Genomic DNA, 225,000 nt, shown 5'->3' on the forward strand with positions numbered 1-225,000 from the left:
AGTAGCAGTAGAAAACTTTAATATCCAAAACACAAGGGGGAAATTAAATTCAATGAAGCAAGATAAATAGATAAGGACATTATATATTCAATAGTGTAGATTGCGTTTCTTGTGCTACAGCCTTCTTAACTGCAGAGTTGAACTCAGAGGGTGGACACAGAGTAAGTACTGTACATGTAATTGCAACAGTATTGAATGAGGCTTTATATTTTATTTGAAGAAGGTTTAAGTTCTTGCTAAGTGTTTCTATCCTCTCTGGTGTACTAAAGTTGAGGAACTGCAGAGCCAAGGCAGAGGTAGTTTCACGCTTTTGTGCCTTTTTTTCCCTACCCTTTTGAATGTGTTGCTTTGATGTTGATTTAAAAAAATGTCTGTTAGTGATTCATGAGCCGCTTAGGGAATTGGGTTCCTTCAAATTCTATTCTGGACCAAAATAAAAACAACGACAATAATCAAAACAATTATGATCAAAAATACACTTGAGACAAGGTAATGACAATTGCTGTGTAGCTATGGGTTGTTTTAACATTTTCTCAAGGGCAAACATTTTCTGCAAATATGTTACCCCCATTTAGCGCACAAATAATAACTTGTTTCCTGTCATAACAGTTTCTGTAACTGTCAAGGACTTCCGCCGAGGTCGGCCCTTCTCCTTGTTCGGGTGGAGTTCGGCGGTCAGTTTTGTTTTGTTTTGTTTATGTCGTTAGTGGTTGTGTTCGTGTTAGAGTTTTGTTGTATGTTCCATTTTTGGAATTTTGCTTTATTCTTTGAGTAAACTCAGTTGGATTACTCCATACCTGTGTCCTGCGCCTGACTCCGCTTTCACTCTGCACCCAATCGCTGACAACTTGTACTTGGATAGTTACCTGTAAATAGACTTAAAGTGAACGGCCAAACACATTTACAGAGTTTGCTAGATATCTGCTTTCCATTTAAAAAGCAATAAAGTGTGTGTGTTTGGAGTAGTGTCGCGGAGCGGCAGTCGGCGGGTACGAAGCACATTCACCTCAGCCCAGCTATAGGTACTAGAGACGTTCTTCCAGGAGAGCCAATACCCTGACATACATTCCAGAGAACTACTGGCCTCCCAAACACAGCTGTCAGAGGCACGAGTACAGGTAGGTACACTACTGTTTGTGTGTGTGTGTGTGTGTGTGTGTGTGTGCGTGGTTGGTTTCCTGATGGTCCTCTAACATATCTGCTGTATGTTGTCATCCTGACCCAGATATGGTTCCAGAACCGCCGGGCCAAGTGGAGGAAGACTGGAGCTCTGGGAGAGAGCAGGGGATTGGACGAACTCTCAGACACCGACCAACAGTCTGAGAGGGTGGTGCCGCTTCCTCCGCTGATTGGATCCCTCTAAACCAGGCCACACCCACTACGGCACAGGGTCTTCCTCTCCAGGCCACCCTACCATCCCATTGGTGTTTACCAGCACTTCCTGCCCAAGCTCCACCCAGCCCTGGTACCCTACTCTGAGCCCTACCTGCTTCCCCTCCCAGCCCAGTCCTAGTTGACACCAATGACACACACCATACCGGGACACACACTCAGCTGACAGACGCACACACCGGACGTCTTGTATGTCAAGTATGTCTGTCCCTGAACATATGTGTTTTCTGTATCTAAAACAATTCTACTCATACAGAAGTCTGCTATTTTCATTAATTTCATACAAAGTACCGTAAATAAAGGTCTTCAGTCTGAGCATGAATAGCTGAATCAGGTGTGTTATTGTAGGACTGGAATGAAACACCCAGTAGCTCTCCAGGACCAGAGTGGGAGAGTTGGAGACACATGTCCCAGACTGATCCTGGGTTCTCTGGGATTCTGAGAAACACTCTGACTCAGTTATCATCATCAGTCTTACGTCACTTCCAGAGGGCAGGCCAGGTGGTGTGTGTAGAGTCGACCATATAGTTCCTTGAATCTGAGAAGTCCTCTCAAAGGTTAAAGTAGTTAATGTGGATATGATTAATAGGACAATGTTCTCGAGTCTTTAAACAATGAATATCTATGGGTGACGATTGCCAAGGAAACCATTATATATTATCATTATGTATTTATAGTAGAAACTCAATAAATGACATGTAGCCCACACATACAGTGCCAGGGTTTGAGAGAGAAAGAGATAGAGAGAGAGAAATGCAGATAGAAAGAGGGTTATTTCAGACGATACATGGCCTATAAAAGTATAGTATGTTGAGATTTCAGATTATTATTCAATTGTTTTATTGCACTTTAAATATATGGTACATTAATGGTACTACCTTATCTTAATTCACCTGGGGTGAATCTGAGGGTAGGGCAGGTGTACAGTCATCTGAGACAGACACACAACCAGGTGTAGAGTCATCACAAATGTGTAAGATGGTTAAATGTTTCAGTGTTGCAGATAGAAATATAGTAGATCGATAGCTCTCAATAGATCTCTTAAATTAAATCTCTGAGAATTATGTTTTTAACTGCAAAGTTCTGGAAATGTCATCCCTGTCACGCCCTGACCGTAGATTGCTTTGTATGTTTCTATTTCTAGTTTGGTCAGGATGTGATGTGGGTGTTACGGTGCGTGAATGAGGACCCAAAAGCGAATCAACTTAAACAGAGCTTCTTTAATTACCAAACATAGGTAGGCTCAGATGGACCGGCAGATTCCGACAGGACAGGACAAGGTTACAGCAAACATGACGACAGTCTGGTTCAGGCATGAATGACACAAACAAACAAGAATCCGACAAGGACAGGAGCAGAAACAGAGAGAGATATAGGGACCTAATCAGAGGGAAAAAGGGAACAGGTGGGGAACGGGGTGAATGGGTAGTTAGAGGAGACAAGGGACAGCTGGGGGAAAGCGGGGGAGAAAAGGTAACCTAACACGACCAGCAGAGGGAGACAGGGTGAAGGGAAAGGACAGAGACAAGACAACATGACAGTACATGACAGTACCCCCCCACTCACCGAGCGCCTCCTGGCGCACTCGAGGAGGAAACCTGGCGGCAACGGAGGAAATCATCAATCAGCGCACGGTCCAGCACGTCCCGAGAGGGAACCCAACTCCTCTCCTCAGGACCGTACCCCTCCCAGTCAACTAGGTACTGATGACCACGGCCCCGAGGACGCATGTCCAAGATTTTACGGACCCTGTAGATAGGTGCGCCCTCGACAAGGATGGGGGGGGGGGGGGGGGGAAGACGAGCGGGGGCGCGAAGAACGGGCTTAACACAGGAGACATGGAAGACCGGGTGGACGCGACGAAGATATCGCGGAAGAAGAAGTCGCACTGCGACAGGATTAATGACCTGAGAGATACGGAATGGACCAATGAACCGCGGGGTCAACTTGCGAGAAGCCGTCTTAAGGGGAAGGTTCTGAGTGGAGAGCCAAACTCTCTGACCGCGACAATATCTAGGGCTCTTAGTTCTACGCTTATTAGCAGCTCTCACAGTCTGCGCCCTATAACGGCAAAGTGCAGACCTGACCCTCTTCCAGGTGCGCTCGCAACGTTGGACAAAAGCCTGAGCGGAGGGGACGCTGGACTCGGCGAACTGAGATGAGAACAACGGAGGCTGGTACCCGAGGCTACTCTGAAAAGGAGATAGCCCGGTCGCAGACGAAGGAAGCGAGTTGTGGGCGTATTCTGCCCAGGGGAGCTGTTCTGACCAAGACGCAGGGTTGCGAAAAGAAAGACTGCGTAAGATGCGACCAATAGTCTGATTGGCCCGTTCTGCTTGACCGTTAGACTGGGGGTGAAAGCCGGAAGAGAGACTGACGGAAGCCCCAATCAAACGGCAAAACTCCCTCCAAAATTGAGACGTGAATTGCGGACCTCTGTCCGAAACGACGTCTGACGGAAGGCCATGAATTCTGAAAACATTCTCGATGATGATTTGTGCCGTCTCTTTAGCAGAAGGAAGCTTAGCAAGCGGAATGAAATGAGCCGCCTTAGAGAACCTATCGACAACCGTAAGAATAACAGTCTTCCCCGCTGACGAAGGCAGTCCGGTGACAAAATCTAAGGCGATGTGAGACCACGGTCGAGAGGGAATAGGAAGCGGCCTGAGACGGCCGGCAGGAGGAGAGTTACCGGACTTAGTCTGCGCGCAGACCGAACAAGCAGCCACGAAACGACGCGTGTCATGCTCCCGGGTGGGCCACCAGAAACGCTGGCGAATGGAAGCAAGCGTACCCCGAAAGCCAGGGTGGCCGGCTAACTTGGCAGAGTGAGCCCACTGAAGAACGGCCAGACGAGTAGGAACGGGAACGAACAGAAGGTTCCTAGGACAAGCGCGCGGCGACGGAGTTTGAGTGAGTGCTTGCTTTACCTGCCTCTCAATTCCCCAGACAGTCAACCCGACAACACGCCCCTCAGGGAGAATCCCCTCGGGGTCAGTGGAGGCTACTGAAGAACTGAAGAGACGAGACAAAGCATCAGGCTTGGTGTTCTTAGAGCCCGGACGATAAGAAATCACGAACTCGAAACGAGCGAAAAACAGCGCCCAACGCGCCTGACGCGCATTAAGTCGTTTGGCAGAACGGATGTACTCAAGGTTCCTATGGTCAGTCCAAACGACAAAAGGAACGGTCGCCCCCTCCAACCACTGTCGCCATTCGCCTAGGGCTAACCGGATGGCGAGCAGTTCGCGGTTACCCACATCATAGTTACGTTCCGACGGCGACAGGCGATGAGAAAAATACGCGCATGGGTGGACCTTGTCGTCAGAGAGGGAGCGCTGAGAAAGGATGGCTCCCACTCCCACCTCTGACGCGTCAACCTCGACAACGAACTGTCTAGAGACGTCAGGTGTAACAAGGATAGGAGCGGATGTAAAACGATTCTTGAGGAGATCAAAAGCTCCCTGGGCGGAAACGGACCACTTAAAGCACGTCTTGACAGAAGTAAGGGCTGTGAGAGGAGCTGCCACCTGACCGAAATTACGGATGAAACGACGATAGAAGTTCGCGAAGCCGAGAAAGCGCTGCAGCTCGACGCGTGACTTAGGGACGGGCCAATCAATGACAGCTTGGACCTTAGCGGGATCCATCTTAATGCCTTCAGCGGAAATAACAGAACCGAGAAATGTGACGGAGGAGGCATGAAAAGTGCACTTCTCAGCCTTCACAAAAAGACAATTCTCTAAAAGGCGCTGGAGGACACGTCGAACGTGCTGAACATGAATCTGGAGTGACGGTGAAAAAATCAGGATATCGTCAAGGTAAACGAAAACAAAGATGTTCAGCATGTCTCTCAGGACATCATTGACTAATGCCTGAAAGACAGCTGGAGCGTTAGCGAGGCCGAAAGGAAGAACCCGGTATTCAAAGTGCCCTAACGGAGTGTTAAACGCCGTCTTCCACTCGTCCCCCTCCCTGATGCGCACGAGATGGTAAGCGTTACGAAGGTCCAACTTAGTGAAAAACCTGGCTCCCTGCAGGATCTCGAAGGCTGAAGACATAAGAGGAAGCGGATAACGATTCTTCACTGTTATGTCATTCAGCCCTCGATAATCTATGCAGGGGCGCAGAGACCCGTCCTTCTTCTTGACAAAAAAAAACCCCGCTCCGGCGGGAGAGGAGGAGGGGACTATGGTACCGGCGTCAAGAGCTACAGACAAATAATCTTCGAGAGCCTTACGTTCGGGAGCCGACAGAGAGTATAGTCTACCCCGGGGGGGGGTGGTTCCCGGAAGGAGATCAATACTACAATCATACGACCGGTGTGGAGGAAGAGAGGTGGCCCTGGACCGACTGAACACCGTGCGCAGATCGTGATATTCCTCCGGCACCCCTGTCAAATCACCAGGCTCCTCCTGTGAAGAAGAGACAGAGGAAACAGGAGGGATAGCAGACATTAAACATTTCACATGACAAGAGACGTTCCAGGAGAGGATAGAATTACTAGACCAATTAATGGAAGGATTATGACAAACTAGCCAGGGATGGCCCAAAACAACAGGTGTAAAAGGTGAACGAAAAATTAAAAAAGAAATGGTTTCACTATGATTACCAGAAACAGTGAGGGTTAAAGGTAGCGTCTCACGCTGAATCCTGGGGAGAGGACTACCATCCAGGGCGAACAAGGCCGTGGGCTCCTTTAACTGTCTGAGAGGAATGTCATGTTCCCGAGCCCAGGTCTCGTCCATAAAACAGCCCTCCGCCCCAGAGTCTATTAAGGCACTGCAGGAAGCTGACGACCCGGTCCAGCGTAGATGGACCGACAAGGTAGTGCAGGATCTTGAAGGAGAGACAGGAGTAGTAGCGCTCACCAGTAGCCCTCCGCTTACTGACGAGCTCTGGCCTTTTACTGGACATGAAGTGACAAAATGACCAGCGGAACCGCAATAGAGACAGAGGCGGTTGGTGATTCTCCGTTCCCTCTCCTCAGTCGAGATGCGGATACCTCCCAGCTGCATGGACTCAGCACCCGAGCCGGCAGAGGAAGATGGTAGTGATGCGGAGAGGGAGGCGACGGAGAGCGCGAGCTCCTTTCCACGAGCTCGGTGACGAAGATCAACCCGTCGCTCAATGCGAATAGCGAGTTCAATCAAGGAATCCACGCTGGAAGGAACCTCCCGGGAGAGAATCTCATCCTTTACCTCTGCGCGGAAACCCTCCAGAAGACGAGCGAGCAAGGCCGGCTCGTTCCAGCCACTGGAGACAGCAAGAGTGCGAAACTCAATAGAGTAGTCTGTTATGGATCGATTGCCTTGACATAGGGAAGACAGGGCCCTGGAAGCCTCCTCCCCAAAAACAGATCGATCAAAAACCCGTATCATCTCCTCCTTAAAGTCTTGATACTGGTTAGTACACTCAGCCCTTGCCTCCCAGATTGCCGTGCCCCACTCACGAGCCCGTCCAATAAGGAGAGATATGACGTAGGCGACACGAGCAGTGCTCCTGGAGTAAGTGTTGGGCTGGAGAGAAAACACAATATCACACTGGGTGAGGAACGAGCGGCATTCAGTGGGCTCCCCAGAGTAACACGGCGGGTTATTGATTCTGGGCTCCGGAGATTCGAAAGCCCTGGAAGTGGCCGGTGGATCGAGGCGGAGATGGTGAACCTGTTCTGTGAGGTTGGAGACTTGGGTGGCCAGGGTCTCAACGGCATGTCGAGCAGCAGACAATTCCTGCTTGTGTCTGCCTAGCATCGCTCCCTGGATCTCGACGGCTGAGTGGAGAGGATCCGAAGTCGCTGGGTCCATTCTTGGTCGGATTCTTCTGTTACGGTGCGTGAATGAGGACCCAAAAGCGAATCAACTTAAACAGAGCTTCTTTAATTACCAAACATAGGTAGGCTCAGATGGACCGGCAGATTCCGACAGGACAGGACAAGGTTACAGCAAACATGACGACAGTCTGGTTCAGGCATGAATGACACAAACAAACAAGAATCCGACAAGGACAGGAGCAGAAACAGAGAGAGATATAGGGACCTAATCAGAGGGAAAAAGGGAACAGGTGGGGAACGGGGTGAATGGGTAGTTAGAGGAGACAAGGGACAGCTGGGGGAAAGCGGGGGAGAAAAGGTAACCTAACACGACCAGCAGAGGGAGACAGGGTGAAGGGAAAGGACAGAGACAAGACAACATGACAGTACATGACAGTGGGTGGGTATTCTATGTTGTAGGTCTAGGTTTTCATTTTCTATGTGTTTGGCCTGGTATGGTTCTCAATCAGAGGCAGCTGTCTATCGTTGTCTCTGATTGAGAGCCATACTTAGGTAGCCTGTTTTCCCATTTTGAGTTTTCCCATTTTGTTCGTGTATTCATTCTGGATTAAAAGTATTATGGACACGTACCACGCTGAACTTTGGTCCTCCTCTCCTTCCACCAACGACAATCGTTACAGAATCACCCACCAAGAAAGGACCAAGCAGCGGGGTAACGAGAGGCAGCGAGATCTGGACAACTTGGGAGGAGGTAGAAAGATGGACGGTCGACCCAGGGAGAGTGCAGGAGCCCGCCTGGGATTCTCTGGAACAGTGCGAGGAGGGTTACAGGAGAATGGAGTTGGCGACACGAACACGGCAGCGCAACAGGCACGAGAGGCAGGCCCCAAATTTGTTTGGGGGGGAGGCACACGGGGAGATTGGCAGCGTCAGGTAGGAGACCTCAGCCAACTCCCCGTGCTTACCTTGGCGAGAGAGCGACCGGGCAGGCACAGTGTTATGCGGTGAAGCGCACGGTGTCCTCAGTGCGAATGCATGGCCCGGTGCGCTACATCGCCGCCCCCCGCAAGTGCCATGCGAGACTGGGCATCCAGCCAGGGCGTGTTGTGCCAGCCCAGCATGTTTGGTCTCCGGTACGCCGTTTCGGCACCAGGGTATCCTGCGCCGGCGCTGCGTGCTGTGTCTCCAGGGCGCTGGGAGGGTGCAGTGCGTTCTATGCCTGCGCTCCGCCCGTGCCGGGCGAATGTCGGTATTGAGCCTAAGGGAGAGGTGCGAGTGGTGTGCACCAGATCTCCAGTGCTCACCCACAGCCCGGTTCAACCTGTGCCTGCACTCTTGAGGGTCCGGGCTAAAGTGGTCATCCAGCCTGGAGGAGTGGTGCCAAGGCTGCGCACCAGAGCTCCAGTGCTCCCCCACAGCCTGGTCCATCCGGTGCCTCCTCCACGCACCAGGCCTCCTGTAGGTCTCCCCAGCCTGGTGGTCCTGTGGCAGCCCCACGCACCAGGCTGTCTCTCCGTCTCCTCCCTCCAGGTTCTCCCGTCTGTCAGGAGCTGCCAGGTTCTCCCGTCTGTCAGGAGCTGCCAGGTTCTCCCGTCTGTCAGGAGCTGCCAGGTTCTCCCGTCTGTCAGGAGCTGCCAGAGCCGCCCGTCTGTCAGGAGCTGCCAGAGCCGCCCGTCTGCCAGGAGCTGCCAGAGCCGCCCTTGTGCCAGGAGCTGCCAGAGCCGCCCGTCTGCCAGGAGCTTCCAGAGCCGCCCGTCTGCCAGGAGCTGCCAGAGCCGCCCGTCTGCCAGGAGCTGCCAGAGCCGCCCACCTGTCCGGCGCTGCCGGAGTCTCCCGTCTATTCGGAGCCCGCTGCAAGGGTCCCCAGTCCGAGGTCGACAGCAAGGGTCGCCGCTCCAAAGGCGCCACTTAAGTGGGCCAAGACTATGGTGGAGTCCACGTCCCGCGCCAGAGCCGCCACCGCGGACAGATGCCCACCCAGACCCTCCCCTATGGGTTTATGTTTTGCGGCCGGAGTCCGCACCTTTGGGGGGGGGGGGGGGGGGGTACTGTCACGTCCTGACCGTAGATTGCTTTGTGTGTTTCTATTTTTAGTTTGGTCAGGATGTGATGTGGGTGGGTATTCTATGTTGTAGGTCTAGATTTTCATTTTCTATGTGTTTGGCCTGGTATGGTTCTCAATCAGAGGCAGCTGTCTACCGTTGTCTCTGAGAGCCATACTTAGGTAGCCTGTTTTCCCATTTTGAGTTGTGGGTGATTATTCTGGTTAGTGTTTGTTGCACCTGTCAGAACTGTTCGGTTATCGTTTAGTTGTTTTTGTTTGTGTATTCATTCTGGATTAAAAGTATTATGGACACGTACAACGCTGCACTTTGGTCCTCCTCTCCTTCCACCAACGACAATCGTTACAATCCCATCTGAACACATGATCAACTAAATGTTTCTCAACTCCAGTCCAAGGGAAACAACTGGTCAATGGCTTGATGATTAGTTGAGTGATTGAATCGGGTGTGTCAGAGTCAATGAATGGGCTGGAGTAAACATGGACTGGAGTTGAGGAACCCCGATCAGAATATTTCAGTGAGGTGGCTTGTTCCATCCTTGTAGCTGTGATCTATTTACGATGGCGCTCTTGCCTTGACTCAACAACACTTCTCTCTGCTGAACTTTTCACCCCATCTTATCTGTGTTTTCATGCGATTAGATTTTGGGTGAACCCTGTATTACAACAGTCTTATCAGATGAGCTAAGATGTGTCCCCGTCCACAGGCTGACATTAGAACACACACACACACCAGTTTGGCCAAAGGCTGGCAGATTTTTGGGGGTGTTATTCAATTTTCCAAGAATTTGTTTGCTGTGTTTCCAAAATGCCTGAAGTGCTGAGCTTTAACCAACGTCCAAAGATCAAAGTCGGGCATTTCAAATAGAGGAACTTTTCATTTCACAGTTCTGTATAACTGGTTTATTATGGCGTTACCAGTGCGTATATATGTATATTGATTTATGTTTTAAATAAGATGTGATTGTTGCTATATCACTTCATTTCAAAAGTATATCAGGAAACAATAAAAGTATCTAATGGACTGAAGTAGGTGACCGAAAGCTGATCAACATTAGAACGATGGATAATTCTAACTCATATTTGAAAATAAATTGGACTTTGTTTCAGATATTTTGAGCTTGGCATGTATGTCCTCTTGTGGTTCAATAAGGGTATCACAGCTCTGACATCTTATTTCTGTGTTCCTGGTTTGAACAGGTGATGGCACTGTAGGACTAAGAATAGGCTACTGTAGAGATGTTATCTCTACTTTTGCGCCCTCTCCTGGCTCGAACATGAAATTGTTTCCTGTCATCTTTCTCACTATGATTTGTATTAGCGGCCTATCTGGAGCATAATAATAAACATCATAGGGTCATTGCAGTTCACACGTCAGGATCTAGGCTAAAATACACCAGAGGTCCCAATAGGGACCATATACAGTGCCTTCGGAAAGAATTCAGACCCCTTGACTTTTTAATTAAATTGTTTTTTCCCCCTCATCAATCTACACACAATACTCCATAATGACAAAGCAAAAAGAGGTCAATACATTTTTTAAATAATAAAAAAAATATATATATTACATTTACATAAGATTTCAGACCCTTTATTCTGTACTTTGTTGAAGGCCCTTTGGCAGCGATTACTACAGCCTGGAGTCTTCTTGGGTATGACTCTACAAGCTTGGCACACCTGTATTTGGGGAGATCCTCAAATTAGTCTCTGCAGATCCTCTAAAGTTATATCAGGTTGGATGGGGAGCGTTGCTGCACAGCTATTTTCAGGTCTTTCCAGAGATGTTCGATCGGGTTCAAGTCCAGGCTCTGGCTGGGCCACTCAAGGACATTCAAAGACTTGTCCCGAAGCCACTCCTGCATTGTCTTGGCTGTGTGCTTAGGGTCGTTGTCCTGTTGGAAGGTGAATCTTCGACACAATCTGAGGTCCTGAGCGCTCTGCAGCAGGCTTTCATCAAGGATCTCTCTGTACTTTGCTCTGTTCATCTTTCCCTTGATCCTGACTAGTCTCCCAGTCCCTGTCGCTAAAAAACATCCCCACACCATGATGCTTTCACTACCATGCTTCACCGTAGGAATGGTGCCAGGTTTCCTCCAGACATGATGCTTGGCATTCACGCCAAAGAGTTTAATATTGTTTTCATCAGACCAGAGAATCATGTTTCTCATGGTCTGTGAGTCGTTAGGTGACATTTGGCAAACTCCAAGCACGCAGTCATGTGCCTTTTACTGAGGAGTGGCTTCCGTCTGGCCACTCTACCATAAAGGCCTGATTGGTGGAGTGCTGCAGCGATGGTTGTCCTTCTGGAAGGTTCTCCCATCTCCACAGAGGAACTCTAGAGCTCTTGTCAGGGACCATCGTGTTCTTGGTCATATCACTGACCAAGGCCCTTCTCCCCCGATTTCTCAGTTTGGCTGGGTGGTCAGCTCTAAGAAGAGTCTTGGTGGTTCCAAACTACTTCCATTTAAGAATGATGGAGGCCACTGTGTTCTTGGGAACCTTCAATGCTGCAGAAATATTTTGGTACACTTGCCCAGAGCTGTGCCTCGACAGAATCCTGTCTTGGAGCTCTGCAGACAATTCCTTTGACCTCATGCCTTGGTTTTTGCTTTGAGATGCACTGTTAACAGTGTGTGCCTTTCCAAATCATGTCCAATCAATTCAATTTACCACAGGTGGACTCCAATCAAGTTGTAGAAACATCTCAAAGATAATCAATGGAAACAGGATGCACCTGTGCTCAATTTCGAGTCGCATAGCAAAGGGTCTGAATACTTATGTATATATATATGTATATATGTATATATATATGTGTATCACCGCCTGGTACGGCAACTGCTCCGCCCTCAACCGTAAGGCTCTCCAGAGGGTAGTGAGGTCTGCACAACGCATCACCGGGGGCAAACTACCTGCCCTCCAGGACACCTACACCACCCGATGTCACAGGAAGGCCATAAAGATCATCAAGGACATCAACCACCCGAGCCACTGCCTGTTCACCCCGCTATCATCCAGAAGGCGAGGTCAGTACAGGTGCATCAAAGCTGGGACCGAGAGACTGAAAAACAGCTTCTATCTCAAGGCTATCAGACTGTTAAACAGCCACCACTAACATTGAATGGCTGCTGCCAACACACTGACACTGACTCAACTCCAGCCACTTTAATAATGGGAATTGATGGGAAATGATGTAAATATATCACTAGCCACTTTAAACAATGCTACCTTATATAATGTTACTTACCCTACATTATTCATCTCATATGCATACGTATATACTGTACTCTATATCATCGACTGTATCCTTATGTAATACATGTATCACTAGCCACTTTAACTATGCCACTTTGTTTACATACTCATCTCATATGTATATACTGTACTCGATACAATCTACTGTATCTGCCTATGCTGCTCTGTACCATCACTCATTCATATATCCTTATGTACATATTCTTTATCCCCTCACACTGTGTACAAGACAGTAGTTTTGGAATTGTTAGTTAGATTACTTGTTGGTTATTACTGCATTGTCGGAACTAGAAGCACAAGCATTTCGCTACACTCGCATTAACATCTGCTAACCATGTGTATGTGACAAATAAAATTTGATTTGATTTGAGATATATATATATATATATATATATATATATATATATATATATATATATATATACAGTGGGACAAAAAAGTATTTAGTCAGCCACCAATTGTGCAAGTTCTCCCACTTAAAAAGATGAGAGAGGCCTGTAATTTTCATCATAGGTACACTTCAACTATGACAGGCAAAATGAGAAAAAAAATCCAGAAAATCATATTGTAGGATTTTTAATGAATTTATTTGCAAATTATGGTGGAAATAAAAGAGAAACTTTTGTTAGTTTCTCTTTTTTTAAAAAAAATGTTTTACCCCTTTTTTCTCCCCAATTTCGTGGTATCCAATTGTTGTAGTAGCTACTATCTTGTCTCATTGCTACAACTCCCGTACGGGCTCGGGAGAGACGAAGGCTGAATGTCATGCGTCCTCCGATACACAAACCAACCAGCCGTACTGCTTCTTAACACAGCGCGCATCCAACCCGGAAGCCATCCGCACCAATGTGTCGGAGGCTTTACCGTGCACCGCGCACGGCCCGCCACAGGAGTCGCTGGTGCGCGATGAGACAACCAATCCCTCCCTAACCCGGACGACGCTAGGCCAATTGTGCGTCGCCCCACGTACCTCCCGGTCGCGGCCGGTTACGACAGAGCCTGGGCGCGAACCCAGGGACTCTGATGGCACTGGTATTTTGGCCCATTCCTCCATGCAGATCTCCTTCAGAGCAGTGATGTTTTGGGGCTGTTGCTGGGCAACACGGACTTTCAACTCCCTCCAAATGTTTTCTATGGGGTTGAGATTTGGAGACTGGCTAGACCACTCCAGGACCTTGAAATGCTTCTTACGAAGCCACTCCTTCGTTGCCCAGGCGGTGTGTTTGGGATCATTGTCATGCTGAAAGACCCAGCCACGTTTCATCTTCAATGCCCTTGCTGATGGAAGGAAGTTTTCACTCAAAATCTCACGAAACATGGCCCCATTCATTCTTTCCTTTACATGGATCAGTCGTCCTGGTCCCTTTGCAGAAAAACAGCCCCAAAGCATGATGTTTCCACCCCCATGCTTCACAGTAGGTATGGTGTTCTTTGGATGCAACTCAGCATTCTTTGTCCTCCAAACACAACGAGTTGAGGTTTACATACACCTTAGCCAAATACATTTAAACTCAGTATTTCACGATTACTGACATTTAATTCATCCAAGTAAAAATTCCCTGTCTTAGGTCAGTTAGGATCACCACTTTATTTTAAGAATGTGAAATGTCAGAATAATAGTAGAGAGAATTATTTATTTCAGCTTTTATTTCTTTCATCACATTCCCAGTGGGTCAGAAGTTTACATACACTCAATTAGCATTTGGTAGCATTGCCTTTAAATTGATTAACTTGGGTCAAACGTTTCGGGTAGCCTTCCACACGCTTCCCACAATAAACTGAGTCAGGTTTGTAGGCCTCCTTGCTTGCACATGCTTTTTTCAGTTCTGCCCACAAATGTCCTATGGGATTGAGGTCAGGGCTTTGTGATGGCAACTCCAATACCTTGACTTTGTTGTCCTTAAGCCATTTTGCCACAACATTGGAAGTATGCTTGGGGTCATTGTCCATTTTGAAGACCCATTTGTGACCCAGCTTTAACTTCCTGACTGATGTCTTGAGATGTTTCTTCAATACATCTACATAATTTCCATCCTCATGATGCCATCTATTTTGTGAAGTGCACCAGTCCCTCCCCCACAACATGATGCTGCCACCCCCGTGCTTCACGGTGGGATGGTGTTCTTCGGCTTGCAAGCCTCCCCCCTTTTCCTCCAAACGTAACGATGGTCATTATGGCCAAACAGTTCTATTTGTGTTTCATCAGACAGGAGGACATTTCTCCAAAAAAGTATGATCTTTGTCCCCATGTGCAGTTGCAAACCGTAGTCTGGCTTTTATATGGCGGTTTTGGAGCAGTGGCTTCTTCCTTGCTGACCAGCCTTTCAGGTTATGTTGATATAGGACTCGTTTTACTGTGGATATAGATATTTTTGTACCTGTTTCCTCCAGCTCCTTCACAAGATAATTTGCTGTTGTTCTGGGATTGAAGGAGGAAAGGAGGGAAGCATAGGAAGGAGACAGAACGCGTCTCCATCCTATGCAGGATTACGGCTGCGTGGTCCCATGGTGTTTATACTTGCGTACTATTGTTTGTACAGATGAACGTGGTACCTTCAGGAGTTTGGAAATTGCTCCCAAGGATGAGCCAGACTTGTGGAGGTCTACAATTTTCTTTCTGAGGTCTTGGCTGATTTCTTTTCATTTTCCCATGATGTCAAGCAAAGAGGCACTGAGTTTGAAGGAAGGCCTCCACAGGTACACCTCCAATTGACTCAAATTATCTCAATTAGCCTATCAGAAGCTTCTAAAGCCATTACATAATTTTCTGGAATTTCCCAAGCTGTTTAAAGGCACAGTCAACTTAGTGTATGTAAACTTCTGACCCACTGGAATTGTGATACAGTGAATTATAAGTGAAATAATCTGTCTGTAAACAATTGTTGGAAACATTACTTTGTGTCATGCACAGAGTAAATGTCCTAACCGACTTGGCAAAAATATAGTTTGTTTACAAGAAATGTGTGAAATGGTTGAAAAACGAGTTTTAATGACTCGAACCTAAGTGTATGTAAACTTTCGACTTCAACTGTATATATAGGGTTCAGATATATCAGGGATCCTTGCGTGAAAATGATTGGAACCCCTGGTGTAGGGGGGTGGTATAAAACAAATGATTAGGCCTATAGCTTTCTTGCCACATTAGTTTATTAATAATCCGTGATCAGCAACGGTGAAGAAAGGTTGTAAAAGCAACAGATGTCATCGTCAACATAAACATGGTCCCCCTTGTCTGTGGGCCAACCCAGCGTGACGGGCAGTATTCATACCGTACCGCAGAGGGAGAGATGTGCGGGTGAACGGTCGACGTCACAGCCACAGGCAGCAAAAGGATGGGCGAGAGTTGTGTGTACCTTGCCGCTGCTTCATGGCAATAGAGAGAGATGGCGTCCGCATCCCGATGAATAAGCAAAAAAAGAAGAGGAAAGGGGATGATGCTGGACCCTACTACGCCTAGAGGGGAAACCGTTCAATTCAACACATCAGCTATGGAGGGATTCATCTCTCTTTCACAATAATTTCGCTCCGGGGATGTTAACGCCCTTTTCATGCGTTTTTAAACTCCTCGGTTGATTCCTTCCAACGAAGGAGGTGAGGAGATTGTTGTCCGGTAGGCTACATCTGTTTTCTTCCTCCGCTTCTCTGCCCATCTGACGCAGGGGCGAGGAGGAGAGGAGCGAAGTGGAAGAGAGGAGAGGAGAGGGAGGGCGATGGCTGCTGGAGGAGGATGCGTGGACACGGTGGAGCAGTGCCGGGCAGAGGTGGAGCGTTTGACCCGTGAGCTAGCGGAGGCGAACCGGGAGAAGATCCGGGCTGCGGAGTGCGGTCTGGTGGTTCTGGAGGAGAACCAGACCCTGAAGCAGCAATATTCGGATCTAGAGGCCGAGCAAGAGGCGCTCCGACAGGAGCTGGAGCAGCTACAAGAGGTATCAACCACTTTAAACACGCTATTAAATAACACCCTAAGTTAACCATAAACATTTGCCCATGTGATATAAGTTCAGTGCTTCCTGGAAATGTATTCGTAAACATGCATTAATTAGTTAGCCTCAATCCAACTTCATTCGGCCCCAAGCGGGTAGACTACATCCCTTCTAAGGGATGAGTGATGTCAGCGAGATTTGGGCAGGGCCCCCCGCCTCATCCACAGAAGTTGGCACCAGTCAGACACCCCACAGCGGATCTGAGTCTGTCAGAGATACACAGGCCTCCAGCAGAGAACTGGGAGGGGACGGAGAGGGCTTTGTTGTCCGAGCAGGGAGTAGCGTAGTAACTTGATGCTATGCGCAAGTCTGACACGCAGGTATGGACTTTCCAAGGTGTGCTACTGATGCGCATTTTGGTGCAATGGAATATCATATGTTTGTTGTGGTAGGCTACTTTGCGTGCCTGGATGGGGGTTGTTAATTATGTGTCAAACAGCTTTTGCATGCCTCTTTAAACAGATTTTTAAAGAGATACTGAATTCTGCAATACACTTGAACACCTATGGGGGGAAGTGTTAACCATCTATTCAAAACGTAGATATGTGAAACATTGTGTAAGCTATACAGTCCTTAGGGAATGGTGTATTATAGTGGTACTATCTGGCTGGCAGACTCACTATGTGGCACACCCACATTTGGGTTAGTTATGTCCTGCTCTAAGAGTCACACCTCTAAAATCAGAGTCGGACAGTGCTCTCTCCTATCCTCTCTTCCTTTCCTCTTCCTCTCTCTCTCTCACTCTTCTCTCTGTTCTCCTATTCTCTCCTCTCTCTCTCTCTCGCGCTCCTCTCCATATCCTTTGTTCTCTGTTCAGAATTGGTGTCTGTGTCTCTTCTTCCCCACATCTTTTTCTCTGATTGTTCCCAGTGAGCACGTGCTTCACAATAAAATCAGTCAGTATTTTCAAATTCACTAGAGTTTGATATAAAAACAAAACAAGATTACAAAGCATCATGAAGCCTGACAGAACTTGATTTAACCATAATTCTATATTACTGGTCTAATCAAAGCAAGCCTTTTCACCTTTACACTACACATGATAATAATACTTGTTTCTCCATCAGACCTCGGTTCAAATAAATGTGTATTTGAGTATCTGGCGTAAAAGTTGTTTAAAAATCGGAGTATTTGAGTATTTTCAAATGTAAGCGTTTTCAAATCCACAGCCAAAACAAGTACTTTTTTTCATTATTCAAATGGTTATTTGTATAAACCAAATAGTCAACCAAATACTTATTTCAAATATTATTTTCAAATACCTGGGTGAATGCATGGGAGTGTATTTGAGTCAGTGTATTAGAATTTTTCAAATACTTTCCGAGTGTATTTCCAAATACATAAAAATTACTCATCTTTTCAAATAAAAATATATATATAATTTGAATACTTACTTTCCAATGTATGTACAAGCAATTGAGCTATTTTAAATAGTTTTTCAACCCAAGTCTGTTCTTCACTACCATGTGTAACAATTTTCTTCTTCCCCTGACGAGGAGTATGAAATATCAGACCAATGCGCAGCGTCGTAAGTGTCCATAATATATTTAATAAACTGAACACGGAATACAAGAGAAATAAATGAAAGCCGAAACAGTTCTGTATAGAAAACAACTACCCACAACCCATAGTGGGAAAACAGGCTGCCTAAGTATGGTTCTCAATCAGAGACAACGAATGACAGCTGCCTCTGATTGGGAACCATACCAGGCCAAAACCAGAAATACAAAACCTAGAATACAAAACATAGAATGCCCACCCCAATTCACGCCCTGACCAAACTAAAACAGAGACATAAAAAAGGAACTAAGGTCAGGACGTGACACCATGATTGGTAATTTATTCCTGTTCATTTCAATAATCAATTCTTGCTAATTAGATACTCTGTGCCAAGGTGTAATACATTTTTTACAAATACTCTGTCGATCTGCAACAAACAGTGTTTTCTTTGCCGTTTTCTTTCTGCCGTTGTCTTATGGCAGTATTCATTCACTGGTTTGTTAGCTATAGTACAGACGGGTGTGTCTGTAGGCAGCTGACAATGCATTCACAGTAACTGAAGGTCAGTGTGTGTGTGTGCGTGTGAGTGTGTGTGTGTGAGTGTGTGTGAACTTGGCATACATTCTGAAGCGCTATTAGATTGTTTTGGACATGGTGTAGGCAGCCAATAATGAAGGCGTGCCTGTGACTTGTCCTGTCCACTCTGCATATGTCATATGCAGTTTAAACCATGTGTATTAAGATGTCAATCAGCTCAGCATTTGCTGCAGTACCCCATCTTCCACTCTCTCTATCTCCACCCCCCCCCCCCCCCCCCCCACACCTCGTTCTGTTTTCTGTGATACTGTGAAGGACATCACACTGCTTGCTGAAAAGCTATCCTATTCACCGGCTCGATTGGGGACACTTCAGGCTGAGGAGTAAAGTTCACACATCCCCATTTGCTACACCAGCCCCAGGTCTCTCTCTCTATTGCTCTCTGTCCCCCTTCTCCTCCTCTCCACCCCCTCTCCTCTCCTCCTCTCTCCCTTGGCCATGGCCACTCATCCTTAGAGAAAGTCTTCATCTGGTCTAGGCTTCCATCAGTCAGCTCAATACCTAATTTAATCTCAATTAATTCCCATCGATCACTATGTTTCTCAGGCATACCGCTGCTATTACTACTGGGGAAAGGGCTATACTGGTCGCAGAATGATCTATCTAGATTGGACTATTTGTTGACAGTTATCTCATGTTGCTGTAATAATAGGTTTTCTTTACCACTTTGAGAAAAGGTCGATTTCCTACTTTTACTAGTCTTGTGGATAGTAGTCTTCCACACAGTGGTCTGGTCCAGTTGGTGTTGCAGGGAAAAGGTCATTGTAGCTAGAATTGCCTCATCATCTTCCCTGAGACCTGAAGTAACTGAATAAACTGTCACGTATTAACCTGAAGCTGAGCTTTGATTGGTTTACTGGGGCTGACAGTTGGCTTTGGGGTGCAGAGTTATACTTGAGACATATGGCAGTATGCAGGCTTGGTACCTGGTCAATTGGTAAAGTATCAGGCATCTACTTCTTTAGGTTTTTCTTGATGTGTTGTGAGCTGGACTACTCTGTTCCTCATTGCTCATTTAGACCAGGTTCAGTTCAGAAGGAAAGCTACTTTAAGCACAGACATACATGCTGGAAACAGTCCACCATGACCACCGTGTTCCCTCTGTGAGCTTTACTGGAAACAGTCCACCATGACCACTGTGACCACCGTGTTCCCTCTGCGAGCTTTACTGCAAACAGTCAGCCGTGATCACCGTGTTCCCTCTGTGAGCTTTACTGGAAACAGTCCACCATTGACCACCATGTTCCCTCTGTGAGCTTTACTGGAAACAGTCCACCATGACCACTGTGACCACCATGTTCCCTCTGTGAGCTTTACTGGAAACAGTCAGCCGTGACCACCGTGTTCCCTCTGTGAGCTTTACTGGAAACAGTCCACCATGACCACCGTGTTCCCTCTGTGAGCTTTACTGGAAACAGTCCACCATGACCACTGTGACCACCATGTTCCCTCTGTGAGCTTTACTGGAAACAGTCAGCCGTGACCACCGTGTTCCCTCTGTGAGCTTTACCGGAAACAGTCCACCGTGACCACCGTGTTCCCTCTCTGAGCTTTACTAGAAACAGTCCACCATGACCACCGTGTTCCCTCTGTGAGCTTTACCGGAAACAGTCCACCGTGATCACTGTGTTCCTTCTCTGAGCTTTACCGGAAACAGTCCACCGTGACCACCGTGTTCCCTCTCTGAGCTTTACTAGAAACAGTCCACCATGACCACCGTGTTCCCTCTGTGAGCTTTACTGGAAACAGTCCACCATGACCACCATGACCACCGTGTTCCCTCTGTGAGCTTTACTGGAAACAGTCCACCATGACCACTGTGACCACCGTGTTCCCTCTGTGAGCTTTACCGGAAACAGTCCACCATGACCACCGTGTTCCTTCTCTGAGCTTTACCGGAAACAGTCCACCATGACCACCGTGTTCCTTCTCTGAGCTTTACCGGAAACAGTCCACCATGACCACCGTGTTCCTTCTCTGAGCTTTACCGGAAACAGTCCACCATTGACCATCATGTTCCCTCTGTGAGCTTTACTGGAAACAGTCCACCATGACCACTGTGACCACCGTGTTCCCTCTGCGAGCTTTACTGCAAACAGTCAGCCGTGATCACCGTGTTCCCTCTGTGAGCTTTACTGGAAACAGTCCACCATTGACCACCATGTTCCCTCTGTGAGCTTTACTGGAAACAGTCCACCATGACCACTGTGACCACCATGTTCCCTCTGTGAGCTTTACTGGAAACAGTCAGCCGTGACCACCGTGTTCCCTCTGTGAGCTTTACTGGAAACAGTCCACCATGACCACCGTGTTCCCTCTGTGAGCTTTACTGGAAACAGTCCACCATGACCACTGTGACCACCATGTTCCCTCTGTGAGCTTTACTGGAAACAGTCAGCCGTGACCACCGTGTTCCCTCTGTGAGCTTTACCGGAAACAGTCCACCGTGACCACCGTGTTCCCTCTCTGAGCTTTACTAGAAACAGTCCACCATGACCACCGTGTTCCCTCTGTGAGCTTTACCGGAAACAGTCCACCGTGATCACTGTGTTCCTTCTCTGAGCTTTACCGGAAACAGTCCACCGTGACCACCGTGTTCCCTCTCTGAGCTTTACTAGAAACAGTCCACCATGACCACCGTGTTCCCTCTGTGAGCTTTACTGGAAACAGTCCACCATGACCACTGTGACCACCGTGTTCCCTCTGTGAGCTTTACCGGAAACAGTCCACCATGACCACCGTGTTCCTTCTCTGAGCTTTACCGGAAACAGTCCACCATGACCACCGTGTTCCTTCTCTGAGCTTTACCGGAAACAGTCCACCATGACCACCGTGTTCCTTCTCTGAGCTTTACCGGAAACAGTCCACCATGACCACTGTGACCACCGTGTTCCCTCTGTGAGCTTTACTGGAAACAGTCAGCCGTGATCACCGTGTTCCCTCTGTGAGCTTTACTGGAAACAGTCCACCATTGACCACCGTGTTCCCTCTGTGAGCTTTACTGGAAACAGTCCACCATGACCACTGTGACCACCATGTTCCCTCTGTGAGCTTTACTGGAAACAGTCAGCCGTGACCACCGTGTTCCCTCTGTGAGCTTTACTAGAAACAGTCCACCGTGACCACCGTGTTCCCTCTGTGAGCTTTACTGAAAACAGTCCACCGTCACCACCGTGTTCCCTCTGTGAGCTTTACTAGAAACAGTCCACCGTGACCACCGTGTTTCCTCTGTGAGCTTTACCGGAAACAGTCCACCATGACCACCGTGTTCCCTCTGTGAGCTTTACCGAAAACAGTCCACTATGACCACCGTGTTCCTTCTGTGAGCTTTACTGGAAACAGTCCACCATGACCACTGTGTTCCTTCTCTGAGCTTTACTGGAAACAGTCCACCATGACCACCGTGTTCCTTCTGTGAGCTTTACTGGAAACAGTCCACCATGACCACCGTGTTCCCTCTGTGAGCTTTACCGGAAACAGTCCACCGTGATCACTGTGTTCCTTCTCTGAGCTTTACCGGAAACAGTCCACCATGACCACCGTGTTCCCTCTGTGAGCTTTACCGGAAACAGTCCACCGTGATCACTGTGTTCCTTCTCTGAGCTTTACCGGAAACAGTCCACCATGACCACCGTGTTCCTTCTCTGAGCTTTACCGGAAACAGTCCACCATGACCACCGTGTTCCCTCTGTGAGCTTTACCGGAAACAGTCCACCATGACCACCGTGTTCCCTCTGTGAGCTTTACTGGAAACAGTCCACCATGACCACCGTGTTCCCTCTGTGAGCTTTACTGGAAACAGTCCACCATGACCACCGTGTTCCCTCTGTGAGCTTTACTGGAAACAGTCCACCATGACCACCGTGTTTCTTCTCTGAGCTTTACTGGATGAAAGGGAAAAAGAGAGACTTTGTCATAAATTATTCATCATAGCATGCTCTGCTTTCATCATGGTAGTGTTGTGCTAGACAGTCAGTTTCATTTCATGGGAATGTACAAGCCTGATTGTTAATTATCAACTCAGGAACCTAACAAAATCTCCTCAGGGTACAGGTAGCAGGAGTCAGTGATAAGTAAGCACTATCAAGTGTTTATGCTAGATATTTCCCTGAGCCAAATTTAAACCTGAATTTAAATCAACATTTTCTAATTCAGACATTAACCTACAGTGACAGTCTGCCTTCTGCGCTACGTCTTAAGTAATTCTGTTAATTCTAAAACATGATGTAATTGACTCCTGGTATAATATAATCATTAGGTAATTGAGTTCTTCAGAAGGCCTGGTATAATCTAATCGCCATTGGTTAACAACGGGATAGGACCCAGAAGGACCAGCCTTGGCAATAAATATCTACTGACAGCTTGATGTTAATCAGCCTGCTCCACAGTAGCCCATCAGATTGGTTTTTGAAGGGAGGTATATTTAGGCTCCGCTCATTTTATTGATTTGCTTTAGGAACGTAACGTACACTCACTCCATCTAGGAATTGGTGCATTAATTTTTTAAATTGGAAGTGGTTTTGAAAGAGTAGGTTATGTATGTAGTACAGTGAGCTCCAGAAGTATTGGGACAGTGACAATTCTTTTGTTTTGGCTCTGTACTCCAGCACTTTGAAATGATACAATTACTACGAGGTTAAAATGCATGCTGTCAACTTTAATTTGAGGGTGTTTTGTGTTTCAGATTGTTTTGTGTTCAGTAGAAATAAATGGTAAATGATGTATTGTGTAATTTTGGAGATGCTATTATTGTAAATAAGAATATAGTAGTTTTCTAAACACTTCTACATTAATGTGGATGCTACCATGGTTACAGATTGTCCTGAATGAATCGTGAATAATGATGAGTGAGAAAGTTACAGATGCACAAATATCATACCCCCAAGACATGCTAACCTTCCATCATCACAACAACAGGGGAGGTTAGCATTTTTGTGGGGGTATGATATTTGTGCATCTGTAACTTTCTCACTCATTATTATTATTATTCACGATTCATTCAGGATTATCCGTAACCATGGTAGCATCCACATTAATGGAGAAGTGTTTAGAAACATATTCTACAATAAAAGTGGCTCCAAAATGACACAATAAATTATTTACTATTTATTTCTATTGGGCACAAATAATTTTGCACGCCCAATTTTTCAGTTTTTGATTTGTTAAAAAAGTTTGAAATATCCAATAAATGTCGTTCCACTTCATGATTGTGTCCCACTTGTTGTTGATTCTTCACAAAAAAATACAGTTTTATATCTTTATGTTTGAAGCCTGAAATGTGGCAAAAGGTCGCAAAGTTCAAGGGGGCCGAATACTTTCGCAAGGCACTGTAATCAGCTTTGACTACTTTAATGCACATTTAAGTGACATTGTCCCAATACCTGACAGTCTGCACTTGTATCATTTCTAATCCAAAGTGCTGGAGTACAGAGGCAAAATAACTTCAAATGGGTCACTGTCCCAATACTTTTGGAGCTAATTGTATATGTCCTGTGTTGTATGTAGGCCTGGGAGGAAGTGGAAGTGATTAGGGAATATCAGTAACTGTTAAGAGTGCTTGAAGTGAGAGTTTTCCATTTCCTGTGTAAAGTGCACCAGTGTCTGGGAGGAGCTGGGTGGAGTAAACAGGCTATCTACACCTCTCTGCTATACATTCCTCTATCTAAGCCTGTGAAGCCTCCCTCCCTCTATAGCTAGCTATACATTGCACACACATTACATCATGCCACATACACACACCTGTATCTAAGTCTGCCCCATATTCCTCTCTGTTATACATATTACACACACACACCTTTGTGGCCCTAGCCCACCTACAGTACTGCTGTGTTGTCGACTATATTCTCACCAACAACATTTTCCTAAATCCATCCGTCTCGCCATGCTTATGGTCCAATAGTCTTTATATTGTTCAACACTAGGCTATCAGTGAGAGTGTAATGAGGTTGTTGGACTACATTGTCTCTCTGCTTGTCTCTATTCTTGCATTGAGAGATGAATGATTCATGTGTGACCCTTGTGAAGGGGGTTTTAAAATGGGGAAGGGTTTTATGGTGACGCGTTGGAAGCAAGGACTGTTAAAGGGGAAGTAGGGGGAAGGGTTTTATGGTGACGCGTTGGAAGCAAGGACTGTTAAAGGGGAAGTAGGGGGAAGGGTTTTGCGGTTGATTGTAAAAATGACAATAAATTCAGCGTACATTAGCACTGCAGTCAGGCAAAATCAGAAACGCCCGACCCTCAACTCCCATTATGTCATACACAAACAACCAACGGGATGCGTCCTTCTCTAGCTTGACAGAGTATACTGTATATAATCAAGTTGTCGCTAGACGCTGATCCTAGGTCAGTTCTAAGGCCCTGTGGTTCATTTGAGAATGTGTAAGCTGATCCTAGAACAGCGTCCGAGAGCCACTGCTACCTGGACCTTACCTTGACAGGAAGCAAATGGATCCATGTCTGCATGTGTATGCTAAAGCATTAGTGTGAGTTACGGTATAGCTACTGACCGTCTATCATTGGCTCTCAGAGCGAGGAGAATGACTTAGGTCTATTAGGAAAGAACATTAGCCAAATGCATTATGTCTTGACCACTGTAGGGTATAGTGTAGTTGGCTGGGAATCTATCCCTCATCTGATCATACTGCAGAATGATCTAAAATACTGAAATGCTAAGAGAACTTCTTCTGCACACTTACTGTAGTGTGTCAGTGAATCTTTTCAGTTTATTGTGAGCAATTCACTGTGGGCAAAAAAAATAAATGAGGCCTACTTTGACTGAATGGCTAAAGTCTCACAGACCTTTCAAACCACAGAGTGGATGAAGTCCCTTATCGGTAGGCTAACTTTTCTTCAACAGCTACTATAGCTGGCCTGATTCCAAGTGCCACCCTATTCCCTACATAATGCACTACTTTTGACCGGAGCCCTTTAGGGTGCCATCTGCCTCTCATTAAATGATGGATTCTTCCTCTTGGTCACATGTTCACAGGCACTTAAGAGACGGCTGGGAAAACCTCTGGATGCCTGATGTCTGTATTACCCACATAGAGCACAGGGATAGGTTGAATAATTCAACAAGGCGGTGGCTCTCCCATAATTAACCCTTAGACTCCTGAGAGGGTGGCTGAGAACAGCATCTCGTAAGTGTTCCTAGTGTGGTTGTTGATGTAGTGGTTGGAGGGAAGGGGGAGACGATGTGACCTGACTGAAAGATTCCTTCCATCCCTCCAGACACTTCTCAGAATACCATCCATGCATGAAAGGACACCATCATATTACACGCGACACACACACGGGCAATGTGCACCGAGGTGGAGACTAGGGAGGAAGCAAAACAGAGACACAGAGAGATCGCTCTCTCACTATCAGTTAAACGTGTTGTGCTCAAGCTGGGTTAGAACAAAATCTACCCACCCTGCCTATCTCCTGTTCTGTTCCTGGTCCTGTCCACCCAACCCAAGGTTATCTTTCAGAGAGGGTGTACTTCAAAAGGCCTGTGTTGTACTGCAGTGGGGCTCCTTCTTCAAAGAGCAATGGGTCTCCCACGTCTGCAGCCCTCCTGGGCCCTGTATTGATTAGTATCTGTTTAAGGCTGCTGAGCCATGTGCTGCTAACCCTTAGCTAGCGAAATCTCTAACTCAGCTAATCGGGACACAGTGAGAGGGGCATACAAACAGGGCATGCGGTAAGGATAAGGTGTATTGTGCTGATTGATTCTGAGGCTCATGCACAGTGTTTGATGAGAGTTAACCTGCAAAAACACCTCATATGTCATTTCTTCATGGGCTGTGTTGCGTGATTACCTGTGGACGTATGGCGGTTTGATGGGGAGGAGATGGATACAGTACATACTGTAACTGTGTGTATGCGAGGCGTGGGCACGCAGTTCAAGTCGAAAGTTTACATACACCTTAGCCAAATGCATTTAAACTCAGTTTTTCACATTTCCTGACATTTAATTCCCTGTCTTAGGTCAGTTAGGATCACCACTTTATTAAAATAATGTGAAATGTCAGAATAATAGTAGAGAGAATTATTTATTTCAGTTTTTATATATTTCATCACATTCCCAGTGGGTCAGAAGTTTACATACACTCAAATAGTATTTGGTAGCATTGCCTTTAAATTGTTTAACTTGGGTCATATGTTTCGGGTAGCTTTCCACAAGCGTCCCACAATAAGTTGGGTGAATTTTGGCCCATTCCTCCTGACAGAGCTGGTGTAACTGAGTCAGGTTTGTAGGCCTCCTTGCTTGCACACGCATTTTCCATTCTGCTTACGGATTTTCTATAGGATTGAGGTCGGTGCTTTGTGATGGCCACTCCAATACCTTGACTTTGTTGTTTTTGAGGCATTTCGCCACAACTTTGGAAGTATGCTAGTGGTCATCGTACATTTGGAAGACCCATTTGCGACCAAGCTTTACTTCCTGACTGATGTCTTGAGATGTTGCTTCAATATATCCACATAATTTTCCATCCTCATGATGCCATCTTTTTCGTGAAGTGCACCAGTCCCTCCTGCAACAAAGCACCCCCGCAACATGATGCTGCCACCCCCGTGCTTCACGGTTGGGATGGTGTTCTTCGGCTTGCAAGCCTCCCTCTTTTTCCTCCAAACATAACGATGGTCATCATGGCTGATTTCTTTTGATTTTCCCATGATGTCAAGCAAAGAGGCAGTGAGTTTGAAGGTAGGCCTTGAAATACATCCACAGGTGCACCTCCAATATACTCAAATTACGTTAATTAGCCTATCAGAAGCTTCTAAAGCCATGACATTATTTTCTGGATTTTCCAAGCTGTTTAAAGTCACAGTAAATTTAGTGTATGTAAACGTCTGACCCACTGGAATTATAAGTGAAATAATCTGTCTGTAAATAATTATTGGAAAAATGACTTGTGTCATGCACAAAGTAGATGTCCTAACCGACTTGGCAAAACTATAGTTTGTTAACAATACATTTGTGGAGTGGTTGAAAAAACAGTTTTAATGACTCCAACCCAATCCAAACTTCCGACTTTGTATATACATGTAACTGCCAAAATAAAGGAAACACCAACATCGTGTCTTAATAGGGTGTTGGACCACCACAAACTAGAACAGCTTCATTTCACCTTGGCATAGATTCTACAAGTGTCTGGAACTCTATTGGAGGGATGTGACACCATTCTTCCTCAAGAAATTCCATCGTTTGGTGTTTTGTTGATGGTGGTGGAAAACGCTGTCTCAGGCGCTGCTCCAGAATCTCCCATAAGTGTTCAGTTGGGTTGAGATCTGGTGACTGAGACACACACACACACACACACACACAGCATTTAAGCCCCCTATGGTCCTCTAAGACCCCTCTTTCAAAGTCACTGAGATCTCTTCTTCTAGCCATGGTAGTCAAAATAATGGGCAACTGGGCATGACCCTAAGCATGATGGGATGTTAATTGCTTAATTAACTCAGGCACCACGTGTGTGGAAGCATCTGCTTTCAATATACTCTGCATCCCTCATTTACTCAAGCGTTTCATTTATTTTGGCAGTTACATATACAGTGCAATGTCTACAGAATGAATTGTCTTTGAATCCCCACTTCACTCCACTCCCCTCCCTCCAGCCCACCTCCTGTCGCCCAGAGGGGGAGTTCAGCTATAGTTTTAATAGTCCCCTCCAGAGGTCCTCCACTGTCACTGTCTCATCGACCGACCAGGCAGAAAAAAAGTCAATTAACTAACAGTGATATGTCCTTCATATCGATCGAACTGGGCCCCATGCTGTGAGTTTAGTGTGAGGTCACTAAGATATGACAGCCGTTGTCACCAACCCTTGTCCTGGGAGAGCTCTAGGAAGTGCGGGTATTTGTTCCAGCCCAGCACCCTGATTCAAGCATTCCATAATTATCAAGACCTTAGTTACAGTCGTTGAATCAGGTGGATTTTAGAGATGGGCTGGAATGAAATCCTGCATTGTACATACTAGGGGGTAGAAGAGAGGCTGTGTATCTAACAGGAGTGTGTGTGTCCAGGGCTGTAGACCAGTGTTTCTCTCCACAGGTGGAGTTACACTCTGCTGGTCTGTATTAGTCTGGCACAGATCAGATGGCTCCTGACAGACCCAAGATGTGAAATGGAGAGTTTAACAGGGTGTCACTCTGTGCCAGAGCATGGCCCTGTGTGAGCTCCAAGAGCTCCTAATGATGACATCACCCTTGTTAATGAGTTGGCCAGCTGAGTCCATCGGAGGGAGAGGGGACAGTGAAAGGGCACTGTCTATCCATTATAAAGAGAAAGAAAGAGAACCGAAGAGGGGGAGAGAGGAGAGACAGGGCAGTATGGTGAGTCCGTCTATTGTCTTGGGAAAGGGCTTTCTGTGAGAATGGTTGCTGAATACTGCCGTGTGTATGTGTGAGTGTCCACTTAGGTAACGTAAATAAAATATAGGTCACGTTCATTCGACCCCTTTGGCTGAGGTGCGTTGTTTGGTCTGTTGATACCACAGCAGAAAGCTCTGTGACTCCTTGGCACGGGCAGTCCACAACACTGGCTAGCTCTACAGGGAGGGACAGTGTGAGAAACTCAAGGGGTACGGCCCATTAGTATTCGGTTAGAGTAGTTGTCTAAAGACACAAAGGAGAGAGAAAAAAAGGAGAGATAAAGAGAAATGGAAGAGAGCGGGAGAGAGGGAATTATATATAGCGAGAGAGGGGGAAAAGACACCATGATAGAAAGACACCGTGAAGCAGGCAAAGTGCCAGAAACAATTTCAAAATGCTAATATTTCTCCCATTCTTCTCTGTCAGGCTGGCCGTGAGAGGTAGAAAGAGAGAGGTTTGGAGAATGTAAAACTGCCATCCTCTCTGTCAGGCCATGGTGTCCTATGAGACTATAAAGCCTGAGAGGGCCTCTGTCAGACCATGGTGTCCTATGAGACTATAAAGCCTGAGAGGGCCTCTGTCAGAGGAGCAGGCAGTCTGTCTCTTTCTCTGCCGCCCGTCTGGTGGCTCCCTCCGCAGGGCGTGGTCTCTCAGTCAGTCTGCGTGGTCCAGTCCCGTGTGGCGCGAACTCGGGACCTCTGCCTCCCAAACGCACGTGACCATCCTCCCTCAAGCGTCTTAGCTGATCACGTCACCTCAAAAGCCAGCTAATGAGGTGACGCAAGCGGGACACTTAAGGCTGAGGAGTAAGTTTCACACCCCATGTGCTGCATAGGCACTCGCTCTGGATCAGAGTGTCTGTTAAAATGGCAAATGTATTACCCTTTCTGTATTTTGCAGCGTTACAACACCTGCGTTTGCATGAGGAGGGCCAAGGGCTGGTGGACACTGAGTCCAGAGTGACAGCTTTCTGTCTACAAGCTGTCCAGAGACTTCTGTACCTGGATAGACACTGCTTGGGCTGTGCTGAGGAGGCCAGGGGACCTTGGGTACCACAGGAACAGGTCGATATAGGTCAGCCATTACTCCTTAATACTGCGCTGTGCTTTGGGTGTTCACAGAGATGTTTCACAGCCAGGAGCATGGATAATGGAGGAGCAACATTTTCACCACCCACATACCCAGATCAGAGTGCTGACCTCTGCCAGCTTGTGAGAGCGTGGTTCACTAAGTTGGGTCGCCTGCAAGAAGAGGCTGGATAGAAATCCGCCAGCAACACGGTTGTGGACTCCTCCATAAAGTCCACCAGCGACACGGTGGAGGACTCCTCCATAAAGTCCACCAGCGACACGGTGGAGGACTCCTCCATAAAGTCCACCAGCGACACGGTGGAGGACTCCTCCATAAAGTCCACCAGCGACACGGTGGAGGACTCCTCCATAAAGTCCACCAGCGACACGGTGGAGGACTCCTCCATAAAGTCCACCAGCGACACGGTGGAGGACTCCTCCATAAAGTCCACCAGCGACACGGTGGAGGACTCCTCCATACAGTCCACCGGGCTGCTGCAGCAGGTGTTGGAGGGCATCCATTCTGCACTGCCACGCTTGTTTAGAGAGATTCTGGGGATTAAGCAGAGACTGGACCGTCGGGGGGAACACCAGGAGGGTGAGGGGAATGATCCTATAGTTCAAGACTCCGGAGCTGGGTGGCCTTTTGCACAGCCAGCAAAAAGGCTCTGTCTGCGGTGGCTGTGACGGTGGCTCAGAAAGAGCCTGGGCTGAGGGCAACAGGGTGGCCGGGGAATTTGGGACCCGGCTATTCTCTGATAAGCCTCCGATAGAGAAGCGAACAGATGATCTACGGGGCTATCGCTCAGAACAGATACGTGTCACACCTTGATCCATCAGGGGGGGTTGTTCTGTGGGGAGGAGGAGACAGTGCAGCATCTGGTTTTTTTCTTGTTCCAGGCTGGTCGGGTTTTTTTCTCTCCTTGGTGGGTGATGTACAGGGCTAAGGTTGGGGTTGACTCTGGACCTAAATGTTGGAAGGCCTAGGTATAGCGTGGCCAACAGGTGGAGGGACTACCTAGTAAACTACCTGTTGGGGCAGATAAAAATGACAACGTGGAAGACCAGGAAACATGAGATGCAGGGGGAAGGTGTACAGACCCCAGAGCTGTGCTGCTGGGGCAGGTGCAGGCTCGGCTTACACTGGAACATTTACAGTATATGGGGGCTGGTGAACCATCTGGAGGACTTTGTAGGGGTGTGGGGCATCAGGGGGGTTCTATGTACAGTAGATGAGGAGGTTAAAATGAAGTAAAGTTTTTGCTTTTAATGATGTAACTATTGGGCCAGTAAAGGTCTTAAAAAATGATCATTCCTCTCTAAGTGTCAGGAGGATGTGTCTCTGAAAGTAGGACACAAAACAGCATAACACATGTCTTAGTGATACCTGAAGAGTACTGTAGGACTATATGAGCGAGTGGCACAGATTTCTATGTAACACCTGGACTATGAGTGAGTGTAAGTGGTTAGAGACCTCTGAATGACAGGAACATCTGTCTGTGATGAGAACCAGAGTGAAGAAGTGGACTTGTAGCAATGTTATAATGCACACACACACACACACACACACACCTCAGACGCCACAGTCTGTTATTGTCTGTGGTATTGTTTACTTTCTGCCAGGAAACGTCTCTGGTTGATCATCAATATATCGAGAGGCTAATATCACTTCCATGGTACACGATGTAATCTAATGTCATCCCCTGTGCTTTCTCTCCTCTCTCTTCTCTCTCTCTCTTTCTTGCTCTCTCTCTCTCACACACTCACTCTCTCTCTCTCTCTCTGAGACGAGGACTAACATAAAATAGAGAGGCAGTGGAGAGAAAGAGAGCGAGAGAGAGAGAGTGAGAAGACAGAGAAGAAAGCACAGGGGATGACATCAGATTACGTCTCAGACAGTCTGCCTCTCTGTGGAAGATTTAAGAACCAGCATCTGCGGTTTGATCATTCCATCGCTACTGTTACCACCATCTTTTGGATGAAGACCATAGACTGTGTTTGACTGCTTGACCAGGCATCCCTGAGTGTGTCTGTCTGTTGGAAAGAGCCCTAAACCCCCCATGTGTTCTTAATACCTCTCTAGACTAGAGCCCTAAACCTTCCATGTGTTCTTAATACCCCTCTAGACTAGAGCCCTAAACCCTCCATGTGTTCTTAATACCCCTCTAGACTAGAGCCCTAAACCTTCCATGTGCTATTAATACCTCTCTAGACTAGAGCCTTAAACCCTCCATGTGCTCTTAATACCTCTCTAGACTAGAGCCTTAAACCCTCCATGTGCTCTTAATACCTCTCTAGACTAGAGTCCTAAACCTTCCATGTGTTCTTAATACCCCTCTAGACTAGAGCCCTAAACCCTCCATGTGCTCTTAATACCTCTCTAGACTAGAGCCCTAAAAACCCTCCATGTGCTCTTAATACCTCTCTAGACTAGAGCCCTAAACCCTCCATGTGCTATTAATACCTCTCTAGACTAGAGCCTTAAACCCTCCATGTGCTCTTAATACCTCTCTAGACTAGAGCCCTAAACCCTCCATGTGCTCTTAATACCTCTCTAGACTAGAGCCCTAAAGCCTTTCTGTGCTTCTCCCTCACTAGAGCATCCTAGCAGTATGTCTGGTGACTCAGCCTCTTCCTGTAAATGATGTCATTTATTTATCTTTAGAAGGAGCAGAGAAAGTGTCCTCTCCTCTGAGGGATAATATACTGAGACACATCTTCTCATTTCATCTCCTCTCACCACTTCCTGATATCAAAAAGCAGGAATTGCTGTCAATGACTCAGTGTATAGCAAACTGAAACATGCAAACCAGGTGACCAGTTTGTAAGCGTTTGTACCGTTAGTGTCACTGTCCTTGGTGCTGAAACATTAAGTCCTACTGAAGCGTTAGCCCACGGATGCAGTTCAATATGATCTCTATCCAATGGAATGTCTGTTCGAAACATATAGGCTACCACACAAGTGAGTCAATGTTTCATGTTGGTTAGAAGTGCACTACACAGGGAATACATAGGGTCTCATTTGAGACATAACCACACTAGGATAATGTCTGTCCTAGCCAGACAGAGACATAACCACACTAGGATAATGTCTGTCCGAGCCAGACAGAGACATAACCACACCAGGATAATGTCTGTCCTAGCCAGACAGACACAGCCGCACTAGGATAATGTCTGTCCTAGCCAGACAGAGCCATAACCACACTAGGATAATGTATTCCTTGCCAGACAGAGACATAACCACACTATGATAATGTCTGTCCTAGCCAGGCAGAGACATAACCACAATAGGATCATGTCTGTCCTAGCCAGGCAGAGACATAACCACACTAGGATAATGTCTGTCCTAGCCAGAACAGAGACATAACCACACTAGGATAATGTCTGTCCTAGCCAGGCAGAGACATAACCACACTAGGATAATGTCTGTCCTAGCCAGGCAGAGACATAACCACACTAGGATAATGTCTGTCCTAGCCAGGCAGAGACATAACCACACTAGGATAATGTCTGTCCTAGCCAGAGCAGAGACATAACCACACTAGGATAATGTCTGTCCTAGCCAGAACAGAGACATAACCACACTAGGATAATCTAGGATAATGTCTGTCCTAGCCAGGCAGAGACATAACCACACTAGGATAATGTCTGTCCTAGCCAGAACAGAGACATAACCACACTAGGATAACGTCTGTCCTAGCCAGGCAGAGACATAACCACACTAGGATAATGTCTGTCCTAGCCAGGCAGAGACATAACCACACTAGGATAATGTCTGTCCTAGCCAGGCAGAGACATAACCACACTCTGATAATGTCTGTCCTAGCCAGGCAGAGACATAACCACACTAGGATAATGTCTGTCCTAGCCAGAACAGAGACATAACCACACTAGGATAATGTCTGTCCTAGCCAGGCAGAGACATAACCACACTAGGATAATGTCTGTCCTAGCCAGGCAGAGACATAACCACACTCGGATAATGTCTGTCCTAGCCAGGCAGAGACATAACCACACTAGGATAATGTCTGTCCTAGCCAGGCAGAGACATAACCACACTAGGATAATGTCTGTCCTAGCCAGGCAGAGAGTGCATCGAGAGAGGCTACATATTGGGATTTGCAGCAAATAAAAAGGCTTGGTGGCACTGTGGCCTGTTCTGCTCTGTAACGCCTCATCTGTCTCTAGTCAAGCGGGGAGAATGTTCTACTCTACTGTCAGAGGAAATTGGATGACCAGCATTAGGGAATGCATCCCAAATGGCACCCTATTTCCTACATGGAGCCCATATGGCTCTGGTCAAAAGTAGTGCACTATATAGGGAATAGGGTGCCATACTCAGCTTCTCTTCTCCACTTAAAGTGAGTGGCTGCGATAAGAGTTGATGCCATTGTAATGAAATTGTAGGGGGACATTGTTTCATTTAGGATGACATTTACTCAACCCATAGAGGTGTAAAAAAACAATGATTTAATGTGGCTTTTACCTTGATGTATGCAGTCATCGTGTAAGTTATTCCTCATACATTTATAGAGGTATGACCCACCTCTTTGACCATAGATTGGTAGACCAGTTGCTTGCCATGGGTAATATACAGTTGAAGTCGGAAGTTTACATACACCTTAGCCAAATATATTTAAACTCAGTTTTTCACAATTCCTGACATTTAATCCAAGTAAAAATTCCCTGTTTTAGGTCAGTTAGGATGACCACTTTATTTTAAGAATGTGAAATGTCAGAATAGTAGTAGAGAGAATTATTTATTTCAGTTTTTATTTATTTCATCACATTCCTAGTGGGTCAGAAGTTTACATACACTCGATTCCAACAATAAGTTGGGTGAATTTTGGCCCATTCCTCCTGACAGAGCTGGTGTAACTGAGTCGGGTTTGTAGGCCTCCTTGCTCGCACATGCTTTTTCAGTTTTGCCCACAAATGTTCTATAATATTCTCCTCATGATGCCATCTATTTTATGAAGTGCACCAGTCCCTCCTGCAGCAAAGCACCCCTACAACATGATACTGCCACCCCTGTGCTTCACGGTTGGGATGGTGTTCTTCGGCTTGCAAGCCTCCCCCTTTTTCCTCCAAACATAATATAGAGATAGATATACAGTGGGGCAAAAAAGTATTTAGTCAGCCACCAATTGTGCAAGTTTTCCCACTTAAAAAGATGAGAGATGCCTGTAATTTTCATCATAGGTACACTTCAACTATGACAGACAAAATGAGGGAAAAAAATCCAGAAAATCACATTGTAGGATTTTTAATGAATTTATTTGCAAATTATGGTGGAAAATATGTATTTGGTCAATAACAAAAGTTTATATCAATACTTTGTTATATACCCTTTGTTGGCAATGACAGAGGTCAAACGTTTTCTGTAAGTCTTCACAAGGTTTTCACACACTGTTGCTGGTATTTTGGCCCATTCCTCCATGCAGATCTCCTCTAGAGCAGTGATGTTTTGGGGCTGTTGCTGGGCAACACGGACTTTCAACTCCCTCCAAAGATTTTCTATGGGGTTGAGATCTGGAGACTGGCTAGGCCACTCCAGGACCTTGAAATGCTTCTTACGAAGCCACTCTTTCGTTGCCCGGGCGGTGCGTTTGGGATCATTGTCATGCTGAAAGACCCAGCCACCTTTCATCTTCAATGCCCTTGCTGATGGAAGGAGGTTTTCACTCAAAATCTCACAATACATGGCCCCATTCATGCTTTCCTTTACATGGATCAGTCGTCGTGGTCCCTTTGCAGAAAAACAGCCCCAAAGCATGATGTTTCCACCCCCATGCTTCACAGTAGGTATGGTGTTCTTTGGATGCAACTCAGCATTCTTTGAGTTGAGTTTTTACCAAAAAGTAATATTTTGGTTTCATCTGACCATATGACATTCTCCCAATCTTCTTCTGGATCATCAAAATGCTCTCTAGCAAACTTCAGACGGGCCTGGACATGTACTGGCTTAAGCAGGGGGACACGTCTGGCACTGCAGGATTTGAGTCCCTGGCGGCGTAGTGTGTTACTGATGGTAGGCTTTGTTACTTTGGTCCCAGCACTCTGCAGGTCATTCACTAGGTCCCCCCTGTATGTAAACTTCCGACTTCAACTCTAGGTGCTGTATTTCTCTTTACGGTGTACTGTACATGCGTTTGGAAATCCAGCTGAAATTGTATGTGCTTTCTTGACTAAAGGACACCTTTCATTAAAAGCTAGCATATAGTGACATCTGACATAGTGTATGATTATGTGTGTGTGTGTGTGTGTGTGTGTTGGCAGATGAAGGGCAGTGTATCATCATCAAACCACACATGACTTTTAAACCTTCAAACTTCAGTTGCAAACAGCTTCAAAACAGAACCTATAACGGTCATAAACTACACAACATCCAAACGTTCCTCAGTATCTCCAATAGTTCTGATGTTTAAGTATGCTGAATCTGTCAGTTGACACAAATACATCTCTGTGCAAAATCATTACTCTCTCTGTTACAGTGTGGACATGTGAGTCTGAATCGCACCGCTGAAGCTGAACTAATAGGAGAGTGGTGAATAGCCTGTGGTAGTCCACTGTGGAGTCCCTGCATGGCTGTTTCAGTAGACTGTACTTATTCGGTGGCCCTGTAGGGAACATTACGTTTGTCTTTCCTCTTGTCCGACTTTACGTTAAGTGCACTTAATCGTATGTATTTACATGATCATTACATTTAGGTTACGTTTAGGTTCAGCACCACATCATTTAAAGTGCTTCCACACCGAAAAGTGAGCAGCGTGCTGTGTTCGGTGTTCTGTTTCTAGGAGAACAGGATTCTTTGCCTCTCTCCATTTCTCCATGTTGTGTGTGTGTGTGTGTGTTAGGGCTGCACAATGAATCCCCCCCAAAAAATGCAGTTAGATGTTTTTGCCCATATCATCCAGCCCTACTGTGTGTGTGCCTCAACTGGTTTCAGTCCGGGGGTTTTTCAGGGGTTTTGTTATGTTGTCTGCAATGTACACCAGACTAAGTGGTGGAAGAGTTTCAGATGGTGGTTGCTCTTTACCTATCAATATATGTTATCGGAGTCAGAAAATAGCATTTAGATAACCAGGACGTCCTATGATGTGATCCTATGCTACTGAAACGTCATAACTTCTCTCTCGCTCCTCCTCTGCCCCCTCTCCAGGCATTTGGCCAGACCTTCTCCACCCAGCGCAAGGTGGCTGCGGACGGGGAGACCAACGAAGAGACCCTCCTACAGGAGTCAGCCACTAAGGAGGCGTATTACATGAGTCGCCTGCTGGGGATCCAGTCAGAGCTCAAACAGAGCCGGGCCGTCACAGTCAACACACAGGCCGACAACGAACACCTCAGTACTCTGCTGCAGGAGCTCAGAGAGGTGAGGCACCAGGGGTTAGAGGTCAGGGGGGAGGGGTTTAGTGGAGACTGTTACAATGATGCTTGTACGAATTCGAACCCAGTCGCAGAGAAACACAGCAAGCAGAGGTAAGGGTAAATCCAGATCTTTACTTAAAGTCTTGACAGAAACAAGGCAACAGCACAATAGTGCACTAAACAAAACACAAGACCTAAGCAAGGATCCAGGCCAACAGAGGAACCAAAGTAGCCAGGCAACCAGGTGAACAGAGGGGGAAATCAAACACAGGTGAAACCAATAAGAAACAATCAGGGTAACCTGGAAACTAGAAACAAGGTAAGGGTGCCCTCCAGTGGTAACCTAAGGAAATACACTCAAAATAAAACAAACTGTGACAGACTCAGAACTGTGGGTACTTACTATATACATGTATGCACAGTTATTATTTGATCTTAAACACGTTTTAGTGTGTGTGGCTATCAATGCCAATCGGTCAATCAATATAATGTATTTAAGGTGTCCTAGGCTATAAAGTCCTTTTCATGTCAACATTTGTCACAAAATGCTTTACAGTAAATCCTTGTTGTGTTTCATCGTAAACCAGTCCCGTGTTGTTTTGTGAAAATAACCACGTCTTTTTGTATTTGACAGTAGCCAGGGTTGTGTGTGATAACTAAACCACTGGTGTTTGTGTCTGTCCTGTAGAGTAATGAGATGTTGGAGCTGCAGCGGAGCCGGATGAGAGAGGAGATCAGGGAATATAAGTTCAGAGAGGCGCGACTCCTACAGGACTACACTGAGCTGGAGGAGGAGAACATCACCCTGCAGAAACTAGTGTCCACTCTCAAACAGAATCAGGCGAGGGAACACACACACAGTGCATACACACGTATGCGGTTACACACACACACACACACACACACACACACACACACACACACACACACACACACACTGTATCCCCATCCCTACCACAACATGATGCCTCTCCCTCTCTGCTTACCTCTTCCTCCCCTCCCCCTTTCCACTCCCTCCTTCCCACCCCCTTCCTCCCTCCTTCCCTCCCCCTTCCTCCCTCCTTCCCACCACCTTCCTCCCCTCCCCCTTCCTCCCTTCTTCCCTCCCTCAGGTGGAATACGAGGGGTTAAAGCATGAGATCAAGGTTCTGGAGGAGGAGACCGAGCTGCTGAATAGTCAGTTAGAAGACGCCTTACGTCTCAAAGACATCTCCGAGGCCCAGCTAGAGGAAGCCCTGGACTCTCTGAAGAGCGAGCGGGAGCAGAAGAAGCACCTCCGCAAGGAGCTGGTCCACCACCTCAGCCTGTGTGACGTCCAATACACGGGCAGCGCCCACCTCACTTTTACCTCAGCGCCACCTAGTGGCACGGCTACGCCTGTCTCCGCCCTGTCGCCCAGCTCAGAGGAGCCGGGCAGGTGTAACGGGCATCTACATGGAGGGTCAGGAACTGGGACGGGGACAGGGTCACTGCCCAGGGCCAATGGAGAGTGTCGGGGAGCAGGGAGGAAAGGAGAGGGGATGGTGTCGGATCTGTTCAGTGAGATGAACCTGACAGAGATACAGAAGCTCAAGCAGCAGCTGCTACAGGTGGGTGGAGAAGTACGGTTCACTTGGTTAGAATGAGTAGAGTGGAGTTTCGGGAGCCTCTGGAGTTTGGTGCTCAGATTTCTCAAGTGTTATAAGCATTAAACAATGACAGGAGGATATCCAAACACTTTGGCAAACATAAACATACTAATTCAAACTCATTAATGTACACATAAACAATATTACAAAGTGAACACATGTGCACACTGAAACTGTACAAATGAACACGTCTATATCCCCTCAACAGCCCCATATTGTAGATGTGGGAATAAGTGTTGAATTATTCAGTGAGAGAGACTGCTGACATAACCTCACTGCATACAGCTCTCTATTCCTGCTCTCCCTCTCTCTCTCTCTCTCTATCGCTCTCTAACTCTTCTCAGTCTCTCCGTCTCTCTCGGCCTGTCCCTCCCTTTCTCTGCCTCTTTTAAGACTATAATACAGTTTATCTCAGCAGTCAAATAAAGCTCCAGTTAGAAGCACCAGTGAGAAGTTGTGGGAACAGCTGTTACTGAACCTCTGGCTGTTACATGGACTCTAATCTAAATGTCCGCCATTTTGTTTTATAGTGGGTGTCTTCTCTTCTGTAGTTTCCTCCAGCCCAGTGGGCCAGTGAGATGAAGATGCAGTAGGATGTGTGTGGGGTTGATATGTGTCCAACCATTCACTGCAGTTCCGCAAGGTGAAACTGCATCTCCCCACACATTCCCTCAGCCTCTATCCGATTGGCTGGACTGGAGGAAAGGCTTATTTATATCCTCACTGACACACTAGACTATCGATTCAGCCCCAGTAGTGTGCAAGGTTTACTGTTCCCTCTGAAAGTGTGCAGGGTTTAGGCCCTGCTGAAATAAAACTGCATAGACCAGCATACATTTCAAGCTGGTCCATGCTGGTATTTGCTGGTCTATGCTGATTATTGCTGGTCGGATGCTGGTCAAGCTGGTCAGACAAGAATGGTCTAGCTGGTCACGCTAGTCTGTCCAGCATGGTCTAAGATGGGTATGCCGGTTTACTAGGATAGTCTAGCTGGTTTTGCTGGTGACCAGCCTTCGCTGTGTTTTGGACACATACCAGCTTATGCTGGTGATGTTGGTATGCAAGTGACCAAGCTGGTCCATGCAGGTCTACGATGGTCTAGCTGGTCAAGCTGGCCTGACCATGCCCATCATTATTACACTTCCCAGCATGCTCTATTGCAGTAGATTTTTTTATTGTTTGTTTCAATATCTATTTTGTTTGTTGGGTTTTTGCATGCACATTGATTGATTGATTAATCTTATGCTACACAAAGATAAATAACATACATTTTTCTAAACTAATACCATCTGTTAGTTGGACTTATTGCACCCATTACTGAAATGGCTGTTCCAGTTCTGAATACATGTTGTGGGTGAAGAAAAGTTACAATTATTGGGTGTCCCCACACTGGCTGGATTCCAATAGGAATTAAGCATCACTTTGAAAGCCAGCATGTTGTGACTTGATGCTGGTTTTGCTGGTGACCAGCTTATGCAGGTCACCGTGTGACACGGTTGGTCACCAGCAAAAACAATACAAAGGCACCAAGAAATCAGAGTGAAGGCTGGTCCCCAGCAAAACCAACACCTATGCTTGTCTGTGCTGTTTTTTTCAGCAGGGGGCCTGAGGGATCTGGTGGACGGTGCTGAGTGTGCAGGGAAATTATGCAGCTTATTTAAGGTTATGGGGCTGGGGATGATAAAGAAAGCTACTAGTTTAACAATAGGCTGAAAATCGCTGTGTGTGTGTTTGTGTGTGTGTGCGTGCGTGTCCATAGGTGGAGCGAGAGAAAACAGCGCTGTTGATCAGCCTGCAAGAGTGTCAGACGCAGCTGCAGCATACACAGGGTGCCCTGAACGAGCAGCACGAAAGGGCCCAACGCCTCAGCGAGAGAGTCACCGCCCTCAGGCGCCTGCACCAGGAGGCCCAACTCGCCCAGGAGACACACCTCAACCGAGAGGCCCTGATGGAGCTAGGAGAAGAGGAAGAGGAGGAGAAAGAGAAGGGATTAATACACAGCAGGGGCCAGGCGTTCTGCCACCAGACCCCGGGTCTGGAGATCCTCCAGTGTAAATACAGGGTGGCTGTAACCGAGGTGGTCGAGCTAAAGGCTGAGCTGAAGTCTCTCAGAGAGAGGTACAACCAGTCTGTGGAGGGCGGGGTGGAGGAGAGGACGCGCGGAGAGGCCCAGCACAGATCTCTGGAGCAGCAGGTGGGGAGGCTGGAGAGGAGCTGCCGGGAAGGTAGGGACAAGGTAGGGGGCCTGGAGACGGAGCTGAGAACAGCCAAGAACATGGCCAGCGAGAGCCAGGGGGCGCTCAATGCAGCACAGGACGAACTGGTCACCTTCAGCGAGGAGCTGGCTCAACTTTACCACCACGTCTGCCTCTGTAACAACGAGACGCCCAACCGGGTGATGCTAGACTACTACAGACACGGCAGAGGACTAAGGGGTATCAGTGCCTCGCTCAAGGGTGACGATACCCGCGTTCTACTCACGCCCCGCCTCGCCCGGCGGCTCGCAGCCGTTGCCGCAGCAACCTCGTCGTCCACGGCGGAGTCTCGTAGCCCCTCGGAATCTCCATCCAAAGAGCGGTTGTCAGGAGAGGGAGGCCGGGACCGGGGGAGGGACAGGGACAGTCCTGTACCCCGCACCCCTCCTACGGGATCCCCCAGCATCAGTGCCTCTTCCTCATCTTCATCATCATCATCGCCTGCGGTAGAGCCAGCTGGAGACCTGCGTAGGGAACCCATGAACATCTATAACCTCAACGCCATCATCAGAGAGCAGGTGAATCATTTGAATAAACATGTCAAACTAAGCATTTGCCATACTTAAACACCAATATAATTTCACACGCACATATCATTACATCTTTGTTTTCATGAGCAGTTGAAACCGGAATCAGTTTATCACAGTTTGTGTGCCAGGTGTCACCTTTAGCCTTTCAAATGGTCATCATGAAGCGAACAGACACAGATTTGAGTGTATATGACAACATCAGCTAATGTTCGCTAACAACCTCCCTTGATGAACATGCTGCAGGTGAGGCACCTCCAGAGGGCAGTGGACCGGTCACTCCAGCTGTCCAGACAGAGGGCTGCAGCCAGGGAACTGGCCCCGCTGTTTGACAAGGACAAAGAGGCCTGTATGGAGGAGATACTGAAGCTCAAGTCCCTGCTCAGCACCAAGAGAGAACAGATAGCTACCCTCAGACTGGTCCTCAAAGCGAACAAACAGGTCAGACATGGACAGGGCGTCCACATTATGGATACCTATGGATGGTCATACGCTGTCTAATACTGCCTTGCAAGAATCTACTTTGAGGCTCGTCACGAGAAATCTCCGAAGGCTGTAGATGGTTCTCACACCAAGCTAGCAGGCTACAGTAGCTATGAGGATATATAGAGTATATAGAGGCTGCCGTCACAGTCACACTAATGTCCTCACTTAGAAAACAATTGAACATTCAAACTCCCTTGGGGGTAAAAATGTATTCAGACTTCAATGGGACTTTCTGTTTAAATAAAGGTGAAAGAAATGCCCCTGTTCCCTTGTTCTTGCAGACTGCAGAGAATGCCCTGGCCAACCTGAAGAGTAAGTATGAGAATGAGAAGCACATGGTGACAGACACCATGATGAAGCTGAGGAACGAACTGAAGGCCCTGAAGGAGGATGCTGCCACCTTCTCATCGCTCAGAGCCATGTTCGCTACCAGGTGACTATTTCCCTCCTCGCTCTATCCCTTCATCTGTCTTTCTTCTATTGACTTCTTGTTGTTCACTACCAGGTGACTATTTCCCTCCTCGCTCTATCCCTTCATCTGTCTTTCTTCTATTGACTTCTTGTTGTTCGCTACCAGGTGACTATTTCCCTCCTCGCTCTATCCCTTCATCTGTCTTTCTTCTATTGACTTCTTGTTGTTCACTACCAGGTGACTATTTCCCTCCTCGCTCTATCCCTTCATCTATCTTTCTTCTATTGACTTCTTGTTGTTCACTACCAGGTGACTATTTCCCTCCTCGCTCTATCCCTTCATCTGTCTTTCTTCTATTGACTTCTTGTTGTTCGCTACCAGGTGACTATTTCCCTCCTCGCTCTATCCCTTCATCTGTCTTTCTTCTATTGACTTCTTGTTGTTCACTACCAGGTGACTATTTCCCTCCTCGCTCTATCCCTTCATCTATCTTTCTTCTATTGACTTCTTGTTGTTCGCTACCAGGTGACTATTTCCCTCCTCGCTCTATCTCCTCATCTATCTTTCTTCTATTGACTTCTTGTTGTTCACTACCAGGTGACTATTTCCCTCCTCGCTCTATCCCTTCATCTGTCTTTCTTCTATTGACTTCTTGTTGTTCGCTACCAGGTGACTATTTCCCTCCTCGCTCTATCCCTTCATCTGTCTTTCTTCTATTGACTTCTTGTTGTTCACTACCAGGTGACTATTTCCCTCCTCGCTCTATCCCTTCATCTATCTTTCTTCTATTGACTTCTTGTTGTTCGCTACCAGGTGACTATTTCCCTCCTCGCTCTATCCCTTCATCTCTCTTTCTTCTATTGACTTCTTGTTGTTCACTACCAGGTGACTATTTCCCTCCTCGCTCTATCCCTTCATCTGTCTTTCTTCTATTGACTTCTTGTTGTTCACTACCAGGTGACTATTTCCCTCCTCGCTTTATCCCTTCATCTATCTTTCTTCTATTGACTTCTTGTTGTTCGCTACCAGGTGACTATTTCCCTCCTCGCTCTATCCCTTCATCTATCTTTCTTCTATTGACTTCTTGTTGTTCACTACCAGGAGAGACCAAGGACCAGGGATAGCTTGTTAAAAGGATAGACTAGTTCTACATCCTACCCTTACTATATCTCCTCCGCTCTCTCCATTCTTCTCTCTCTTCTCTACTTCTTCTTATCATGTTATTTTTTCGGAACCCATCTCCACCTACGCTGTGTAACCAAAACTTTTGTTTTTTGCAAGCACCCAACCCCTCTCCTTGAAACTTCTCAGGTGTGATGAGTATGTGACTCAGCTGGATGAGATGCAGAGGCAGCTGGCTGCGGCGGAGGACGAGAAGAAGACGCTCAACTCCCTCCTGCGGATGGCCATCCAGCAGAAACTTGCCCTGACCCAGCGTCTGGAGGACCTAGCCTTCGACCAGGAGCAGTCGCACTGCACCCGCAGCGGCAAGGTGGCCCGCATGAAGAGAAGCACCCCCAAAGTAAGTCCTGGTCCTCCCTCCAGCCCCACCACCGGCATTGGCGCCCCCTTAAGCCTGACCTCTGCTACTACAGATGCCACAGCCCTAGCTCTGAGCTCCCCTACGACACATCATAGACACCCCCTCAGCCCCTCCTCCACGGCCCCCTCAGGCCCCACAATACCAGACAGTCCCCCCTCCCTGGAGGCACCCTCCTCCTCCTGGACCCCCCCATCCACCCCCCACAGGCTGGCTCACTCCCAGTGGGCACTGGGTGTCCGGACGTTAGAGGTCGACTCCCACAGTTTCAGTCTCGACTCCCATAGTTTTAGTTTAGAACGTAGCAGTACTGGGCTCTCCAGGCATTACTCCTCAGACACACGGTCGTCTCCTGGCAGGGGTGCTCAGCCTGGCTCGGCCCCCTCCTCCCCCTACCGTTCTCCCATACTGGGGTCTCGCCGGTTAACATGGAGCTCCCCTCGAACTCACCCCCTTACCAACCTGACGCGTACCTCAGCCCTTTATACCCCCTCTTCTTACACCCCTACTAGTTCCTATACCCCTTCTAGTTCCTACACCCCTTCCTCCCCTTATACCCCCTCCAGTTCCTATACCCCTTCATCTGCTCATTACTCTCCTTCATCATATATCCCATCCTCTTCATACACCCCCCACACTTCATATAGCCACACCAGCAGCTACAGTCCACTCTACCCTAGGTACTACGGTTCCCATCGGCCCCCTCACTGACACTAAACTACAGTTCCCATAAACCTCCTCACTGACAACACTACAAATCCAACGAGTCTCCTCTCTAAACAAAACTACAGATTCCATTGGCCCCTTCCCGGACACTAAACTACAATTCCCATCAACCTCCTCACGGACACTACTACAAATCCCATCCGCCTCTTTAATGACGCTAAACTACATTTCCCATCAGCCCCTGGGGGAGTGGGTGGGGCTCACAGAGAGGAGGACAGACTGGTTTTCTGTTTCTTGTGCCTAAGCCTCTGGTGTCGATGCAGCATCTGGATGAGGCTCTGTATCGGAGTGAATGTTCAGACTGACTTTCCTCAGGGATTTAACACAACATGGAGCACAAGTGGCCCTGCCTTCCTCTTATTCACAGACTGTTGATCGGTCTAAACTACAGGAGAGACAGAACACTTTTCAGACTATACATCAGTAGTTTTGGTCTTGCCCTTTAAATCAAATCACCATCCACACAAGCAAGTGAATATGAGTGCAGGACCCTACCGCTGTTTGGAAAGACAGATGAGAAGGACATTTAAAGGAATTTGTTCAAATGTTGGACTGAGGTCTCCACAGATCAACCACTTGACAGTGTTATTCTCTCTGTTTTTAATGAAAATCACACAGATACTGTAACCAAATGTCATTCAAAGCAAGTACTGGATAAGACAGGTCAATGATTATGGATTGTTTGCTATTTTTAATTGTTCAGTTATTACTCACAGCTCTGTAACACTGTCCTCACAATGTTATTGCAATCATCCTCACATCTGCTCTGTAAACCTGGCACATATTTAGAGTCTAGCACCACCCAATGGCAGTTTGTAATATCACTACATATATTCAGGACTTAGACTGAAGACTTCCGTCATGGTTCAATATCATATTAAACCTGTAACATAAATGACCTGGAATCAGCACACCATGATGGTTTGAATGATAGCATTATGAGACAGAGCGAGATGGGTGATTCTGGGTTTCATATCAGTAGGCGAGACAGACAGTGAGCTGTGGCTACGTAGCACCCCTAGTGCCTCGGAGGGTAACTCCAGAGGAACACATAGATGGATGAATGTAATTAATAGATAGAAAACTCAGGAAGCTGACACACACACTTTTCAACTGGGGTTCGACACGGACGTATTGTTAACCAGAATTATCATTACACTGTTATAGAAATATAGACAAACATTTGAATGACATTTAGGCTATGGGTTAGTTAGTGTAGAGCTACTGTATGATGCATAGATGGGATTCCACAGTTTCTGCACACATGATAGTGTGTCACCTGTGTATGTGTGTGCCTTAACTACAGCACCTGATCAGTGCAACGACAATGACTGATCAGACATCATTTCTATCAGCTCACCGCTTTTCTTGAATAACTCTTCTTTTCATGCCAACAACAAGTTTTCACATGTTTTTTTTGGCCCTATCCAATAGGTTAGAATGGACAATAACAAAGCCTTGCCAAATGATCAGCGTAAGTGTCTGTAAACAGTGCTCTTGATGAGGGATACACTGCTACTGGGTGTTGGCCAGTGAGTAGGCTTTGCCAACTTTGGCCCAATCCATGCACAGTTTGGTTTTGACGGGAAGAACTAAGGGGACGTGGCTGATGCGCAAACCGATATTTCATTTTTGAATTGGTTAAAACTAGGTTAAGGTTATGAGTTTGGTTAAGGTTAAGGTAAGGGTCAGTTATAGATTTTGGCTAATTGGGCTGTCAATGGGATGCTGGTCAGAAAAGTCTCCTTCGTCTCTCCCTGTTTTGACTCCCCTCTCTAGTATTGGCCCAGTCCAGTCACCCCCTCCCCCACCAGTCCCAAGTTTGGAGCCCAGAGTACCACAACAACTCTGTGTCTATACTCTAACAATCCCAGTCTCCATTGGTTCAAGTGATCTACATGTTGTTATAACAGGCAATATGGAGCAAAAAAAACGCATTTGACAGGACTCCTCTTAGCTACTTTGTTGACAACGTTTGGTGAACATTTAAATTTTTTCCATAACAGAAATACTGACTGTTCTTGCACTCATTTGTTGGGCTGATTGAGCTGGTTGAATGTTTTTTTTCTTCCAATAGTCATCTAATGGTGACTGTACAGAAACACAATGAACACTGTAGATTTGGCGTGGGAACCACCTCAGTGACCTTCACGTTTCTATACATGGAGTTAGTATTACTCTGTTTCATTCATTACCCTTCATCACGTTAGCACCATCTACCTGCCTTGGCACAACACTGTACACCTGTTACTTTGAGCAGAACACCTTTGTAGTTGTAGTATAGTGTGTGTTACAATATGGAACATTTCCATCGTAGGGTAAATTAGCTGGATATAGATCTTTTCTGCAACAAGGGAATGAAAAGTGAAGGATTGTCAAAGATCAAATAGATGCTAGGGGTCGCTGTCTTAGCTTCTCAAGAAAGGAAACCAGTGTGACCTCCTCTCTGTGAAACCCTCCTCCTTCCGCCCGACTCTCACTCTCCAATACACACACACACACACACACCAAACTCATTCCAATTTTCGGTCCCGCTACATTAAAGTTCCATCCGTACATGCAAGAGGCTCTTAATCCTGTCAAATGCGTTGTTCCCCTTTCAGATGTATTTGTTTCCCACCAGATCTATTGGCCTGTGATTTCTCCCTCTATGTGAATACAGTGAATGCCATTTTCCTCCTCTGCTCTGTTTCAGGAGTCTTTCATAATGTGAAACATTGCCAATCCCTGTGCTAACGCCATATCCATTTTCAGGCAGACTGTTAATAGTTACCACTCATTGTCAGCCAGTTAGCTTTTGAGCACTTTCTATGCATGTGTATATAACACAGAGTATTGGAAAGCTGTATCCTGTGTACAGTGCTATGTTCATACTCTTCGTATATACTGTAAATATCATGTATAAATCACCTGTATTTTGTGTGTCGTCGTATTTTCTGTTTTGAGTGGCCTTGAACATCTCTCTCATGTGTTCTCCTCTCATGGGTTAGGGAGGAATGCTTTACACAGCCTGCTCAGTTATTGCACAAGCACACGGGTTCATCATAGCATACTGTAAGCGTACATTCCATTGAACAGTACAATATATCAAATACATGAGTTTTTAGGCATTTGAGAATATTTAAGAATAGGAACATTATTGCAGAACTGTTGAATGTGCTTCTTGAAAATGCTGATATTGGGGTGATTTTCTTTGGTAAGTAGTCTGTATTTTTCCCTTCCTGGATATGATCATCTGTGATGTCCCCTGCTCCCCATTCCTATCACCTCTCTCCAGTACTGTCTCTCCATCTAATCTGTCAGTCTCTCATAGATCGTCAGAAGTCTGCTGCCACAGTGCCGCCAGTCTCCTCACAGCTAAGGTGGGAGAAGGCCTCCCAAGCCAGCAGGTAAACAAATTAGACCAGTACAGGCTAAAACTAGCCTGAATCCCAGTCTGTTTGTGCTATCATGCTAACTCCTCACTCGTTATCATGCCACAAAGAAACAATGAGTTGGCAAGAGCACAAACAGATCTAGGACCAGGCTAAAACTTTACATGGGACTGAAACGTTGCATGTGTTTACAGTTTAAGTACATTTTCCCATGTCATTTTGCTTGTACAGTATAGCCAGGGTACAGCATCAGGAATTCAACCCTGTGTGTTTTGTGTGTGTGAGTTTTTTATGCCTTGACCTAACATGACCTATCATTGTAAATCACCACTGATACCTCCTTTTGTCTGTGAGTAATCAAGGTGATGTCTGAGATCTTTGTCAGGTACCGTGTATCTCCTGTTATCTCCTCTCCTCTTCCTCTTGTCTTCTGGTTGTCTCTGGTCATGCTCCTCCCAGATGTAGCATTGTGTCAGTTATCCAGGAGCACCGAGCTCACTGCCCGCTGAGCAGCTACCGCAGCGGCCCCCCACGAGTGCCTCTCCTTTGGCTCGCCCAGCCGCCTTGTCCCCCTGGTCCTCTATAACCCTGGAACTACTACACCCTGACCTCCAACCCCATCACAGCACTCTGCAGGGCAGAGCCAGAGCAGTGCCTCTCGCTGTGGAAGAGAAGGACGACACTCACAAAGACTTATAAGAGACTGTCTGACTGAGGGTTTGTGGGAGAAAAGAGCGACATGCCGCCATCTTTGCTACCAAGCTAGCTATTAGTCATTGTTCATCATGTCTTTGTCTATGGTGTTTTGGGGGTTGTTGAAACATACTTTTATGTTACGACCAGTGATGATTATTTTGTTTGGGTTCAAGAGGTGGACAACTGTTGGGTTTTGCTGAATGTATAGCTAGCTGTACAATCATTAACGGTACCATACAGTTTGTCGCGAACGTCAAGGTGGCAGTGGACAAAGCCATAACTGTGTATTTGAAATGCATGTAAAAACGGTATATGAATATGTTTCTATTGCACTTTTAATGTGTTTTACAGGATAAGAGATTTACAAACATTGTAAAGGTGTTTGTAACATCATTGTCCTTCTTTGCTTCTACAGTATCTATGTTGAAGCATCATCTTCGTCCCAAATGACACCACATTCCCCAAAGTAGTGCACTACATAGGGCATAGGGTGCCATTCGGGACCTACATTTCGTCCTTCCTCTTTCTCTGAAGGCCTCAATCAACCTCCTGAATGTCAAGCACAAACTGACCAATGCATTCCAATACTAGTTGTGATCGACTGTTAACCCCCACTGGGTTAAATAATGATGTTGAAAGTAGATCTCTATCCAAGATTGCCTTTTGTTTTCTACATCCTGTGTATGGAAGTAACCATGCTGGATCGGCATGTAGACAGCTTTCACTATAGAATAGTAGTACTAGTAGCACTGTAGTTGTAGTAATAGTAGAGGTAGTTGGCAGTTTATGCTGTACTGTAATCAGCCATGATGCTATGTATCCTAACCTAGAAATACCAATTTGGAGCTTTTCTCAAACCACCACCCAGCAACTTTTAACCATCAATATAAAACGTCCACTCAAGCGTGGCAAAATGGGATGAATTCACACACCTCAGCCTGGCTTTAGACAGAAGATTCTGTTTCTAAAAGATCTCTGACCAGAACTGTGGTTGCTAACTGCAGTTGGGTTTCAAAAACGTTGGGTTTTGACATGCTTTTGTGTTATTCTGGTGAATGCTGTCTGCTCCATTCCTACTAGGCTTCTCAGACATCACGTGAAGCAGATGAAGGAGAAGGAAGGGGTTTTGTGTAACCAGCCGGAGACTGTATTAACCCACAGAGCTAAAACCTTACGCATTTGTTTGGGAGAGCAAACTTGCTTTGGAGCCCAATGGCTTTAAACGTATCAGATGGTTCAAATACCATTGAAGGTATACATAGGCCAACTGGACATACAGTAAGCTATGAAGAAAATGATGAATGTTACTAGCTACTTTTTCTGGACCTGGAGTGTATAAGTACTCAGGGCACAAAGATGAAGCTCTGAATGTGTGTCCCATAATAAAGATGAACGAACTGGCTTGCACAATTTCAACACTACTCGACAACTCAATAAAAACCATTAGACATTCAGACAGCAATATATAAATGTATGGTATCTTTCAAATCATTTTTATTGCATATTTAACCATGTAAAGCCTACATTTCAAAACACAATAAATTCCCCCTAATCTTATAGGGGACTGCTAAACACTTTCGTATATTTATTTTGAAACATTACCATCAACACCTTTTGGAAAATGGCATTCGAGTTTCGGCCACCAAAGGCTCACAGGGGGCAGAGGGTTTATTGGTGCCATTGTTAAGATCTATCGGATTCGACATCACTGATGGAGATTCATAGCATGTGGAAATTTGTATTGGACTTTTGGAATTTGGTACGCCTATTTACGTTTTTGTTGGAGGACCAGCTCGGTAATTAACGTTACCTGAGTAAATCCCACCGGCGCCTCGAATCCGATCTCTATTCGCGATCAGGTGAACAATACGTTGTATAAAGGTTATTATAAATCATATTACCATGTTTGACGGCGACCCGATGAAGAGGGGGAGTGTGAAGACCACTCATCGTGAGACGGAGGAGTTTAGGCGGACGGCGGTGAGGAGAAAGTCGAAGGGAATACCGCAGGAGACAGAAGGTCAGCCGTCTCCAACTGCAGTTGTTTTTTGGAAACGTTGAGTGAGTGCGTCAGCGCAAATAGAACTCACTGGACACATTTCAAATGTATCCTACTATAGCCTAGGTTGTCTGTGTGGTTTTTGCATCGCTTGTTATGATGGATTTAACTCATTTTGAGCAGATTAGTGGAGATGGATCTTCAGTGGCTCCTGATCCGAAGTCATATGTTGAGGAAACGGCGAAGAAGATGCCCACAGCCAAGTCATCTTTAGATAGAAAGTCTGACTGGAGAGAGGCAAACACTGGTGTGGTGTGTTGACATGAACGAGGTGTGCATGTCATTGGGGAGCACAATCTAATGCTGTCGGAACTGACTGGTCTGGTCAACCCTGTACAGTTGTGGCAGAACACCAGCCATTCAGTGACAGCCCTAGTGCCTCCTAGTTAGTCCCTAGCTGATGGCTTTCTGTCATGGCCACAATGGAGACACTATTAGCGCCTATTCTCTAATTGTAAACTAACTCAGGCAATGTATTATTAGTGGTTGAGTTACCCTACACTTTTTGTTTTTAGGGTGGCTAGCGCAAGTGCATTGAAACTAGCCCATGTTATTTTTTTACTGAAGTGGGTGAACTCAGCCATGTCTAAGGCAGAAGAGGAACATGTTGGTAATTTCACTAGTTATGTTAATCTACCACTGGCATGCCCTGGCCGGTGTGTATCCTGACACAACACTAGTTATGTTAATCTACCACTGGCATGCCCTGGTGGGTGTGTATCCTGACACAACACTAGTTATGTTAATCTACCACTGGCATGCCCTGGCCGGTGTGTATCCTGACACAACACTAGTTATGTTAATCTACCACTGGCATGCCCTGGCCGGTGTGTATCCTGACACAACACTAGTTATGTTAATCTACCACTGGCATGCCCTGGCCGGTGTGTATCCTGACACAATACTAGTTATGTTAATCTACCACTGGCAAGCCCTGGTGGGTGTGTATCCTGACACAACACTAGTTATGTTAATCTACCACTGGCATGCCCTGGCGGGTGTGTATCCTGACACAACACTAGTTATGCTAATCTACCACTGGCATGCCCTGGCGGGTGTGTATCCTGACACAACACTAGTTATGCTAATCTACCACTGGCATGCCCTGGCCGGTGTGTATCCTGACACAACACTAGTTATGTTAATCTACCACTGGCATGCCCTGGCCGGTGTGTATCCTGACACAATACTAGTTATGTTAATCTACCACTGGCAAGCCCTGGTGGGTGTGTATCCTGACACAACACTAGTTATGTTAATCTACCACTGGCATGCCCTGGCGGGTGTGTATCCTGACACAACACTAGTTATGCTAATCTACCACTGGCATGCCCTGGCGGGTGTGTATCCTGACACAACACTAGTTATGCTAATCTACCACTGGCATGCCCTGGCCGGTGTGTATCCTGACACAACACTAGTTATGTTAATCTACCACTGGCATGCCCTGGCGGGTGTGTACCTGACACAACACTAGTTATGTTAATCTACCACTGGCAAGCCCTGGTGGGTGTGTATCCTGACACAACACTAGTTATGTTAATCTACCACTGGCATGCCCTGGCGGGTGTGTATCCTGACACAACACTAGTTATGCTAATCTACCACTGGCATGCCCTGGCGGGTGTGTATCCTGACACAACACTAGTTATGCTAATCTACCACTGGCATGCCCTGGCGGGTGTGTATCCTGACACAACACTAGTTATGCTAATCTACCACTGGCATGCCCTGGCGGGTGTGTATCCTGACACAACACTAGTTATGCTAATCTACCACTGGCATGCCCTGGCGGGTGTGTATCCTGACACAACACTAGTTATGTTAATCTACCACTGGCATGCCCTGGTGGGTGTGTATCCTGACACAACACTGGTTATGCTAATCTACCAAAGGCATGCCCTGGCGGGTGTGTATCCTGACACAACACTAGTTATGTTAATCTACCACTGGCATGCCCTGGCGGGTGTGTATCCTGACACAACACTAGTTATGTTAATCTACCACTGGCATGCCCTGGCGGGTGTGTATCCTGACACAACACTAGTTATGCTAATCTACCACTGGCATGCCCTGGCGGGTGTGTATCCTGACACAACACTAGTTATGCTAATCTACCACTGGCATGCCCTGGCGGGTGTGTATCCTGACACAACACTAGTTATGCTAATCTACCACTGGCATGCCCTGGCGGGTGTGTATCCTGACACAACACTAGTTATGCTAATCTACCACTGGCATGCCCTGGCGGGTGTGTATCCTGACACAACACTAGTTATGCTAATCTACCACTGGCATGCCCTGGCGGGTGTGTATCCTGACACAACACTGGTTATGCTAATCTACCAAAGGCATGCCCTGGCGGGTGTGTATCCTGACACAACACTAGTTATGTTAATCTACCACTGGCATGCCCTGGCGGGTGTGTATCCTGACACAACACTAGTTATGTTAATCTACCACTGGCATGCCCTGGTGGGTGTGTATCCTGACACAACACTAGTTATGTTAATCTACCACTGGCATGCCCTGGCGGGTGTGTATCCTGACACAACACTAGTTATGCTAATCTACCACTGGCATGCCCTGGTGGGTGTGTATCCTGACACAACACTGGTTATGTTTGTAAACAACGTTCTCTGGGTGTTGTGTGTTTGTCTGTGCAAATTGGCAGCAGCAGGGCTCAGCTCTTCGGGTTTACTGAAGTTGAGCTAAACTGAAATCTCCTTCTTTCCCCTGCACAAAATGACTGGAGGTTGCCTGTGGCTCTGTAGATTTAGTCTACATAGTGCTGAAGCCATAAAGAGTGTCTGCCAAGGCATTGGAGTACAGCTGACTGGTATAATATGTTACAGTGATTTACTGTCCCTTACACGCTAATGTACTGGTTTATTGTTTGTGAAGATGTAGTGGAGATGGCAGTATTTCTCACCATGTTTCCTCACTGGACAATAGCCCCATGTTAATGTTATTGCCCCCAGTAATAATCTGGAGACCGTAGGTCCTAGGTCAGAAGTTAAAAAACATCAGCCTAGGTAAGATGTTAACCAAATACTCTCGAGTTATTGATGGAACTGTTTTGTCACCTGATTTCACTCAGGAAGCTCTGCCCCTTACACATCCTCTGACAAGACAGTCACACACTGAACATTCTGACAGACTGACCACTCAGTCAAAAAGGGACACTCGCTGATAAGCAGTGAGTGGGTTTGGGTGTGTATGAGTCTTAGAGACTGATGCAGGACTCAATTCAAGAACAGCAGTGGTGTGTGTGTGAGCGAAGCGCTCCTCTGTCCTATGGAATGGTGTATGTGAGAAGCGAGGAGACATTTGTCAGAGACAGACAACACGTGTGGATTGAAGTTGTGGGCTTTTTCTTGACCAGAAACATGCATGTTGGTCCTGGTCAGTCCCTGGATGGGAGACCAGATGCTGCTGGAAGTGGTGTTGGAGGGCCAGTAGGAGGCACTCTTTCCTCTGGTCTAAAAAATATCCCAATGCCCCAGGGCAGTGATTGGGGACACTGCCCAGTGTAGGGTGCTGTCTTTCGGATGGGATGTTATATGGGTGTCTTGACTCTCTGAGGTCATTAAAGAATCCATGGAACTTATTGTAAGAGTAGGGGTGTTAACCCCGGTGTCCTGGCTAAATTCCCAAGCTGTCCCTCATACCATCACAGTCACCTAATCATCCCCAGTTTACAATTGGCTCATTCTTCCCCCTCCTCTCCCCTGTAACTATTCCCCAGGTCGTTGCTGTAAATGAGAACGTGTTCTCAGTCAACTTACCTGGTAAAATAAAATAAATAAAAACACTTCGTTCAGTTGGTTGACTATTTCACAGTACCATTTAAACTAGCTAACTAACATTATATTTAACTCGCCACTGTATGACAAACACACAGGGTTGTGAACACAAACTCTGCCAATACTGAAGAGTCAGCGTTATTAGGCTAAACTCGTGTTGGCAGTTGGCTCTTTCCATCTCATTTTTACCTAGCCCGGGTAGCAGTCTGTCTGATTTATCATGCCACTCCTTATCATGGTAAACAGCATGACTGAGTACATGGACTGGAATGTTAGCCTGAAATCCAGAACCTGTTTTGCTAACTTTTGCCCACTTCAAAACAACAAACGGTCGCTTTTGTCGTCCTCTCCTCCTCAGTAGACACCGACTGCAGTCTGTTGGTTAAAACATGTAGCCGATTATCTTTCCAGTGACGTAAGAAAGACTAGAAATGTTTAACACTTTGAGAGAAGTGAGAATGAAAAGCAGTCTGGTGACTGGGAGAAACACCATCTATCTCATCGACGTTTGGGGAATTTAGCTGTTTCACTTTGATTCCTGGCATTGTTAATAATATCACAAAGCTTGGCATCGTTTTGTCCAGGAATGCAGTTGTTAGTATTTCATTTCTCCTGACATCATTGGGAAAACGCCTGAAAGCATTGGAAACTCTTAGAATAAGCGAGCTAACGACTTCAGTTAAAGAACAATGTCCTCTTTATCATAATAAAAAATGAGGCCACTTCATTCACAAAGGAATTCAGAGGCACCACATTTGGAGTAAAGAAGGGTCTAGCAGTGCGCTACACCCATTATGAATTCTGTAACAAGGTGACAGACCATTCTCCTGCCCAAACACTTTCTTTTATTATATATATTTTTTTTTTACTGTTTATTCCGTTTTACAGACAATTCACTCATTAGTCAACCCAATTTAAACAATATAATTAATATAATAGACCAAAACTATAGTTTTAACCATTTGAGGCTATAGTGTTTTGTTTACAAGTACACGCTTACATTTTGCATTCCGTCGAGGTAAGACGGTTGAACCAAGCTCATGAGTCATCTGCAAGTTACATTATTCAAGAAATCAATGGGCACATTTCACCAATCTCAAAGTCCAGAAATGGATGTAGCAAACACAGATTGCCCCTCCAACCAATGTCACAGGGGTGTCGATTACAGATTGATTTTGTAAGTATACCATCAGAGGATGGACTGTTCAAACTAGATTAACTTCCTCGTACCCTTACTGTATGTCACTTGTAGGTGTCCAGTGTCTCGCTCTCCCTCAGAACTGAGCAGCAGTACATGTGGCTCTGTGTACAGTACTGTAGCTGTGGGAGCATCATTACCGTTTATATTTTTGTTCTGGAACCAGGCTAGGATAGATCCCTTACTCAACTTCCCCCTCCTCCCTCCTTGTTTGCAGTGTCTCCTCAACCTGCCCATCTCCAGAGCCCTGGGAAGAGCCCTGTCCAGGGGCCAAGAGGAGCTCTACTCAAAGGGAAGGAATCAGGACCCTAAGGGAGGGGGCTAGCAGTCCACAGCCCAGGAAAGTGTCCTGGGACCAGGCCTAGCCATAGACCGGTGAAGGGGGTACCACCAGGGACCCAGGGCCCAAGAAAGGGACTAGGAATCCACAGCCCAGGAAAGAGCTCCATACAGGGTGGACTAGGATCTCAGTCCCCAGGGAAGGGAGCGGGATCCAGGCTGAACCAGCTGAGAAGCCCTGGAGCCAGGATAAAGAGATATAGACTGATGGCAGGATCACCCTGCAGCCTGCCTGACCTCATTCACCTTGAGGAAAACCAGTCTGTGCTCAGATCAGCTAACAGCAGCCCAACACATACCACCACTTCTATAAGCCTGGGCCAGCCTAGAGACCCAGGCAGTGGGCCTACCGACAGCTCACACACAGGACTGAATGCTCACAGTCCAGACAGGGCAGAAGTAGTGGCCTGTAGGGAGGGCAGAGCGAGGGAAATCTCTCCCATAAATATGTACGGTTTGGACCTGATGTGGGACGCTGTACTGGTCAACGGCCATGTAGGAGACGGATGGAAGATGGATACAGGGCTCAACGTGGAACTTTCCCCCTCTCACAGAGCTGCGACTGGGACGGAGGAGGCCATGCTTCAGGAGTGATCTACAGAAGAGAAGAAGATGAAGAGAGGGAGTGAGGAGGTGAGGTTGCAGGACTCCACTGAACAGAAGCTGTATAAGATTGCCAACAAGCTTCTACTCACAGAGAGGGCCTATGTTGCCCGCCTTCACCTGCTAGACCAGGTCAGTGTGTCACTGTCAACTTCACTGTTCCTGTTCATCCTCTGTAGTTATCACCACATGACTTGATCAGTATGTGGTGATTAGCGGTGTTTTAACATGTGTGTGCAGGTGTTCTGTGCCCGGTTGACTGAGGAGGCGGTAGGCTTGTTCCCTTTAGATGTGGTGAGGACCATCTTCTCCAACATCTCCTCCATCCACACCTTCCACAGCCAGTTCCTACTGCCAGACCTGGAGACACACATGGGCCAATGGTGAGACAACCCAAATAGATGATGCAATGGAAGTCCTTATCTATAATGGGACTGAAGGACATGATTGGATTGGAACCTTTTTATTCAATTAAAAATATGGTTATATTTTATGTAATTCATCCGGCCTCACAAAGACCACAGTAGTTTTAACATTCCTACATTAAATCGCTAGCATATCTAAACTGATTAAATAATCATTTTTTTGAACTTTGATCTCCGACCCTTGACCCCACAGGTCTGTGAGCCCTCGTCTGGGTGATGTCATGCAGCAGCATGCTCCCTTCCTCAGGATGTATGCTGAGTACGTGATGAGCTTCGACCACGCCATGGAGCTGCTTAGAGTCTGGACGGAGAGGTCCGCACCATTCAGGAACGTCATACAGGATATACAGGTAGGCCAGTATTTAACCAGGTAGGCCAGTTGAGAACAAGTTCTCATTTACAACTGCGACCTGGCCAAGATAAAGCAAAGCAGTGCGACACAAACAACACAGAGTTACACATGGGATAAACAAACATACAGTCGATAACACAATATAAAAATCTATATACAGTGTGTGCAAATGTAAGATTAGGGAGGTATGGCAATACATAGGCCATAGTGGCAAATTAATTACAAGTTAGTTGGGTGTACTATTTACAGGTGGGCTGTGTACAGGTGCAATGATCGGTAGGCTGCTCTGACAGCTGATGCTTAAAGTTAGAGAGGGAGATATGTCTCCAGCTTCAGTGATTTTTGCAATTCGTTCCAGTCATTGGCAGCAGAGAACTGGAAGGAAAGGCGGCCAAAGGAGGTGTTGGCTTTGGGGATGATCAGTGAAATATACCTGCTGGAGCGCGTGCTACGGGTGGGTGTTGCTATGGTGACCAGTGAGCTGAGATAAGGGGGAGCTTTACCTAGCAAAGACTTACAGATGGCCTGGAGCCAGTGGGTTTGACGACAAATAGGTAGCGAGGACCAGCCAACGAGAGCATACAGGTCGCAGTGGTGGGTAGTATATGGGGCTTTGGTGACAAAACAGATGGCGCTGTGATAGACTGCATCCAATTTGCTGAGTAGAGTGTTGGAGGCTATTTTGTAAATGACATCGCCGATGTCCACATATTCTAAGTCAGAACCGTCCACAGTAGTGATGAATATCTTATTCATTCTCTTAATCTGGATTTCACCATTCCCCTAATGAAAATCAATAGGTGCTAAATTTCCAGTGGTTGAAACATTTAGTCAATCTTGCCCTGTTGTTGATTTTCTGTTATCTTCCAGAGTCGGGAGGTGTGTGGTAGTCTGACCATGCAGCACCACATGTTGGAGCCGGTCCAGAGGCTACCTCGTTATGAGATGCTGCTGAGAGACTACCTCAAGAGACTGCCTGATGATGACATGCAGAGAGTGAGTTGACACCTGCCTTACTGTACCATAGACATAGTCCAACACACAGTAGATCCACAAAGGCTGGCCTCACTCTTACTGTAGCAAATACATAGTCCAACATACAGTAGATCCACAAAGGCCGGCCTCACTCTTACTGTAGCGTAGACATGGTCCAACATACAGTAGATCCACAAAGGCCGGCCTCACTCTTACTGTAGCATAGACATGGTCCAACATACAGTAGATCCACAAAGGCCGGCCTCACTCTTACTGTAGCATAGACATAGTCCTACATACAGTAGATCCACAAAGGCCGGCCTCACTCTTACTGTAGCATAGACATGGTCCAACATACAGTAGATCCACAAAGGCCGGCCTCACTCTTACTGTAGAATAGACATGGTCCAACATACAGTAGATCCATAAAGGCCGGCCTCACTCTTACTGTAGCGTAGACATGGTCCAACATACAGTAGATCCACAAAGGCCGGCCTCACTCTTACTGTAGAATAGACATGGTCCAACATACAGTAGATCCATAAAGGCCGGCCTCACTCTTACTGTAGCAAATACATAGTCCTACATACAGTAGATCCACAAAGGCCGGCCTCACTCTTACTGTAGCATAGACATAGTCCTACATACAGTAGATCCACAAAGACCGGCCTCACTCTTACTGTAGCAGAGTTCAGGTAGTCCTCATTTACTAGCCAAGACTCACGCAGTGTCATCACTTTTGCTCAGACTTGTAGTAACTTTCACAGAAACCATAATAGATTAGGTTTTGTGGTTTAGGGGTTTTGTGGTTTTGCTTTTCTAAAACAATACGGTGTTGATCTCTTTGCCTGCCTTCAGAGTCTCTGCAGGTCATCTCCATGGCAGCAACACACTCCAACAGCGCCATCCGCCAATCAGTACGTGCAGAACTAATATGCTAATCCTCTACTTACTGCAGATAGCAATTGTCAGTACAGTATATCTAGATACCATTTCTCTTTAGGCATAGAGGTTACTACTGTTAACCACTACCATCTGTACTTTGTAATTTTGCTATCGGTTGGGACAGAAGTTTGGGATCTGCTTTGTTGTCTAACATCCTCTGTTCTGCCGCGTTGTCCTCTAGGAGAACCTGAAGAAGCTGCTGGAGATCTACGAGATGTTGGGGGAGGAGGACGTGATGAACCCCTCCAATGACTTCATCAGGGAGGGATGCATCCTGATGCTGGCTGCCAGGAACTCTGCCATGGAGAGACACCTCTTCCTGGTTAGACCAGCTCACAATATTTTAACCTTTCATTTTACCAGGAAGTCCCATTGAGGTCAGACCACCTCTTTCCCAATGGAGACCTTATGGAGTTTAGGAATACGCAACATTACATAATGTTGCTATGTATAGTGTAGAACAGACATGATTTTCTTCTATGTATAATGTGAACTGAAATCATCTCTATTTTGCCAGAATCTTGCACTTCACTGACTAGGAACCACTGAACATCCATCCATTTAACCCACACGTGTCAAACTCATTCCACAGAGGGCGGGGTTTCGCTCCACCCTTGTGCTTGATGAATTAAGGTCACTAATTAGTAAGCAACTCCCTCATCTGGTTGTCTAGGTCTTAATTAAAAGGCAAAAAAACAAAAACCCGCAGACACTCGGCCCTCCGTGAAATGAGTTTGACACTCCTGCATTAACGGCTCATTCAGGAGACTCTTGTGGCTCATACTTAAAACCCTCATGTCTTTCTTGCCCCCCTGCTGTCCATCCAGTTCAACAACATGCTGCTGTGCTGCACTCCTCGGTTCAGCCTGGGGGGGCAGCGGCACACGGATTGACTTGGAGGGCATGACGGTGCAGCGCACCACCAACGAACACCACCCCCACACCTTCCAGGTGTCTGGCAAGGAGATGACCCTGGAGAGGACCCTGGACCTACAGGCTAGGTGAGGGGGGGGGGGGGGGGGTGTCACAATAATATAACTCACCTGAAGGTCTTGGATGGATGTGTATATGTTTTGTATAAATGTTAACATGTGGCTTTGTCTTTCCAGCTCTGAACAAGACAAAGAGGACTGGTTAAAGGTAACAGTGCTTTGTCATATTTTGAAACATGTTTAAATGACCAATGGCACATGATGAGTATATAGAGAGAGTACACATGGTCTGACGTGCCTTGTACTTTCAGGCTTTCCAGGACACTATTGATGTTTTCCGACAGAAGAATGAGACTTTTAAGTCAACTTCTAAAGAAGTAGAGGTATCTGTAAGGATCCTTTATTTTTGTGCAAAACAGAGACTGATAGAATGTTTTCTTCCATTCTTTTGTGTGTGTTCCTCCATCTGTACGGTATGCTCCAGAATTAATATAGAGGGATAAATCACAGGCAAATGGGTGTGGAGGGGAACTGATCTTTTAGCAAAAGGGAAGGAGAAACAACTAATTTGAGATCCTCTTGCATGTACGGGTGGTAAAACAACATGGCGAGACTGAACTGATTTTGAGTGTTGGTCTTTGTTCCTGTGTGCGTGAACAGATGGAGGAGCTGGGTCGGCGTGCCCCTCGATGGATCAGGGACAATGAGGTGACCATGTGTATGAAGTGTAGCGAACCCTTCAACGCCCTCACCCGATGGAGACACCACTGCAGAGCCTGTGGCTGTGTGAGTTAACACACACGTACACACAACACACACTTCACATTCACTTTACCTAAGGCTGGGGTGAGGTTATGATTAGTTGAAATGGCATTCACGTTCAGTGTTGTACTTCCGTTCTTTCTAACATAACCAGACCGATATGACCATGACTTCCTGTGTGTCCACCTGTCTGTCAGGTGGTGTGTTGGAGGTGTTCAGACAACAAAGTAACTCTGGAGTACGATGGCAACAAGGTGAACAAGGTGTGTCTAGACTGCCACTCCGCCCTGATCCTCCGGGCCAACAGAGGGGAGAGGGCATGGAGGGGGGGCATTCTAGAGGTTCCACACCTCACCTCCACATGTCCATCCCTGCCCTTTCCCCAGGATGTGAAGGCCTTGTCTAGGGTCCCCTTCTAAGGGACAGGTGATGAAGGTGATGAAAATGGGATGGTGGTTAAGGACAACGCCATGGTTGGCAATGGCAAGGAGACGGTCATATATGGCAACGAAAGTGTCACTGATAATGGTTACGGGAGTGTCGCAAATAGAAACGGGATGGCTGTCAATGACAGCGAGGCCTCTCGCTCAAACAGCCTCCGTGTTCAAACACAAGCTATCCCCCAGTCTCTGCACTTGTGTTCAGTGTTAAGGCCTTAATGAGATGCAGTGAGCTCCAAAAGTATTGGGATAGTGACATATTTGAAATGATACAATGACTGAGGTTAAAGTGCAGACTATCTGCTTTAATTTAAGGGTATTTTCATCCATATCGGGTGACCTGTTTGTAAATTACAGCACGTGTTGTACATAGTCCCCCCATGTTAGGGGACCCATGTATTGGGACATATTCACTTATATAGATATTAAAGTAGTGCAAAATATTTGCTCCCATATTCCTAGCATGCAATGGTTACATCAAGCTTGTGACTCTACAACCTTGTTGGATGCATTTGCTGTTTGTTTTTCGTTATGTTTCAGATTATTTTGTTCCAAATAGAAATGTATGGTAAATTAATATATTATGTCATTTTGGAGTCACTTGTATTGTAAATAAGAATATAGTATGTTTCTAAACACTTCTACATTCATGTGGATGCTACCATGATTCTGGAACTTTCTACTACTTTAATTTCACATAAGATAATTTTTTTCCCAATACTTTTGGTCCCCTAAAATGGGGAGGACTATGTACAAAACGTACTGCAATTTCTAAATGTTGGATGAAAATACCCTCAAATTAAAGCTGGCAGTCTGCACTTTAACCCCATAGTCATTGTATCATTTGAAATCCAAAGTACTCGAGTACAGAGCCAAAATAAACAAAAATGTCACTGTCCTAATACTTTTGGGGCTCTCTGGATACCGTAATGGGCTGGCAATGAGATGTATTTTGTGTAAAAACTCGATGATTGAAAGGGATTGCTTTTGATAAAAATACTTTTATCTGTCTTCACAATGAGACATTTTTTGAAAATTCTAACATTTTAGTTTATGGAAAAGAGAGATTTTTCTGGAAGATGCACCTTGCTGCCTTGTTGACAAAATGACAGAGCGGCTCAGATTACTGTTCCATTTGAGAAGGGCGCTCCTCTCTCCCCGCTTTCGCCCAATGATGTAAGGGGCCATAGACCGGTGCCCCGCTGGCTTATAATAATAGGCTGCAACCTTTCTCTGCTGTGGCCACTGAGTCGTTGGGTCCGCCCTGCAACAACATTGGATAACGCTGGGCAGGCCTCTTGCTAGCTCTTGCTCAGATACGAAAGGCTGAAGCTCATTGGCTAGAACTCGAATTGCCAGGAGGCTGGCCCACGTGGAGGGAAATGTAGGGAAGTGCAGCACAGCTTCTAGAAAAGTCGCTTTCAATCTAGGGATTTCGTAGCTAATTGATGTAAAAAAAATAATAATAATTCTCATAGATTATGCATGTATGAACACATTCAGCCCAAAGTGGGAGGTTTAAAAAGTACTTTCACCAAAGTACAGGAGCATGTCTTTAAGTAAATATATTCCTATGGAAAACTTTTAAGTCTACACATTTTATGGAGATGGAGACCTTCCACTAAATACACTACATGACCAATAGTATGTGGTAGTACGTTTTTTACTTCATCAGTATCCTCAACATTATTTTTCTCCTGTTACATCACAAACATGTTACATTTCTCCTGCAGTGCCTAACTACGTTTTGTATGTGTGTAGATAAGTGGACAGAATGCAGTATTCGCTAACGCGAGAACGTGTTGCTTTTCAGTCACGCTGTAACGCTGAACTTCTGTGACACGGATTGAATAGAGCCCCAAAAGATTTTGAGAATTTCTGACCATAATTGCAGCCATAAGTGCCATACTGAAAGCCAGTGAGGAGGAAGTGGAGCTAAAGAGAGAGAATGCAGTTTCAAGTAATTTGGCCAACAACTGTTTCTCATGTGTTGATTAAAATTAAAAACATATATTTTTTGTCAGCAGTTTATTTTATGCCTATTTCTCATGTGTTTCCTTTCATATTATTTTAGCCCTGGAGGCCATTGTGACATCCAGTGAGTGGCAACACAGGTAATCAAACTTTGTAAAAAAAACTAAAAAACATTATACTTAAGGTAGGTTTAACAAATGTTACATTTACTAATGAGTCCTTTCCTGTAATCACAGCTTTGGAAGCCAGGCGGAGTGTCAGTGAGAGGGAGGGAGGAGCTGAAGAGAGTGAACGCAGGGATAACCGATACAGAAAAGGAGTATTGTTTTCCAGTCAGAAGTGCTGCACTTGTTTGTAACCCGAGAAGGTGTTTATACCTGCTGTTAACATGCGCCCTCATCTTGTCTTTTTACACTTTTAAGATCTGATCACATCACACTGCGTCATTTAGAATGTGGGCACAATCAGAATGTGGACAACGTCAGGACAAAGACTGCATGTTAGAACCAGGTATTAACAGGGCTGATCCTTCCCTCCTCTGATGCAGGTATCTTCACAGCACCAGTGAGAGGAGTCTACTACATCAGATTCACTGCCATGGATTACCTCACATCGCATTCATGTGTGTATATCTTTACCACAATGACGAGAGTTCTGTTAAATAACTAATATGGTATCCATGGAGATCTTCAGTACAGGTCTAATGCATTGACTCTAGAGCTGGAGGAGGGGGATGTGATCTACATGCGTCTCCCCTCAGGCAGGAGGCTCTTTGATAATTCTAATAACTACACCTTCAGTGGCTTCCTGCTCTTCCCTATGTGAAGGGAGCACCGTCAATTATGTAATGATTTCTGATGTGAACAGTTCGGATGAATCAATAAAGAGCATAATTTTTTAAAAAGCCAGACAATTATTTTGTTTACATTTTTATTTAAATGTTTTTTGTAATTTAGCAGACACTCTTGTTCAGAGCGATTTACAGGAGCAATTAGGGTTAAGTTCCTTGCTCAAGGGCATTGACAGATTTTTCACTTATTCGGTATTGGGCTTCAAACCAGCGACCATTCGGTTACTGGTCCAACGCTCATAACCGCTAGGCTACCTGCCACCCTCAGTCATTCACAGTTTACCAACATTGATGTAAAGTGTCTCCATCACAGGAGGTTGGTGGAACCTTAATTGAGGAGGACGGGCTTGTGGTAATGGCTGGAGCGGAATTAATGGAATGGTATCAAACACATAGTTTCCATGTGTTTGATACCATTCCCTTAACTTCAATACATCCATTATTATGAGCCGTCCTCCCCCCACCAGCCTCCACTTGTCCATTACTGTAGATATGTTTTTCTTTGTATTTCTGACAGTCACAATGTATGTTTGACACCGAGAGTTGCGGAAACACACACAAAAGCAGATTTTTTTTTGTTTTGAACCCACAACCTCTAAGCGTTGAGGTAGAGATAGAACCACTACACCACCATCACATTGTTTACACTTCTTTGTATGTTTGACAATTAAAGTCGCGGAAATGTACACAAAAGCTAAGTAGACGAGGTTTGAAGCTAGAACCTCTTGGTCTCAAGGCAGTAATTGAACCATTGCACCACCACCTTCATTACATTTTATACCATACTCTTTGTATGTTTGACATCGAGTTGCTGAAACGTACACGATAGTATAGGAAATTAGGTTCAAACTTACAACCTCTTGGTCTCAAGGATGGGATTTAACCATTGAGCCACCAGCTCATTCACATTTTTCACTCTTTGTGTATTTGACATAGAGAACTGCGGAAACACACAAAAGCATACGTTTAGATTTGAGCCCAAAACCTCTTGGTCAAACAGAGGTGATTTAAAGGTACATTTTTAAAGTCATATAAAGTTGTTACATTTCTATGTTGGACATCATAAGAAAGTGTGCTGGTGAGTCCAGACCCCTCTTTCACCAGAAACCAAATGATTATGGATGGTGTTGATGGCCATTTCTATACAATGCTGACCACAGAGGTTCTGGGCTTAGCAGTGACTTAATGGGATCATTTTATAATAAAACACATTCTACAGATCCCTTTCTATTTACAGACAAAAAGCTTGGTGATTTCTTCTCTCAAAAAACATACACGTCCTATTAAGAGGAGTGACAAATCCTCCCTCGGTTTGAGGACATGACCACAGACTTTAGATTTGACTCCCCATTTGAAAACATAAGGAAACCTAAGCATGACTTCCTTGGTAAGTTCCTGCTCATAGGCACAGAATCTCCAGAGTTCCAGGATGTTTGTGGTTGGCTCCACTCCTCCAGAAAAAGAGGGTTGGGGATAGACGTGAATGACATTCCTCGGTACTGTACATTTTATTGACAGGCAGGAAGGCGATGGTTAACAGTCCAGACTGAGCATCCATGAATGTTATAGGACAGTACCAAGAACCAAACTCCATTAGTCTTTTCTTGTTCAGTGACTCTCTCCATTTTTTTTGGCCTGAGGGTCTCCCATATTCATAAAGCATCGGAGTAGGAATGCTGATCTAGGATCAGGTCCCCCCTGTCTTATTCAATGAGCTCTAAAAGGCTAAACGGATCTGAGATCAGCACTACTGAGACGCTTTATGAATACAGGCTCTGGTCTCAGCCTTGCCAAAGTATTCTGACCTCTCATAGTCCAGACTCCAGACTGTCTGTATTGAGTCTGTGTGTCTGAGTGTGTAGGACCCTGTATGTCAGTCAGTGTGCCACCCTGGCCTCAGCTGCAGCAAGGGTGATCGGTGACCAGGAGGCTGTCATAGCCGTATGTCTCCAGCAGGTGGAGCAGGAAGAGCCTGTCTCCGTGAGGGTCTAGCCCCATGGCCCTCACACTCTCCTGGGTTAGGATGGGCTCAGGGCTCCCTGCCACCTCACTGAGCGTCTGGAAGATGCGGTTATTCTGCTCCAGGAAAAACCTACAACGGTAAGGAAAAGTAACTTTAAAAATAAGAAATACTTAAAAAATATTTTTTACAATGTTTTCATGGACATTTGTATTTAGTTTATATGTAGAAATAAACTGCTTAAATGTAAAAAAAAATCAAAATAATAATAATTCAAATTTGAAGGGTTCTTTATAACGCCAGTTGTAGACTGGGTCCTGGTGTAATACACTCACAGAATGAAGTGGTCCTCTTCACTGGACACACAGTCTCCATTCTCCTCCTGAGAATATAACAGCATCTGCCTGGAAACACAATGCTGTCATTATTATCATCACTTATATCCTCTGTATCGACTACAAGAAGATAACATTAACAACACTCTCCCCCTCAGCTTGTTTTGCAGACTGTACTGTACCTCTGTTCAGTGAGTCTGCGGTACTTCTCTCGGTCTGCAGTGTTGAGCCGCAGTAAAGGCTTCAGACTCTCTCTGGTCGTCCTCACATTCTGGTTATCCACATAGACATCATACAGGTCCCGCTTCTCCTCAAAGATCTTCTCTGTGGTGCCTACACACACAAGCCCCTCAGGTTTAGTGTAATGAGGGTAAAAAGTCTCAAGTGTATTCCGCTCAGTCTCTCATAGATGTGAAAGAAATAGACTGGTTGTAGAAGTGATAACAAAACCCTACAATGCATCCACCATATTGCTTTCACCCATCTTCAGTTTTCAGATCAGTGTAGATGAATTAAAAGGGAAGTTTAAGACTATGAAAATGCCCTATTCCCTGACTCCAGACACTCACACGCTACGTAGGACAGTTCCGTATCCAGGGTATCGATGTCTGCCACGTTGACATAGAAGAAGGGGCGGAACTCTGGCACGGCCACGCCCACCCCCGGGATGGACACGTTGGCCAGGCAACAGCAGCAGTACACTAGGGAGGACAGGAAATAGAGAAAGTTAATGAATATGTATATAAAAGTGTATGTTTAAAAGTACATAGGTGAGTAGGCATTGTGTTCTTTTGAGCATGAAGAAAACAAACGCAACTGAGAAGTTACTGTGTATGTCTGTGTCTGTGCTTGCATCCGTGTCTGTGTCTGTGCTTGCATCCGTGTCCGTGTGTGTGTCTGTGTCTGTGCTTGCATCCGTGTCAGTGTGTCTGTGCGCGTGCATGCGTTAGTGCTCCCCCTCACCTCTGTAACAGACCACCCCTACAGGTGGAGGAGAGAAGATGAGGATACGTCTCCTCAGCAGAGCTAACTTCCACAGGACCATGATCTGCTCCCCAAAGAACTGGATGAACTGAGACATGCAGCCAGCTGGGTGGGTGATCTGGAGGGAGGAGGAGAGCTACTGTTATCATCATCACCACCATCAATACTAGCAGCACAATGACACACACGCAGGACCCTACCACCTGAAAAACCATTTCATATTCCCGTAATAGTAAACCACAACCTCTCACCTTCATCTCAGGGTGCATGCAGTGGTTGATTGCTGCTCCCCAGGCACTGCCAGGACATGCAGTAACCACACTCTCCCCATCGGGGGGCAGCACTGATCTCTTATCCTCAAAGAACGCCTCCAGGGGAGAGTACTGGCCAGGAGTTTTCAACTGGAGCCTGGATCAGACACACACACACACACACACACAAATTGAAAGTCATAGAGGCAATGTAAGCAGAATGCATGCAGGTCAATATATTCGAGCAAGGGCCTGAGATGGACAGGAAAAGACAGGCAGAACGAAAGAACGAGACTGGGATAGAGATTCACATCAGGGGGTTCAAATATCACCTCTGAAGGGTTAATCCCAAAATATGGTCCATTTTAACCAAAGATTAACCGAACCAGTGGTAACGTAAGATTTGGGCTAATTTATAGCTATCTAATGTAAAGCCATTGTGTATCTGTCAGGGAATGGGTCTGTTTAGGAGTCTGGAGGTAGATTACCGTAATGGGGTCTCTCCTTGTCACGCTATAATAACAGAGTAGGTAGAAGTTGCTCCTAAACACTGATACAGGAACAGTTGTTCCCATCCCCCCTAATGATAAATTAGGATTGGGAGTAGGGTTCTCAGCATTCAGCATTCTCTCTTCAACTCTACTAAGGGTTGACATCTAAATTGCAATCTGTGTGTATAACATTGACGACTGAAAATGTGAGTTATGCATGCAGAGTAGACCTCATGTCAGGATCCATCCTGGCTTATCAATGCAACAGTAGTGTCCTTGAAACAACAGATGAGCATGCTACTCACACTAAAAAGGGATGGGCTTGGCTTCCTGTTAAGGCAAGGGCTGATTTCATGGTTTACTGCTAACCTACAAAGCATTACATGGGCTTGCTCCTACCTTTCCGATTTGGTCCTGCCGTACATACCTACACATACGCTGCGGTCACAAGACGCAGACCTCCTAACTGTCCCTAGAATTTCTAAACAAACAGCTGGAGGCAGGGCTTTCTCCTATAGAGCTCCATTTTTATGGAAAGGTCTGCCTACCCATGTGAGAGACGCAGACTCAGTCTCAACTTTTAAGTCTTTATTGAAGACTCATCTCTTCAGTAGGTCCTACGATTAAGTGTAGTCTGGCCCAGGAGTGTGAAGGTGAACGGAAAGGTACTGGAGCAACGAACCGCCCTTGCTGTCTCTGCCTGGCCAGTTCCCCTCTCTCCACTGGGATTCTCTGCCTCTAACCCTATTACAGGGGCTGAGTCACTGGCTTACTGGTGCTCTTCCATGCCGTCCCTTGGAGGGGTGCGTCACTTGACTGGGTTGAGTCACTGATGTGATCTTCCTGTCTGGGTTGGCGCCCCCCCTTGGGTTGTGCCGTGACGGAGATCTTTGTGGCTTGTCTCAGGATGGTAAGTTGGTGGTTGAAGATATCCCTCTAGTGGTGTGGGGGCTGCGCTTTGGCAAAGTGGGTGGGGTTATATCCTGCCTGTTTAGCCCTATCATCGGATATGGCCACAGTGTCTCCCGACCCCTCCTTTCTCAGCCTCCAGTATTTATGCTGCAGTAGTCTCTCTCTCTCTCTCTCTCCCTCTCTCCCTCCCTCCCTTGCTGCTCCAGTTTCAACTGTTCTGCCTGCGGCTATGGAGCCCTGACCTGTTCGCAGGACGTGCTACCTGTCCCAGACCTGCTGTTTTCAACTCTCTAGAGACAACAGGAGTGGTAGAGAAACTCTTAATGATCGGCTATGAAAAGCCAACTGACATTTACTCCTGAGGTGCTGACTTGTTGCACCCTCGACATCCACTGTGATGTTTATCATTTGACCCTGCTGGTCATCTATGAACATTTGAACATCTTGGCCATGTTCTGTTATAATCTCCACCCGGCACACGTGCTTCTACATCTGCATTGCTTGCTGTTTGGGGTTTTAGGATGGGTTTCTGTACAGCACTTTGAGATATCAGGTGATGTAAGAAGGGCTTTATAAATCAATTTGATTGATTGATGGGCTAAAAACAACCCAATTTCGGTTATTTAGTAACCCAGAGCTGGTTAAATAATGGACAGAACATATGTTGGGTTATTTTGACCCAGCCAATTGGGTTACATGTATAGCCCAACAAATTGGGATTACCCAAACATGGGTTAATTTAACCATCAATTGGTTATTTTTACTCTCATGCTGGTTGACCTAGCAGGTGGGTATTTTTTTATGTAATCTTTAGGTTATTTTCAGGAGGCGTGGTTTATTAGTGTGAGTAAATGTAATTCCTGTTCATCATGTTAAGTTTACATACTGCAAATTAAAATGTTGCTTTTTATTTGTATTTTTATTACATATTCTTCTATAATATTAAAGATGCACTACGCAGAAATCACTCTACCATTTCCTGGTTGATACAATTCTAATAGTTAGCCTAATTTCAGTTTATGTGACAAAACGAGCAAGTATAGTGTAGAGAATCATTGTACCATGTAAACCAGGGTTTCCTAAAATCAATCCTCGGTCAGGTCGCCCCAAAAGTTACATATTGCAGATTTAAGATGATTTATTACATATTATAATAAGGTATACCGCCTTATTGGATCCCAACAATGGGGTTTACATAGGCTTTAAGGGAACTCATATACTTCTGTAAGCAGCTACAAAAATGCAAATGTTTAACCATACCATGTGATAACTATGCAATAGAACAGATCAACAGGAATCACATTTACTCTCATGGGAGCCTAAAAAGAGGAAGCGCGAGGAAGAGAGAAAAAGAGAAAGTGCTGTTTTTTACTCTAAAGTATGTTTGTGTACAAAATAGGCTGAGTCTGAAATTGGCACCCTATTCCCTATTAGTACACTATCTTTGACCAGAGGTTGCCAGCACAACTTTTGTCTCTGGTCAAAAGTAGTGCACTAAGGGGTCCTCCCGGGTGGCGCAGTGGTTAAGGGCGCTGTACTGCAGCGCCAGCTGTGCCATCAGAGTCCTGGGTTCGCGCCCAGGCTCTGTCGTAACCGGCCGCGACCGGGAGGTCCGTGGGGCGACGCACAATTGGCCTAGCGTCCCCCGGGTTAGGGAGGGCTTGGTCGGTAGGGGTGTCCTTGTCTCATCGCGCACCAGCGACTCCTGTGGCGGGCTGGGCGCAGTGTACGCTAGCCAAGGTGGCCAGGTGCACGGTGTTTCCTCCGGCGCATTGGTGCGGCTGGCTTCCGGGTTGGATGTGCGCTGTGTTAAAGAAGCAGCGGCTTGGTTGGTTGTGTATCGGAGGACGCATGACTTTCAACCTTCGTCTCTCCCGAGCCCGTACGGGAGTTGTGAGACAAGATAGTAGCTACTACAACAATTGGATACTACGAAATTGGGGAAAAAAAGGGGTAAAATTCAAAAAAAAAAAAGAAGTAGTGCACTATATAGGGAATAGGGTGCCACTTTCAGACTCAGCCTATTTTGTACACAAACATACTTTAGAGTCTTGTTGAGCAGGATATCTGACACCCCTTGACTCTCACACACCATGTTTAATGCATGAGATAATTATAAATACCAGCACAGACGACTGTGACTTGAGGAGAAAGAAAGAGAGACTGACATGAGAGAGGATATGAGAGAGTGAAAGAGAGCATGGGGGATATAGAGCACAAGAAACAGAGAAAGAGAGATCCAGAGGAAGATTGGGAGAGGGGGAGAGAGGGTGAAGAGAGAGTATAAGAAAGAGAGATCCAGTGATAGAAATAGAGACAGTGACGGGGAAAGAGCGTGTGTGAAAAACAGCGACCAAAAAAAGAGAAAGAGAGAGACAAAGACAGAGAGCAAAAAACAGAGAGGATGGATATTATCGACAGATAACATAACTTAAACGGGTTCTACCTGACTTGGTGTTCCAGGAAGCTCATGTATCGGTACAGCAGGGTGTAAGAGGTTGACAGGATACCAACAGACTTCATTCTTGCCCCCCTCTCCACCACACTCTCCACCACCATGTTGGCAAAGCACGCCAGGCCAAAGTACCCGCCCTTACGGAAGTATCTGTGGGGGGCCAGAGAAAGAACCATGAGTCAAGCCAAGGGAACATACTGCCCTGACATTTGGCTGTTGTTTCTGCTGACCATCAGATATAAAGTTTTGCTGTCCTGCCAAGGAGGCACAGGGGGTGCATCTAAATGTTTCATCTAAAAGCTCCTCCTCGCCTTCACTTGTGTGCTTTCATTCATCAGCTTTGCTATGAAAGAACACGGCAGAGGAGAACAGGACACCGGTAGCATTCCCTATTGTCATGGCTGTTCCTGTGATTTCAAATGAGTTTAAATGAAGGAGACGAGGACAGGCAGCCTATTAGACTACTGAGGTGCATCCAGGATAGAATACAACGAAAGGATGCCACTTTATACTATTGAGATGCACCCGGGATAGGTTCAAAATAAAGGAATCCAGTTAATATGATTGTGATGCAGCCGTGTGTACTTGCATGAAGTCGCTGGAGACTCTGTGGGAGCCGCTGGCCATAGCCTTGAACTCTACTCCCTCCAGGTTCATGTCCCCTGGCAGACACCACTCTAACATGTTACCTAAACAGTAAACACACACATAAAGGGGAGTGAAATTAGGCAATACTGTAGCTATGGTTAACACAACAACTGTCCTAAAATGGGGTGGAAATCTGTGCAAATCTGCATGTAGATCAACCAATCAACCATAGGCCTCAAACTATTTGGAATAAGCCGTCATTATCAAATGAAGTCAATGCCCTCGTTGATTAAAGTCATTCAATCTGCAGTGAAATCCACAGGCTGATTCCCTCTCTCTCCTACTCACTCATTAAGAATGTATAGTCCCAGACAGTCTCAAGAATACGTACATAACAACTCATTGGTTGTAAAGCCGGTGGTCAGACATTATCAATAGATGTGTATATCTAGTCTACTATGGCTTATCTCTCTCCGATATTCCGAGGTGAATGACAGGGGATGCCTTTAGGGTGTGGTCATAGAGAATTCACACATCCCCTGTGACTTTGGGGTTCCTGAGTAAGAATATAGAGGTCTTTGTGTTCAAGAGCATCCTCAAGGCGTAGGCGAATACCACATTATGACCATTGCATCCCATGGTTGGGGTCATCAATTCTCTGGCCTAGTTCAAATGAATCCATCCCAAGCTCTTTGATGCAATTTCTGCAAACAATAACCAGTAGGCCTATAATGAACAATAAAAATAATTATTACATGCATGGATGCTATAGGCCTATAGATGTTACAAATTGATATACTAGTGTGACCATGCAGGTGTGACCATTCTCTAGGCAGCAGCACAGCACGAAAAAAGATCCGAGGTCTCGACTCGACTCACCTGATCTTGTATCAAATGTCACCACAAACACGGCCACGATCGGATCCTTTTCCTCCCATTTCACCATGATATCGTGCGGCACCTCTCCTTGTCCTGGGGCCGGGGTATGGTCATCCTTGTCAAGACACTGGGCATCCCATTCCGCAGGGGTGGGGACCGTGCTCCTGGATAAGAGGGATGTGTCTATGCTAGAGACTGCTGATGTGAAAGACCCAGGACCCCCCGGACTGGTGCTCCACCCTATCCCCGGCGCAGTGCATCCCAACGCCCGATTGTTGGCGGGGCTCGGTCCCTTGACGTCCTTCTCCTGTTCTGGTGTGGGAACACGTTTCTCTGCGGGAGGAACCTCCTCCCAGTCCAGCAGCGGTGCCCGGTCGGACTTCTCCACCATTGCGGCTCAGCTGTCAGCGACCCCCGGCTTGACTCTGTGACGAAGGGATGCAGGAGAACAGAATCGTGTACAGACACGGAGCGGAGGCCATTCGTAATGCATTAGCTACGCGTTGGTTGAAATAAATCCATACTCACAATTGCAAATGTTAAATTGATTGATTCCGTTGAAACACAAGCTGTCTACTTTGTGTATGATAGCCTGCTCCTTTTGCATAGGGCCATGTAAAGATGCACATCCACTCAGGTATAAAAAGAGTGTACATCAATTATTATTTCGTTCTTTTGGCGTGCGTTCAAGAATCCACAGTATTATACGTGCTATTTGGAGGTCTTTCTACAAGACAAAACGTTTTGAAACGTTGTCATCTTGAATACAGCTCATTGTAGGTCTCTAGTTCCTGATCAACACACATTCAATATAGTATTTTTTTTATCAGAACTTGCAACTAAATACTAAGGGGACAATTTGCTATAAAACAAATAATATTTATAGTTTCATGCAATTGTGTTTGAACTATTTAACATTTCAAAATACATGTCCGTTGTTGAATGTACTGACAATGAAACCGGATTTTCCATTTATGACGTGTTTCTGCGACACGTCACTGAATTCCATCAACTAGGGAAGCGGTGCGGTGTCGAGATCTACAACACAGTTGATCAAGGGTTTAGTGTCTTCAGAATGGGTACGTTTTTAAAATATATATTTTTAATCTCGTTTGAAAACTATACTGGGAATGCGCGAGCTATTCTGCCAGCTCCCGCTACGAACCATGCAATTGGGTCAATTGCTAAGTAACATAAATAGGTAGCAAACAAACAAACGCAATAATTATTGTCGTCTCACTGACAGCTACTGTTATTAAGTTGATCAAACTATCAAATCCCCTTGAGTCTGAGTCCATTTTAATCACTAACTGGTCGTGATTCGTAAATACTGACAGTCGCAAGCTAGCTGTACTGCTAACTCCCTGTGCCAACACGCTGAGTACTTGTAGCCCAGCTAACTTAGCGTTAAATCTCAACCTGAATAGTTGACAAAGGTTCATCACTGGTTATCTATCGCTAGTTATGTATTCAGCTAGCTTTTTAAAGTTAAAATGCAGGAATGTGACACGTATGTATATCATAGTAACCATGTGTAGCCTCCCTGTATGCTGACTTCACGTCTACCAATAGGTCTGGACCTTTATGGCACAGACAGAACAGGATATAGCCAGCAAGACACTAGCTAGCCAATATAAACTCAGCAAAAAAAGAAACGTCCTCTCACTGTCAACTGCGTTTATTTTCAGCAAACTTAGCGTGTAAATATTTGTATGAACATAACATTCAACAACAGACATAAACCGAACAAGTTCCACAGACATGTAACTAACCGAAATTGAATAATGTGTCCCTGAACAAAGGGAGGAGGGGGGTCAACATCAAAAGTAAGTCAGTATCTGGTGTGGCCACCAGCTGCATTAAGTACTGCAGTGCATCACCTCCTCATGGATTGCACCAGATTTGCCAATTCATGCTGTGAGATGTTACCCCACTCTTCCACCAAGGCACCTGACATTTCTGGGGGAAATGGCCTTAGTCCTCACCCTCCGGTCCAACAGGTCACAGATGTGCTCAATGGGACTGAGATCCGGGCTCTTCACTGACATTCCTGTCTTGCAGGAAATCAAACACAGAACAAGCAGTATGGCTGGGGGCATTATCATACTGGAGGATCATGTCAGGATGAGCCTGCAGGAAGGGTACCACATGAGGGGGGAGGATGTCTTCCCTGTAACGCACAGCGCTGAGATTTCCTTCAATGACAACAAGCTCAGTCCGATGATGCTGTGACACACCGCCCCAGACCGTGACGCACCCTCCACATTCAAATCGATCCCGCTCCAGAGTACAGGCCTTGGTGTAACGCTCATTCCTTCAACGATAAACACAAATCCGACCGTCACCCCTGGTGAGACAAAACTGAGACTCGTCAGTGAAGAGCACTTTTTGCCTGGTCCAGCGACGGTGGGTTTGTGCCCATAGGCGACATTGTTGCCGGTGATATCTGGTATGACCTGCCTTACAACAGGCCTACAAGCCCTCAGTCCAGCCTCTCTCGGCCTATTGCGGACAGTCTGAGCACTGATGGAGAGATTGTGTGTTCCTGGTGCAATTCGGACAGTTGTTGTTGCCATCCTGTACCTGTCCCGCAGGTGTGATGTTCGGATGTATCGATCCTGTGCAGGTGTTGTTACACGTGGTCTGCCACTGCGAGGACGATCAGCTGTCTGTCCTGTCTCCCTGTAGCACTGTCTTGGGAGTCTCACAGTACGGACATTGCCATTTATTGCCCTGGCCACATCTGCAGTCCTCATGCCGAAAGCACGTTCACGCAGATGAGCAGGGACCCTGTGCATCTTTCTTTTTGTGTTTTTTCAGGTTCAGTAGAAAGGCCTCTTTAGTGTCCTAAGTTTTCATAACTGTGACCTTAATTGCCTACCGTCTGTAAGCTGTTAGTGTCCACAGGTGCATGTTCATTAATTGTTTCATGGTTCATTGAACATGCATGGGAAACAGTGTTTAAACCCTTTACAATGAAGATCTGTTAAGATAATTCGTAAAAATCCAATTATCTTTGAAAGAAAGGATCCTGAAAAAGGGACGTTTATTTTTTTGTTGAGTTTAGTTATTAGCTGGTGTGCTTACCCTTGCTGGTTCAGGCCCTGGTTCAACTGTTCCCCCTCAATCGCTACAGTAGTGTTACTAACGTTAGCACTAACTTAGCTCTGGAAAACCATATTGTTTTGAGTGAATTTCCGGCAGACTAGACGCTGTGCCTGCGTATTGCTGCCTGTTGGAGTGCGGATTGCATATTTTGGTCCCAAAAAAAAGGAGAAGGGGGAAATTCTACATTGCGCCAACATCTAACCTTGCACCTATACACTACAATGAGTAGGTGTGTCCTAACTTTTTACTGGTACTATGTGTCCTGCCACCTGCATCCCTTCTGGAAACTGGGAAACCAGTTGGGAAACTCTGGAAAACCCTTCTCTCCATAGGGTCTCTAGTGGTTCGCTTCACCCACGTCTAGCCGTGTGATCTACAATTCTGACAGCGTTAAAAACATCAATTATCGCTTCCTAAACGGTTTTCTAAAACATATGGCCCTTTCTTATCAGCGAGAAATAACCTTTCAAATAAGGATACACTTACTGAGTTGACATACTACACTTCCACCCCAGTTACAATCAGGTGTTCGAAGCGCTAGATAGGTAATTACACAGGTGGTCTCAGTCTGTCTTCCGTAAACAAGCTCTGTAATGTGGCGATATAGGTTTAGTGTTCCCACACGGCCATAAAGGTGTATAGTAATTTAACCTTTTTTTTGTGTTTTGAAAATGAATCCTCGCCGATATGAAAGATGCGTGACTTTCCAAAACCGTACCACATGCGATGCTTGTCTGTCAACACTTATAGCAGGCGTCGGGGCTCTTAACAAAAGTCAGCCTGGAAGAAGATACCTTCATCAATTGGCGCTAAAGGTAGTTAACGTCTATGAATGGGCTATACTAGCACGGATTGTCTGTGTAACTCATCTCATGTCCATATGCTCTAGGTGGGTGGTTTTCCAGTCTCTTCTCTGGCCTGTTTGGTACCAAAGAGATGAGGATCCTGATCCTGGGGTTGGACGGAGCTGGTAAAACGACCATCCTGTACCGCCTGCAGGTCGGAGAGGTGGTCACCACCATTCCAAGTAATTCACTTTTTTTTCTTCTTTTTTTTCTTCCTACTTCGAAAGACTGTTCACACAAGATCTGTTGCCTAGTTCCAGGAGCATACATGGACAATCCATTAGTGTGCTCCAAAAGGAGTTGAATGAGTCTTCCCACATGCCATAAATAGAGGGGTGGTTAAAGTGCATTCCTTTCTTTGCCATTTGTGCTCAAGGTTTTTAAATCTCTGCCATTGTGTCGTACAGCGATCGGCTTCAACGTGGAGACGGTGACGTACAAGAACCTGAAGTTCCAGGTGTGGGATCTTGGTGGACAGACGAGTATCAGGTCATTTATATGAGTATCACAACAAGCGTTTCCTGTTTATGTATACACACATAGACATTGTTCAATGTGAAAGGTAGACAGACGCTTCCTCAAGACAGCGCAACTTTCCATACATTATTGTGCCATACCTCTTTACAATTTAGAGGGTTTGGCCTCCTTGCTTCTGCCCTTCGTTCTCCCTCTAACCTTTGTCTCTCTCCTTCAAACACTTGTATCTCTCTCCCAGGCCATACTGGCGTTGTTACTACTCCAACACGGATGCTGTCATCTACGTGGTGGACAGCAGTGACAGAGACAGGATGGGCATCTCTAAGTCTGAGCTTGTCACCATGCTGGAGGTAGGTCGTGTGGATAGGCCTGCATTCATTGCATTGATAAGAGTGCCGGTGTCAATTTGTGTATGAGGCAGGTATACTGACCGTTGGTTGAGGTGCTCTGGAGTGCAACTTTGGGCAAATAGTAATGCTCAATGTATTTTCTCCATATGACTCTCTCTCTCACGTTGTGTGTGTTTGTCTCTTCAGGAAGAGGAGTTGAAGAAAGCCATCCTGGTGGTGTTTGCAAACAAGCAGGACATGGAACAGTCCATGACCCCGGCTGAGGTGGCCAACTCCCTGGGCCTCCCCGCCCTCAAAGACAGGAAGTGGCAGATCTTCAAGACCTCCGCCACCAAGGGCACGGGCCTGGACGAGGCCATGGAGTGGTGAGGGTTTGCTTGACATTATAGCCATGTAGCAGACGCTCTTTTCAACAGCGATTTACTACACCCGGATTTAACATCAGCGATTTGAGTTCTCCTGGTCTAGAACACGCTGTCATCTCCAGTTGGTTAACCAGAGTCCCACTCACTGTGGGTGAAATAATAACCACATAGCATATTAAGAGGTAGAGCAGAGGTTATTTTATCACATGTAGAAGAGATGTGTCCTGTCCTCGTGGGGGTATAAGCTGTTTAGAAGCCTCTTTAGAAGCCTCTTGGACCTAGACTTGATGCTCTGGTACCGCTTGCCGTGCGATAGCAGAAAACAGTCTATGACTAGGGTGGCTGGAGTCTTTGACAATTTTTAGGGCCTTCCTCTGACACCGCCTGGTATATAGGTCCTGCATGGCAGGAAGCTTGGCCCCAGTGATGTACTGGGCCGTACGCACTACTCTCTGTAGTGCCTTGCGGTCGGAGGCCGAGCAGTTGCTGTACCAGGCGATGGTGCAGCTGTAAAAACCTTTTGAGGATCTGAGGACCCATGCCAAATCTTTTCAGTCTCCTGAGGGGGAATAGGTTTTGTCGTGCCCTCTTCACGACTGTCTTGGTGTGCTTGGACCATGTTAGTTTGTTGGTGATGCGGGCACCAAGTAACTTGAAGCTCTCAACCTGCTCCACTAAAGCCCCGTCGATGAGAATGGGGGCATGCTCAGTCCTCCTTTTCCTGTAGTTCACGATCATCTCCTTTGTCTTGATCAGGTTGAGGGAGAGGTTGTTGTCCTTGCATCACATGGTCAGGTCCTCCTCCTCCCTATAGGCTGTCTTGTCGGTGATCAGGTCTACCACTGTTGTGTCATCAGCAAACTTAATGGTGTTGGAGTTGTGCCTGGCCATGCAGTCATGAGTGAACAGGGAGTACAGGAGGGGACTGAGCACGCACCCGAGGGGCCCCAGTGTTGAGGATCAGCATGGCGACTGTGTTCTTACCACCGGGGGGAGGCCCGTCAGGAAGTCCAGGATCCAGTTGCAGAGGGAGGTGTTTAGTCCCAGGGTCCTTAGCCTAGTGATGAGGAATCATGTCATCTGCATGTTGATGTACTATTACTCAACAATGTTTGCTCTCTCTCCATAGGCTGGTGGAAGCCCTGAAGAGCAGGCAGTAAAGACAGCCCACACCTCTTGTTCTCTGTAAATACTCCTGTATAAAATACTTCCTGATTGGACCGCTCAGGAGGACCAGTGACTGCACTCCTTCCAGGGGCACGTTCAGTACTCAAATGTTGTAAATAGAAATGTCATGAATAGAGCTGACGTGAATCCTTACTCTACATGTCACAGGTTCTACACAATACATTTCTATATGAAGGTTCCAAAATGTTGTGCCCTGCTGAACACAGCCCCGCCCTATCCCTGAAGCCTTCACCATGCCTAGCCCCTCCATGCCTTCCAGCCTGGGATAGAGAGACTGCAATATAGTATATTACCTTGTCCCAAAACACTTATCGCCCATAGCCCTGTGGTGTTTGCAGATCTGAAGAGGACCAAGTAATGTGGTGATGGCTCCACATTAGACCTCCAATTGGATGTACGGCACACATAGATTATATAGTATCTTCTGCCATTTTTGGTGAACCCTTCCAGTTCCTTCTGATCTGTAAACACCGAGGGGTTGGCTCAGGGGCAAAGAACTGACTGGCCCCTTCAAGGAAGAGGACCTGAGCAACGTTACTGCAGCTGGTGCTGTTTTTTATTGTATTACTCATACTGAATTCAAAAAATATATAATAATTTCTTAAACTTCTGTTGGGTGTGTAAATAAAGTTTGAGGTTGTTAGTTTAGGCCTTTTCATTGGAATGCTCAAACTTTAATGTCAGTTGTTGGACACTAACTGCTTAATTTGTATGCTACAACTTTTATTGCATATTTGAGCTTGTACAGTGAAAACGACCCTCAGTAACACGAATTTCAGACTGAATATATACAACTTTGTGGTCAAATTATTTATCTCCCACCCAAGAAGCATTATTGTAATGTTCAACAGGACCACTGATACTTTTCCAATAAGATTGTTCAAAGAAAGCAGCACAATATAGTATTTAATTGAAAAAGTTGTGTGTGTGTGTAAACCTCTTAGACAATCTTGGACTTCTCAAATCCTTGACTGAGAATTCATACAGAGGTGACTGTCAGCTCCTGCATTAAGCAGGATATGATTGCCTGGTCTTCTCATCCGTCCTTGCTAGAAAATGGATAATATAATTTCACCATAGCCAAGTCCTTGAGTGAGTTCCTCTGTCTCTTGGCTCTGTAGCCAGGCCTCAGAAACTCAATCTTCTTTCTTGGCCTCGATCTGTTTTTTTGTGTTTCTTCCTGGCTGCGATGTCAGGGTTAACCACCGCCTGAGAGCAGAATAAAAGGTTAGTGTGATAACATGTGTCATAACATCACTAACTCAATGATTTACCAGTTTGGCCACATAGAGCAGGGTTCTCAGACAACAGATCTGAAAATATGTAAATTAATTTTGGCCAAGGAATCTGTGGAATAATTTGAGGGTGTAATACAATGTAATATTTATGTTCATGGGCCTGGGGGGCTACCAGGGATATTAGTATCCACCAATGTTATATTTTTAATAAGTAATATTTTTTGTTAAACAAGAATAGGCAACTTTTATGGGGTGGGGGCCACAACAAAAATCTGAACTCATGATGGGCTGCAGTTGCTTGTGGGTCTGCATACATAATAGGCAAATGTTGATGACATGAGAGGAAAACTGCTGATGCACAACCAAATTTCAGAATTGCACCATGTGTATTCTACCTCGCAACAGTAAATTGAGACGCCGACTGAGTTCCGTATCCCTGCTGTGATTTACGTTTTAAAAGTATGTTTTCTCTCATCCTCGTGTAGAATTGCAGGATATTAGCTTTAAAGCTGTAACAAAAAGTCTGCCACACGACAAAATTTGTTGAATTGCAGGTAATGAGCTTGAAAACTGCAAAACTCTCCCTCTGTGCCAAGAGACGGGCCTGTAAAGTTTTCCTTTCCAGGGCCTGAGACTTCGTTCAAACATGCACTGTCGAATTCAGTGCATGTATGCTATTTTTTTCTCCCTCGAGATGTGTTCTGATTATGAATTTGCTGTCACAAAAAGGGGTCCCCGGACCCAAAAAGACCCCTGCCATAGAGTACATACCTGCATAGCCTTGTGTTTCGTGCGGTGGGCCACCCTCTGTGAGGCATCCTTCTGAACGGCTGAGAAGGCCAGAGAGAAGGTCTGCAGCCCCACCTGCTTCTTCAACAGGTTTTTCAGGATGGGGTCTGGGGAGTACAACACAGAGATACATTCAATTAGTGCTCTATTTAATCTCTCTCCAGCGGGCAACCAGCTGGTCTGGCCGGTGGGCAGCAAACAGTTGAGAGGCGGTCAGCCACACCCAACAGTGAGGGTAGTGCAGGTGTGTCTCAACATGACCTGGTGGAGGGGAAAACACATTGCTCCGTTACACCAAGGGGAAGCCAGCCGTTTAGAGGGTAAAATATTACATTCAATGATCCATGATGTAGATCTATAGTTCTAGACTGTATCATCAACCCATAGAACAAGTGTAGGCACATGGGTTTAATCACACTGCTATACAGAGCAGGCAATAAGCTTAACGTACCACAGTACTTTAGGACTATTTATCTCACCCCAGACAACGGAGATGCCGAAGGTGATTTTCAGACCAGGCCCATCTGATAATTACGTCATGGTTGATCTACAACCAGCGCTCCGACCATAGGAAAGACAGCACAAACAGATGTGGTGCCAGGCTAGAGGTAGTGTCTTACCCAGGATGTTAGTGAGTGGGTCTTGAGGCTTGCTGAGCTCCAGTAGGCTACAGTCCTTGGTGAGTTTGGTGACCAGGGTCAGGTAACTGAACAGCAGTCTGTCTGCTGCCTTCTCCTCCTCAATCTGACAGACACACAGATATAGAGCAGCCGTTAGCACAGGTGATATAAAACATCCTGCTGAGATAATGCTTTTGAAAGTATAACTTTCCACATAGTTTATATCTTAAAAGTTTGATTTGTAAAATACTTCATGTTCGACTCACGTCTTCAAAGTTGTCGGGGTTGATCTCTTTCTCGATGAGGGGCAGCAGGGCATCTAAGCGGAGGCCAAACCGAACCCCCTCTACCTCCACAAACAGCCCACACACCTGGGCCCCCAGACGACGCAGAGACACCTGAGGGTAGGGGTCAGAGGTCACAGCAGGAGGACATGGGGTGCATCTCAATAGTCTCGAGTGGATTTCTCTCCTTTCCTTTATTTGCACTTCATCAGACATTTACATTGCTTTATTAGATGCATAGAGAAAGACAATTAAGACTAGTGTGTGTGTGTGTCTGCATGTGTGTCTGTCCGTGCGTCCATATTTTGTCTCCAGACAGCCAAGTGTTGACCAGGGTGAAAAGAGTGTTCTGGTGTTTCTGGTCCAGTTGACTCAGCAGTGATTTGATAGCCACGGCGGCCATCTTCTTACAGCGAGCCGAGTCATCGTTAACCATGGCCAGAGGGACGAATAACAACCCACTGTGCTGCAGCAGCAGGTTCCAGGACAGAGACGAATCAGTTACACACAGGAGTAGAATTAGGTTGTCCCCAAACAAACTGATCTAAGGTCAGTTTTGAGTTTATTCCCTCTAAATGGTTAGTATGTGGGATCTGTTTCTATAGCCAACTTCAACCAGGAGCAGTGGGTATAGAAAGCGACCAGAGTTACTGCGAGTCGAACTCAAGTAGTTATGGGATGTGTGTGTGTCAGGAGGATTGTTGTGGATACCCGAGGGAAGGTCTGGAAGATATAGGCCATCAGCTCCAGAGAAGCCTCTCTTCCTGTGTCAAACTCATAACTAACACAAAGAGAGATTTTAGTATCAAAAGTCACAAACAATCGACTTACATCTAAAACAACGAATCCCTTTAAACACAAATATATCCTACCTGAGCTGGGCCACGATAAAATCCAGATGTGATCTCAGTTTCTTCCCCAGAGGATAATCCAGGATATACTTCTGGTGAAAATAACAGAAACACTCAAATAACTTTTTACAAGACACCTTCAAAAATAAAATACAAACGGTAAAATACAGGTTTAAAAATGTATATAAAAACCGTACATGTCTGCACTGGACTCTGATCATGCCGTTCTGCCCGGCAACAGATAGCTTGGCCACTGTCTTCATCAGCTCCTACCAGAGATGGTACTACCAGCTTCCTGGACAGGATGGCCTGTAGGTGGCGATAGAGAGGATATAGTACATATTACAGGAGGAGAACAGACTAAGAATTTCATTATACACTTTGAAAGCAAATACATCTGGTTAAATGAAGGTATAAAATGCTGGGGTCTGATGTATTAGGTGTAGCAATAAAATATGGTCTCAGGTGAAGAGGGAGGGTGTTAGCTACCTGTAGCAGGCCGAAGGCTGTCGCCTGACGTGATTGGTCATAAATGTCCTCCTCAGCGTATCCCAGCAGCACTTGCAGCTGCGTCTCAGTTATCTTGTGTGTCTTCAAGAAGGGATCCAGCATCTCAAGAGCAGAGGCCTCAGAGGAGTTGACCTTGGACTTCTTCAGACTCATATGGAGCAGCTGGACAGAGACAGAGTGACAACAGTCAGCCAACATTCAACTGACCACAGATGAATCAACAGTAAACCACTATTCAGCCATTGGTTACTATCTATTCACGGGACTGTTGGCTTGCCGCAAAACACCATTTCATCTTATAGTCAACCTGTGAGAAAGTTCCTGAAAGTTTTAGGGAGGGTAGCTAGGTTGGTTTACCCGGAGTCCAGTGTCCACTAGGATGTGCATGTTGGTGCGGCTGCTGACGGGGCTTTAAGTCCCCCTCTCTTTGGGGTGGGGGGCAAGAGGATACAGCTGGGAGGGGGCAGACGAAGGTCCGGGGGGGCCTGGGACTTTTTTTTGTCCCTACACACAAACAATAAAGACACGCCATCAAAGACACACCATCAAATGCCTGAGACTCAGTAAGTGAGTGAGACACAGTGCAAGGAAAAGGGAGCATGCATACAGTGTGTGTGCGTGTACATGCCCGTTCCTCTTGGTGATGAGGGGCAGACTCTCCGAGACCAGGAGAGCAGTATGAGTTGTATTTCATTGGCAGTATGAGTTTCCATAGCAACGCCCTCAGCGGTGTCCGTTTCCATAGTAACAACCTTGACCGTTTCCATGGTGGTTGTTTTCGTGCCGCTGTTGACGGTTTCAGTTTCCATGGCTTCCTCAGTGTCACTCTCCTCTGATTCGACAGCTGCCGCCTCCTCTTCCTCATCACCGTCGTCATCAACAACGGTGCTCACAACTAAACAGAAAGAGGCGACGTCAATCAATATATCACACACACTTGGTATGGAAATCATATTCTACTTCACTGGGACCTCTTGGTCACCGGTGTCCACTCACCCTCTTTGGCCCTGGTCTTAGCAGCCTCCATTTCTCTCTCCAGAGTGTCATGGTCAAAGTGGAACGCCTCTAGAACAGTCACCAACAGACTGTGGATGGACACAGGTGTGAGACAACAGTACTAGTGGAAAACAAACATATATATCACCCTCTGATACACACAGACACCTACCTGACAGCCAGTTTCTGTTCAGTCTGCAGTATGTGAACAAAGTGTTGAAGGTAGTAGAGGTATTTAGACCAGGTTCGTCTCCTACACACCGCTCCTATCACCTCTACTGAGGCTGACGTCATACCTTCATTCTCCAGGACAGAGAGAATCACAGGTTACACACACACATACACACACACACACACACACACACACACACACACACACACACACACACACACACACACCAGAATGAAAGATAACATTATTCAGTGTGTTGTGTAACTAACCTTGAACATCTTCTCGTCGAAGAGGGTAGTCATGGCCTAGGGCATGTTCTGGAGGGAACGTGATGACATCACAACCGTCAGCTGCTTGGCGAACTTCCTCAGAGCGCGACCTCTACGGTGGATCTGAGAAGAAAAACATTAAGCACTGGGCTGAACACCACGCTTCCTGACTCATTTGAAGAGCGCCGGCTGTAAGGCTACCATCCAAGTTGCCCCGTGCCAGGCTAAACTGTGTGTGTGTGTGTGTGTGTGTGTGTGTGTGTGTATGTATATATATATATATATATATATATATATATATATATATATTAACCTCAGTCTTGCTCCTTAGTCCTTTCCTGACTGCGTCCAGTATGGTGTACGGTACTGTCTCCCCGACCCACTGCAGCCAGACGTGTAAGAACAGCAGGCAGACACAAGGTGGCGTTGTCTGCCAGGAACATGTATCCAATCTACAACACAGGAAGGAAGAAAGTTGAATTCACTTAATGGATGAAATTACATTACTGTTAAAATTCCTTTGAAGAGGAAATTATTTCCACAACTCGTCAAATAAATGAAGAGCAGAAACCACATTTGTGGCGCAATATGTGCGGGTTGAATCTGTCACCTACCACTGAGTCATGGCAAATTCCTCCTAGTTCCCCACTGGAAACTGGATTGTTGCCAGAAACATTCTCCCATTAATTTACTGATCTCATTGTGAAAAGGCCTTAGTGTAGCTGAAGTCTCAACACAAAGACTGTTTGATAAGCTTACCTGGCATTCTTGCTCCAGATGTGGATGAGTTTGAGGAGGGGGGTGGGGGAGTAGGGGCTCTCTGTTGGCAGACGGCAGACCTGGGGCCAGACAATAGCCTGGAAGACGGCATCGAGCTCATCTGGGGTGAAGCTGTACGAGTCGAAGCCATCAAAGAAGTCCTGGATCCTCAGGACCCCCAGGCGCCTCAGGTTCTTCAGAGGAGCAATACAGCTGCAGCATAAAGCCACAATGGCTACACTGCAGCTCCTGCCCAAGACCACTGCTGACTTGGAATTTTACTAAACTTTTTTCTCAAGACACACCAGGAGCTTATTATCAAGGTTCTCTGAGTAGGAGCGATGATCTAGGATCAGGTCGCCCCCTGTCCATATAATCATATTCATTGTGATCTAAAAGGCAAAACTGATTGTAAATCGGCACTCCTACTCATCCAGCAGCCTCCACATACCTCCCCTGGTCCAACACATGTACAGCAGGTTCCTCAAGACTAACCCTATGTGAGACAGTGAGACCCTCCGGCTGTGTGTATATACCTGTTCTCTCTGGTTGAGAATGGTGGCGATGAAGGCGGTGACACACAGTAGGATCTGCAGCACCCTGGGCAGGTGTGTGTGGATGAGGTGGCCCAGTTTACTGATGACTGTGTTGACTATGTTCAGCAGGCTGTACTGCCGGTGTTAGAGAGGAAGGGTAGAGGGAGGGTGTTAGAGAGGGAGGGTGGAGGGAGGGTGTTAGAGAGGGAGGGTGTTAGAGAGGGAGGGTGTTAGAGAGGAAGGGTGGAGGGAAGGTGTTAGAGAGGGAGGGTGTTAGAGAGGAAGGATGGAGGGAGGGTGTTAGAGAGGAAGGGTAGAGGGAGGGTGTTAGACAGGGAGGGTGGAGGGAGGGTGTTAGAGAGGGAGGGTGTTAGAGAGGAAGGATGGAGGGAGGGTGTTAGAGAGGAAGGGTAGAGGGAGGGTGTTAGAGAGTGAGGGTGTTAGAGAGGAAGGGTGTTAGAGAGGAAGGATGGAGGGAGGGTGTTAGAGAGGAAGGGTAGAGGGAGGGTGTTAGAGAGTGAGGGTGTTAGAGAGGAAGGGTGGAGGGAGGGTGTTAGAGAGGGAGGGTGTTAGAGAGGAAGGGTGTTAGAGAGGGAGGGTGTTAGAGAGGGAGGGTGTTAGAGAGGGAGGGTGTTAGAGAGGGAGGCAAGAAAAAATACAGAGAGAGTGGGTCCAAGGTTCACATGTCGTACTTTTAAAACAAACACAAGTCCACTCCACACACACACACACACACACACACACACACACACACACACACACACACACACACACACACACACACACACACACACTATAATGGCAGAATAGACCGATGAGACAGAGGGCAACAGAGCCATACAGTGAAGAATAAGACGAGAAACACTCCCCTCCCATACAGGTTTTATATCACATGACGGAGGGCGCCCTACCTTGTCCGTGGTGGCAGACGGGCTCCAGCAGGAGGTCAATGAACATGCTCAGCTCCTCAGACTGGCATCCTGCCAGAAACCTCAGCACGATGGAGGAACGCTGCACAGCGCCAGACTGGCCCTGGAACTTACTGCCAGTCTTACTGCGCATCGGCCCAAACAGAACCCTACAGAGGTTAGGTTAGAGGATAGGGGGGATGGGTTGGTTATATTGGAGTAGTAAAGGTGACACATATATAGGCTACACGTTTAAGTTCACTTGAAGATGCAACACACATACACACACGAGTAATCACAAACACACACCTCATAAGCAGTGGGACAAGCTGTGCCCTGTGTGAGGCGTCCACCACGGCCTGCTCCTCTGAGATGTTGAAGTGAACGATCTCATCCTTGAAGTGTTTGTCATCCAGCAGCCTCTCCAGATTCTCCCTGAACACAACAGTCAGCACAGCAGTCAGAGACGTTCAATAACGCAGGACTGTAGGTCCAGGACTGTAGGTCCAGGACTGTAGGTCCAGAAGCACAGGACATGTCAGATATAGTAATAAAAATGTATGTTTCTGTATCACATCAAACACTGAAAGACAGTGTATCAAATGGCCACCAGATATTGAATCCTGATATATTAGCAACTCTATGAGCCTATCGGCCTGGACAGCTTCAAAGAGGCAGCAGAGCAACATTGTTCACAGGGTCTCCACAGGGTCTACACAGGGTCTCCACAGGGTCTCCGCAGGGTCTACACAGGGTCTACACAGGGTCTACACAGGGTCTCCAGAGTGATTCTGTGAACTAGGTCAGTGGTACATTACGGGAAATGAAATAACAGAACATCACAACTCCTGTTAGATGAGAAATTTAAAGTAAATGGATAGTTTAATAAGTGAATATAGGAACTCCTGTCAGATCTGTGGTTCCTTGGGGGAGGTTAACATTCCAGCTCAGTGATGACTCCGATCTCTATCAGTACTGGTAACAATGACTCCCATTGAGAGACCGGGAGTCCATAACGAATAGTATCCCTTACTCTTACTCCAATCATCTGAACAAAAATGTTAAATGGTGATAGTGGAAAGTACGTTCTATGCCTGGCACACTGTAAAAGGACTGAAGGTATGTTAAAACAAGAGTTAAGATGAGATGTTGAGTGACAGTGTCGTTCAGAAATAACCCGGAGAGCAGACTTACTTGTAGGGGAGGACGTTGGGGTCTTTGTAGCTCAGAACACACTCCAATGCTGCCCTCTGAATCTGCTGGTCCTGGTGGCACAGCAACTGAAAAGACACACAGTCACACACTGATAGCAGTACACTGACGGAGACTACCTGCTGTTTAGGTAGATAGGCTGATAACGGGTCAGATAAGTAAGTTTAATTGAGCATGCAGTTGATATGCAAGCTAAATGGGCATATAGCGAGAACAGGTGAGAGTGAATTGACGCGAGTAGCCGATGTGAGTGCGACCTTTAACGACAAAAACATAATATTTAACACGTTAAATAGGGGATCTGCAGTCTCAGAGCTTCATTATAACTCTCAGTTCTGTCAATGCAATAGATGACATCGATATTGACAAGCCGTTCAGCAAACGTGAGAAATGTTGATGATTAGTTACATGAGAAACGAGACCAAGATGAGACTCTGGACAAGGCGGATACGGTATAGTAAAGGCCGTTTATTCAAGCGTAATGATATCTGGCAAAACGTGCTGCACGGCCCCCATTCGTCCAGCTCTTAGGGAACTATCGGAAGAAGAGAGCCTAAAACATATTGTGCAGTTCATTTATACATTGAAATGACGTAGGTAGATTCTGGTAGTCCTGGCTTCTGGTAGGTTGCTTGTAGGTGATAGACAGTCCTCTCCAGCCTGGTGTCAGTATCCCATTGGTTCTCGACAGAGTTCTTTGTCTTTGGAGCCCCTCCCGAAGGGTTTTGAGTGTGCGTGTATTTATGGGTTTCAGTGTGTACGTTATCTTAGTCAGCCACCAGTGCGGGGGGATTCCAGTGCAGTTAGTATATACAGAAAACAGAGAGAGGGGGAGGGTATAACACAGAGTGCAAGCCAAAATTGCATGGTTAGGCCACAGGCAGACAACAGTCAGTGAATGCGTTATTACATGTGTTAATATGTTATTACAGAAACTGTAAAACAAACGATCAAGAGTTAGCTACTTTCTGTGGTCTACTAACGTTACAGTGAGCGATACGGTATGAAATGACTCGCTAGCTAGGCTACATATGATATTTAACATATCCAAGCAGCTATGCTTGTTGGTTCATTCAACGTAGCAACAGGAAAACGTGTTTAACTTGAAACTGTTCAGACATTACGAAAACAAGGCATACGAGATAGCTATGCATATTAACAAATATTTGTTAAATGCAATAGATAAGCAGTCGTCGCTACCTATGCTAACAGCTGTGCTGCAGTTTCCCAACAACATGAATGTGTTCTCAGATTTATGAGACGACGACTTGATCTTCATTTTTGACGTGTCTCTTATTCTGATATATCTAAAAAAAAATATATATATATATATATATATATATATATATATATATATATATATATATATATATATATATATATATATATATATATATATATATATATATATATGTGTGTGTGTGTGTAATCCAGGATTCATATGTGTACAACAATGTAAGGGCCTCCCGGGTGGCGCAGTGGTTAAGGGCGCTGTACTGCAGCGCCAGCTGTGCCATCAGAGTCCCTGGGTTCGCGCCCAGGCTCCTCGTAACTTCAAGGATGACTTTCTGGATACTTTGGTTTCTCAATAACAGCTCAGTCAGTGTCCATACCAGTGTCTGCTCCTGAGGGGAGGACGGCTCATAATAATGGGTGCAACAGAGCAAATCAAATTCCACCTAACAGTATTTGCTACCATTTCAACTATGCTGCTCCAGCCATTACCACAAGCCTGTCCTCCCCAATTAAGGTGCCACCAACCTCCTCTGGTCCATACATGTACTAACTAGTTAAAGATAGCTATATTTTCTCTGGGGTCCAACATTTTTTCAGAAGTGTGTGCGATACATGGGTATGCCTCTCTGTGTGTCCGTGTGTACCAGGGTAGGGCTGATGACAGGGGTACTTATCGGTTCAGCCAACAGAACAATCCCAGCTCTTGATTTCGTGGAGAGTTGGAGAGGTGTGCTCACTGCTACCTGCTAGTAATGTCTTTGAGAAACACACAGGCACACTGAAGACTTCAGAGCTCACTGCTATCCTGTTTCAGCTCATATCCTGTCTGTGACAAGGACATATGGACAAGGACATCATTCTATCTGAACACACAGCAGCCTACTGCGAGCTATTCTCTGCCGTTTATTGCATTCCAATAACAGAAACCACAAGGGAAGTTGTGGAATAGGACAATCTTCCAGTGAGTACAGTCGCCTATACCTCACAATCAGAAGGCTGCAATGGCAGCCTCTCCAGTGATTGGATCCTTTGTGGCTGCGGACTATGCAGTCTTTGCTCTGATGCTGCTGGTGTCTGCAGCCATCGGGGTGTACTATGCCATCGTCGGAAGGGGCCATAGCAGCTCCAGAGAGTTTCTGATGGGGGGCCAGAGTATGACAGCCGTACCTGTGGCTCTGTCCCTGACTGCCAGCTTCATGTCGGCTATCACAGTGCTGGCCACCCCAGCCGAGGTGTACCGATACGGGGCAAGCTACGGCCTCTTCAGCCTCTCCTATGTGCTGGTGGTGGTGGTCAGCTCAGAGGTCTTCCTCCCTGTCTTCTACAGGCTGGGCATCACAAGTACCTATGAGGTTAGAATCAATCCACCCTGTTGAGTTGATTTGTGTTCTATTCAATTCAACAGAAATTGTATAACATGTTTGGTAGAGATTAGCCAGATGAATTGCAATGCACATTCTAAGCAATTCTAAATCCCTGAAATTAATATATTGGGGGTCACAAAGTATTGTTCAAAGTGACCAATTGACAAATGCAATCTATTCAGGAAATAAAATACTGACCTAATTTTGTAATCTTTCTATAAAACAAACAGACTGCTGTTACAGGTAAAATCATAGTAGTCACGGCTCCATTGCTTAATATCTCTGCACCTGTCCATTCCTTAGTCTTGTTGAGATGCTGATTGTGATTCAAACAGCTAAAATATGGGTCCGTGTTACTGACTGTACTCTTTGCTTTGTCTTTTGGGCATCACACATGAACTAATGTCCTTGTCCTGTCCATGGGAAATGTAACAGAAAAGTGTCCTATTTCTTTTTTTCTCCTCATGGTCATCATTCTGCAGTATCTGGAGATACGGTTCAACAGAGCCACACGTCTGTTAGGGACAGTGATGTTCATTGTTCAGACTGTGAGTTCCTTATCACAACACTCTCCCACTCCATATTATGAATTACATGAATATATGAGAACAACCCTTGTGCTACAGGTGGTTATAAGAGACACGTGTTATGTCTCTCTGTCTCACAGATACTCTACACAGGAATAGTCATTTATGCTCCAGCTCTGGCATTAAACCAAGGTGCAGTAGTCTCTAAAAGTCATGAAAGAATTTCATTTCGTGCCCCATCGACATTGAGTGCACTTGAAACCACTCCTCTGCTAAATGATGTCCCTCTCTCTCTCTTTTTCCTCCTCTCTCCAGTGACTGGGATGGATCTCTGGGGTGCTGTCATTTCAACAGGAGTGGTTTGCACGTTTTACTGCACTATGGTACTGGACAGGCAGTGATGTCAATAAATAATGCTGTAAACATAATTTTATATGACATTTATTTTATCTACATTTACTCCCTGATATAAGGGAGATACAGATGGAGGTTAGATTGAGACTTGATTTGTGTAGCACTGTGGTGACCTTTGTGGTGACCTTTAAACCATGTATGTAACACGGCTGTGGTGTGTATTGTGACAGGGCGGTCTGAAGGCAGTGGTGTGGACAGACGTGTTGCAGGTGGGCATCATGGTGGCAGGCTTCCTGTCTGTCATCATCAGAGCCGTGGTCCTGCAGGGAGGAGTCTCCAACATCCTCAACCACGCAGAGCTCGGAGGACGACTCAACTTCTGGGAGTGAGTAGATTGTCATGTAGATTATAGATGTAAAAGAGTAGGAGAAGAGTCTGCACCTGGACTTTGTGCAGTATGTTGGCGCAAAATATAAGACATTGCAAATGCCTTAATCTCTCTCTCTTTCTCTCTCGCTCTCTGTCCCTGTCTCTCCTTTATAGCTTTGATGCTAGTCCACTGAGGAGGCACACCTTCTGGACAATCACATTTGGAGGCACATTTGTCTGGACCAGTATCTATGGGATCAACCAAGCCCAGGTTCAGAGATACATCTCTTGCAAATCCCTGACTCACGCCAAAATGTGAGTCATCATCTTCCTGGAAGCATAGAGTAGAGCATGAAGATCTAATTCCTGTTTTGCCCCAGTGTTTAAAGTGGAACTGACAGCATTTTAGAAACATGAAATCTTATTAAAATGTGTTGATATTTGACACACACAAAAAATCTGGCAAGCGAGCACTAACATATGGTTATTTTAATGTTCATAAATTCTTAGAATGTTTGGGAATGACGTATAGTAAGGCATTTATGAAAATTCTATAGTGTGGCCTCCTGACTGGCACAGTGGTCTGAGGCATCACTACAGACCCGGGTTCGATCCCAGGCTGTGTCACAGCCGGCCATGACCGGGTGACCCATGAAGCGGTGCCCAATTGGCCCAGCGTCATCTGGGTTAGGGGAGGGTTTGGCCAGCCGGGATTTCCTTGTCCCATCGCGCTCTGCCAACTCCTTGTGGCGGTCTGGGCGCCTACAAGCTGACTTCGTTTGCCAGCTGGACGATGTTTCCTCTGACACATTGCAGCTGTCTTCTGGGTAAGCAAGCAGTGTTTAAAGAAGCCGTGTTTTGGAGGACGCATGGTTCTCGGCCTTCGCCTCTCCCGAGTCAGTACGGGAGTTGCAGCGATGGGACAAGACTGTAACTACCAATTAGGGGTAAAAAGCACAAAAAAATGTGTGAAAGTGGGCGAGCATTTGGACAATTAATAGACACTGCGGTAAATAAAATTGAATATAAACGTCTGTCTCGTCCAAGTCTACACAGACCGGTGCGCTATAGCAAATCAGAGCTATGCTAGGGCTGTAAACAAACAAGCCATTTGAGTAAAAGTCTGAAAGTATTTGGTTATAAATATACTTAAGTATCAAAAGTAAACCAGATGGTACTATTGTCTTGTTTTTTAATTTAGGGATAGCTAGGGACAAACTCCAACAGATGTAATTTACAACAACAAAACACATTTGTGTTTAGTGAGTCCACCAGACCAGAGGCAGTAGGGATGACCAGGGATGTGAATTGGACCATTTTCCTGTCCTGCTAAGCATTCCAAATGTAACGAGTACTTTTGCGTGTCATGGAAAATGTTTGGTGTAAAAAGTACATTATTTTCTTTAGGAATGTACTGAAGTAAAAGTAAAAGTAGTCAAACAATATAAATAGCAAAGTACAGATACCCCAAAACACTACTTAACTAGTAATTTAAAGTATTTCCACTTAAGTACTTTACACCACTGGTGTTACAGGCAGTTGCAACAGCGCAACTTTTTTTGTTAGCTAGAACGCATTCGCCAAACCCACAAAATACACCTGAATGGATTTCTGCAAATATGTAAACCCCACAGGAGTCCTCTTATATTTGGGACCCTACAGTCTTATTGATCAAACAACAATGAAAGGTAGTTATGCAGTTATGTACATCAACAACAACAATATCAACAACTAATACTAGCCAGAGCAAGATTAGCTAAAATGTAACAAAGGAACATTAGATAAACCCTCTCAAACCTTTTCAGATAGTTGACCGCCAAAATTGCACTGATAAACGATGGGAAAGTTGTAGCCTATTCATCTTTCTGATAACACAAACTCTCTCTCCCCATTCTCTTTCTCTCCTTTCCCTCTCTATCCCCTCTTTCTGTCACTCTTCTCTCTCTCTCTCTCTCTCTCTCTCTCTCTCTCCCTGTATTCTCTTACCAGGTCTCTCTACATTAACCTATTAGGATTGTGGATCATCATGCTGTGTTCTGTGTTTGCGGGGCTGTGTCTGTACTCCGTCTATAACCACTGTGACCCCTGGACAGCAGGCATGGTGTCAGCGCCAGATCAGGTTGAGGACACGAACCAGGAAATAACACTTTAATAAAGACCGCAGGTTGACGTTTATTGGGATGAGTCTTGTCCTGGAGGCAGAACTGAGCAATTACTGCTAGATTGGGCCAGGTTAGGGTTAGGTATTAGGGTTAGAAGTGTGGTTAATGTTAGGGTTAAGATTTTATGACAGATTTTGTGGTTGTGCCAGGTAGTGACCCCTCTGCAGAGCTGCCTCCAGAACAAGATTATCATAAAGTCATAAAGTTATCATAAAGTCCATCTTTAATTACATGAGCTTCACCATAGCCCTGTGACTCTCAGATCAATTCAGTGTCTATAAATGAATTCTCTGAGAGTGCTTACAAAACAGTTCCTAGTATCATTTATAGCCAAGACACACATAGCCAGACAGCCTTGGCTGTACATTATCGTTCAGTTTAGTCTCCTAAACCGAAGTTCTTATCTCGTTCTTGGTACCACTTAGAACCAAAACATTACCTCATCCAATGGCATATATCAATTGTCAATTCTAGACACTCCCATCAAAAATACAACCCCTACTGGACAAGCTCCCGGAGAGAAGAGTGAGCCTCTAGGTCAAGATAAGGGTAACCTCAGAGGGAACATACAATGGTTCCAGACACTGCCATCCTCCTCTCCCCAATGGGAAAAGTAGGGAGTAACTGGCACACAGACATTGTGGAGCGAAGAGATAATTGGTTCCCCCTCAATCATCCCTTCACATGGTTTAAAAGATACGTTTACATATGAAGACAAGCCTGACCTCTCTCCTCTCTGGGGCCCAAGTAACTTTTTCCCACATAAGCATACTTATGAAAATTGAAAAAACATCTAATTTATCAATGTTACCTAAAGGATTCTGATTCAGCTACCACAACTGTCAATATTACTATTCTGCCAGACTGCCACTTTCCGGATATATTTTTTTAAATCAGTTTCAACTGATAACATTAACAGCCACTAGGTGTAACCACCTTAAACATTTTTTCCCCCGCATTGGCCATACATCCAGATTGTTCCCAGGAAAATATCTCAAATAACCCAAACCCAGGGGTACCACTCAGATAGTCACTGACCATTGACCATGCCCTTTTTCTCTGTACAGCTGATGCCATATATGGTGATGGACATCCTGAGAGACTACCCTGGACTGCCAGGATTGTTTGTGGCTGCAGCCTACAGTGGGACCCTAAGGTGACTATTCCCATCTAATACTTATACTGTGTGTCAAACATGATCTTACTTTTGATTATAGCTACTGTTTATAATGTTAATATGTAACCTTATGTTATATGTCTACTAGATTAAGTGTCCTTTTGTTACTATTTGTGCTGCATTCAATATCTCAAGGTCACTCGCAGCCTATGGTGGGGCACAAAGATGACTATTTCCATAGCACTCACGCACACTGTATGTTATATTTCTGGGTAAATAATAGCACTATATTTGCTCTCTCTTGTCCACAGTACGGTATCGTCCAGTGTCAATGCTCTGGCTGCCGTGACTATTGAAGACCTGATCAAGCCGTACATACACATGTCAGAGAAACACCTGTCCTGGACCTCTAAAGGCCTTAGTGAGTGTATAATATCAATACATGCATTTCGCTACACTCGCATTAACATCTGCTAACCATGTGTATGTGACAAATAAAATTTGATTTGATTTGATTTACGTGTCTTTGCTGTTAAGCAGAGCGACACAGGGGAACCCAAGAGCAGACTCAGATGAGGAAACAGGGATGAATGAACCAAAATATTCATTGTTACACAGGGAGATATGGAGTGCAGATCCGGGGAAGCTCGGATGAGTTGCAGAAAAACAAAATGTGGAGACGGAGGTTGGACTTAGCTGAGTAGAACAGGGTAAACAGGTCCCGAGGGGAATCCAAGGTAGTGGTGGAGAGTAAAATCCAGAGCAAGGTAGTTGGGTGGTGAAATGTGGAACGGGAGACAGGAGCCAGAGGTAAACTGCAATGAGAGTTTTCAACTCTCTAGAGACAGCAGGAGCGGTAGAGATACTCTTAATGATCGTCTATGAAAAGCCAACTGACATTTACTCCTGAGGTGCTGACTTGCTGCACCCTCGACAACTACTGTGATTATTATTATTTGACCATGCTGGTCATTTATGAACATTTGAACTTCTTGGCCATGTTCTGTTATAATCTCCACCCGGCACAGCCAGAAGAGGACTGGCCACCCCTCATAGCCTGGTTCCTCTCTAGGTTTCTTCCTAGGTTTTGGCCTTTCTAGGGAGTTTTTCCTAGCCACCGTGCTTCTACAACTGCATTGCTTGCTGTTTGGGGTTTTAGGCTGAGTTTCTGTACAGCACTTTGAGATATCAGCTGATGTAAGAAGGGCTATATAAATACATTTGATTGAGAGGATAAACAATGTCAGGCAGGGAAACAGGCACAACAGAGTAACAGGATCTTGTCTAATCATAAATGGCTAGAATCATGAACTGACTGAGCAGAGATTACAATCTGGCAGAGCAGAAGTGGCAGGACTGAATATTTGTAGAGGTCTTGATTATGGAACGAGTTGCAGCTGGTAGGGATCTGCTCTGACTCCAGCACACCTGTCTCCAACCATGAAGAGGGAGAGAGTGTACAGGGGGAGTAACTGCAGGTCAAGAAGACACTGGATGAACACCAGAGGGCATAGCAGGAGCAGATGTGACATTTGCATTTACCACAGAACTCAGAGAGCTATATTCATGTTTGATGATATATTTATGTTCTTATTGATATATTCTTGCTGATATTAGAAATTAATAAACCATGATTTATCATGATTTTAACTGCTATCCCTATGCACCATTCTAGGCTTTCTGTATGGGGCTCTCTGTATTGGAATGGCTGGCATAGCCTCACTAATGGGAAGTCTGCTGCAGGTATGCGATACAACAAAAGGAGTATGTCCTTCTACATAAATATGTTGTGTTGAGGTATGCAAATCTAAAAATATGTCTCTGTCTCCCCATGTAGGCAGCTATCAGTATCTTTGGGATCATCGGGGGGCCTTTACTGGGTCTCTTCTCACTGGGGATCCTCTGTCCATACGCCAATGCCACAGTCAGTACAGTCTCTTTAACAAAAGCAGGATTATAAGAATGCAACCAATCTAACTGTTAGCTAATCTCACTGAACGTTTATGTTGAAGTGCTGATGTGTTATTTTTGTGTGTTCTGTGCTGCAGGGGGGCTTGGCTGGTCTGCTCTCTGGGCTGGTTATGTCTCTGTGGGTGGGGATAGGGGCCCTGTTTTACCCTCCTCTACCAGAGCAGAGTAGGCCTCTGGGTCTGACCACACATGGCTGTAACTTCACAACCGCAGCCGATGCGTTCAACTGGACCACATCCCCAACAGAACCAAGCCTATACACTACAGTACTACAGCAAAATACAGCAGAGAGGTACGTTGTGGGCTTCAGTTTCTTTGGTTAAGGACAGGACCGACTTTTTCGGTAGGGAACAAGTATATTGATATGGGCACAGTTAAAATAATTAGAAATGTACTGTAGAACAGGAATCATTTTGTCATGTTAGAATAGCGAACTGCATCAGCTGTAAACAATATATGCAATGTTATAACTGTTGGATGCCACTATGTTTGTCTCCCCTACAGACCCTTCCTGGCTGATAACTGGTACTCCCTGTCTTATCTCTACTTCAGTCCTATTGGGTCACTTACAACACTGGCTGTTGGACTGTTGGTCAGTCTACTTTCAGGTACTCTTCCCCAAATGGTAGTGTTGCTTCTTACCATATTACATGTTGTGTCTAATTAACATGTTTTTCACACTAAAATGTGTCTCTTTCCAGGGGGTATGAAGTTGAAGTTGGAACCAAGGGTGTCTTTGATGAAAGAAGATACAATGTTATTTTGCTTTTACAAGCTCTTTAAAGAAAGGGTAAGTGATATGAGTGTTTCAATAAATAACCTCCAAGACGTTCTCTCTCTTTCAACCACTTTCCTGTATTAATTTAGCTCTCATCCATACCTAGGCCATGAGACGAGCAGGAAAGCTGGACCTCACAAAAAACAGAGAGAACAAATGTGGAAAAAATAACCCCGGCTTCTGCAATGTCCACGAGTTGGATTTCACAAAGAGCAGTCTTCCTACATAACATACTGATAAAACCATGACTTAACAGTTGCTCTTTCTTCTCATACTTCTCCCTCCGCAGTGCCGCTGTTTTTCACGTGACTCATGAATGTCTTGACAGATTGTATCAATATCTCATCTAAATCCTCATATTTCTATACACAGTGCCTACAGAAAGTATTTTATTCCACACTTTTTGTTACAGCCTGAATTCCCCCCCAAAATCCTCAACCATCTACACACAATACCTCACAATGACAAAGTAAAAACTTGTTTTTTGAAAAGTTAGCAACATTTTTGAAAATTAAATACAGAAATATCTAATTTACATAAGTATTCACACACCTGAGTCAATACATTTTAGAATCACCTAGGGATTACAGCTGTGTGTCTTTCAGGGTAAATCTCTAAGAGCATTGCACGTCCGGATTGTACAATATTTGCCAATTATTATTTTTGCGGTTCTTCAAGCTCTGTCAAATTGGTTGTTGATCATTGCTAGACCACCAAGTCTTGCCATAGATTTTCAAGCAGATTTAAGTCAAACTGTAACTCGGCCACTTAGGAACATTCACTGTCTTCTTGGTAAGCAACTCCAGTGTAGATTTGGCCTTGTTTTTAGGTTATTGTCCTGCTGAAAGGTGAATTAATCTCCCAGTGTCTGGTGGAAAGCAGACTGAACCAGGTTTTCCTCTAGGATTTTCCCTGTGTCATTTATTTGTTATACTGAAAAACTCCCCAGTCTTTATTGATTACAAGCATATCCATAACATGATGCAGCCACCATTATGCTTGAAAATATGGAGAGTTGTACTCAGTAACGTGTTCTACTGGATTTTCCCCAAACATAACTCTTTGTATTCAGGACAAAAAGTGAATTGCTGTGCCACATTTTTTTGCAGTATTACTTTAGTACCTTGTTACAAACAGGATGCATTTAAAAAAAAAACATTTTATTCTGTACAGGCTTCCTGCTTTTCACTATTTCAATTAGGTTAGTATTGTGGAGTAACTACAATGTTGCTGATCCATCCTCGGTTTTCTCTTATCATAGCTTTTAAACTCAGGTTTAAACCGTTTAAAGTCACCACTGGCCTCATGGTGAAATCCCTGAGCGGTTTCCTTCCTCTCCGGCAACTGAGTTAGGAAGGACACCTTTATCTTTGTACTGACTGGGTGTACTGATACACCCTCCAAAGTGTAATTAAAAACTTCATCATGCTCAAAGGGATATTCAATGTCAGATTTTTTTTTTTCATACCAATAGGTCCCCTTCTTTGTGAGGCATTGGTAAACCGTCTTTGTGGTTGAATCTGTGTTTGAAATTCACTGCTGGACTGAGGGACCTTACATATAATTGTATGTGTGGGGTACAGAGAGGAGGTAGTCCCAAAAAATCATTTTAAACACTATTACTGCACACAGAATCCATGCAATGTATGTGATTTTTACTCAACTTATATAGGCGTGTCATAACAAAGGGGTTGAATACTTATTGACTCAAGACATGACAGCTTTATTTTTAATGAATCTGTTAATTTCAAAGATAATTCCATTGACATTATAGGGTAATTCCATTGACATTATAGGGTAATTTCTGTAGCCCACTGACAAAAAAATCTAAATTTAATACATTTTAAATTCAGGCTGTAACACAACAAAATGTGGAAAAAGGCAATGGGTGTGAATACTTTCTGAAGGTACTGTATGTAGTAGCCTACATCACATCAACTTGAAAAGACACAAAGTTAGGATTGTTAAAAATGAAATATCTTTGACTTGACTTGTTTCTCATTTATTTCAAAAATAGGACTATCAGTGTTGTACATTTAAAATAAACATTCATTTGTAATAGCCGTGTCTCATTTATATAATTAAAATACATTGTACACGCTATCAATACATTCTATCATGTATTATTTACAATTATGTACACGAGAGAACTGTAGTCATTTGAACTGTATGAAGTCATTTGGTGGATGTCATTCCACAGCTCGAGGTGGGTGGCAAGTGTGGCTCATAACACTTGTCTGTAATATATACCTAACATTTGTGTTTAATTAAGGACGTTTGTGTTGCTAATAACACTCTTGTTCAGGGATGGCTAAACTAAAACTTGCACACTGAAGATTCAGCCACAAAATAGCTAGGTTATCAGTCTACCGGTCTGCCTATATTCAGCACGGCGGACAATTCTTCTTCGTAGTATCGCTTCTTCATGGCTCTGTACTTCCTCAGATAGTACAGGGCCTCCAGTTCCTTGATCACAAACTCCCCACGGTCGACTAGCTTTTTGATCTCCTTAGGGTCTGTGACATCTTTGTTCTTCATAAAGGCACCCTTCAGACGTTCCCTGAAGTAGTCTGCGCCTTTGGGGTATTCCCGTCCCAAAAACAGGAGCTGTCAATGGAAGAAGACAGGTTACCAACGATAATTCCAGGCTTTGGGGATTGTTTTGGAAAGACAGCTAAATATTGCATGAGTGGAAGCAAATTTGGTGTGTGTGTAACAACGGTTGGGTGCATTGACAGCAGTTAGCGATTAACTTACATTCTTGTACAGCTGTCTAACCTCACTCCTCAGAGGGTTGGCCATGTCACTGCCTGAGACCGTAGCAGCCTTCACTACTGGGATGGAAGAAAAGGACAAAACATACAACAGGTGATTTAGCATACAGCAACTGATTATGTAAAACAACAACAGCTCAGAAATGGGCATATGTCTGATTGCCGTCACACATCACATATCCTGTGAGCCTCACAATCTTAGCTGTGTCATGCATACATTTGAGCTTTACCTTGGTTCACTTAGCAGGTAGGTTAGTTAACAGTGCAAATGGGCCACATTGCGACTAGGTCGCAAAGCGAATGATTAGTTAGCTGGCTAGATAATTGGCAGGTGCAATTCAACCAATAATTGCCTTTTGACATTGTGCTGGGAGACATACAAGTAACGTAATTTCTCCCAGCACAACAACGTCAACAGACAAGTCTTGTTCGAATCGTAGCTAATTAGCTAAACTCTCTCGGTTATAAAAACATCCATTGTGATTCATTCACACGATATAATCAATATTCCATTACATTATAATGTCCCTTGTCAATAAATCCTTGCAATTAAGTAGTGTCGATAGCTGGTTACTTCGCCCTTCGTCCACACGAGTTCAAATAGGAGTTAATAAACAACGCCGTAAATCTTTTTACATGTCGCAAACCATGGTAACTTGGACGCGAAGAGTTGGCGGATATCTCAACAAGAGAAGATTTTTTAAATTATTTCACCTTTATTTAACCAGGTAGGCAAGTTGAGAACAAGTTCTCATTTACACATACAAGATAGTAACCAACAAATGTTATTTCATTACCCATATAGCAAGCTAACCAGAGAGTTATACAATTAATATTGTGGTTAGGTTGATATGTTTACAAGCCAAGTAGCTCGTTTTATAAGTCGCCAGCTAGCCAGAGTAAGTTAGATTACCAGTTAGCTAGCTAGATAGGACTCAAGGTGAGCAAGTGACTGCAAATCAGCTTCCTTTTACTGCAAGCGTGCTGCACCGTCGGTGTTGTTTCTACTTTGCTTCTCTTAGCCTTATCTTTCTACATTTAAATATTATACAGGAGCGTCAAGTCTAGAACCAAAAGGCTCATTAATAGCATCTACCCCCAAGCCATAAGACTGCTAAACAATTAATAAAATCGCCACCGAACAATTTACATTGAACCCCCTCCCTTTTTGTGCACAGCTGCTACTCGCTGTTTATTATCTATGTAGTCACTTTACCCCCACCTACATGTACAAATTACCTCAACTAACCTGTACCAGTGATGCCAATGACACAAAAACGATTTTCTCTGTCACACTGTGCCTGGCTGCAAAAGTGCATTGTGAGTGACGTCAGCAGCAAATTACAAATCATTGTTGTCTGACTGCAGTAGCAGTAGTACCGGTTTGACGAGCCAAACCCAATGAATATAGTTGGTCATGAATGTTTGATCTTGAACAAACTTGCAACGTCAATCAACATGTCTCAATCAAAATTGTACAGAAAAGAGTGGGAGTCTGTACCTGAACAAATGTCAAATCATATGTTTTGCAGAGATGGCCAGTCAATTTGAGTATTTTTGTACATTTATTTTTTATTAAAAACAAATCAATACATTAGGGGACACAAACATACATAGATTACAAACAATGGACAATCGAGCTAGGGGGTACAATATCACATTACAATTACACAAGGACCTTAAGGGACATGCATATACTTACAATTCTAACAGCTTTTTTGTTAGTAAAGCATTTAACAGCCTTAAAATAAAGTTCCATTTATTTTTGTAGGGTAAGAAAATGTGGTTTTCTGTTTGTAAATTTACATTTGTGTATATGAAATTTGGCCAAAAGAATAATGAAATTAATTACATAAAAATGTTTCAGCTTATTTCTATCGTATGTTAAGAATCCTAACAGTACATCTCTCCACAATAGTGTAGAATCTTCATAAATGTGTTCAATTATAAACCTACTGATGTCTTGCCACAGTTTTCTTACATGTATACAATGCCAAAAAAGATGCAACACTGTTTCTGTGTGGTCATTACAAAAGGAGCAATTTGAGTTGATGTTTTCCTTAAACTTCTTCATATAGTGGTTGGCAGGATAATATGTATGAATAATTTTTAATGAAACTTCCTTAATTTTGTTAACAGTAGGTATGTGTGTGGCAACATCCAAACTTTTTCCAACAGATATTATCAATAAATCCATTCCAATAAGGCATTACATAAGGTACAACATCCTGCTGAAACAAGGTTCGTATCCCTCTGTTGTTGAATGGACCAAAAGAGAAACAAATCTTTCCTACTGATGAGTCAACAGGGTCAATAGAAGGTAGGCTCTGAGGGTCAGGTCTTGACACGTTCCTGAATAACATAGCAACACCTGAGGGAATGGCATCTAAAACAATTGCAAAATCTTTAGGTGTTACAGGGACCTTGTAAAGTGACAATAATTCCTTATAACTGAGTAAAAGACCCTCTGCATTTACCAGTTGGCTCACCAATAGGATATTATTTCAGAACCAATATTCTAAAAACAAATCATTATTTTTATACAATATATCCCTATTATTCCATATATAATATCTGTGTGGAGAAATATTGTGTTTATAAATTAAGGACCATGATAAGAAAACCTGCTGATGAAAAGCAGAAAGTTTCACTGGAACTTTGTCAATATTATAATTGCAAAACAACATGAAGTTAAGGCCACCAAAAGTAGAGAAGACATGAGGAATACAATTCCAGATAGAAGTGGGTCTTCTTAGGAATTGTTTTATCCAATTGCTCTTAAAAGTATTATTTAAAGTAGTAAAGTCCAGAAAATTCAGTCCACCATTCTCATAAATGTTCATTACAACAGTTTTCCTAATGTAATGGGTATGGTTTCTCCAAAGAAAGTTGAAAAGCATCTGGTCTATCTCCTTGCTTATTTTACTTTCAAGATATAAAGATAGAGCGCCATATGTTAGTCTAGAGATATCTTCAGCCTTGGTTATAAGGATTGATTTAGCTTCTTCTGGGTTTTTTTAATAAGAGGGTTAAAATTTAGTAAGCCTCTAGACTTCTGATCCTTTGTATTGGTTATGCCTAAATATGTAAGTTCTTATTTTACTGGAGTACCATAATATGAAGGTGTCACACAATCTTTGACAGCTATGAGTTCACATTTATTAATGTTAAGATATAGACCAGACGCTTTGGAAAAGGATTGTATCACATTGATCGATATGGGAATTTGGTAAGCATCTTTCAGAAAAAGTGTAGTATCATCAGCCAGCTGGCTTATAATTTCTTTACCAGCTATGGAAATACCTTGTACAGGACTATTACTTAAAGAATTTGTAAGAAGTTGGGTGATTAATAAAAACAGGTATGGAGAGATAGGACAAACTTGCCTAATTCCTCTCTTTAACTCAAATCTAGGTGAGATGCCATATTTCAATTTGATAGAGCTGTTACCATTTGCATAGAGTCTTAATAGCCTTACAGAAAAAATCCCCAAAGCCAAGTCTCTCAAGGGAGTGGAAGAGAAACTGATGCTCTACTGTGTCAAATGCTTTATAAAAATCTAAAAATAATATGAAGCTATCCTCAGTTATTAGGTCTGAGTAGTCAAGTATGTCTAATAATGGTCTGATATTGTTAGAAATGTGTCTGTTCCTCATGAAGCCAGACTGTGTTTCATCAATGATTGCATCCAGGACTTCTTTCATTATTTTTGAAAGTAGTAAGGCTAATATCTTATAGTCATTATTAAGAAGACAAATTGGACGCCAGTTATCGATGAGCAGCACTTATTTTTTAGGCTTATGTATCAGTGTTATTAACCCCTGACTCATTGTAGGAGGGAGAACATTGTTTTTAATACTCTCTAAAAAAGACTTCAAATAGGAAGGGAGCTACTTGTTCAGAAAATAATTAGTAAAATTCTGATGTAATTCCATCAACACCTGGTGATTTATTGTTCTTTAGATGTTTGATTGACTCTATAATCTCTTCAACTTTGATGGGTTCATCACACTGTTTAGATTCTATATCACTGATAGAGTGAACATTATTCAGTGAGTTAAAAAAACATATCTGTGGATTCCTGACAGTACTTAGAGCTATACAATTTTCTGTAAAAATTGCTACAGTATTTAGCGATTAATTTTTGGTAACATTATGTATTCTACATAATGACGCAGTTTTACGTTATCACGCAATGACATCACAACGTCATTTAGAAACAAATTAACCTGCCTCCAGCAACTTACCCTGATAATTAGTTGGCAACACTGGCCTGTACCCCCGTATATAGCCTGGTTACTGTTATTCTTATTGTGTTCTTTTTTATTATTACATTTTATTTTAGTCTACTTGGTAAATATTTTCTTAACTCTTCTTGAACTGCACTGTTGGTTAAGGGCTTTTAAGTAAGCATTTCACGTCAAAGTCTACACTTATGTATTCATGTGACAAATAAAGTTTGATTTGCTATCTCCTAACTTTCTATTCTCTATGTTCTTTCCTTGTAAGCCACCCAAGGATGCAAAGTTAACTTTGTTACTGTTATGAATAGCATAGCTCTCTCTACATTAGATTCATGAGATATTAGACCTAGTAGATATAGGTCTAGCTAGCTAAATAGATTATAATATGTTTAAAAAAAAGTCTACTCTTTAGTTATGTTATTTATCTGTACTCACTTTTGCAATGCCCACAAATTGCAAGCATACAGTAGCTTGCACATTTGTTTATGATCACATTTATGTTCATCAAGTTGAATTGTTGATTTGGTTCAAGTCTGCCAAAAAGAAAGGAGGCAAGCTCATTAAGGCTGAAAAGGAGCAACTTCAGAAAGAATAGGTGAGAAGACAAAAGGAAGAGGGTACTCTAGGACTTCTCATTTCATCCAATCAGAGCACACCAAGCATAACATGTCAACCCTGTTACCCATAGATAGCCTAGAAATATTTTTTAAACATTTAATTGTTTTGTGAAGCTTGCATTTCGAAAGGGGATTTATGGCAAATTTAAGACGAAAACCACAAACCTGTTACATCAACCCTGTTACTTTAATGGCACTTACTAGTCATTAGTTTTATTTAAGCCCTTGACATGGAAAAAATATGTTTTTAGAAAGTTGGACATGTGCACTTTATGACAGAATGTTAAAATGAGGTGAAAACAATATTTTTGGGGGACCAAGTTACACTACCCAAAATGTTCTCTATTTTTTTTAATTTTACCTTTATTTAACTAGGCAAGTCAGTTAAGAACAAATTCTTATTTTCAATGACGGCCTAGGAACAGTGGGTTAACTGTCTGTTCAGGGGCAGAACGACAGATTTGTACCTTGTCAGCTCGGGGGTTTGAACTTGCAACCTTCCGGTTACTAGTCCACCCGCATACTGAAGATTCAGCTGTCTGTCGGTCTGCCTATATTCAGCAGGCCTAACAATTCTTCTTCGTAGAAACGCTTTTTCATGGTTCTATATTCCCTCAGATAGTACAGGGTCCCCAGTTCTTTAATCACATCCTCTCCACAATCAACAAGCTTTCTGATCTCCTTGGGGTCTGTGACATATTTGTTCTTCACAAAGGCACTGTTCAGACGCTCCCTGAAGTAGTCTGCTCCTTGGGGGTATTCCCGTCCCAGATACAGTAGCTGTCAGTGGAAGGAGGCATGTTACTAGTGATAATCCCAGTGCTTTGGAGATTGTTTGGGACAGACAGTAAAAGATTGCATGAGTGGAAGCAAATCTCATATTGAAAGTAATTGTGGGTAACAACAACAAAGCGTCGGTGCATTGACAGCAGTCAGTGTTGAACTCACATTCTTGTACAGCTGTCTAACCTCTCTCCTCAGAGGGTTGGCCATGTCACTGCCTGAGACCGTAGCAGCCTTCACCACTGGGATGGAAGAAAAAGACTAGATTTAACAGGTGAATTACTATTCAGCAGCTGATGTAAAACAGCTCAGAAAGAAATATGCTTATGCCCAATTGTTGTCACATCACGTATCCTGTGAGCCTTATAATATTTAGCTATCCGTGTGTCATGCATAGTGCATTTTAGCTCATTTTACCTTTGTTCACTTAGCAGGTAGGTTAGGTAACAGTACAAAGTCTACGGCTAAGTGGTAAAGCGAATGATTAGCCAGCTAATAGTAACGTAATTGGCTAAACACCCTCGGTTATAAAAACAGTAATTTGCTTTATTATTAGTCGATTTATTCACACGATATAATTTAGTTTTCGTTACATTTTCGCTAGGCTCCCTTATCGATAAAATCCTCGCAGTGCTGTGCTGAACGCTATCTGTCTTGCTGAAAACTGGCTACATGGAAGGACTACGTCAAACAGCGCGTCGATTCCAGAGTCACGGCTAGAAGGGATCCAGCTTTTGTCAAATTAACATCAGATTTGACTTTTCATAGAAGGTTAGGATAAGGTCAGACAACTGGTTCATGGTTAGCTAAAATAACATTTTAAAAATTAACTTTTTACGTTAATTTGACACAAGTTGGATCCCGTCTAGCCATATCCGAATACAGCTGTTTGAGGGACGAGCGTCGCATAGGAGTGACACGTTCTGAGACGTTGCAGGCAGCCGACCGTGCAAGCGACTGCAGACTGATGCCGGTTCACATGCAATTCGGAACTAGGAAACTCGGACATTTCCTACTTGTTGATTCGTTGAATGCGGCACGCGTATTACTACAACCAGTTAGCAAATCGGACATGTTAGAGTTTTATAGTTTCAACTAGAACATGAACGCGGCATGACTGATCTACAAAGAACCTTGCGTCATAAATAACTACTTACTGGGAGCGTTTGAGTGGTAAGGCTAAATTAACCGACTGTAGGGGAAAGTCGCAGAGTGAAGTCGGGGGAGGTGCATCTGCGACAGCCAAAGGTCAGAAACGAATCTGGTTTTCCAACCGCAACGCTCAGATTAATCTGGCAGTGTTGCCATTGTTTATACGTTTTTCTTTATAATATCGAAATGAACATGTTTTCAAACCCCATATCATACACTAACAAACTGAAATAATGTGTGTACTGTACATTGTACAATCAATTAGTGTGAGGGCCTCAAACATCACATGAATTTGTCCACTGTATACATTAATCATGGCAAAATGGGTTCCTGTTTCAATTATTTTCTTTGGTTACATTTGCATGAGTAAAAAAACAACTAATCATTGGTTAACAATGTACAGTAGCTGTCCACAATGCAGGCAATGGCTGCAGGATGAAATTGGTGAAGAGCAACTGTAGAAATTTGCAGTGGACTTCAGTCAAAACGTCATGATCACATGACAAGTCGGACAATTTTTATTGCAACACACTTTGGTCACCGACTTGACAAAGTGATTGGCTCGAACGTGCCCATTATTATTTGTAGTCAGTCAGTTCAAGAGCATAAAACGGTGTTGTATCATGGTTAAATTTTGACTGACTGATCTACAAATAATATTGAATAGTTATTTACTACATACAGTCAGTCACGACTCGCCTTTAAAGCTGGCTGCAATGTCAAATGCCCTTCCCACTCTAGCTCAGAGTGATCAACATCAGCTGATGAGGACGCTCAGCTGATGAAGTCCAAGATGGACAAAGGGGGTGCTGTTGGGGCTGTGTTTCTGGACCTAAGGAAGGCTTTTGATACTGTTAACCATGAGATTCTCATCACAAAATTGTCCAAGTTCAACTTTTCCCCTGATGCCTTGAGATGGATGAAATCATACCTTGAAGGCAGAACTCAGTGTGTCAGAGTGAGCAATGAGCTGTCGCCCACTCGTAGCTATGATGTGGGCGTGCCCCAAGGGTCAATACTGGGGCCCCTCCTGTTCAGCCTGTACATTAATGATCTGCCTTCTGTCTGTACTGGGTCTGAAGTTCAAATGTATGCAGATGATACAGTGATATATGTGCATGCAAAGAGCAAACAACAAGCTGCACAAGAACTCACTACTGTAATGGTCCAGGTTACAAAGTGGCTCAGTGACTCGTGTTTGCATCTCAATGTGAAAAAAACTGTTTGCATGTTCTTCACAAAGAGGGCAACAGATGCTACTGAGCCAGATGTCTATGTGTCAGGGGAGAAGCTCCAGGTGGTATCCGATTTTAAGTACCTTGGCATCATACTTGATTCCAACCTCTCTTTTAAAAAGCATGTGAAAAAGGTAATTCAAATAACCAAATTCAACCTAGCTAATTTCAGATTTATACGAAATTGTTTGACTACAGAGGTAGCAAAACTGTACTTCAAATCTATGATACTCCCCCACTTAACATACTGCTTGACTAGTTGGGCCCAAGCTTGCTGTACAACATTAAAACCTATTCAGTCTGTCTACAAACAGGCTCTCAAAGTGCTTGATAGGAAGCCCAATAGCCATCATCATTGTCACATCCTTAGAAAGCATGAGCTCTTGAGTTGGGAAAATCTTGTGCAATACACCGACGCATGTCTTGTATTCAAGATCCTTAATGGCCTGGCTCCCCCTCCACTCAATATTTTTGTTAAACAGAAAACCCAGACATATGGCAGCAGATCCACAAGGTCTGCCATGAGAGGTGACTGTATAGTTCCCCTAAGGAAAAGCACCTTTAGTAAATCTGCATTCTCTGTGAGAGCTTCCCATGTCTGGAATACACTGCCATCAGACACACATAACTGCACCACATATCACACTTTCACAAAATTCTTGAAGACATGGCTAAAGGTCAATCAGATTTGTGAACATGGTCCCTAGCTGTGTGTTGCTGCTTTCCATGTTGTCTGTTGTCTGTAGCTTGTGAGGTGTGGAAACACTTTGTTGCTTTTATGAATTTTGTCTTGCTGCTTTTTGTTTTATGTTGCTCTGTCTGTATGCTGCGTCTTGCTTGTCCTATGTTGCTCTGTCTGTATGCTATGTCTTGCTTGTCCTATGTTGCTATGTCTTGCTTGTTCTATGCTGCTATTGTCTATATTGTAATTGTTTTTAATAACCTGCCCAGGGACTGCGGTTGAAAATTAGCCGGCTGGCTAAAACCGGCACTTTTACTGAAACGTTGATTAATGTGCACTGTCCCTGTAAAAATAAAAAATAAACTCAAACGCAAAGTTTTCAGTGTGTTTTCTATAAGTGTTTGCGCGTTCATCTGCCATAAGAAGTGATCTTGTGTTTCTATGTGTGTGCTAATGTGTCGTGGTGAACTAGACTGGAGAATAAAACTCTGGATATGGAAAGATCTGCCTGGTTCTTGCCAGATCGCTTGTAGTGGGTCAGACCAAAGTAGAGTCAGTTTAAATTACTAGCGGGTAAGGGCATCTTCAGCCAACCGCTCAGACGGGTCCAACTACACCTGTTATTTTTCAAAGATTTCTCACAAAAACAAGGGTCTCTCTGTGATGTCAACGAAGCACTGAGCATATACCAAGCTTTTTATTTGCAAAGCCTTTTACATTTAATTCCGCTTGTGTCATCCTAAATTAGTTTTTTGCGACCCGCGGAAACAACTTTGAAGACGACGACCACAAAATGTAAAATCCTCAAAAGGTGTTACGAGAAACCTGCAAGGCAATGTCAACAAAGCTCGGTGCTTATTATCAGATGTATTTGGAGACGAAATCCGAGTTTTGGGATATAGTATCAATAAAATGTTAGAGAAGGAGCCCACTGAACGATTCAGAACATGAATAATCATATTTGTCTTTGTAAAACGGGCAGAGTGGGTGGAGACCCTATGACCTATGTCATTGACCGTGTTCGAGAGCATCAAAACGACTGCAGGTGACTGCCGACTGACTCATCGTCAAATCACATTTCATCATAAATAACTGCTATTATTATTTGTAGGTCAGTCACAGTTTACCCATAATACGGTTTTGATCCTCTTGAACACGGCCAATGTCTTAAGTCAGAAAGCACGAGGAGCATCACTCTTCCTGACGGAGACAATATGCACCCGATGTATCAAAAACAACTGGGAACTCGGAAAAATCCTATTTCCGACTTCAGTGCATTCACGACAACTGAGAACTCAGAAAAAAACGAGCTCCAACCTGGAAAAATCGTTTTGAACGGCAATCCCACTCGGAATTCCATGCCGGCAACCCAGGCCTCTTTCTAGAGCGCAGACTTTGCGACCTGAAGATCACTGACGTCGAATTTCCCAGATGTAATGAAAGCACAAAAATATACAGTACATTATGGGTTTGAACCTCTCGACACGTGCTTACATGGACCTGTGTGTCAAGATTTTGATTGTATGACAAAAACATTTTTGAAAAAGGGCATTTTACGTTATACAATCAAAATGTAACTCTATGAGATCATAAACAGTCCCCAGCTCAGGCCTTTACCTTACGACCCCGGCACTCCAGTCAAGCCCCATGGGGGAAAAGATGAGGCCAAGAGGGTATGTTACTTCTTGAGATGCAAAACAATATTTTAGTGCTTTTGACAGCAAAGATAGATGAAAGGGCAAATGGCTTGGAGGTCATGGTTAGGGAGAATACGATGAAAATTGAGGCCACTAAAAAATCTGTTGACTATCTTCGGAGAAGTGAAAACCCTCAAAAGTGACATGAAGAAAGTGGAAGTTATCTGCCATGGAAAATGAAAAGAAGGTGGCTGAACTCGAGCAAAAGGTGAATGAGGCAGAGAGATACCAGCGTAGGTGGAACCTGAGGCTCCATGGAATTCCAGAGCAGGTGGGTGAGGACATCAAATGCAGAGTTGTTGACATCTGTGGAGCTGTCGTTCCCAAATCAAGAGCCAAACTTCAGGAAAATGTAGACAGCGTCCATCGTTTGGGAAGACTTAAGGATCAAGACAAGAGACGGAGGACAACCGTCATCCGGTTCACCAACAGATCTACACGGAATCTTCTTTGGAGGCGAGCAAAGAATTGTAAAAGCAAAAAATTGAGGTTCACGGAGGATTTGACCTCAGCAGACAAAGTGACAAGAGAGAAACTGGCCGATTGTGGCTGCAGCCAGAAAGGCAGGGAAAACTGCTTTTACATTTTTTTTATCGGTGCAAGAGTGATCATCGATGGGAAAGAAATGCGGCCAAATCAGAACATTTGAGTGAGAGCCAGAATCTAACTCGGACAGAACTGTCAGGCCAAAAAAACTGATTACCAAGTGAAAAGCAGCCTTTATTATAAAAATGTACACAAACACTTGAATGAGAAAAGGCTGACCTGAGAACTGGTAAGCTAAACACTAACTATAGGTGAATAATTGCTTATTGTAAAGTCTACGCAATGTCTCCCCCTTGTGGGAGTAAGAATACTTTGGTAACTTTATGACCATTTTTGTTGTTTTTTGTTGTTGGAGAGGTTAATAATGGGATGGAAATCCTTATGAGTTACATATCCTTAGGAAAAGCTTATTAGCATAACAAGGTTGTTGGTTGAAGTTTGTCTTTATCTCTTTGTTCAATTAATGTCAGGGGTATTCATAATTTACTCAAGCGTAAGGCTATTTTCCTGTATTGCAAACGGTTTAATGCAGACTTTTACTTTTTACAAGAGACTCATGCTTGTTCTTCCGATCTATCTTTTTGGAAAAAAATCAATGGGGTAATGATATCTGGTTATCATATGGCAACAACCACTCTGCAGGTGTAGCAGTTTTCAGAGGTGCATTTAAAGGGAAGGTCATCAGTAGTAGACTCACAACTCTGGACATTGGTTAATTTTAACAGTACATTTCAACAGTGAAATCTTTTTATTAGGGAATATTTATGCATCCAACAACAAACAAAACAACAAGATATTATTTCAAGAATTTGAAGAAATTAATAGAGTTATAGGTGTATTTCAGGATATCAAAATGATCTTATCTTAGGTGGAGATTTTAATTCTGTATCTAATGTGATGATTGACAGATATCCCCCTCCTAACGGATCCAGCATAGTTAATCCTGAGTTTAATAACCTATGTCTTGGTCTTGGATTAGTAGGTATTTGGACATCTAAATATCCTGATTAAAAGGAATTCACTTGGAGTAACAAGGACATGTCCAGACAGTCAGGAATTGACTTCTGGTTGATTTCTAATTCATTAGATAATTCTGTAGTCAAGGTATCAATTGAACCATCAATTCTTACTGATCATAAAGTTATATTCTTATCTTTAAATATGAATGGATCTGAAGTTAAACCGAATCACAGTCATTGGAAACTCAATAGTAGACTGTTGGAAGATGATAATTTCAAGATGGATGCCAAAGATATTAAACAAGACAATTGGAGGAAAGCCCAACTATTTAAGTCTTATGGGGAATGAATGAAGTATGAAATAAGACAAATAGCCATGAAGAGAGGTAAAGAAATTGCTGAACTTAAAAGATTGAGGGAAGATAAACTTGTTTAGGAAATACTTTCTCTAATCTCTGTGGAGGACCTTGATGAAGAAGGAAAGGCTGTTATTCTCTTTACAACTAGAAATGGACCGTGTGTATGAAGAGAAACCAAAAGGGGCATTTGTAAGATCAAGAAGGAGATGGTTGGAGGAAGGTGAAAAAAATACAAAATACTTTTACAATTTAGAAAGAATTCTGAATTTACATCTATTCATAAGCTCAATATAGATGGCAAAGACAATGAAAACCCCCAAGATATTTCAAAATATGTTTCAGAATTCTATGGTAACCTTTATACCAGTAATGCCTGTCTTACTAGTAACATATGACTTTCTAGACTCTATCAAAGACTGTGCAAAGTTCATAGATGAAGACTTCCAAAAGTCTTGTGGTGAAATTATTTATATTAATGAAATAAAAAAAAATTATCAGCAAGTTAAGAGAACAAATCTCCAGGGAATGATGGCATTATCAGTGAATTCTTTAAATATTTTCAGGAGGATATTATTGAATTTATATGGAATGTTTTTAAGGAGGCAATTGATTTAGGGGTCCTGCCTGTTTCTATGACACAGGGCCTCATTTCTGTAATACCCAAACCAAACAAAGATTTTATGTTGTTAGAAAATTGGAGACCAATCACATCAATGAACAATGATGGAAAGATACTTGCATCCATCTTTGCAGAAAGACTTAAAGGTCTTGACCAAATCATCGACGATATCCAGTCTGGTTTTATGAAGGGCAGACATATGTAATAATATTCGACTAGTATTGGACTTGATAGACTACAATGAGCACATTATGGAAGATAGCTTTATATTATTTGTAGACTTTTACAAGGCATTTGATACAGAACATTATTTTCTTTTTGAGACTTTGATTTTTTGGTTTTGGTCAATATTTTCAAAGTGTAATTAAGACACTTTACAATAATAGTAACAGCTCTGTAAAATATCCCATGGAACTTCACAAAGATTCGACATTAGACGTGGAATTAAACAAGGATGCCCAATTTCTCCTTTCTTATTTTTATTGGTCACACAAGTTATGGCACTTCATATAAATAAGGATAGTTTTAGGGGTATTCAGATACAAGACAGTGTAAAATGTTCACAATTGGCTGACGACACCACCATATATTTTTGAAAGATCATAATGAAGTCAAGAAAGCTATTGAGTGTATTAATGCCTTCACACATGTATCAGGTTTCTCTAAATATTAGGAAATGTGAATTATTTGTGTTGAAAAGATGTGACTTAAACTCAGGATGTAATATCCCTGTAAAAGGTGTGATCACATATCTTGGTATTACAGTTAGCAAAGATCAGAAAGAAAGGGCCAACTTAAATGTCTCTCCTATTGTAGAGAAAATTGGAAAGAGATTTAACTCCTGGTTATTAAGAGATCTGTCTTCATCTGGACGTGTACTTTTATCAATCTGAAGGTCCAGATGAGTTTATACCTCCCTTGTCTTGGATATTCCTCTGTCAGTAACTAAAATGGTTGATACTAAATTATTTAACTTCATATGGAGGAATAAACCTCATTATTTAAGAAAAGTGGTAATATGTAGCACCCAAGGTGAGGGAGGGTTGAACGCTCTGGATTTTAAAACCTCTAATATAATATTTAAGAAATAAGGATTGCATCTGGAATATCATCCCTAATTTAATAGTCCAACAAATTGGTGGTCTAGAATTCTTACTCAAATGCAACTTTGATATGGGTAAAATCCCTATTAAGCTTGCAAACTTTCATAAACAAGTACTTCTAACTTGGAACCTCATGTACAAACACAATTATTCCCCTCATAGGTATACAATCTGGAATAATAGACATAAAATACAAAAACAAGTCTTTGTTTTTCCAGAACTGGTTTGACAACATTATTTGGGTTAAACAATTATTGAATAATGATGGACAACTATATGATTATCCAGAATTTATTAGAACACACAATGTTACATTCACTCCTGAGGAGTATCAAATTGTTGTTAGAGCTGTCCCTAAAGGTGCTATTCTTCTTTTAGGAGAATATAACAGTACTCCAAGTGCAACTGTTGAGGATTCTGTAGCCTCAATACAACTAGAAGGAATTGACATTTTAAACTATAACATGTATATTAGGAAACTATGTCAATGTGTTACTATTCCCTCTGCAAAAATGTACTGGAATGCAGCCCTAGGACAAGTGAACTGGAACAAAGTTCCGTTATTGTCTGGTAAATATTGTATATCTAATAAGGTGAAAGAAGTATCATACAAACTCATTCATAGAATCTACCATGTAAAGACCTTTATTATACACAGTTTTAAAATGGCTATTGATAACAAAATGTGTATTTTGTGATTGTGACCCAGAGACTCTAGACCATTTATTTTGGGACTGCTCTTATGTCAAACGATTTTGGTGTGAGTTAAGTTATTTTAAAATAAAATCTTCTAAAGTTAATTTGAAAGACTCTGATATTATGTTTTATTTTGAACCAAATGATTTGGACCCTGATTTAACTTTCATTGTTAATTTGTTTATCTTTTCATGGAAGATTCTTTGTCCATACAATTAAGTGGGCAGTGAACAAACCCCTTTTCACATTATTTAAGATAAATTGAAATATTTTTTTGAAATGATCAGTAAATGTAAAAACAAAAAAGCAACACGCACCATAAAAGTATCTAACAAATTGAAAATTAATCTTGATATGTAAAACCCCCGTCTGTTAGGTTTATGTACTCTTGTTTGTATATTTCTGTTTTTTTGGTATTGTGTTCATAATAAAAATGTAAACATAAAAAAAAAAAGAGTTCATAAACAACGCCATAAATCGTTGTACATGTCGCAAAGCAAAATATTGACCTACTGTGCGTGCGTTATCGTTTCCATGGTAACTTGGACGCGAAAAGAGTTGAAAGCTGACATATCCCACCAAGAGAAAATGGTGAGCAGTTTTCCAAACAAATGTTAGCTACTTTATCTAACTAGTGAGTTAGAAAATGAATATCTGGTTAGGTTGTTAAGATATTAAGTAGCTAGATACAGCTAGTTGCATAAGTTACTTGCTCTGGCAACAAACTGGCTACATAGCTAACGTTAGTTAGCTAAACCAGAGTTAGCTAAGTAATCTAGCTAACGTTAGCTAGCTACTGCAAGTCTGTGTTTGTCTCTTCTTGCTTCGTTCAGCCTTATCTTGCTACAGCTAAATGCTCTATCCCCTAACTTTCGATTCTGTATGTTCTCTCCCTGTTAGCCACCCAAGGATGCAAAGGTATCTGTTAACTACTGTTATGAATAGCATAATATTGATTCATGAGAGATAGGCTAGGCCTAGTAGATATAGCTAGCTAAATTGAATATAATATCACGTTCTCAGTTTCTCCCCAGCATCTCAGAGTTTAAGTTCTTTAGATAGCCATGCTCTTTACCTTCATACTCACTTTTGTAATGCCCACAACTTGCAAGAATTCCGTAGTTTGCAGATGTGTCTATGATCACAACTGATTACATTTGTTCATCAAGTTGAATTGTTGATTTGGCTCAAGTCTGCCCAAAAGAAAGGAGGGAAGCTCAGTAAGGCTGAAAAGGAGCAACTTCAGAAAGAGGAGGATGTGAGAAGACAGAAGGAAGAGGGTACTGGTCATTTCTCATCATTCAATCCATGACGAAACCTCTGTCATATGCTAATTGTTGTATGTCTGTGTGCGCATTTGTACCATTTGATCTGTGTTATTGAACTGCCATTTGTATCATAGATGCTTCAATAGTATGCACAGTGATACATCAGTAAAACATCAGATACACTTATGGGGCTACTTCAATAGTATGCACAGTGATACATCAGTAATACATCAGATACACTTATGGGGCTACTTCAATAGTATGCACAGTGATACATCAGTAAAACATCAGATACACTTATGGGGCTACTTCAATAGTATGCACAGTGATACATCAGTAATACATCAGATACACTTATGGGGCTACTTCAATAGCGTGCACTGTATGTTTGACCCATGACTCCTTTCCCCCTCTGCTGTGTAGAGGAGGCTCGACTCCTGGCTGAGAAAGAGGAGCAAGAGAGGCTGGAGAGAGAGAGAAAGGAGCAGGAGGAGCATCAGAAACTGGAACTAAAGGTATTACCATCACTGACCATTAACATTCATGGTTATCGGTGTGTTTGTGTACAGAGAGGGCTCTTGAAGTTAAACCTGTCCGTAATGTTCTAATGAAAAAGAGTGATCATTGCTTGCTTTCTGTGACAGGACAAAGATCGCAGAGAGGATGAGCTGAACGAACTGCGTCATCTAGTGGAAGAGAACCAGACTGCAGTCACCAAGTGGGAGACTGACTCCAGAGCGAAAGCCAAGGTGTGTGATTGTTCTAAAGCTCTAACTCTGACTTTTGTGTAGTTACTAAGATATTAGCTATGCTAGTCCGAGCCTTCATGTTATGGTTTTACCAGACACCGTGTCCAAGAGACTACCGTAATGGCCTTGGTAGATGTAGATAAATAAATCAGATGAGCCCCATTTGACATAGTTAAACACTGCTAATTTTCTCCCTAGTGGGACAGGTACATGCGTTGTGACGGGAGTCCAGACCCGTCAGTCCAGCAGGAGATCAACACCTTCATCAACCTGTGGTGCGAGGACCCAGAAGTCCAGATCAAACCGATTCTAAAGGAGTGTGCCCTGGCGCTACGGGTGGGTTTACTATTAAACACCAGGGTAACATTATGGAGACATGAAACAGGAGAAGGGGATTCTACCGGTTCTGAATGTGTCCGATAAGAACGCTCAATTCAGTTTTGCATTTGAAAACACTTGTTCCTGTTTGAGCCCACTTAACGGGACTCTGTCAAGAGCAATTCTATTTGAGACAGGTATTGATCTGTATAAGGATTCTACCAAATGAATGATGAACATAAACACGGCTGCACTTCATCTACGCCTGCAGCTGCTAGAGGAGCTGGAGGGTATGCTGAGGGACCAGCCTGAACCAGCTGATGCCCTGAGGTACCAGGAGACCCTGCTCTCCATCCAGACTCTCATCCAATCCAAACTTGACCACAGCACTGAGGAGATACTCAAGGTAGGGGTACGGATGATGTTTAAGACATGCAGAAAACATGTCTGCCAGTTTTAGGAAACAACTGTATTTAAGTTTTATAATGTAACATGAGCATGTTTTGCTGAGGTCTGTGTTTCTCCCTGGCCACAGTGGGCCAATGCTCACTCAGACATTGAGACGGGGAACATGCAGACAGTGGTCCAGGATGACATCATCACACTGTGTCTGTGGGCCAACCTTAACAAGAACCCAAGGCACGTCACAGACGTATGTCTGATTTCGTTCTATTCACTTCACACAAATAGAGACTTTCTATCTAGTCTCCTTGCTAACAGTATTTTTCTTCTCAAACCCATTCTTATGGATGTGTTGGGTAAAGAAAAAAACAGAACAATTTAGTGTTTCTCTCTCTGTGGCTCTCCAGGTTTAAAGGGTTCCAGTTCGAGGAGGTGGGACTGGGCTTTGAGCTTCCCAAACAGCTGGCAGTCAGTGACGTCGCTGTGAGAATCCTCCACACCCACTATGACCACTTGTCTCACCTGGCTAACCTGAAAAGCCAGAACCCCAGCAGGATGTCCCTGGGCCTGGGGACCAGGGAGGAACTCCTTCTGGAGGGAGCGACCCCCGTGGGGGAGTGTGGGGAGATGGAGGGAGATGGTGACAGGAGAGGGAGCACACAGCAGGGAGGTGCAGAAGAAGAGGTGCAGTCTGTCAGAGGGTCTGAAGGCAGGAAGGTAAGCTGGAAACAAAAAGGATGAATTAATAAAATAAAAAAAAGTGACATAGGCTAACGTCTGTGTGCGTATCCATGTGTGCATGTGTATGCGTGTCAGAGTGCGGTGAGTGTGATATCTATGAAGGAGGAGGGGAGGAGTGGTCAGAAGCAACTGGAGGATGCGCAACAGAAGCTGGAGGAGAATGGGATTCAGATAGATACAATGTTAGAGGGAGATGACTCAGGTGAGAGACTACAACTGGCTCAGAGGACAAAGTGGTCAAATAACAGTCCCTTTATATATTTCACTGTTCTGTTTGGATTATTTTTAGTGTCATGTTTAGGGTTGCAACATTCCTGGAATCAGGAAAGGAATAAGTAGCAAATCTAGAAGTCCTTCAAACAAGATTTCTGGGAAAAAATTGAATTTGGGGAAAGTTTCCAGAATTTTGCAACCCTAGCCATGTCACTATAAACACGGCTTGTGAATTAACCTGCCCCTTTCATTCCATATTGTGATTCCCATGTTCACCTGTACGTGTGTCTTGTCCAGGTGAGGGAGACTCCACCCCTACCCCGATGGACCCAGTGATTGACAGCTATGAGGGTCAGGTGGTTGACCTGCAGCAGTACACACCCCTGGGAGGAGTCTTCTACTGCGATGTCTTCCGTCTGCCGCCACAGTCCCAACAACTCAATGGATGGGAGATGAGAGAGGTGAACCAAAACCACCAAGTACAGCACCTATGCTGAACAAAAATATAAACGCAACACGTAAAGTTGTCACACAACACAATGCCATAGATGTCTCAAGTTTTGAGGGAGCGTGCAATTGGCATTGCCTGCAGGAATGTCCACCAAAGCTGTTGGCAGATAATTTAATATTAATTTCTCTACCATAAGCCGCCTCCAATGTTGTTTTAGAGTATTTGGCAGTACGTCCAACCGGCCTCACAACTGTAGACCACGTGTAACCACCTCAGCCCAGGACCTTTACACCTGGCTTCTTCACCTGCAGGATCGTCTGACACCAGCCACCCGGACAGATGATGAAACTGAAGAGTATTTTTGTCTGTAATAAACCCCTTTTGTGGGGAAAAACTAATTCTGACTGGTTGGGCCTGGCTCCCCAATGGGTGGGCCTATGCCCTGCCCATTCATGTGAAATCCATAGATTTCGGGCCTAATTTATTTCAATTGACTGATTTCCTTTGAACTGTAGATCATGGAACTCGGTGTAATTGTTGCATGTTGGGTTTATATTTATGTTCAGTATAGTTCAGAAAGTGCCCTTTCTGACAGCAGTTTCCCTTCCTACTCCATGGACTTTCACTGGACACCCCGTCTGTGGGTTACTGAATGTGTAAACTCCTTGATAAAGTATATGATGCATTAATCAAGGGGACTAGATAACCTTGAGGAAAGTAACAGAACCAGCTTTATTTCTCTGAGTTTACATCAGTGTCTCTCGCCCCAACCCCCAGCTGTTGGACACAGGGCTGCAGCCGTTCCCCTACCCCACAGAGCAGACTCAGATCCAGGGCTCTGCCTCCATGAAGCTGGAGGACAGTGGGGTCTTGACCAGTCCCCCTGTAGGGGTCACAGTCACCCTGCCTGACTCTGTCCTATTCCTGGAGGACCCCCAGGTGGCCCGCTGGGACCCTGAAGGTGAGAGACACCTGGAGAACTGGACGGGCTCCACATGGGACTGATAGTGATACAAGTATTTAACAAATGCCAGAATCTGAATGTAGTTCCTACCTTGTGGGGGGGGGGCACTCTACCCAGAAAGTACAGAACTTTCAGATAGAAATGTGTGGAGTTGACCTGATTCCCTTTTCTACATTGAGAGCCATGATGTCTAGTCAACACATCTAACAATTCTGTCAATCAATAGGTCAGCACTGGAAGACCGACTGCATCAGTGAGACGTCGTACGACCAGGCAGAGCGGAAGATCTCGTTCAAGATGGACTCCTTCTACGCCTTCACGCTTCTACAGGACTCGTATGCCAACATGCCGTTCCAGAGCTGGGAGCTCAGACCACTGGGCCAGGACTCTGCCCTGCTCACCATCACCGCAGCCCTCACTGAAGTCAGCATCACCATCAAGGCAAGAACTCGCTATCTGTCATGCTCTATCTCCTCCAGACACTGTTGGGTGCATCTCAACAGTTTAAAATGGCTTCCTCTATTCGTGAACATTCCTCAGTGATTCATACCTGAGGAAACAGTATTGTGGAAATCTAGACAATGTTTTCAGTGGTAATGAAGGAAACGAGGCTATTATTGTATTGAGGAATTACCCAAATCCATGAGATAATGCATCCTGATTCATCTCTCTGACAGGGCAGCAAGTGTATGCTCCAGTCAGACCAGGAGAGAGGACTGAACCACATCCTGGGCCAGTGGATGAGTCCCTCTGGACTGCAGAAAGCCATGGTCAGCGCCGGGGTCAACATCTTCGTCAACCAATACTCCGACAAATATGTCAGCGTAAACGCAAAGGTGAGTGCCATCAGCATACTGTGGATTAGATGCATGTTGCACAAAGCAATGTGGGCACACAATTCATGTTGCTTGTAACACCTTTGAACCTGTATAGCAACAAAAACCTAAACTCAGCAAAAAAAGAAAACGTTTATTTTCAGCAAACTTAACATGTGTAAATATTTGTATGAACATAAGATTCAACAACTGAGACAAACTGAACAAGTTCCACAGACATGTGACTAACAAATTGAATGTGTCTCTGAACGGTCAAAATAAAAAGTCAGTATCTGGTGGCCACCAGCTGCATTTAGTACTGCAGTGCATCTCCTCCTCATGGACTGCACAATATTTGCTAGTTATTGCTGTGAGATGTTACCGCACTCTTCCACCAAGGCACTTGCAAGTTCCCGGACATTTCTGGGGGGGGGAATGGCCCTAGCCCTCACCCTCTGATCCAACAGGTCCCAGACGTGCTCAATGGGATTGAGATCCGGGCTCTTCGCTGGCCATGGTAGAAGACTGACATTCCTGTCTTGTAGGAAATCATGCACAGAATGAGCAGTATGGCTGGTGGCATTGTCATGCTGGAGGGTCATGTCAGGATGAGCCTGCAGGAAGGGTACCACATGAGGGAGGAGGATGTCTTACCTGTAACGCACAGCATTGAGATTGCCTGCAATGACAACAAGCTTAGTCCGATGATGCTGTGACACACCGCCCCAGACCATGACCACCCCGATCCAGAGTCCAGGCCTTGGTGTAACGCTCATTCCTTCGACGATAAACGCGAATCCAACCATCACCCCCGGTGAGACAAAACCGCGACTCGTACTTTTTTGCCAGTCCTGTCTGGTCCAGCAACGGTGGGTTTGTGCCCAAAGGCGACGTTGTTGCCAGTGATGTCTGGTGAGGACCTGCTTTACAACAGGCCTACAAGCCCTCAGTCCAGCCTCTCTCAGCCTATTGCGGCCAGTCTGAGCACTGGAGGGATTGTGCGTTCCTGGTGTAACTCGGGCAGTTGTTGCCATCCTGTACCTGTCCTGTGCAGCTGTTACACGTGGTCTGCCACTGCGAGGACGATCAGCTGTCCGTGCTGTCTCTCTGTAGCTCTGTCTTAGGCATCTCACAGTACGGACATTGCAATTTATTGCCCTGGCCACATCTGCAGTCCTCATGTCTCCTTGCAGCATGCCTAAGGCATGTTCACACAGATGAGCAGGAACCCTAGGCATTTTTCTTTTGGTGTTTTTCAGAATCAGTAGAAAGGCCTCTTTAGTGTCCTACGTTTTCATAACTGTGACCTTAATTGCCTACCGTCTGTAAGCTGTTAGTGTCTTAACGACCGTTCCACAGGTGCATGTTCATTAATTGTTTATGGTTCATTGAATAAGCATGGGAAACAGTGTTTAAACCCTTTACAATGAAGATCTGTGAAGTTATTTGGATTTTTATGAATCATCTATGAAAGACAGGGTCCTGAAAATGGGACGTTTCGTTTTCACGAAAAATAAAAAATACAGTAGGTTGGGGTGTAGAAACGTCTGATGCGGTATCTTTCTCCTACCTTGTAGGACACTCAAAAAAAAAATATATGGATCTGAAAATCTGGTTAGGCTAAAATGGTGTTGAAAAGCTTGTCATAACATTAACCTTTTCTCCAGGACCCTCTGATAGAACATGCTGTGTATGAACAGATGGCCCTGCTCTCCTCTGCCTTTGCCTTCTCCTGGAGCCAGTGGAACACGCAGTGTGGCCATGAGCGTCTGGTGCTGCAGGTACACTCACACTTAGAGATGCATACGGTTTAAACACACTCACATCCTCACACACACACACACAGTCCTTGGATAGAGGACCTCCCCAGAAAGTAACAGAAGTAGCTTCAGAATCAGGAACAAGGAAAGAGCTGCAGTGCATATAGGGGAAACACTGAGCTGGTTGACTGGACAGACTAGATTTGGTTGAGATTCACCTCTAGTACGGACATTTCCTTGCACCTGCATAGTACTTTTTCCGTGCAGATGGACAGGATATTCACCCTACTATTGAAACCTTCTCTCCAAAGTGAGAGAGCACCTAGCAGCCATCCCAGTGTCATTGTGGTGTGTGTACAGTAGGATTAACCTCTCTCCCAGGTGTGTGAGCACCTAGACCCGGTCCCGGTCCGAGAGGACTCGTGGTGTGTGTACCTACTGGGGGCCCGGAGGAGCCAAAGGCTGAGGATCAAGGAACACAGTGAGGCGTTCTCTCCAGAGCTGGACCCCGGCAGCGAGTTCCACTCCACCTTCCTGCACATGCTCCGAGACGGCATGTCCCCCGCCGGACAGGAACGACGCTCTCACCACCTGTTCGTCGACGCCGTGCACAGACTGCTGTGTGCCACACGGCCTCTCACATACTCCTGACTACAGTAGATACTAGACCCCCAAGCTCTGTCAGAGTAGCCAACAACCACAGATCTAGGATCAGATTTAACTATTCCCGATCATAGCTTTAACCATTAGGGGGAATATGTATATCTGATCTTGTATCAGGTAGGTTAGCGGAAACTTCAACCTACTGTGCAGAACACCGTGGGTATGACAGACTGCTAACTGTGAACTTTAACCCTTACAACAGATGGACCCTCATGTAAAACCACAAAGCTTATTTCTGTAGAATAAAGTTCCTTTATTGTGTAAAGTTTGACTCCCCCTCTTTGGAACATACAAAAGTGGATGAATTTCATAAGTGAGCACTTAAAGAAGTAGAGTAAAAACCATTTGTATGAGTTTGTAACAAAACGCTGGTTATAACAAAGACGCAATATAATAGATACACACATATCCCCTAACACTAATGCTGTCAAACGATAAATTAAACATAAAAAAATGGCATTTTAATTGTTAAAATGGTGGCCTCTTCAGGCAACCGCAAATACCATAATAGATTCAGAAGTTTACTATGAAATGTGTTTTAAAAAGTAAAAGCGGCTAAATCCACTGTCCATGAGCAAGCATGTTGATGTCCATAGGATGATGGACCAACAAATACTCAAAAAAGGTGTGACGTGATTGGATAGCATGCGCTGAAGTCCATTACATGATTGGACAGCCCAATGCATTGTGCCCACATATACAACAGCCAACAACATTACAATCCCCCTTCCGTAACGGCGCTGTAGAATGTCTCCGGGCACCAATAGTAAATCTGTATTCAGTGTTCAGTAGCCCCAGTACAAACACCGACTGCTTCTGTCTTCACACACTAACTAGTCTATCACACGTGATGGTTCAAGTTGCAGAAGACCTTCCAGGGGTTGACCGTACCCAGGTGCCTACCCGTCCATCCCAGTCTGTTGGGGCCACAGCCCCTCTAAACCGGTGGCTGTCCATTGTGCCTCAGCCCTGTGTAGGGCCACAGGAGCTGCTGGATGGTCACCCAGGAGTCCCCGGTCCCCACGGGCGCTCCATCCACGGCCGGCTGCAGCACCAGGCTGGCTAGGAGGGCCAGAAGGCCTGCTAGGACCACTACTAGGGCCAGCCAGAGCCACAGTCCTCGGGACCCGCTGGCTGCAGACGCAGGCCGGGAGGAGTAGCCCAAACACGGGGCTGCTGCGGTCTGCTCTGCCAGGATGGGACTGGAGAGAGAGTGGGAGAGGGAAAGAGACGATTTAGAATGGACGCCAAAGTAAGACTTAGCCTGGGTTAGCCGAAGCCAAGCTAATGTCTGTCCGTCTTCCCAAAGCAGTGATGTAGCGATGCAGAAACAGACTGGCGCCTAGGCTAAATTAGGATGGTGTTAGCGGCGTGGACTGACCACCACTCCGAAGCGTTCTCTGTAGCACACACCTGGTACACAGAAAATAGAAAAACAGCCCTAGAGCATGTTGAGCGGCGGGGCAATGCATGTCTCACATACACTCCCCAGGATGGGAAGAGATTAGAGCCGAAGGAGAGTTTGGTTGAAGCAGAAACCAGAACCACACGTCCAGAGACTGCTCGGGCTCAGAGACCAAGGGCCAGATTCACAAAGCGTTCGCTCTTGACCAGGTATATTGTTCACACCCGTCTTTCTGCTCAGTCAATCTGGACCAGAGTCTGCTCCCCGGACCTAAAGCAGCACAGCCTGGAAGCCAGATGGGCTTATGATTTAACCAACCGCTTTACATTTGTCAAGCAGTTGGCAGAAAGCAGACAGGAATCCAGGCTACAGCATCTAGAACCCTTTTCACACTACTGAGCCAAGCCGAGCTGTACTGCTCTGGTCTCATTACACTTCCACGGTAGTTGGTGAAAAAAACTATCTGAGCCAGGACAGTACAGTATGGTTCAGGTGGGCACGATGGTGTGAAAAGTGTATAAGGCTCAGGAGCGGCAGAGAAGCTACTAAGCCTAACCAGCTACGCAGCAGTAGAAAGCAGTGCTGCCTGGCTGTAGATGGACGTGAAACACTAGCGGTTGGTTCACTACTAACGTCTTGTTGGGCATAATCAGGGAGGTGATTTTGTTGCCCAGCTCAGTGAGACTGGACTTCCTCTGAACGGGCACATCCCTCCTCTCCTCATCTGAAGGAGAGTCTGCGTCGTAGGCAGGCCTGTGGGACGGGGTGGGCATGCACGGTTCACACACACAAAAAATACATACAGACACTAATGCATGTCTCACACACACACACACTTGTTTAACAACACACACTTAGGACCCACATTTTGTTACATGCATGCACACAGATACTCTGCAGTCAATGTTCCACATGCGCCTGTTATGTTTGCAGGTTGTTCTCCTGCTGACTTGTTACATACATATACAGTACATGGTTGGGGAAATTAAATGCAGAATGTTTGTTTTCAGGTTGGGCTAATATGAGACACGCAAGTGCTTCTGCAACACAGCCGATATCAGCCCTTACCCCTTCATCAGCATCACGAGGGAGGGCTCGTCAGTCTCAATCCAAGCCCCGGAGCTAACAAAGCGCTTTAGAGGAGGACGCGCCGTGCTCTTCCCCGTCACATTCCTGTAACCGCGCAACATACATTCACAATCCACACGTCACATTCCTGTAACCGCGCCACATACATTCACAATCCACACGTCACATTCCTGTAACCACGCCACATACATTCACAATCCACACGTCACATTCCTGTAACCGCGCCACATACATTCACAATCCACACGTCACATTCCTGTAACCACGCCACATACACAATCCACACGTCACATTTCACACAACACCTAACGCAGACTACACAGCCTGCAAGTCATGTTTTAACAAAGGCCCCCAATTTACAAACACCTAGATGCAAATTTCTTCCTCAGAAATCAGAATGGGGTTTGTTTTGCAAAACAGGGTCAAGACTGCGTTTTAAATATTCTTCAACAACTCCTCATTTCCCCCACACAGTGCTGCAGTCTACCTACCAGGGAGATCTGCGGGTGAGTCTCTCCGCCTCCGTGGTGTCCTGTGGTTTATTAGGCATGTCAAAATGCATGGGTCCCCCTCCCCCACCGGACCGGGGGATAGCTGCTATGCTGACCCGTCGGGCTGATGCCTGAGGAAAGGAGGAATAGGGAAAACAATACAATACAGTGTACAGATGCAGACAGTGATCACTACAGTGACTAAAACAGCAGCACATCATATACACTGAGCCTAAACTGACCTACCTTATAGGACGTTGCTCCAGATGGTTTCTTGCCTCTGAAATCATCTAAAGGAAAAATATTCAGTATTAGGAAGAAACATATGATAAATGTGTGTGTGTGTGTGTGTGCGTGTGTGTGTTCCTCACCCGAGTGTGTTCCTCCTGAGTGGGATCCGAAGGACCTCTCGTTCTGCAGCATGTTCTCCCTCAGCTCAGTGAGCTCAGCGTGTTCCTTAGTGTACATCCTCCTCAGGTTCTCTACATGCTGGACCATTATCTCTACTGCCGTGCCTGTACGAGACTCCTGGAGGGGGAGAGAGAAGTCACAGACGCCGACCTACACCGTCTACCTATATGACTCTCTTCAAAAAAGGTGAGGGGAGAGAGGGGGGGACAAATCACGCAATTCAATTGTACTGTACCTGGTGTATGGCGCCCAGCATCTCTGAGCGACTGGACACTCTGGTCATGGACTGGATGAGGATGTCCAGGTTCTTCTGAAGTCTCTGGATGATCTCCATAGACTGGTTATCATCCTCACACAGAGGGGCCAGGGCCTGGGAAGGGCAGACACGAGGAAGGTAAAAGGAAATTGTATGCCCCTCACCTGTAGCAGGTCCTGACAGCTACATTTGGACACCTCACTCCTGTGTCTCCCTCTTCAACCGGTCCCTTTACATGTGGTTGAAGTCTCCCTTCCCTCTCACCTGTAATAGTCCCTGGCAACTGGACACCTCCCTCCGGACATTCTCCTCTGCCAGGTCTCGTGACCTCTCCTCCAGCCTCAGCCTCTTCTCCAGGGTGAACATGTCACACTTAAAGCCCAGGGACAGGCGCTGGAACTCAGTCTGGCAGAAACACAAGCCTTAACTCTATGGTACATACAGAGAGATAATCAAGAGAAAGAAAATGTTGTAAGCTTACCACTACCTCAATCTCCTTGTCGTTAGGGGACAGGCTGCAATGAGGAAAACAGAGTAATACAGTATGTGTCACTAGAAAACAGAGTGTCACAGTACCTGAGAGCATTTATATTATTATCTTGTAATGCATCTTTAGAATATGAGGTGTTGTATGTTGAGCAGCCTACCTGCTTCTGTCCCCTACGGTTGAGTCCTCAGAAACAGAGGCTTCAACTGGTACGACACAGAGAGAAAGAAACATTTGTCTTGCTATTGAGACCGATATCGTTTTTTTCCTAGTCAACCACACAACGTGACAATTTAATTTTGACTTCCGTCAGTAATTAGACTTATGCAAGTATTAAAATATTAGGAACGTTCTCAGCTGAGGTATCTGGGGTCAACTCACTGTCCTTCTCTGTGGTAACACTGGTTTCACTCAGGTCCTCTTGTACCTTCCCTTCCTCGATGACATCCATACTGCGAGACAGCTCCTGGATGATTGTGGTGAACGTTACACACTCCGTAGACACACACTCTCCCTCACTGTACACACACACACACACACACTTCTCGGTCTCGCTACTACCCGCCGCCACAGACACACACATACACACACACACTCGATTCTAACAGACTGTAATCCAGTGTCACATTGTACAGATCTAGCTAGGTATACTGTAGGACTATCATCCATTCTGCCAGAGCGCTGTGAAGTGCTTCCTTGTGTAGATAAGCACAGAGTCGACTTGAGTGAACATTCTTTCACTTCCACACAAGGCAGGAAAGACAACATTTTCACAAGGTCATGATACTACTTATGCAAAGTTCTCACTATCACAGAGCTCTCATCTCAAATGATTAGTGCACTCCTTTTGATCAGGACTCCTTGTAGCGCACTAGGGATTAGGGTGCCATTTGAGACAGCGAGCCATATAATCATTAAATAGACAGCTCACCAGCTCCTTCTTGAACTTGCTCCTGAGAACCAGGGAGTCAATTTTGGCTCCTGAGGGGTCAGGTGTCGTAGCATCCCTTGGACCCTGTGATGGGTCAGTGGGCGCAACATTCAGTCCATCCATAGTCGGAGAGCCTCTGTCCCCTGCCAGACTGACTGTCCCTGTAGAGCCAGTGAAAGAAGTGTTATACACATGCAAAGGCACGCACTCTCCCTCACACACACTGATGGCAGGAGGCCATAGCTCCTGTATTTCCTCCTACCTGACAAGTCCACTTCCACTGTAGGCACTTGCACCACTGACTCCTGTGTGTCCTCCTCCTCCTCTAGTACTGGTAACAGGCTGGTGCTAGAACACACACACACACATTACAGAGCGCTGCAGCAATTCCACCATGCCAAAACAATTGCACAACTTGCCATTATCACTACGGTGTGTCTCCATCACAACCAAAAGCAAGAGTAACGTTCTAAACATTTCAAACAAAGTCAACATTAACCTCCTAACAGAAAATTCATCTCAGAGAAAAGTACACCACTTCCATCATGTAACTAGGACACAATCATGTATACACACTCACCTGTCCTCTGCTAGCACTCTCTCAGCCAGCTGGTCCTTGGTTAGCTTCTGAGAGAGAGAGAGAAAAAGAAAAAAAAAGGTGAGAGATGAATACAAGTGGCCTTGTAACATACTTTCAGCACCACTCGTCAGAGGAAGTTAATGATTTAAAAAGTGTGACGCGTGCGCAAAATTGCATACCGTACCTGTCCCATGGCATCAGAATGTTATCTCTGCTCTGTACAGTGAATAGAAAGGATGGGGATTTCTCATTTCTTACTTAATGTGCTGGTTGGTGGAGAGCAGCTGTGTGTGTGTGTGTGTGTGTGTGTGTGTGTGTGTGTGTGTGTGCGCGGACAACGCACTCCCACTGGCAGGGCAGTAAGTAGTGTGGGCGGTGGAATACTGAACACACTACAGCTAGGTAAGAGCGGAAGGCACTAGACTATATAAAGCTGGCTACTCGAGCGCAGAGCTATGCTTTGAGTGGTTGTTGGGTAATGGAACTGTGCATAACAATCAAGAGGAAAATGACACCATAAAAACCAAACTCAAATCTCACCGCAAAACAGATACAAGTTGGATCCAGATCCCGTTTATGTATTATCTATGAAGCTTTTAAACTCTACACAACCCATGTTTAGAAACAAAACGGTTATTCAGAAGTGGGGACACAGGACAATCCAAGACTGTTGCATATATTCATGCAACAACCAGCCCAGGACATTGCATAATTTATAAGCAAACAGGGTGATGTCAGGCAGATTTGGCCAATAATGCCAGTGTCTTCGTTTCCTGCTACTGAATAACTGCCAGACTGGCAAAGCTGATGTTGCTGTGGGTCATTAAGTGTTCATAAAGGGATTATAAAAGGTTTAAGTGTGTTCAACCAAGTTTCAACATCGGGAATAATTCATATTTATCCCGAGAGTCCCAGGAAATACCGGTAAAAATCGGAACTGCCTATATAAACTGTTTAAAACCAACATTTAGTCACTCACTAATATCAGGGTTCTCCCAAAATAAGATGGTCTGTGCATTGCCGGCTTGGCTGCGCCACTAGCCTATGTAAAGATTTCACAGTAAGTGAAACTGATATTTAGTAATGAGAGTAACTTTGATCGCCAATGACATCGTTGTGAATTGAATAGCCCTTCATGAATTCGGAGCGTTATTATGTTCCTCAATTAGTTCAGCGCATTTCAGCAGTAGGCTATCGCGACACAGCACGCACCCGAGTAGGCTACGGCTAAAAGCGTTTTCGAAGCATACAAACTTTGTAACGGCAGTCAAACAAAAGTCACATTCCCAAAGTTGCTGAGCTTGCTAGATAACCAACTCAATTACATAATATCGTCTATTTGGCTAAATCGAGTTGATGATTATGCAGATAGCAGATCAGCTCGTGAATAACAGAGATGAGGAAATTGTTTACATTTCAAGGCATCTTAAAATGGGGATCAACTCTAAAAACAAATATCCATATCTACTCTCATAAAATGTGTTGATCCCACATTCTCTTCGGAAGCTCTCATATAGGCAGCAATAGGAGAGGCGCAGTGGACGCGGGAAAAGTTCTAGCGGTATTTTGACATGCTTTTGATAACGCAACCTCTAAACTGGTTCAGGTCTCTGTGTGCAGTCCGGCCGTGTCAATTATGTGTGTGATTTTAATTTATGGCGACTGTGTGAAGTATATATGCTCGGATTCCATGCAACAACATGCATGGATAATGTGCTATTTAATTGTTTTGCCAATCTGCTGCTGCACATGTTGTATATCTTGTGGAATTGCATTAGTGCGACATTGGGGGAAAATGTTGTAATTTCCCGGTCCTGGGATCCCGGTTATGGTTGTTAATCCTTATAGTTGACTTGAGTTTTATAAACTCACATGAATCAAACTGGATTACTAGCCTACAAACAGAAACATAATAACCTATTTCTCCCCAAGACACCCTCAGAGAGTTGGGTCACAGTCAGCCATCATCAATGGCGACCCTTGAGCAATTAGGGTTTACTTCCTTGCTCAAGCGCACAGACAGATTTTACACCTGGCTCAGGGATTCGAACTAGCAACCTTTCGGTTACTGGCCCAACGCTCTAACTGCTAGGCTACCTGCTCTTTCACTCCTCTCCAGTCTACCAAACTGACACACAGATCCAGCTCTAAATGTTAATCCTCACCCCAGACAGATGAAACCTGCACTCTTAACTCTATTCGAAGAAATATGTTTGCTCCGTCTGGGAGTGCCACCCCACTGTGCCTACACAGAGCAGGAGACTGGAATAACAGAAATAGCATGTCTGTCTCTGTCGATGGACTCACAGCTAACCCCTGGGACAACACTTAAATAACCACACACAAACCGGCTCAGAAAATAGAGAGAAAAGTTTAGTCGACTACACAACGGTATACACGTAAACATAAAGACTTATTACACAGACATAACATCCTATGTACACAATCTGGATGAAGAAACCAAGTCAGTCATACTTGCCTCCCTTAGCAAAGTGTGCAGTGAAGCAACTGGAGCAGAATACTCACAGGAGGGAGGGACCATGTGTCCCCCTCCACCTTAAACCCCTCCTCTCTTGGCACAGGCCTCAGCCGACCAGGCCCTGTCCATACCCCTCCATCCCATCCACAACACAGCGCCACTCAGCCCAACCAGGAAGAGAATGAACAGAGTGAGAGTAAAACAGGGAAAGAGAGCGATAGAAAAGGGGAAGTCAAGAGGCGAGAGATGGTGTCACATTGGCTGCGACTGTCAATGAAGGAAGTTAGTTTTCCCATCATTGTGCCATCAGTAAAATACTTCCTGTGTATTGTACTGACCTGTGTGTCACTCATATTGGTCGAGGTGGTGATGTCCTCTCCTTTTCCTCTTTCGCTGCCGTCTGTCTGCTGGGAGCTGACCCCGAGAGAAAGGTGAAAGGTATGTGTCGCATAGAGCCCAACCAGAGAAATGACAAATGATTTGGGGTGTGCTTATCTCTCTCAGATAGTAGGAAGCAGCTGGGGTCACTGACTGACTGTGCAAACCTATGAGAGCAAATTCACTGCCCCAGCCCCGATTACAGGTGCATCGTGGGTATGCAAATTATCGCTAAAGGGGCCCAATTACACAGCCAACATTTCCCTCATTCAACTTGAAAAACTAATTTGACTGGCAAATGTGTCCAGAGAGGAAGAGAGGCATGCTACAGTGCACTCACACCGAAACTACGACTGTATTGTAAAAGCCACAGAGCTCTGATCTCACCTGCCAGTCAGTAAAATGGTCTCATTCATCACAGGGTAAGTGCAACTGGGAGATACCATCTCAGCCTGCCTGGGGGGTGGACTGTTCCCAGCAGTGATGGTCCTGTCGTGTTCTGGTGAGCCAGGCTGAGGTGTGTCTTGAAGAAGGGGCACTATGGTGTCAGGGCTCATTGCATCTGGACAAAAGGGTGAGGAGTCATAAGTGAAACGGCATTGGAGAGGGCCATCCAACTCAATGAAATATCCAACTCAAAGAAATATACTGAATGCATTAAGAGAGATACTAATTTGCTGTAGTTGCAGGCTAGAGAGAGTCAGGGATTACATGGTGCAGAGAGAAAAATACTGATCAGAGGGAAGGAAGAGTTTGTCTTACCCGATAGAGAAGAGTGGGAGGGAGGGAGTAGATGCTCCTCGGTGTCAACAGCATGCTGGTGGGCGTCCTCAGGCCCAAAGCATTCTGGTAGTTTGGCACCCTGAGGCACAACACATACATATCATTTAAAAGAGAAAGAAAAAGTATGAATATGATCAACAGACGAGCATCAATACATAACAGCCACCTGTCCATTCAGTTCATGTGAAAGGATGTAGCGATATCAGTCTGGCAAGCAACAGTGCCTTTGCTTACCCAACAACAAAAGCGTATAAAACAACCTCTTACGTCACCTCTGTATCAGTGTGAGTCACTGTCCATTCCCTATCGATCCGATTAAGTAAGAAAGCGCGACTTCAGAAGATGAGCCATTCCGTTTAGTCTATCTTGAACTAATGAATAAAAGCAAGGTTGCATGAGTTTGTCAAGTGGTAGGAAAGTAAAAAGTATGAGAGAGGAAGATGGAAAGAGTGCGTGTTCCAGCCTAGATTGGTCCATGTCCTGTTGTCTATTCACCGAGGTGTGGTTAACACTTCTGCTCCTGTTCCAATGCTCTTAAAATGCTTCCTTACTCTGTTCCTTCCTTGGAGTGGTCACTGATCAGACATGATAACAGGACTGGTAAAAGCTACACAAAACCTAAGTGATCAGGATAGATTAGTTGATTCATTCAAGGAAGAGGCGAGGGAAGGATGCATGTTCAGTATTTGTATTTGAATGGGGCCTATGACCATTCCCCCTTTTCCTGCCCACCAGCACCAAAGGAAGAAGTGGCCCCTTAAAACTACCACCACCACATACGGTCACATGCACTCCGACGACTACGGAGATCTACATGCTAGAAGGGACATCCCCATTCAAAGCAATGTTCCAAGGTGGGGGTTCTACTCAAATGAACACCAATTATTTTATATGACAAACAACCACCAGTCAAGTCTGGAGTGGACAACCAGAAAACGAATCCAGAGAAAAGCTTTAAAGCACACTGACACAATAAGGTTACATACAGAGTAAAAGGTTTTAAAGACTGCCATCTACCTGTGGGGATAGACTGTTCACCCTCTGGTCACTGTCTGTTGCCGCTGTGGTTTCTGAGAGAGAAAAAAAGGGAGGGAGGGAGGGGGAGAGAGACCGGAAGGAAGAAAAGCTAATTAGTTCAAGTTGAAAATCATCTCTGTGATATTCAGCTGGGGTCACTGGCAAGGTCAAACTAAGCCCCACCCACTACCATCTTAGACCATATTATTAGCCCGTTAAACTCCCTGTCTGTGTTAGAGTGGGTTTAGAGGCAGTAATAACCACATTCTTTGGGTTCTGGCAGCCAGTGATGCAGGGAGACCACTTCCACTAGGTTTGGATGACTAACACCTGGCCATAGAAGGCTGGGGCATAGAAGACTTGCCAACAAACCACACAAACAGACAGAAGGCTGGGCCGTCTAGGGGCTTTTAACCAGGACACACATTAAAAAGGTCCCTTTCTGGAGACCCTGGCCATCTATGGCTGTCCTTGCCACAAACCCCAGAGGGCTGTGTGGGTGTGGTTCTTCAAGGGTGGCCGAGTACTCTGTGAGTCCAGGGATTACAGGGGTGAACCGCACAGGCTTTTGGACGGACTCACTAACCCCTGGTTTACACAGTGTTTCACCCAGCTCAGTAGCCCAGAACCACAGAGAAACCTTACAGGAACTCCTGTAAACTCACTAAAAATACAGCCCAATATGGAGTTATAATAGGATATGATCATTACTAATCTGTGGAATCCTACTCACCTCTCAGATCCTCTCCCTCCGTCTGGTCGGGTTCACTTTGCTCCGAGAGAGGAGAGAGAAGGGAGATCCCCCTCATTCCCCCCTCTGGTCCCTCTCCCCCCACCACGTTCCACCTCTCCCGAACCTCCCCAAGCTGGTCCCCCCTCTCCGTCAGTCTGTCCTCCTCTGTCGGTCCCGTCTCCTGACTCTTGAAGTCCCTGTACGTCTCCACCCCCTCGTTCTTAAGGAAGTCTTGGAGGACAAACTCCTCGTCCCAGTCCAGGTCTTCCCCAGCCTGACAAAATAAATTAACTGAATTAAAACCTGTTCGGGGAATCAATCAAATCTATTTCTAAAGCCTTCTCCACATTAGCAGAAAGAGGTTTTTCCAGTAACTCTGCCTAGACACCAAAGAGCACGTAGAAGCACAGGGAAAACTGTCTAAAAAGGCTAATGAATAAAAAACAAACAGTAGGATAAAGTTACACTTGTTTATTCAATGTGTCAATGTTTTAATTGAATCTGTCCCTACTTAAATAAATGATAGATATATACATAGAATGGAGCCTGTTCAAAGTGCTAATGTGAGATTTCAGAGTTTAACAGCAAATCAAAACATGGAGTACGATGAAGTTAAATCAGCATTCCTGGGAAAATGTAAGATCAATTGTGCGTTTCTCTTCCCTAATAGTTAAGGTTGGGGAGATGGTAAACTGATCCTAGATCTGTGCCTACGGCCGATAGACAAATTAATATGACAGAACAGGACAGAGAATATTTCTCCTGATCAGAAAGTGTTCTAAGTGTCCACTCAGCCTCCCACTCCATCCTTTAGCGTCTCTATTAAACAGCCTCTTCATCTGGATGGAAAACGTACTCCAAAGTTACACAGCTATTCACCATCTGAATCAGAGTTCTATTCTCTGCTATGTTCCATGGCTCTCAATGCCTGTGTCCCAACAGTAGGCCAATATCCACTATACCCGACATCTTTCTCCCATACCATCTTTCTACAAGATATTCTACATGCCATCTGTGGCACACGGGGGACACCTCTTCCCCCATCTCTCAATTAGTCCTACCTGTGGATCATCAGGGTCAGGGGTTTCACAGCTAGTCTCTGCTGTCCCGTCTACCTCTTCCCTCCCTCTCTCTCCCCCTCCTACCTGTGTGTCCTCGTCGGGGGTCTGGCAGCTGGCCTCCCTGCTGTCCCCCGGGGTATTTAGCCGGTCCAACTCTTCACGCAGTTGCCGCTTCTGATTCTCCTGCTCCTGAACCCTGCACGGACGGATCCACGTAAATTACACACATACAGTGCCTTGCGAAAGTATTCGGCCCCCTTGAACTTTGTGACCTTTTGCCACATTTCAGGCTTCAAAACATAAAGATATCTAACTGTATTTTTTTGTGAAGAATCAACAACAAGTGGGACACAATCATGAAGTGGAACGACATTTATTAGATATTTCAAACTTTTTTAACAAATCAAAAACTGAAAAATTGGGTGTGCAAAATTATTCAGCCCCCTTAAGTTAATACTTTGTATCTTTAAGAAATGGCTTTCTTCTTGCCACTCTTCCATAAAGGCCAGATTTGTGCAATATACGACTGATTGTTGTCCTATGGACAGAGTCTCCCACCTCAGCTGTAGATCTCTGCAGATCAACCAGAGTGATCATGGGCCTCTTGGCTGCATCTCTGATCAGCCTTCTCCTTGTATGACCTGAAAGTTTAGAGGGACGGCCAGGTCTTGGTAGATTTGCAGTGGTCTGATACTCCTTCCATTTCAATATTATCGCTTGCACAGTGCTCCTTGGGATGTTTAAAGCTTGGGAAATATTTTTGTATCCAAATCCGGCTTTAAACTTCTTCACAACAGTATCTCGGACCTGCCTGGTGTGTTCCTTGTTCTTCATGATGCTCTCTGCGCTTTTAACGGACCTCTGAGACTATCACAGTGCAGGTGCATTTATACGGAGACTTGATTACACACAGGTGGATTGTATTTATCATCATTAGTCATTTAGGTCAACATTGGATCATTCAGAGATCCTCACTGAACTTCTGGAGAGAGTTTGCTGCACTGAAAGTAAAGGGGCTGAATAATTTTGCACGCCCAATTTTTCAGTTTTTGATTTGTTAAAAAAGTTTGAAATATCTAATAAATGTCGTTCCACTTCATGATTGTGTCCCACTTGTTGTTGATTCTTCACAAAACAATACAGTTTTATATCTTTATGTTTGAAGCCTGAAATGTGGCAAAAGGTCGCAAAGTTCAAGGGGGCCGAATACTTTCGCAAGGCACTGTATTTACACAGACCGACACGTAAAGCAACACACTCCCAAAAACATCAACAAAAAGGGTCACTAGCCACAAATACTTCTGAAACCACGTCAATCATGCATCCAGTGAGTACAATGCAAATGAACAGATTCATCACTCTCACCCAGCCCATTGACAGCGTAGTGAAGGGTCCATAACATAACATACTGTACCCAATCCGCAGGCCCATGCAGTGTCCCATGCTGCTGTTGCCCAGCCTGTACTAGGATGGCAGGAGCTCTGGAGAGCCCCTAACTCCCAGTATCGGACAGCTCCTAACACCCAGTCCCAGACTAGTCCAGAGTAGTTTAGAGGGCCTGTGCACAGCTGGCTAGCCCAGACAACGTTCCCACAGCCTGGCCCGATAACGGCCCCCCCCTCCCCCTTTTATCCTCCAGAGCAGGGCGGCAGTGTGGAACGGGCCCACGTGGCAGTGAGGCAGCTACAGACAGAGCCATACTGGACCAGGACCCAACCACTACTTAGACAGGTTAGAGGTCACCCAGTCAGACCCAGAGCACAGAGACTTCAGGAGAGCAGAGGGAAGCAACCAAATATGACCAGATTCCTCCCTAGATCCCTCCTGCACAGAGTCTGTATCTTCTTAGACAATGAAAGCCCCTCCCACCACACTGTAACCCTTTCTTATTCAAGACCCGCAAAATCTACTTGACCAGTGAGAGAAAAGCAGCACTCTAGTTCCTCTTGACCCTCACTTCCAACAGGCACACACACACAAACACACTCAACCCCCACTCACCTGACTGACAGGTGTAGTATCTCAGTGCGGGACCTCCTTATGCTGCTGGCCATCTTGATCAGTTTGTTCTCCAGGGAGTCGGTGTACTGGTCCAACTGCTCCAGGCTGAGGCCCCACTCCGTCCTCCTCTGATCCAGCTCAGACTGCACCGCCTGTGGGGGAGAAAGGGCAGGGAGTCAGCCTCTTCCTGGAGCTACAGGGTCTCAGGCAGTCAGACAGCCTATCCAGCGGTACTAGACATACAGTAAAGTATGTCCATCTCTTAGCCACAGCGACACTACTGCACTCACTCTTTACTCAAGAATAATGTTTACTGTTGACGTGTCTGACGAATGCAGATTGGAGAGAGAAAGAAGGTGGGAGAGAGAAAAGGGAGGGAGAGAGGGGGGAATGAAAGAGAGAGGGTGGCAGAGGGAGGTGACAAGGACCGAACGAGAGAGAGCGAGTGTGTGTGTGTTGCAAGAGAGAGACTGAATTTACACTACAGCACACTAACTAAGCCACGCTGCATTAATAGGCATTGATGGGATAGAGAGTTATATAACATTGTAGATTAGGGATCTCTGGAGAGGAGAGAGAGAACAGCCATATTATGTAATCCTCTAAAAGCTACGAGCAGAGAGAGTCCTATTCAGCCCAAACTCCTCCCTACTCTCCACATTGAACTCAGTAGGGTGCATCTCAATAGCCTAATTGCTCCTTTCCGCGTCTCATTTCCTGTATCTGCATTCTGCACTGATCTGAAAGAACAGGATAAGTGAAAAGCAATATGATGGAAAACCAAAAGGTATTTGCTCTTTTCTCTCGAATCTCTGAACCTAGAGAAACACCAACCTCTTCTTTGATACAGATATGTGACCCCCAGGATACCTACACACACACACACCTAGAGTTCTCTGGTACAGAGTGACTCAGGAACATCCTCCTCTACCACTGAGCTGGATAGTGGGTTGATACATCCACTCGAATAGCTCTAGTGTGTGAGTGAGGGAGAGAGAACAATAGAAAAATAGAGAGAGAATGAGGGAGAGTGAGCAAGAGATAGAACGAGAGGAGCATGAGTGTGTGTGTCAGAGAGAAGAGAGCAAGAGCGAGGACAGAGAGAGCAAGAGAATGAGAGGGGAAGAAAGGACAGAGAAAGAGTAAGAGGACAGAAAGAAGGAATGAGAACGAGAGAGGGAGAGCGAGAGTGTGTGCATCTGCGTGAGATCGAGATAGTGTGTGTGTATGCCCCTCACCTGCAGTCTGGGGTCTTTACTAGCCCCTGGTCCTCCATAGTGGTGCATGAGTCCTCTGAGTGTTGACAAGATGGAATGGCCCTCGTCCTTAAAATCTCTCTTCTGAAAACAACCAGAAAAACAATTAATGTGTTTCAGGTTATCCGTGTAACTACTTTAAGTACTAATCAATTCAATTTTCTATGGAAGAAAATGAGTCATGCATCTACACCACAATCAGACCATAGATGCACAAAAAGTAGTTTTCTCCATGCTTTTGAAATGTGTGCTGGTTAGATACCAGTCCCTGCATAGTGTATTGAGTGCATAATTAGGACAGTAAGGGCTGAAAATATCTAATGAATTATCAGGACTGCTGTATCTATAGTGTACAATTGGGACAATGTCTGCTGTATAGAGTACCAATTTGTTGATGAGGCTCTTGAACTCCGGGGACATCTGGTCAGGTGTGGGGCCCTGCAGGAGCACTAACACCTCCCTGTCCAGAGACTCATCTAGCGCAGATGCAAAGCTCAGTGGCGACACACGCGCCGCACCCTGGAAATAAAACACGACTTGGTCATTAACCCTGAAGCGGATAGGCTGATGGTTTCAGTAAACGATAGCATAATAGGGTCCCTGGAGCTGAAGTTTTGGGTGAATACAGTGGATTGGTTCTCAAAGGTGTGAGCGTACTCAGAGAGAGTGGGTGTTCAATTCACAGGCTGCAAACATGGAACGGGGGGATATATTTATCTGACCTCCGGAGGTGTTTGAGCAAGGGCCAGTTCTGTCTGCAGGGATCCTGAAGTGCTGTGGTTCAACCTGTACGCCACCGACAGGGAGAGACCTGCACTGCAAGAGGGAGAGCGAGAGAGGAGAGAGAGAACCAATCAGAGCAAACTACAAAGACAAAAGGACATAGTTAAACAGAGAATACACATAATTCCCCAATCCTGCTACAAGACCAGTCAAGGCTCCACCTCTAGTACAGTGTACTTACACTGCCATGTCTGGCGGCATCATGTGTATCTGGCTCTCCAGCTTGGTCTTGTCTGCTCTCAACAGCTGTCAGAGACAACAAGACATCAAACACGGTTAGATAACACCACGACTGCTGCAGCTAATACATATTCACTGCAGCTGACAGACAAAGACATGCATCATATAGGGCTCTGCTGAGAGAGAGAAATCATTTTGCAGAGCTCTCTGGTCGGCAGTTCAGAGCAGTGGGGGTACAGCATTGCTGCTTGTGCACATCCATTCCTTTATGATCTAGTGCATGGGAGTAGGGGCTAAGGGGAGATTTGGGATAGGGTAATGATTATCGAGACAGCCTCCTCACCTCTGTGACTGATGAGTACTCCATCACTGTAGCCATCAGCTCCTCAATCTGTCTGCACTTCTGTAGAGGGGAGACAACATGACAGCAATATTCTTGATTATTGTATTTCCCCCCAGGACAATGTCTCTGAAACATTCCAAATGTACGATCATATGAATGAACAGATCAACAGTCTATGCCCTGAAGCCTGGGTTATCACTGATCTAAGGACCCCAATCTATAATGTGACTTTCGCTTTGTACAGCCGTGTTATCATAGAGAATGTATAGTAGGGGACAGCCCGACTACAACAATGACCCATCTTTATTCATTACTGAACAGATACGGAACAAAAAGTACTATAAATAAATGGTTTGTTTTTTTATTCAGATGATACTGACCTGGAGTATGAGGGATTCCTTTTCACTCACGACAGCATCAAAGGAATGGTTATGGACCTGTGGATGAGAGAACAGACACTACACCATGAAACCACTGGCACTCATCCACAACACACAGGCAGACCAATCAGGAGCAGGCGTGGGGATCACTGTGATCCTAAAGGCCAGTTACGTAGGTCCATAGCACTGCACTCCAGGACTTTTTCAGAAGACCATGAAAGGCAAAACAAACATTCACACAACCTTTTCTTCTGGGCACAGTTGACCAGAAACAGATCAAGCCTAGTCTTGGACTAAGAAGGATTCTAAAAATGGAGAATCTTAATTGAAAGTTGTTTTTTAGTTGAGAACTAGGCTTAATCTGTTTCCAGGAAACCGCTTTCTAGTTGCCAACCTTGAATCGCTTATTCCCTCAACAGTACAATAGTTTGTTCAATATAGTTGTGTGGACCCACCTGCAGCTCAGCGTTTAGGTCACACAGTTCAATCATCCTCTTCTGGAGGTCATCCATCTCCATGGTGACCTTGATGTTCTAGTCCACAGGTAGGTAGGGGGGGGGGGGGGGGATGAGTAAATCTACCCTAAAAAGATGCCTTATTTTACCCTACCATGTCAGTTAAAAGTGGACAAGGTACATTTGAGTAGATAGCCATGGAATGGCATTTCCTAAATCAGTGTTTCCCAACCCTGGTCCTCCAGTAACCCCAACAGTACACATTTTTATTGTAACCCTGGACAAACACACCTGATTCAACTTGTCAACTAATCATCAAGTCCTCAATGTGTTGAATGAGGTGTGTTTGTCAAGGGCTACAACAAAACTGTACTGTCGTGGGTACTGGAGGACCAGGGTTGGGAAAAACTGTCTAGGATCCTGGAAAAACAGCAGACAGGAAGTTCCCAGGGGAAGCAGATAGTCCTGCTGCTGTTGTGTCGCCCTAGTAGGCACTTAACTGATCAATGACACTGATTGGTCGGTGAGCACAATCCTGATGACTCGCCACCAAATCAAATCTCTCATTAAAAGGAATGACCATCACATAGAATCCCTCGGGGTGCCTTTACGATGCCTCCAATTAAATACATGATAAAGTAATGAAATGACCCAAGAGCAATGTAGATGTTGATGAAAGGGGTTCTGTGTGGAGAGAAAGGTATCCAGTACAGTACCTCATCCTGAAGACAGCTTATCTTGGCAATCAGACTCTGGTTCTCTCTCTCCTGTTGGGGAGATGTTGAGTTAGTATAGGACTGTGGACGTTGTATAGTTAGTTGGATACAGGAAACAGCCAAAGGAAACACCAAAACGAGACAGAACAACTTCTATGCCAAGGTGCATTGATTCTACAAGTGTCTAAAACTCTGTTGGAGGGATGCGACACACTTCTTCCACGAGAAGTTCAATCATTTGGGGTTTTGTTGATGGTGGAATATGCTGTCTCAGGCACCGCTCCAGAAACTCCTATAAGTGTTCAATTGGGTTGAGGTCTGGTAACTGAGATTGCCGTGGCATATGGTTTACATCATTTTCATGCTCAACAAACCATTCAGTGACCACTTGTGCCTCGTGGACATGGGCATTATCATCCTATGGCAGCATAGCCATGGTAGCCAAAAGAATGGCCTGTCCAGCATCTTTATAGATGACCCTAAATGAACTCTGGAACCTCAACTGTATGGAAGCACCGGTTTTCAATACACACTGAACAAAAATATAAAAGGAAACATGTAAAGTGTTGGCCTTATGTTTATGAGCCTAAATAAGACCCCATAAAATATTCCATACACACAAAAAAAACATTTCTGTCAAATTCGTTTACATCCCTGTTAGTGAGCATTTCTCCACTGCCAAGATAATCCAGCCACCTGACAGGTGTGGCATATCAAGAAGCTGATTAAACAGCATGATATTACATAGGTGCACCATGTGCTGGGGACAATAAAAGGCCACTAAAATGTGCAGTTTTGTCACAACACAATGCCACAGATGTGTCAAGTTGAGGGCGCATGCAATTGGCATGCTGACTACAGGAATGTCCACCAGAGCTGTTGCCAGAGTATTTTATGATTAATTCCTCTACCAAAAGCCGCCTCTGTCGTTTTAGAGAATTTGGCAGTATGTCCAACCGGCCTCACAACCGCAGACCACATGTAACTTCGCCAGCTCAGGACCTCCACATCCAGTCTTCTTCACCAGCGGGAACGTCTGAGACCAAACACACAGAGAGCTAATGAAACTGTGGGTTTACACAACCGAAGTATGTCTGGCCCCATGTCGTAAGGATCTGTACACAATTCCTGGAAGCTGAAAATGTCCCAGTTCTTCCATGGTCTGCATACCCACCAGACATGTCACCCATTGAGCATGTGTGGGATGCTCTGGATCGACGTACACGACAGCGTGTTCCAGTGGAGTGGGACAACATTCCAAGGGACACAATCAAAAGCCTGCTCAACTCTATGCAAAGGACATGTCTCACTGCATGAAGCAAATGGTGGAGACACCAGATACGGACTGGTTTTCTGATCCACGCCCTCACCTTTCCTTTAAGGTATCTGTGACCAACACATTCAAATCTGTGAATTCCATAGATTAGGGCCTAATGAATTTATTTTAATAAAAAATAAAAAATGTAAACTGATTTCATTTTATGAACTGTAACTCAGTAAAATCTTTGAAATTGTTGCACGTTGAGTTTATACTTTTGTTCAGTGTAGATAGTTGAATAGCATGACAGTGAAGTAGTGTGTGTGAGTGTATATACCATATGTTTGGTCTGAGCCGAGGCCCTGGCTCTGCCCTCCTCTGTACAGCTCAGACTCATCTTCATCTCCTCCACCTCATCCTTCAACATCTTCTCCTTCTGGGCCAGCTGCTGGCCTCTACAGGGGGGAGAGAGGGACATTATACTTGGGTGTGTGTATGTGGGGCCTAATAGGAGGTTCAATTGAGAGAAGGCGGAATAGGAAGGCAGCCATTTCAATAGTATGCGTGACTGTGTGTGTGTGTACAGTCCATACAGTCTGGCCTGTGACTTGAGCTCCTCGTTCTCCTCTGCTAGTTTCTGGTTATGGTCCTCCATGGTCTCCACATTCTGCTTCAGCTTCCTCACCTCCTCCTGAAGCTTCTGGTTACTGAACTGCAGGTCGGTCACACAGAACACCAGGTCTGACGTCTCACTGGGGAGAAAAACACAGTCACATACAGGTTAAGACACGGTTAGTCAAATGTCAAATTGGACAATTGCATGCACACACGAACACTACTTACAAATCTGTTCGTGACACCTCCCCTCCAAATGCCTCCAGACTACCCGAGGTCATGTTCAGCAGGACAGACCTCTTAGCTGATGGAGTGAGAGAAGTGGTCTATGCTTATAGAAAGAATGAGTGAGAAAATACATTGACTTGCTAAAATGAGAAGTTGTGTGTGAGTGAGTGAGTGGTGGAGCGAGAGAGAGAGCTACTTGGAGGCATGGTACAAGAGAACCTTCACCCCTCACAAGTCATCCATTTCTCTGATTAGTCCTCTAATGTCTCCTATATGTCTGTGACAGGCTCGGAGTCTGACAGACTATACAGTGGCTTGTGAAAGTATTCACCCCCCTTGGCATTTTTCCTATTACAACCTGGAATTAAAATAGATTTTTCTGGGGGGGGGGGGGGGGGTGTACACAACATGCCTACCACTTTGAAGATGCAAAATATGTTTTATTGTGAAACAAGAGAATACAAAAAAAAAAAAAGTTAACTTGAGCGTGCATAACTATTCACCCCCCAAAAGTCAAAACTTTGTAGAGACACCTTTTGCAGCAATTACAGCTGCAAGTCTCTTGGGGTATATATCTAGAAGCTTGGCAGTGGCACATCTAGCCACTGTGATTTTTGCCCATTCTTCAAGGCAAAACTGCTCCAGCTCCTTCAAGTTGGATGGATTCCGCTGGTGAACAGCAATCTTTAAGTCATACCACAGATTCTCAATTGGATTGAGGTCTGGACTTTGACTAGGCCATTCAAAGACATTTAAATGTTTTCCCCTTAAACCACTCAAGTGTTTCTTTAGCAGTATACTTAGGGTCATTGTCCTGCTGGAAGGTGAACCTCCATCCCAGTCTCAAACCTCTGGAAGACAAAACAGGTTTCCCTCAAGAATTTCCCTGCATTTAGCACCATCCATCCTTCATTCAATTCTGACCAGTTTCCCAGTCCCTGCCGATGAAGAACATCCTCCACAACATGATGCTGCCACCACCATGCTTCCCTGTGGGGATGGTGTTCTCAGGGTGATGAGGTGTTTTTCCTTGATGGCCAATAAGCTTTTTTTTCATTTCACTTCGCCAATTTGGACTATTTTGTGTATGTCCATTACATTAATTCCAAATAAAAATCTATTTAAATTACAGGTTGTAATGCAACAAAATAGAAAAAATGCCAAGGGAGATGAATACTTTTGCAGGCACTGTATGTCTGTATCAACTCACCTGACAGGCTGTCTCGGAGTCTGACAGACTCTTGAGTTAGGTCCTCTGGTGTGTCGTCCCTGTGGTTGTGGTGAAGACAAGGAGACAGACACCCAGAAACATGACATTACACAGTCACACAATATCACAGGCTTACTTACACACACAGAGGTTAATGTATCTGTTACAACACAAAAGTTACAGAAGCTTATCTAATAGACAACAAGCTCTTTGATGAGAATATTTGACTGCAAATTTGGTATCCATGTGACAGAACACATGAACTAGAACACAGCATCCTCTACAGGAAAAAGTGGGACAAGACAACATGCACTGCTATGTAGTGCACTACGTTTGACCACAGCCCTGGTCAAAAGTAGTGCACTATAAAAGGGAAGAGTGGCATATTTGGGAGGAGGCACAGAAAACATATCCAGTACCCATTCTTTCTGCAGTCATCGATCCACTCCTTCATGATGGCGTGGTAGGTGTCCAGGTCTATGGAGACATCTTTGTGCTCTGGGTCCAGCATATTACACAGGTCCTCCAGCCCGCTGTCCTCAGAACCCCGGCTGGTGGTGTGACGCAGGTAGTCCACGATACGAGACACGTACACCTTACCTGAAGGAAAAGGAGGAGGCCAGGTTACCGTCTTTATCATAGTAATTTACTGGGTTACTGTAGTCAGTCTGGTGACTAGCATGGGAAGGGACCTCCCCAGGAGTCATAGCAATCGCCTTCCTCCGCCTGAGGTTCTTTCAGTAACAGCTTTTAGTAAACAAAATAGGACTGTGAAGAGACAACCACCCACAGGGAATCTAGAGCACTTGTATCACATCATTGACTGCTTCAGAAACAAAGAAAAGCAGTGTATGAGACTGTGCCTCCTTATGTTCGATACGGTGAGTCGGGATAGAAGAGTGTGTACTCCACAATGTGCTAGATTTGATATTTTGAGTGTACTTCTGTGCTCAGTATATATTTGATACTTTGAGAGTTTAATGCTGTATGTGAGCGAGTGCGTACCTCTGCGCTGGGTGTCACAAACATGGAAAATGGTGTCTAGTAAATCCTCTTCACAGATCAGACTGACCTCAGTCATCGTCTCCTTCCGATTCTCAGAGGACATGGCTCCTACACACACACACACACACTCTGTAACCACACTGGCCAATGGCCACTTCATCAGCTGACATCAGTGGCCAATAAACATGATTGATCTTCTGTCAGTTGCATAACATTCCTTGAGGCAACATAATAAAATGTACATACTGGTGTGTGACATAAGAGATGGCAAATGGAAAGGAGTGTGTGACAGGCCTGAGGAATGCTCTTAACCTCATGATCAATAATGATCATTGATGTCATTGTTCACTAAGAACTGAGCAGTGCTTTCGAAATCCCACAGTGAGGGTGTGTATTCCCCTTACCGTCTCCCATGGACAGTCTCTTGACAACCAGGGCCGGGTAAGGCAGCTCACACTGCAGCAGGTTGGCCGTGGAGTCCGACGAGCAGAAGTTGAGGTTGTAGGACAGCAGGCTCTGTGCAGGTGTGCGAGTTAGAGATGGGGCCCTGTGCCTCTCGCTGCCGTCAGACCCTGTCCCCGCCTCAGGCTGAGTAAACTGGTGACCATGAGAGAAGCTGAAAAAAGTGTCTCCAGTCTGGACAGCTGGGGTGGAGCAGTTCCTCTGCCATCCTCTCCCTTGCCCTCCTAACCCCACCCCCCTCCACTCCCCAGGATTACTCGTTATGGTAAACGTAGCATTGACCGGGGTTGGGGGGTTCATGGTGGGGTTGGCTGGGCTGGAGTTGGGACAGTGGGAGCTCCTGGGAAGCTGGGGTGAACCCTTGGGGGTTAACAGCCCCTCCCTCTCGCGCTTCTTCAGGATGACTTCCAGGTTGCGGCGCAGGCTGGACTGGGGGCTGTCGTAGCTGCTGGACGTGAACTTTGGAATCTGGAAGGGCGAGGAGGGGTTAACCTCACGGTCGTGCCGCTGGATGGTCTGCAGCTTACGACAGATGCTGTCAACAGGGTTGTGGCGTTGACGATGGGTCACTCCAAGGTCCATGCTGGAGCAGGGGGTGACAACACAAGAGCTAGAGAGGGGAGAAGCTGTCATTGGAGACCGGCCGTCATTGTAAACATGAATTTGATATTAATTGACCTGCCTGGTAAAGTAAAGGTCAAATAAATCATTAAAAAGGAGACGGGTTTAGTGAAAGGCGAGGAATTACACTGATAGTCCAGATACTTCCCAAGTTCATCACATTTCAGACATCTCAAATAGACTACAGTTGTTGATTGAGGTTGTTGTAGTGTATCCTTCTTGTGTTTCTTGTGTGTAGACCATAGGATTAGTTTTTAAATGGGAGCAACAGAGCACAGCACGCCAGCAGTCTACCTGGATAAAAATAACGAGCTTACCTGAGCCACTAACTGAAAGGACACTTGTTATTAAATCAAATCTTCTGTAAACTAACAAATGTTTCTAAAAACATTAAACTAACAAGAGTGAGTTACCCTAATATATATTTTGTTGCCAAGACAAAAATGTTGTAGCCTTGTGTTATGCAAAATACGATAACAAGGACTGCAATGAATAATTGACGCCAATTTTCTTTCTTTTTCAATAAATATGAACGACAGACTGTCGTAGTTTATACTTGGATTTTGATGTAGGCTACTTACCTCTCTTTACCGTGTTGCCTATCTTTTGTAAACGTAAATAGTCCTCTTTGACGTCTCAATTCGCTTGATACAGCCTTCAAAGTCAAACCACACTCGGGAAATCAATCAGAGCGCTTGAGTGACATGTGTTTGCAATTTGAAACCGACGAGGTAGGTAGATCACTCATCTAAAACCAAGCCAACACTGACCCTTTGTGGCCAATAATATTGTTGCATCCCCGTTTGATCACAGACCTTCAGACTCACAAGTCGAAAGTCAGTTATTTTTCAGTGTAAAAATCCACAATTGGAGATGTGTGATTGGAGAAAGTGGTAAAAACCAACAAATACGCTGTACCACCCGGCCAGGTGTTGTCTATGAAGTTGATTACAGTGTGCCTACCCTGCACTGGTGTAAAGTACTTAAAGTACTACTTAAGTCGTTTTTTGGGGTATCTACTTTACGATTGATATTTTTTGACAATTTTGACTTTGACTTCACTTACATTCCTAAATTATGTACTCTCTACTCCATACATTTTCCCTGACTCATACTCATTGCATTTTGAATGCTTAGCAGGACAGACAATTATCCAATTCGCACACTTATCAAGAGAACATCCCTGGTCTTCCCTACTGCCTCTGATCTGGTGGACTCACTAAACACAAATGCTTTGTTTGTAAATTATGTCTGAGTCTTGGAGTGTGCCCCTGGCTATCACTAAATAAATAAAAAAGTACTTTTTTAGCAACAACATTTACTTTTGATACTTAAGTATATTTAAAACAAGTAGTATTTTATTGGGTGACTCACTTTTACTCATCTTTACTTTGACTCAAGTATGAGATTTGGGTACTTTTTCCACTACTGCTGCCCTGTGTTCTTTTGTATCTTTAGCTAATAAAGAGACTGCACCATGTCTTTCGATTAGAATAGAATAGAGCTGAGCTAACTTTGAAGAATAGAATATCGTGCCAACTAATGCCAAATCAATGTACCTATTTTGCAGTAGACGTGCTGTGATCCCAATGTAAACAGCACACCTCAATGTAAGCTAATGGATAACTTTGTTACTGTTTATATCAATACAAACATGGTTCTAATGTCTGTGAGACAGTACAATTGATCATTGCCAGGGTTCTGCATGGAGAAATGAGTGAAGAACAGGTTAGGTCACCTCATTTCCTCAGAGAGAGCTTATAGGCTAGTGACAATCTACACCAAAGGTCCATGTTGGAATGTCTTTTGTACAATACAAGTTCAAATCTCTCTCTCTCATTCTCTCTGACAAAGTGTGTCTCTTCAGACCCATGCTTAACATGAACCGTATGTCCAAGTCTGCAGAGAGAGCCTGCCTGCCGGCAAGAACACACATAGGGCACATAGTATGGTATCATACCAACTAAAGTACAATAATAATAGTTAGATACACTGTATTTCATATCTCATGTACACTGAAGAATGAAACACTTTGTAATGAATGTTCTGTCATCATGCTCTCTCTCTCTCATTCTCTCTCTCTCTCTCTCTCTCTCTCTCTCTCTCTCTCACTCTCTCGCTCTCACTCTTCCTGTCTGTGTCTTTTGAGACGTCTGTGCATCATTTAGCATCAACAATGGTATGGTTTATTGTAGTAGGCTTTGATAAACTTAGGGTAATACATGCATGGAAGACAATGTACATTTAATATCTAAATGAGAGAAGAACAGTAAGTGAAAAGCCATAAACAGCAGGGACAATTCAGGGAGGAAAACCTGTTTGGTTGTATACCACAACGCATATTATATACTGAACACAAATATAAACGCAACACGCAACAATTTCAAAGATTTTAATGAGTTCCAGTTCATATAAGAAAAATCAGTCGATTTAAATAAATAAATGAGGCCCTAATCTATGGGTTTTACATGACTGGGAACAAAGATATGCATCTGTTGGGCACAGGTACATTTAAGGAAAAATGGATCAGAAAAACAGTCAGTATCTGGTGTGACCACGATTAGCCTCATATGGCGCTACACATCTCCTTCGCATTGAGTTGATCAGGCTGTTGATTGTGGCCTGTGGACTGTTGTCCCACTCCTCTTCAATGGCTGTGCGAAGTTGCTGTATATTGAAAGGGACCTGGAACACGCTGTCGTACAGAGCATCCCAAACATGCTCAATGGGTGACATGTCTGGTCAGCATGCAGACCATGGAAGAACTGGAACATTTTCAGCTCACAGGAATTGTGTACAGATTCTTGAGACATGGGGCTGTTAATTAACATGCTGAAACATGAGGTGATGCGGTGGATGAATATCACGACAATGGGCCTCAGGATCTCATTACGGTATCTCTGTGCATTCAAATTGGAAGCAGCTTATGGTAGAGAAACAAACATGACATTTTCTGGCAACAGCTCTGGTGGGCATTCCTGCAGTCAGCATGCCAATTGCACACGCCCTCAAAACTTGTGTGACCGAACTGCACCTTTTAGTGTGGCCTTTTATTGTCCCCAGCACAAGGTGCATCTGTGTAATGATCATGCTCTTTAATCAACTTCTTGATATGCCACACCTGTCAGGTGGATGGATTATTTTGGCATAGGAGAAATGCTCACTAACAGGAATGTAAACAAATTTGTACACACAATTTGGGAGAAATATGTTTTTTGTGTGTCTGGAAAATGTCTGTGATTATTTATATCAGAGGACCAACACTTTACATGTTGCGTTTATATTTATGTTCAATGATACAACCTACCTCTGTACACATATAGTCAGGTCCAAAATGATTGACAACCTTGATAAAGATGAGCTAAAAAGATTGTATAAAATAAAAAATACAAATACTGAGCTACATTGCACGCATATTTTTTGGGGAAAATTATAATATTTTATTCTAATACAATTGCTGAGAGAAAGAGATTTTGTTTAACAAGTAATCTTTTTTTTCTAAAATAGATAGGGGTACAAATGATTGCCACCCCTGCTTCCAATATACTGTACCTCACCTTACAAGGATAATGGCACCGAGCCTTTTTCAAAAATATTTGAAGAGATCGGAGAACATATTTGGAGGGATCTTAGACTATTCCTCCATACAGAATGTTTCCCAGTGTCATGTCGTTGGCCTGGATGTAGGTTTATGACAGTCATAAATACCTCTTTCCCCCCCTTTTCCTCTCTCTACCCTACTGATGTTACATTTGCAAAACCCTTTGGTTAACATAGAGATTCTGGGAACATCAGAAGGTTGAATTCTTCGAAGAACATTCTTCAAAGGACAAAGGACTCGATTTGTCAACACGGCCTTCCATCTTCCAACCTACCGAAGCGCAGCTCAGAGGAAATATTTATTGCATTTTCCTTTTCCAAATTGGCGGTAATTTAGAATGCATAAGAAACTGTATTTACGATAGCACAGCTTCGTCCTTTTGTTCCTCAGTCTTCCCGCTCTTTCACTCAAACCCAGACCCTTTTCTTTTGTGCAACAAGCTGTCATATCTGTTCCGCCCGCTAGGGACTTTTTCCTTTATGACGTAATTTGTAATCAAGTTATGATTAATTATGTGTATGTGTAATTCTGTGTGATTAGTTAGGTATTTAGTAAATAAATAATTAAACCCAATTTTGTATTGCTGATTCAACTTGTTAGCCAGGGTTCGTGAAGATAACCAAGAATTTACAACTTTCAGATGAGACTAAATTAAGGTGACAATTTAATATTGACTGCTATTGATGTAAAATATTACTAGGTCTTTAAGAGTTTATTCGGAAGATAACAGCTCTATAAGTATTATTTCGTGGGGCCCCGACTCTCTAGTTAATTACATTTACATGATTAGCTCAATCAGGTGATATTAATTACGGAGAAATTATTTTATAGAATAGCATGTCATATCACTTAATCCGGCATAGCCAAAGACACAACACCAGTATCCTTTGTCTGCGCTTATGGACCGCTCCATTCAATTTAAACCACAGGTTTTCAATGGGGTCTAAGTCCAGAGACTGAGATGGCAATTGCAAAATGTTGATTTTGTGGTCAATTAACCATTTCTTTGTGGATTTTGATGGGCTGCGGCCAAGTTTAAGCCTCCTGGGAGATGCAAACAGGTTTTTGGCTAAAATGTCCTGGCACTGGGTAAATGTCATGATGCCAATGCCCTCAGCTCTGTCGTTGTTTGTTGTGTCATCAGCAAACTTGATATTTGAGATGGAGTCGTGCATGGCCACGCAGTCGTCGGTGACCCATGGAGTACAAAAGAGGGCTAAGCACACACCCCTGGGGGGGCCCGTGTTGAGGATCAGTGTAGCGGAGAAGTTGTTGCCTCCCCTCACCACCTGGGGTCGGCCCGACAGGAAGTCCAAGACCCAGTTGCACAGGAACACATATAAATATATGGATGCACTATGCCGTGCGGCATAGTCAAGATGCAATAGATGGTATAAAATGCAGTATGAGATGAGTAATGTAGGATTTGTAAACATTATTAAAGTGACATTATTTAAAGTGACTAGTGATACCTTTATTAAATCTACAGTGGCTTGCGAAAGTATTCGGCCCCCTTGAACTTTGCGACCATTTGCCACATTTCAGGCTTCAAACATAAAGATATAAAACTGTATTTTTTTGTGAAGAATCAACAACAAGTGGGACACAATCATGAAGTGGAACGACATTTATTGGATATTTCAAACTTTTTTAACAAATCAAAAACTGAAAAATTGGGCCTGCAAAATTATTCAGCCCCTTTACTTTCAGTGCAGCAAACTCTCTCCAGAAGTTCAGTGAGGATCTCTGAATGATCCAATGTTGACCTAAATGACTAATGATGATAAATACAATCCACCTGTGTGTAATCAAGTCTCCGTATAAATGCACCTGCACTGTGATAGTCTCAGAGGTCCGTCAAAAGCGCAGAGAGCATCATGAAGAACAAGGAACACACCAGGCAGGTCCGATATACTGTTGTGAAGAAGTTTAAAGCCGGATTTGGATACAAAAAGATTTCCCAAGATGTAAACATCCCAAGGAGCACTGTGCAAGCGATAATATTGAAATGGAAGGAGTATCAGACCACTGCAAATCTACCAAGACCTGGCCGTCCCTCTAAACTTTCAGCTCATTCAAGGAGAAGACTGATCAGAGATGCAGCCAAGAGACCCATGATCACTCTGGATGAACTGCAGAGATCTACTGCTGAGGTGGGAGACTCTGTCCATAGGACAACAATCAGTCGTATATTGAACAAATCTGGCCTTTATGGAAGAGTGGCAAGAAGAAAGCCATTTCTTAAAAATATCCATAAAAAGTGTAGTTTAAAGTTTGCCACAAGCCACCTGGGAGACACACCAAACATGTGGAAGAAGGTGCTCTGGTCAGATGAATGAAAAATTGAACTTTTTGGCAACAATGCAAAACGTTATGTTTGGCGTAAATGCAACACAGCTCATCACCCTGAACACACCATGCCCACTGTCAAACATGGTGGTGGCAGCATCATGGTTTGGGCCTGCTTTTCTTCAGCAGGGACAGGGAAGATGGTTAAAATTGATGGGAAGATGGATGGAGCCAAATACAGGACCATTCTGGAAGAAAACCTGATGTAGTCTGCAAAAGACCTGAGACTGGGACGGAGATTTGTCTTCCAACAAGACAATGATCCAAAACATAAAGCAAAATCTACAATGGAATGGTTCAAAAATAAACATATCCAGGTGTTAGAATGGCCAAGTCAAAGTCCAGACCTGAATCCAATCGAGAATCTGTGGAAAGAACTGAAAACTGCTGTTCACAAATGCTCTCCATCCAACCTCACTGAGCTCGAGCTGTTTTGCAAGGAGGAATGGGAAAAAATGTCAGTCTCTCGATGTGCAAAACTGATAGAGACATACCCCAAGCGACTTACAGCTGTAATCGCAGCAAAAGGTGGCGCTACAAAGTATTAACTTAAGGGGGCTGAATAATTTAGCATGCCCAATTTTTCAGTTTTTGATTTGTTAAAAAAGTTTGAAATATCCAATAAATGTCGTTCCACTTCATGATTGTGTCCCACTTGTTGTTGATTCTTCACAAAAAAATACAGTTTTCTATCTTTATGTTTGAAGCCTGAAATGTGGCAAAAGGTCGCAAAGTTCAAGGAGGCCGAATACTTTCGCAAGGCACTGTATTTATTTAAGTGGCCAGTGATTTGAGTCTGTATGCTGGCAGCATAACAGTTTAAACAATCTGATGGCCTTGAGATAGAATCTGTTTTTCAGTCTCGGTTCCAGCTTTGATGCACGTGTACTGACCTCGCCTTCTGGATGATAGCATGGTGAACAGGCAGTGGCTCGGGTGGTTGTTGTCCTTGATGATCTTTTTGTCTTTCTGGTGACTTCGGGTGCTGTAGGTGTCCTGGAGGGCAGGTAGTTTGTCCCCGGTGATGCGTTGTGCAGGCTGCACTACCCTCTGGAGAGCCTTGCAGTTGAGGGCGGTGCAATTGCCGTACCAGGTGGTGATACAGCCCGACAGGATGCTCTCCATCGTGCATTTGTAAAAGTTTGTGAGGGTTTTAGGTGCCAAATTTCTTCAGCCTCCTGAGGTTGAAGAGGCGCTGTTGCGCCTTCTTCACCACGCTGTCTGTGTGGGTGAACCATTTCAGTTTGTCCGTGATGTGTATGCCGAGGAACTTAAAACTTTCCACCTTCTCCACTACTGTCCCATCGATGTGGATAGAGGGGTGCTCCCCTTGCTGTTTCCTGAAGTCCACGATCATTTCCTTTGTTTTGACGTTGAGTGAGAGGTTATTTTCCTGACACCACACACTGAGGGCCCTCACCTCCTCCCTGTAGGCTCATCTCATCATTGTTGGTAATCAAGCCTACCATTGTAGTGTCGTCTGCAAACTTCATGATTGAGTTGAAGACGTGCATGGTCACGCAGTCATGAGTGAACAGGGAGTACAGGAGAGGGCTGAGAACGTACCCTTGTGGGGCCCCAGTATTGAGGATCAGCGGGGTGGAGATGTTGTTACCTACCTTCACCACCTGGGGGCGGCACATCAGAAAGTTCAAGACCCAGTTGCACAGGGCGGGGTCGAGACCCAGGGTCTCAAGCTTAATGATGAGTTTGGAGGGTACTATTGTGTTGAACATCATTCTTACATAGGCTTTCCTCTTGTCCAGATGGGATAGGGCAGTGTGATGGCGATTGCATCATCATCTGTGGACCTATTGGGGCGGTAAGCTAATTGGAGTGGGTCTAGGGTATCAGGTAGGGTGGAGGTGATATGATCCTTGACTAGTCTCTCAAAGCACTTCATGATGACAGAAGTGAAGGCATACGGGGAGATAGTCATTTAGTTCAGTTACCATAGCTTGCTTGGGCACAGCAACAACGGTGAACATCTTGAAGCATGTGGGGACTGGAATAGGGAGAGATTGAATATGTCCATAATATACAAATAAAACAGCTTGTCTATGACTAACCGGAGACCAGTTGGAAGTAAGCTACTGTAACAAAAAAGGACATATGCTTATATCCACATGAGCTTCTATAGATAACCTTATGGAAAATCTATGACAACCCTGCTTGAGAAAGCCGTCTGGTCAAGAGTTATAATGTGACTGTCCCGTGTGTGAGGGTTTATGCATGACCGCCTGTCCACAATAACATTTGTCCCACAAAATGTTATAAACCAAAAAGTGGCCAGCAAATCAAACATTATACATTTTCAACGAAAACCAATGTTGTGGTTGGCCCAGGAACCTAGATCTAACATTATACAATGGGCTTGACAGCGAACAAATGTTTAATCTGTAAGCGGTTTAGGAGAGTGTGTTGGTGACAGAGAGAGAGCGCGCGTCTTCGGTTCTGTATGATTCATCATGGCGAGTTCTACAGCCGTCCCCCCATCAGCAGCGAACGCTCCATCTCTCAAGGTAAACGTCCTCTTCCCAGTAACCGAAAAACGGCCATGCTGGATGACCTCGCCACTGCTAACCTATACGTTATCGTTGCCTATTTCTGAAAATAACGGGATAAGAATTCTTGACGCAGGTAACGTTCAGTAAACACTAAACCGCGTACGACCGACAAAGATAGGATTGCAATTCAATACACTTGTATTTAAAAAACGATTTAACATATCTATATTGCTTTGCCCTATGTGTTTTGAGATGGCAGCTGTAGCATGTGACGACACATTTTATATAACTGCATCACGCCGACGGAATGTTCTGTTATTCGTCTGTTGCTCTTATAACCAGCCTGTCTATTACAGTAGCCTACAGTGGTAGCCTGTTTTTATAGGCTGCCTACCAATGGCTCATAATAACTATGAGGGGTAATCAGTGACGTTATTTCACAGTATTTACTGCATGATCACTTGTTAAAATAGCTTACATTATAGAATATAAATCAACCACAATTCTTATTATTATTATGCCTGTTATTATTATATGATTAGCCCTTTGCTTGTGGAGTAATGGTAGCCTAATGTAAATGTAAGCCTTCAGTTCACCTGGCGACAGACTATCGTCTTTCTGCAGGTAAAATGATCTCCTGTGCTGAGCAGAGCAGGGAATGCAACCCTCACACAGGCCCTCACAGACAATACCTAGTCCTATCCTCATTCAATTTACGTCAGAAAACCTCACTGTTCTTTCCGACAACCCCATCTCTCCCTGCTCCCCATCCCATGCTGTTACCAATTATAATTTTTTAAATAACTTACCCTGTTATTCTCTCATTGTCTGAATACATTACCCGAGTGTGAATGTTTTAATAAGCTGAGGCTTATAAGTAGTTGATTACAACCTATGTAAAGTTGTCATCTATATAAAGTTGTTTACAATGTCCTCCCAGGGCTCCGGTAAAGATGTATCCACCAGAAACGGCATGGAAGACAGTGTCCACAGCTTCAAGGTAACATTGTAATCATTTACCCTGTGGTATAATGTATATGGCAACGAGCATTATTCTGTGTAACACATTGTGATCGCTGCCTCATTCACTACAAGTGTGTGCAAAGGCATGTTGTACAGCAATGCTATTTTAATGTGGAACAGTTCAGATATTGCACATACTGCTACATTCATAATTTATATTGCATGTAAACTGCAATCACAAGATATTTGAAGTTTGTCAGTGTTTGGCAAACTGGAGACGCCTACCCCTCCAACTGCCCATTTCAGTGTGGTGAATCAGATGAATCACTTGCCTTCAGTGAGGAGCCCAGCTGCACCATCTTGATGTTTCCTGGATATGATTCTGATATTCATAAAACCTCCCCTGGTTGTCAATCAAAAGGTCCAGATCACACCAACAGCATGGACACCTCCCACATGGTTCTCCTAATGCCTCTCAGTCCGTTAGATCCAAAAAAACACACATCCCCCTACAAAAACAACAATACTTCCTCCTCAGCAAAATGGAGTCAAAGAAATCCACCTGAGATCCTGACATGTTCATTTTATAGATCCATGGTGGTTAACCCCTTCTGGGGCCCCTCGTTTGGCTTGTGCTCCCCAGACCCCTGTGCTAACCACATCCTCAATGTTGTTGCCCTTTGTGGCCCTCAGAGAGGTAGAGAGAGAGAGGAGGATGAGGGCCCTGGTCGATCCAGGAGGTCCTGTGTCGTCTCTGCGGAGAATCCACTTTCCCAAATCACCCTAAGCACCACCTGTCAGTCAGGCTGTGAGCTGTGACCTGTGGTTTGCTTTAGGTCTGATTTACTCTGCTGTCTAATGTTGCACAGGGAGGAGACAGCCAGGCAGGCGGCAGGCGCAGATGGTGATTTGGTGATTAGGAGAAATAGAGGGGAAGAGAAAAGGTTGGAGAGAAAAGGGGTGAGAGCGAGAAAGAGAAAGAGAGAGAGAATTGTCATTGACTGTGCAGGACCATTTAAAGAGTTGGACACTGCTATAGACCATTTTAAGACTTGCGCATTCAGGGCTGGGTTAAGCCTATAATTAATTAATCAATGTCTGAGAAAATGGCCTCATATACTGTAGATGCTACAGACTCATAATTGCATCAGGTCTGTAGTCTTGAACTACTGTACGAGCACCTCTGTAGTACTGTACCTGAGCCTAGGTTGTGTACGCTATAGACCCCTGTGTTGTTACTGTACACACTAGTAGGAATCTGACTCCTGTTTTGTGACCCACCTGAGCTGGATGTTGGAGGATTTATAGTTGGGTAATCCCTGACCAAAGGAGCATGTGATGTTACGCTGAACATGGATTACTTGAAACTCATTCACCTTACACAGCTAAGTCATGCTCACGTGTGCTATTACATTAGTTAACAGAGTTATCAGCATCTCTGTAAATGGGCCTATCTCAGATTCTTCACAGCAGGTCAGAAGTGATTTGTCATGCAACGCACTTCTTAAAAGACGTGTGTGAATTCTGAACTAATGAGAAGATATAGTCATCAGAAACTATACTGTATTTTATCAAATTTGATCACACTGAAGTTTTAAAATATCAATCTGTCAGATTCATGGCTGGATAAGTAAATGGAGATATTAGACTGAAACATTGGTAACCATTGCTGTAGTCAGTGATGTGTGACTGTGAGAAAGAGAGAGAGTATTCTGATAGTGCTCTCTCAGACTGTTGGCCAGCACTACCCCTCTGTAATCTGAAATTACGCAATGCTGCTACAGGTCTGCGTTTACACGTGCAGACAATTCTGATCTTTTTTCCTCTAATTGGTCTTTTGACCAATCCCATCAGATCTTTTCACGTGATACCTTTTTCACAGCTGATTGGTCAAAAGACCAATTAGTGAGAAAAAAGATCAGCATTGGGCTGACTGTGTAAATGTAGCCCAGGAAGGGTAGATCTGAGACAGACCTAATCCAGACAGGCACTGAGAGCAGCCAACCACAGCAGAGCATTTGCCTTTAGCTACTGATCTAGACTAAGTTTGATATTTACCCCCACCCTTATGGTTAATGTTAGGATTGGGGGAGAGTTATCTGATCTGAGAACTGTGGTAAAGGCAACTCCTACCCTGAGAGTGGTTGTGTAAGGTGTCCTCTGTGGTTGTGTTCGTTTATTGAGTAGCTCATGTTCCTAGAAGTTAAAAGCCTGGAGTGTCCTCTACTGGCCAGCGGGAGAGTTGCAGAACTCTGAAGAGCGTGATGAGATACAGTGCATTTGGAAAGTATTCAGACCCCTTGACTTTTTCCATATTTTGTTACTTTATAGCCCTATTCTAAAATTGATTCAATTGTTTTTTCCCCTCATCAATTTCACACACAATACCCCATAATGACAAAGCAAAAATAGGTTTTTAGACTTTTTTGCAAAAGTATAAAAAAATACAACACTGAAATATCACATTTACATACAGTAAGTAATCAGACCCTTTACTCAGTACTTTGTTGAAGCACATTTGGCAGCGATTACAGCCTTGAGTCTTCTTGGGTATGACGCTACAAGCTTGGCAGACCTGACTCTCTCCGGATATACTGTCCCCATCCATACAGCCATCTGGGTTCTCAGTACATTGCGCAGACAGGAATAAAGAACTCTCTGGGAAAAAGAAAAGCGTTGGTGTATGTTTCATGATTTACTACTCATGGTGTGATTGTGATAAGTTACAGGAACTCAAGTCCTTTTGTTCACCTGACCTGGAATACCTCACCAATACATGTCGACCATATTACTTCCCGAGAGAATTCTCTTCGGTTATGGTCACAGCGGTGTATATTCCCCCTCAAGCTGATACCACGGTGGCCCTCAAGGAACTACATTGGATTTAAGGCAAACTGGAAACCACATATCCTGAGGCCACATTTATTGTAGCTGGGGATTTTAACAAAGAACATTTGAGGAAAACACCACCAAAGTTCTATCAACACATTGCCTGTAGTACTCACGCTACAAAACTCTCGACCATTGGCTACAAGGTCCTCCCCTGCCCTCCCTTCGGCAAATCAAATCATGACTCCATTCTGCTCCTCTCTTCCTATAGACAGAAACTCAAGCAGGAAGTACCCGTGCTAAGGTCTATTCAAAGCTGGTCTGACCAATCAGAATCCATGCTTCAAAATTGCTTTGATCACGTGAACTGGGATATGTTCCGGGTTGCCTCTGAGAATAACATTGACATATACACAGACACGGTGACTGAGTTCAACAGGAAGTGTATAGGAGATGTTGTTCCCACTGTGACTATTAAAATCTACCCTAACCAAAAACTATGGATAGATGGCAGCATTCGCGCAAAACTGAAAGCTAAACACCTTCTTGTCTACTTTGAGGACAACACAGTGCCACCGACGTAGCCCGCTCCCAAGGACTGTGAGCTCTCGTTCTCCATGGCCGACGTGACTAAGACAATTCTGCCGGACCAGACGGTATCCCTAGCCGTGTCCTCAGAGCATGCGCGTGTTTACGGACATATTCAATCTCTCGCTATCTCAGTCTGCTGTCCCCACTTGCTTCAAGATGTCCACCATTGTTCCTGTACCCAAGAAAGCAAAGGTAACTGAACTAAATGACTATCGCCCCATAGCACTCAGTTCTGTCATCATGAAGTGCTTTGAGAGGCTTAGTTAAGGATCATATCACCTCCACCTTACCTGACACCCTAGACCCACTATAAATTTGCATACCGCCCCAACAGATCCACAGATGATGCAATCGCCGTTGCACTGTACACTGCCCTATCCCATCTGGACAAGAGGAATACCTATGTAAGAATGCTATTAATTGATTATAGCTCAGCATTCAACACCACAGTACCCTCTACAAGCTCATCATTAAGCTTGGGGCCCTGGGTCTCAACCCCAAATTTTGCAATTGGGTCCTGAACTTCCTGATGGGCTGCCCCCAGGTGGTGAAGGTAGGAAACAACACCTCCACTACACTGATCCTCAACACTGGGGCCTCACAAGGATGTGTTCTCCCTGTTCACCCATGACTGCGTGGCCACGCACGCCTCCAACTTAATCATCAAGTTTGCAGAAGACACAACAGTAGTATGCCTGATTGTCAACGATGACGAGACTTCCTACAGGGAGGAGGTGAGGGCCCTGGCTGAGTGGTGCCAGGAAAATAACCTCTCCCTCAACGTCAACAAAATAAAGGAGCTGATCGTGGACTTCAGGAGACAGCAGAGGGAGCACGCCCCTATTCTTATCGACGGAGCCGCAGTGGAGAAGGTGAAAAGTTCCTCGGCGTACACGTCACTAACAATCTGAAATGGTCCACCCACACAGACAGTGTGGCGAAGAAGGCCCCTAAGCCCCTCACAAACTTTTACAGATGTACAATCGAGAGCGTCCTGTCGGGCTGCATCACCGCCTGGTACGGCAACTGCACCGCCCGCAACCTTCACCTGTCCTCCAGGACACCTACAACACTTACAGCACCCGATGACATACAATGACATACAGTATATTACACCCAAAGCAGTGTGTATTATGAGTTTACATCTAAACAATGCCCTCTATATTCCCCCCAGGCGGCTGACCTGGTCATTGAGCTGTCCCAGACCCACAAGGCCAAACCTGACCTGACCAATCTAGTGTTTGGAACTGTGTTCTCTGACCACATGTTGACCATAGAGTGGACCAGCAATGGAGGCTGGCAGAAACCTCACATCAAGCCCTTTGGTAACCTGTCTCTCCACCCGGCCTGCTCAGCCATGCACTACGCTGTGCAGGTAGGAAACACCACCTTGTTAGGCCCTGTTAGAAAGTGAATGTGTCTCACGCTGTCCATTCTTGCTGCCCACCTGACAGTGATGAAGACAACAGTGGAAATATGTTGGTGGATTGTTTAGTTATTTATGTATTTATTTTATACTAAAATAACTTAGGCAATCTATATGTATTTTAAATATGTCTAATAACATTCATTCATTCAAGGATATGACAAAGCAGCAGGAGGCAAAGTTAAAAGTGCAAAATCAGATTCAGATTTATTAAATTATAATGTTAAAAAATGAAGGATGGCAGAAATATTTACAAAATATTTGCGAAACGACTGTCAAAACAAAGGAGGATGACTAGAGGTCAGTGGTTCTCTCCTGTCTGCCAGTCTTAACCCCTGTCTCTTTCCTCTCCTCTGTTCTGCGGTCAGTTGTTTGAGGGTATGAAGGCATACCGAGATGCTGATAACAAAGTGCGTCTCTTCAGACCCATGCTCAACATGAACCGTATGGCCAAGTCTGCAGAGAGGGCCTGCCTGCCGGTAAGAACACATACAGGCTATGGTACTATACAGCACAAGCCTACAGCCTGGAAAATAATACTATTTATTCTGAACAAAAAGCTTATTTCTATCAAAATTACATCCATGTTAGTGAGCATTTCTCCCTTGCCAGGGTATTCCATCCATCTGACAGGTGTAGCATATCAATAAGCTGATTAAAAAACATGATAATTACGAAGGTGATCCTTGTGCTGGGGACAATAAAATGCCACTCTGAAATGTATGTATCAAGTTTTATGGGAGCGTGCAATTGGCATGCTGACTGCACTAATGCCCACCAGAGCTGTTGCCAGAGCATTTAATGTAAAACAAATTCTACCATAAGCCGCCTCCAACATTGTTTTAGAGAATTTGGCGTCCAACCGCCCTCACAACCGCAGACCACATGTATGGCGTTGTGTGGGCGAGTGGTTTGCTGACGTCAACATTGTGAACAGAGTGCCCCATGGTGGCGGTGGGGTTATGGTATGGGTAGACATAAGCTACTGACAACAAACACAATTGCATTTTATCGATGGCCATTTGAATGCACAGAGATACCGTGATGAGATCCTGAGGCCCATTGTCATGCCATTCATCTACCGCAATCACCTCATGTTTCAACATGATAATGCACGGCCCCATGTCGCAAGGATCTGTTCCTGGAAGTTGAAAATATCCCAGTTCTTACATGGCCTGCATACTGACCAGACATGTCACCCATTGAGCATGTTTGGGATGCTCTGGATTGACACGTACGACAATGTGTTTCAGTTTCCGCCAATATTCAGAAACTTCAAACAGCCATTGAAGAGGAAGGGCACAACATTCCACAGGCCACAATCAACAGCCTGATCAACTCAATGTTAAGAAGATGTGTCTCGCTACATGAGGCAAATGGTGGTCACACCAGATACTGACTGGTTTTCTAATCCACGCCCCTACTTTTTTTTAAAGGTATCTGTGATCAACAAATCCATATCTGTATTACCAGTCATGTGAAACCCATAGATTAGGGCCCAATTAGTTTTTATCAATTTACTAATTTCCTTATATGAACTGTGACTCAGTAAGATCTTTGACATTTTTGCATGTTGCGTTTATGTTTGTGTTCAGTATAGATAGTGTCTCATATCTACAGTGTGGCATATCATGTACAGGACAAGACTGGAACAATGTTCCCCAGGACATCAACATGTTTGTCTCTGATCCGGATCCTGCTAGTACTGACTTTGCAGATAACCTTTTAATTGAGAAAAACTTACTACGACTGTGGAATGTGGTTGTCTCACTTAACTGTCTTAAGATGAATGCGCCAACTGTAAGTCACTCTGGATAAGAGCCTGCTAAATTACTTTCTATACTGTCTGCTGCAGTCACTGAATGTTCTGTTTGTTCATATTTTTGTCCCATTTCTCCTTTCCCGGCTCAACCTTTAATTTGTCCTCTCTCCCGTCCCCCCCTCCCTCCTCCAGGCCTTTGACAGGGCAGAGTTGGTAGAGTGTATCAGGAGGCTGGTACAGGTGGATCTGGAGTGGGTACCCAAGTCAGACTCTGCCAGTCTCTACATGCGACCCACTTTCCTGGGTACTGAGGTGAGGAGATGACCAACCAACCACTCTCTGTCTCCTTCTGTGAGGGACTGTCTCATTCCCTCTCGTATGCTGTGACAGGGCTACCTTCCCCTATACTTGTTGGTGAAGTAGTAATCATTCATTTGTGAATAGCTCGAGTATGTCAACTATTGACATGTGTGTATGTGTGTGTGTGTGGCCTGTGTCCCTTCCTAGCCGTCTCTAGGAGTGAAGAAGCCATCCCGTGCTCTGCTTTATGTGATCCTGAGTCCTGTTGGTTCCTATTTCAGTACAGGAGCTAAGCCTGTCTCTCTCTGGGCCGACTCCAAATACATCAGAGCCTGGAGAGGAGGGACTGGAGACTGTAAGATGGGAGGGTAAGAGGAGGGACTGGAGACTGTAAGATGGGAGGGTAAGAGGAAGGACTGGAGACTGTAAGATGGGAGGGTTAGAGGAGGGACTGGAGACTGTAAGATGGGAGGGTTAGAGGAGGGTCTGAAGACTGTAAGATTGGGGGTTTAGAGGAGGTACTGTAGACTGTAAGATGGGAGGGTTAGAGGAGGGTCTGAAGACTGTAAGATTGGGGGTTTAGAGGAGGGACTGGAGACTGTAAGATGGGAGGGTTAGAGGAGGGACTGGAGACTGTAAGATGGGGGATTTAGAGGGGGGATGGGAGACTGTAAGATGGGTGGGTTAGAGGATGGACGGGAGACTGTAAGATGGGGGGTTTAGAGGAGGGATGGGAGACTGTAAGATGGGAGGTTAAAGAGACAGAGTCTATGTTCCAATATCCTACATATCACAAGTTAGGATTGGATTTGGTTACTGTACCCTTTGAGTAACGGCAGGTCATGGATGGGAGAGTGTAAGATGGGGGGTTTAGAGGAGGGTCTGGAGACTGTAAGATGGTGCGTTAGAGGAGGGACTGGAGACTGTAAGATGGGAGGGTTAGAGGAGGGACTGGAGAATGTAAGATGGGAGGGTTAGAGGAGGGCCTGGAGACTGTAAGATGGTGCGTTAGAGGAGGGATGGGAGACTGTAAGATGGGAGGGTTAGAGGAGGGACTGGAGACTGTAAGATGGTGCGTTAGAGGAGGGATGGGAGACTGTAAGATGGGAGGGTTAGAGGAGGGACTGGAGACTGTCAGATGGGAGGGTTAAAGGTGGGCCTGGAGACTGTAAGTTGGTGCGTTAGAGGAGGGATGAGAGACTGTAAGATTGGAGGGTTAGAGGAGGGACTGGAGACTGTAAGATGTGAGGGTTAGAGGAGGGACGGGAGACTGTAAGATGGGGGGTTTATAGGAGGGATGGGAGACTGTATGATGGGGGGTTTAGAGGAGGGATGGGAGACTGTAAGATGGGAGGTTAAAGAGACAGAGTCTATGTTCCAATATCCTACATATCACAAGTTAGGATTGGATTTGGTTACTGTACCCTTTGAGTAAAGGCAGGTCAGACATGACAGTATTCTTTTGAGATGCAGTAAAATGCTTGCTTTGCAACGTGTTCTACTAATTTATCCTCACCCTGATATCCCCACCCTGCCAACACTACTAATACAGCTTTACTCCAGATTCAACTCTAAAGAGCTTTGGATTTCATTGTGACACCAGTTATGTACAGTACACAATAGAGGCCCATGCTAGGTTACTCTAACAAACGGAACAGTGTCAAATCATTCGGATTGCGACACATGGAATTTAAATGTAAACTGACAACTCTCGTTTGTGGATTAAAATGAACATGAACATGGGGAGTTGTTTACAGGAACTACGGAGCATCTATCTACGCCCAGTATGAAGCCGTGGATTATGGGTGCCAGCAGGTCCTCTGGCTGTATGGAGACGACCATCAAATCACAGAGGTCGGAACCATGAACATGTTCCTCTTCTGGAATAATGAGAATGGAGGTAATCATGATCACTTTCAGTGTCATGGCCAATGAGATTAGGGATAATAACTTTGCTTTACAGGGCAATTGCAGTTGAACAAGACCAAAGGATATACAGGTTGCGTTCCCATGCTCAGACATTCCATGCATCGACCAATAGTTGCATGCCACATAATTGCTAGAACATATGACGTGGTTAGCTAACACTTAAAATTCCTATCCAGGCATTGTAAGATCTGGCATGCGTCAGCAACGTCTGAGCAGGGGAACACGACCATCCTCCTCTGGATCGGTTGATATGGACATAATATTACTGAACAGGAAACGGATCTTTGTGTCTGATTGTACAACAGCGACATCTAGTGGGCAGAGTGTATATCACAGCAGCTGCAGTCTCACATAGCCAGTGCTGTTCTTCACCTCTTCTCTTATCACTGTAAACTGGGTTCAGATTGGATATTCCATTGACACTAAATGACCTGTTTAATTCATTTGTGCATCCAACGTTTTTCTCTCCAGAGGAGGAGCTGGCAACGCCCCCTCTGGATGGAATAATCCTACCTGGGATCACGCGGCAGAGCATCCTGGAACTCACCAGGAAATGGGTATGAGAGAGAGAATTATATACAGTACATTCAGAATGTATTCAGACCCCTGTTGTTATGTTATAGCCTTGTTCTAAAATGAGTTAAATAGTTTCCCCCCCTCATTAATCTACACACAGTATCCCATAATGACAAAGCAAAAAAATGAGAGCTATCTTCTGTATACCACCCCTACCATGTCACAACACAACTGATTGGCTCAAACGCATTAAGAAGGAAAGAAATTCCACAAATTAACTTATAAGAAGACGCACCTGTTAATTGAAATGTAGAAAATAGTAAACATAAAGAAAAACCCTGGAATGAGTAGGTGTGTCCAAACTTTTGACTGGTACTGTAAATAGACAGGGTAAGAGGGGGTCAAGGACAATGTGTTCTCTAAGGGTAAGACACAAGATAGTTCAACAACAACACAGGGCACAAGCTAGGGGGCAAGAGAGAGATAGAGGGTTGAACTTTCCATGGCACTCTGGGTTTAAGGGAAAGATGGACTTGACACCCGCATGGACATACTAGCAGGGTTGCTTCCATCTGCTACAGGGGCACAGGCACTATACCAGGGGTTATCACTGGCCATTAAACCAGTAGCCTGGTTGCCAGATCAGATACATGTATACCTGTATTTTCCTCCTCCACTTCCCTCTCTCCTCATCCACCTCCCTCTCTCCTCATCGACTCTCCTCTTCTAGGGGGAGTTTAAGGTGTGTGAGCGGTACCTGACCATGGCAGACCTGCGCTGTGCTCTGAAAGAGGGCCGTGTTAAGGAGATGTTTGGCTCTGGTACTGCATGTGTGGTCAGTCCCGTGGGACGCATACTCTACCAGGGAGAGGTACACAACTACTACTCACTACCCTTACAACATATGGATGACTGAATGGATGGATGACTGAATGGATGGATGACTGAATGGATGACTGAATGGATGGATGACTGAATGGATGACTGAATGGATGGATGACTGATTGGATGGATGACTGATTGGATGGAAGACTGAATGGATGGATAACTGAATGGATGGATGACTGAATGGATGACTGAATGGATGACTAAATGGATGACTGAATGGATGGATGACTGAATGGATGGATGACTGATTGGATGGATGGATGAATGAATGGATGGATGACTGAATGGATGGATGACTAAATGGAGGAATGAATGATTCCAATCAAGCAATTTCACATGTTTAACACTTTGTCATAAACCGCTGAACAGCTACTCCAGAACATAGTCTTTTTTTAAATTGTGTGTGTGTGTGTGTCTCTCTCTAGAACCTACATATCCCCTGCCAGGAGGATTTCCCCCAGCTGGCCTCTAGACTGATGAAGGAGCTCACAGATATACAGGTTAGATACACCCCACTGGTCACAGACATCAATTCAATGTCTATTCCACACTGGTTCAACGTAATTGAATTCAACCAGTGTGTGGTCAGTGAGACACGTGTAACAGAGGTAGATTGTACTTTAACCTCCTCTCGCGCTATCAAATTGGAACCTTTTCGGAGGCGCAGCTGGCTAAGAAGTTGTCCGGTTGGCGGTCATGTTTGTTTGCGAAGCAGTGGATCACTCATTTGAGCCCAGAACGTGGACAGGGACAGGGAAGAAAGCTATACTGTTAGGCAAGCACAGTGTACTTCGTCACGCACGCAACCAAACACGTACGTATGTATGCAGGCACACACAGCAGATGTGGCCTCTCTCAAAGTAATGGTAACAGCTGGATGGACGTCAGGGCCTGCCAACTGTCTGACCTAGACTGATGTCATCCTCAGCACACAGTCTATTCCATAGAGATACATACTAGATTCATCTCGATTCTGTCTCCTCTGTGTTAGTGTATCAGGGCGGTTTTGTATTAGTAAAGTGTAGTGGGTATTCTGCCCTGTAGCTTGCCACATATCTGTATGTTCTACTCTCCATCACTTTGGTTAAGAGCTGTAAAGGGATACCATCCCACTCACCCTGCCTGCCTACCAGAATATCTGGTGTTAAACTGAGTGGGTCATTCATTCAGTGTAGATCTTTCTCAGTATCTCTCTCTCTCTGTCTGGCCGTCTCTCTGTTACGTCTGTGAGTTTGTGTTCCTCTCTGCCTCATATCATTTCACCCTGTCAGGGCTAGGTCAGGTGATTATTGTTTTCCCTCTGAATCTCCTCATCGGCACAGCTTTGTGTAAGAGCTTGCGTGTGTCTCTTCTGCCCAATCACTAGTGCTGTGTGTGTGTGTATCTGTGCGTTTGTACCTGTGTGTGTTTCTGTGTGTGTATGTGTATGTGCATGCCTGCCTGCCTGCCTGTGTGTGTAAACCTTATCTGAGTGTATGTGTGGCCCTAGCGATAGCTAGCTTTAGCTCATTGTGGCGCCGACACACACCCAGACAGAGGAGATAGGAGGAGGTTAATGTAGTAATGGTTGGGCAGGGATGGGAGATAGAGTAGACACACAGCCCTGAAAGCTCTCATTAAGATGCCTGCTGTAATTACACAAACTTAATTATTGTCTCAGCCTTTGTGATCAAAGCCAAGACACCGCAAAGCTGCTTGAACAAGAGAGAGAGAGAGAGAGAGAGAGAGAGAGAGAGAGAGAGGCAGGGAGGGATGGGAGGGGAGGGGAGGGGAGGGGAGTGACGGAGGAGCCTAATGAACAATAACATCGACAAAATTAAGAAAAAAAACTCCAGCCTGATGTTAAATCTGTTGACATTTAATTTGGATGAGAAACAGAATGGCATCCCCAAGAAGAAGACATTGAGCACAACAAACACGTTGTCTAAGACGAGGGGAGTGAGGGATGAGAAGAGGGATGAAAGACGGGTTTACTAACACGGCCCTCCGTTTCTCTTTCATGTTAATTAGAAATTGCATTTCTTTTGTTTCTCATCGCGGGTGCTTATTTATTTTCATGACTCCGTCCATTAGAACTAATTTGCAACATGAGACGTAAATAATTGGATTTGTCTCCGCGGTTGTCGCAGTTCAGGAACATTCTGTTTTGATTTGGTTGTTGTTTTGTGTGTGGCTGAGTTCACAAGATTTGCTCGGCATATTTGTTCTTTTTGTTTTGTGTTTTCGGTTGCACCATTCAATGTGTTGTAGGCAAGGAGTTAAAACAGTTTGCTAATGTAATTGTTGGCCTGTGTTTTTATGCCTGTTTGACCCCAGTTTAACCTTTGACCTTCTGATTACCTTTTCTTTCCTTGGTCACAGTACGGCCGGACCCAGAGTGACTGGTCTGTCCTCGTGTAACCAAGACAAAGTGGTGTGGGTATCTGGGACAAGCACACACAAACTGCATATGCATATACGCAGACACACACACACTCAGTTTGAAATCCCATAGGGTCAGTAGCAATATTATTCCACTCTAACTCTGCTCAAATTATGCACGACCTCCCCATTAACACGTCCTGCCCTGCGCAGAACTGACACGCAGACGGCGCAGATCTCAATAGTCTGCCCTGGTGTGGCAGCCCTGCTAAAGGGTTAGCTCTAAAATATTACCAGCAGAAGGTTTAGAGGAGTAGCAATGACCAGCAACTAATGTTAAACCACTTTGACTCAGTAGCCCTTTAGAAGGGTCATGTTACTTATGCAGATGTTATGTATTTCAGTATCGTTACATGCACGTGTGTGTTTGAACCCCTGTCATGCGAAAACCTTCTTTTTGAGTATGGCATTTCTATTTTTAATAGATGATTTTAGAATTGTATTTCGCACAATTATATACATTTTAATGTGAGCTTAAATGACGGAGCAAGTTTATCATGGAACGCAGTTTAGTACTGCTAAAAGAGAATGATGAATGAATTCAAAGAGGGCACCGGAAATAAGCCCTGATATATCAGAGTGAGAGAGATCCCTGACGCCTGAAGCTTGGAACCTAGAGTGGTAGAATGATACACCAACCACTGGTATCAAAGAAAGCACAAGTCGAAGTAGCACGTAGTAATATCATTCCACGCCAGTTGCTGTGCACAATCAAGTGTGTGATGCTTAATGTCAAAATGTATGTTATATCTACAATCTGTTGATGGTGACGCCTAATCAAACATAATACTGGTCATTTGTGTAGAGATGTACTATCATGGACCAATGTCTGTCATTTACTGTAGACCTGGATTGACCTAAATTTACTGTAGACCTGGATTGACCTAAATGTACTGTAGACCTGGATTGACCTACATTTACTGTAGACCTGGATTGACCTAAATTTACTGTAGACCTGGATTGACCTAAATTTACTGTAGACCTGGATTGACCTAAATTTACTGTAGACCTGGATTGACCTAAATTTACTGTAGACCTGGATTGACCTACATTTACTGTAGACCTGGATTGACCTAAATTTACTGTAGACCTGGATTGACCTACATTTACTGTAGACCTGGATTTACCTCTCTCTCTATCTGCACAAGACCTGTTTTATGTCAAGTTCTATATATACTTAGATGGAAGAGATATATGTAATCGATGCAATGCGTTGAGTGATACAATATTGCCTGTTCTGTTGATCCAAATAATAAATATGCACCAAAACATATGTTTGTGTCTACTGCATTATGTTCAGTACAGTGTGTGTGTGTGTGTGGTTCCCCAGGGCAGGGCCTGTGGTTCCTGGCTGAGCTGCCTCCCAGTGAAAATAGGGCTGTTTGGTGCTGGTTCCAGCCCTGTACCCTGTGGCAGGCTGGTATAGAGCCCAGACCACATATCTTACCAATGTACCCCCTGGTACAGCTCTCAGCTCCCAAGGCCTTAGATACAGTACTTTTCCCCTTGCACTGTAGTCCTTTTTAACTGGTTGTGGATCGCATGCAGGACAGGAAACTGTAAACAAATTCCCCAACATGTGGCGGCTTGCAGGAGAATACTTCTCCTTTCCATCCCATCACCTTCTCTCTCTTCTCCCTCTTCTCCCTCTTGACTCTAAGGATACATCTCATCTCCCTCTATTCTCTCTCTTAGTCCTCTCCATCATCTCCCTCTATTCTCTCTCTTCTCTCTCTTAGTCCTCTCCATCATCTCCCTCTATTCTCTCTCTTCTCTTTCTTAGTCATCTCCATCATCTCTTTCTTTTCTCTCCTTCCCCTCTTTATTGTCACTCTTCTTCTGTTTTCTTCTTTGCCTCCCTGCAGAGTGCCTTGGAGCGAGGAGCTTACACCCACCCACCCTCTTTTCTATAACCTGTAGGGAACACAATATATGGTCTATACTTGGCATGTAGGTTTCTCACTTATGGGTGGCACAAATTGGGATATGGGGGAGGGAAATGGGCAAGGTATATGCAAATTAAATATTCTACTATTTACTGTAGTGTTTTTTGTGTGTATTTTTGCTGACTAATGTTTTTGCGGACATTACTGTAGTATTTACTACTGAGTGTTTTTGCTGATAATACTGTAGTTTTTACTATAGTATTCTCCAGTATACTACAGTATATTACAACATTCTATAGTATGTGTGTAGTATAGTACTCTACAGTATACTACAGTTTACTACAGAATTCTATAGTAAGTACTGTAGTATTCTATAGTAAATTGTAGTATTTTTTTCATGTGGTCTCCTGTGGTGTCGTAGCCCTACACCCAGAGACAAGCAGGGACCCTATCCACCCTCCTCTCCTCCTCTTAGCCTGAAGATAAGATGATGTTTTAATTGTCACATCTTATTTAGACAGCAGTGACATTCACTAGGGGACAGCACAGAGCGGAGGGGCGGGCCAGAGTAATCAGAGGAGATGAGAGGGAGAAGAGGGAGAGAAAGAGAGAGATAGAGAGAGGGAGAGAGAAAGAGAGAGAGAGAGAGAGAGAGAGAGAGAGAGAGAGAGAGAGAGAGAGAAACCGCTGGCGCCCAGTCATCAAGCAGCTGCAGCAAGAGGAATTTAGCTCTGAGCGCTCTCCATCTTCCTCCCTCCCTCCCCTCCCTCGCTTTTCTCATCTCCGCTCTTTCTCTCCCACCGCCAGGGCATGGTCTGATTTGACAAGCACGACGCTGTCATCTTGAGTTTGTCCAATTTGAAATGCTAATTAGTGAACTTGCAGCCATTTTGTTTCGCTCACCGCTGTTGTTTGTCTTCTAGTTGTCTTCTCTTGACTCTTTCTCCTTCCCCTCTGCTCTTTCTGAGGCTGGAACTTCAGACCCTGGTCTGTCTCTGAGACGCAGACAGTGGAGGAAGATGGTATCAGGGTATTTAGGTCATAGCACCACGATGAGGAGTCCCACAGGACAAACAAAGGCGTCATGATCGAGGCAAACAGATGCGTCGTGATTGAGGAAAACAGAGGCATCATGATTGAGGCAAACAGAGGCATCATGATTGAGGAAAACAGAGGCATCATGATTGAGGCAAACAGAGGCATCATGATTGAGGCAAACAGAGGCATCATGATTGAGGCAAACAGAGGCATCATGATTGAGGCAAACATAGGCATCATGATTGAGGCAAACAGAGGCATCATGATTGAACACAAACCTCTCTGATAGAGAGGGCTAATGGCTGGGAGGCCAGGAATGATCACCTAATGGCTGACGACTCTCTCTCTCTCTCACTTTCTCTCTCTATATGTTCTTCTCTCTCTCTGACCTCTCTCTCCCTCTCTGTTCGACGTAACGCTGACAGCTCCAGGGGTTAAGACAGAGGAGGAAAAGGGGGAGAGAGCTAGAAATACAGAATGAGAGAGATAAATAGAAAGGAAAAAGGAAGAGATCCAAAGGAGAGACGGCGTACTCTACAGCCGTGCCCCACATCGCCAGCAGGTGGCGGTAGCAGCGTACACCAGCTGTGGTTACCGCCACTGATCCGTCCGTCACAGCATCAGAGCCAGCCTGCCTCATGTTCCTCATTTCCCCATTTCTGGGATCCTGGATCGCTGCCAATCAGAATGAAAATGGATGTAGAAGTAATCTATGTCATGGCTGTCTTAATACCCTGATACAGTGATGAAATCATTTAATCACAAATCATCAACATCTCCCTCTCCTCTCTCTGTTAAACTCTGCTGTTACATTAAAATGTTTTTTTTTAAATTTTAAATAAGAGCCTCTCTCTGTGTGATTAAGAGGAGATTTAAGCACTCTGACAGACAGACAGCTCCTAGCCTAGCTCTCCCTGTCTGATGCCGTGTGATGGGTTTTGTTAGCACCCGGGACAGAACGTTAGGTGTCAGTTGTAGAGATGACATTATATCAGCGTTATCCCTGCCTCACACATGTTATCTGCCTTAACAGAGTTTTAGGGAGTTTTAACTACAGCGCTGCTTAAGGGCTTAAGGATGGAGGGATGGCGGTAATGGAGGGATAGACGGATAGAGATAACTCTGGTCTCTTCACTCACAGTCACACTAAAGGCTACTGTGGTTTGTGTGACATGCCAAATGTACAGGCCACAAAACGGACCGGTTAGATAATACTCAGATTCTACTGACTTCAGGTCTGATGATAAAGGTCTAAATTATTTCTATTAGTATTATCAAATTCCAAAATGTAGAACAATCCTACTGGGCACAGATGTCAATTCAACGTCTATTCCACATTGGTTCAACGTAATTTATTTGAAATGACGTGGAAACAACGTTGAGTCAGCCAGTGTGTTCCCAGTGGGAGGGAACAATGCCATTGTTCAGTTGTAGGCCTTTCAGATTGTTATTCATCTTCGTTCGTTGCAATACACAGCAGTGGAAAGGTAGGGCTAGATGCTGGTGTGGAGCACAATGTCTGTCTGTGTGTCGACTTCCTGTGGTGTTCTCCCTTCAGTGTATCACCCCCTGGCCAACGCTACACTGTCCCGCTCCATCTCTCCACCTCATCCCTCACTTCATCCCTCGCTTCAGGGACGCAACACAGACACAGAAGAAAAAGGGGTCTATGTGGGGGTCCAAACATTTGATGTCTTGTGAGTTGTGAGTTGGGGAGCATATTGGTGATGAGGATTTTACTCCGTTTTTCATGCGTTATTTCTGTCCTGCACCTGAACCAATGGGATGCGTGTATATTTTATTTTCCAAAGGGTCATGATAAACTGGCAGTGGAGTTTTGTGTGTGTGTGTGTGTGTGTGTGTGTGTGTGTGTGTGTGTGTGTGTGTGTGTGTGTGTGTGTGTGTGTGTGTGTGTGTGTGTGTGTGAGAGAGAGAGACGAGTCCTGATGGTGAGTAATGTTCTCCAGGCCTGGCGGCTGGCACTGCTCTGTCTCCCTGCAGGTGGGCATGAGTCACCGTACACACACACACACACACACACACACACACACACACACACACACACACACACACACACACACACACACACACACACACACACACACACACACCACTCTGCCAGAAGAGAAGCCACCCAGAGCTCCTTGACCACCTCAGCCTCCTACCAGCCAGCAAGGCAGAGGACGTAGCAGCCAACTGGCCAACGTGCACCGAGACAAGCCAGCACTACATACCAGTACAGCACAGGAACAATGTGCCCCTCTACTTTCTCTCTCTCTCGCTCTGTCTCTGTCTTGGTTGCTCTCTCTTCCCTCTCACTCTTTCGCTCCCTCTGTTTCTGTCCCCCTCTTGATTTGCTCTTTCCCTCTCTGCTCCACTGCTCACTGCTCTTTTTCTCCCTCCCTCCCTCTCTCCCTTTCTCTCTCTCCCTCCATTATCAGTCACTCATATCTTATAGAGTCATATTTAATGGTCTGTGTACTGTACAACACCGAAAACCATCTGCAAATCAATGTTCTTTAAGAGGTGGCTTCACCCTAGGTTGATGGATTCATCAATAGAACACGGTATTTTATAGTCGACTGATTGGTGTGTGTGTGTGTGTGTGTGTGTGTGTGTGTGTGTGTGTGTGTGTGTGTGTGTGTGTGTGTGTGTGTGTGTGTGTGTGTGTGTGTGTGTGTGTGTGTGTGTGTGTGTGTGTGTATGTGTGTGTGTGTAAATGTGTGTGTTTTAAGTACCATAACATACATGGCCTCTAAGTGCCGATAAAACGGTTAAACACTGTAATTGTAATTTACTCCCTGCTGTGTTGAGATTCCCAAGAGAGGTAACACCACTCGACATACACACACACTCACACTCACTCACACACACTCACTCGTCTCGTCCTCTGCATGTTTTAAAAGGGTCCAATTGTAAAGAATACACCACAAACAGCAGTTCCTCTCTGCATATTCAACATCTCTCCCCTGCACAGTCAGTGGTTTGATCTTTACATGGGAACAGACTTCAGTCCTCTCCACTCTCTGACTACCACTGTGGCCTGGCACACCCTGCTGGGAGTTGTTGGTCCCTACTGGTCTGTTAGGCTGTGTCCCAAATGCCACCGTATTCACTTTATGGTGCCCTACTTTCCATTTATAGTGCACTACTTTTGGCCAAAATTAGTGCACTGTAAAGGGAATAGGGTGCCATTTGGGGCGCAGGCTTACCAGGTCCTACTGGTATTTTAGGGGCCACAGGGTTAGAGCGGTAGCTGTGATTTATCATGATTCATCCCATCTGCTATGAACTAAAGAATAGCAGAGCTGGTTACAGAGTCAAAGGGACTAGTTCTCTTAATGAAGATAGACGTTGCCTTGCTCCTACGACCTTCGTGAAAGTGCAGTCAGAGTACTGACTATGTGTGCATGTGTGGGTAGTCTTTGATTGCACACTCAGGTACTTTTGTTTGTGTGTGTGTGTATATAAATGTGTGTTTGTGCTTGTGAATGCCTGTGTGTGGTCTCTCACCCCTCACATCAATATTGCACTATGCCCTGGGGCAGCTCAGGGACGGAGTTACTTTGCTCTCCTCCTTTATCTCTCCTCTCCTTTTCTCCTCTTCCCCCTCTTCTTCCTCCTCCACGTCCTCTCTCGCTCCCCTCCTGAACCTTCAGCCTTGTTTACGGTCAGCCTCCCTTCACTCCCACAGAGAGTACTAACACAATAACAGCCTAACCGTACAGAGAAGAACACTCTCTTAGTCAGAACATCCGTTCCCATTAGTTAGTTCAGATGAAACATCAATGAAATGCCATTTCACAGAACTCCTCTTTGAATCGACTGTGACCCCCGCATGTTCAGGTAGCTTCACAGTCAGAGAACCAATGCCAGCTGTAGACAATGCCAGCTGGAAGCAGGGTTGTAACCTTGTGTTTGTTCCAGGCTTCGAGGCGAGCGGAGTGTGAGGAGATGTGAGAAGAAGAAGAAGAACACAGGGAGCTTGGACAGGGTCAGGGACAAATAGTAATGAAGACCCATCTTTGTGTTTTCTCTTGGAGCTACAGAGCTATGGAAACTGCTGCCGTACACAGATGCAGAACCATTCCTTTGTCTTGCCTCCCGTGACCTGTTCTGATGTTCTCAGACCTGTGGCTGGAGGCTGAATAGCAGCAGATCGCTGTGTTTTCTTTCTATTAGCTATAAAAGCATCAATAGCTCTTCTCTCTCTCTGCCTCTCGCTGTTTCTCCATTTCTCTTTCACTGTTCCCTTCTCTTCTGTATGTGTGTGTGTCTGTGTTGTCAGCATAGTTAATCTGTTCCAGTGTCGCTGCTGTTAATCCCTACAGTAGGATGGCACTGTGTCTCTCTTTTAACCTCTCTGCTGTGACAGGGACAGGAGACAGAGGGAGGAGGTAGAGGGAAATAAAGAGATGGAGAGAAGAGCTCTAGCAGGAGAGAGAAGGGGGGGAGAGGGAGAGATGAAGGGAGAAGAGAGAAGAGAGAAGAAGACACAAGACAGAGAGAATAAGAGATTCCGTCTGAGGATTTATGAATGTAGGCAGAGAGAGAGGGTGTGGGGGGTCACATAAAAGGCCCATTGTGTGTGCGTGTCTCATTTTGTGTGTGTGTGCGTGTGTGTGTGCGTGTGCGTGTGTGTGTGTGTGTGTGTGTGTGTGTGTGTGTGTGTGTATAAGCGGTGCGGTGGCGAGGGTTAACTGAGCTGCTCTGTCAGTGCCGTTTGATTAGGTGATCTCAGCTTCATATTCCCCACAGGAGAATAAAGAGCAGCTATTTCCTCTGCAAACACAGAGCAGGACAAAGGAGCCATTGACGGGAGTGGGGGGCCTCTGAAGGCCCTCTCCGAACCCCCCAGCCCCAGGCTCTGTTAGTGGGGCCTGACGCGACCTGTGTGAGATTGTGTGTTTGTGAATGCTTGCATGCGTGTGTGTGTGTGCACGTGAGGGTAGGAATAGGACTGAGTGTGTGTGTGTGTGTGTGTGTGTGTGTGTGTGTGTGTGTGTGTGTGTGTGTGTGTGTGTGTGTGTGTGTATGTGTAGGACTGACTGGGACCAGGAAAAGACAACATTACTCACCATGCCCCCATCCCTGGTCCTGGCTAGTACTGCTGACTGAGGCTGGCTAAGGCAGAGAGGAGAAACACTCCCCCCAGAATGTTTACTGTATAAGGGACACACTAGACTCGAGAGGGGCCCAAGACTAGAGTTTGATGTGTGGTGTACTGAGATCAGCTTTACATACAGACGCACACACACCCCCTCCCCACACACACCTAAAGCATAAATCTGTATGAAACAAAGTGTATGCGTGTGTTAGGTAATACAGTGGGAGTAAATAGAGATTAGGACCTATGTAACAACACTGGGTTGTTTTATTGTTATTGACTGTAATTGCCAATATGTTATTTTTGACGGCTACGCATAATAAATGATAAATGATAAATGACGGCTACGCATAAAAACTCTACAAAAATCCGCAATGACCTGCTGTGATAGTAGATAGAAACGGCTGCAATGCACTTAACCAAAGCATTCCAGCGTGAATTCCAGTGAGTGTGAGTTAATATAACTACATTGCAGGGACAACAGTCCGACATATACAGTGGCCGGGGTTTGGCTGGACTCCCAGTGACAGCGTAGGGAGGGAGGGAATGAGGGATTTTCAGGTCTCTCCAGAGATGTTCAATCGGGTTCAAGTCCGGGCTCTGGCTTGGCCACTCAAGGACATTCAAAGGCTTGTCCTGAAGCCACTCCTGTGTTGTCTTGGCTGTGTGCTTAAGCTCGTTGTCCTGTTGGAAGGTGAACCTTCACCCCGGTCTGAGGTCCCGAGCGCTCTGGAGCAGGTTTTCATCAAGGATCTCTCTGTACTTCGCTCCGTTCATCTTTGCCTCGATCCTGACTAGTCAAATCAAATCAAATCAAATTTATTTATATAGCCCTTCGTACATCAGCTGATATCTCAAAGTGCTGTACAGAAACCCAGCCTAAAACCCCAAACAGCAAGCAATGCAGGTGTAGAAGCACGGTGGCTAGGAAAAACTCCCTAGAAAGGCCAAAACCTAGGAAGAAACCTAGAGAGGAACCAGGCTATGTGGGGTGGCCAGTCCTCTTCTGGCTGTGCCGGGTGGAGATTATAACAGAACATGGCCAAGATGTTCAAATGTTCATAAATGACCAGCATGGTCGAATAATAATAAGGCAGAACAGTTGAAACTGGAGCAGCAGCACGGTCAGGTGGACTGGGGACAGCAAGGAGTCATCATGTCAGGTAGTCCTGGGGCATGGTCCTAGGGCTCAGGTCAGTTGAAACTGGAGCAGCAGCACGGCCAGGTGGACTGGGGACAGCAAGGAATCATGTCAGACTAGTCTCCCAGTCCCTGCCTCTGAAGAACATCCACAGCATGTGCTGCCACCACAATGCTTCACCGTAGGGATGGTGCCAGGTGTGCTCCAGAAGTGACACTTAACATTCAGGCAAAAGAGTTCAATCTAGGTTTCATCAGACCAGAGAATCTTGTTTCTCATGGTCTTGAGAGTCTTTAGGTGCCTTTTGGCAAACTCCAAGCGGGCTGTGCCTTTTACTGACAGGTGTGTGCCTTTCCAAATCATGTCCAATCAATTTAATTTACTACAGGTGGACTCCAATCAAGTTGTAGAAACATCTCAAGGATGATAAATGGAAACAGGATGCACCTGATCTCAATTTCGAGTCTCATAGCAAAGGGTCTGAATACTTATGTAAATAAGGTATTTCTGTTTTTTATTTTTAATCCATTGGCGAAAAAAACTGTTTTTCACGTTGTCATTATGGGGTATTGTGTGTAGATTGTTGAGGATTCCATTTTTTTTTTTTTAATAAGGCTGTAATTTAACAAAATGTGGAAAAAGTCAATGGGTCTGAAGACTTTCCGAAGGCACTGTATATAAAGAGAATAGGGGCAGCTCTTGCCAGACAGAGACAAAATAAGAGAGGATATTTTGCTCTTATCCAGAACGACTTACATGAGCAATTAGAGTTAAGTGCCTTGCTCCAGGGCTCAGAAAGTTGTTGCACTGTCAGAAGGTGAGTGAAGCTGGTGCATGAAGTCAGGCGCAGGAGAGCAGAATGAGTGAGCAACGTACTTTACTCAACAAGGCACAAGGTAACAATTACACTTGACCAAAACAAGACGGTAAAGACAACGCACGGGTGAACACAGCACCCGTCAAAAAAACAGCCATCAAAATAAACCTAACTGAACATGTAATAATCCCGCACAACACCATGGGGGAAACAGGAACAAATAAATACAGGAACAAATAATTGTGAAATGGAAAACAGGTGTGTTAAAACAAAGACAAAACCAAAGGAAAAAGAAAAGTGGATCGGCGATGGCTAGTCCACCAGCGACGCCGACCGCCGAACAAGGAGAGGCACCGACTCCCGCGTGCGCCGACGACGGCCTCGGGGACGACCCGGAGGACAAGGTGCAGGGCGATCCGGGTGGAGACAGTGGAAATCCCTCAGCATCGAAGGGTCCAACACGTCCTCCACCGGCACCCAGCATCTTTCCTCCGGACCGTACCCCTCCCAGTCCACGAGGTACTGAAGGCCCCTCGTCCAACGCCTCGAGTCCAGTATGGACCGAACTGCATACGCCGGAGCCCCCTCGATGTCCAGAGGGGGCGAAGGAACCTCCCGCACATCAGCTTCCTGTAGTGGACCAGCCACCACTGGCCTGAGGAGAGACACATGAAACGAGGGGTTCATACGGTAATCGGGGGGAAGCTGTAGCCTGTAACACACCTCGTTTATTCTCCTCAGGACTTTGAATGGCCCCACAAACCGCTGGCCCAACTTCCGGCAGGGCACGCGGAGGTGCAGGTTTCTGGTCGAGAGCCAGACCCAGACCCAGTCCTCGCTGCGGTGGCGGTCAGCGCTCGCCTTTTGCCGCCTCCTGGCCCGTTGTAGGTGCACATGTGCGACGTCCCAGGAGAGGTTAGTGGAGGAGTGGCAGAGTGAGTTTTGGGCCATCTCTGCCCAGGGGATGAACGCTGCCCACTCCCCCGGCTGGTCCTGGCAATATGACCGTAGAAACCTACCCACATCCTGATTTACTCTCTCCACCTGCCCGTTATTCTCTGGGTGAAAACCTGAGGTGAGGTTGACCGAGACCCCCAGACGTTCCATGAACGCTCTCCAGACCCTGGACGTGAACTGGGGAGCCCGATCAGAAACTATGTCCTCAGGCACACCGTAGTACCGGAAGACGTGTGGCCTCCGCAGTCTGTAGGGCCTTAGGGAGACCGGGCAAAGGGAGGAGACGGCAGGACTTAGAAAACCGATCCACAACGACCAGGATTGTGGTGTTGCCCTGTGAGGGAGGAAGAAGACTTCCGTCAGGAAGTCCACCAACAGGTGCGACCACGGCCATTGCGGAACAGGTAGGGGTTGTAATTTCCTTTTGGGCAGGTGCCTGGGAGCCTTGCACTGGGCACACACCGAGCAGGAGGAAACATAAACCCTCACGCCCTTGGCCAAGGTGTACTTCCAGTACTTCCCACTAAGGCAACGCACCGTCCGAACGATGCCAGGATGACCAGAGGAGGGTGACGTGTGGGCCCAATAGATCAAACGATCGCGGACAGCAGACGGAACGTACAGGTGCTCAGCTGGACACTGGGGAGGAGTGGGCTCTGTGCTTAACGCCCGCTCCCACACCACCGGTGCCACCAGGCAAGAGGCCGGATGTTTGGGAGTGTGATCCATGGACCGCTCCTCTGTGTCATACATCCTGGACAGTGCGTCTGGCTTAGCGTTCTGGAAACCTTGTCTGTAGGATAGAGTGAAAACAAAACGGGTAAAGAACATAGCCCACCTTGCCTGGCGAGGGTTCAGTCTCCTCGCCGCCCTGATGTACTCCAGATTGCGGAGGTCAGTCCAGATGAGAAAAGGGTGTTTAGCCCCTTCAAGCCAATGTCTCCACGCCTTCAGAGCCTTGGCAACAGCCAACAGCTCCCGGTTCCCCACATCATAGTTTTGCTCCGCCAGGCTGAGCCTCTTTGATGGCGTGCCCGAGCGCTGAGAGAGCACGGCTCCTATCGCAGCCTCGGATGCGTCCACCTCCACTATGAATGCCAAAGAGGGATCCGGAGGAGCTAGCACGGGAGCCAAGGTAAACAGAGCCTTCAGGTGACCAAAAGCCCTGTCCGCCCCAGCTGACCACTGCAGTCGCACCGGTCCCCCCTTCAGCAGTGAGGTAATGGGAACTGCTACTTGACCCAAACCCCGGATAAACCTCTGGTAGTAGTTGACAAACACTAGAAACCACTGAACTTCCTTTACCGTGGTGGGAGTCGGCCAATTACGCACAGCTGAAATGCGGTCACTCTCCATCTCCACCCTTGACATGGAAATGCGATACCCTAAGAAGGAGACGGACTGTTGCAATAACAGACATTCTCAGCCTTGACGTACAGGTCATGCTCCAACAGTCGACCAAGCACCCTGTGCACCAGGGACACATGCTCGGTGCGTGTGAAGTGGAGGGCCGAATGTATCCCTGCCCCAGGGAGACATATGTTTTCATAGCCACCGTCTCCTCCTGTGACAGAGGATACACGTGACTCCTGGGAAGTGCTGCGTCTACCAGGAGATTTATCGCACAATCCCCCCGTCGATGGGGTGGTAATTTAGTCGCCCTCTTCTTACAGAAGGCAAGAGACAAATCGGCATATTCTGAGGGGATGCGCACAGTGGAGACCTGGTCTGGACTTTCCACCGTAGTCTCAACGATGGAAACCCCCACACACCTCCCTGAGCACTCTCGTGACCACCCCTTGAGAGCCCTCTGTTGCCACGAAATAGTGGGGTCATGACAGGCCAACCAGGTTAAGCCCAGCACCACGGGAAACACAGGAGAATCAATACAGGACCAAATAATTGTGAAATGGAAAACAGGTGTGTGAAAACAAAGACAAAACCAAAGGAAAAAGAAAAGTGGATCGGCGATGGCTAGTCGACCAGCGACGCCGACCGCCGAGCGCCGCCCGAACAAGGAGAGTCACCGACATTCACCTAGTTGGCTTTGAACCAGCAAGTTTTTGGTTACTGGCCCAACGCTCTTAACCACTAGAATACCTTATACAGGGAATCCCAATTCAGACCAGGGTCTCTTTTTAAATGGTGTCCTGTATAACAATCAACAATCCAAACATTTTAAACAGATACAATTGCAAACAGAGCAGAAATTATATACAGAGGAAAATTATTAGACTTTACAAGTACATTTCACAATGAACAGGTTCTGTATCAAAGTGTTAAAGTGACCCAATGAAATCAGGATCCCAGATTTTATAATCTAAAGGTTCTTCCTAGAACCATCTATGAATGGTTCCACAAGCCCCATTATCCTTCAAAATGTATTTCTTTATGACAATATATGACATATATCACAAGGCCTTTCTTTGAGGGACTAGTTATACCCTGACAGAGTGGTGTTGGGAAACTCCTGCTTTACAGACCACACTAGCTCTTCAAGTCACATGATGCTGGCTTGCAATGTGATATTTAATTTCTATTGTAATCCAGCCAGAGTTAGGATATCCAACAAGTGGAATTTTGTATCATCCGCGACTTGCATTCAGAATGACTGCCAGGGCCAGGGAATATTGAAGATTGAATACTGAGACTACCTCAATCATCTCAGTAATGGGTGTAATACATCCAACTACTAACAGATTGGATTAGTTTTGAAAAAATGTATGCTATTTATCATTGTGTAGCTTAAAATGAATCAACCAATCAATGTATATAAAAAAAAAGTATATATACATATATATATAAAAAAGACTATTCTGAAAATCACCCTGCAATTCCTTCTAAAGAATTGTTATTTTTTAGGATGTCAATACTAAAGAACTGTTCTTTTTTAGGATATGTCAATACTAACAAACTGTTCTTTTTTAGGATATGTCAATACTAACAAACTGTTCTTTTTTAGGATATGTCAATACTAAAGAACTGTTCTTTTTTAGGATATGTCAATACTAACGAACTGTTCTTTTTTAGGATATGTCAATACTAAAGAACTGTTATGTGAGCAATGTTATATGACCAATCATATCGAGTGGTTCCAATGACGAAAATTGACGTGAGTCACCGGTCCCTGGATGAAGATGGCTGACAAAACATTACAGTGGAACCAGATGTAAGTTGTTATAACGTCATAACGAGTCAAGCAAAACATTTACAATTGAGAGGAATATGTTAGTTAATGTAAAGACAAACTTTGTGCATTTTTTTTGTCATAAAGTTATTATGTTAAAATTGCTATTTAGCAAGTTATCTGACTAGCTAACATTAGCCGGCTAACTAGTGTTAGGAGAATGAATTTAGAATTTGTGTTGTTTGTTTTAGGGACTCCTGAGAAAACCAGCAAACCAGGCTGTCATCTTGTGAAACAGTGGATGTAAAGAATCTAGCTAGCTAAAGCATTTACTGCAAATTGACCGTACAATTGTGTAAGCTTGTCTTGCAATGCAGATGAAGTAACATAGCTAACTATTTACTTGCTTATTGTGTAGTGGTGTATGTATATAACTGTATGTCTAAGGATGTGTAGCTAGCTACAGTATGTAGCCAATCTGTGTATGGACCCTAAAACATTTGGTATGAATATTAGTTCAGAACCTATCTATGAACCTCAGCTATCATAGTTGTTGTATCATCTTTCAAGTCTGAATGGCATTAAGGAAGCCTATGTGTAACCGGTGTGAAATGGCTGGCTCTGCGCTTTTGTGGAGCGATGGGTAACGATGCTTCGAGGGTGGCTGTTGTTGATGTGTGCAGAGGGTCCCTGGTTCGAGCCCAGGTAGAGGAGAGGGACATAAATTATACTGTTATCTATGGATAGAGTAGAATATAATAACTTTATTGTGCCAAGGATGCAAGTCCTATATACACATGTACTGTAGTTATTAGCATGCATGAGATCCCCACATTGTCGCCTGTACATTGAATCTATTCACTGATCATGTACTCTTCCTTGGCAAATAAAGGTGCGGTTCAGGTATGAATCTCTGAGGCATTCTTTTTCAGTCATATCAAACTCCATTATTTGAATGATGCTGTGTCTGCATGTATGTATTACAATTATACACTTCAACAGTGTTTACCACTCCTGCTCCTGGGACATCAACGAATACACATTGTAACTATGCAATAGACTAGAAACATGATTGATTCGTAATTCATATATACAGAAAACAATTACTATGCAGATCTAACTCCCTTCATCTGCATTAATCTGAGGACACAGGATAGCATTTCAATGAGATACTTAATTTCAACCAGTGGAGAATGTGAAACGCTTTGTTGAAAGAAGTTCATTATCCAGGTGTTATAAATGCATTATAATTATGATAATTGTAATATTATATTATAAATACAAGTTGAATTTGTACTTCAATGCCCATATGGCGTGCATTAGAAGCCAAGGAAGAAAGACGAGGTGGGGAGAGAGGTGGAGAAGACAGAAAGGGAAAGAGGTAAGAACAGTGGCAGACAGTATATGATTCATGAATTACAGTACTACCCTAATATTCTCTCAGTTCATCACAATTGCTGTGTCTCCTAACCAGCCTTGGGCCCCCAGTTGGCCCGAAGGTTATCTTAAGAGCGGGTGGTGTGGCGATGACGGGACTGGCTTCCTCTATCACATCAAAACATACCTGCAGATGAGTGACAGATGGATAGAGAGAGAGAGCATGATTAGGCCTTGTTTTTAAATTTTTTAATGTATTCTTATTTCAATGTAAAGCATCTCTTCAATCATACTTCCTGTTGACCCGACCAAGTGACATCTCACCTATGATCATGCTGTGCCCTCTGTGTCAGCCAGTTCAGATGCGGGACGGGTTCACCAAAACAGCTGATATAACCTAGAGGGTTTAGGGAGAAGGGGGAGAGGGATGAAGTAAAGAAGAGAGACTGTTATTGTGTGTGTGTGGTCTCACCTGGTGTCCACACTAAGTGGCTACAGAGTACTTTATGCTGAAAAACAGACACATGAGGACAAACAATAGAAGATAATGCTCTACTTTCCGGCTACCCGGATAAAGCACTAAATAAACTTCAGTTAGTGCTAAATACGGCTGCTAGAATCCTGACTAGAACCAAAAAAATTGATCATATTACTCCAGTGCTAGCCTCTCTACACTGGCTTCCTGTCAAAGTAAGGGCTGATTTCAAGGTTTTACTGCTAACCTACAAAGCATTACATGGGCTTGCTCCTACCTATCTCTCTGATTTGGTCCTGCCGTACATACCTACACGTACGCTAAGGTCACAAGACGCAGGCCTCCTAATTGTCCCTAGAATTTTTAAGCAAACAGCTGGAGGCAGGGCTTTCTCCTACAGAGCTCCATTTTTATGGAACGGTCTGCCTACCCATGTCAGAGACGCAAACTCGGTCTCAACCTTTAAGTCTCTACTGAAGACTCATCTCTTCAGTGGGTCATATGATTGAGTGTAGTCTGGCCCAGGAGTGGGAGGGTGAACGGAAAGGCTCTGGAGCAACGAACCGCCCTTGCTGTCTCTGCCTGGCCGGTTCCCCTCTTTCCACTGGGATTCTCTGCCTCTAACCCTATTACAGGGGCTTAGTCACTGGCTTTACTGGGGCTCTCTCATGCCGTCCCTGGAGGGGGTGCGTCACCTGAGTGGGTCGAGTCACTGATGTGGTCATCCTGTCTGGGTTGGCGCCCCCCCCCCCCCCCTTGGGTTGTGCCGTGGCGGAGGTCTTTGTGGGCTATACTCAGCCTTGTCTCAGGATGGTAAGTTGGTGGTTGAAGATATCCCTCTAGTGGTGTGGGGGCTGTGCTTTGGCAAAGTGGGTGGGGTTATATCCTTCCTGTTTGGCCCTGTCCGGGGGTGTCCTCGGAGTGGGCCACAGTGTCTCCTGACCCCTCCTGTCTCAGCCTCCAGTATTTATGCTGCAGTAGTTTATGTGTCGGGGGGCTAGGGTCAGTTTGTTATATCTGGAGTACTTCTCCTGTCCTATTCGGTGTCCTGTGTGAATCTAAGTGTGCGTTCTCTAATTCTCTCCTTCTCTCTTTCTCTCTCTCGGAAGACCTGAGCCCTAGGACCATGCCCCAGGACTACCTGACATGATGACTCCTTGCTGTCCCCAGTCCACCTGGCTGTGCTGCTGCTCCAGTTTCAACTGTTCTGCCTTATTATTATTCAACCATGCTGGTCATTTATGAACATTTGAACATCTTGGCCATGTTCTGTTATAATCTCCACCCGGCACAGCCAGAAGAGGACTGGCCATCCCACATATGCTCTCTCTAATTCTCTCTTTCTTTCTCTCTCTCGGAGGACCTGAGCCCTAGGACCATGCCCCAGGAATACCTGACATGATGACTCCTTGCTGTCCCCAGTCCACCTGACTGTGCTGCTGCTCCAGTTTCAACTATTCTGCCTTATTATTATTCGACCATGCTGGTCATTTATGAACATTTGAACATCTTGACCATGTTTTGTTATAATCTCCACCCGGCACAGCCAGAAGAGGACTGGCCACCCCACATAGCCTGGTTCCTCTCTAGGTTTCTTCCTAGGTTTTGGCCTTTCTAGGGAGTTTTTCCTAGCCACCGTGCTTCTACACCTGCATTGCTTGCTGTTTGGGGTTTTAGGCTGTGTTTCTGTACAGCACTTTGAGATATCAGCTGATGTACGAAGGGCTATATAAATAAATTTGATTTGATTTGAAGATACTGTATGTGATGGAGACACCTATCGGAGTGGAGTGTACCTGAAACATTTATATATAGAGGTACTATGATTCTCACCACTTGGTTATTGCAAGGCTAACCGCCAGGGAAATCATGACTTGGCAGCAACAGATAGCAACAGATAGTCCAGTGAAAATGGCTGTTTGTCTGGTGTAAATCTGAAAATAAGCAGCTGACATCTTAAGGGTTTTTTAATGAATGCATGTGAGACAGGTTCCATGTACCACAAGGCAGGCAGAGATGGAGAAAAAGAACACAGAACAGTTTAATTAACTCTGTTTATGGACACTTTTGCCAGCAATACAGCTTCCACGGCCTGTTCCTCGGATAGTGAACATCTGGCAATATCTACATTTTCGACCCCTTGATCAGCTCGCTCTCTGAAAGTAAAGAAAACAGCTTATTTGTATAGATATGAAAACAATAACTGAGATATGACCGTTCAATCTAAAGCAGCAGATGTCATTTTTAGGATACGTCAATACAGCCCAGTGCTGCTTACCTGAGATGACATGTTCAATACAGCCCAGTGCTGCTTATCTGAGATGACATGTTCAATACAGCCCAGTGCTGCTTATCTGAGATGACATGTTCAATACAGCCCAGTGCTGCTTATCTGAGATGACATGTTCAATACAGCCCAGTGCTGCTTATCTGAGATGACATGTTCAATACAGCCCAGTGCTGCTTACCTGAGATGACATGTTCAATACAGCCCAGTGCTGCTTACCTGAGATGACATGTTCAATACAGCCCAGTGCTGCTTACCTGAGATGACATGTTCAATACAGCCCAGTGCTGCTTATCTGAGATGACATGTTCAATACAGCCCAGTGCTGCTTATCTGAGATGACATCTTCAATACAGCCCAGTGCTGCTTATCTGAGATGACATCTTCAATACAGCCCAGTGCTGCTTATCTGAGATGACATGTTCAATACAGCCCAGTGCTGCTTATCTGAGATGACATCTTCAATACAGCCCAGTGCTGCTTATCTGAGATGACATGTTCAATACAGCCCAGTGCTGCTTATCTGAGATGACATGTTCAATACAGCCCAGTGCTGCTTATCTGAGATGACATCTTCAATACAGCCCAGTGCTGCTTATCTGAGATGACATCTTCAATACAGCCCAGTGCTGCTTATCTGAGATGACATCTTCAATACAGCCCAGTGCTGCTTATCTGAGATGCCATCTTCAATACAGCCCAGTGCTGCTTATCTGAGATGACATCTTCAATACAGCCCAGTGCTGCTTATCTGAGATGACATCTTCAATACAGCCCAGTGCTGCTTATCTGAGATGCCATCTTCAATACAGCCCAGTGCTGCTTATCTGAGATGCCATCTTCAATACAGCCCAGTGCTGCTTATCTGAGATGACATCTTCAATACAGCCCAGTGCTGCTTATCTGAGATGACATCTTCAATACAGCCCAGTGCTGCTTATCTGAGATGCCATCTTCGTAGGTGTCCGCTTCAACTTCCTATGTGTCGGGAAAAGGTTGCTTTCAGAACAATTCTTTTTGATTGAAAATGAAAACAAAAAGACACAAATGTACCTCCATAGCATATAACAATTTGCCTGTGAATAACCACACCTTCCTACAAACGTGCTACTGTATGCAGAATTGTTGACGCACAACTGAAGATAATGCCATATCCTGCCAGCACGCAAGCGAGTCACACAACGTTTGCTAAACTGGAACACTGGCGCGAGCTCATAGCAAATGAATGGACTTGAACATTTGCAGAGCCTGTTTTGACTGGAGTGATGATTAGAATTCCATTAAAAATGTATCCCTTTTTATTTTACTACAACCTGTTCATCGGACAAAACTGGAAGAAAAATAACTTGTGTAGGAAGTAAACATCCGCACCTCTATTTTATTTTATTTTATTTCTTTCACCTTTATTTAACAAGGTAGGCCAGTTAAGAACGAGTTCTAATTTACAACTGCGACCTGGCAGTGCGACACAAAAAACAACAACACAGAATTACACATGGAATAAACAAACATACAGTCAATAATACTGTAGAAAACAAAGAAAGTATATACAGTGTGTGCAAATGGCGTGAGGAGGTAAGGCAATACATAGGAGATGGTAGCAAAGTAATTACAATTGAGCAAATTAACACTGGAGTGATAGATGAGCAGATGGTGATGTGCAGGTAGAAATACTGATGTGCAGACGAGCAGAAAAGTAAACAAAAACAATATGGGGATGAGGTAGGTAGATTGGGTGGGCTATTTACAGATGGGCTATGTACAGCTGCAGCGATCGGTTAGCTGCTCAGATAGCTGATGTTTAAAGTTAGTGAGGGAAATATAAGTATCCAGCTTCAACGATTTTTGCAATGTTGTTATCCCCCTCTTCAAAGTGCAGGGAACATGGAAAAGTAGCATACTTTGGGTGCTTGTCTGATATTCACTAGATCTCCTGGATAGAATTGAAGTGAGGTAGATCGGGACTTGTAGAAGAACTGCTTTGTAAACAAATAATAACGCTGAGCTCTTCTGGAGGTCAGGGACGGCCAGCCCATTCACAATCAATAAGAAAGCCATAATCTATGGATTACCTTTGGAGAAAATAGCCAAGGACATCGAACAATTCAGCTAAATAAATGATGAAGGTGGTTATTTCTTATTCAATTGGACAACCCCCTTCGCATTATCAAAACTGGATCGTGTTCAGATATTTTGTTTCTATTACTGGGAGAGGGAGAGGGAGAGAGAGAGAGAGAGAGAGACAGAGACAGAGAGAGGGAAAATGTGAAATAGCAGTAAGGCAGACATTAGGGGTATTTATCTTTGTGTGACAGACCATGCTGCTGTGTCAGGTTCCTGTTTGTCTTTTCCATTGAGATGGCGATATGAAGTGCGTGCGTATGTCTGTCCGTTTGTGTGTTTGCGTGTCTGCGTGTTTGCTTGTGTATATGTATTTGTGTATGTAGGTATACTGTGTGTGTGTGTGTGTGTGTGTGTGTGTGTGTGTGTGTGTGTGTGTGTGTGTGTGTGTGTGTGTGTGTGTGTGTGTGTGTGTGTGTGTGTGTGTGTGTGTGTGTGTGTGTGTGTGTGTGTGTGTGTGTATCCCTCTGTCTCCTGGCACACACTAAATGAAGCTGTGTTCAGACTGTGAGGCTGGGCTGGTTCCGGTGGCCCGTATTCAGATCTATATTAAGGCTGTGGGACTGAGGACTGGGGTTTTGGACTGTGGTCGGGCAGGGGCCCTGTGTGGCTGGGAAATACAGAAGCCCCTAGGGATCTACCTGGAAAACAATGTGGTCAAGCACACACAGTCACACACACACACAGCCCACACACCTCACCACCACCACCACCCTGTGTCTAATCTGACTACCGGAGAGTTAGCGTATCAGTGACAGGATGTCCCACACAGCCACTTCCTGTTGGGTCCAGGAACAATGGCCATTGTCGCTATGGAGACTCTGTGAGCTGATATGGTGTGACCTCACCTCCGTACACCCACGTACCATTGAAGGGCGATAGTGTGTGTGTATTCTCCATTGAAGGGCGATATATTGCCCATCCTTTAAATAGAGCGAGCGATGAAAGATTGACTAGGATGTGGCGCCGCATAAATATGAAAAACAAAACAGAGCAAAACAAAAAAGGTTTCAAAACAGCATTGTTGTCCGAAACTCCAAAAGGCTCATTTGTCGGGCAGGTTGATGTTTATCAAGTGTTTTGAAGGTTTCTGTATCCAAAATGGCTCTATCATTCTGGTCAATCCTAGTGTGACTGTTTCAGAGATGAGTTTTTGATAGGCCTTCACTGAAAAAATATTTACTCTTGGTACTGCACCCACTGTCATCATAAAGATGATGTGAGGGCCTGTGTGTATGCTTCTATGTATGTGTGTGTGTGTGTGTGTGTGTGTGTGTGTGTGTGTGTGTGTGTGTGTGTGTGTGTGTGTGTGTGTGTGTGTGTGTGTGTGTGTGTGTGTGTGTGTGTGTGTGTGTGTGTGTGTGTGTGTGTGTGTGTGTGCGTGCGTGTGTGTGTGTGTGTCTGTGTGTGTGTGTGTGTGTGTGTGTGTGTCAGTAGCTCTCTGTCCCCATCTGTAGTCAGCAGCTGCTGTCAGGATCTTTCTGGGGATAAACTCTTCACACAATCTGTCTCTCCACCTCTCCATCTCTCTACCTCCACCACTGTACCTCTACATTCTTCCATCTCTCCACCTATATCAGTCTACTTCTGTTAATCCAACTCTCCACCTAAACATCTGTCCATCTCTCTAGCTCAATGACTCCACCTCTCCATCTCTCTAGCTCAATGATTCTACCTCTACATCTCTCTAGCTCAATGACTCTACCTCTCCACCTCTCTAGCTCAATGATTCTACCTCTCCATCTCTCTAGCTCAATGACTCCACCTCTCCATCTCTCTAGCTCAATCACTACCTCTCCATCTCTCTAGCTCAATGACTACCTCTCTATCTCTCTAGCTCAATCACTACCTCTCCATCTCTCTATCTCAATGACTCTACCTCTCCATCTCTCTAGCTCAATGACTCTACCTCTCCATCTCTCTAGTTCAATGACTCTGCCTCTCCATCTCTCTAGCTCAATGACTCTACCTCTCCATCTCTCTAGTTCAATGACTGCCTCTCCATCTCTCTAGCTCAATGACTCTACCTCTCCATCTCTCTAGCTCAATGACTCTGCCTCTCCATCTCTCTAGCTCAATGACTCTACCTCTCCATCTCTCTAGTTCAATGACTCCACCTCTCCATCTCTCTAGCTCAATGACTCCACCTCTCCCCATCTCTCTACCTCAATCACTACCTCTCCATCTCTACCTCAATGACTCTACCTCTCCACCTCTCTACCTCCTTCCCTTCACTGTCACACTATCTCTTTCCCTCTATCTCTCCATCTCTAACTGATCCTGCTAGGACCTTGGGTAGAACTCAATGGAGTTGGAGGGACATCAAATGTGTGTCTGTATGTGTTCTGTGTGTGCTTGAGTGTGTTTTTGCATTCTGTTCTGTAATGTGTGTGTATGTGTGTTAATGTGAGTGTGTGTGTGGCTTTGAGGGTGATTGAGTTCTATCCCACTGTCACAGAGGATGTGTCATTCTGACTCCTTTGTTCAGTGTAGCAGAGCCTTGTCGCTATGACTTGCCGCTGTGTGTGTGTGTGTGTGTGTGTGTGTGTGTGTGCGTGCCATGTGCCTGTGTGTTTTCACCCGCTGTCGGCTTTAGTTATTAGTCACTCAGTCTGTCTCGAGACGCCTTTTTTCTTCCAATCATTTCTAAGTAATAAATCCATAAGCAGACAGATGTAAGCTGGGGACCAAATACACCCATATATTAGACATCTACTATATTAGACATATATCTCTCTGGATGCTTGATGTTAGCTGATGAGGAAGAAGTGCAATCACATCCCTTTCTGTAAAATCCTCCAGAGATTTAGCTATTCTCATTCCTCCCCATGTGTTGGACAGTTAAGACAGAGGCTAAGTAAGATACAGTTGAAGTCATAAGTTTACATACACTTAGGTTGGAGTCATTAAAACTAGTTTTTCAACCACTCCACACATTTCTATAGTTTTGGCAAGTCGGTGAGGACATCTACTTTGTGCATGACACAAGTCATTTTTCCAAAAATAGTTTACAGACAGATTATTTCACTTATAATTCGATGTATCACAATTCCAGTGGGTCAGAAATTTACATACACTAAGTTGACTGTGCCTCTAAACAGCTTGGAAAATTCCAGAAAATGATGTCATGGCTTTAGAAGCTTCTGATAGGCTAATTGACATCATTTGAGTCAATTGGAGGTGTACCTGTGGATGTATTTCAAGGCCTACCTTCAAACTCAGTGCCTCTTTGCTTGACATCATGGGAAAATCCAAAGAAATCAGACAAGACCTCAGGAAAACAAATTGGATACCTCCACACGTCTGGTTCATCCTTGGGAGCAATTTCCAAACGCCTGTAGGTACCAGGTTCATCTGTACAAACAATAGTATGCACGTATAAACACCATGGGACCACGCAGCCGTCATATCACTCAAGAAGGAAATGCGTTCTGTCTCCTAGGTATGAACGTACTTTGCGCGAGAAGTGCAAATCAATCCCAGAACAACAGCAATGGAGCTTGTGAAGATTCTGGAGGAAACATGTATCTTTATCCACAGTAAAACAAGTTATATATCGACATAACCTGAAAAGCCGCTCATCAAGGAAGAAGCCACTGCTCCAAAACCGCCATAAAAAAGCCAGACTACAGTTTGCAACTGCACATGGGGACAAAGCTCGTTATTTTTGGAGAAATGTCCTCTGGTCTAATGAAACAAAAAATAGAACAGTTTGGCCATAATGACATCGTTATTTTTGGAGGAAAAAGGGGGAGGCTTGCAAGCCGAAGAATACCATCCCAACGTGAAGCACGGTGGTGGCAGCATCATGTTGTGGGGGTGCTTTGCTGCAGGAGGGACTGGTGCACTTCACAAAATAGAATGCATCATGAGGTTGGAAATGTATGTGGCTATATTCAAACAACATCTCAAGACATCAGTCAGGAAGTTAAAGCTTGGTTGTAAATGGGTCTTCCAAATGGACAATGACCCCAAGCATACTTCCAAAGTTGTGGAAAAATGGCTTAAGGACAACAAGTCAAGGTATTTGAGTGGCCATCACAAAGCCCCGACCTCAATCCTATTGAACATTTGTGGGCAGAACTGAACAAGCATGTGCGAGCAAGGAGTCCTACATACCTGACAGTTACATCAGCTCTGTCAGGAGGAATGGGCCAAAATTCACCCAACTTATTGTGGGAAGCTTGTGGAAGGCTACCCGAAACGTTTGACCCAAGTTAAACAATTTCAAGGCAATGCTAGCAAATGCTGATTGAGTGTATGTAAACTTCTGACCCACTGGGAATGTGATGAAAGAAATAAAAGCTGAAATAAATCATTCTCTCTACTATTATTCTGACATTTCACATTCTTAAAATAAAGTGGTGATCCTAACTGTCCTAAAACAGGGAATTTTTGCTAGGATTAAATGTCAGGAATTGTGAAAAACTGAGTTTAAATGTATTTGGCCTAGGTGTATGTAAACTTCTGACTTCAACTGTATGTCTGTTCTGACTACTTCATGTGTGTATCCTCTCTTAAATCCAAATATTTGAGGGGGTTTGGTAGATTAAAAACATTGTGTCCATTTGTGGAGGCTGCTGAGGAGAGAACGGCTCATAATAATGGCCCGGAACGGAGAAAATGGAACAGCATCAAACTCCTGGAAACCATGGAAACCATGTGTTTGGTGTATTTGATACCATTCTACTGATTCTGCTCCAGTCAGTACCACGAGCCCGTCCTCCCCATTTAAGGTGCCACCAACTTCCTGTGGTGTCAGTAGATCTAAAACAGTGTAAATACTGAGGATAAATGTAGATAGACACATTTCGCCGATTTCCCACCCGACACAATGAACCTTGAAGCTAGAAAAACAGGGTCTCTGAACTGATAACAAAAATGAAAGAGAAACACTAAGGTCATTCATTCCCTAATCTCTCTGAAACAGATCTGACCAAATGACGCTATATTTTAAACAGGATTATTTATTCCCTGGTTTACAATGACTTTACTCTTTGACATTGTCACAATCACATTAGAGGGAAATATTCTACAGAAACAGACGCTGCGTCCCCTTTTTAGCATAGCCGTGTCCTAATTACACCTACTTTGAAATGAGCATTTTTATTATTGTAATTGAGTTGCACAATGATATAGCAAAAAGCCTCAGTAATACCAGATTAGAAATTCATTATGATTTTCTGTAATACTGTCCAGCTGCTGTGTTTTGTCTGTCCTGCAAATTAAACTAATCCGGACGTAACTGGACATTTGATAAGTTTAATTCTTGTTCTTTCAGCTGGTCTGCCCAAATCAAATGTAATTGAGTGTGTGTGACTGTGTTGTCTGGTGGAGTGTGGGGGATTTTCCTTTGCAAGATGGGCAAATAAATCCCAATTTATTATTTAAGTAAATAGCTGTAAAGCTACCAGTATAATTGACATGATACGAGACATGAAATGTCATTGTTCATTCCTTTGTTATTCAAAACAGTTCTGTGTCTCAGTACAAACATATCGATTGTTTTGAGGAACCAGAAGCCCATCTGCATCTGTTTAGTTCGGATTTTACATTTGGCCTACTTCTGTTCCGCAGATCAGACACACACACACACACACACACACACACACACACACACACACACACACACACACACACACACACACACACACACACACACACACACATAGCCAGCTAGCTGACTAGCTGACTAGGCAGACTGAGGTAAATAAGTACAGTAGCTAGCAACGGCAATTTAAAACAGTTGAAATAATTTATTCCCATTTCACAATATGTTCTCATATAAAGACAAATATGGTAAAGAAAGAGTGTTCTCTTTCCTGTCTTTTCAGTCCTCTGAAGCAGTAGGTAGTCAGCAGGTAGTCAGCAGGTAGTCACCGTCAAAAACACTGTCCTTGGAGAGCAATTCTGAGGTAATAATTATGCGAGACTGAGCGAGCGCTTCTGAGGTGAAATAATACTACGCATCCTCCGTCCTTCGCAACCGCTACCAGGTCAAATAGATCCAAGCAACCAGAATAGCAACGGACGCTTTGGTTCATTATGTAACCCAGTCAGAATATAGCAAGTTCTAGCAACAGCTCTAGCAACGGAAGCTAGAACTCATTGAGGGCACAATTTTTTGGCAGGGGGACACTACTTGGCATGACAGGCACCTCAGGGGTGCGTGCTAAGTCCTCTCCTGTACTCCCTGTTCACCCATGACAGAGTGGCCAAGCATGACTCCAGCACCATCATTAAGTTTGCCGATGACACAGCGGTGGTAGGCCTGATCACCGACAACGATGAGCCAGCCTATAGGGAGACGGTCAGAGACCTGGCAGGGTGGTGCCAGGACAACAACCTACAGGAAAAGGAGGACCAAGCATGCCCCCATTCTCATCGACTGGGCTTTAGTGGAGCAGGTTGAGAGCTTCAAGTTCCTTGGTGTCCGCATCACCAACAAACTATCATGGTCCAAGCACACCAAGACAGTCGTGAAGAGGGCACGACAACACCTAATCCCCCTCGGGAGACTGAAAAGATTTGGCATGGGTCTTCAGATCCTCGAAAGGTTATACAGCTACACCATCCAGAGTGTCTTGACTGGTTACATCCCCACCTGGCATGGCAACTGCTCAGCCTCCGACCGCAAGGAGCTGCAGAGGGTAGTGCATACAGCCCAGTACATCACTGGGGCCAAGCCTCCTGCCAACCAGGACCTCTATACCAGGCGGTGTCAGAGGAAGGCCCTAAAAATGAAAGGCCAAAGACTCCAGCCACCCTATTCATAGACTGTTCTCTCTGCTACCGCAAGGCAAGTTGTACTGGAGTGCCAAGTCTAGGTCCAAAAGGCTTCCTAACAGCTTCTACTCCCAAACCATGAGACTGCTGAACAGCTAATCAAATGCCTACCTGTACTATTTGCATTGACCTCCCCCTTCCCCCTCCTCTTTTGCGCTGCTGCTACTCTGTTTATTAAACTGTACCCCAGCATATCGGTACCTGTACCCCCTGTATATAGCCTCATTATTGTTATTTTATTGGTACTCTTTTATTTTTTACTTTAGTTTATTTAGTTAATCATGTCTCAACTTGTTTTTTTCTTAAAACTGCATTCTTGGTTAAGGGCTTGTAAGTAAGCATTTCACGGTAAGGAATACTGGTTGTATTCGGCGCAGGTGACAAATACAATTTGATTGATTTGAGGTTCACCTTCCAACAGGGCAATGACCCGAAGCACACAGTCAAGACAACGCAGGAGTGACTTCGGGACAAGTCTCTGATTGTCCTTGAGTGGACCAGCCAGAGCTTGGACTTGAACCCAATAAAACATCTCTGAAGAGACCTGAAATAGCTGTGCAGCAACGCTCCCCATCCAACTTGACATAGCTTGAGAGGATCTGCAGAGAAGAATGGGATAAACTCCCCAAATACAGATGTGCCAAGCTTGTAGCGTCATACCCAAGAAGACTCGAGGCTGGAATCGCTGCCAAAGGTTCCTCAACAAAGTAAAGGGTCTGAATACTTATGTAAATGTAATATTTCCATAATTTTTTTTATACATTTGCAAATATTTCTAAAAACCTGTTTTTTAAAATATATTTAAGAATACGGCTGGCTGTAACTTAACAAAATGTGGAAAAAGTCAAAGGGTCTGAATACTTTCCGAATGAACTGTATATGTGTTGTACACTTGCCTCGCTGTATTCAGTAATTTTCTATCATTCGGCAATTGAGAGTAACAATATATTCTATACTTCAAGTGCAGGCCTACTTGAGAGAGAGAAATAGCAGCAAGCTCTCACAGTCTCATTGTAAAATGAGACGTTTGTCCACGTTTCCCTAAACGTCAAATTTCGAAGTTGCTCTAAACGTCCCAATTCTACGTGTTTGTTGACACAGCACTGCCTATCACTGGGATTGAACATTCAACCCTCCGATCCCGAGTCTGCGGATTGCCCCTAGCTCTCACAGTCTCACTGCAAAATCTTAAGTTTGTCCACATTTCTCCAAACATCAAATTTTGAAGTGTCTCTAAATGTCAAATTTGAACTTGCTTGTTGACACAGAACTGCACAACACTGGGATTGAACACACAACCCTCCAATCATGAGTCTGCGGATTACGCCCAACCGCCATCCTTGTCCACAACCCCCTTGCAAACCCCAAGCCTGCTAGATGGTAATAGAGCTCAGTGTTGCCCCTAGTGGAGACGTGGGTTAAGTTAAAGGATGTATATGAAACCAGAGTTAGAGGAGAAGAAAACCCTTCACCAGACACCATAGTATTATTGTTCATTCTGTGTATTAACGTTTGATCCCGCATTTTCAACCAACAGTTTGCAAAGTACTTTTGAACGCTCTGGACGTTTTGCGTTCTGGAACAATGGACTTTGACGTCACTCAAGGAACGAGTCTATCAACTGCAGCATATTACCACAGCAGAGGCAATAGAAAAAGCCGGGAAAAGTATGAATATTTTTTTTTTTAAATCGATATCCCATTGCCTAATAATACCAGAATTAAGTTGGACCTGCCTGTTCATTCATATAGGTCTCTATTTTTAGCATCCACATTATGCGACAGGCCTATATGATCAATGGCTTACGCTTCACATTTGCAACATTGATCATGCAATGCATGCCTACACAGTCGGGAGCTACATTGCTGGCCATGACTTTACCTACTTCATTGGATAATAATCACCATTGAAAAATTCATCATGAATTAATTTAGGCCTCCTGGAACATGACAGCCAGCCAAAGGTAACCTACCTCTTTTTAAACAACTTCACTGATTCATTACATTGACCGTAGTAGCTACAGTAGCCTAGTAGTTGAAAGTTGGCTGTGGCACTGAAATGTATTACAAGTGGCGCTCGGTCCATCAAGCAGGAGAATGGTGGATTTGATTTCCATGTCCACCAGCTTTGCACAGTTGCTGTAATCGACGAACATACCTGCATCTAGCCATTCATTCGAGTAGCTAGCTAGACTAGCAAGTGCTTAACTTTACTAGAATTAGCCTAGGTTTTGAGAGGAGTAAAATGTGAGCACCTACAGTATAGCCCAGGTGCCCAGTGGTCCTGTGGGCTGACAACTCCCTTCTCTCTCTCTCTCTCTCTCTCTCTCTCTCTCTCTTTCTCTCTCTCTCTCTCTCTCTCTCTCTCTCTCTCTCTCTCTCTCTCTCTCTCTCTCTCTTTCTCTCTCTCTCTCTCTCTCTCTCTCTCTCTCTCTCTCTCTCTCTCTCTATCGACATGCTAATGATCCTAAGCATTATGACATGTAATTTGACTACTGGGCTATTGTGTCAAAATGTTTTGTAGCAAAATGGTTTCATAGGATAGCTAAATGCTGAACAGGTGCGACAGGTTTTCAGTGCCAGTGCACTCAGTGGTTCCCCCAGTGTTATTGCAGAGCGCTTGACATAAGTCCAACTGTTCTTAAAAATGTGGTGAAATTAGATTACTATTGGTTGTGATAGGCTACTGGGTGGTTGTTGAGTTGTTTTGTAATTTTGTTTGCCTTCTTAAAATGTTTCATATGCACCCAGAGAAATCAAGGGTTTAGGCATATTAGGGTTTAGGCACACAACGTAAATTCCGACTGGGTTAGGAGATACAGAAACAGCTCTAGGTTTAACGTCAGGCATTCATTCCGATTGGATAACATAATGTTAAAACAGAAAAACAACGTTTAAGTTTAGCCATTTATTACAGCCTTTCGTGGGGACCATCAAAAGCGTAACATTTCGAATTGAAAGTAATCTCCCTGGAAATAGAGAATGGCAGTATTATGTGTAAGGCTGAAGTGGTCGGTTAGTAGTTGTGGTTTTGGAACAGGACGCAGCGCATTGAACTCTGCTTCCTTGTTGCGCATTGTTTCTGTTCCAACTACTTCCTTCATTATTCTGTTTTGAATAGAAAAGACGATTCCGCATTTCCGAAATGATCATGGATGTTATATTTGGTCTAACGCACACGTGTAAAAAAAAAACGTTTGCCGTTACTCGGGTCAATGCGCCTCAAAGCTTTGGAATGGACAATGTTAATTTCCACCGCGTGGCTGCAATTGCCCTTTCCAACCGCTAGAGGTCTGATAAACCTCTCACTTTGGCTAGTTGGAGGCAGTCCGCAGTCTGAAGCTTATAGTCAGAATGATTTTCAAAATATGTGATTGTCTTACCAGGCAGTCAGTCAAACGAAATGTCCGGATCTATATACTGTAGGTGGGTGATTAGACATGCTCCGTTAGGTCCAATAATTTGAATCACTGTGTAGGCCTTACTTATTAACTGTGCCTTGGGCTTAGAATGCAAGACAAACATGTAAATATGTTTATTTTTTGTGTTATAATATTTGTAGGCCTATACAATGTTATGATTGCATGCAGTTATTTTAATTAGGCCTAATTACATGCATGCTTTAAAAAAAGGACTATGCAGTAGCCTGTGATTGTGTGCAGGCTATGTATGATATAGGCCTATAATTGACCTTTCAGGTTTTGATGGAATTGATGTTACAAATAACTACTTATATATTTGTATGTGTTTTTTATTAACTATTTAAGGTAATCAACACCACATCATATCAAATTTTCGCATACACACATTTATCAGATGTTATTGCAGGTGTAGCTAAATGCTTGTGTTCCTAGCTCCAACAGTGCAGTAGTATTTAACAACTCACAACACTACACACAATCTGAAAGTCAAATACTGCAATTAAGAAATAACGTTATGTGCTAATAATGTAAGAAGAAACACAACAAAATCAACAACGACAACAACTGCAAAGTTGCTTAGGAGCAATAAGCAGAGCTGCCATGTCTGTCGGCGCCATCTTTCACAACTCACATGGGGCCTCTCCAGAAACACCATCGATTACTGTCCTGAAATAAAAGGCCAGGGGTTCACATCAGCTCCTGATTTCCTGAGGGACAAATTGTACCCTCAATAGCCTATAGAACACTGACCAACGCACACATAGTGCACATTCACTTCTCTGAACACTGGACCTGTGCTCGTAAACATGATTATTGAAATCGCAGGCTCAGAGCAGCACGTGGTAAAACTCAACTCACGCCCCTTTGAAAGTCTATGATTTATAGATTATTATTCACACAGGAGGCTGATGTTAAACTCGTAGGCCTAATAAGCCATGTTCTTTCAACAAATACTCTCTCCCTCTCTCTCTCTCTGTCTCTCTCTCTCCCTCTCTCTCTCTCTCTCCCTCTCTCTCTCTCGCTCTCTCTCTCTCTCTCTCTCTCTCTCTCTCTCTCTCTATCAGTCTCTCTCTCTCTCTCAGTCTCTCTCTCTCTCTCCCTCTCTCTCTCTTGTGGATGTGACAACTACATCGAGTGATGGAACGTGAATAAGTGCACGAGGACAGCATGAATAGATAGATACGCCACATCTCACACCTGATGCAATTAGGCCTATGCATTCCATAAACACCTCTAAAACAAGAAGACAATAAGAAGACAATAGGGAAAATGTACAGAACTATTTATACGTTTCACACAGGTCTATAACCAAACAATTCTTAGGTCTATTGAGTTAACATTACATTCACATTTCATTTGTCACTAGGCCTACTTGAGGCTCTATTTCTTTTGCAATTACATGTAGGGGACTTGGCCTGTTGGTTTTGATAGACTCGCTCTTCAAACCGACCTGTGGATGTAGAGCCGTCTGTTCGGGGAGAGACCTCTGCTGTAGCCCCAGCGGGGTGTCATTTGGCTGTGGTGGGTAGCAGTGGAACCCGGGGGATCTGGAGGAGCACAGAGACGCTGGGAAACATGGAGGATAAAAGACAGCCCCATGTCAAAGTTGTGAGAGAAACATGTTCTGCCTAGGGTGGTGGGTATGTGTGTGTGTGTGTGTGTGTGTGTGTGTGTGTGTGTGTGTGTGTGTGTGTGTGTGTGTGTGTGTGTGTGTGTGTGTGTGTGTATGTGTGTGTGTGTGTGTGTGTGTGTGTGTGTGTGTGTGTGTGTGTGTGTATGTGTGTGTGTGTGTGTGTGTGTGTGTGTGTATGTGTGTGTGTGTGTGTGTGTGTGTGTGTGTGTGTGTGTGTGTGTGTGTGTGTGTGTGTGTGTGTGTGTGTATGTGTGTGTGTGTGTGTGTGTGTGTGTGTGTGTGTGTGTGTGTGTGTGTGTGTGTGTGTGTGTGTGTGTGTGTGTGTGTGTGTGTGTGTGTGTGTGTGTGTGTGTGTGTGTGTGTGTGTGTGTGTGTGTGTGTGTGTGTGTGTGTGTGTGTGTGTGTGTGTGTGTGAGTTGAACAATAGCAAAGAAAAGGGGGGAGGTAGACATTTGGTGGAGAAGTAGGGTTTCTTTAAAAAATATATATGTAGGCCTAAAATAACTATTTTACTTTATTCAATAAAGTCCAGAAGTTCCATGAAATGTGATTTTTCAGTCGTGGGCTACAATGAATTATTACATGAAACATCTGAAAAAGGCTGAAGAGCATAACCACAATGTCACGTTCTGACCTCTATTTCCTTTGTTTTGCATTTATTTAGTATGGTCAGGGCGTGAGTTGGGTGGGCAGTCTATGTTTGTTTTTCTATGTTTTGGGTCAGTTCTATGTTTTCGGCCTAGTATGGTTCTCAATCAGAGGCAGGTGTCATTAGTTGTCTCTGATTGAGAATCATACTTAGGTAGCCTGGGTTTCACTGTTTGTTTGTGGGTGATTGTTCCTGTTTTTGTGTTTTGCACCAGACAGGGCTGTTTTGAGTTCTCACGTTTCTTGTTTTGTTTTCGTTAGTTTGTTCATGTATAGTTTCGTAAATAAATACAATGAACAACCACCACGCTGCGCTTTGGTCCGCCTTTACTTCACAAGAGGAGAACCGTTACAGAATCACCCAACACAACAGGACCAAGCGGTGTGGTAATGGGCAAAGGAAAAAGCAGCAGCAGGAGCAGCGCGAGGAGGTATGGACATGGGAGGACGAACTAGACGGTAAAGGACCTTGGGCTCAGCCAGGAGAGTATCGCCGCCCCAAGGAAGAACGGGAGGCGGCGAAAGCGGAGAGGCGCTGGTATGAGGAGGCAGCGCGGCGTCGTGGATGGAAGCCCGGGAGTCAGCCCCAAAAATTTCTTGGGGGGGGGCTAACAGGGAGTATGGCTACGCCAGGTAGGAGACCTGAGCCAACTTCCTGTGGTTACCGGGGGGCTAGAGAGACCGGGCAGGCACCGTGTTATGCTGTGGAGCGCACGGTGTCCCCAGTGCGGGTGCACAGCCCGGTGCGGTACATTCCAGCTCCGCGTATCGGCCGGGCTAGAGTGGGCATCGAGCCAAGTGCCATGAAGCCGGCTCTACGCATCTGGTCTCCAGTGCGTCTCCTTGGGCCGGCTTACATGGCACCAGCCTTGCGCACGGTGTCCCCGGTTCGCCTGCATAGCCCAGTGCGGGCTATTCCACCTCGCCGCACTGGCAGGGCGACCGGGACCATTCAACCGGGTAAGGTTGGGCAGGCTCGGTGCTCAAGAGCTCCAGTGCGCCTGCACGGCCCGGTCTATCCGTCACCACCTCCACACCCCAGCCCTCCGGTGGCAGCTCCCCGTACCAGGCTGTCTCTCCGGCCCATCCGTCCAGAGCCTTCCTCCTCTCCAGCGCTGCCGGAGTCTCCCGCCTCTCCGGCGCTACCAGAGCCTTCCTCCTCTCCAGCGCTGCCGGAGTCTCCCGCCTGTCCGGCGCCTCTGCCGGAGTCTCCCGTCTGTCCGGCGCCGCTGCCGGAGCCTCCCGCCTGTCCGGCGCCTCTGCCGGAGCCTCCCGCCTGTCCGGCGCCGCTGCCGGAGCCTCCCGCCTGTCCGGCGCCTCTGCCGGAGTCTCCCGCCTGTCCGGCGCCTCTGCCGGAGCCTCCCGCCTGTCCGGCGCCTCTGCCGGAGCCTCCCGCCTGTCCGGCGCCTCTGCCGGAGCCTCCCGCCTGTCCGGCGCCTCTGCCGGAGCCTCCCGCCTGTCCGGCGCCTCTGCCGGAGCCTCCCGCCTGTCCGGCGCCTCTGCCGGAGCCTCCCGCCTGTCCGGCGCCTCTGCCGGAGCCTCCCGCCTGTCCGGCGCCTCTGCCGGAGCCTCCCGCCTGTCCGGCGCCTCTGCCGGAGCCTCCCGCCTGTCCGGCGCCTCTGCCGGAGCCTCCCGCCTGTCTGGCGCCTCCGCCTGCGCCGCCCGTCTGCCCGGCGCCGCCAGCGCCGCCCGTCTGCCCAACGCCGCCAGCGCCGCCCGTCTGCCCAGCGCCGCCGGCGCCGCCCGTCTGCCCAGCGCCGCCAGTGCCGCCCGTCTGCCCAGCGCCGCCAGTGCCGCCCGTCTGCCCAGCGCCGCCAGTGCCGCCCATCTGCCAGGAGCCGCCAATGCCGCCCGTCAGCCAGGGGCCGCCAGTGCCGCCCGTCAGCCAGGGGCCGCCAGTGCCGCCCGTCAGCCAGGGGCCGCCAGTGCCGCCAGTCAGCCAGGGGCCGCCAGTGCCGCCAGTCAACCAGGGGCCGCCAGTGCCGCCAGTCAGCCAGGGGCCGCCAGTGCCGCCAGTCAGCCCAGCGCCAGCGCCGCCAGTCAACCAGGGGCCGCCAGTGCCGCCAGTCGGACAGGGGCCGCTAGAGCCCCTCCGCCCGGAGCAGCTGCCCCTATGTCCCGAGCAGCTGCCCCTATGTCCCGAGCAGCTGCCGCCCCTCTGTCCCGAGCAGCTGCCGCCCCTCTGTCCCGAGCAGCTGCCGCCCCTCTGTCCCGAGCTGCTGCCGCCCCTCTGTCCCGAGCAGCTGCCGCCCCTCTGTCCCGAGCAGCTGCTTCACCTCTGTCCCGAGCTGCCCCTCTGTCCCAAGCAGTCCCTCTGTCCAGTGGGGTCATTGAGAGGGGTGGGCATGGGGAGTAAGCCACGGAGGCGGACAATACGGCGGACTAAGACAATGGCGAAGTGGGGTCCGCGTCCCGCGCCAGAGCCGCCACCGCGGACAGACGCCCACCCAGACCCTCCCCTATAGGTCAAGGTTTTGCGGCCGGAGTCCGCACCTTTGGGGGGGGGGTACTGTCACGTTCTGACCTCTATTTCCTTTGTTTTGCATTTATTTAGTATGGTCAGGGCGTGAGTTGGGTGGGCAGTCTATGTTTGTTTTTCTATGTTTTGGGTCAGTTCTATGTTTTCGGCCTAGTATGGTTCTCAATCAGAGGCAGGTGTCATTAGTTGTCTCTGATTGAGAATCATACTTAGGTAGCCTGGGTTTCACTGTTTGTTTGTGGGTGATTGTTCCTGTTTTTGTGTTTTGCACCAGACAGGGCTGTTTTGAGTTCTCACGTTTCTTGTTTTGTTTTCGTTAGTTTGTTCATGTATAGTTTCGTAAATAAATACAATGAACAACCACCACGCTGCGCTTTGGTCCGCCTTTACTTCACAAGAGGAGAACCGTTACACACAATGGCCAAAGAAATTGCCTATAAAACTTCAAAGGCAGCTATTGAAAATGATGAGTGTTCAGAATTGATCCCTTGAAAGTGAGAAATATCCTTGTTCTCTTACACTCACTCGTCTGGGTAACAGTCTTTTTAGCTAACATTCCACTCCTTGTAACTCCGTGGAATGCTAGCCATAAAGACTGGTCGGTTTACCCAGGCCACACATAGCAATTCAAAAATATCAGTCATCTTCTTTGTAGGTTTTTGAACATTAACATATTGTCCAAATGTAGTGGTACCATGTGTAGGCTATAGCTTATTGGGCTATTTATATATTTAGACTACATGCAAAAGGACGCACGCACACACACAGTTGTGTAATGGAGACATCTGAGCAGGCAGGCACCGTTGCGTGGCAAACGGAAGAGGCTCAGCTGATGTGACAGGTGAATTAGAACGCTCAGTGGAGTGGCGGGAAACACCGGCTCATTATCGGGGAGATGTGCGCTAACGGTGATTAACACCTGGGTACCAACAAAACAACTGACTGTCCTCTCAGGGCCTAGCCTAGCTTTTTGTGGGACCTAAGCAAAAATGTTTTTGGCCCCCCACCTCCAGGGCAAAACATTATAGTGCCCTCCCCCCAGCTTGATGGCGGAGAGAAACAAAAGTTGCAGTTTTAAACCAAATTTGCACAATTTTACACATTTTGCCAATGGATGGAGAGACATTTTTTTTCAGTTTTACAGCTAATTTTCTGTAACTGTACACACTTTGCCATGACTTATGCCATGTTAATGATGTCTAAATTAGAGTGACTAACAAAATCAATGGGGGTCAGGGACCCTGGGCACGTGCCCTTTGTGCGAGGCCATAATTCAACCATTATTACTACATGTTTAGATAGCTGGCTAGACTAATTTACCCATCTAAAACATGTTAGATGACATGGGCTAATTGACCCTCGACCGAGTTACTATTTTTTTAGGTCGGCCCGCTAGTAGCCGGGGGCCCTAAGCGACCGCTTATGTCTGAGGTAGAGAGAGAGAGAGAGAGAGAGAGAGAGAGAGAGAGAGAGAGAGAGAGAGAGAGAGAGAGAGAGAGAGAGAGAGAGAGAGAGAGAGAGAGAGAAAGCTCCCGACGAGTTCATTGTGCGCAGAGAGAATTCGGGATGACATCCCCAGTTATTGCTCTTGACATTTGGGCAGCGCCTCCGTGCACATGCGCAGCGTGAGCCGCACCTAGGGGTTAGAAAGGGCGGACAGTGCTCTGATGAGCTGCTAGTGCAGAGCAGCTGAGGGCATACAGGCAGAGACAGAATAAATAATAAAGTGTGTCAAACCTGACTTATGCGGTCACTACATTTAGACATCCCGTTACTTGACACATTTGCACCTCCTTCTCATCCCTCTCTCTCCAACTTCTCAGCACAGTGAGGGAAATTCTCTCATATGGGCTAACTTTGGAATAGAAAAGTGCCCCCCGAGTTGCGCTTTACTCCTTGTCTGACAGAACTGCCACGTAAAAGGCCCATCTCTTGAGCTGTGAAAGCAAATTGGACAGGCACGAACATTAGCGCTTTTGACAACATTTGAAGCACATTTTCTATGCTCTGCTGCCTATCTCCCCTAGCCTTTTCTGCACCATACTGTGGCATTAACACTGTAGGCTTCCGTGCGCAGGAAAACACACCTTTGAACTGAGAGCGCACGCAGGGCTACAGAGACAATTTAAAGCTGTGGTTCTAGCCTACAGTTTGATTTATAGCCTTGGCCACTATTATATAACATATCTCCAGTTTTAACCCGCCTCCATATGTGACAGTTATTTTTTGTCTCAGTGCCACTAAACAAATTGACTTCCTCCCCTCCCTTCCTTGCCTTTTGTATTTTTCTCTTGCTTGTTGGTTTTGTCTGTGAAGCCGCCGGATGACCAGAGCACGGATTTCACCTCGTCCTTGAGAGAGACAGGAGAGATAAGAATAGAGAGAGCGCGACACACACACATTACCCCTACACACAGCGACCGATCCGACATCGAAACACGAGGAAGACGCAATCACCGAGACCCGGTAAGTGATGGCAAACAGATTGAACTTTAAAATGATAGACCTGTGAGGTTTTTCCGTGATCGCTATTGCGCGCGAGGAGGGATGGAAATTAAGAAGAAGGGAGCTGTGGCGTGGTACTCTCCTGTTGTCGTTACAACGTTTACCGGCTGTGCATGGGGTTCCCGGTGCTGATCGTGCTGTTTTATGAAGATTCTCTCTCTCCGTTAGTGATGGTCGATTCTCTAAAGCCTTTTTGGGATTAGATCGCGTTTCATCCTATCATAACTCCCCAAATCTTCTGAATAGTTTACCCCCGGAGTGGCTACATACAGGTCTCAGAATCAGATGTTACACAGACAGAGAAACAGTTGACCTCTTACCTGTGTGTCAGCATGGTCAGTCAGTACCTGTGTGTGTCAATATGTTATTTCAGAGCAGCTGCAAACCTGAACAACTCTGATCCAGGTGCATGGCAAGGTATTCATATTCAATTCTATTATATTCTGAAACTTTTTCACATTCACGTGTTATTTCTAATTTGATAAAGCACACGTACAAGTAGGCTAGCAGATGATGGATGGCACATCACATCCACGTTTCCCATGCCAATAAAGCCCCTTGAATTGAATTGAATTGATGGACAACTTTTCACAGTTTTATTTCACCCTTTTAGGAGCAACTAATTATGGCAAAAATGATTATCTGAGTTTGGTTTGTGTAACTTAAATTGACATGGCAAATTGAGTAAGTACCACTAATAAACAAAGGTTTACCAATATACAGTTTTACCAAAGAAAATAAGTCTGATCAAATCAACTCTGAAATATATCCTACATTATGCATTATGAGGACACCATTAATTATTGTGCATATTATATATTTATAATTTTATTAATCCAGCATTGTTGCATTTTAGATGAATTTCTCACTCCAAACAAGTTATTTCCTCCACAGAAAGTGCATAGGTCTGTTTCATGACAGATAGTGATTGAGAAAGTCCAGTTTTTCCCTTCTCCTCATTATCTCCTTTCTTGTCTTCTTCCTCTCCTCCTCTCCTAGTCGATCTCCTTTCTTGTCTTCTTCCTCTCCTCCTCTCCTAGCGTCCTAATAACTTTGAGCTTCCAGTCCAAGTGTGTGTGTGTGTTGGAGTGTGTGTGTGTGTGTGTGTGTTCATCCTGGTCTGTCCATTCTCATGACCATCAACAAGGCATGGCGTCCAGTATTTCTTTAGTCTGTCTCCCTGTGCCTCTGTGACTGATCGGTTCTTTGATATCTGTATAGTTTGTAAAGAGTTGTGTGACGCCGCAGCACTGTCCCCTAGTTTATGAACTATTTGAGGAGTCTGAGCACTCTGGCCATAAACGTCACTGGTGTTACACTAGTGAGAGTTACTGTGTGTTGGGACTGGGAGAGGACTGCTTTTATACAGCATCTTTATATGGCTTTGTATGGATAAAGACAGGCTACATTAATATGTTTCTGTTCTGAATATCGTGGTACTAATATATGGAAATACCTGTCTCCGTAGATAATGAATGGAGGTTCATGCTCTGAATGTGTTTATATATAGCCCATTGTTTCAATGTGAATCATACTTTTAAAAATGGTTTATTACCTTGCTGAAAGGGTTTGATATTTCCTCAGTCTCATGCCAGTGTAGCAGATATGATATAGTGGGTAGAGTGGCTGTTATTTTGGGCAATGTTGGTAGCAGTGACTGTTGTTATCTTCTTGTTAAATCAGGGATTGGTTTCCGACCATGGGCAGACAGGGAGGGAAACACAAACAACATGCTGTATACACGCATATACACGGGCATACACACATTCACACGCACATGCACGCCATGCGCATGCACATGCACTTTCAGAAGCACATATGCACACACACGCACACACACACACACACACACACACACACACACACACACACACACACACACACACACACACACACACACACACACACACACACACACACACACACAGAAACGCACCCCTCCCGTTAGTGGGATCATTTTCGTCAACATCCACTGAATTGCAGAGCGCCAAATTCAAATTAAATTACTAAAAATATAAAATTTTCATGAAATCACAAGTGCAATATTGCAAAACACAGTTTAGCTTGTTGTTATTCTACCCGGTGTGTCAGATTTCAAAAAAGCTTTTCGGTGAAAGCATACCAAGCGTTTATGTAAGGACATCTCTCTCAGCAGACAAAACATTACAAACAGCTAGCAGCAAAGTAGATTGGTCACAAAAGTCAGAAAAGCAATAAAATGAATCGCTTACCTTTGAGTATCTTCGGATGTTTGCACTCACGAGACTCCCAGTTACACAATAAATGTTCCTTTTGTTCCATAAAGATTCATTTATATCCAAAATACCTCCATTTTGTTGGCGCATTATGTTCAGAAATCCACAGGCTCGAGCGGTCACGACGGGGCAGACGAAAATTCCAAATAGTATCCGTAAAGTTCGTAGAAACATGTCAAACGTTTTTTATAATCAATCCTCAGGTTGTTTTTACAATATACTGTATAATCGATAATATTTCAACCGGACTGTAGCTTCTTCAATAGGAGAGAGAGAGAAAATGTCTACTCCATTCTGTTGGCGCATGCAAAACGCTGCTGGCACCCAGCCATCCAATGACGTGATGTGATCTTTCTCACTCATTTTTCAAAATAAAAGCCTGAAACTATGTCTAAAGACTGTTCACACCATGTGGAAGCCATAGGAAAATGAATCTGGTTGGTATCCCTTTAAATGGAATGAAGGCATGCAATGGAACAGAGCTTTCAGGAAAAACCTTCACTTCCGGTTTGGATTTTCTTCAGGTTTTGCCTGCAATATCAGTTCTGTTATACTCACAGACAATATTTTGACAGTTTTGGAAACTTTAGAGTGTTTTCTATCCTAATCTGACAATTATATGCATATTCTAGATTCTGGGCCTGAGAAATAGGCAGTTTCATTTGGATACGTTTTTCATTCGAACATCACCATACTGCCCCCTACACTCAAACGTTTACCTAACCATAACCCTAAACTTAACCCTAAGCCTAAGCCTAACCTTAACCCCAAACCTCTAACCCTAACCCTGAAACTATACCTAACCCTAACCCATAACCCTAACCCTGAAACTATACCTAACCCTAACCCCTAAACCTAACCATAGCCCCTAACCGTAATTGTAACCCTAAACCCAACCCCTAAGCCTAAAATAGCATTTTAACTTGTGGGAACCAGTACAATCCCCACTGGCCTTGTTTTACTATCCCTGTGAGGACTTCTGGTACCAACAAAGATAGTTAAACAAACATACACACACAAACACACACACACACGCACACAAGCAGGTGAGGCAGGGACAAGACAGATATGACAATCTGACAGGCAGTGAATGACAGAGCCTGAATGGTACTGATGAGGATGGCAAGAACAACAGCTAACATAGAACTGAATAGACACACACATTGGAGTTGAGTCTATAGCTTCACACTGACAATGCAGGAAGGAAATGTCAGGGGTAGTGTAGAAAGGCCTTAGATACAGTACTTTTCCCCTTGCACTGTAGTCCTTTTTAACTGGTTGTTGATCGCATGCAGGACAGGAAACTGTAAACAAATTCCCCAACATGTGGCGGCTTGCAGGAGAATACTTCTCCTTTCCATCCTACACTACATTGCCAAAAGTATGTGGACAACCATTAAAATTAGTGGATTCGGCTATTTCAGCCACACCCGTTGCTGACAGGTGTATAAAATCGAGCTCACGGCCATGCAATGTCCATAGACAAACACTGGCAGTAGAATGGCTCGTACTGGAGCGCTCAGTGACTTTTAATGTGCCACTGTCATAGGATGCCACCTTTCCAACAAGTCCGTTCTTCAAATATCTGCCCTGTAAGAACTGCCCCGGTCAACTGTAAGTGTTGTTATTGTGAAGTGGAAATGTCTAGGAGCAACAGCGGCTCAGCCGCAAAGTTGTAGGCCACACAAGCTCACAGAACGGGACCACCGAGTGCCGTAGCACGTAAAAATCGTCGGTCCTCGGTTGCAACACTCACTACGGAGTTCCAAACTGCCTCTGGAAGCAACCTCAGCACAATAACTGTTTGTCAGGAGCTTAATGAAATGGGTTTCCATGGCCGAGCAGCCGCACACAAGCTTAAGATCACCATGCGCAATGCCAAGCGTCGGCTGGAGTGGTGTAAAGCTTGCTACCGTTGGACTCTGGAGCAGTGGAAACACGTTCTCTGGAGTGATGAATCACGCTTCACCATATGGCAGTCTGACGGATGAATCTGGGTTTGGCGGATGCCAGGAGAAAGCCTGCCCCAATGCATAGTGCCAACTGTAGAGCTTGATGGAGGAGGAATAATGGTCTGGGGCTGTGTAACATGGTTCAGGCTAGGCCCCTTAGTTCCTGCAAAGGAAATTTTAATGCTACCGCATACAATTACATTCTGTGCTTCCAACTTTGTGGCAGCAGTTTGGGCATGACAATGCCCCCGTTCACAAAGCGAGGTCTAGAAATGGTTTGTCGAGATCGGTGTGGAAGAATTTGATTGGCCTGCACAGAGCCCTGACCTCAACCCCATCGAACACTTTTGGAATGAATTGGAACGCTGACTGCGAGCCAGGCCTAAATGCCCAACATCAGTGCCCGACCTCACTAATGCTCTTGTGACTGAATGGAAGTCCACGCAGTCAGAAAACCTTCCCGGAAGAGTGGAGGCTGTTATGGCAGCAAAGTGGGACCAACTCCATATTAATGTCCATGAATTTGGAATGAGATGTTCAACGAGCACGTGTCCACATACTTTTTAGTGTATCTCCTTCTCCCTCTTAACTGAGGATACATCTCATCTCCCCTTATTCTCTCTATTCTCTCGCTCTTCTCCCTCTTAACTGAGGATACATCTCATCTCCGTCTATCCTCTCTATTCTCTCGCTCTTCTCTCAGTCATCTCCATCATCTCTTTCTTTTCTCTCCTTCCCCTCTTTATTGTCACTCTTCTTCTGTTTTCTTCTTTGCCTCCCTGCAGAGTGCCTTGGAGCGAGGAGCTTACACCCACCCACCCCTCTCTCTCACTCTCTCAACCCCAGCCAGAAGCCAGTGGGAGAAGAGCTAGCTTCCAGAGCTTTGGACTGGGCTAAATAGCGTTTGCCAAGACATGAATTATAAGACTAATGTGCTTAAGTGGCTTGTCCTAACATTGTCTTCTGTTACCAGCGCGCAGTCAGGCTTAGGGAGAATAACACGAATAGAATGGGCCCAATATACCCCCAGTTCCTTTTTGAGGTCAGGATTAAGAATTCATAAAAGGAACTGCTAACTTTTTCTATTTTTTTGATTTTTTTTACGGATCCGCAAAGTATTAAATTGTTATTCAATTGAGAGATATGCCTGCTTTTATTCCAGAGAAGCTTTTCTGTGAGTGAGTCGTTACAATATCTGTCGTTACAAGAAAGAAAAGCTGCTTCATAATCTTAAACCGGGACAGAAACACATTCCCTAAGAGGAAGAAAAAAAGATGTACTGTTGAATATGTTCACGAATAACAATACAATGAAAGTAAGTAAGGCGGGTTGTGTTTGAATCGGGTAAACGTTGGTATCTCTATATACGGTGTTAAGTCTATGAATTTATTGGACCTTATACTGTGGTGGAATGGGAGGAGTTGGGATTCTGCAGCTGTGTCTTCTGTTTAAACAGTAACTGCCATTTACGTTTACTCTGTTGCTTTTTGAAAGCTCATGACCGGCCTGATGTAGCCTGCCTTCATATTGTGATTGACAAGACACAATAACAGTCTTATGATTTATGATTGGAGAATGAATGGCTGCCTGCTTTGTAAGTCTCCTCTGTCTCTTATCTTCTGACCTCTTATAGTGGCTGGACGGGTGTACACATCTGAATCCTAAATTGAAATCCTCACAGGAACCTTGTAATGGGGCTCCCAAGTGGCGCAGCGGTCTAAGGCACTGCATCTCAGTGCTAGAGGCATCACTACAGACACCCTGGTTTGAATCCAGGCTGTATCATATCCAGCCGTGATTGGGAGTGCCATAGGGCGGCGCACAATTGGCCCAGGGTCGTCTGGGTTTGGCCGGTGTAGGCCGTCATTGTAAATAAGAATCTGTTCTTAACTGACTTGCCTAGTTAAATAAAAAATAAAATGTCTAACAACCCATTGACAACAACACATGATTTACACAAAGGTCTGTGTAAGGCTTATGTTTTTTCAGTCATCTTCCAAATTACAGTACGACTTTTGTGTGTAAAGTTACGCATACAGTGTCTCCGTGCTCCTACAAAAATGAGTTCATAGTTTGTTCCTCTACCTTTTAAGTCAGCAAAGCAGCACTTTTTCAGTCCTTTGTGCATCAACTCCTCAAAAATGAGGCCCACTCGCTTAGATCAAACAGAAACCACTTCCCTTGTGCCAAAGAAAACAGTCCGTATTCTCCGATAGCTTCTTTATTGTTATCAACGTATAGCCAGTTTCTTTGCTCTTCTGGGACCTTCTCTCTCAGACTAAACACTCCTGGGGGTTCTAACATGAACCATCTCCGCCCCTCTCTACCACCCCCCCTCCCCCTCCCCGGAACAACCACACGTGGGCCTGTCTCCTGTCTCCACCACTGAAACACAGCGTTTCATTTGTGAAATTAGTCCTCTCTCTCTGACCTTGTCTTTTCATCAGGATGTTCGCTGCATATTTTAGTCCCTTTCCTGGGTTTATTTGACTAATTGGTGGCTATTCTTGCTCAACACCGATTGCCTTTGATCATGGCAGATCATTACGTTTACCTCATTAATTTGCTCAATGTGATTTTTCTCCGAATTTAAGGGTCCACGTAAAATTGGATTAATAATACATCATATGTGCCAAGAGAAAATGGAATTCCTTTGTGATTTCTGGCACCTCTCCCTTCTCCTTTCTGCTCATTCCTTTCTCAATAGTGATTGGAGTGAGTTGGTCAGGGTGTACAATGTGTGAGGAACAGACTCTTGTGTGATCACACACACACACACACACACACACACACACACACACACTGACCTGAATCAATAGATGGACACACGTAAGTGGCTTGCTCAGCCTCTTCCCACCCATTCCCATCTCACATGAGCTCTACAGACATAAAGTAGATGTCATGTAGACATCTACTTTATGTCTGTAGAGCTCATGTGAGATGAGTCACTCATTTACCTCAGTCACAGACTGTCACTGTACCATATGAATATATGAATGAACATTGGAACAGACTGTGTCTCTCTCTACCTGTTACCTGTCACATAGTGTTTCCCCTTCACTGCACATCCTCCTCCTGATTAGCAATATTTTCTCTCTCTCTCTCTCTCTCTCTCTCTCTCTCTCTCTCTCTCTCTCTCTCTCTCTCTCTCTCTCTTTCTCCCTTTAACTCTCTCTCTTTCTCAAACTCTCTCTCTCTCTCTTTCTCTCTCTCTCTCTTTCTCTAACTCTAACTCTCTCTCTTTCTCTAACTCTCTCTCTCTCTCGCTTTCTCTCTTTAACTCTCTCTCTCTCTTTCTCAAACTCTCTATTTCTCTCTCTCTCTCTCTCTCTCTCTCTCTCTCTTTCTTTCTCTTGTTCTCTCTCTCTCTCTCTCTTTCTCTAACTCTCTCTCTCTCTTTCTCTCTCTCTCTTTCTCCCTTTAACTCTCTCTCTTTCTCAAACTCTCTCTCTCTCTCTTTCTCTCTCTCTCTCTTTCTCTAACTCTAACTCTCTCTCTTTCTCTAACTCTCTCTCTCTCTCGCTTTCTCTCTTTAACTCTCTCTCTCTCTTTCTCAAACTCTCTATTTCTCTCTCTCTCTCTCTCTCTCTCTCTCTCTCTCTCTCTCTTTCTTTCTCTTGTTCTCTCTCTCTCTCTCTCTTTCTCTAACTCTCTCTCTCTCTTTCTCTAACTCTCTCTCTCTCTTTTTCTCTATTTCTCTAACTCTCTCTCTCTCTTTCTCTAACTCTCTCTAACTCGCTCGCTCTCTCTCTCTCTCTCTCTCTCTCTCTGCCAAGCACAATGTCTCTGCTCGCTAACAAAACGCTATCATCTTCTTTGTTGTCGGGGTTCTTATTGTCTCGTGATCCAGAGCCCAACTCTGCACATGAACACGTTTGGCAATCTATTGAACAGATTGTATTACAGATCATTTCGTCTTTAGGCTCTGCCGCTACATTGTGTGTCCCACTTATATTGTGGCGAGACAGACGTGTTGGTCTATTATCATATAGATAACTGAACATTTGTATTCAGACAAGGGGAATCTCTAATGGAGTGTATTGTGTATGTGTTTAAATTTGCCTCAGTGTTTTTTGTAATCCAATCAATGCGTTTGTCTGGAATAGGGAACACAAAGCAGGAAGGAGAAAAAAAAGAGGTTGGATGATGTGAATTGATGCTTCCTGAAAATTGGATTTTTAATTTTTAACAAACTCTGATGCTCTGTGTGCCTTATTCTGCCTTGTGTGTCATGATTACGCTGCTACTGTATTCATGGCATTGTTTTCACAAGAGGAGGAACTACACCGTGTGTGTGTGTGTGGTAGATCTTGTCTGGTCTACTGTATAGTGATTTTCTGTGGGTTTGTATGGATATATGTGTTGTGTTGTGTGTGTGTGTGTGTGTGTGTGTGTGTGTGAAAAAGGAAGATGCCACTTAAGACCTCAAAGCCGGCTCCATTGCTGCTCCCACTACCTCTACCCTTATGCACAGATCTAGGCTCAGTTTACCCTCCCAAATCCTAACTGTAACGGTTTTCTTGATGAGAAGGAGAGTCGGACCAAAATGCAGCGTGTCTATTGCAATCCATGTTTAATGAAGAAACAAACTAAACACAAACACTACCAAAACAATAAACTTAACGAAAACCGAAACAGCCTATACTTGTGAAACCTAACACAGAACAATGACATCAGGACACTAAGGACAATCACCCACAAACACACAGTGAAACCCAGGCTACCTAAATATGGTTCCCAATCAGAGACAATGACTAACACCTGCCTCTGATTGAGAACCATATCAGGCCAGACATAGAAATAGACAAACAAGACATCCAACATAGAATGCCCACCCAGTTCACGTCCTGACCAACACTAAAACAAGGAAAACACACACGAACGATGGTCAGAACGTGACACTAACATTATGTAAAAACATACAACTGACCTTAGATCAGTGTCTACTCCTAGTGGCTGATCACGGATGAGTGTACCCTGCCCGTATTATATATTTGTCCATTAGAGGTAAAAAAAAAATTTTTTTTAAACTGACCCTAGATCAGTGTCTTCTCAATACATCACTGTGGCTCAAGTCAATCTGAGTGTTGAAGCGAGCCAGAGAGGAAGGGGAAATCTGTTCAGCTCTTCAACCACAGCCACACCTAGAGCGAGCGAGCTACCCTCTTATCCCCACAGCAAAGGCGTTCAGTAGCATTTCTCAAGCGCTTCGCTGATAGGTTCCTCTTTAAAGAATCAAAGGCTTTTGCTCTCGTAGTTTAGAGGGAATCTGAAACTCCTTGCCACTTTGCCACTTCACGGGCTGTTTTTAACTTTGAGAGAGAGAAAGATGTATGGAGAACATTATGTACATTGTGACTTAAATGTTGTACAGTATGTCTGTACCATATGCTCCATATAAAGTCAGCTTTCTTTTGTGCTTAATGAGCTTGTTGTATGTGAGGTGGTGTGTACCTTTGTTTGTGTACCTGTCTGAGTGTGTAGCCGGTGTGTACTGTACAGTACGTGCGTCAGAGTTGGTGTTTGTGTATGTCCGTGTATCTGTGTGTGAGTCAAGAGGGCAAGAGTGGCTATGTGAGAGGTGTGTGTGTGTGTGTGTGTGTGTGTTTTTAACGTTTGTGTGCATTGTACATGTGCGTGCCTGTTTTGTGTGTGCGTGTGTATGCATGCGTCTGTCTGTACATGTATCTCTCTCTCTCTCCGACAGTCTGCGAGTGTGAGCTAGCTTGTCTGCCTGACAGTGTTCCTCTGATCTTCCCAGTTAGTTTTTTCACTTTCAACATCTTCCCTTTCTTATGGAAAAGAGCCAATTAGAGTTGTGTCTGTTTGTTTTAAACAAAATGGCTTTTAATTAGTGTGATCAAAACCTCCCTTCTGTGGGCCGGCGGAGCCACTTTGTAGTCCCCCTCCAGATCGCACCACGCCGGTTTGATGCTGCCTGATAGGACAGGAAGGCAATCTGATGAGTTTTAATGAATGTACCTACTTTGTGTCTCTCTCCTCTGTTCTCTCCCTCTGTTCCCTCCTCTTTTTTGTTTTCTGGCTCTTTTGTTGTGTTGTTATCGTGCTTCCTCCTCCTCTTCCTTCCCTCATATCCCCTCTCTCTCTCTGCCTGTGCCTCTAGACACTCTCAGTGGTCATTCTTCATTGTAGTGCTGTTCTACTTTACACAGAAACTGGTGCACTCACACACTCAGACAAACTCACACCCTCTCTTTGACAGATTGATTGTAACTGAGATCGAACTCTGTGTTTGTCCAGTCAGGACAAAACCATCAGTTTCTAGCTGGTCGGTCAATTTTTAAGGATCTATCTTGTCATGTGCTTTTTCCCTGTGGAGGGCAGTTTCTATTGTGTGTGTGTGTGTGTGTGTATGTGTGTGTGTGTGTGTGTGTGTGTGTGTGTGTGTGTGTGTGTGTGTGTGTGTGTGTGTGTGTGTGTGTGTGTGTGTGTGTTGTCAGGTGCTCTTTCTTTTGTTGTTCTGACAGTGGCTGCAGGGAGTGAGTCTGAGACCCAGTCATCCTCCACTGCTCAGCTCTCCATATTGGACCCTAATTGACGTCTGTGTGTGTTTTGAGCATGTGCGCGCGTGTGTGTGTGTCAGCTGAAATGGGTCTTACTGACAGCTGTCAGGTTGTTTGGCTCAATCTCCTCCATATCCCTAGGTCTTAAACTCACATTCACTACACACACACACACACACACACACACACACACACACACACACACACACACACACACACACACACACACACACACACACACACACACACACACACACACACACACACACTCTCTCTCTCTCTCTCTCTCTCTCTCTAAATACATGACTATTGTCAACCAATGAACTAAAGTTCAATGGAAACCCAGTATGCTCTGTTGATAGCTGGGAGATGCCTGGTCCAATTTCCTTAAACCATCTCAGAGTATGAGTGTCTGATCCAGGATCAGTTTAGCTTTTCAGATCATAGTGAATTAGAGTACATGGACAGTGGGACCTGATCCCAGCACTTCTACTCTGAGACGCTTTCTGAATATGGGCCCTGGTCTACCCTTCTCAAGGTTTAACAGCTCAGATAAAGCCTGGATAGTGGACAATAAACTCTGTTTTACAATCCAATCCATTTCTATAGGTCCATCTATCCTCAGGGTCGTGTAACAGGCTCTTGTTATTAGTAGGGAGGTGTTGTCTGTAACTCTCAGCTCTTATGGGCTAGATTGTGGCAGCAGTACAGGTTTTCATTGTCCTAGCCTTTTGCGTGACATACAGTCCTGATTTATTTTACAAGTTTGCCTTGACCCCAAGACCTTCATTAGTGCTGAGGATACACACACACACACACACACACACACACACGCGCGCACACACACACACACACACACACACACACGCACACGCACGCGCACGCGCGCACACACACACACACACACACACAAATGTTCTGATATGGCTTTATGATCAGCCTATTCCCCCCAATGCCATCAGAGTGCTGTAGGGTCTGAATAAAAGGGACTGTAAGGACTAATGAAAAGACTGGATGGACTATCTGGTCAGGAGTGTCTGTGTGTGTGTGTTTGTGTGTGTGTGTATATGTATATGTGTGTCAGCAGCACTTAGTGTAAGTCTCCAGTTAGCTTCATTTCCAGATAATTAGGTTAGGTCGTTGTTCCAAATGGCACCCTATTCCCTATATAGTGCACTACTTTAGAACAGGGCCCATAGGGAATAGGCTGCCATTTGGGATGTATTAAAGGTTATGTCTGAACACCACTTCCAGTGCATTGATTAAGCCCCAGGGTGAGGAGACGAACTAAGGAGGTCACAGGGACAGGAGAGGACTGCCACACACACACACACACACACACACACACACACACACACACACACACACACACACACACACACACACACACACACACACACACACACACACACACACACACACACACACACACACACACACACACACACACACACACACACACACACACACACACACACACACACACACTTGGGAAAAGGAGTTGTGTGTGTATGCATCATCTACTGTATAGTATGTGTGAGGATCTCTGTCTGTGTTGCCTACATTGGTTCCACACTGACAGAATCAGAGCAGACTGACTTAGGTCCTGTTTCTGTGTTTCTGGACCAGAGGAGACTACCTCTAATTTATGCTCTGCTATGGCTGGGGCTCGACTGGGTGTTATATTAGCAGCAATGTGTGTGTGTGTGTGTAACCTATATAAGGCTAGAAGGACTGGATATTGTGTGTTCACAGGAGTAATAAGGAGAGTCAGTCACACAAGAGAGGGGAGGTTGGTAAGTACAGAGAGAATGGAGGACATTTTATCCTCTACATTTCTCATTCCTTCACACTCTGTCTATACATTTGGTATATCTTTATCTCCCCCCTCACTCTCTCACCCCCTCTCTCCCACCCCCTCTCTAAAAAAAGGCTGTAAGGAGAAGAGTGTGGGGGCAGAACGCTCCCTCTCTCTACAGTGTCTTGTTAAACTGCTGGCAGATGACAGAAAAATGAGAGGCATTTCTTCTGTTGACAGGTTGTTGTGTGTCTCTTCTGCTTCAAATGATTTGTGTCACTTTGTTTCCACTCAAGCTGTCTCTCCTGCACAATGAGCACAGTGTACAGGTTGTCTTCCATTGGGAGGATCTGATTCATCTATCTCCTAGCTGCCTGCCTCTCAAATTCATCACACACACACATACACACACACTCACGCACACACACACACACACACACACACACACACACACACACACACACACACACACACACACACACACACACACACACACACACACACACACACACACACACACACACACACACACACACACACACACACACACACACACACACACACCAGGAGGAAAGCAGTAGACAGAGAGATGGCTGCTGCTACTTCTTGCTAATTATAAGGACACACTTTGATTGCCTTGTTTGGAAACACTTCTCAAACAGCTGTAATGGTAATAATTAGTCTCTGCTGAGGTTTACACGGCAGACAGAGGAGGCACAGTCATGTCTGACCCCCTGTATGTCTATGTGTGTTTGTTTGTGTGTGTGTGTGCAGGGGCGTCATGCACCCGTTAGTTTAGATGGGGCATGCATTATGTGAGGACTGAGGGGGATGTTGAAATCAGATAATTTTTGCATTTTTCAAACACCTTTTTCCTGCAATCTAGAGCCATAATCATTCAGCCTAATTCCATGTAAAACAAAATGCATAGGTGATCTAAGCTTACCTATTTATCTGTTCAATTGTCAGTTTAATTTATTATACACACGGATCCTTTAAGAACTTGTAGCTAACTTGTAGAACTAGCTAAAGCCTATTTAATATAATTGCCAGGTGGTTAGAATTACAGTAAAAGAACAAAACATTTTGGTTTTACTTACTCATCAAGAAGGAATCAATAGGCTACATAGTTTGATCAAATTCATTTACAAACGTACTGTACCTGCTGGGAGTCCGGCCCATCACCGGCAGCTCAAATCAAATCAAACGCTGTGTGTGTCACTTGACACTCTCTCTCTCTCACCTGAGTAGCTAGCGTTTTACCTAGCATATTATTGCTACGTTGTGCAACTTGGAAGGAACCACTTACGAGGTGGCGCTGGGGTACTCTTTGCCTGGTCCATTCAGGGAGCCACCTCCGCAAAACACAGCCGACAGATCTTTTTTATAAATAATTATGATAAAACGTGGGCTTACATTGAATATCCCCTTGAGCGCAGTGAAGTTATTAATTACACTTTGTAGGGTGTATCAATACACCCAGTCACTACTGGCAAGATGGCACCAATGGAGAATGGCAGCTTCGCTTCAAGTCCTTAGGAAACTGCAGTATTTTGTATTTTCTAAGGTATTATTTCTTACATTGTTAGCCCAGAAAACTTGAAGTGTTATTACATACAGCTGGGAAGAACTATTGGATATCAGAGAGACGTCAACTTACCAGCACAACCAGCACGACGACCAGGAATATGACTTTCCAAAAGCAGATCCTTTGTCTGCACCTCCCAGGGCATTTTTACTGATTCCAGAGGCCGACCCAAAACAACAGCTTTGGAGGAGAGGGTGCTGGAGCGGTCTTCTAGTGAGGCTTCGGATGCGCGCACACCACCCACCGCTTCCGAGTATATTACTCACTAATGTCCAGTCCTTAGTTAACAAAGTAGATGAAATTAGGGCAAGTGTTGCTTTCCAAAGAGATATCCGGGATTGTAACATACTCTGTTTCACGGAGACATGGCTAGCTGGGGACATGCTTTCGGAGGCCGTACAGCCAACGGGATTTTCAGTGCATCGCGCTGACAGGAACAAACATCTCTCTGGTAAGAAAAAGGGAGTGGTGTATGTTTCATAATTTAGGACTCATAGTCTAATTGTAACAACATACAAGAACACAAGTCCTTTTGTTCACCTGACCTAGAATTCCTCACAATCAAATGCGACCTTATTATCTCCCAAGAGAACACTCCTCGGTTATTATCACAGCCGTGTATATCCCTCCGCAAGTGGATACCAAGACGGCCATCAAGGAACTTCACTGGACTTTATGCAAACTGGAAACCATATATCCGGAGGCTGCATTTATTGTAGCTGGGGATTTTAACAAAGCTAATCTGAGACGTTTGTGGCAGGGTCTACAGACAATCACGGATTACAAAAAGAAAACCAGCCCCATCGCATACGTCTTGCTCCCAAACATATTAAACAACTTCTTTGCGCGCTTTGAGGACAAAACAGTGCCACCGACACGGCCCGCTACCAAAGACTGTGGGCTCTCCTTCTCTGTGGCCGACGTGATTAAAACATTTAAACGTGTTAAACCTCGCAAGGCTGCCAGCCCAGACGGCATCCCTAGCTACGTCCTCAGAGCATGCGCAGACCAGCTGGCTGGTGTATTTACGGACATATTCAATCAATCCGTATCCCAGTCTGCTGTCCCCACATGCTTCAAGATGGCAACCATTATTCATGTTAGAAAGCTAAGGTAACTGAACTAAATGACTATCGCTTCATGAAGTGCTTTGAGAGACCAATCAAGGATCATATCACCTCCACCCTACCTGACACCCTAGACCCACTCCAATTTGCTTACCACATAAGTCCATAGATGATGCAATCGCCATCACACTGAAAACTGCCCTATCCCATCTGGACAAGAAGAATACCTATGTAAAAATGCTGTTCATTGACTACAGCTCAGCATTCAACACCATAGTACCCTCCAAACTCATCATTAAGCTTGAGACCCTGGGTCTCAACCCCGCCCTGTGCAACTGGGTCCTGGACTTAGTGACGGGCCGCACCAGGTGGTGAAGGTAGGAAACAACGTCTCCACTCCGCTGATCCTCAACACTGGGGCCCCACAAGAGTGCCTTCTTAGTCCTCTCCTGTACTCCCTGTTCACCCTCGACTGCGTGGCCATGCCCGGCTCCAACTCAATCATCAAGTTTGCAGACAACACTACAGTGGTAGGCTTGACTACCAACAACAACGAGATGGCCTACAGGAAGGAGGTGATGGCCCTCGGAGTGTGGTGTCAGGAAAATAACCTCTCACTCAATGTCAGCAATACAAAGGAGATGATCGTGGACTTCAGGAGACAGCAATGGGAGCACCCCCCTATCCACATCGACAGGACAGCAGTGGAAAAGGTGGAAAGTTTTAAGTTCCTCGGTGTACATATCACCGACAAACTGAAATGGTCCGCGCACACAGATAGTGTGGTGAAGAAGGCGCAACAGCACCTCTTCAACCTCAGGAGGCTGACAAAATGTGGCTTGTCACTGAAAACCCTCACAAACCTTTACAGGTGCTCAATTGAGAGCATCCTGTCGGGCTGTATCACCGCCTGGTAATGCAACTGCACCGTGCACAACCGCAGGGCATCTCCAGAGGGTGGTGTGGTCTGCACAACGCATCACAAAGGGCAAACTATCTGCCCTCTAGGACATCTACTACACCCGATGTCACAGGAAGGCAAAAAAGATCATTGACAATAACCACCCGAGCCACTACCTGTTCACCCCGCTTCCACCCAGAAGTGGAGGTCAGTACAGATGCATCAAAGCTGGGACAGAGAGATTGAAAAACAGCTTCTATCTCAAGGCCATCAGATTGTTTAACAGCCACCACTAGCACAGAGAGGCGGCTTGCTACCTACAGACTTGATATCATTGGCCTCTTTAATAAATGGAACACTAGTCACTTTAATAATGCCACTTTAATAATGTTTACATATCTCGCATTACTCATCTCATATGTAAATACTGTATAATGTTTCCTTCACTATCTATTATTTACTATCTATTGCATCTTAGCCGCTCTGTCACTGCTCATCCATATATTCTATACTTATATATTCTCATCCCATACCTTTACTAGATTGTGTGTATTAGGTTTTGTTGTGGAATTTGTTGGAAATTATATTTTGTTGTGGAATTGTTAGATGTTACCTGGTAGATACTGCTGCACTGTCGATTATAGAAGCATAAGCATTTTGCTACACTCGCAATAACATCTGCTAACCATGTGTATGTGACCAATAAAAGTTTATTTGTTTTGATACAG

At 45.0% G+C, this 225,000-nt stretch overlaps 10 protein-coding genes, 1 non-coding gene and 3 pseudogenes across 20 annotated transcripts in view; 8 read left to right on the forward strand and 6 right to left on the reverse strand.

Annotated features, from left to right (window-relative positions):
• Positions 1-1,558, forward strand: part of LOC139392918 (intestine-specific homeobox-like) — a 1,892-nt pseudogene extending 334 nt beyond the window's left edge.
• Positions 1,559-16,189: 14,631 nt separating this feature from the next.
• Positions 16,190-44,921, forward strand: LOC139392714 (protein bicaudal D homolog 1-like). Its single transcript, XM_071140914.1, has 8 exons — positions 16,190-16,405; positions 37,154-37,366; positions 38,051-38,203; positions 38,475-38,951; positions 40,750-41,763; positions 42,019-42,213; positions 42,540-42,691; positions 43,982-44,921. Exons 1-8 carry the CDS (start codon positions 16,190-16,192, stop codon positions 44,919-44,921), a joined length of 3,360 nt encoding a protein of 1,119 aa, XP_070997015.1.
• A 5,987-nt stretch (positions 44,922-50,908) lies between these two features.
• Positions 50,909-61,808, forward strand: LOC139393073 (FYVE, RhoGEF and PH domain-containing protein 4-like; annotated as a pseudogene).
• A 1,681-nt stretch (positions 61,809-63,489) lies between these two features.
• On the reverse strand, positions 63,490-74,261 carry LOC139393133 (DENN domain-containing protein 11-like). Of its 2 annotated transcripts, XM_071141498.1 has the most exons (10): positions 74,050-74,261; positions 73,522-73,946; positions 72,644-72,743; positions 72,046-72,204; positions 68,197-68,353; positions 67,925-68,063; positions 67,531-67,662; positions 67,144-67,294; positions 66,962-67,030; positions 63,490-66,758 (listed from the first exon to the last, which is right to left on the reverse strand). In XM_071141498.1, the coding sequence occupies exons 2-10, from the start codon at positions 73,910-73,912 to the stop codon at positions 66,563-66,565; spliced, it is 1,494 nt and encodes a 497-aa protein (XP_070997599.1). In that variant the 5' UTR covers positions 73,913-73,946; positions 74,050-74,261; the 3' UTR covers positions 63,490-66,562. The 2 variants fall into 2 exon arrangements, with proteins under 2 accessions (XP_070997599.1, XP_070997600.1); XM_071141499.1 differs by having other exon boundaries at positions 73,522-74,215.
• Positions 74,262-74,292: 31 nt separating this feature from the next.
• LOC139393004 (ADP-ribosylation factor-like protein 1) lies at positions 74,293-80,497 on the forward strand. Its single transcript, XM_071141318.1, has 6 exons — positions 74,293-74,600; positions 77,519-77,656; positions 77,882-77,963; positions 78,190-78,301; positions 78,488-78,666; positions 79,796-80,497. Exons 1-6 carry the CDS (start codon positions 74,450-74,452, stop codon positions 79,824-79,826), a joined length of 693 nt encoding a protein of 230 aa, XP_070997419.1. The 5' UTR covers positions 74,293-74,449; the 3' UTR covers positions 79,827-80,497.
• A 485-nt stretch (positions 80,498-80,982) lies between these two features.
• Positions 80,983-85,616, reverse strand: LOC139392919 (small subunit processome component 20 homolog; annotated as a pseudogene).
• On the reverse strand, positions 82,272-82,399 carry LOC139393351 (small nucleolar RNA ACA64). Its single transcript, XR_011629782.1, has one exon. It is a non-coding gene; the product is annotated as a small nucleolar RNA ACA64 (small nucleolar RNA).
• A 5,619-nt stretch (positions 85,617-91,235) lies between the features above and the next one.
• On the forward strand, positions 91,236-99,137 carry LOC139392832 (sodium-coupled monocarboxylate transporter 1-like). The gene is made up of 15 exons (XM_071141119.1): positions 91,236-91,586; positions 92,081-92,146; positions 92,266-92,317; positions 92,441-92,508; positions 92,710-92,864; positions 93,023-93,163; positions 94,838-94,967; positions 96,078-96,166; positions 96,439-96,548; positions 97,803-97,870; positions 97,965-98,051; positions 98,176-98,390; positions 98,603-98,706; positions 98,800-98,888; positions 98,983-99,137. The coding sequence occupies exons 1-15, from the start codon at positions 91,236-91,238 to the stop codon at positions 99,103-99,105; spliced, it is 1,848 nt and encodes a 615-aa protein (XP_070997220.1). The 3' UTR covers positions 99,106-99,137.
• Positions 99,138-100,521: 1,384 nt separating this feature from the next.
• Positions 100,522-102,944, reverse strand: LOC139392839 (electron transfer flavoprotein regulatory factor 1). Of its 5 annotated transcripts, none has more exons than XM_071141132.1 (3): positions 102,167-102,345; positions 101,634-101,710; positions 100,522-101,483 (listed from the first exon to the last, which is right to left on the reverse strand). In XM_071141132.1, the coding sequence occupies exons 2-3, from the start codon at positions 101,676-101,678 to the stop codon at positions 101,238-101,240; spliced, it is 291 nt and encodes a 96-aa protein (XP_070997233.1). In that variant the 5' UTR covers positions 101,679-101,710; positions 102,167-102,345; the 3' UTR covers positions 100,522-101,237. The 5 variants fall into 5 exon arrangements, with proteins under 5 accessions (XP_070997233.1, XP_070997232.1, XP_070997235.1 ...); XM_071141131.1 differs by lacking the exon at positions 102,167-102,345 and adding an exon at positions 102,900-102,944 and having other exon boundaries at positions 100,576-101,483; XM_071141134.1 differs by lacking the exon at positions 102,167-102,345 and adding an exon at positions 102,890-102,908 and having other exon boundaries at positions 100,576-101,483.
• A 258-nt stretch (positions 102,945-103,202) lies between these two features.
• On the reverse strand, positions 103,203-108,201 carry LOC139392840 (electron transfer flavoprotein regulatory factor 1-like). Of its 2 annotated transcripts, none has more exons than XM_071141139.1 (3): positions 107,888-108,201; positions 107,460-107,536; positions 103,203-107,291 (listed from the first exon to the last, which is right to left on the reverse strand). In XM_071141139.1, exons 2-3 carry the CDS (start codon positions 107,502-107,504, stop codon positions 107,043-107,045), a joined length of 294 nt encoding a protein of 97 aa, XP_070997240.1. In that variant the 5' UTR covers positions 107,505-107,536; positions 107,888-108,201; the 3' UTR covers positions 103,203-107,042. The 2 variants fall into 2 exon arrangements, with proteins under 2 accessions (XP_070997240.1, XP_070997239.1); XM_071141138.1 differs by having other exon boundaries at positions 107,712-107,986.
• Positions 108,202-116,875: 8,674 nt separating this feature from the next.
• LOC139392842 (dynein axonemal intermediate chain 7) lies at positions 116,876-124,951 on the forward strand. 2 transcript variants are annotated; one of them, XM_071141143.1, is made up of 16 exons: positions 116,876-116,933; positions 117,243-117,260; positions 117,535-117,622; positions 118,034-118,125; positions 118,255-118,359; positions 118,558-118,695; positions 118,949-119,083; positions 119,213-119,316; positions 119,487-119,796; positions 119,896-120,022; positions 120,331-120,494; positions 121,262-121,445; positions 121,675-121,889; positions 122,126-122,284; positions 123,931-124,044; positions 124,405-124,951. In XM_071141143.1, the coding sequence occupies exons 1-16, from the start codon at positions 116,877-116,879 to the stop codon at positions 124,672-124,674; spliced, it is 2,280 nt and encodes a 759-aa protein (XP_070997244.1). In that variant the 5' UTR covers position 116,876; the 3' UTR covers positions 124,675-124,951. The 2 variants fall into 2 exon arrangements, with proteins under 2 accessions (XP_070997244.1, XP_070997245.1); XM_071141144.1 differs by lacking the exon at positions 117,243-117,260 and having other exon boundaries at positions 116,888-116,933.
• On the reverse strand, positions 124,919-148,261 carry LOC139392841 (inositol 1,4,5-triphosphate receptor associated 2-like). 3 transcript variants are annotated; one of them, XM_071141141.1, is made up of 36 exons: positions 147,622-148,261; positions 147,218-147,325; positions 146,632-146,812; positions 146,213-146,271; positions 145,003-145,078; positions 144,753-144,911; positions 144,497-144,614; positions 142,902-142,952; positions 142,186-142,263; positions 141,731-141,787; positions 141,351-141,410; positions 141,009-141,073; positions 140,767-140,860; positions 140,429-140,563; positions 140,027-140,128; positions 138,789-138,940; positions 136,872-136,983; positions 135,727-136,000; positions 134,994-135,046; positions 133,956-134,055; positions 133,581-133,755; positions 133,154-133,229; positions 130,337-130,383; positions 130,019-130,104; positions 129,757-129,917; positions 129,207-129,291; positions 128,986-129,031; positions 128,826-128,853; positions 128,603-128,743; positions 128,318-128,452; positions 128,043-128,199; positions 127,918-127,961; positions 127,672-127,802; positions 127,160-127,264; positions 126,725-126,844; positions 124,919-125,888 (listed from the first exon to the last, which is right to left on the reverse strand). In XM_071141141.1, the coding sequence occupies exons 1-36, from the start codon at positions 148,259-148,261 to the stop codon at positions 125,624-125,626; spliced, it is 4,476 nt and encodes a 1,491-aa protein (XP_070997242.1). In that variant the 3' UTR covers positions 124,919-125,623. The 3 variants fall into 3 exon arrangements, with proteins under 3 accessions (XP_070997242.1, XP_070997241.1, XP_070997243.1); XM_071141140.1 differs by having other exon boundaries at positions 125,376-125,888; positions 128,820-128,853; XM_071141142.1 differs by lacking the exon at positions 126,725-126,844 and having other exon boundaries at positions 125,376-125,888; positions 128,820-128,853.
• Positions 148,262-156,684: 8,423 nt separating this feature from the next.
• LOC139393168 (branched-chain-amino-acid aminotransferase, cytosolic-like) lies at positions 156,685-171,634 on the forward strand. Its single transcript, XM_071141566.1, has 11 exons — positions 156,685-156,772; positions 157,698-157,757; positions 162,315-162,515; positions 162,935-163,045; positions 164,521-164,640; positions 164,836-164,996; positions 166,386-166,528; positions 167,029-167,114; positions 167,804-167,944; positions 168,387-168,461; positions 170,323-171,634. The coding sequence occupies exons 1-11, from the start codon at positions 156,719-156,721 to the stop codon at positions 170,359-170,361; spliced, it is 1,191 nt and encodes a 396-aa protein (XP_070997667.1). The 5' UTR covers positions 156,685-156,718; the 3' UTR covers positions 170,362-171,634.
• Positions 171,635-207,952: 36,318 nt separating this feature from the next.
• The window catches only part of LOC139392572 (transcription factor SOX-5-like), a 284,267-nt gene continuing 267,219 nt past the window's right edge, over positions 207,953-225,000 (forward strand). Inside the window, exon 1 of the mRNA XM_071140638.1 lies at positions 207,953-208,148. The gene's annotated coding sequence lies outside the window, so the exon portion shown is untranslated. The remainder of the gene's footprint in view (positions 208,149-225,000) is intronic.

This window comes from Oncorhynchus clarkii, chromosome 33 (assembly GCF_045791955.1).
Source record: "Oncorhynchus clarkii lewisi isolate Uvic-CL-2024 chromosome 33, UVic_Ocla_1.0, whole genome shotgun sequence".
NCBI classification, from domain to species: Eukaryota; Metazoa; Chordata; class Actinopteri; order Salmoniformes; family Salmonidae; genus Oncorhynchus; species Oncorhynchus clarkii.

What these genes read in the sequence shown, in the direction of transcription:
- LOC139392839 (XM_071141132.1), bottom strand. Translation starts at nt 101,678, where the DNA reads ATGGCCAACCCTCTGAGGAGTGAGGTTAGACAGCTGTACAAGAAT. An exon ending in TTAGACAGCTGTACAAGAAT is followed by an intron (nt 101,484 to 101,633) that starts GTAAGTTAATCG and finishes TTCCATTGACAG; the next exon opens with CTCCTGTTTTTGGGACGGGA.
- LOC139393004 (XM_071141318.1), top strand. Translation starts at nt 74,450, where the DNA reads ATGTCCGTTGTTGAATGTACTGACAATGAAACCGGATTTTCCATTTAT. An exon ending in GTTTAGTGTCTTCAGAATGG is followed by an intron (nt 74,601 to 77,518) that starts GTACGTTTTTAA and finishes CATATGCTCTAG; the next exon opens with GTGGGTGGTTTTCCAGTCTC. An exon ending in CTGGACGAGGCCATGGAGTG is followed by an intron (nt 78,667 to 79,795) that starts GTGAGGGTTTGC and finishes CTCTCTCCATAG; the next exon opens with GCTGGTGGAAGCCCTGAAGA.
- LOC139393133 (XM_071141498.1), bottom strand. Translation starts at nt 73,912, where the DNA reads ATGGTGGAGAAGTCCGACCGGGCACCGCTGCTGGACTGGGAGGAGGTT. An exon ending in AGAGTCTCCAGCGACTTCAT is followed by an intron (nt 72,205 to 72,643) that starts GCAAGTACACAC and finishes GGCCCCCCACAG; the next exon opens with ATACTTCCGTAAGGGCGGGT. An exon ending in TTCCTGGAACACCAAGTCAG is followed by an intron (nt 68,354 to 72,045) that starts GTAGAACCCGTT and finishes TGTCTGATCCAG; the next exon opens with GCTCCAGTTGAAAACTCCTG.
- LOC139392840 (XM_071141139.1), bottom strand. Translation starts at nt 107,504, where the DNA reads ATGGCCAACCCTCTGAGGAGAGAGGTTAGACAGCTGTACAAGAAT. An exon ending in TTAGACAGCTGTACAAGAAT is followed by an intron (nt 107,292 to 107,459) that starts GTGAGTTCAACA and finishes TTCCACTGACAG; the next exon opens with CTACTGTATCTGGGACGGGA.
- LOC139392714 (XM_071140914.1), top strand. Translation starts at nt 16,190, where the DNA reads ATGGCTGCTGGAGGAGGATGCGTGGACACGGTGGAGCAGTGCCGGGCA. An exon ending in TGCTGCAGGAGCTCAGAGAG is followed by an intron (nt 37,367 to 38,050) that starts GTGAGGCACCAG and finishes TCTGTCCTGTAG; the next exon opens with AGTAATGAGATGTTGGAGCT. An exon ending in ACGCCATCATCAGAGAGCAG is followed by an intron (nt 41,764 to 42,018) that starts GTGAATCATTTG and finishes AACATGCTGCAG; the next exon opens with GTGAGGCACCTCCAGAGGGC.
- LOC139392841 (XM_071141140.1), bottom strand. Translation starts at nt 148,261, where the DNA reads ATGGACCTTGGAGTGACCCATCGTCAACGCCACAACCCTGTTGACAGC. An exon ending in TTGCTCAAACACCTCCGGAG is followed by an intron (nt 140,564 to 140,766) that starts GTCAGATAAATA and finishes TTTTATTTCCAG; the next exon opens with GGTGCGGCGCGTGTGTCGCC. An exon ending in CTCCCACTCTTCTCTATCGG is followed by an intron (nt 133,756 to 133,955) that starts GTAAGACAAACT and finishes CCTTTTGTCCAG; the next exon opens with ATGCAATGAGCCCTGACACC.
- LOC139393168 (XM_071141566.1), top strand. Translation starts at nt 156,719, where the DNA reads ATGGCGAGTTCTACAGCCGTCCCCCCATCAGCAGCGAACGCTCCATCT. An exon ending in CGAACGCTCCATCTCTCAAG is followed by an intron (nt 156,773 to 157,697) that starts GTAAACGTCCTC and finishes ATGTCCTCCCAG; the next exon opens with GGCTCCGGTAAAGATGTATC. An exon ending in GGAGACTGTAAGATGGGAGG is followed by an intron (nt 164,997 to 166,385) that starts GTAAGAGGAGGG and finishes AGTTGTTTACAG; the next exon opens with GAACTACGGAGCATCTATCT.
- LOC139392842 (XM_071141143.1), top strand. Translation starts at nt 116,877, where the DNA reads ATGGTAACTTGGACGCGAAAAGAGTTGAAAGCTGACATATCCCACCAA. An exon ending in GAGAAGACAGAAGGAAGAGG is followed by an intron (nt 117,623 to 118,033) that starts GTACTGGTCATT and finishes TCTGCTGTGTAG; the next exon opens with AGGAGGCTCGACTCCTGGCT. An exon ending in ATGTCAGCGTAAACGCAAAG is followed by an intron (nt 122,285 to 123,930) that starts GTGAGTGCCATC and finishes CCTTTTCTCCAG; the next exon opens with GACCCTCTGATAGAACATGC.
- LOC139392832 (XM_071141119.1), top strand. Translation starts at nt 91,236, where the DNA reads ATGGCAGCCTCTCCAGTGATTGGATCCTTTGTGGCTGCGGACTATGCA. An exon ending in GTCCATACGCCAATGCCACA is followed by an intron (nt 98,052 to 98,175) that starts GTCAGTACAGTC and finishes TCTGTGCTGCAG; the next exon opens with GGGGGCTTGGCTGGTCTGCT. An exon ending in CAGCAAAATACAGCAGAGAG is followed by an intron (nt 98,391 to 98,602) that starts GTACGTTGTGGG and finishes TCTCCCCTACAG; the next exon opens with ACCCTTCCTGGCTGATAACT.